The sequence below is a fragment of the Marmota flaviventris genome, chromosome 2 (genome assembly GCF_047511675.1).
Source record: "Marmota flaviventris isolate mMarFla1 chromosome 2, mMarFla1.hap1, whole genome shotgun sequence".
Lineage (NCBI taxonomy): Eukaryota > Metazoa > Chordata > Mammalia > Rodentia > Sciuridae > Marmota > Marmota flaviventris.
In genome coordinates, this window is record NC_092499.1 from 26,099,448 (window position 1) to 26,383,361 (window position 283,914).

At 45.0% G+C, this 283,914-nt stretch overlaps 10 protein-coding genes across 18 annotated transcripts; 6 read left to right on the forward strand and 4 right to left on the reverse strand.

Annotated features, from left to right (window-relative positions):
• Positions 1 to 11,930: 11,930 nt before the first annotated feature.
• Ism2 (isthmin 2) lies at positions 11,931 to 19,370 on the forward strand. Its single transcript, XM_071607394.1, has 6 exons — positions 11,931 to 12,071; positions 12,418 to 12,657; positions 14,063 to 14,393; positions 16,149 to 16,325; positions 16,538 to 16,621; positions 17,628 to 19,370. The coding sequence occupies exons 1-6, from the start codon at positions 11,931 to 11,933 to the stop codon at positions 18,143 to 18,145; spliced, it is 1,491 nt and encodes a 496-aa protein (XP_071463495.1). The 3' UTR covers positions 18,146 to 19,370.
• Positions 19,371 to 23,799: 4,429 nt separating this feature from the next.
• Positions 23,800 to 31,768, reverse strand: Ahsa1 (activator of HSP90 ATPase activity 1). The gene is made up of 9 exons (XM_027931583.2): positions 31,552 to 31,768; positions 30,104 to 30,294; positions 27,929 to 28,011; positions 27,409 to 27,526; positions 26,484 to 26,572; positions 25,180 to 25,308; positions 24,637 to 24,738; positions 24,296 to 24,347; positions 23,800 to 24,182 (listed from the first exon to the last, which is right to left on the reverse strand). The coding sequence occupies exons 1-9, from the start codon at positions 31,629 to 31,631 to the stop codon at positions 24,010 to 24,012; spliced, it is 1,017 nt and encodes a 338-aa protein (XP_027787384.1). The 5' UTR covers positions 31,632 to 31,768; the 3' UTR covers positions 23,800 to 24,009.
• Positions 31,769 to 32,219: 451 nt separating this feature from the next.
• On the forward strand, positions 32,220 to 62,326 carry Vipas39 (VPS33B interacting protein, apical-basolateral polarity regulator, spe-39 homolog). Of its 5 annotated transcripts, XM_027931535.3 has the most exons (20): positions 32,220 to 32,330; positions 35,187 to 35,279; positions 36,628 to 36,730; positions 39,533 to 39,676; positions 40,760 to 40,798; positions 41,485 to 41,549; positions 43,024 to 43,080; positions 45,753 to 45,845; positions 46,482 to 46,515; positions 46,970 to 47,072; positions 48,488 to 48,515; positions 52,133 to 52,206; positions 53,766 to 53,841; positions 54,278 to 54,412; positions 55,205 to 55,246; positions 55,759 to 55,848; positions 58,845 to 58,931; positions 59,738 to 59,827; positions 60,297 to 60,401; positions 61,330 to 62,326. In XM_027931535.3, exons 2-20 carry the CDS (start codon positions 35,187 to 35,189, stop codon positions 61,348 to 61,350), a joined length of 1,479 nt encoding a protein of 492 aa, XP_027787336.1. In that variant the 5' UTR covers positions 32,220 to 32,330; the 3' UTR covers positions 61,351 to 62,326. The 5 variants fall into 5 exon arrangements, with proteins under 5 accessions (XP_027787336.1, XP_027787337.1, XP_027787338.1 ...); XM_027931536.3 differs by lacking the exon at positions 39,533 to 39,676; XM_027931537.2 differs by lacking the exons at positions 59,738 to 59,827; positions 60,297 to 60,401.
• Positions 62,327 to 64,711: 2,385 nt separating this feature from the next.
• On the forward strand, positions 64,712 to 89,057 carry Noxred1 (NADP dependent oxidoreductase domain containing 1). Its single transcript, XM_027931651.2, has 6 exons — positions 64,712 to 65,457; positions 73,541 to 73,740; positions 79,152 to 79,332; positions 79,919 to 80,070; positions 80,647 to 80,869; positions 88,711 to 89,057. Exons 1-6 carry the CDS (start codon positions 65,303 to 65,305, stop codon positions 88,886 to 88,888), a joined length of 1,089 nt encoding a protein of 362 aa, XP_027787452.1. The 5' UTR covers positions 64,712 to 65,302; the 3' UTR covers positions 88,889 to 89,057.
• A 3,415-nt stretch (positions 89,058 to 92,472) lies between these two features.
• Samd15 (sterile alpha motif domain containing 15) lies at positions 92,473 to 103,153 on the reverse strand. Of its 2 annotated transcripts, XM_027931708.2 has the most exons (3): positions 101,162 to 103,153; positions 99,581 to 99,679; positions 92,473 to 93,204 (listed from the first exon to the last, which is right to left on the reverse strand). In XM_027931708.2, the coding sequence occupies exons 1-3, from the start codon at positions 102,992 to 102,994 to the stop codon at positions 92,998 to 93,000; spliced, it is 2,139 nt and encodes a 712-aa protein (XP_027787509.2). In that variant the 5' UTR covers positions 102,995 to 103,153; the 3' UTR covers positions 92,473 to 92,997. The 2 variants fall into 2 exon arrangements, with proteins under 2 accessions (XP_027787509.2, XP_027787510.2); XM_027931709.2 differs by lacking the exon at positions 99,581 to 99,679.
• A 187-nt stretch (positions 103,154 to 103,340) lies between these two features.
• Tmed8 (transmembrane p24 trafficking protein family member 8) lies at positions 103,341 to 149,442 on the forward strand. Of its 2 annotated transcripts, none has more exons than XM_027931621.2 (6): positions 103,341 to 103,490; positions 132,331 to 132,394; positions 138,309 to 138,438; positions 140,427 to 140,568; positions 140,782 to 141,087; positions 142,509 to 149,442. In XM_027931621.2, exons 1-6 carry the CDS (start codon positions 103,373 to 103,375, stop codon positions 142,724 to 142,726), a joined length of 978 nt encoding a protein of 325 aa, XP_027787422.2. In that variant the 5' UTR covers positions 103,341 to 103,372; the 3' UTR covers positions 142,727 to 149,442. The 2 variants fall into 2 exon arrangements, with proteins under 2 accessions (XP_027787422.2, XP_027787423.2); XM_027931622.2 differs by having other exon boundaries at positions 140,442 to 140,568.
• A 5,644-nt stretch (positions 149,443 to 155,086) lies between these two features.
• On the reverse strand, positions 155,087 to 167,369 carry Gstz1 (glutathione S-transferase zeta 1). Of its 3 annotated transcripts, none has more exons than XM_071607638.1 (9): positions 163,906 to 164,774; positions 163,583 to 163,634; positions 161,558 to 161,625; positions 160,931 to 161,011; positions 160,488 to 160,613; positions 158,497 to 158,575; positions 157,970 to 158,022; positions 157,302 to 157,351; positions 155,087 to 156,630 (listed from the first exon to the last, which is right to left on the reverse strand). In XM_071607638.1, the coding sequence occupies exons 1-9, from the start codon at positions 163,921 to 163,923 to the stop codon at positions 156,504 to 156,506; spliced, it is 654 nt and encodes a 217-aa protein (XP_071463739.1). In that variant the 5' UTR covers positions 163,924 to 164,774; the 3' UTR covers positions 155,087 to 156,503. The 3 variants fall into 3 exon arrangements, with proteins under 3 accessions (XP_071463739.1, XP_027787262.2, XP_027787264.1); XM_027931461.2 differs by lacking the exon at positions 163,906 to 164,774 and adding an exon at positions 167,285 to 167,369 and having other exon boundaries at positions 155,145 to 156,630; XM_027931463.2 differs by lacking the exons at positions 163,583 to 163,634; positions 163,906 to 164,774 and adding an exon at positions 167,285 to 167,367 and having other exon boundaries at positions 155,145 to 156,630.
• Positions 167,370 to 167,539: 170 nt separating this feature from the next.
• Pomt2 (protein O-mannosyltransferase 2) lies at positions 167,540 to 207,353 on the forward strand. Its single transcript, XM_027931460.2, has 21 exons — positions 167,540 to 168,014; positions 175,408 to 175,492; positions 177,382 to 177,486; positions 178,940 to 179,048; positions 180,709 to 180,817; positions 182,251 to 182,410; positions 183,680 to 183,786; positions 184,417 to 184,499; positions 187,330 to 187,439; positions 191,321 to 191,387; positions 193,788 to 193,857; positions 195,670 to 195,748; positions 197,239 to 197,390; positions 197,838 to 197,929; positions 198,814 to 198,890; positions 202,053 to 202,124; positions 202,432 to 202,491; positions 202,587 to 202,692; positions 203,673 to 203,813; positions 203,994 to 204,108; positions 204,843 to 207,353. The coding sequence occupies exons 1-21, from the start codon at positions 167,557 to 167,559 to the stop codon at positions 204,946 to 204,948; spliced, it is 2,463 nt and encodes an 820-aa protein (XP_027787261.2). The 5' UTR covers positions 167,540 to 167,556; the 3' UTR covers positions 204,949 to 207,353.
• A 3,592-nt stretch (positions 207,354 to 210,945) lies between these two features.
• Positions 210,946 to 215,235, forward strand: Ngb (neuroglobin). Its single transcript, XM_027931638.2, has 4 exons — positions 210,946 to 211,126; positions 212,641 to 212,752; positions 213,288 to 213,407; positions 214,573 to 215,235. The coding sequence occupies exons 1-4, from the start codon at positions 211,038 to 211,040 to the stop codon at positions 214,705 to 214,707; spliced, it is 456 nt and encodes a 151-aa protein (XP_027787439.2). The 5' UTR covers positions 210,946 to 211,037; the 3' UTR covers positions 214,708 to 215,235.
• Positions 215,236 to 220,881: 5,646 nt separating this feature from the next.
• Positions 220,882 to 256,928, reverse strand: Tmem63c (transmembrane protein 63C). Its single transcript, XM_027931477.2, has 22 exons — positions 256,779 to 256,928; positions 256,220 to 256,299; positions 255,731 to 255,812; positions 251,713 to 251,750; positions 244,975 to 245,117; positions 243,496 to 243,544; positions 241,961 to 242,069; positions 239,828 to 239,901; positions 238,764 to 238,844; positions 238,537 to 238,663; positions 237,885 to 238,018; positions 236,332 to 236,454; positions 235,727 to 235,880; positions 234,405 to 234,511; positions 233,193 to 233,279; positions 232,930 to 232,995; positions 231,249 to 231,411; positions 230,914 to 231,019; positions 230,316 to 230,483; positions 228,362 to 228,471; positions 226,907 to 226,975; positions 220,882 to 223,712 (listed from the first exon to the last, which is right to left on the reverse strand). Exons 1-22 carry the CDS (start codon positions 256,926 to 256,928, stop codon positions 223,512 to 223,514), a joined length of 2,421 nt encoding a protein of 806 aa, XP_027787278.2. The 3' UTR covers positions 220,882 to 223,511.
• Between the last annotated feature and the right edge of the window lie 26,986 nt (positions 256,929 to 283,914).

Consider the following 283,914-nt stretch of genomic DNA (forward strand, 5'->3'; position numbering starts at 1 on the left):
TGGGGTTCAATCCTCAGCACCACATACAAACAAAGATGTTGTGTCCGCCAAAAACTAAAAAATAAATATTAAAAAAAAAAGACTGTTGAGGAAAAGTAAAAGATTGTACGCAGTTTCTGGTTTAGACAGGTGACAAGAAAACCTGTCTGAAGAAGCAGAGGATCTAAAAGAAAGTCTCAGTAAAGAAAAGAGCTCAATAAGCAAATGGGTAGTGGTGAAGCCAGAAAGGCGGCGGCAGAGGCTGGCCACCCTGGACTTTGTGGGTCAGGGTGAGGGGTTTCTCTTAATGCACAGGAAACCAGTGAAATATTTAAGCATTGGAAAAGATGACCACTAATTTTTTTTTTTTTTTTTTTTTTGTAGATACAGGTTGACAAAATTTTTATGGAGGTACAAAGGAATACAGTCAAAACAATTTTGAGAAGGGACTTAAGAATACCTATAAAGCTACAGAATGCTGTTGCCTTTGGAATGGTCATAAAGATCAGTAAAATAATAGTGTTCAGAAATAGACCCATACATATATGGTCAGTTGATTTTTAACAAAGGTTCCAAGGTAATTTGGTGGGGAAAATACAGTTATTTCAACTACTGGTGCTGAAACAGCTAAATGTCCACAAGGGAAATGAACTCAAACCTTATATATGATAATTAAATCATAAACCTGAAATATGCTGATAAAAATTCTAGAACTTCTAGAAGGAAATAGAAAAAGACTTTAAAACTACAGACTGATTAAAAAAAATTCACAATACAAGTGTTTTATAAAGGATTTCTATCCAGAAAATATATAAAGAACTGTTAAAACTCAGTAAGGGTATCCAAAAATAAGGGAAAAATTTTAACAAACATTGCACTAAAAAGTATATACAAATGGCCAGTTAGCACATGAAAAAATGATCATCACTATTGATATGACAATAAAATCCCACACACCCCAATAAGAATGGCTAAAATTAAAATGAATTGCAATATTAAGTGTGGACGAAGATGTGGAACAATGAAGGATCACATAGGATGCTCATGGGTACTTGATTTGGGGGGAGAGGATACTGGGGATTGAACTCAGGGGCATTTGACCACTGAGCCACATCCCCAGTCCTACTTGGTATTTTATTTAGAGACAGTGTCTCACTGAGTGCTTAGCACCTCTCTTTTGCTGAGGCTGGCTTTGAACTCTCCATCCTCCTGCCTCAGCCTCCTGAGCTGCTGGGATTACAGGCATGTACCACCACACCTGGCCTTTAGTTTCTTTTTTTTTTGTACTGGGGATTGAACCCAAGGTCACTTAACCACTGAGCCACATCCCCAGACCTTTTATACATATATAAAATACATATATTTTTTTTTCTCTCTCTTTTTTCTCACTAAGTTGCTTAGGGCCTTGATAAGTTGCTAAGGCTGACTTTGAAATTGCAATCCTCCTGCCTTCGCTCCTGAACCACTGATATTACAGGCATGCGCCACTGTGCCCAGCTTGGCAGCAATTATTACAGGTATTTATTTACCTAAAAAAAATGAGAGCATGCCCACAAAAGGACTTTTACTTGAATATTCATAGCTGTTTTATTCATAATAACCCCAAGGAGAAAAGTACCCGAAAGCATTTTGGCAAATGGATAAATAAATTGTATGCTCTTATTGTGCAATGTTAATCAGCAATGAAAGGAACAAATTACTGATACCAGTTACTGATGGGTGAGTCTCCAAAGCATGCTAAAGGATGACTACACAAAAGAATAGATAAATATGATTCCCACTGATAAGAAATCCTAGAAAAGGCAAACTAACCTTTGGTGACACAGCACAGGGGTTATAAGTTGCCAGCAGCCCAGGTTAGGAGGTGGGATTAACCATACAAAGGGTTTGTTTTCAAAAACGAGGCAATTTTAAAAACATAAAATCATGACTTTCTTATAAAAATAAATGCATTAAAGATTCTATTTAACTCATTAATAAGGAAATTGGTGAGGAATACCTACAACCTACAGAGTAATAGCTCAAAAGCAGAAAGACTAGAACCAGAGAACCCAGGTAGACAATGCAATTTTCCACTAATGCACAATTTGATTTTTATTCACAGTACACAGAAGGAAATTAGAGTCACAGCAAGGTCTTTCATTTGTCAAAACTCTGAACTGTACAATTAAAATAGATATGTTTTATTATATGTAATTTTTTTACCTCATGTAATGGATTTAAAAAAAAAAAAAAAAGTTTCATGGAGAGGGGAAGGAAAAGTGGGCCCAGCAAGACCTATTAGACTAAGAGGTCCGCAGAAAGCAGGGAGGGGCTTAGAGTGGAGTGACTGATTGATTGACATGAAGACAGATACTCATGAATGAAGGAGCTCTTCAAAGTCTGAGTTTAATCTGGTGGAAGGTGTCAAAGTGTGGCGAAAATATAAGCTGGATGTGAAAGTATTTTTACCAAAGGGGGGAAAAAAAACAAAACCTAAAACAGAACAAAGCTACATAGCATTAGTTCTAGTAAATATAGTATAGCAGGTGCTCAAAACCTGGGTTTCTTTTGGCTTAGATTTGAGAGTGTGCCATTGTTTTAGTCAGTTCTTTTTGTTTGTTTGCTACTGTGACCAAAACACCTGACAAGAACAATTTTAGTGGAGGAAGTTTGTCACCCATAATTTCAGAGGCCTCAGTCCTCAGTGGATTCCATCCCTCGGCCCAAGGTGTGGCAGAAGAAAGCAGCGAGGACAGGATCCCAGGAAGCAGAGAAAGGGAGCATTCCCCTCACCAAGGACAAAATAAAAACCCCAAGGACACACACCCCAATGACCCAGCTCCTCCAGGCACACCCAGCCTTCTTACAGTTACCACCCAGTTAATCCCTATCAGGGGGATTAATGCGCTGATTAGGTTAAGGCTCTCATAACCCAGTCATTTCACATCTAAGCTTTCTTGCATTGTCTTACACATGAATTTTTGGGACATCTCATATAGAAACCATAACGTTCTGCTCCTGGTCCCTAAAAGCTCATGCCATCTCATAATTCAAAATATATTTAAGCCATTTTCAAGAGTCCCCATGGTCTTAAAAGGATTGCCCAAAAGTCCAAGTTCAAAGTCTCAACCTAGACACAGGGTAAACTCTCAGCATGAGTCCCCATAAAAACCAAAATCAAGTTATGGGTACCCAATATATACAGACATGGAGTAAATATTTCCATTCCACAAGGGAGAAATAGGGGCATAGAAAGAAGAGATGGGACCAAAGCAAGACCAAAGTTCGGCTGGGCAAACAAGTCCTGTAGCTCCATGGCCAACATCTGGAGCACACAGCACCATGAGGTTCTCTCCAAAGGGCGTGTGTAACTTTGCCCCTCTGGCTTGGGTGGTTGCAGTACACATGGCCTTTCTCTTGACTTGTCTCTGCTTGGTTCCTGCAGCTTTCCTGGGCATACCTTCCACGGTACTGGCATTTCTTAATCCCAGGGGTCTCCATGCAGCTTTGGCCTCCTCATATCTCCACACATGGCCCTCTCAGGGGCTGCCCACAGGGACTCCATCCAACCCTGGTGCACTTTGCCTGGCCTCCCAGGCCTTCCTTTGAAATCTCAGTGGAAGCCTCCATGAACCCCTAACTCCAGCATCCTGCATTCCTGCAGAACCATCACCACATGTTGATGCCAAAGGTTGCTGCCATCTAGAGCAATAGCCAAGACTCTGGGGACTAGGGATACAGCAGCCTCTGAGTTCCTGGGCAGCGGAGCATGGTGAAATTTTCTAAGCCCCCTTGTGCAAATAGGGTGCTCCACTGGTCTCTGCTCAAAGGAATTTTTACTTTTGTGCCCTTGAGCCTGAAATGGGTATGGTCTTTTCAGTTCCTGAGATGCCCTCGAGCCATGATTCCTATTGTCTTTGGGTAAAATGTTTAGTGTTTCTCTAGTGACTAGTCTTTAACAACCACACCTTTCTTAGCCCCAGTTTTCCTGAAGTTTTCTGGCCAAACTCCAAGTTTTTCAAATATTTTTGCTTTGCTTTTTGCTCCTGAATATCACAATAAACTTGGCTAAAAAACCACCAGCAATATCCATGCCACAAACTGAATGCTATGATGCTTAGAACTTTCTTCTGCCAAATAAAGAAATACGTCACCTTTAAATTCAGCGTTACAAAAAGTCTCAGAACATGGCCAAAGTGCAGACAATTTCTTAGTCAGAATGCACCACGAATGGCCTTTAGTCCAATCTCCCAGAGAGTCCTCTTTTTCCTCTGAAACCTCATAAACCAAGTCTTTACTGTCCACAGTCCTATGGGCATTCTGGTCTTCTACTCTCCCACCAGAACTGTCTATCAAAGTCCACCTACAACATTCTAAAGCTTTTCCAACTTTCATCATTAAACTTTCCAAAATTCCTCCCACAAATTCCAAAAAGCTCCAAAAGCTTCTGAGTCACACGGTCAGGTCAGCGAAAGCAACAACTCCACTTCTAGGTACCAATTTCTTTTTGTTGTTGTTTAATATTGATTTTTCAGTGGATCTTTATTTTATCTATTTATTTATATGTGGTGCTGAGGACTGAACCGAGGGCCTCATACATGCTAGGCAAGCGCTCTACCACTGGGCCACAACCCCAAGCCTATTGTTAGTTTCTATTGAGTACAATTTAATGAAATTTCCTCAGATTGCAATTTTTTACACATGACAGTATAATATATTTTGACATATTATACATATACGGGGTACAACTTCCCATTCTGGTTGTACATAATGTGGAGTTACATTGGTCGTGTATTCATATATGAACATAGGAAAGTTATGTCTGATTCATTCTACTGTCTTACTCCCATTCCCCCTCATTTCCCTTCATTCCCTTCGGTCTAATCAAAATACTTCTATTCTTCCATACCCCCACCCTTAATGTAAATTAGCATTTGCATATCAGAGAAAACATTTGGACTTTGGGTTTTTTGGATTGGTTTATTTCACTTAGAATGATAATCTCCAGTTCCATCCATTTACCAGCAAATGCCATCTTTTCATTTATATTTATGGCTGAGTAATATTCCATGGTGTATACATACACCACATTTTCTTTATCCATTCATCTGTTAAAGGGCACCAAGGCTGGTTCCATAGTTTAGCTATTGTGGATTGAGCTGCTATAACATTGATGTGGCAGTGTCACTATAGTATGCTGATTTTAAGTCTCAGTACCAATTTGTTTTAGCTTTTTTGTTGCTCTGACCAAAATAACTTACAAGAACGATTTTAGAGGAGGAGAAGTTTATTTGTCCTCGTTTTCAGAGGTCTCAGAACTGAGTCCTTAATCTCAGTCCTAAAACATCAGATTCCATTCCTCCGGGCCTAAGGTGTGACAGAACATCATGGCAAAAGTGTGAAACAGAGTAAAGCAGCAGGGGACAGGGCACCAGAGAGACAGAGTTGCCCTCACCAAGGGCAAAATACAAACCTGGAGGGGCTGGGGATACAGCTCAGTTGATAGAGTGCTTGCCTTGGATGCACAGGCCCTGGGTTCAATCCCCAGCAACACACACACACACACACACACACACACAGTAATATATATATTACCTTCCCAGGCGAACCTGTGCACAAATCTCATATATATATATCTCCCCCCAGGGACATAACCCCATTGACCCAGCTCCTCCAGCCATACTTTACTGCACTGATTAGGTTAGGGTTCTCATAAACTGATCATTTCACATCTAAGCTTTCTTGCATTATCACACATATAAGTTTTTGGGGAAATCTCATATCAAAACCATAACAATCATGTACTAGGTATCTCTCAATAGATGACACTCCCCCTCATGCCATCACAGCTGATGAAAGCAGAGGCCACACAACAGGTCCAATGAGATCACCTGCTCAGCGAATGGCAGCAGCAGGATTCACACCACAGTAGCTGACCTGGACCTAGGCTGTCATCCCTGCCATGCACCATTCAAAATGCTAGAGTCCTCCAGGAAACTGCACCGTCCCCTAAGAGCTTTCCTCTAGCTCAACCCAAACCCCAACAGCTTTATATCCCAGTGGCTGAACTTCCTAGCCACCTTTGTTACCGCCTCCAGGGATCACCAACCCTGCCCTCAGATCTGTGCTCCCCTCTGGGGTCCCTCATCCAGCCCTGATACCTGCTCCCCACTGGCATGATGCTCATATTCCTTAACACCCCCATTGGACAACTAGGGTTGTCACTGTCCCTCATTCCTGCTCTTTGCCAGCTAAGGTTCCCTTTCAGTCAGTCAGAGGTAGGCCATTGTACCGATCCGCGTGGCCTGCGGTTTCTCACTGAGGGACTGGCTGCCACTCTGTCTCATCCAGGACAGCGGGCGGGGACACCCAGCTGCAGAGCGGGGTCGTATGATCACTCCCCTCAAGCGTCCCTCCTTGCTGTCCTTCTGGGACTTCACCCTCACACCTAGGTCTCGAATGTCTCCTAGTCTTAAAAGTGCTCTGAGAACTCCGAGGACACGGGGTGCGGGGATGGCAGGTGCCGGGGCTCTGCGTCAAGCAGCGGAGTGGGAAGAGCCTTGCAAGATGGACTTCAGGCTCCCTTCCCAGGCGAACCTGTGCACAAATCACGTCTGCCCAGGACCTGAAGACCCGCACTCGCCGACTGGTCAGGGGCGCGGAGCGCGCGCGCCAGGTCTGCGGGTCCCTGTCCCCTTGGGAGCGCCGTCGGGGAGGCGGGAGGTGGTGCCCGACCCTTCCCGCCCGAGGAGCGGCTCGGGGCTGGAGAGCGCGTGGCGGCGGGCGGCAACTTCCCCCGAACAGGAATTCGCTTGGGGCCGCGATGGCGACAGCGGCGGGGACTGAGGGCGGGGAGGCGCCCAGATCAAAGGGGGCCGCCGGCAGCACCAGGACGAGTCCGCAAGCGCCGAGGGGCCCCCTCCGCCGAGGACAGGGGACACCGCGGTGCGCTGACCCCCAGGGCAGGGCGGGCGCCCACTCCCGCGCTCGGGCCCGAGGGCGTGCAAGCTGCGCGCCGCCGCCCGCGCGCCCCCGTGCCGCCCCGGAGCAGGCGAGGCGGGGCGCGAACAGGCGCGCCCGGCGCGGGGCAGCGCAGCCTCGGAGCGAGAAGATGCGTAGAGTCCTCGGGCGGCGGGCGGGACTCCTGCTCGGCGCGGTGATGCTGGCGGCGCTGCTGGCCGCGGGCCGAGGGGTGCCCCTGAGGAAGCCTCGGAGCCTCGGCCCCCGGCCCGGGAGCCACGCGCGGCTGGCGGAGGTGAGCGCAGGGCGCGGGGTCCCGGGCTCTGACTGCGCGGAGAGAGGGGCAGAGGCGCCCCGCGGGCACCGGGTAATGGCCAGGTGCGCTGAACTTCAGCCGCCCCCATTACCAGCGTGTGGCCGAGAGCTGGCCAGCCTGGGGAGAAAGTTCACTTCTGTGCAGAGTGCAGCGGGCCCACACTCTGCAATGGCCAGGCTGCATTTCTGTCTGCGGCGGTGCCCACATTTTGCTCACCCTGAGCAACCCGCAGCCACTGTGTCCTGATGCTCACTTGTTCGTAGAGGAGTCCCACCAGGTGTGAGAAGAACTTGGGGCTCTGCTTTGCAGAATGGTGGGCTGCGGTTGTTGAGGTTTAAAGGATCAAGTGACCTCCGTGGTGCAATCTCTTGATTCGAATCCTCCAAGGATTTGAGCCCCTAGAGTGTGAATTGAGGCAAGCTGAGATAGGTCGTGGGGTTCTCCAACTTGCTGCGTGCCAGTGCACCAGGGACTTCTATATTAAGTGCTTACTAAGACAGTGTGGGCACTTTGGGGTGACTTGTGGGTTGGTCTTGGGGCTAAGGAATGAGGTGGAAGATGGCATCAGCCCATGGAGAGAAACCATGGTCTGTCAAGACCTCTGTTTCCAACCCAGAGATGTCTGACATATATTCCCACAGAGACTTCCATACAGAAATGGGCCTGAATGGGAGGTGGTCTTGGGTCCTGGGTCCTTCCATGACCTGAGCTGTTCTGAAAGGAAGCCAGAATGCTCTCCCCATTTTCAAGATGAGGACAGTGAGGGGCCCAGAGATGCAGGAGGTGGTGAGCATGCAAGAGGAATGAGCTCCGCCATGCTCCTATTGTCAGGGTGCTGCAGCCTCCAGAACCATGAGAAAGAAAGGGACAAGCTGGTCTGTAGACCAGTGGTTTTGTTCCCATTTGGAGACTTCTTGATTTTTTTCTGTGTTCCCATCAATCCCTATGAAACTTATACAGATATACTGTTTGTGTACTATGATCCTCACAAACTATTGTCCTAACCCAACCCAAGGGTGCTCTGTCGCTGAGCTACATACCCTGACCCTTTTATATTTTGAGACTCAGTCTGGCTAAATTGCTAGGGTTGGCCTTAAACTTGCCATTCTCCTGCCTCAGCTTCCCAAGTAGCTGTGGTTGCAGGCGTGTGCCACTGTGCCCAGCTAAGACTTATTTACATCCTTGTATTCCAGGATTTCTCAAACCTGCCTGTGCTGTCATCCTGGAAACTGTAATTCTTGGTCATAGGGGCTGCTGTCCTATGCATTGCAGGATGCTTTACCACATCCCTGGCCCCTACCACAGGGCCAGACATTGCCAAAGATTTCCTGAGGGACATACGCACCCCCACCCATTGTCGGGAACCACTGCTTCAGACAAATTCAGAGGCTTCTGGCCAGTCCCACCTCCTGCGTGGAGATGACAGTGGTGATAAAATTAGTTAAATTAGCATTGTTTCTGATCACTTGGCTTATATTTTCTATTTTAGCACTTAACGCTTTGTATTGTAATTATTTTCAGCATGTTTGCCAAATCTGCCCCCATGGAGACCAGTCTAGAGAATGAGTTATTTCAGAGCCAATCTCATATCCTCAGTCCCAGGACAGGGCCTGGCAGAGTCCTCAAAAACACCTAAAAAGCAAATTAGTGCCATGAAGGAAAAACAGATACAGAGCTTAGGACCCGAAGGCCTGGTTTTGGCAAGTTGGGAATGCATGTTGACTCACCTCGAATGCTTTTCTCACATTTAAAGAGGGGATAAGTCATCCCCAAGGTCCTGTCCAGCTCTGACGATGCTCCACAAGTCTGTGATTTTACATCAAAGGTGCTGGTTAGAACGTCCTGTTGAGGGAATGCAGACAGCTGTTGTAGAGACTCTGGTGGGGTGTCAGGAAGGACCTACCAGCCCCAAGGTCCTTATGAGAAGCTGAAGAGCCTCACCCACCCCATCTCAAAGCAGCAGGGTGTCAGCTCTCTCTGAACCTCACAGAAGTGGTATGACTTAGTCAATATGACATTCTTTCATTGTCACATCATTTCTACATAAGCATTATCCCAATTTCCCAGATGAAAACATCAAGACAGAGAAGCTTCCATGGGAGCCAGGCCTGTCACCATAAAGAGCCACACGGGGTACCCTGTGGCGCATCTCAGCAGGGTGTGCTCTGGGCTGCTGGGAGACTCTGCATCAGCGGGGCAGGGGGTGGGGGTGTCTTCTGACCTGAATAAAATGCAAAGATCTAACCCAGTGCCAGGCCAGAAAGGGGTTCCTTCTCTCTCCTCTCTCTGCTCTGAGAACTGTCTGTTTAGGTAGCGTTTATTACCATGGGCAAGGCCTTGCTCTAACTCAGCAACCCTCTCAGCAACCGCCAATTCCCTGATTTACAGAGGGAATCTTGTGACCTGCCCGAGGTTACTTATCGCTGGTAAGTGTACGAGTCGGGGCTTGAACCCAGGCCCTATGGATTTGTTACCACAACATTCAGCTGCCAAACCAGACGATGAAAGTGAAAGGCCCATGAAGTCGTGGGGCCACACCCCGCCACCTGTAATCCTAGTAACTTGGGAGCCTGAGGCAGGAGGACTGTAAGTTCAAGGCCAGCCTCAGCAACTTAGCAAGACCCTGTCTCTAAATAAAAAACAAATAAAAAGGGTTGTGGATGTGGTTCCGTAGTTAAGTATCCCGGGGCTCAATCCCCAGTACCAAAATAAATTAATAAGTAAATAAAAAGGGAGAAAGAAAGGAGGGAAAGAGGGAAGGAGGGAGGGACGGAGGAAAGGCCTGTGAATGCAGAGGGAGGTCCCGCGTGAGGGTTGCACTATGAGTGCATGTGTGTGTAGCGTGCAGGGGGCATGAGAACAGGCAAAACCGAGTTTGAATCCCGACTGTGTTATTGTAACCTTACCTAAGTCCCTCACCTTCCCAGAGCTTTCACAGCTGTAACCTGAAGACAGTCACCCTGTAGGGTTGGTGTCTGTTCATGTACTCACAGTTTTTTGTTTGTTTGTTTTTTGAGCTATAACATACCAGGCACTGTACTAGGTGCTGAGAACACAGTGAGCAAAGCAGACAACTTCTTGCCTGTGCAAAATGTGCATTATAGTTGGAGGAAGTGACAGATGGGGAGCCCAGCCCAGGCCTGGGGCCTGGTTACAGTTCGGCTGTCGGCTGCTCTGCTCTCATCATCCCAGGCCTCACTTCCGGTTGCCAGTGTTCACTTGCTGAGGGCTTTTACTGGCATAGAGTCTGCTCAGAGCTGTCCATGCCCTGCTGGCCCATGGCCAGCCTGAACTGCCTGCGAAGCAAACCCTCTCCCCCACCCCACATCCTTGACAAGCAGAGTTGGTGGATCAGTACCCCAACTCCCACCCCTCTGGGGCACAACCATAACCATGGCTCAGAGAGGCACCCAGAAGGCTTGAACTCCAGCTGCCCACCATGTTTGCTAACTTCATAGACAAACTTTATTAGCTGTGACCCTCCCTGGCTGGTGTCTCCTGGGATCTCCTTCCAAAGTGAACACCTGCATTTGAATCCTTGTCTCAGGGAACCACTTCAAGATGGGATGGTCCCCCTGTCCCTTGCCACTTCCTGAGGGCTTCTCTACAGAGCAGGAGGCTCTAGGAGCAGATCCAGGGAGGAAGGGCACCAGGGGAGGCTTGGACTTGTGAACAAGGGCTTCTCTAACCTCTGCTCATTCTTTGGTCCAGCTGGGGAACAAGGAGGGGAGGGAGTAGAGAGGGGTGGAAATGACCAGCCTGGACATTTACCAGATAGCAGGGGCTAGGCTCAGCTCACAAAGGTTATGTCCCCCGCTAGGGCCCCACAGGTCAGCACTCAGACGGAGGCAGTTGACTCTGGAGCAGGGTTTCTTAGTGACAGCACTATTAACTTCTTCCAGGCTGGAGAATTCTTGGCGTGGGCTGTCCTGTGAGTTGTAGCATCTATGGTAGTGTCCCTGGCCTCTGCCCACAGGTGCTAGTAGAACCCCTCTCCTGTTGTGACAACCACACACATCTTATGACGTTGCTTGCTGTGCCCAGACGAGAACCACTGCTTTGCCATTACCTGCCTGTGGTGAGGGTCTCCAGAACAGCCAGAAAGGCTGCTGTCCCCGAGTTCCTAAGCCCCGAGACCACCGTCTCTGGCCCTAGACACTGCAGAAGGTAGAATCACTGAGCAAAGTCCCAGGGACAGGTAGGGCTTTGGTGGAATTGTGGGTGAGAGCAGCCAGGAAGGCCACACTTGGGGATGGCCTCCAGAATTGGTCAGCAGAGGGTCCAGCTGTTCCATCACTCTCCCTCCCCACCCCACTCCTCCATCCATGCCGGCTAGACCGGGGTACCTTGACTCAGCAAGGGCCTTCAGGCCCAGGCAAGAGGGCCTGTGGCTGCTCTGAGACCAGGTGTTCTGTATAGGAGCCTTGCCGCCAGGTGACTGGAGTCCCCAAAGGGGAGGTCAGCAGGGGAGAGAGAAGGTCAGAATCTATTTTTCCAGCCTTTTGAGAGAAGAGAAAGCAAGGAGAGAGCAAGGAGCTGGACTGACGAGGCCCCTAGGTGGGCAGGGGTGCTCTCAGCCTCCCACCTGCAGTGTCACAGAGTGCGTGGCCTGGCCTACGGAAGCCATGCGAGAATCCTGGAGTAGGACAAGGGGCAGGAGGAGGGAGGTCACTGTGGTTGGAGATGCGGAGGAATGCACCCATCCTGTGGCCAGCTCTGGCAGGAGCGGGTGGCCAGGGAGCCCATCCCTGGAGGCCTTCCTGCTCTGACTTCTGAGAGCCTGAGGCAGGAATGGGGTGGCGAGGATTTCAAGGGGAGTGGTCTGCAGACAGCAGTTTGGACCCCCAGTCTTAGCTCTTTACTATTCATTTTCACCTTCAAAACAAAGAGGTGGGAACATGCTGATGTTCCTTTCCCGCCTCAAGTTGGCATCAGTTGTCAAAGTGTTTTGTGGACACAATCCGCGGTCCGACCTGCTGCACCTCATTTGTGTACTGGGACCCTTAAAGCAGGCAGTGGTTAGATCCACTTTCCATATGTGCACTCCAGATGGAGTTAAGTCCCAGGGTGAGCGGGTGGTGTGGTCAGCCTGGAGCTCCCGAATCCCCCTGACTGGCATGTCCTGGGTCCATGTGGGGTGCACCCTGACCTCAGTCACTCCACCTTCCGTCTCTCCCTAGGCCTCCGCTTCCCCAGATCTCAACTCTCCTGGAGAAGAGGAGATACCACTGCTCCCTGGAACCCACCTGCAGGCAGGGCCATGCAAGCACAGGTGCCAGACTCTCCCGGAGCCAACAGCCTGGACCCCAGGCAAGGCCACCTCTCCCAAGACCCTGGAGGACAGTCCCTTTCTAATGGAGCTGCAGAAACTGCCAGGAATGGCCAACACAGACCTGGGCACCCGGAACCCCAACATCCAGGTGAGAGCTGCAGAAGGGCCATTGGCCAGTGGACACTTGGAGAGGAGCTGGGCTGGCGGCTCGGCCCCACCCTGCAGTGCATAGGGGAGGGGGTTCCTGTGTGGAGACAGAGGCGCATGCCCAAGCCCTCCCCTTGGGGTGTGGGGAGAGTGCCTACCCCCTTTCTAGCTGTGGACTTTGGACAAGTCTTTTGGCTCTCAGACTCTTGTCCCCTGTGCCACAGCAAGGGACAGATAGCACTGTCCTGGTAATGTCTGAATGAGTGGGAAATGCTTTGTCCACTGCAGGATGTTCTGGGGATGTGGGGGAGGCTTCTTGGAAAGGGCGTGGAGGTCTGCTCCCCAGCCAGTCCCAGCCTCTTCCTGGAGGCCCCTGCAGTACAGAGTTGGGTGACTGGCATCATGGGGACTGCCACCAGAGGGTGTTCTAGGAGAGGAAACCGGCGAGGCTGGCAGAATTCCAGCTACATATTCCACTGTCTCAGCCTGTCCTGAATCTTTGAGGATCATAATTCTGCATGTTTTTAATGTCAGCCACAATCTGCAAAACACTTTCACCAAAAGAGTTTAGGGGACAGACCACTAAAGTGTAGAACATAACATTCTAAAATTGTTTTAAAGTACTTATTTATTTATTTATTTATTGGTAGTGGAGATGGGGATTGAACTCAGGGGTGCTCAACCACTGAGTCACATCTCCAGCCCTTTTTTATATTTTATTTAGAGACAGGGTCTGGCTGAGTTGCTGAAGCTGGCTTTGAACTCGCGATCCTCCTGCCTCAGCCTCCCGAACCCCTGGGATGATAGGCATGGGCCACCGGGACGGGCTCATTTTCTTCTTATACTGTGCTGTTTTTTGCCCCCAGGTTTTGTTCAGTGACCTCCTTTTACTTCACAGTAGCCCAAACTAATGTTTTAAAGTTCAGTTTCGCATGAGTGAGTTTTACTTCTCTCCCATGCACAGTGTGGTGAGAGCTCCTCCCGAGGGCTGCTGGGGGATCTGAAGTCAGCGCTCTCACTTTCTGACCCTGCCCTGAGGACTTGGAAGCCCCCATGCTGTTCTCGGTCCCTGAGCAGAGCCAGAATTCAGAGCCAGCTTCTCTTAAACTAGTTGGTCTCAGCCCTGGCACTTGCTAGAACTGCCGTGTCTGTCCTCACCCCAGAGCTGTTACATCCATATGTGGGCTCTGGGAGTCAGGGACCTCCAGGTGGTTCTGACGCACAGCATGTCTGCACAGCGTGTCCTGGGCTGTTCCCCATGTTCCCGAGAGGCCATGGTCAGAGGGAGAAGAGAGCTGGTTTGGAAGCAAGGTTGGGCTTCTGGCCTCTGGGGCTGGCCCTGTCACCTCCCCTTTCCTTGGAGTCCTGCTCTGAGCCCTTTCTCTCCGTGCTTTGTCTGCCTGCAGGTGACCATCGAGGTGGTAAAGGACCCCCAGGCTGAGGTGGAGATGGACTTGGTGGCTGAGCCCAGTCATCGCTGGCCTCAGGATGCCCCCAGCCAGATGCCCACCAAAGAGCTCTTCTGGCCCCTCTTCTGGAGCTACCTGGAAGATGAGGAAGGGGACCCTGGCCTCAGGGACAGAGCCCCAGGGGAAGAGAAGGAGGTGGGAGAGGAAGAGGAGGATTACCTTTCCGAGTACAGTGAGGGCGGGGACCAGGAGGATGCCGAGGAGGACGAGGTGCCTTGGTCTGGTGGGGCCACAGATGGCTGGTCCTTCAGGGAGCTCAACAGCTATGGTGAGCACTGCCGGCTTGGCATCCCTAGGCTGCCGCCTCTCGAGGTCGGGGTGGGGGTCGGGGAGAGGGCCAGGGTCTTCCCAGGCAGGAGGAGCTGGGAGGCCAGCGGCTTAGGCCCTGTACAAACACCATCATCATCTCAAAAGTGCTGTTACCCGCAGCCTGGGAAGTTATTGTGTTTTTTTTTCCCCAACATCCACCCCTCTCAACAGCTCCGAGGAGAAAGACATTTGTTAATGTGTGTACTCAGATCCACTGGTTTCCAACCAAGTGAGAAATGTAAACCTCACCACTCACCGTCAACTTTATTTCCAGTGTGGGTTTGAATCCTGGCTCTGCTGAATGACCCACCTTGGGCAAGTTATTTAGGCTCACTGTGCCTGAGTTCCCTCCCCTGTGAAATGGAGAGCCATGTAGGCTTTACTACGTAGGGATGGTTGGAAATAGGGTTAAACGAGCTAATGTACATAAAGCACCAGCATACAGTGAACAACGCCCTGGCTCTTTTTATTACAAAAAGACAAGAGATTCCTAACACTTTTAGCCTCTCATGATAAATATTTTTTGGTACTGGAGCATTACTGAGGATTGAATTCAGGGGCACTTGACCACTGAGCCACATCCCCAGCCCTATTTTGTAGTTTATTTAGAGTCAGGGTCTCACTGAGTTGCTTAGCACCTCTCTTTTGCTGAGGCTGGCTTTGAACTCTCGATCCTCCTGTCTCAGCCTCCTGAGCCGCTGGGATTACAGGCATGTGCTCAGCCCATGATAACAATTTTTATTTTTGAATATTGTGGTTCTGGTTTCCACTGGGGACAGATGTGTTTTATGCACAGTCTCAGCAGTTTCCCCTAGAGCCCCGGGAGGCCTTGTCATTGGACCAAGGTGCCAGTGACTGGGACTAAGTCATGACAGGCTCTTCTCAATTTTTCAAAATATTGTAAGGTAACAGAGTTTTCATGGCTTTTGCTTTTATGACATTCATTTTCCTCAGACTCTTGGTGCCAGGCTGTTTGGGCCTGCCCAGGAAGCCAGGAGAGAACCAGCTGTTCCAGTCCTTTTAGATCCCAGAGACAGCCCCAGTTCTCAGGCCCAGCCAGTGTGACTGAGCTCCTTCAGACCAGGTGTGGGTCCTAACATGGCAGCAGGGACATTCTTTAATAACTACAGTGCCAAGGAAGTATTGTAACCCTTGGTTTTGATTGACATAAAAACTAGTTCAGCTGGATATGGTGGCACACTCCTGTAATCCTAGGACTTGGGAGGCTGAGACAGGAGGATTGCAAGTTCCAGGCCAGCCTCAGCAACTTAGCAAGATCCTGTCTCAAAAATAAAATACAAATAGGGCTGAGGATGTGGCTCAGTGGTTAGGTGCTCCTGGATTCAATCCCTGGTACCAGAAAACAAACAAACAAAAAACCCTTCTAGCTCAGAGGTGTAGAACTTTCCTGAGGTCATGCACATAGTGGTCAGGTGGCTTCCAGCCCCAGGGATAATTTCTTATTCATTACTGTGTTGGCACAGAGGGAATGGCAGGGGTTTGTACTGTCCCCCTAGGGCCACCTGATAGATTTTTACAGGTTGTTCACTGTACAAGGGTTTTCAGCGGAGGGAGTGGGCAAGCCCACGCTCCATCCACTAGGCCGGGTGCTCTGGCACAGGCTTATCCAGCTGAGGAAGGCCAGCCCACTGCTGATTTGCACCAGGGCCCTCTGCAGGCTATGTGCACTCACCCTCTCCCTGCCTTGACCCAGACTGCAAGCCTCAGGAGGAGTGGAGCCCCTGGTCTCCCTGCACTGGGAACTGCAGCAGCGGCAGCCAGCAGAGGACTCGGGCCTGTGGCTATGCCTGCACTGCCACCCAGACCCATACCTGTGATTTCCCCCCCTGCCCTGGTGAGACTGGCCCTAGCCTCTGCATAGGAGTGGCTGGTATGGCTTAGACTACGGGTCTTGTCACCTGGGAATGTGGGGGGTTGTGGGGGTGGTCTTGGGAATGCAGGAAGCTCACAAATATGGTGGTCCTGTCCCAGGCCTGTCCCAGCTTCTGTGAGCACCGAGAGCCTGGTGAGGGCTGGGCTTCCCCACCGGGAGCACAGAGGTGCCCTGGGGCGCCACCAGCCTGGCCTCCTCTTTTCCCAAAGGCGCTGAGAACGAGGACAACTTGGGCTTTCCCAGCGAGGGGCGGCAGCCCCTGGCCCACAATGCTACGGACTTACTCGGCCCAGGTCAGTGGCGTGCTAGGCCTTGCCCCTGGGGGATGGTGCAGAACCTCTCTGGAGACGGTAGTGCATTACTGCAGGGCAGGAACCTGGCCTTCATCCACTGAGGCTATGAGTGCATCCTCCAGTGGATGGTTTGTGTCCCCAGGAAGGGGCCACAGCATTTATGAAGCAGGCCCATTGGCCTCCCCCACACTGATGTCCCTGCTGGTAAGAAGGTCTTAATGACAGCTAGAGAGCTTAGAGATCATGGCAGGTGGGGTGGGGCCTATGTCTTTCCTGGCAGCAGGATGGCACAGGGATCCTTGGACTTCTTTCTGGTCTCTCTTTGGAGGCTCTGGGACAGATTCCGTCTGGGAAGGTGGGTCCATGTCCACAACATCAGGAACACTCTTTCTGGGAAGCTGGGGGTAGATGATGCTTCTTCGAGCACACTCCTTGGTCTCACCTGTACCCACAAGTAAGACAGGCCACCATGCTGACGAGGCTGTGCTCAGCACCCTGAAGCTTAGTAAACCTAAATCCTGCATCTGGCACTGGGATACGGCTGGGGAATCCTAAAAGCCTGGTTCCTGCCCTCAAAGAGCTCTGGTCTCATGGTTGGAAACACATCACCAGCATGAGCTGGTGCACAGCGCTGCAGAGCAGAGAGGAAGGGGCAGCTCATTCTGTATGGCCGGAATCACAGGCCACACTTTCCCAGGGAGAGAACTGGGAGGAGGGCAGCGCAGACAGAAGGGACTTTAGGATGCCCAGAAGGGCAAAGTGACTCGCTAAGTCAGAGCCTGAGAAAGGCAGTGCATTCTGAGCGACTGCCTCTTAACTTCATGTTTCGAGTTGGTGTGGGGTAGCCTTGTCTGCCCCAGGTCTAGTTTGGGTCCTTCCACTTCTGCCCCTAAACTGTCCCTGCCTTTTGTGCCAGCTGGGGCCTGGAATTTTGATCAGCCCTCACTCCACCATCAGATGGTCAATCCTCTGACCAGCTTCCCTCCTGCACCTCTGCCCTCTGCAGATGTGGACAGCTGTGAGAAGTGGCTGAACTGCAAGAGCGAGTTCCTAGACAAGTATGTGAGCCAGGTGCTGCGGGACCTGCCCAGCTGCCCATGTGCATACCCGTTGGAGGCCGTGGACAGTGCCGTGAGCCTGCAGGACGAGCACCAGGGCCGCAGCTTCCGGTGGAGGGACGCCAGTGGCCCACACGAGCGCCTGGACGTCTACCAGCCCACGGCGCGTTTCTGCCTGCGTTCCCTGCTGTCGGGGGGCAGTAGCACGCTGGCCGCCCAGCACTGCTGCTATGACGAGGGCAGCCGGCTGCTGACCCGTGGCAAGGGCGCCGGGGCCCCGGATCTTGTCAGCACGGACTTCTCACCTGAGCTGCACTTTAAAGTGGACAAGCTGCCCTGGATCCTCTGTAAGGGGGACTGGAGCCGTTACCATGCTGTGCGGCCCCCCAACAATGGCCGGGCCTGCGCGGACAACCCCCCTGAGGAGGAGTATCTGGCCCAGTTGCAAGAGGCCAAGGAGTACTGATGAGGGGCTGCCGGACAGATGCTGCAGGGGGCAGCTGGTGGCTGCTGAGCTGCAAAAAGTCCCTTTCAGGCCCCTCACCTCACCCCTTCCCAGACCGGGTGAGTGCTAGCGGTCATCCTGTAAGGCCAGTCTGGTGCTGCAGGCCTTCTGCTTGTGACTCCAAGGCAGGTCAGGGACTTAGGTGTCCAGGGGGTTTGAGCAGAAGGTTGAAGGGATCTAGGACCCAGGGTGCGGGCAAGGAGCCCAGGCTTCAGGGCACCTGGGAGTGTGATGGAAATGCGTGCATACTATGTGTCCTGGCCCTCCGTCCCACCTGCTTGCTGGGAGGTACTGTCCCAGCCTGGCTACTGGTTTTTCTCCCTCTCAGAACTTGAGATGGGTCCGGGAGGGTGCCATGTGCTCTAGTGCATGGGCTCCCCACACGGGGGCTAGCCAGAGCAACTCATCTGATTCCCAGGACCTGCTGTGAATCACTCTGACCCCCACCTCGATGGTCAGCTGAGGAAGGACATGAAGAAGGACAGTCCTTCTTTTGGCCCCACAGCTGCCCTTTGCCAGGCTGACATCAACCCCGGGTGCCCACCCCTCTGGGTGCACATGCCCTGTCATCCCCTGCCATGAGCACAGGAAGCTGTCCTTAGTGCCCAGCTGCCTTTCTGGTGGACACCACTTTTATCTGGGGTTGGAGGCCAACAGTGGGGCCTCCAGACAAATGGCAGAAGCAGCAGAGAAGAGGGTCACCTCATTCCAGACCTTCTCTTTGTTGAGCTCCTGGTTCTTCCCAGACGGTGAGAACACACAGGGCTGAGTGCTGGCGCTGCCTCCAGGCACAGAAGCCAGGCTTGGGGTGGGCTCATTACTTGAGATGGGTCCGGGAGAGTGCCATGTGCCTGGAGTGATTATGAATGAGCAATCTGGCAGGGAAAGAGCCCTGATTGGTAGCACTTGGGTAATGTCTGTGGTGTAAACACTCCCACCAATGGCCCGTTTGAAGTTCCTGACGATGTCACTGAATGCACTGAATTCAGAGTTGGGAGGAGATGTGCGCAAGGTCTCAGCACACCTCATGCCTCTTCCCAGTCTCCCCTCCTTCCCCAAACCACACTTCCTTGAGTTCCAACTCTCTCTGTTCACAAGAGGTGGGAGACTTAAGCCTCCACCCCTAGACAGCTGCCCTGAGGCTGGCTTTCTGGGGTTCTCAGCAATAAAGCACTTTATTTTCGAATTCTGTCTGATGAAATGATCTGTGGACTGGGCATAGAAAAGGGCTGTAAAGAAACTGTGCTTATAGCCCAAGCCAACCTCCCATGGGGGTGGTGTTTGTAATTCCCCAGCCACAGCCAGCTTCTTTACTGGGCAGGCGCAGTGCCGAGGATGCAGAGCTAGACTGGAAACATTGTTATCTGGCTCACCCTTGCAAAGGGCTGCGAACGAGACTGACCCGGAGGATCTGGCTAGACCTCAGAGGCACATTCCCTCTCCACTTTGGTCACACAGGTAAACTGCATTTACGCTGTGGGGAAGTTGTCCTGCTTCTTCAAGTAATTAGCTGCGGTGGGAGGGGGATCCCACCAAAGTTATCCAAAGGAATACACTTGCAAAATGAGAGGTGTTTGCTGCCTTAGTTAGTATATTTACCAGATATTCCACTGTTACCCCTGACATTTGGGGAAGTAGAGAGAGAGATGTCAGGAGGTACAGTCAAGGAAGGCATGTTCAGAACTACCACTTGGAGATGCTCCAGGTGTTTCCAGTGACCATCTTATTCCGAGTTAAGTTTATTAATCTGGTCTTGAACTACAACCTAAAAATACTCTGGTGCATCTAGAATATTAGAAGGTCAGAGAAGGCAGTATTTCAGGTCACCGCATGGGAGTCAAGTTCCATAAGACTAATGCAAGTATGTTTTACTTTTTTTTTTTGATAGGGTCTTGCTGTGTGCCACTGTGCCTAGCTTGTTTTAATTTTCTTGGCAGAAACTTTTATTTTATTTTTTAAAGAACAAGGTGGAGACATATCAGAGTCTGTCAGGAACTGTGTAGACACCTCCTTTCTAATAGAATTTATCTTGGCACTTAAACACACTAGTTTTAATTAATACCTAGTAGTTGACTGTTACTCAAATTGGATTTAGGTAGCCCCACTTAAAATCTACTATTCAAGTGACAACTGTTACTATGTTAGGCCATAAATGAAAGAAGATAAACAAAAGTGGGGTGGAACAAGGAGAGAAGCCTTGAGGGGCTGGGGAGTAGGTCAGCCATGCAATAGTTTATTCAAGCTATGCAAAGAAGAAAGAGACTCTGGGCAGGTGGCTGTAGGCTGAAGGAACACCTGTGTGGTAGGAGAAGCACCGATGAAGGGGTCATTGAAACTGGTAGAGAGAGAATTTAGGAATAGTTTCTATCAGGGCCAAGAGGAGGCCCAGAAACCAGAAAACCTCACTGACTTGACCAGCAGTTCTTCCAGTCCCCGACACTGGGGCTCATCCATGGTCAAACATCCAGCATGAATACCATCTACTTAACAGCTGCCCCAGATGCCAAGATGGTTTGCCAAATCTTTCTCCCTTGGGTTTGCCTCAAAAAGGACCCAGGCTAGGCAAGATTGATCAAACTGAATTCTTTTTTTTTTTTTTTAATATTTATATATTTCTTATGAGAGTTCTTCCTTAATGCATGCATGTTATTTTTTTTTAAGAGAGAGTAAGAGAGAGAGAGAGAGAGAATTTTAATATTTATTTTTTAGTATTTGGTGGACACAACATCTTTGTTTGTATGTGGTGCTGAGGATCGAACCCAGGCCACACGCATGCCAGGTGAGCGCGCTATTGCTTGAGCCACATCCCCAGCCCAAACTGAATTCTTACTAGAGTCTAAAACAACCAACAGAGCCAGGTGCAGTGGCACACCCTGTAATCCTACGTACGTGTGAAATTGAGGCAGGAGGATTGCAAGTTCAAAGCCAGCCTGGGCAATTTAGTGAGACCCTGTCTCCAAAAGGGCTGGGGATGTACCTCAGTGGTAGAGTATCCCTGGCTTCAATGCCTACTACTCTAAATAACAATAAAACAACCAACAGTACAAAACCATCAGAGCTGCTGACTTCCCTCTCCTAGAAGATAGGATATTTCAAGTCTTTTGCTCCACTATTCACAAAAGATCCCTGAGAGGCTCCTTTGCTTACATCTAGATTTTCCTCACATGTTGAGGTACTTCAAAAGAATGCATCAGATATCAGGATCTCCTGAGATATTAAAATGCAAGTTCATGGGTCATACCCCATATCTGCTAAAGAACTTCTAGGTGGCGTCTGCTTTTCTATATTCAACAGGTCCCCCCAGGTGGTTTTTAGTCTTGGAGGACTGTTGGCTTAGTATTTGCAATTTGGTCTAAACTAGCATTTTGAAATATCAATTCAGGTTTAAGCTAAATGCCACCAGTTATCAGTACTTCTACATCGATCATCCTGAAGCATTCATAAGGTGCTTATACCCATTTCACAGGCAAGATAATTTGCCCAATGGGTTAGGAAGTGAAACATTTGCTGTTCAAAACAAGTCTATGGTTTTATTATTAGTGGCATTGTTCTGTTTTTTAATTTATTTTTTTGGGGGGGTATCAGGAATTGAACTCAGGGGCACTAGGCCACTGAGCCACATCCCCAGCCTTATTTTATATTTTATTTAGAGACAGGGCCTCACTTTTGCTGAGGCTGGCTTTGAACTAGCCATGATCCTCCTGCCTCAGCCTCCCGAGCTGCTGGGATTAGTGTGACGCCCTGCCTTTTAGGCTCAATTGGCCAACTGATGCACAAGGTAACAGTGGTAAGAACTGAAGAGCCTTCAGTACTAGGGGTGAGAATTGTTACTGAGTCTGTTATGATCTCTCCCCATTTTCCTGTAAGTATTCTGGAACTGGTAATTTTCTAGCTAGGCTTTTGAAAGGGCTCCAGTTTTTTGTTAATGGTTTGTTAGGAGGAGCCCATTGATTTGACTCAAGCTGGAGCCCAAGTTTGCTTGTTTGATTTTTTTTTAACTTAAATGGCCTCTCTTTGGGTGCCCTAGGAGGCAAATGTAATGTCGAATTACATGTGAATAAGTTCAGTCCAGCAGTCATCTGAGTAATTTGAGCTGAGAATAGCTTTTGGGTGTCTAGATGATCCAGATCAGAACTTTGATTTTCTACTTTAATTACAAAGTTTTAGCCAAGTCACGTAGGATTAGCCTGCAGGTCTTGTTGCCACCTAATAAAAAAGGCAAAAATAGATGCCAGGACAGGCTTGTCTGGGAAAGTAGCTCCATGTTCAGGTAGTTAAAACTTAGTGTGGCAGTCTGACCCACAGTAGAATGTGTTCCCGGCACTTGGCACACTGTCTGGTAAACTCATGTAATGGTACCAGGCATTTTTAAATACTTTTTTTTTGGTACCGGGGATTGAACTCAGGGGCATTTAACCACTGAGCCACATCCCCAGTCCTTGCATTTTATTTAGAAACAGGGCATAAGTTGCTGAGGCTAGCTTTGAACACAATCCTCCTGCCTCAGCCTCCTGAGCCACTGGGATTACAGTGCGCACTATCACCCCTGGCTTAAAATACTAAAATATTTTTAGTTATAGATGGATACAATACCTTTGTTTATTTATTTTCATGTGGTGCTGGGGATTGATCTCAGGGCCTTGTGCATGCAAAGCAGACAAAATACCAACTGAGCTATATCCCCAGCCCCTTAAAATATATATTTTTGAGGTCTTGATGTATTTATTTTACAGTAGAAAGCATTTTAACATACTGAATATAAATGGAGCACACCTCCTCATTCCTCTGGCTACACATGGCAGTCACTCCAATAGTGTAATGATACATGTATATAGGGTAATAGTGTCTCATTCTCCCGTCCTTCCAATCCCCACAACACCCCCTGCCTCTTAAAATACTTTTAACAAGGATGATTTCTTCCTCTCTTGAGGGTCCTAGTGTGGCCTGGAATTTCTCACTCTGGGAGGGATACCTAATATACCAGAAATGCAGCAGCTTCTCTGAACACCATGAAAAAAAAAAAGAAGTCATGGTCCTTGTTCCAAATTAAAACAATTCAGTGTCAGCTGTTTAGATTTTGGCTGTTACTTAGAAATCAGGGCTCTAACTATAGCAAATATATTCATACACAAGAAACCCAAGATTTAAATTTTAATAAATGACTACCTACTTCTCAGGACTTTATGGGGGTTAAATAAGCTAATGCAAGGCAACTGCTTAGTGGAGGGTCTGGTGTACTGACTGTTCCATTAGTAGAAGCTGCCGTAGACTGACAAACTCCATCTTTCTGCACTTCAAACCAGCACCTGATGGTCACCTTTCTATGCAAGAGGGAGTAGAGCCCAGGATGCCATCTCCACCAGCAATGGCAGCAGGGAGTTTGCTAGCACTGCTTTTTCCAGATGTCCCTCTGTGCTGATAAAAAGGTGTCATCTAAAAGGAGACCAGCTTAGGAATGCCTGAGTGAGAGGCAGCTCCCTTGGTACCTTTTAATTATATATACTTCTCTAGAACACAGCTGAGGCCTTCAAGCCTCGCCTGTTCTTTTTTCCTAATTCAAAACCTTTAAGGGAACCCAATACCAGCCACCTCCTCACACAGGTTTCAGACGCAAATGTTTTTAAAATTATGTTTATTTAGCGTATGTACACATAAAAGAGAAATCACCCTCTGATCCCACCCAGCAGAAAACATGCACAAACCCAAGGTATTTGTGGAAAGGAGGGACCCCGACCCCAAGTTAGCGGTTGGGATGGTGCAATCCTGTGAGTCAAGAGCCCCAGCCAGGAGAGGCTGGACTGAAGTGTCAGGCGGGCTGGAGCCCCCTAAAACAAGCGTGCGCCATAGCCAAAGGTCTGTTTGATGCCTTCAAAGTAGTACCGCTGCCAACCCTGCCGTGTCCGCTCTTCCTCAGGGGCAGGGATGCCTCGGCCTTCCATGCACAGCTCAGTCTCTCCACTCTTGTCAGTGAAGGTCAACGTGATGGTGGCAAAGTGTCCTGGGGAAAGGCAGAGGGAGGTTTCAGATCCAGCATTTCCACAAAGGTTTAAGACTAGGGGGACAAGAAAACGTTCTGGGGATGACGGCAAAACACAAACAATGCTTACTTACCCTCTGGCCATGATTTAAACCTCCACTTCATTGCAATATGTTTCTCAGGAACCTAAAATAATCAAAAAGCCCGGTCTATAGTTCAGACTATAATGGACCCAATCCTGGCTAAGGTTAGCCGTCTGTCTCCGTAGGAGTCTATTATCTGTGAAATTATATTACTTTTGAGAGAATTCAAATTGCAGCATTCTTTTAAAAAATAAAACAAAATATTTTTATTAACCAAAAAGTTTTAAAGCCTTAAATTTTACCTACCACAAGCTGAGGAAAAAAATGAAAGTTTGTCTCTCATCTGACCAGACAAAGGCTAGAACCTGGGTCTTGGGCCAGCAGGTACTCACCAGATCAGTGAACTCCCCAGAGACGTTGCCATCTACCATGTGAAACTTCCCACCTTTGTCTGCTTCTAACATTGCGGGAGCATGGGTAAAGGCCTGAACCAGCTATTAAAAAAAAAAAAAAAAGAGGCAGGGAGAAGATGCATGGCTCTCATCGGGACCCAGGAACAGATGCTAGCTGAAACTGGCATGTCTGAACTCTCCTTTCCAAAGATGCCACTCTGCCCAGTGAGCAGGTCCCAGGTCTCTCTATTCTCTTCCATGATGCCACTCCTTTAGACCCATTCACTTTTCTAACAAGAAGACTGGTTCCCACTTAATTTGACCCCAAACTAGTACAAGTAGGAAAAAAAAAGAGAGGATGGGAAAGTCTGCTTTGATACGTGGCTAAACAAAGGTGATTTTCCCTTTGCCTCTATTTGCCTCAGGGAAGCCTCATGGTTCAGGCCATGGGTACCGCCCCTGCATGCTAAGTTGGCGCAACCACAACCCAAGTTACCTGAGAGGGCAGACCGCGTGAGGCCTGATGGACAATATTATACTTACCTCTTGGGTGGTAAACACTCTATAGAGTTCTTCTGGTGATGTCAAGAAGGTTTCTCTAAGGGTGATCTTACAAGTGGGGATTTTGACACCAACAGGTTTGGCCTGGGTTTTTTGAGGAGCAGACTTAGTCTGTGAAAGTGAAAGTGGAAAGGGTCTGTTTAGGAGTGATAAAACCTCAATATGGCTGCAAAACAGACCTCCCATGAATTCTCATAAAAATTGTCATCTCTAAAGATAATTACTCAAGGCGTTTGAAGGGAATTTGTTGTAGCTCAGTGGTAGAGTGCTTGCCTAGCACATGTGAGGCACTGGGTTTGAACCTCAACACCACATAAAAAAATAAAGGTACTGTGCCCATTGACAACTAAAAATGTTAAAAAAAAAAAAAAAAAAAAAAAACCCATCAGCCAAGGACAAGCCCACTGTTAAGACACTTTTATTGTGTGTGGTACTAGGGTCCAACTCAGAGCCCTGCTCATGCAAGGCAAGCATTCTATCACTGAGCTACATCCCCAACTTTTTGAAAATTTTCAGACAGACACAAAGTTGCTCAGGCTGGCCTTGAACTTATGATCTTCCTTGCCTTGGCCTCCCAAGTAGCTGAGGTTACAGGTGTGTCCACCACACCCAGCTTCCTTAGGCACTTCTGAGGAGCTTAGCATGACTTTCAAGCAGAACATCCAAGTAGCTGAAGGAACGGTTATGAGTACAAGCTCAGTAGTGGAGTGCTTTCCTAGTACATGCAAGACACTGGGTTGATCCCTGGTATCCTGCCCCCCACCAAAGGAGTAAGCATCTCCTCCCCATCTCCAGAATACTCTTCACTGTGTTGACAAATATACCAGGGCTCCAAACCAAACAGAGCTTGAACCACACAAACGCTACATCTCTAGATAAAATATTTGCTCACTACAAATGGGATGAGGTAGAATTTATTGATGGGTGAAGTTAGTGTATGAGATGAGATCTTTAATATCTAAGTATGAAATACCAATACCCGCGTCAGAAACACCACAAAAGACTTTTAACTCCTAAATGGTGTTAAGTTCAATCGAAAATCACACTTTGAATCCCAGATGGCTTCCCTTTGCTCTAGGGCTCTACTATAAATGCATTAAAAAAAAAAAAGGGTTAAATATACACAGATAACTACATATTGTGGACCGTCTAAAAAGCAAAAAGAGCAGATCATAGGCTGCTCTGGCTTCAAGGTTAAGGTCAGAAAAAACTGATGTGAAATGAGAAAAGCAGTCTCAACAGTCTTTGCATACACCCTCCCCACATCACCTGGGAATACTGTTTACCTTGCGCTCCTCAGTTTTCAGTGCTGGCTGTGCTGTTGGGTCTACAGACTCTCCATTCACTGTTGGCAAGATCATGCCCTGGGTGAACTCTGAAAAGACAAAATCCCAGCTCATTGAAGTCATTTCTTAGTAGCTGAGATGGGTGACTTTGTTACAATCTGACAAAACACAGCCATTTTAAGCAAGAATGAGGTAGTGAATAGAAGAGGAAGTCTTTAAGCATTACAACTTGTTAAATGCATGTGAGGTCTATTAACCAAGGTATCCAGTAAATGGAGTAGCACTTGCATGTTTAGTCCCTTTACTCCACTGTCATGCTGGTTCTTTTGATGGTTATTATATGTACTCCAGCACCAAGATCAGAACACACTGGCAGAAATGAAATTCTAGGGGAAGAGCTGAGCTGACCTCTGTTCTATCCTTCTAAACATCCCTGGAAAATGCGTGTCAAAAACAGTCCAGGGGATGTCAACCCTTACATAAGTGCTGGCAATTGAAGTATAATATGAAACTCAAATGTAATTAAAATTTCCTAGTAATCACATTGAAAAGTAATGAAATAAGTAAATTTTACTAGTGTATTTAACATAATGTAGTCAAACTAACATTCAACATGTTACCAATGTTAAAACATTACTGAGATATTTTACATTTGGGGTTGGGGGATACCAAGTCTTCAAAATTCAGTATTTTAAATGCACAGCACATCTCAATTTGGACTAGCCACAGTTCAAGAGTTTAATAGCTTACATATTAGACAATGAAGTTCTACAGCTTTCTCTTACTCAGAACTTACAGATTGGAGATGAAAATAAGCCCACTCCTCCCAAATCTTGACTCATTTGCCAAAAACAGGACAGTCAGGTCCTTCAGTGACAAGGGGAAGACTGCCTCCTCAAGGCACACATAACTGCTCAAGGGATACCTGTTTTGAGGGTGCTGATGTAAATTCCCATTGCTTCTCTTAGAAGTTTCACCCCTTCTTCTTTCATTAAGGCCATGAGATTTGTGTCAGGCTCATCTTTGGCAAGGCTCACACTGATCTGGGTGAAAGATCAGAAGTAAGTGGTAAATAACTTGAGGGACACCCACATCATGGAACGTGGGCACTGAGCAATCAGATAACTGCTGACCATTTCCAAAGGAAATGTGCAGGCTTGGAGCATTCAGACAATCCCTATTAGTGTTCCTTCTCAAGTCCTTCTGCTAAGGCAAAGGTGGCCAGTATTAGAATCCATTTCACTAGCTAAAAAAAAAAGAAATTAAATAAGTGCATGTTGCTCTGGAAGCATCCAATGACATCATATACCTAGAAAATTATCTGCAGACTGCAGTTCTGAATGTTTGGATGAAGTCTGGGCTACTAACTTGAATGACAGGTCATTTTTCTCATCTGAGAATAAGAGGAAAAGGAGGACTCTGATAAGGAGTCAGCAAGCACAAACCTCCACTTCGTCCACACTGTTTTCATCCGACAAATTGGGGATCTCCACATGTCCCTTGAACTGAACTCCTGACTTGGAAGTACCTGTCAAAAGCAATGTCATTAGTTTGCTTCATAGGAGAGGTCTCTGTTCTAAATGTTCTAGATAGCTGAACTGTTTGTTCTGAGAGAATGCCACATGCCAGATACAATCCACAACCCCTATCCCAAAGTTTTTCCTCACCTGATTATTGGAGGCCAACTGTGTTATTACAGTGTAGAACCAAGAGCTACACAGATTGGGCACTAGCATGAATTTTACCAGGGAGAACTTGGGTCAAGAGCCAATTCAGTCAGTTTTGCTAGAACATTTGCTTTGAAAAGATAATGTTATTCCAATGTGATAGTTATATAGAAAACAATTTGATCATGAGAATTTCATATTTGCTTCTATGTGATTCCATACAAGAGCAATACTAGGCAAACATAGAGAACTACACAAAGCTGAATCAAGCAGCACACAAATACATAAAACACACATCTCAAAGATCTACCCACCCATGACCTGAGTTTACTGCATGCTATAAGCCACAACCATACACAGCTTGTGTTGGAACATTCCTTCTGATTTCATGACTGTCTCTCCACCACTTCACAACAGCCCTCAGCTCAACCTCTCTGATTTCCAATACCACAAGGAAACTTTAGGTTTTTTCAAGGTGAGACACCATATTTCTTATTGAATTTACATATTCTCATTTAACACGTAAAACTGTGTTACTGATAGTTATGGGGTATGGTGTCCCTAGTCTCATCTTCCTTTTAAACTTGGTTTTTATTGAAAGATTTTTGCACAGTGCACCAACTTTTCATAACACATGTTGAACTACAGCAAAACTGACTTTCAAAGTTAACCAACATTTACCTTCACCTCTCTGAGGCTTAAGTTTCTCAAACTATAAAAAGAGGACAGGGCAAAATATGAGGTACCTTCTAGAGTTTAGATATAGTTTAAAAACTAAAATCATGAACATAGTTATATATTTTCACTCTCTTTTATTATTTCCATTCACTTGAGGAAAAATTCGAAGTGCAAATTTATTCATGCTTTATCCCAGACAGAGTGGCTATCTCATACTTCTTTAGCTTTATGGGGTTATTTGTTTTTACAGTGTTGGGGACTGAACATGCTAGGCAAGCACCCTACCACAGGGCCACATCCCAAGCTCAGCTTTATGCATTTTAAAATTCAGCCTTTGAATTGTTAGGATCATCCAAGTGGTACATACACATCACCTCAATTATTTCCTAACATTGCCACAGAAGAGATTTTAAATAAGAAGACAGATAATACAACTCCAAATTAGTCATATATAAGTTTCATCAACACAGTGGTCTACTGAAGATTCACATTGCAAAGAGAAATGGCAGACGCTACAGCTCAGTCTAGCTTATCTAGCAAGCCCAAGGCCCAGGGTTCAATCACTAGCACTGGGGAACAGTTGGGTGGGGGGCAGACTGTTATTTTAAAAAGCTGGGCATGGGGCTGAGGTTGTGGCTCAGTGGTGGGGCACTTGCCTCACATGTGTGAGGCATTGGGATTGATCCTCAGCACCACATAAAAATAAACAAAATAAAGGCATCGTGTCCATCGACAACTAAAAAAATATATACAAAAGCTGGGCATGGTGGCACATGTCTTGGGAGGCTAAGGCAGAAGGATCGCAAGTTCAGAGCCAGCCTCAGCAACTTACCAAGGCCCTCACTAACTTAGGAGACCTTGTCTCAAAATACAAAGGGCTGGTTCAGTGACAAAGTACCTCTGGGTTCAAGCCCTGCTACAAAACAAAACAAAACAAAAATCAAAAAAGCAACAACAACAACAAAACTCCCTCCTCTTTTCACAAGACAAAGGTTGCCAGCCTGAGGAAACAGGACATTATGTATCCCAACTCAAGGCCCAAGGATGCAGTGCCCAGCCACTTCATTAGTGGAACTCAGGAAACCCAGAGAGTAAGGGATTCTATTTAGGATCCCAAGTGGCAGAGCAATTTCAGCACCTAATACTGATGTACTCAAAAGCAACGTTGACTTGTCCCTTCAAGAGTTCCTAATTGCTCAAAAACTGTTTTCTCCAGCTCTCTAGCATGGTCAATGGAAATGCAGTTAATCTTTTGACAGCCCAGCAAATACTTACCTGTCCAGTTTAGTTTGATGTTCCATTCATAAAAGAAGATAAGTTTGCCTTTTCGGTTGTTAATGGATGCCTCTCCATCAAGCTTACTCACTTCTGTCACCTCACACTTGCCTTCCTCATTTTGCACCTTTACTGCCAGGAACAGTGTTTTCAGTTTTTCTGTGGACCAATTTGAAGCATCCCTCTCTGTCCTGCAAAAAACCCCACAAAGCTATGGACCAGGAGTCAAATTGAGGACACACTGCTCTATGTAAGAGAATGCAAGGTTAAAGGTCTGACCAATTGGAGAAAACAAAACCAACCAAACCCACAAAAACTCTCAGTCCCACTCCAGCATGTCCATAAACATGTCACTATTAGGAAAACATTAAGTGCCATATTATCAACAAAGACAAGTACTGTACAGAATGGCACAAACTAACTAGAAAGTTCTCCCATGATGCTTGACTTTTTAACGTGGCGCCCCCATCTGACCAAAAGGAAAACTGCACATGCTGCCGAGGTCAGGACCACGGAACACAGTTTTAATTAAAAGGCCCAGTAAAGAGCAAACTGTGATTTCAGTAGTACAGAGTTCTGACTTATCAGATTTAGGCTGTGCTATTATAAACGTCTTACACATTCTAGGTTCCCTATGTGGCCATAAAAACTTAAGTCCAGATTTCAAAAACAACAGTGACAAAAACCAGGTCAAGTACTTCGTGTATGGCAAAAAAGAGATAGATGGATGAGATAGAGAAAAATCACTCTTCTTTCCTTCACATTAACTTAAGATAATAGCGAGAATAGCTGCAACAGAGGAAAAGCACAGTAGCCATTATGAACAAAGGTCAATAGAGTTCAAAGATAAATAAACATTACTTCTGGAAGATTTCATGAAGGAGGGCAATCTTCTAAGAACGGTCAGGCTATAAAACCCAAGATTGCTCGGCAACCTGGAGTTACAACACAACCAACTTAGCAGTTCCGGGTGAGAGGCTGCAGCATCCCGGCGCTCTGCGCACCTGCGGACCTTTTCCCTCCGAACTGAGGCGGCAGACCCCTACGACTGACTGTAATTTCACCGCAAGCCGTAAAATAGGAATTACAGCGCCCTGGGCCCCACAATTCCACAGCAATCTCCCAACATAGCCCAAGGGAGCTGGAGTCTCCCTGACTTCTCTGGCCACGTGTAGAACGCATTTCCCTGATGAGGCTGGATGCAGCAACTTGGGCGTTCTGTTCTGTATGAAATTCCTCCTCGGGGACGCAGCGGTCTGCGCCGACCCCTTTGCCCCATACAGAGATGGAGGCCAGGGATGGAATGGCCCGGGACTGCGAACGCCTGCCGTAGGAAGCACCCACCCCCAGCCCAGGACAGGCCTGCCTGGGTCCCAGCCGAGGTTCAAGGAACCCCAAATTCCCAGCCTGGTCGCAGTGCTCCTGCGGCCTGCCTCGCTAACCCTCACCAGTGCCAGTTGTTGACGTTGGTGGCGTCTGCCCGCTCCTCCACGATCCAGCGTGGGTCGCCCTCACCCCACTTGGCCATCGGCTTTCCTATCGCGCCCCCACTAGCTCCCAAGCAGCCGCAGCCACAGCCTCAGGACCGCTTGGTCCCAGCCGCCCGGCAGCGCCTGGAAACTACTAGAAGCGGTCGCAGCACCTCCTGGCTTGCTTTTCCCTCCACCCCACCCCCTCCCCGCCTCAACTTCCGGCTCCTCCCCACTCCCACCAGGTACTTCCGTTCAAACTTGCCGGCCCGTCGAGTAGAGTAGGTTCCGCTTTTCCTAGAGTTCCTCTATACTCTCTCAGGTTATCCCCGAAAGGTCCCGAAATCCAGCCCCTCACATTACCATTGCTCACCCGTAAGAACACAAAGAATAGGACTCATTGTTTATTTACTCCCTAAATCCGTCTTGCTGAGCTTCATGGGAGTTGTAGTCTTGTTAAGTGACCCTTTGGATAACCGCGGAAGGTCGGGTGAAAGTAAAGGAAATGACCTAGCATGGCACGCGGGGGCTCCTGGGACAGTAGTCAAGAAGCCCCGCAGCTCCTCAGGACAGCGTCTGGTCACCAAGGCCAAGGAACTACAACTCCCAGAATGCGTTGCGACAGCATTCTTAACCCAAGACTTCCCTGAGACTGAACCCTTCCGCCCGTTCTCTGGGCCGCACAGCTCTGACTAGAAAGGCTGGTCCGGTGGCCGAGGCTGGCGTTGTCCTGAGAGGGAGGGCTCGGTGTGGAAGAGGTGAGGGTGTCCCAAGCCCCTTGTGCCGCGTATCCGGCCGAGTCCACTCTCTTCGCATCATAATATTTCCCCCTTCTCTGAAGCGTCCTTACACCCCCACGCTTGCCTGATTCTAGTTTGGGCTACCCTTGGGAGCCGGAGTGTGCTTGGGGTTGGGTCTCCATTGAGCTCCAACATTGACTTCAAAATCTGACATTTGGTTCCCAACGAGCATTTACAGTGCTAGGGATCCGCCGAGCACTGGCAAATTGCCGTAGAGCCGTGTTTTCCTGGACGTTCGTCTGTAGAGACATCCCACGTTCCCTCAGTTCACAAACCTCACCTGGAAACCGAGGCTGCTTCTCAGTAGCTGGTTTTTAAAGTGTGCTTAGATGGAGAACGTCGTGGTTGTGTTTTGTTTTTAACCTATCCTTCTGTTTTCCTACGTCACTTTCCTGTTCTCCCTCGGAGGTATCACCCTGCCTTGTGGGCTGTCAGTATACAGGTGACAAAAGGGACAAGCCTCTGAAATATTTTCAGTCACGTTAAAGCACCTTTTTAAGTTACTGTTTAAATTGTTCCTAATTGCATTGTAACTTCTAGAGCTGTCACGTAAATCTAGCTTCTCCTTTGATACTAGAAGTACAAATTGGTGCTAGATATCTTCTGTCATTGTTTGGTTAAAAAATTCCAGAAATCTTTTGGTAGAGTGTGGGGTTTTTTAAGACACATTCTGTGCTTATCTGTAAATATTTACCATCGTGAAGATCTGCCCTAGTTTTCCTAGGAGTGAAAAATCCATTATTAAAAGGACCATACAAAATGGTGGGAATGGTCTAGGAGCCAGAAAACCTGGATTGTAATTTGGAATAGGAGTGATTATCAAAGTTACTGTGAAACTTAATACCTTTGTGCCTTGTTTTCCTCATCAAGGAAATGGAAGAAGAATCTTCCAGGCCTACTTTACAGGATTGGTCTGAGAATCAAATGAATGACAGAGTGTTTTATGTGAAATGGTATATGTGCCAGAGACTTATACACACTTATAACTTGTGGCCACTTATGAATTTTCATATTAGAGTGCTTGCAAGTATTTCTACTGTCTTTTCTCAAGGTACTATAGTGATTAATTAATAAATGTTAGTGATGGGCATTAATTTTCTATCAGGTGCTAAGCACTTTACATGTTTTAATTGATTTAAGCAAACCCATAAGGTAGGTCATCTGTTAAGTCTATCTTGCAAATGAGGAAACCAAGACATAAAGAAAACATAACTTTGTTAGGTTTTCTGAGTCCTATTTATTACTGCAACGCTATATAGTGTCTTTTCTGCAAGATTTGACAGTGAAGTTGTTGTCCTTGTTTGTTCAGTATCAAACACTAAGATTTGAATTCAAGATTGCCTGACTATAACACCTGTACTTGCACTACCATAATGGATGATTTCATTATGTCTGCCAGCTTTTTTACTGGGTTTTGACTCCCTAGAATTAAGTCCAGAAAAAGGATTTTTAAGCCACTTCTGTGTTCAGTAGGATTCAATTGTTTTTTTTTTTTTTTTTTTTTAAAGAGAGAGAGAGAACTTTCAACATCTATTTCTTAGTTTTCGGTGGACACAACATCTTTGTTTATGTGGTGCTGAGGATCGAACCCAGGCCACACGCATGCCAGGCGAGCCCGCTACAACTTGAGCCACATCCCCAGCCCCCAGTAGGATTCAATTTGTGATATCTGTCTTGAGAAGGGATGAGATTAGAAAGTTCCTACCGTTATCTTTTACATCCCTGTATCCCCTGAGTGGAAAACAGTCAGGCAGTAAGAGTATAGTATGTTAAGTGCCATCAGAAGCCTCAGGAGGGCCCCTGTGATGAATGTTTATAAAGTTTTTATTGAGAAAGGTGCTATTGAAATAAAAGGAACAGCAATTTTTTCCTCTAGAATTTGATGCTGTGTAGCCTTTGGAGTTAGTTTTGTTGCTGTGGAAGTTTTGGTCTCTTGTTCTTGGTTTAAAGCATAGTTTTCACTGTAATCCTGTTGGCATTAATAGTTTAGTTTGTAATTCTAGGACAAACTTGTTTTTGCAGGATGATCTCTAATTTTAGAATAGTTATGAGACTGACTTGTGGTCCTTCGACCAATTCTTTATGTCTTTTCTTTTCTTAGCCATGCTCTTGTTTCCTAAATTTTGGCCAAGTTGTTAATAAAATAATCATGGTTTGAAGGCAAGATAGCTCTGCTTTTTTAAATAGCTTTACCATCTTTCAAGCATTTAAAAAGCACATGTGAAAGGAAGATTCTTGTCATTTTGATTCACAGTAGAGCCTAGAACAGTGCCTCAGTAGTGACACTTGCTAGATATATGTTGGATATAGTTACTATGTTTTGTTTGTCCTTTCATTGATTTTTGTGTCTTTAGCAAAGTTTGTGATGAATTCTTGTAGAATTTACCTGCCTTATGCTTTGTCCTGTATACATTCCTGTGCTGAATTCCCCAGTTCTGTTGTAGGATTTTTTTTGTAACAGGGATTGAATCCAGAGGCACTTAACCACTGAGCTACACCCCTACCCTTTTTTAAAATTTTGAGACAGAGTCTCACTGAGTTGCTTAGGGCCTCTCAAAGTTGCTGAGGCTGTCGTTGAACTCGGAATTCTCCTGCCTCAGCCTCCTAAGCCACTGGAATTACAGATATGCGCCACCATGCCTGGTTTTTGTGGTCTTTTAGGATGATACTGTCTTAAACTATTTTTATACCCCTTACAACACCTCAGAGAGTTTCTTGAATAAAGTGAACCTTTTGGAGCTTTTGGAAGGAAAACTTTTGGAGCTTTTCTGGGAAGGATTCAGAAAGGTACATACATCTGTCTTCTTGTTCCAGATGAATCGGACTAAAGGTGATGAGGAGGAGTATTGGAACAGCTCCAAGTTCAAGGCTTTCACCTTTGATGATGAAGATGATGAGCTCTCACAGGTAGGTTTCCACAAATAATTGCTGAAGGTCGCATTCACCTCCATGATACTACTGCTTCCTCTTGCATCCTGGGTAGCCCAGCTTTTGAGCATGTGTCCATTCAGTTCAGAAATGTTTTGGGTCAGATTTTCAGAAAGAATTTTTGTGTTTGTCAACTTTTCCCCCACTACAACAAAATAAATAATCAACTTATAAAGAAATAGGTTCATTTTGACTCTGAGTTTTAGAGGTTCAAAGAGCATGATTGGTTAGCTCCATTGCTCTGTGTCTGTGATGAGGCAGCACATCATGGCCGAGACATGTGGTGTGGCAGAACCACTCCTTCATGGCCAGGGGGTGAGGAGAGGAATAGGAACGGGTAGGGTCCCATGATTTCATTGGACAGCATGACCCCAGTGACCCAAGGACCTCCCACTAGATCCCACCTCTCAAAGGTTCTCCCACCTCTCAAAGGTTCTTCCACCTCTCAGCAGTAACACTCTGGGGTCCAGGCCTTTAACACAAAGGCTGTTGGGGGATATTGAAGATTCAAACTATAATGACCTTCCTAGAGAAATCTTCTCAAGAAAGATTGTTAAAACTGACTTTCTGCCCTTCTTATTTTCTTTTTCTTTTTCTTTTCTTTTTTTTTTTTTTTGTTCTACTAGGGATTGAACCCAAGTATGCCCTAACACTGAGCTGCATCTCCAGCCCTTTTAAAGTTTTGAGACATTATCTCACTAAGTTGGCAAGTATGGCCTCAAATTTGTAATCCTCCTGGGCTGCTGGGATTACAGTTGTGCCTACCACACCCAACTTACTTTACCTTCGTGAGATGATTCATTCCTTTCAGTTTTTCCCCCCCCTCCCCAAGAACTTCAGGTCTTTTATTCATATGATATCACTTATAATGTTTTTGAGATGGGATCTCTCAGGTTGGTCTCATACTCCTGGGCTCAAGTTGTCCTTGTGCCACAGCTTCCTGAAGAGCTGGGATTGCAGGTGTGCACCACTTGCACCTGGTTACTTTATTCTTGAAAGATGTCCTATACTGGAAAATTCATTTTATTGTGTCTTTTTTACAAATGGAGAAACAAACTCAGTTTTGGAGAGGTAAATAAATTCACTCAAGTTTACACTGAAAGTTGTCAAGAATTGATTAGGACTCAAAAGTAACTGTGATTCATCCTAACTCTAACACCTCTGGACTGCAGTGTTGGATAGAACATAATTTGTTTTCTATATGCTAGACTTTAGATTGCAGACAGTGAAACTGTTGGCCATCTTTAAGTTTTATGTGTTCAGCCTTCCTAGTTATCAAAGAGAGGAGTGGGAAGTGACGATCGTCCCATCTAATGTCCCTCTGTAGTTAAAGGAATCAAAGAGGGCCGTGAATAGCCTTCGAGATTTCGTGGATGATGATGATGACGACGACCTGGAGCGAGTCAGCTGGAGTGGAGAGCCTGTGGGAAGTAAGTAGAAGAGGCCCTCGGAGAGTGCCGACATTCTGAGTTCTGGTCATTAGTGATGCTGCCACTTGTTTTTCTTCTTAATGCTGGTCACTAAAGGGAATGAGGTTAGACAGTTATCAGATGAACATACTTGGAAAGTTTAAAATCAGGAAAAGATAGAGCAGTAGTTTCCACATGGCTATTTCAGACTTACTGGGGTGCTTGTTAAAATGGCAGATTCCTAGGCTTTGCCCCAGAGATTCTGATTCTATAGGTTTTTTTGGGGGAAAGGGAATATCACTATTTTTGGTGTGTGTGCTAGGGATTGAACTCAGGGTCTTATGCTCTATCATTGAGCTACATCCCCAGCTCCTGGGTCACAATTTTTAATCAATATTGTAGGTGATTCTAATATATAGTCACATTTGGCAACCCTTAACTTAAATATTCATAATTAATTGGTGGAACCAACTTCCTTAGCCACCAAGTCTTAACTGCTTAGCTGTTGTATAATACTACTTAACACCTTGGCAGAGTCCATCTGATTTTTTTTTTGGAACTGGGGATTGAACTCAGTGGTACTCAACCATTGAGCCACATCCCCAACCCTATTTTTGGTTTTTATTTAAAGACAGGGTCTCAGTGAGTTGCTTAGTGCTTCACAGTTTTTTTTTTTGTTGTTGTTGTTGTTGTTTTTTAAACGGGATATCTGGGTGGCAGGGGCACATACCTGTAATCCTGGACACTCAGGAGGCTGAGGCAGGAGGATTACAAGTTCAAAGCTAGCCCCAGCAACTTAGTGAGGCCCTAAGCAACTTAGCAAGACCCTGTCTCAGAATTTTAAAGAGTAACATAGAAAGGGATGGGGATGTGATTTAGTGGTAAAGTGCCCCAAGTTCATTCCCCAGCATCCATAAACAATAAATAGATAGATACATAGATAAGTAAAGGGGGATACTGTAACATTTTTTTTTTCTTTCAATACTGGGGATTGAACCCAGGCATGCTTTACCACTGAGCTATATCACTGACCTTTTTTATTTTGAGACAGGGTCTTACTAAGTTGCCCAGACTGGCTCAGACTTGGGATCCTCTTGTTTTAGGCCCCCAAGTAGGTGACATTATAGGAGTGTGCCACTGTACCTGACTACCATAAAAGTAAAGAAAAAAAAAAAAAAAAAAGAATGGTATACATTAACAGTTTCCCTTCTATTCTACGTTGTTAAGAATGGTCTTCATTCTCTGTCCCTGCCTTCCAGAAAACAATCAGTGTTGCTTGCTTATTCTGTAACTATTTAAAGATTATTTTTATATTTGGAAATGCTTATAGGAGTATTTATTTTTACCCCTCTGTTTATCCAAGCAGTAGCATTTTTAAATATCTTGCTCTTTTTGTTTTTTATTTTGTTTTTGCAGTGCTGGGGATCAAACTTAGGGCCTTATGCGTGCTAGACAAGTGCTCTACCACTAAGCTATACTCACTAGCCCAACCTTACTTTTTTTATGTGATAATAGCTTAGAGATTGTTTTCATATCAGTATGTGAAGAGCTTTCTCATTCTCTTAATTTTTTAAACAGTAGCATAGTATTACGTTGTATGGATTACCATAATATATTTAACCAGTCCACTGTCAATGAACTTTAGATTGTTTCCAACCTTATTCCTGTCAATAATCTTTAATTCTGAAAAATCAGTTCTTAAAGTAGAATTACTATTGTGGGATTTCTGCATCATTATTGAATATATAATGCCAAATTACCTTTCATAAGGGTTGTACTTGCTGTACACCCACCAGAGTATTAAGAGGGTTCCTGTTTTCCCCACAGCCTTTCTATCATAGGACATGATAAAACTTTTTCATTTTACCCATCTTATAGGAGACCAATGGTATCACATTGTGCTTTTAATTTATAATATTTTTTATTAAGAATGAAGTAGAAGCTGGGCATGATGGCATGTGCCTGTAACCCAGTGATTTGGGAGGCTGAGACAGGAGGATAGTATCCAAGGCCATCCTCAGCAACATAGTGAAAAACTGTCTCAAAATTCAAAAAAATAAAAAGTGCTGGGGATGTGGTCAGTGGTAGAGGCACCTAGGTTCAATCTCTAGTACCAGAAAAAAGGAAGTAGAACGTCTTTTTCATACATTTAAAAGTCATTTAAATTTCTTTTCTGTGACCCATTATTCATGTCCTTTGCCCATTTTTGTGTGGATTAGTTTATTTGATTCTGTCTTTTCCTCCTGTCCCATGCTGGCCAAGAACCTCTAATGAAAAGCTTTTAGAGTTTTTTGAATATCAGATATGGTTAATCAGCTTTTTGTCACTGGGAGAAAATCAATTTAGTGTACCAGAAAGTTTTATTTTGGCTCACAATATTAAATGGTGTAGCCATAGTCAGATGGCTTCATTGTTTCTAGGCCTGTGGAAGGCAGAACATCATGGCAAAGGGCATGGCAGAGCAGAGCTGCTCAGCTCATTGTAACCAGGAAGCAGAGAGAGGGAGAGAGAAGGAGCTAGGGATAAGATACACCCTTCTAGGGCATGCCCCCAGTGACCTACTTCCCCCAACTAGACCCTCCCTCCTACAGTTTCCCTAGCCTCCCAGTAATGCTTTAAATTACGAATCAATCAGTAGATTAATCCAGTGATGAGTTTGGAGCCCATGATTAAATCACCTTCCCAAAAGAAGATTTACCTCTGAACATTGCTGCATTAGGGACCAAGCTTCAGTACATGGGTCTTTGGGGGACATTCTAGATCCAGACCATAATAGATGTCAAGCATTTATTTTAGGTTGGTTTAGTTCTTACTGTCTTGCAGGTATCTCATGGTCCATCAAAGAGACTGCTGGTAATAGTGGGTCAAGCCATGAGGGACGTGAACAGCTAAAGAACCGAAACAGCTTCTCCTATGCACAGCTACCCAAACCTACTTCTACCTACTCCCTGAGCAGCTTCTTTAGAGGTAGAGTGATGGTTAATGGGATAGGGAAGTTTTTTCTTTCTTCAGAAAAATACTCAGGCTATAATTTCCATTTACTCTGGGGAAAAAAATTATTGAAGGACAATGAATTTTTGGATCTGGCAGCCGAATATTAAGAGTGGGAGAAATAAGAAATTCACAGGCATTGGACTATATTTGTATAATATGATGAACAAAATTGACATTAATCCTGTGAGAGACATTGAAGAAATTTGCCTGTATCAAAATTTCTCCTTGTCCCTTGTGCAGTACTATTGGGAATATTAAATGGTGTAGCCAGTGTAGAAGATAGTATGGCAGTTCCTCAAAAAAATTAAACATAGTATTACTATGTGACTCAGCAATTTCACTTTTAGGTATATGCCAAAAAGAATTGAAAGCGGGGATTTGAATAGGTATTTCTGCACTAATGTTTGTAGCATTATTCATGATAGCCAAAGATTAAAAATGTCCCTGTGTCCATTGAGGGAAGAATATATAAACAAAATATGATATCCATAATTCAGTGGAATACTCAACCTTAAAAAGACAAGAAATTCTGATACTTGCTAAAATATGGATGAACCTTAAAGGCATTATGCTAAAAAAAATGAGAAAGACATAAAAGGACAAATATTGTCTGACTTAATTTACATGAAGTCCCTAGAGTAGGAAGATTCGTAGAGACCCAAAGTAGAAGGTGGTTATCAATGGCCAGTACTGAGAAGAATGGAGAGTTATTGTTTAAGGACACAGAGTCTCAGTTTAGGATGATGAAAAGTTTTAGTGATAATGGCAAAATCATTAAATATGAAGGTACTTAATGCTACTGAATTACATAGTTAAAAGTGGTTAGAATAGTAAATTTTATTGTTATGTATGTTTTAACGAAGTTAAAACTTTTTTCCTCCTTCTTTTTTTCTTGAAATAGCAGCTTGAGTTTCTGAAGTCAAGTAAAAGCTTTTTTAAGTCTTAAATTTCAATACTGTGTAATAAGATTCTATATACACTGCATCCTTAACTAAATCTAGAAGGCTGCGACTTGAATTCTGTTGACCTCTTCTTTTTTGTGTTCTTTACCTTTAGGTAGAACTAGACCTGGAAGTTTCCAGTCCCTTTCTGATGGTAAGGTATATCTCTTGATTGCTGTGGGAAATGTTTCTGATCTGGCATTCAGTCTGATAGGGATGTAGGGACAGGTGGTAATTAGATAACCAGCTGAACTTTTTTCTGAATCTACCACCATTATTAGAAATTTTTTTTTTTAAGAGAGAGAGAGAGAGAGAATATTTTAATATTTATTTTTTAGGTTTTTTTTTTTTCGGTGGACACAACATCTTTGTTTTGTATGTGGTGCTGAGGATCGAACCTGGGCCGCACGCATGCCAGGCGAGCGTGCTACCACTTGAGCCACATCCCCAGCCCCAGAGAATTTTAAAAAAAAATATTTTTAGTTATACATAGACACAATATCTTTATTTTGTTTATTTATTTTTATATGGTGCTTAGGGTCGAACCCAGTGCCTCACATGTGCGAGGCAAGCGCTCTGCCACTGAGCCACAACCCCAGCCCCTAGAGAAATTTTTTGATGCTAAGTAAGGAGGTAGAAGTCATTCAAGCTACAGAGACAACAGATAACTTCTTAGGGGTTTTGTCTTGGGGAAGAACTGAGATCTACTTTTGGCCATAAAGATAGCTTGGGAGGCTACAAGTCTGAAAATATGTGTGTGATAGGAAACAGCAGAGGAAAGGAATAACTAGAAACAGGACTCAGGGTGCCTTTTTGAATCAGCTGCCTATTCTTTTTCAGCTCTGTCGGACACACCTGCCAAAAGCTATGCTCCAGAACTGGGGAGGCCCAAGGGGGAGTATAGGGTGAGTTATTTTTAATATTGATGTGGCTGTACACAATATAAAGTACCTTGACCTATGTTACCTTGCTTAACTTCCCCAACTCTCCAAGCAGATATTACGGTTATATGTTGCTTAATGACAGTACATGTTCTGAGAAATGCATTGTTAGGTGATATCACCATTGTGCAAATATTGTAAGGTGTACTTACACAAACTTCAATGGTAACAGTGTATTATACACCTAGGCTGTATGGTATAGTCAATTGGGTCTAGAGTTTAAAGTTGTAAAGCATGTTACTATACTGAATACTGTAGGAAACTGTAGCACAGTGGTTAAGTGTTTGTGTATCCAAATGTATCTTGTTCTTCTTATTTCTTTTTTTCAATGCTGGGGATTGAACCCAGGGCTTCCTACATGTTAGGCAAGCACTCTAACACTGAGCTATACCCTCAGTCCTTTAAACGTATTTAATATAGAAAAGGTATAGTGTAAGTACTTACGAGGCAGTAGGAACTTTTCAGTTTCATTATATAGTCATATGGGATCACCATTGCCTATGCAATCCATTGTTATTTATGTCATTCTATAGCACATGACTGTATTTTAACACCTCTCCCCCATCTTTCTAACCCTGTATTATAGATGAGAAAACTGGGTTTCTTAACAGTAGTGCTTTCTTGGGGTCTCACAGCTGGGGAAAGGTGGAACTTAGACTCAAAAATCTGTATTTTTCAACTCAATCCTAGCATACTTTCCTTACCCATTATGCTGACTTTGTGTGTGTGTGTGTGTGTGTGTGTGTGTGTGTGTACTGGGGATTGAACCCAGGATCACTTAACCATTGAGCCACATCCCTATCCCTTCTTTGTATTGTATTTAGAGATAGGGTCTTGCTGGGTTGCTTAGGGCCTTGCTAAGTTGCTGAGGCTGGCTTTGAACTCACAATCCTCCTGCCTCAGCCTCCCAAGCTTCTGGAATTATAGATGTGTGCCACCGTGCTCAGCTGTGCTGAATTTTGAAGGCTATACTTTGAAACTCATTGATCTCTCTGCAATCTGGAAGCTTGGTGGAGCTCATATTCTTATGAAATGTGTAAAAATGCAAATTGATTCATAGGAAGAAACTATATTCTAAGATAAAAAAAGGAACATGTCTCAAACTTCTGTCTTTCTCTGGCCAAAGGAATAAATTATTAAGAGCTCAACACTTGACTGTAACTGCATCTAGGGGTTAAAATCCTGAACCAGTAGGCATAGGGTTACCATGCCTGTGGTTCTTCCCTGTCTGATCCATCTCTTCCTGCCTGCATTGTCCCTGCTCTAGTTACTTCAGAAACTCTAAACAGCACCATCCCAGTTCTTCATTTTACTCATTGGTTTTCTCCCATAAACTGTTTTCTGCTTAGAGACAAGACAGAGTTTGAGGTGAGGAGCTGGTACACTGATAATTCTGATTCCTTAACTTCCTAGAATTCATGTGTTGCTAATATTCCAGGATTACAGCAATGAGTGGAGCCCCAGTGACACAGTACGACGCCTCCGGAAGGGCAAGGTGAGGGCACTGGAGAGAATTCTGGTAGGATTCTTTGGTAAGCTGGATATCTTGTTCCCCCAGGAAGGATATCTTGACCTCTCTTTTCAGTTTCCATTTGCTAAATGAAGTGATGTTGAGGAGGAAAATAAATCCACTAAAGTTGAAAATTAGTTGTACAATTTTTGACTTTATCCAGGGTTTAGTGTTGCTTTGACAGAGTAGAAAGTAAATAGAGGTGGATGATAGGAAAAAATACTTTGAGAGTGAGAATAATCTTTTAAGTTTTCTATGATCTGTTGTGTTAATTTTTGTATATGGTGTGAAATAAAGGTTGAGGTTCATTTTTTTTCCATATAGTTCCCCATTTTTTTATGGCACTATTTGTTCAAAAACCAATAATCCAGCTGGGGTTGTGGTTCAGTGGTAGAATGCTTGCCTCGCACTTGCGAGGCGCTGGGTTCGATCCTCAGCACCACATAAAAATAAATAAAATAAAGATTTAAAAAAGAAAAACCAATCCTCATTGAACAGCCTCAGTACCTTTTTTGAAAATCAATTGACCATATGTGTGTACATTTATTTCTGGACTCTTTATTCTAGTTCATTGATAAGTCTGTTCTTGTGTAATTACCACAGTCTTGATTATTTTAACTTTGTAGTAAGTATTGAAATTGGATACTTTAACTCTTCTGAAGCTTTCATTCTTCAACTTTGTTCTTTGCATCCAAAATTGTTTTGGTTATTCTAGATCATTTATGTTTTCATGTAGATTTTTGTATCAGCTTGGCAGTGTCTACAAAAGAGCTGCTGGGAGTTTGATTTGAATTGCTTTGATTCTGTAGATTAATTACGGGAGAATTAGATTGTAATCATTAATGTATCAAATGACTCATAGATCTTAATGTAAGTGCTAAATCTGTAGAGGTGGAATTTTTTATGATCTTGAATTAGGCAAAGATTCATTCCTTACAACACAAAAGACCATAAAGGAAAAAAATAAATGGAACTTCATCAAGATTACAAACTTTGGTTTTTTGAAAACAGTATTAAAACATGAAAAGACTTAACCATTACTAGGAATAAATATTTGTAAAATTAACATATTATAAAGGACTTTTATCTAGGATAGTCCAATAAAAAATTGGCACAAGATTTGACCAGATACATCACAAAAAATGAGGGGCTGGGGCTGTAGCTCAGTGATAGAGCACTTTCCTAGTATGTGTGAGGCACTGGGTTTGATCCTCAGCACCATATGTACGTAAATAAGTAAGATAAAGGTATTGTGTTCATTTACAACTAAAAATATATTTTAAAAAAAAAGATAACATGAATGACCCGAAGAACGTGAAAGATGGTCAGCATTATAGTTATCAAAAAAATGTGAATTAGGGCTAGGGGTGTGGTTCAGTTGCAGAGTACTTGCCTAGCATGTGTGAGGCACTGGGTTCGATCCTCAGCACCACTATAAATAAATAAAAAAATTAAGTTACATCAACTAAAAAATATTTTTTAAAAATGTGAGTTTGAACCATAAAATACTACTAAATCCCCAGTAGAATGGCTAAATTTAGAAAGACTGTGCATATTAAGTGTTGGGAAGATACAGAAGAACAAGACCCATATATGACTGGTGAGAACGTAAAGTTGTAAAGTTACTTCAGAAAATAGTCTGTTGATTTCCTTCTTTTTTTTTGTACCAGGGATTGAACTTAGAGGCGTTTTATTACTGAGCCACATCCCCAGCCTTTTTTATTTTTTAATTTGAGACAGGGTCTTGCTAAGTTGCTTAGAGTCTTGCTAAATTGCTGAGGCTGGCCTTGAACTTGTGATTCTCCTGCCTCAGCCTCCCAAGCCAGTGGGATGACAGGTGCATGCCACTACACCCAGCCTTGTGGTTTCTTATTAACATATACTTATTGTATGACCCAGTAATTTCACTCCTAGATATTTATAGTTCAAGGCAAATTAAATGTATGTTCATACAAAGACTTGGGCACAAATTTTCATAACAGCTTTTTTTAAAATAAGCCCCCAAAATGGAAACCACACAGTATCCAATAAATGGATAAAGAAGTTGTGGTATATTCACACATGAAAACAACTAACCTAAACAGGAAGAAACTAGTGATACTCAACACAACACACAGCTTTATCTCTGAAACATGATATTGAGTGAGAGAAGCCAGTCACAGAAGAGTAAATATATGATTTTATTTTTGTAACATTTCTAGGAAAGGCAAACTCACATTAGCTGAAAACAGGAAAGTGGTTGCCAGGGAATGGGGATGTCAGAGTGAACGAGGGACCTTTTGGGGTAATGGAAATATTCTGACTTTGTTGTGGTAGTAGTAACGTGATTGCACATCCTTTTAGAACTCAGTGAACTATATATTTGAGTAAGGTAGACTTTATTGTGTATAAATTACACATTATTAAACAGCAAGTGATCTGTTGATTTTGTCAAGGCTTCATTAGCATTTTATAGGGCATTGGGCTGGACAAGAGAGGATATAGGAGTCTCCTCTCTCACAGAGTACTGGGGACCATAGTGTAAATATAGAGACTCTCCTTGGGGACATTTGCTGTCATTATTGCTCATTTCTTACTATTAAAATGACAAAGGAATATAGGACACTGTTTTGGTTTTTTTTTTTCCTTATGTACTAATTGTGTTCTTATGTGACCAGGTCTGTTCACTAGAAAGATTCCGCTCCTTACAGGACAAGCTACAACTCCTAGAGGAGGCAGTAAGCATGCATGATGGAAACGTCATTACTGCAGTAAGTTGTGAGATTTTGTTGTTTCCATTGATTTCTGAAAATCCTGTCAAAATAGACTTTACCATTTTGGGTTTAAATGTCAAGTAAAAATTCTGGATTTTCCCCTGAGGTATAGGATTCTCAACAGTTTCTGCTCCAAGGCTCAGATGGTGGGACAACCATTGTGTGTGGAACTCTTTATTGTAACCCCCAAATCAGAAAATTGGCTACTTTGTATAATATGTATAAGAAAATAGGGCTGAGGTTGTGACTCAGTGGTAGAGTGCTTGCCTAGCACGCATGAAGCACTGGGTTCAATCCTCAGCACCACATACAAAAATAGTTATAAAAAATAATAAAGTTTCTCCTTTAAAAATACTCAAATAATATCCTTTAAAAAATAAATATGTAAAATAATCTGAGAGAGGAGAGATGTGAGACCAAGGAGGTATCTCTCAGCTGCTGTGGGCACCACAAGGGGTCTCCCGAGGCACAGTTCAGTCCCAGATATCCATCACCTTTCTTTCCATTCCCATGGAGAGGTCTATTGTCTGTGTCTTGTAGAGATTCCTGAGTTGCTGACTTCATTCACATTAGGTGATAGGGGAAGGGCTTTGTGTTTGAAACATTGCTCATTCTTTGTTCTTTTCCCTCTAGGTTTTGATCTTCTTGAAGAGGACACTGAGCAAAGGTGAGCGTGATTTGATGGACACCTTTAGGAGAGAATGGCATGCGACTTTCATGCCAGAATTCACCATTATCAAATATGTTTTAGAGACAGCTTGCGTGGCTGTCACTCGGAACACACATCACATCTCTGAGGTCATCCTTTAGGGTTACTACATTAATGACAAAGCCCCCTCTATTTATTGGACAGATTGTGGATGACTGTGTGTTTGAGGAAGTAAAAATCCATGCTAAATGCCTGCTCTGTGGGTTGATGAGAGCTGAAAGGCTATTCAAAAGCTCTGAGTTAATGTGAACCTTAGAGGCTTTGATAGGGTTGAAACTTAGGAGTAGGCCATCCTTAGTTTTTGCTTGCCTCTGAGGAGAGAATGTTTGGAAGGTGTTTAGGAGGCCAATTTCACACTTGAGTAATAAACTTTCCTCTTGTCTCCATCTAACTGTTTCTTCCTTTCTGCCAGAAATACTCTTCCGAGAGCTGGAGGTGCGACAGATTGCCCTGAGACATTTCATTCACTTCCTTAAGGAAATAGGGGATCAAAAGCTGCTTTTAGAGCTCTTCAGGTAAGAACTGATGATCCTCTGTTCAATAAAGTTTACTAAGTACTTTTAAAAAGTACTCTGAGGGATACTAAGAAATGGAAGACACTGTCATTTTTCTGGAAACAATTAAGACAAGATACTGAAATATGATGACTTAACCCCATGTACTGGGGTACATGACATTACAGCAGGATGGTTAAGAACCAAGCTGTAGAGTCTGACATACCTGGCATGAATTTAAGCTCTATTATTTAGCTTATAGAGTAACCTGGAGCAAGTTTCCAGACTTCTCCATGTATCAATGTTCACACCTATAAAGTGAAGACGATGGTACCTACCCATAGAGTCATGAAGATTGAGTTAGTTTTGAGACTTAGCATTTAGCATAATGCCTATTCATTAAGATGTTTTTAAAATAAAAGACCTAGATTAAATGTCTTTTATTAGTCAGCCCTAAGTGATGCTAATGAGAAATTCAGTAGAAGAGAAGAAAACATGACTTTCAGTCAGGATACCCAAGCATAGTCTCAAGGCAGTGATTAGGATTTGAGTTGGGCCTCTGAGGCTAGGTAGGTTTCTGATTGGTGAGAGATAGGCAATATCTGCTGGAGATAAAGGAGGGTGGGATGTGATCTTCTGTCATGTTTTCCTTCTAGTTAGTGGGACTATTTCCTGCCCTTGGATTAAAATGCATGGACATTTTATCCTTTCTTCAATATCAGGGAAGGGGTTGGAAACCTATTTAGGCTCTGTGGCTCAAGATAATTCTGGTTACCCAGAAACTCCAGAACAATAATGAACTGCATTGAAGACTAAGGTGGGGAAAGCAGGTTACCTGATTAAGGTCAAGATTACAGATGGTTAACCAGGAATTTGCAAAAGAAGAGTTCCTGGAGGTAGGCTAATTTCTGACTCTTCCTGCCTGCCTTTGAAAGAAGCTTTATCAAGTATCACCTCCATGCTAAAGCATGGAGGCTGTCTCTTCAGAGTCAGGAGGATTCAGAAGACAAGAGTCCTTGTGTCTTAAGGCCTTACCTAGCTTTTGGGGGAGACCAAATATATTGTACTCTGTACATGAAAAAGAACAATAAAGAATATATCTTTAAACAATCTCCAAGATTGATTTAATAGATTTATTTAATATTTTAAAAATAAACAAGGTTACTTTGGGCCAGAGTAGGTTTGGTTTAAGCTCTTTTTTTTTGTTTTGTTTTGTTTTGGTTTAAGTTCTTATTACCCTGTAGTGCCTTCTTGTCCTTACATTTCATACAACTAGAAAAAACAGGAAAACTGATATGTGAACCACCAAGTGTTTTGAAGGGGTTGCTGGAGGTAGAAAGGCTTATCTTATGTATAGAACATTCACCCTATTTTTTGAGGTTATATGCCACATATCAATAGATAAAAATGCCCTGCTCCCTTCTGCTTCTTCCCAGGTTCCTAGATAGAACAGAAGAGCTTGCGGTAAGTGTGGCCTTTATTTCAGTTGGGGACCTATCTAATAGACATCTAAGCCAAAACCCAGTTTCCAAGATCCCAGACTGTCCTTTCCTTTGATATTGGTAATATCCAGAAGAGAAAGGCATCTAGGAAACCTGAAAACTTAAACCAAATGATATATTGCTTTCTTTTTCCATGCTCTTTTGGTTGGGCTTAAATCTTTTTTTTTTTTTTTTTTAAGACAGAAAGAAGAGAGAGAATTTTTTTTATATATTTATTTGTCAGTTTTTGGTGGACACAACTTCTTTATTTTATGTGGTGCTGAGGATCGAACCCAGCGCAGTGGCTATGTGCAGTGGCTCGCCTGGGATGCGTGTTACCGCTTGAGCCACATCCCCAGCCCGGGCTTAAATCTTTAAAACAGATTTAAAGTGAATGAATACTGGACCAAGCAGTTTGTAATTTGTTTTCAAGTCCTTGTTTGTAGGAACTTTTGGGGTTTGGCTTCCTTTTTTTTTCCCCCTTGAAAATATGTCTTTTAAAAATTTTTTAAATTTCTTCTTTTTAGATGAATATGATGGTGAAGTGTATTTTGACATATTACACATATATGGAATTTATTCTAATAAGGATGGGTTTTGGCTTCTAAGACTAAAGATATTGGAAGCTAAGAATAAAAAGCCATATGTAGGTCAAGAAGAAAGAAAGGGCTTATCTTATGTATAGAGCCAGGTGTGTTGGCACATATATGTAATCCCAGCAGCTTGGAAGGCTGAGGCAGGAGGATCACAAGTTCAAAGCCAACCTTAGCAACTTAGGGAGACCCTGTTGTGAAATAAAAAGTTTAAAAAGGACTGGGGAACTGGGGAATGTGGCTTAGTGGTTAAGTGCACCTGGGTTCAATCTCTGATACTAAAAAAAAAAAAAAAAGGAAGAAGAAAGATAGGTGTATATATCTTGGCTGAGTGTTTGATTGCCAAGTGTGATAATTGGTTTCTTTGGCAGATTTTGACAATCATAGAATGAACTGAAATACAAAAACAAATCTGAAATTTTACCAAAAACTTAATTGTATTATTAAAACTTTAGTGAACCATTTTTTAAAGTTTGATATTATAGTGCAGCAATAGAATTTCTTAGCAATGTTGATATCAGGATTATTCCTTTATCATTGTACTGCATATCTGTGATGATGTCAATGATACTCATCTAGCACATTTAATAACATTATTAACCTTTACACAGCAGAATTCAGGAAAATGTTTGTCCAATATTTTCTAAAAGGAACCTGTACTAAAATTCAAGCCATGGGAAAATTTGAAATATCTTTTATCTTAATCTACAAAAAATTACTGACAGTCTGTAGTAATCATTTGAAGAGCTTTTTGTTTCTGTTTTTAATCTTCATAAGCTCAAAACCATGAGGAACTATGTACAGTGGCACACATCTGTAATCCCAGCTACTCTGGAGGCTGAGGCAGGAAGATCACAAGTTTGAGGCCAGCCTTAGAAACTTAGCAAGACCCTGTCCCAAAATTAAAAATTAAAAAAAGGGCTGGGGAGGTAGCCTAGTGGAAAAATACCCCTGGGTTCAATTCCCAGTACCAAAAAAAAAACAAAACCCTAAAAACCCATAAGAAGGCTGGAGTTGCAGCACAGTGGTAGAGTGCTCGCCTAGCACATGCGAGGCCCTGGTTCGATCCTCAGCACCACATAAAGAGAGATAAATAAAATAAAGGTAATGTGTCCAACTACAACTAAAAAAATAAATTAAAAAAAAAAAACCATAAGACCATGAAGAATTTTCTTCATATAACATTCTTGAAGAGTTTGGTTTTTTTGAAGTTTGATTATGAGAATAAATGTGTTTTTTATCTAGAATTTTTATCTAAAATTTATCCTCATTGTATTGAATTGAAGATGATTAATCATGCATGTTGTTGTATGTAAATTTAGCTTTTTCCAACTTTGTACACTTTTGAAGTGGCAAAACTGATAATCTACCTTTAGTCCATTTTCCTAGGACATAAAGATTTCCCAAGTAGAATTTTTCTTGAAAAACTTAAGAAGAAATGGAATTGATTAACAAAAAATTAACTGTGGTTCTTAAAGGTACTTCCTTCAATATTAAGAATTCTGTGTACCAAATATTTTTCGAAGACTAAATTATGACATAAAGTGATTTCTATTATTTTGTCTTATATCATCATTTACATTTTTAAAAAAATATTTATTTTTTAGCTTTTAGGTGGACACAATATCTTTATTTTATTTTTATGTGGTGCTGAGGATCGAACCAGTGCCTCACGCATGGCAGGCGAGCACGCTACTACTTGAGCCATATCCCCAGCCCATCATTTACATTTTTGTAAACATTCTGTTAGCTCTAAAAGGATGTACTATCCTTCCTGAGGCCATTGTATTCTCTTAATTTTTGTATGTTTTTATCAATTTATTTTTCATGTCAATCTATTTATTTTTCACTTCTTGGAAGGTTAATGATTATTTTTTGAACATTTTTTTTTAGTCGTTGATGGACCTTTATTTTATTTATTTGTATGTGGTGCTGAGAATCGAACCCAGTATCTCCCGCATGCTACCACTGAGCCACAGCCACAGCCCTGGAAAGTTAATGATTATGTGTAAAATTTCAGCTATCACAATTCTAATGATTATTGTATCACTTAATTCATAATAACAAATAAATCACTTAACTCATAATAACAAATACATCAGGGTCTGTTTGTTTTTTGTGGTACAGGGGAGTGTACCCTTGGCATTGTGCATGTTAAACAGGAATTTTATCATGGAGCTGTTTCCTCAGCCCTAATCAGGGTGCTTTTTAGAATTTCAAAATAGAAAATACATGAAGAGATTTTCTTTTGGAATTACATGTAGAACCTATAGTATTTAAATATGAATATGAGTAGTTAGCTGTGAGCAGTGAATCAGGATGCCATGCTCTGTTTGTGTTACTGATAGTGTTAATTATTAGATATTTTACAATCATATTTAAGTGGTTGATCACTTATGTGATTAATCACATAATTGGTTAAGGATTCTAGAAATAAACATTTAGCATTTTGGCCTTTCAAAAGCTAAGACTGAAGGAAATAGCCATTATTGGTTGCATTACTAAGTCTAGAGCCAAACTTCAGCTAAAGCTAGGTGCTCTATCTACTTAGTGCTTCATTATAGATCAGCACTATCCAATAGAAATTTCCTGTGATGATGAAAATAGTCTATATTTCTTCTGTCCAATATGTTAGCTGCTAGTGCCTGTACCTTTTGAGTGCTTACAAAGCAGATAAGGCAACTGAGGACCTGAATTTTTAACTTACTTAATTTAAATTTTAAACCAAATGTGGCTTGTGGCTGCCATATTGGACAGTGCAAGTAGAGATGAACCTACTAATGATTTTGTACCACTTTTGCCACTAATGATTTTGTATCACTCTCCCAACACATGCATAACCATTAGCACCCAGATGGATCTCTAAGAATGAAGAACTTGGTTTTAATTTTTTGTTTTGTTTTTTTTTTTAAGCATGGAAAGTCCACTTATTCGGCTACCTTCCTCTTCAAAAGAGACAATATGGCTCCAAGCTTTTCTCTGTTTTTGTTTTTGTTTTTTTTTGTAGCTAACTCATTATCGAGAGCATTTGAACATTCAGGACCCTGAGAAGCGAAAAGAATTTCTTAAGACCTGCATTGGGTAAGTATGGGAGAGGAATGTATGCATACCTTTATATAGAGGGAATGAAGAGAATAAGAGGGTGGAATGGATACGTAGGGAGGGAAAGGCTGACAGTGAACCTCACGGGGTGGCACCAAAGGTCATCTTATTTAGTGGATCCCAAATATTAGTTCCCCAAGTGTTTTTACTGTTTTATGGTAAAGTGAGAAAAATAAAGACAATGTAGAGAGTTTTTCCCTACACCTAAATTTATTTGAGATACTATCTTTTATTCTTGGATTTTGTTCCCACCTCTCCCCTCCTTTTTTGGTAGTAAAATGGTTGTAATTTTTTTAGATGATCTTACGTAATAAAAAGGTCATAACTCTTTATGGACCTGTAGACCTCATGCATTTTTGGGGGGTGTGTTACTGGTCCTTGAAACCCCAAAATCCAAGTATAAGCTTTCATCTAGAATATAAATCCTTGTAATAATATTGTTCCTATGCTGGCGTGCTCTGTTGTTAGAAGTAGTTCATTTTATTGTTGGACACCTCATTATTGGAAAGTGCTCCCATGTGTTAAGCTAAAACTTGCTTAACTCTATCTTTCAAGTCAGGTTTACATCTACCACTAGTCTTCACTTTTCCAGGTTCAGTGTTCACAGTTGTTTCAGCCATTCCTCTTGTGACCTGATTTCCAGATTTCACATTTAGAAATTTGCATGTTAGTGGAATCTTTAATTTTACCAAATACTGAGCTGTGTCAAATGGCCTCTGGAAAACAGAAAAGTCAGAGTAGTGCCGTAACAAACCTATTGCTGTCTCCCTTTATCTCTTATAAAAAATTCACTGTGGCTCACACTTATCTGGGATAGTGTAATTGAATTTCAGAATTCTTCCTGGAGTGAGTGGAGTCGGGAGTAAGGCAGCACTTTCTAAAGGGTAGATCTATGAACTGAGAGTTTAAAATCTGGCTTCTATTCCTGGCCTTACCCATTGGTGTGCCACATGACTTTCAGGTAAGACACTGACCCTCAACTTTTTCGTATATAAAAACATGGTTTTGAAGATGGGACCTTTGACATTTGGGTAGATCTTTGTAATCTTTGCTAATCTACAAACCTATGACTGTGCTATGTAATTTATTGTTATTACTCTGCAATAAAAAAATGGGTGACAAATTTAAGTGCCCTTTAGGTGGAATTAAGCAGTGACCTGTGTTACAGAGGTTTATTGGGATGTGGATGATGGGCAGTTGGCTAGGTTCACTTACTAGCTTTGTGATTCATGCCCCAAACATCCAACTTCCAAAAGGTGAGGATTCTTATTCATTCTACATCAGAATCGCTAATTATTGTGTTTTTGGACTTTTAAGAATTCCTCTTGAATTGGCAAAATCTTAAATACAAAATGTAAGCCAAAGGTCTACTCTGTTTTCTGCTTTCTCTCTTCCTTAAAGAGGTGTTCTAAAGGTGAACTGAGATCAGATTTGTAAAGCACCGTGAGCCTTTGTGCTCACAGTGATAATTTGGTTGAGTTGAGTGTATTTCTTTTTTGCATAGAGAAAGAGGTACTAACCTTCTGGCCCTCTACCAGTTTGCCATTTTCAGCAGAAGATTCTGCACACATACAAGACCATTACACGCTCCTGGAACGTCAAATCATTATTGAGGTTAGACTTCTCATCTCTGTTCTGCTTTAGTGCCCAGGCTAAATGCCATTCAGCATCTAGGAAACTCTTATGCTCTGCACTTATTTGTCATTTCCTGTTACAGTCTCTAAAAGCCTTTTATTTCCTTTCTGTACACTATAGCCCCTTCCTCGATTGTTCTTAGGCATTCTTTTTCTTCTCTTGCTAACATGAAAGTATTTGCTCTTCATTCTGAAACTCCCATGTTATCACCTCTTCTGCAATCTTTTTATTCAGCTTAGATCCATGTTTTTTAATAGAATTTAACTGCCCTTTGGGATATCCTAAGCAATTTCTTCTTTTTCTCTTTTTTTGCTTCATTCCTAGGGTGGGAAACACAACTGCTGTGGTATTAAAGGTTTCCCTCCCTCTGCTCCATAGACATTGTGTTTTTTTCACTTGGCTCACTCCATCACAGGCAAATGATCGGCATCTAGAGTCAGCAGGACAGACTGAGATCTTCCGAAAGCACCCACGCAAAGCTTCCATCCTCAACATGCCACTAGTGACAACGCTTTTCTACTCCTGCTTCTATCACTACATGGAGGCCGAGGTACAGGCAAAACATGAAAGAAAGACCCACAAACTCTCATTGCCCAAGAAGAACATAGTTCAAATCCAGTATTTTGATGCATTCTTATAATAGTGAATGCACGTAGTTATCAGAAGTCTACCTGGAAGCTTTCCTGGCCCTCAACAAGGGTGAGCCAAGAGGGAAAAAATCTTACAGAGTTTGGCACCCTTGCATACCATGTTTTGTCTGTGGTGCTGGTTCCCATAGTAGTCTCTTCAAAGGCCCATAATTTCCAGTGGATTGCCATGGTATAGAGAGCCACAGCAGCATGTCAGGTAGCTGTTAATCCTTCTTAAAAATGTTTTTGAAGAGATTTGGACTTAATGATCACAAGTGGATATTTCCCCCTTATTTGATTTTGTTGTTTGTTTGTTTTGGCACTGTGGATTAAACCTGGGAATATTTTACCACTGTGTTATATATTTCCATCCCTTTTTATTTTTGAGACAGGATCTCATTAAGTTCCTGAGGTTGGCCTTGAACTTGCAATCTTCCTGTCTCAGCCTCCTGAGCTGCTCTGATTACAGGTGTTCACCACCATACCCAGCTTCTATTTGGATTAGCAGAAAGTTGGAAAGAGCACCTTCCTTTTTAATCCAGTTCCTTGATAAACTAGGTTGTAATAATTTCACTAAGCCCTCTGGAGTTTTTCTTGTAAATTAATTTCTGGGTTTAAATAGTTATAAAATGAGCTGTAGAGAGTCTGTAGTAAAAAGGAAAATGGGAGATTGGGTGATCTCATTAAAGTTGCTTTTTCCACTTTAATCCTAGGGGACATTCAGCAGTCCTATCAACCTGAAGAAGACATTTAAGGTAGGTACATATTGATCTGTGTTTTATATAAAAGTCATATCAGAATAACTACATGGAGTGGATTTGCTTGATAACCCTGTACACCAAGTTCTTTGATGCTCAAGGTTAAAGGTAAAAGGGAATGAATTTGTGGGAAATGAGAGAACTTGAACCAAATGGTGTATAGTAGTGCTGGGCCTTGGAAGTTAAGAGATTCTTGTTGACCTGAAAAATTTATTGACTTTAAGGGGTAGAATCAATACCATGGTATATTTTTCTTTTCTAAAATTCTCAAGCACCTCTATAGATACATTTTTTTTTAAAGAGAGAGAGAGAAATATTTTTTTTAAAGAGAGAGAGAGAGAGAATTTTTTAATATTTATTTTTTAGTTCTCGGCGGACACAACATCTTTATTTGTATGTGGTGCTGAGGATCGAACCCTGGTCGCACGCATGCCAGGCGAGCGCACTACCGCTTGAGCCACATCCCCAGCCCCAAAACATTTCTATTTTCCCTGCTCTCTGATTTTTAGATCCCAGACAAACAGTATGTGCTGACAGCCCTGGCTGCTCGTGCCAAACTTCGAGCCTGGCATGACGTAGATGCCCTCTTCACCACAAAGGTAGGTGTCCTGGAATTGCTTTATACTGCTAAGGCCTTGGGAGAAAGAAGGGTCATCGTATCATTTTGTAAGTCCTAGTAACTTTTTATTTTTTATATTTTTGGTACCAGGGATTGAATCCAAGGGCATTTAACCATTGAGCTACATCCTCGGCCCTTTTCATTTTTTATTTAGAGATAGGGTCTCACTAAGTTGCTTGGGGCCTCTTAAAGTTGCTAAGGCTGGTTTTGAACTCAAAATCCTCCCGCCTCTGCCACCCAAGCTGCTGGGATTATAGGTATGTACCACCATACCTGGCTCAAGTTACTTTTTGAACTTTTTCCCTCCAACCTTTTATTTTCTAAAATTTCAAACCTAAAAAAAGAGAATATACGTGGTCTTTACCACTTCAATAATTTATCAACATTTTTTGCCATACTAGCTAGCTTTTTCTTTCTTCTATATACATAGATTTTTTTCCTGAGCCATATGAAGGTAAATTGCAGACTTTATGACACTTCTTTCTTAAATACTTAAGCATTAACTCCAGAAAATAGTCTCTGTCTCCAGAAAATTGACACTCATACAATAATAATATCACATATGTTTGCTATGTATATATAGTCCATAATGAAATAATATAGTCTGAATTTATTTATTTATAGCTGTTTTTGTATTTACATGCTATTTGGAGCTAATTAAGGACCATGTATTGCTTTTGGTTGTAATTTCTTTACTAGTTTTTACATTTTTTGATAATTATTATATACATTAAGGAGTGACACATGGGATTTTGATATACATAGTGAAATGATTATAGTCAACGCAATTAACATCCATCTCACAGTTGCCATTTTATATATATGTGGAATAGTTCCTCAAATCCACTCTTAGCAAATTTCTAATATACAACATAATACTATTAACTTTAGTCCTCATGTTGTACCTTGGCTTTCTAGATTTATTTATCCTCTATTATTGTGACTTGTACCCTCTAGCCTGCACTTCCTCTGTCCCTTGAAATCACCGATCTCCATTTCTATGTATTTGACTTTTTTTTTTTTTTTCAGATTACACATATAAGTAAGATCTTGCAGTATTTTTCTCTATGTGTCTGGCTTATTTCATTTAGCATAATGTCCCCTGGGTTCATCCAGGCAGTTACAAATGGCAGAATCTCGTTAAGATAGAGCACTCTCGCATTGTTTACATGTGTGTACACCCATATACATCAGTTCTTTATCCATTTGTCCAGTGATGAACGCTTACTTTTTTTTTTCATATCTTGGTTGTTGTGGATAATGCTGTAATGGAGGAGGACGTGCAGGCGTCTTTATGAGGTGGTGAGTTTATTATCTTTGGCGTACACCCAAAAGAGGGATTACTGCATCATATGATAGTTTTAGTTTTGATTTCTTTAGGAACCGTCATACTGTTTTCCATAATGGCTGCACCAGTCTTTATTCCTACAACAGTGGACACACATTCCCTTTCTACACACCCTCACCAACACTTACTACTGCTTGATTTTTTGATAATGGCCATTTTGGCCGGTGTGAGATGATACAGTGTTATTGATTTGCATTTTCCTGATGATTAGTGAATACTGATCAGATACCTGCTGGCTGTTTTGTACGTCTATGGAGAAATGTCTATTCAGGTCAATTGCCCATTTTTAAATTGGGTTATTTGTATTTCTGCTATTGAGTTGTTGAATTTTTTATAAAAGTTTACATATCAACCCTTTATCAGACATATGGTTTGCAAATATTTTCTCCCAATTCATCGGTTGCCTTTTTATTTTGATTGTTTGCTTTGTTTTGCAGAAGTTTTTTAGTTTAATGTAGTCCCTTTTATTTATTTTTGCTTTTATAGCCTGAGCTTTTGACATGATATCTGAAAATTCTTTGCCAAGGCTAGTGTCAAGGACTTTTCCCCTTATGTTTTCTTCTAGGAGTTTTATGATTTCAAGTCTTATATTTAGGTCTTTTGTCCATTTTAAGTTGAGTTTTATATGTAGCATAAGGTAAGAGTCCATTTCATTTTTTTTTACTTGTGGAAATTCAGGTTTCCCAGCATCATTTTCTAAAGGAACTATGCTTTCCCCCTTGTGTCCTCTTGCTGCCCTTGTTGGAAATTAGTTGACCACATATGCTTGGTTTTATTTCTGGATTCTCTTTTCTGTTCCACTAGTCTATGTGTTTGTCAGACACATATTGTTTTGATTATTATATTTTTAGATTATAATTTTAAATCAGGACATGTGATGCCTTCAAATTTATTTTTCTTGGATTGTTTTGGCTATTGGGGGTCTTTTATTATTTAATACAAATTGGTTTTACATTTTGAATATCAGGGTTTTTGTCTTTATGGATTTGAGAATTTTCTGATTTTCCTTCTTGTCAATGAATTGGTTACTTTTAACTACCAAAGTAAAATGTACCTATATCAAAATCAAATACTACATGAAAGTATATAAAGAGTAAGAAGGCTAGGGGTGTAGTTCAGTGGTAGAGTGCATGCTTTAGCATGCATGAGGCTCTGGGTCCCATTCCCAGCACCAAAAAAAAAAAAAAAAAAATTTTTTTTAAGTGGCTTCTTTTTCAGTGTGTACCAGCTTCTAGCTCAGTCCCTTCATTAAGGCAAACACTATTAAAAATCTTATCAGTAAGTTTCCTGACCTTTCCTCCATGAGTTTACAAATGAACATTTATACATACATGTAATGATATAGAAGTCAGAATTTTACTCATTCTCTTTGGTAGTATTTTACAACTTTTTTCCTGCATTAGTGTTTATAGATCTAAGAATTTATATCTCTGACTTTCTTCTACTCCGTAAAATCCCTTGATTTCTCAGAAAAATTAAACTCTTACCATTTCTCTATCCCTCATAGTAATCTGTTCACCTCCCCACCATGTTATTCTGGCTTGTCCATAAAACATTGAGAGACTACTAGCTCAGAGTGTGTTCACTGTCTGATCTACCTACTGCTGCCTCCCATCTTCCTTTTTCAGAACTGGCTGGGTTACACCAAGAAGAGAGCACCCATCGGCTTTCATCGAGTTGTGGAAATTTTGCACAAGAACAGTGCCCCTGTCCAGGTAATGGCTTATAAAGAGATTTGAGTACAGGATACTCTGGGAGACTCAACTTTTAGCCTCTTGCTATTCAGTAATGGATAGTTGGCCTGCTCTGATTTTCCCTCAGTGGCATACAGTGGCTGCACTAGATCTTGAAAAATAGGTAAGGCCAGGAAAGAACAGTCTCTTCCCCCTTAGAAGTAACTCTGTAGACTGTCATCTTTGAGCAGCATCTACTGTGTTTAGCTGTGTGAAGAACTGATACACTATTCAAATGATTCAAAATGATATTGATCAATGAGTATCAAGAAGCAGTAGGCAGTAAGAAGGGAAGATACTGGGGAATGAGATTAATCAAATTATATACATGTATGAATATGACATAGTGTATTCCATTATGTATAATTATAATGTACCAATAAAAAAATTTATCCTTGGGCTGGGGATATAGCTCATTTGGTAGAGAGCTCGCCCTGCATGTGTAAGGCCATGGGTTCAATCTCCAGCACCACACACACACAAAAATTTCATCCTAAAAATAGAAGCAGTAGTCAGAGCATTGGATCTTCTCTAGTGCTGTGCCTTGCCAGCATTCATATCTGACTTTAGGATAAAGAGGAATGTGCTCTTCCCTTCTTTCCTGAGGCTTCAGAGAAGTGCTGTCTAGTATCACCTCATTTTCTGCTGCAGAACTAATCCTTTGTGTGTTGATGGAAATGGTAGATATTTAATATTGAACTCTTTACCTTCTTTCAGACATTTTATTTTCTACCTGTGGAGCTCTGTGTTCTATGGGAATTATTAATCAGAAGTATCTCTTCCCACAGATATTACAGGAGTATGTCAATTTGGTAGAAGATGTGGACACAAAATTAAACTTAGCTACTAAGTTCAAGTGCCATGATGTCGTCATTGATGTGAGTCCTAAGAAATGAAAACCCCAAATTTGATCCTTGGTGAAGATTGGGGGATTATAATTTTCTTTGTCCTAGATCCTGAGATGCTTTTATCAGATTGGACTTAAAGGAGAAAATAGTCTGGCAAGCGTTAGTTGGAGATCAGCCTTCTAACAGGTTTCTCTGTGCTTTTATAATTTGTTGCATTTGGAGAACTCAGAATTGATTCAAGTTACTTAGACTCTGTAGACTTCAATCCAATATAAAGTACTGTAGGTACTTGATCCCCCAACTGTTATCTCACTGCAGCCTCTTGGCCTTTCCTGGATCCTTGAGGATCCACAATTTAACTCTTTGACTTATGAGAAAGATACTCTCCACCTGGTGCTCATGTGAAGATGGGAGTCCATATTGGATAAGATACAAAAAGAGGCAGTCCTTCATAGAGAAGACTAATTGGGGGTTTTGTATTGTTTGATTTGCTGTGTAGACCTGCCGAGACCTGAAGGATCGTCAGCAGTTGCTAGCATACAGGAGCAAGGTAGATAAAGGATCCGCAGAGGAAGAGAAGATCGATACCATTCTCAGCAGCTCGGTGAGCAGCTGCACTTTCCCCTCCAGTTGTCCTAGGAGACAGATACTTCACAAAGTAGTGTCAACTGTTCCCAAGACTTGGGCAGTATTGCACTTAGCTGAGTCCTGTGGATATAAGACTCATTGTGGGCCAAAATTTCAGAAGCACTGCTTTGAACAGTAAAAATTACTTCTGAGATATGAGATGATAAAAGGGTTGTTTGGGAACGACAGATTGAGTCTTAACTATGATGCTCATCAGACCATCATAGTTAAACCTTGCAGATTGCAGGAACTGTTGGAACTATAAAAACATGTTACAGATTCTGAATACTCAGACTATACAGTCTTCTTGGATGGATATGATCTACCTATTCGAAATAAGAAGTGGGTAAAATAGATTTTAAGTATTTGGGGAGTATAGCTGATTATCTCTCATAGCATGAAATTACTGAATTTTTTGTTAATATGGAACTTCATTTCCTATTACATATTTTGATACCTGTGCTAAAGTCAGTTAAAACTAGTAAATTTTGGTTCTGAGGAGGACAGAACCAGGATAAATGCCTTAAATCAGGCATTCTATAAAATACAGAATAGGTATTTAATCCATCTCTGAATAAATGAACTCCCCCACATAGTAAAAAAAATTCCCAATCCAATCCTTCCTTTTTTTTTTAATGTAATTTGCATTCTTTTTTTTTTTTTTTTAATTTTTAAATAGGGCCATAGGGATGTAGCTCGGTTTTTGGTTTTTTTTTGTTTTTTACACAATACCTTTATTTTATTTTTATGTGGTGCTGAGACTTGAAGCTAGTGCCTCATGCATGCTAGGCAAACGCTCTACCACTGAGCCACAACCCAGCCCTGTAATTTGCATTCTAATCTCTGCCTCCTGTGGGGATAAATGAAAACTGATCACACACCTTCATTCTTTGCTCTCTCTACAGCAAATTCGATGGAAGAATTAAAGGGCATTAGCTACCCTGAAACCTGCCTCATTTCTTCCTTTCTGCCTGTGAAAGTAGAGAGTCCTCTTCTTTGGGAGAGTTACAGCATCACATCACTTGGCCCCATCATTCAACAGGCAGTGCCTACTAATCTTGGGACAGAAATCAGCACCTGGACACAGAGAGCTTCAGACTGATCTTCTGTACAAGGGATGTTATCTAAAGGCCACAGTTTAACTCTTTGACTTATGAGAAAGATACTCTCCACCTGGTGCTCAAGTGAAGGTGGGAGTCCATATTAGGTAAGATCTCTCTTGGTCTAAGAAAAGTGACCATTCTTGAAAGGAACTCTCCTAGAATAAGAGGTATAGGTGTCACAGGGTAGCTGCTTCATTTCCTCTTAGCTAATTATGGTCCAGAACCTAGTGCTGGATGTTTGCAGTTCTGCTCTGAAGGAAGAGAGAACAGAACCAAATTGGCTGTATTCCAGGGCCCTCTGGAAGTGGGGCCAGTACTGCTCAGGACCTGCTGAAGACACACTCAAACCAGGCTGTGCAACCCTTCTTCATTATGTCAGATGTTGCTAAGATATTGTGTTTCTTCAGCTAAAACCCCTCTGCTGTCCCAGTCTACTTTTCCCCCCAAAACTTAGGATTCCTCTCTCACCGGCATACTGAGATGACCTTGATGAGATATCGCCCTTATCTTTTACTATCCCAGACCCACCACATTATGCAGAGCTCAGATTCAGCAGTGCTGGAGTTTTCCCTTTAGGCAAAAATCTCATTATCTTCCCAGAAGTGTCCAGAGAGTTTCACCTAGGCTAAACTCAGCAGCATTTCTCTGAGGATATTTAAATGGAGGCTTTATTTTCACACTTGACTTTTGACAGAATGTTCGGTGATGCTGTTTTCTGCCCTGTACCAATATCAGCCTGTTTGACTGACCTGGGTTTTCATACATGCCTACACTCCTAATAAAGCTTTTTCGTCCTTTGTGCCTGCCTTTTCTTCCCTGCCCAGTTGTTTCATGCTGAATGGTGAAATAATTACTCAGTGTCTTGTCTGTGTCCGTGATTTCATTCAGCTGCCTGTGAACACATGTCAGGTTATAGAGTAAAGGTGCTTATGGCAAAGCAGGGCTGTATGGTAACAGAAAAAGCACTAAGCTGAGTGACCACAAGACCTAACTTCTTTTCCAGCTCTGCCACTGACAAGCTTTGTGGTGCTGAGTGAATCCATTTCTCTCTGGACTCATCTTCATCTGTGAAGTGGGGGTATGATAATGTGTAACCCTGTAGAGTTCTGTACTCCTGTATTTGGAGTGGGAGAAGTGGTAGGAGGAAAAGACACCATGCGTCTACAGAGGCACAGAGCATGCTTTATGGTGACATGGTTCTCCGATGGAGGAAGTTTGCCCCTCAGGAAACATTGGGCAATGTCTGAAGACATTTTTCATTGCCATACTTGGTGGTGCTACTGGCATCTAATGCATAGGACAGCCCCCCACAACAAGGAATTATTTTGCCCCAAATGTAAGTAATGCCATTGTTGAGAAACCCTGCTTTAAGGGGGACAGCCTCCGTCTTTTGCTCCTCCCTTTTGTAATCTTTGCAATTCCAGGTAACTTCATTATTTAGTTCCTTTTCTGATGATCCTTGCTGTTGAAGAAATAAGAATCTAATTTGCTAGATTGTGCTAAAGTTATTGGTTCATCTTCAGATAAACGTTGGGAACTTTATTACCTAGTGTATCATTAGAATTGAAAAGCAGAACTATTAGGAGTATATATACACATTATCTATCTAATCTGTATTTTAATTTGTTAGAGGGACTTGACCTTATTCTTATGGTAGCTAGATAGACAGTCTATGTAAGGCAGTTGTCGTCATGTCTGGTGGTAGAACTTAAAATTCACAGGGCAGACAGTTGGGAAGGGAAGATGGAGATAAAGTGATGGAGAGCAGGGACAAGCTAGAACCATGAGAATAGACTAGGACCCATCTCTCTTCTCACTGCCTCCAACCTTGGAGTGGGTATCCTGAACAAGAAGCTGGTGGCCTTTGTCATGGAGCTGAAAAACACCTCGCCCAGGAATAAGCAGCTGAAGGAGGATCCAGAAAAAGGTTTAGTAGTTTTAGGTCCATCTGCTGCCATATACCAAGGTAGCCAGCAGATAAGCAACAATGTGTGTGGACTACGGAATGGCCTGCCTTTCAGCCTTACAAGCTGAAATACAAACTAGTTGCGGGTTTCATTTCCATCCTTAAGATTTTGGACAGAAGTAGCTCATGTGGTTCACTCTAACCCGAAATATGGGCAGAAATTGCTTAATGTGAATAGGGTTTCCTTTTGTGGATATGAACAATGAAGAGAATTCTGGAAAAAATAGTTAGTCCTAGCCACATTGACATTACAAAGCTACAAATGAATCCCTATTTTTGAGAATGTATAAGTAAAAACAGGCCTAGAAATTATATCTGTTCTGTTGAACATATGTGCACTATACTGCTCTGGGAGGTTTTGAGCTTCACTTTCTGTTGAAGTTAGAAACATCACTTGCAACATTAGAATGCCCCGATGTAAGGAAGTGTTTTCTTAAATTTAATAACTATCATGTTCCTTACTTCAGGTGCCAGGGAATTGGCTTTTAATGAGATTGGGAGTGTGACATAGCAACCTTCCTAAAAGAGAGATTAGAGAAACCTGATGCAAGAGGTCATGTATTATATGATTTTATTTAATATGAAATATCTGGAATAAATAAATCCATAGAAAGCAACTTGATGGTTCCAGGGACTGGGGTTGGGGAGAGATGGGCAGAAATTGCTTAATATGAATAGGGTTTCCTTTTGTGGATATGAACACGTTTTGGAATTAGATGGAGGTAATTGAACAATATTCTGAATGTACCACTGAATTATTCACTTTAAAATGGCTAATTTTATGTTAATTTCACCTCAAAAGTTTTTGTTTTTAAATTTAACAAGAGTACTAAAGACTTGAGTGCTTTTAAGTCCTCATCTCAGTATCACTATTGCTATAAAATTGATCTGTGATTTCTTGAACAAAAGACAGGCTTGCAAGAGTAACTCAAGTAACGCTAAGATCTGTATAATACTCAAGTCTGGGGGGGAAAAAACAACTAGAAATCCAGTCTCTTCTGTTGGGGAAAAAAAGAGTCCTATACTGATCTGTTTTAGTACTCCTAGAAGTAGTGAAAGGAACTTGGTTCTTCATGTTCAGGTCAGGAAAACCTGCAGGTGGGGCTGGCCCCTTTAAGACTAGGAGACTGAAGTACTCTGGTAGTTAAGGAGTCATAATGACAAACTTTCTTAAGTAATTCTACTTAGATATGTATTAGTTATCTGCCTGGACCAGAAGTACTGAGGAGCAGAGTCCATCTCAGTTGGGTTGGTGAGAGTTGTATATAGATGAATTAAACATCTACAAGTTTATTTTCTAAAATCTAGATGTCTCTGCCCTAGATAAGGGACCAGTGATATTTAGTTTGGGTTCTTTTCTACCCTATGGGGAACACAGAAAGTTTAGTTAAAGGGAGGATTTCCTTGAAATAAGGTCCTATGTGTCCTGTCCTATTTCTGAAACCTAGGGAATGGAAGGGAGAAGATCCTGCCCATGAACACCTCTGAAATCCATTGCTAATATATATTCACTTGCTGAAAACAAATGCCTGTAGCCTATGTGAAGCAATATTACTTTGGGTTTCTGTTCAAATTTTTCATGAATGTAGGATACATGGGCGGCCAGTGATAAAGAATCCTCAGGGGGATCCATACTTAACAATATGAACTCCAGGTTCAGTATTGGAGAGAGAGGTGCTGTAGCCTATCATGAGAACTTTACCCTAGGTACACATACCATAAGACAAGCTCTCCTGCATAGACCTGTTTTTCCATGGTAGGAAGCCATCTTGATTGGTATCTGTCACTGCAGGAGATGGTGGCTTGAAAATGGACATGCTAGAGAACCTTGAATCCCTACAGTTTGATAGTGAGATTCCAGAGGAAGATCGTTTCTGGCTGTATTTGCAGGGTCGTTCTCGGGGACTGATGATTGAGGCCTGTGCCCATGCAACTTTCTTCTGCAAAGTATTCTATAATTTGAGGTAAGCTAGGTCTCCAAGTTCAGGAAGATAGATAAGATCTCACTGCTAAGAATCCATAAGTGACTTAACCTTTTTTATATTGGAGAATAAATTTGGTAGAAGGATTGTTTTCTTATCTTTTCCAACCTGCACTCAATCGTTCCGGGTCTGAAAGGCCCAGAAAAATTCATACCGGGGTCTCCTGGCATAATAAGACATGGATTAGTGCAATTTTCCTTTCAGTTGGTGAATTAATGATCATTCATTTATACAGCAAGACCACCAGTTTATTTTCCACAGCTGCTAATGACTAGCCTTTACTTGTCTATTGGCTGCAAATAGAGTCAGTTCTTTCTTTGGAAGCTGACCTATTAGTGGACTACTTCATTTGAATTGATCATATTTATAAATAGAGCAGGAAGCTTCCGCTCAGTGAATTTGCTGATTGGCTAACAAGGATACTGATAAAGTTGGTTATACCCAAGATAACTGTTGAGAAACCAATATATGGACTTTCCAGGAGGCATTTTAGATTTGGCTAGACATTAAGAGAAAGTGTTCTCTTTCACCAGAAGAGAAGCTTTCCGTAGAATATGGCTTATGATGCTTATATGGAAACACTAAGGCTTTAAGACTCTAGGTTTTACAAAAGTACAGAACAAATATAAAATAGTGAATAAAAATAAAAGTAATACTCTATGTATTCAGAGGGTAGACTTTGTTACTCTTGGGTCAAAAAAAAAAAAAAAAAAAGGCATCCAGGACCAATACTAAGTCAGTCTCTGAAAAGTTTAGACTCAAATCCTTCATCCTCAATTTCTCAGGTCTGTTTTGCTTTTATAAGTCATTTATTTTAATAAATCATAACATTTTTATAAAAATGTTACCTGATTTCACAGGTATGTGCAAAACTGAAATAGCTAAGTAGAAAGAGTACATATATGGAAGGACAGGGGTTCACTCATCTTAACAATAGTGAAAATTGACAGCTGTCTGCAGGTGATGTCAGGGAGATGGAGGAATAAGAAGCCCAAGACCTCATAATTCCACAGAGACACTTAACAAAAATAAATGTCTAAAAAGGCTTTATGAGAACTTTTGAAACCAGTTAATAAGTTGGTGGACTCCAGGAAAATGTAAAGCAAATAACAGCTACATGGTAAGAGTAAAGAAAAATGGTTGCACTTGACTTGAGATAGCCTTTCTCAAACCACTACAACTTGGTATGATCAGTAGAAAACACCCAATTTAGAGATTTTACCTTAGAAAAGTGAAATGTATATTCAACATTCTAGCTTTTCAGGGTTGCCTGAAAGACTGCCTGATGGGGGTCAACATGCTTTGAATGAGAACCAAGAAGAGCTCAGTGGCTTCTTGTAGAATAGAGAATGTGCAGTATCCTGGTGAGACATAAGAGAGAGAGAGAGAACGAGCGAGCGCAAGCTCCTGCAAAAGAAACAGACTGACTTCTCTAGTTGGGCAATTACAAAAACAAGCCCAGAGGGGCTGGAGCTGGGGCTCAGTGGTAGAGCACTTACTTGCCTAGCATGTGTGAGGCCCTGGGTTTGATCCTCAGCACCACATAAAGATACTGTGTCTATCTACAACTAAAAAAAAAAAAAAAAAAAAACCCAGAGAAAACATTACCCAGAAAAACTTTAAGAAGGCCTCAGGATCTCCTGTTGGACAATTGGTACAGTTCTCCCCCAGTATGTAACCAGTCTATAAAGATTGAGAGAGGTGGATGTTTTTTACATTCTCAAATCCCAGCAAAGAATAACAAGATATATGAAGAAACAAGAAAACATGGCCCAATCAATGGAACAAACAATCTCTGGAAACCAACCCTAAAGAAGCAGATCTACAAATTACCTAACAATTCAAAATAGCAATCTTTTTTAAAAAAATAAAAAAGCACAAGGACTTATAGAACTCAGGTGAACAACTAAATGAAATCAGAAAAAGAGCACTTGAACAAATGAGAATATCACCAAAAAAAAAGAAAGTATTAAAATCTTGAGCTGAAGAACAGAATGCTGAAATGAGACAATTCACCAGAGATGTTCAACATTAGACTTAACCAAACAGAAGGATTGGTGAACTCAAAGATGGGACAATTAAAATTATGAAATCAGAAGGAAGAAAGAAGCAGAGAGGAGGAGAAGGGAGGAGAAGAGAGATGAAGATAGAGGACACCATTTAGCAGGTCAATAGATGCATGATGGGAATTTCAAAAGGAGATGAGAACCTATTTGAAGAAATACAGGCCCTAAACTTCCAAAATTTGAAGAAAGTCTAAATTCAAGAAGCTCAAAGAACTCTAACTTGAATCTAAAGAACCCATACAAACACACCATATTCAAACTATCAAAGAACATTGAACACAGAAAAAAGACAATTCACATACAAGGGAGCTTCCAAAAGACTATTTCTCAACAAAAACATTACAGGCCAGAAAGAGTGATTTGATATATTCAAAGTGTGTAAGAAAAAATAGCCAACTGAAAATACCTTATCTAGTCTAACTCCTTCAAACATTGAGGAGAAAAAAATACCTTCCCAGATAAAAGATCAGGGAGTTCATCACTGCTGGATAAGCCTTACAATAAATGGTAAAGAGAGTCCTTAACATTAAAATGAAAAGATGCTAGATAGCAACATGAAAGTATACAAAAATGATCTCTCTGGTAAAGTTAAATATATATGCAAATACATAGCCTTCAATACTGTAATAGGTGTTATATAAATAATTCCTAATTCTGTTATAGAATTGTGAAAGCATGAAACAACTGATTATGTTTATAGATACAAAATATAAAAAGGTGTAATTTGTGACAACAATAACAAAAAATGGGTGAGGGGAAGAGTAAAGAAATAGAGTTTTTATATGTGATTAAAGTAAAACCATATCAGTTTAAAATAAGTTATTATACCTAGGATTCTTATGTCTTTCTCTGTGGTAACCATAAAGAAAATCCCCATGGAAGATAAACAGAAGAAAATGATAAGGGAATTAAAACATATCATTACAAAAATGAAACACAAAGGAAAGCAGCAAGAGAAAAAGAGGAACAAGATAGCTACAAGATAAAGCAGAAAGCAATTCACAAAATGGCAAAAGTAAGTCCTTCCCTATCAGCAATTACTTTATATATAAATGGAGTAAACTCTCCAATCAAAAGACACAGAGTTGCTGAATGGAGAGACAACGACACACAGTCTGAAATTAAAAAGATAGAAATAGATATTCCATACCAATGGTAACCAAAAGAAAATAGGCCATATTTGTATCAGCAATACTTTGTCAAAAACTGGCATGAGGGACAAAGAATGACTTATTTATTATGATAAAAAAAAACAAATTCACCAGGAAGATATAACAAATGTAAATATATATGCCCTTAGTATCAAAGCATCCAAGTATATGAGGTAAATATTGTCAAAATTGAAGGTACTCAATAATAGTAGGAGGGGCTGGGGATATAGCTCAGTTGATAGAGTGCTTTCCTTGCATGTACAAGGCCCTGGTTTGGATACCAAGCACCCAAAACAGAACAAACAAATAATAGTAGGAGATTTCAACTCTCCATTTTCAATAAAAGCTATAACAACCAGATAGGAGACCAAATTAGGATACAAAGGGGTGAAATCCAGCTGGAATCTAACCAACAAATGCATAGCGCTCTACTTTACAGCAGGAAACAATATGTTCTGAAGTACACATGGAACATTCTCCAGGATAGATCACCATTAGGCCACAAAATAAGTCTAAACACATCTAATATTAAAATCATATCAGGAATCTTTTACCACAATGAAATTGTTACGGGTTACAGGTGTCCCCAAAAGCTCATGTGTGAGACAATGGAAGAATTTTCACAGGTGAATTGATTAGATTATGAAAGCTGTACCCTAATCAATGGATTGATCAACTGATACAGATTAACTGGGTGGTAACAGTAGGCAGGTAGGATGTGCTGGTCGCTGGCATGTGCCTTTGAGGTTTTTATTTTGTTCCTGGTGAGTGCTCTCTTTGCCTTCTTGCTGTCAAATCCTAAGCCATTCCTCTGCCACGCCCCTCTGCCGTGATATTCTACTTCACCTTGGGTCTAGAGCAATGGAGTAAGCCATTTAAGGACTGAAACCTCTGAAATGGTAAACCTTAAATTATAATTGTTCTTTTCAATCAATAGATCTTTTGGTCACGGTGATGAAAAAGCTGACTAAAAAAAAAACCTAGAGTAGCCAAAGGAAAATTTACAAAAATGTGGAAATTAACATACTCATTAATGGCTCAAAAAAGAAAAGGGAAGTGCTAGGGATGTAGCTCAGTTGGTAGGGTACTTGCCTCACATGCACAAGGTCCTGGGTTCAATCCCCAGCACCACACACAGATACACAAAAAGGGAAATTAGAAAATATCTTGAAAAATGAAAATGGAAACATGACATCAAAACTAATGGGATGCAGCATAACAGCATAAGCAATACTAAGGGAAGTTTATAGGTCTAAATGCCTACATTAAAAAAGAAGAGAGGGGGCTGGGGTTGTGGCTCAGTGGTAGAGCTCTTGTCTGGTACATATGAGGCACTGGGTTAAATCCTAAGCACCACATAAAAATAAATAAATGTCCAACTACAACTAAAAAAAAAAAAAGAAAAGAAAAGAGATCTCAAATCAAAAACCTCACATAACACCTTGTCTTAGTTCATTTTTTTTCTGCTATAACAATACCACAGAGTTTATAAATTATAAAGAAAATACATTTATTTCTCACAGTCCACCTGGTGAGAGACTACGAGAGAGAGAGAGAGAGAGAGAGACAGAAAGAGAGAGACTGGAAGCAAGAGAGCATGTACATAAGAGGGCTGTTTTATAACAAAGCCACTCCTGCTCCAGGTACAGTGGCACATGCCTGTAATCCCAGCAACTCAGGAGACCAACGCAGGAGTATTGTGAGCCAGCCTCTACAACTTAGCAAGAGCCTGTCTCAAAAATAAAAAATTTAAAGGGCTGTAGCTCAGTGGAAGAGTGTTTCTGGGTTCAATCCCAGTGCCATAAAACAAAACCACTCCTATAATAACTAGCCTACTACCATGGTAATGGCATTTATCAATTCATGAGGGTGGAGCCCTCATAACCCAATCAATTTCCAAAGGTTCCATCTCTCAAAACTGTCACAGTGACAATTAAGTTTCAGCATAAGTTTTAGAAGAGACAAACCCCCAGGATCATTTTGATCAGCAGAGAAAGCAGCTGAGAAAGTAAGCAACCCTTTGATGATAAAAACACTCAACAAACTAGGAAAGGAGGGAAATCACCTCAACTCAATAAAGGCCAGACATGGAAAGCTCAAGCTAACATCACACTCAATGGTGGTACGGGTAGAGTGAGAGGAATTAGGGAAGAAAGAAAAATTAGACATCCAAATTGGAAAGGAAGAAGTAAAATGATCTCTGCTTATAATGACTGATTTTATATGTAGAAAACCCAAAGACTGGGTGAGAGGGGAAGGGAGGGGGTGTCGAGGTAGAAAAGATGGTGGAATGAGTTGGACATCATTACCCTAAGTACATGTATGAAGACACGAATGGTGTGACTCTACTTTGTATACAACCAGAGACATGGAAAATTGTGTTCTATATGTGTAATATGAAATGTAATGCATTCTACTGTCATATATAACAAATTTGAATTAAAAGACCCCAAATTCTTCCCCCAAAACTGTTAAAACTAGTAAACATTTAGCAAAGTTGCAGGATATGAAACCAGCACTCAAAAATTAGTAGCATTTCTTTAATCTAACAAACAATAATCTGAAAATGAGAAAACAATCTCAGCTGGGGGTGTGGCTCAGTGGTACATGCATACACAGACTCTGGGTTCAAGGGCTCATGAGAGAGAGAGGGAGAGAGAGAGAGAGAACACAAACACATTTGCAGTAGCATCAAATAATTAAAAAAAAAAAAAAAAACTTAACACAATGGGGTAAAAGGCCTGCACACTGAAAACAACAAAACATGCTGAAAGAAATTAAGAGGACTTAAGTAAATGGAAAGACACCCTATGCTTATAGATTGGAAGACTTACAGTATTAAATTGTTCATGCTGTACACACCTGTAAACTCAATGACTCTCAAGAGGTTGAAGCAAGAGGCTCTCAAGTTCAAGGCCACCCTGGGCAATTTTGCAAGATCCTCAGCAACTTAGTAAGACCTTGTCTCAAATTAAAAAAATAAAAATAAAAAGGGCTGGGGATGTGGCTCAGTGATAAAGCACCCCAGTATCCCCATCCCTCAAAAAAAAGTCCACAAAGTGATCTATAGATTTAATTCAATCCTTATCAAAATCCCAATGGCATTTTTTTGGTAAAAATAGAATAAAAGCATGCAATAATTAATATGGAATCTCAAAAGAATAGCCAAAACCATCTTGAGAAAGTTAAAAAATAAAAAAGCTGGAGGCCTCATACTTCTTGATTTCAAAACACATTACCGAGCTATAGTGATCAAAACAGCTTGGTACTTGCATAAAGTTGGCCAATAGACTGATGGAACAAAATACCCCAGAAATAAACCACATAATACAGTCAAGTGATCCTATACCAAATCTACACAACAGGGATAGTCTCTTCAACCAATAGTTTTGGGGAAATTGGTTATCCACCTATTAAAGAATGAAGTCAAACACATTACTTGTGTATATTTCACTGTATATATATTTCATACATATGTACACACACACATGAAATGGACAACAGGTATATAAAAAGATGCTCATATCACTAATCATCAGGAAAATGCAAATCAAATTCACAATGAACTATCCTATTAGAATGTCTGTTAGAATGGTTGTAATTAGAAAATGAAACAAGCGAGTTTTGGTGAGGATGTGGAGAAATTGGAACTCTTGTGCACTGTTGGTGAGAATGTAAAATGGTGTAGTTACTACAGAGGAGAATATGGAGGGTCCTCAAAATTTTAAAAACAGAATTGCCATATGATCCAAAAATCCATTTCTGGGTATATATCCAAGAAAATTAGAAACAGAATCTCAGCATGATATTTGCACATTCGTTCATTGCAGGATCATTACTGGTAGTCGAGATGTGGAAGCAATCTAAGTGTCCACTGGTGATGAAGAGATAAAGAAATTGTGTTATATAACACAGCAGAATATTATTCAGCCCTAGAAAAAATCTTATGCTACAACATGGATGAAACTTGAAGACATTATGCTAAGTGAAATAAGCCAGTTGCAAAAAGATAAATACTGCATGATTACACTTCAGTGAGGCATCTAAAGCAGAAACAGAAACAGAAAGTAGAATGTAGTTGCCAAAAGTTGGGGGCAGGGGAGTTGTTATTCAATGGATATGTAGTTTTAGGTTTTCGTTTTTGTTTTTTTGCTACCAGGGATTGAACTCAGGGGTCCTTGGCCACTGAGCCACATGCCCAGCCCCTTTTTGTATTTTATTTAGAGACAGGAGCTCACTGAGTTGCTAAGTGTCTTGCTAAATTGCTGAGGCTGGCTTTGAACTTATGATCCTCCTGTCTCTTTCTAGAGATTTGTTGCACAATAGTGTGCTTATTGTTAATAGTACTATACACTTAAAAATAGCTAAAATGGTTAATTGCTTGTTATTTGTTCTTTATCATGATTAAAAAAATTTGACAGCTGTCAGCCTTGAAAACAAAAAGGAGTAAGTCCACATGCGTCACACACTATGGTATAAGGTACAAGATTGGCTGTTCACAGTGATGGCCCAAAGTCAATGAAATGATTAAATATTCAGACTTGTGTTTAAGAAGGCAGGAAAACACATAATGTATGTAACCAAAAGATGTTCATTTTAAAAGGTTTTAATCTAATTTTGGTCCCTTGGAAAGGGGGTGTGATAACATTTCTAAAAAATTTATTCAGATGGAACATTTAATTTGTTAGTAAAGCTGGGTAAATGGCACACGATTGAAATGCTTTCTCTCTGAAGTACCTAAGGTGCCACTAGGCTTCTGAGAAAATGAAAGCAATGAACATTAGACGTTGACAGGAAGAGCTATAGTGTGTACATATATTTATGTATGTTTGTCTGTTCATTCTCCAGAGAATTATTACAAAAGAATCAAAATTCCAGCTCTCTCTCAACTAAATCAGGTGACGTGGACATAGATGACAACAGGAACCTAAAGGTTGGCATCATTGGAGGTGGCCGTCTCGGGAAGCAACTGGCTCGTACACTGCTACAACTTGTCCCCATCCCTGCTGCAAGTCTGCGGATCTCCACTCGGAGGCCAGAGGTCCTGGGTGAGCAATGTGTGTTAGACAGTGGAGTTTAGATGTGCTGGTTAGATGATTTCAAAGCCATTTTGAGAGTCCCTTTAAACGGGGAATTCTTGTGCACAGCACCAGAGTGCTTAGATTGCTAGCTCCAAAAGCTAGAAAGATGGCTTTTAAACATGTGGTTTAAAACAACCTTTTTCTCCACTGAACTGTTTTATATCAGCCTCTCCTGCCTGTGTCCTTGGTGGTGAATTATCTTCTGGATTCAGGGAAGCTTTCCATACAAAGTTCAAATCTTCTAACTCAACTAGGTAAATTCTGGTGGGCGTTAAACAGTTTCAAATATTTGCAGTTGGCCTGGTAGTTTTTAAAAATAACATTTATTGGATTTCAAAAAATGTTTAATAATAATTCCATTTACTAACCTGTGTGATAGAAATAAGAGCAAGGAGGAACTATGAATATAGCTTAGTGGTAGACTGTTTACCTACCATGTGCAAGACCTTGGGTTCAATCCCCAGTACTGTAAGAAAAAGAAATAAGAACAATGATTACTTCTGGTAAGAAAGACTGAGAAAGGTCCTGGAGGAATTTCTGGGGAGATGGAAATATTTTACATCTTGAGAAAAGTATGAATTATATGAATGTATGCATTTTTTACAACTGTTCAAAACATATACTTCAGATCTGTGTGGCACTGTATCTAAATCATCTTTCAATAATAAAACCTGAAAAATAAAACAATATAAATAATATATATTATAAAATATTAGAAGGAAGAAAATAATAACTACCTGTAATAATCTTATCAGGGTTATCAGTTGTCTTGCCCCTGCCCTTTTCTTTTTGTTCTGTTGAGGATTGAACCCAGGCCTTTGTACATGCAGGTCAAGCACTCGACCAACTGAGCTATATTTCCAGCCCAGCTTTCTTTCCTTTTGATTTCTCTAATTATCTCAGTTATTGTTTTAGTCAGTTCTATTGCTGTGATCAAAAAAGATATGACAAGAATAGTGTCAAAGAGAAAAGGTCTATTTTATTGCAGTTTCAGAGATCTCAATCCATAGATGGCCAACTCCATTGCTCTGGGCGGAAGGTAAGGCTGAACATTATGGCAGAAGGACAGAGGAAAGCATCTCAGGATTAGGCAAACAAGAAGCAGAAAGAGGGCTCCACTCAATAGGGACAAAATACAAACCCCAAAGGCACACCCTCAGTGACCTACCTCCTCCATCTACACCCTACCTGCCTATAACTACCACCCAGTTAATCCATACTAGTGAATTAATCCACTGATTATGTTATAGCTCTCATTATCTAATCCTTTCACCTGTGAAAATTCTTGCATTGTCTCACACACGAGCTTTTGCAGGACACGTCAGATCTAAACCATAACGTCGATACTGTGCCTACCTGTTTGTATTATGCCTTTTAAATTTAATATATCATAAGCATATTTCTGTATCACTTCACAATAATGATTTAAAACCCTTCCACTGTCCCACAGACAGTCTTTGAGAGCACTCCCTGTGTCTTCTGGGCAGGTATGCTTACTGCCTCTGGGGTCTGGACATTTAGATGCAAAGGTGTGTGTCTGGGCAGTGGCTAGGAGTGCCAGATCCTCCATGCCCATTCTACCTTTCTCTATTTTTGTCTCAGGATTTAAAATTTATTTATCTCAGTAAATAGATTAATGTAAATATGAGTTTAAGATTGTATAGCATTCCAAAGTATGGGATATACTGTAATTTACATAACTGTGCCATAAATATTTAGTTGAATTTCCTTGTACATAATTTTTGAAAGTTATGTTTTATTTTGAAATAAAAATATTAGAAAGAAGAAAATAATAAGTACCTGTAATCTTCTTCTCAGGATTGTCAGTTATTACTAGATCAACATGAGGGTATAATGTTATTAAGATGTTATTTGCATACAATAAACTACATACACAGCATATAATTTAATGTTTATTTTTGTTGTTGTTGTTTTAAAGAGAGAGAGAGAGAGAATTTTAATATTTATTCTTCCAGTTGTTCGGCGGACACAACATCTTTGTTTGTATGTGGTGCTGAGGATGGATCCCAGGCTGCACGCATGCCAGGCGAGCGCGCTACCGCTTGAGCCACATCCCCAGCCCATAATTTAATGTTTTGACACGTGTACATATGTTAGTTTTATGTCACTGTGACCAAAATACTTAACAAGACCAACTTACAAGTGGAAAAGTTTATTTTGAGTTCATGGTTTCAGAGGTTCAGTTCATGGTCTTCTGGCTCATTACTCTGGGCCCAAGGTGAGACCAAGACATCATGGTGGTAGGGTGTAGCAGAGGAAAGCTGCTCACTTCATGGCAGCTGGGAAGGAGAGGGTAGGGGCAGGCAGGGGAAGCAAGTGAGGCACCAAGGAAATATAAATCCTCCAGGCACACCCCACCTGCATACAGTTTACACCCAGTTAGTCCATTCAAATTATTAATCCATCAAATGGATTAGTCCACAGATTGGGTCATAGAACTTGTGATCTAATCATTTCACCTCTGATCATTCCTGCATTAACACAGGAGTGTTTGGGGGACACCTCATATCCAAACTATAATAGTATACCTGTGAAGCCATCAACACACTCAAGATAATGAGCATACCCTCAAAAGTTGCCTCTTGCCCTTCATGAATCTCTATATCCCTGCAGCTCCCCACCCAAGAATTTAATGACAATGATTTCTGTCTCTACAGATTGATTAGTTTTATTCTCTAGAATTTTTTTTTGTATTAATGGGGTCATACAGTGTGCATTTATTTCGGTCTGGTTTCTTTTACTCTACATAATTATTTTGAGATATGTCTTTCATGTATCAATATCCTTTTACTTCTGAGTATCATTTCATTGTATTAATATTGCATAGTTTATTCACCTGTTAATATAGAGTATTTAGTTTTTGGCTATCACATATAAAGCCACTATGAACATTTTTTGGGGGGTGCTGGGGATTGAACCCAGGGCCTTGTTAATGCAAGGTAAGCACTCTACCAACTGAGCTATAGCCCCAGCTGCCGCTATGAACATTTTTTTTTTTAAAGAGAGAGGGAGAGGGAGGGGGAGAGAGAGAGAGAGAGAGAGAGAGAGAGAATTTTTAATATTTATTTTTTTAGTTATCGGCGGACACAACATCTTTGTTTGTATGTGGTGCTGAGGATTGAACCTGGGCCGCACACATGCCAGGCAAGCCCGCTACCGCTTGAGCCACATCTCCAGCCCCACTATGAACATTTTTAATGTAAGTGTTCATGTGCACTACTTTCTTTTTTCTTTCTTTTTGTGGAGCTGGGGATTGAATTCAGGGCCTCATGCATGCTAGGCAAACTTTATATTCCCATTCCTTACTTTCATTTTTCTTTGGTAAATACTTGAGAGTGAAATGGCTGAGTCATGTGGTAAGTATATATTTATTTGTTAAGGAATTTCTAATACTTTTTTTTTTAAATTAACCTCAAAAAATCTTGTTCAGGTGTAAATTTTTATCAGCAATGTATGAAAATTGTTTTATTATGCCACTGTCAATGCTGGGAATCATTTTTAACATTGCCATTCTAATTGCCTTTTCAATTTTTCCTGTTTTTAATTGATCACTAGAGGAATTTACATTTTTTTGTAAGTTTATTGCTATTTCATCTTTTTTCAGTATTGGCCCATTTTTTAAGTTAGAGTGCCTATGTTTTTCTTACTGATTTGTAAATGTTCTTTCTATAGAAAGGAAACTTTTTTAAAAAGTCTTATTACTCAAGGTGTATTTCTTTCTTTCTGTTTTTTTCAGTACTGGGTATTGAACCTAGGAGTGCTCTATACCTGAACTACATCCCCAGCCCATTTTTTATTTTTTATTTTGAGATAGGGGCTCATTAAGTGGTAGAAGTTGACCTCGAACTTGCGACAACCATCCTGCCTCTGCCTCCTGAGTCCCTGGGGTTACAGGTGTGCTCGATTGTGCCAGATTAAGGCATATTTCCTAGCCCCAGTGGTAGAATTAGTAAATATGATATTTCAATATAGTACATATATTCTTTGGGAAGCAATATGTTTTTAGTAATAAAATTAGTTTAAAAATTCCTCTATGTGGGCTGGGGATGTGGCTCAAGCGGTAACGTGCTTACCTGTCACACATGGGGCGCTGGGTTCGATCCTCAGCACCACATAAAATAAAATAAAGATGTTGTGTCCACTGAAAACTGAAAAATAAATACTAAAAAAAAATTCTCTCTCTCTCTCTTAAAAAAATTCCTCTGTGTGTTGTGTAAAGAACCAAAGATTCAAAATGATCAGCATCAACTTCTATGCAAGAGTAAGGAAATAGAATGACTCATGAAAGAATGATGCATGCCCCTGCTTTCTAAACTTTCTCTTTGTCCTATCTGTTTTCCAGGATCATGAGTATCTGGATAATCTCAGCATCATTTCTGTCATGTATTCTTGGTTGTTAAAATAAGAAGTCACCTCTCCAGTGTCTCTCATATTTTCTTTTTAAAAAGTTTTGTCAGTGTATTATAATTATGCATACTGGTTGGATTCTTGTTAAATATTCATACATATATACAGGCACAATATAATTTGGTCAATCTCATTCCCCACATATCCTTTTTTTCAATGACACTTAGAATATGTGCCAGATGTGAGTGTATGCTTTAAATTCTCACTTTTGAAAAATTTGTATTGCATTAAATACAATCAAATGATTAACTACCAGTGAGTGTTTTTATGCACTCCATGAATTAAATACAATCAAATGATTAACTACCAGTGAGTGTTTTTATGCACTCCATGAATTATCACATTTCTCTGTATTGATAAATATCCTATTAAGTTGTGTATACTTACATTATGAACTCTTTAAATCTTTCCAAACTCTTCCCAGTGTTTGCTCTATACTTTTCTACTCTCCTAGTCTTACCCACCCAAGACACTGAGCTGTATAACTTTGGGCAAGTCACATGGCATACTGAAGTCTGAGTTTCCTCTTCTATAATATAGGAATACAACTCGGCTCTGCCTCAGAAGATCCTTATGAGGATTACCTTAAATAATGTACATAAAGTAAATTCTCTGGCCCATTGTAAATCTTCAGTAAACTGAAGCCGAGAGATTTTTTTTCTTCCTTAAAACTTTTTGAAGAATTCTAGCATTTGGTGTAAAAGTAAGATAAAAATTAATTGTATTAGCATCTCAAATGTTGCTGCAGTAGCACTGGCTGCTTTAGCAACGGGCTTAGGGCTTGCTGCGTAGCTCGAAGAAGATAGATAGGAGTGTCTTCTGATATGTGTGGCAGCAAGTCTTGGGTTGATTTACTGAGATAAAATAGTGATCATCCTCTCCCCATAACTGATGCTCAGGTCAAACTCCTGGTACTGTGCTCTTTTTCTGTCTTCCTTTATCCTTCTCAGCTGAGTTCCAGAAGCTGGGGGTCCAGTGCTTTTACCATAATTCTGGTCTGGTGGGTTGGGCCAACGTGATATTCCTCTGCTGCTTGCCATCTCAGCTGCCTCATATCTGCATACAAATTCAAACCAGTCTTGAAAAGGCCTGCATTGTGTTCAGCTTTGTAGCAGCCATCCCAATACCCAGGTATCTTGTTAGGACAAGAACATAATTGGCAGAACGGCTGTTTTCTTATCTCTGACTACTGCTTCCCTCTTGGAGTTGGTCATTCCCAGTAATAAAGATAAGGCAGCTTGATCTGCTGAAAGACCCAGCCAGCCTTTCTAATTGTGTCTTCCCCAGTTTCCCACAAAGAGTGCTTGTGGGTGAGATATTTGTTTGCTGTGTGAATGTTGAGAATTTGTAGGAGCACATTATCTCCCACTACTTGAAGCTGAATGATATTCCTCTGTGCATCAATGAGAAGAGAAACTAACAGTCAACAACATGAGAGGTTACTATAAATATGTATCAAATATTATTTTTCTACTCCTAGTATCTAGCCTCGTGCCTGGCACATGAAAACATTCAATTAGTGTTTGTTAGATGGATGGATGAACAATCCAACTAATTAGTGCCCTCATTGCAGACCTAGACCTGCATTTGCCTCTGAGCAGTGCTATGTAGGAAAGCCTGTTTGCTGGTGTTGGGTGTGAATGCAATAGATTATATACTTATTTATCCCAGTCTTTGGCATAAATGGCATTGCATTCCCAGTTTTGGTGCCTTCCAGGTTGAAACTATTATTGAACCACACCAACATCTTGCGACCTCAGTATCATTGTGTTGAGGATTTTGAGAAGATCTGGGGAGCCAATAAGGAAATCACAGCTGCTCTCCAAGATCCTGTGATTCTTCGGGCTACCTGCCCCTACAGTCCTGATGGTAACGATTCACTATATTTATGGTGTTCTTTTGAAATTGCCTTTCCCTCGCCTGTTCTGATCTCATTAAATCCCTGAATGGCGTGATTGTTGTGGAGAGCACAACTTAAATATATTCTCAGTCCTTTAGGTTTGGAATTAGATCAGTGTTTGATGATAAAAAGCAGCCATAATTAGGGAATATTGAGAAGGCTGGTTATCTGTACTCTTAAAGATGAAGTGGAAATAACCAGAGGAAATAAACAAGAGAATGCAATATCTGGAACTAAAATGGCTTTCCCATATTCTAATCTTAAATTTTCTCCAGTACCTTCCATTATTGGCAAGGACCATTCTGGATAAACTTTTGCCTCATTTGCAATGTCTACATTAGTCATCTGTCCTCCTTTGTATGGTCAACACATGATGTTATAAAGGGAAAATTGAGCTGTTACCTATTGGAGGGAAGAGTGTTTGCTCATCTCCAGGTCCTTATTACCAACCTGTGGCTTATAATCAGTGTCTCGGGTTTCTCCTAGGATCCCTGTAACTCATTTTTGGTGTGCTGATTGGTATTTACTTTCTCATTGATGTGTAGGGGGAATAATCCTCAATATCAAATGGCTGGAGGGATTAATCTATGCAGCCCTAAACATGTGCACAGAAAGCAATGTGGATTGCCGACAAGCACTGCAGCTTTTGAATCAACTATTTCTTTCTGTTCACTTCAAAGACTGTATGAAACATGAAGAATCCTGCCCAGAATTTCAGCTACCACATGTCATCAGCAAATCCTATGTCAAGAACTTGCTTCATAGAAGGTAAGATGTCAGCCAGCCAACCATTCTAGTTCTCCCATATTCTTGGCTTAGTAGATGCTCTTTTATCCTTTCATGTTCTTTTTAAAAATTGATAAAATAATACATTCTTGTAAAAAATTTGATTGGTAGCAAAGTAAAAGACTCCTTTGCCCCAATACCATTTCATAAATTTTACCTCTGTTTTTATTTTTGTCTTGTTACCTACCTATGTATTTACAAACACATTTATATTGCCATTATAATAGTGCATGCATATTCATTCCTGTGTATGGTGTCAGAAACATGGGAACTACATATACTGCTTTTTCATGCCATTCCATGTTAGCACAACCATATCTGCTTCATTTATGAGCAGTTGCATAGGCATGCATTAGAAACATTTATTAAATTTGATCATTCCTATATCCACTTGATATTGATATAGTTATTTCCTTCTGCCTCAACTTTTCTACAAAGGGCTGCTTTGAACATTCTTGTACTTATTTTTCACACTTGACCCAGAATTTCTGTTGGAAAAAGTATGTGGATAAGTATCTGGGTTAGATATCATATGTTTCCTGTTTGACAGATATTCCCAAATTGCTTATAAAAACATTTCCACCAACAACACAAGTGTGCTATTTCTCTATAGCTTGATAACTCTAAAATCAATCTTTTTAATCTTTGATATCACATAGTAAAAATTGTTGCTCTTATGATAAGTGACTTCCCTGTCATGAAATTCACTGTACAATTTTAACTCCTTTTCCTCTTTGACTATTAAGCATGTCATCCTTCTTGAAGCAATATCTTTTGTTTTTCAGGTTTCCCCACTGTTTTAGTCTACCTGTTGTAGCTGTGACCAAAAGACCTGACAAGAACAATGTAGAGGAGGAAAAGTTTATTTGGGGTTCATGGTTTCAGAGGTCTTAGTCTATTAATGGCCAACTCCATTGCTCTGGATTGAAGTGAGGCAGAACATCACTGCAGGAGGGCACGGAGGAAGGAGGGAGCTCATGGCAATCAGGTAGCAGAGAGAGAGCTCCGCTCACCAGGGACAAAAAATAAACCTCAAAGGCACACTTCCAATGACCTACCTCCTCCATCCACAGCCTACCTGCCTATAATTATCACTCAGTTAATCCATATCAGTGGATTGATCAGGTTATAGCTCTCATAATCTAATTATTTCATCTTTGAAAATTCTTGCATTGACACACATGAGCTTTGGGGGAACACCTCATATCTAAACCATAATACACACATTCTCTTCATTTTCTTCTTATCTCTCTGATCTCTCCTTTTGTTGACTTCCTCTCTCCCATCCTGAAATCTGGGAGTTTTTAGGGCTCTCCTAGGCCCTATTTTCTTTTCGTTCTACATTTGTTCCTGGGTGATCTCTTCGGGAACTTAGGTTGCCATCTTTGTTCTGATAGCTCATAACTCTGTGTCAATGCTGTTTGGTAAGTGCATACTCTCGCTCTCTGTTGCAACACAACATGTCCAAAGACACATCTGCTCTTATACCCTGCTCATTTAGGGTTTCTTATCTAATTACATAGTGCTTCATCAGGTTGTTCAAACTAGAGCCCTGGAAGTAATCCTTGATTCTTCCCTCCTTCTTTTGGATTTCAGTGAATCACTGATGGGCAGTTTATTCTCTAGGGTGTGATATGCTTTCAGATTGAGGATTTTTCTTCTCTATTGTCTTGGGTTAATCTCTATTTTTATAATCTCTATTATCCTGGGAATTTCTTTCATCTCTTTGTTATTTTGTTTCTTGAACACCACTTGACTTCTGTGATAGTTGATTTATTATATTAGTAAAACATACCTTGTTGTATCTTCCTAAAGAAAAGGGTACACCAAAAGTAACTTTTAGAGATATTTTATATCTTAAAATGTTTTTTATTCTCTCCTAATGTTTCACTGAGAACATAGCCAAATACAGAATTCTAGGTTGAAAATAATTTTCCTGCAGAATTTTGAGGCATTGCTCCATTGTCTTTGAGCTTCCAGAATTGCTGTTGAGAGTTATAATACCACTCTAATTCTTGATCCTTTGTCTGAAATCTGTTTCTTTCTGATTTGGAAGCTGATAAGCTCTTTTTACCTCAGTATCTTGAGATTTTATTATGTGCCACAATGTGAGTATTATGGTTTGGATGTGAGATGTCCCCTGAAAAAGCTCATGGATGTTCAGAGGTAAAATGATTAGATTATGAGGCCCATAACCTAATCAGTTGATGGATTATTCCTTTGAATGGATTCCTGGGTGGTAACTGTAGGCAGGTAGGGTGTGGATGGGAAAAGCAGGTCACTATGGGCATGCCCTTGGGGGATTATATTTTGTCCCTGGTTCCTCCTTGACTCTCTCTGTTTCCCATATGCCATAAGCTGAGCAGCTTCCCTCTACTACACCCTTCTGCCATGATGACTTTCTTGGGCCCAAATAAATGGAGTTGGCCAACCATGGACTGAGATCTCTGAAACCCTGAGCCCCAAATAAACATTTCTTTCTCTAAATTGATCATTTCAGGTATTTTGGTCACAGTAACAAAAAGCTGACTCACACAGTGGGTCTATTTTAATTCATTGTTGAACACTTGGTGGACCTTTCTTCCCTTTAACTTAAAAAATTGTAAATACATACATAGAATACCTATCCATAAAGCCATAAATATAGTTTAATGATTTATTGTAAAACAAATACTCATGTCTCTGCCACCCACAAAAACAAAGAAAAGACAACCACCACCAACAGCATATTCATTGGGATTTTGCAAACTAAATTCTTCTGTTTTCTCTAATTATGTCTCATAATTTTGTCCCCTCTCCTGTTTCTCTATTTTCCCTTTGTGGCATTTTTATTAGTCAAATGTTGGACTTCTTGGATGGATCCTCTGATTTTCATCTTTCCTATCTTTGGTATATTTTTTTCTCTGCTTTCTAAGAGATTTCCTCAATTATCTTGTTTTTTTCCTGTCTTTTTTTTTTGGGGGGGGGAGTGGAGGTAGCCGGGATTGAACTCAGGGGCACTCAACCTTGGAGCCACATCCCTAGCCCTATTTTGTAGAGACAGGGTCTCACTGAGTGCTAAACACCTTGCCATGGCTGAGGGTGGCTTTGAACTCCTGATCCTCCTGTCTCAGCTTCCTGAGCTGCTGGGATTACAGGCATGTGCCACTGTGCAGCCTTTATGTTGTATTTTAATAGCAGAATATTTTCATGTTTGCTATCTTATTTTACATTTAAAAGTTGTTTTACTCTCTAAATATTCCTATTTTATGTAGCACCCTGCTGTCATTTCATTTTGCAATATGCCATTTGAGAATATCAACTATTATTGTTTTTCTCTTCTCTGAGTAGACTGTTTCTTTTAAGTTGTTTTCTAATCAATTGTTTTGGTCTCTATCATTTTAGAAACTTTCTTCAAATAAATGGGGAATCTTGATAGTTTGTTCATATTCAAGATCCTGGATACTAAAAAGTGGATTGGAGGTGTGGTGTATAACTCAGTAGTAGAGTACTTGCCTAGTATTTATGAGGCCCCAGATTCCATCTCTAGCGCACTCGCACACACACACATACACACAATTGTTTAAAAACTTTGATCATCACAATGATCTTTAGTATAGACCGATTTGGTCAGTTGTTTCCTTGGGAAACCCTGAATATTGGTATCTTTAGACTTTTCTCTTGGTGAGTCAGACTTCTTCCACTCTCCTACCTAGAAGAGATATACTTGGCGATCAGTTTTTTGGAATCCAGGTTAGAGAAATTTGTGTGTGTGTGTGTGTGTGTGTGTGTGTGTGTGTGTGTTGGGGGGGCGTGTTTTATTCACTGTATATATATATTTTTTACTTCATTATTTTCTCTTTTTTCAACATGATATCTCTTCCCTCAACACTAAACAATGCATATTTATTTACTTCCTGCCCAAAGACTTTCTGTTTGACCCTCTCTAGAGAAAAAAAAAAAAAACTGTCAGAATGGGGAGGGGTGAATCCTGATGGTGCAGCATAGAAATAACTAGGCATGTTCTTCTTTTTAAGATTTTTAACCAGTATCCTGCTTATAGTCCCCTCTTACCCCTACTTCTAGATGTACTTGGTCCCACTTCCTAAGTCTTTTCGGGGCTCTTGATGTAAATGGACAGTGGCTTTTGCTACTGCTGACACAGGAGTCAGCATTCCCATGTAGGTTCATAGTTATTTCTTCTTCATTCTCTTTCCAACTTATGAATTTTTGCTCTTGTGTTTTCTCTCAGCCTCATTTTATGTTCTTTGCCTACTTTTGTTTTGACTGTTTTACTTGCTTTGTAGGAGATTTTAGTAGGAATAGTAACTCCCTATTCTGTGTACTGGAAATATTTTTCCTGGTCATTTTTTTTTTTTTTTTGTATCTTTTGCTATTCAAAATATTCTAATTTTTGTAATAAAATTTGTCAAATCACTTTACTGTTTCATAGTTTCAAGTTATAAAGATCCTTCTTATCCTAAGATAACTCTTAATTTTCTTTAAGTACTTGATTTTTTAAAAATATTTAAATCTTTAACTTGAGATTTTTATTCTTTTATTCACTTTGGAAAGCCAATTGTCCTAAAACCCTTTTCTTATCAATTTGAAATATCACTTTTATTTTCTAAATTGTGATATATTTATGGGCATATTTGTACACTCTCCAGAACTGTGGTCTTGTTTTCCTATATCCATACCACAGTTAGACACTGCAGTGTGCCATGTGTAGATGTATTATCTACCTGGTAGAGCAAGTTCCCTTCATTAATATTTTTCAAAATAATCTTAACTGTTTTGCACATTTTTTCTTTTATGTGGACTTTAAAAAACAACAACAAAACTAATATGTTTGTGGCAAAAAGCATATAAACTGTAAACTAAAAGTGATATTGTCCCATACCTCAAATCCCATTTTTTCAACGATAACTGCTATTAATATTAGCTGTGACTAATTAACTGGGAAATGAATCAGTGATGTTTAATGTTGTCATTGAGACAAGATCTCTGAGTAAGTTGTTCAGTCCTTGAACTTGTGGTCCTCCTGCCTTAGCCTCTCCAGTAATTGAAATTACAGGTCTGCTCCACCACACCTGACTAAGCTGTTCATTTTTAATTCAAGTACTTTTAATAATTAGTTCCTCATTTCTTTTAGTTTATTTTGTGGTTCTCTTTCTTAATTTCTTAAATATGTATGGCTCATTTAATTTCATTTCAGATTATTATAATAGAAATAGGAAGAACTAAGAAAATTTTCATCTAATCTCTTCATCTATGTGCTGTTTGCCTTTGAAATAATGACTGTGTTTTGGGCACAAAGTTCCTGTGTTAGTCAAATCTGTTACTCTTTGCTCCCCAAACTACTGGCATCTGTTGGTTGCCTGGAAGTTTATTTGGAAATGCAGAACCTGGCACCCCAGGCCTATGGACTCACAGTCTGCATTTTTACTAGATCCCAGGTGATACTTATGCACTTTAAAACTGGAGAAATAATGTGCTATATTCTTTGTCAGATGTTCTGTTACAGAGGCATGGCATATTAATATTTCCATTGCAATTGTAGTTTTTTAAATTCACTTCACATTTGTAATCATCTTTGCTTATAAAATTTGAAGTTATGCTATATGATAAATAAGTTTACAAATTTTAATATATCCTTGGTGAATTATACTTTTTAATTGTATATCTCCTCTTTTTTTTGAGACATTTTATTTTTTTAATATTTTTATTTTTTGATGGATCTTTATTTGTATGTGGTACTGAGAATTAAACCCAGTGCCTCATGCATGCTAGGCAAGCATGCTACCACCAAGTCAAAACCCCAGCCCCAAGACATTTAAAAATTTTTTTATTTTATTGCTGAGGGTGGCTTTGAACTTGTGATTTTCCTGCCTCAGTCTCCTGAGCCACTGGGATTATGGGCGCACACTGCAGTGCCAGGCTTGTGTTTGTTTTCTTGACAGTATATTTCAGAGCAGAAATTTTAAATTTTAATTAGATCCAGTTTATCAATTCTTTCTTTCATGGATCATACCTTTCATGTTACAATTTAAGTCATGCCAAACCCATTTGAATTTTTCTTGTTTTCTTTTAGGAATTTTGTAGTTCTGTATTTTGCACTTAAATCTATCATGTATTTTTTTAAAAAAACATTTTTGTAGTTGTAGATGGACATCATGCCTTTATTTTTGTTTATTTTTTTATATGGTGCTAAGGATCGAACCCAGTGTCTCACATGTGCTAGGCAAGTACTCTGTCACTGAGCTACAGCCCCAGTCCCATATCTATCATGTATTTTGAATTCATTTTTGTAAAAGGTATAAGTTCTATGTCTAGATTTTCTTTTTCTGTATGTCTCATTGTTCTAGCATCATTTATTGAAAACCATATTTTCTTTATTGTATTGCTTTTGGACTTTTGTTAAAGAATAGCTAACTATATTGCATATTTATGTGGATCTATTTCTAGGTTCTCTATTCTGTCTCATTGATCATGTCTATTTAACTATTTTGATTATGTTGTTTTATAATATGTCTTCAGTCAGGTGGTATGGATTCTCTGACTTGTTGTTTTCCGTTGATACTGAGTTAGCTATTGTGAGTCTGACCTTTCATATAAACCTTAAAATTAATTTGCCAATACACATAAAACAACTTGCTAGGATTTTGAATGGGACTGTACTGAATCTATAAATCAAGTTAGGGAGTCTGTAGTATGTGATTATAATGACAGAAAATGGATCAAGATTCTGCTGTCTAGGAAAGTGATTGACTTGTATGTTAATCTTATGAACAACCTTGCACTAGACATTTAAACTAATCTAAGGACAATTTTAAATACTGTGCCATTTCACAGGTAGTATGAGTACTTTGTAATAAAATAATCCTGATTCTTCCCTCCAGTTCCTTGTATCATTGCTGGCACTCATTTCACACACACACACACACACACACACACACACGACTTGCTATTATTTTGAACAAATTGTTATCTGTTAGATCAACTAAAAATAAGAAAAATGAAGGGTTTCATTTTACCTTCACTATTCCTTCTTCAATGCTCTTCCTTTCTTTACATAGATCCAAGTATAATTTTCCTTCTTTGAACATTCCTTGCAAGACAACTCTACTGGCAACAAATTCCTTCAATTCTTGTTTATTGAAGTCTTTATTTCTTTAACTTTGGAAGGACCCAGACTTCTAGATTGGTGTTTTTTTCTGTCAACACTAGTGATACCTACTCATTGTTCTCTTCCTTGCCACTTACTTCACTTCTTTGTCTTCGTGTGTGGATGGTTCCTGGGGAAACGTCAGTTCAATTTTTTTCTTGTTTTCTCTAGGTAAGGCATTTTCTCCTGTGGCTTTTTTAGGAATTGTTCTTTATATTCTGTTTTTTTTTTTAAAGTTTTTTTATTTATCTTCTGTTTTTTTTTTTTAAGTTTGAAAATATGTCTAGATTTAGTTTTGAATTTTTATTTTTTATTTTATTGGTACTATCCTGCTTGGTATTCTCAGATTGCTTCCTGGATCTCTAATTTGGTATCTGACATTTAGTTGGGGAAATTCTGTCCTTATTGTTTCAAATATTCTGTTCTTTTCTTTCTTCCCCTTCTAGTATTATCATTATGTGTATGTTCCATCTTTTGTGGCTATTCCATAGTCCTTGGATATTCTATTCTGTATTTTTTAGTCTCTGGTTTTTGTTTTGTTTTGTTTGCTTTTCAGATTGGAAGTTTCTGTTGAGAAATTCTTAAGTCTAGAATTTTTTTCCTCACAGTCATGTGCTTAATGCCAAATAAAATATACTGACATTAAATAAAAATAACCTATTTTTTCCCACCCCAGGCCTTTTCCTTGGTTTGATCTGACTGCTGTGCAACTCAGGGAAACTCCCTTTAGCCAGTATCACTCCACCAATACTGTTCTTCAAGACCACCTGACCTACCTGTACTATGATTCATTTGGCATTGCTCCAAAGAAAGAAGAAGAGCCTGTGGATCTCTTGGACTCTCCATCCCAATAAGTGACCTCAGGAATCAGGATTTTTTTTTTTTCCTTCACAGATTCCTCTACAATGTTTAGGCCCTAATTATCACAATTGCTAGGGAAGTTATGTGACTGCAATCCCTGTTTGAAAATTGTACTAGTGGCTCTTTCAAATGTAAAATAAAACAAGAGATCCTATATATCAATATGCTTGGGTATGTCTAGCTTTCAGAAGCAACCAAATCAAACTACACAACCTAACACATTTATATAAACTGCTTCCCCAGAAAAGCTTTGTTAACACAATTATTAATTTTATAAAAGCTAAGTTCATTATTGGACAATTACATATTGCAGTTTCTTTTCCTGTAATAGTATATAGGTGGCAAACAACTTGATTTTTCCTATCACTTCAGTAGTAATGCTTCTGTAGTAGTCAGCTTTTCATTGCTGCAACCAAAATACCTGACAAGAACAATTTAGAAGAGTAAAAGTTTATTTTGGCTCACAGTTTCAGAGATTCAGTCCATGGTGGCCTGGCTCCATTGCTTTGGGCCCAAGGTGAGAAAGATCATCTTGGTGGAAGGGCATAGTGGGGGAAAGTCACTCCATTTATGGAAACCAGGAAGCAGAGACAAGTGGCACAGGGAAGCTGAATCCTTCTCTAGGGCATGCCCCCAGTGACCCACCTCCTCCAACCACACCCTACCCACCCACAGTTAACAACCAGCTAGTCCATTCAAACTAGGATGGATTGATCAGGGCACAGCTCCCATACTCTGATCATTTCACCTCAGATATTCCTGCATTAACATAGGAGCTTTTAGAGGATACTTCACATTCAAGCCATAATACTCGGTAAACAATCTTAAATTATGACTTATCCATGCTTATTTCAGTTATATCTGATTGTTCTGATACTGTCTTATTTAAAATTGTTTCTATTTGAACCATTTTAAACCATAAAACCATTTTTAAAATAACTGGCAGGGCTATGAATCTAGTAGCTCAGTGGAAGAACACTTACTTAACATGTGTGAGGCCTAGGTTTGATCCCCAATACCAATAAACAAAAACAAAAGACCTCACATTTATATTAAATGGCTAAAAATAACTGAGATCTTATTTCTTTGGTGCAAATTTGTTTATTTCCTTTATGTTTTACAAATACATTTTGTCAATTATTTTTATTTTTTTGACAAAAATGAACAGTAACAATTTTATTTCTGCAGGAATCAATTCATTGTTATGCAGTCTGCCAATGATGCCCGTTGTTCCAACTCCTCCCTGCAAGCCAACTTAGTCTTCTCCAAATATTTTTCCTTTAAGAGTAAACCAATGCAGAGCTTTTTATATAAACCTTATGGTATGGCTCAATATCAATAGTTTCCAAATATATTTTTATTAGGTCAATACATTTTGTAAATTATGATAGAGTTGAAAACAATAGCAGTGACATCATCAAGATTCACCTACTATATTCTATTGCTAAACAGAACTCCTTTTTCCCAAATGCTAAAGTGCTTCTAAGCAAAACCATTTACTATGTATGAAAATCACCTTGGTCTTCATTGCTTACTTTTATTTTTTGTATAACTGTGAGTCAGGCAAATCCAAAGGTATGGTTCTAGAATGGATTCTGATAAAACTTCTTAATTTATTTTGAGAAAAATAAGGTTCATCATCAAACATCAATGTTTAGCATGCATGTTAATTTGAGGCACTGTTTCTCATATCAGTAGGAAAAAAAAGAAATATTCCTTTTACTATTTGTTTAGATGTAGGGAACTATAAAAAAATACATCATTGCCTTTCTGAATTGTATTAGCACTTTGGTGGTTCTTAGGATTAAGAAGTGAGATCAGGAGAGAAAGAGCAGATATGTCTATAAAACTGGAAAGGAAGCAGAATACAACAGACACTAGCATGGCAGTATGTATAAATGTGGCTGTATAACCAATGTGATCATGCAATCTGTACATGTGGGAAAAATAAGAATTCATACTCTATTTGAATCAAATGTATAATATATGATATGTCAAGATCATTGTAATGTTTTGAGCAACTAATAAAAAAAACTGGAAAGGAACAGGAATCATTCAGGCAAGAAGTATTTAATAATTTCTTTTGAGAAGTCTAGTCACAAGTAGATTCTAGCTTGAATTTCATTTTATAAAGATCTAGAAGTTCCCATATATAAGAACCTTGAAGTAAACCCCAAACCCTTTTCATAGTCAGTGGTACTTCTGTAAGTCATGTTGTTTTGAAGAATATATACAAATCTAAAAAAACAAAAAACAAATCTTACTTTTTTTTCTATGATGCCTATAGGGAAAGAGAACCTTCCCCCATCATCTTTCCTAAGGTATTTCCTTTAGAAAACACGATTGCAAATCCTCTGTTTTGAAGATATATGTAAATCTTTTAAAAAGGTAAATAACCCTCTTGCCAGTTTTATACCCCAGGAGAGTTCTTTTGGAGGCCTTGGAGCCATCTTTTTTGAAATGTCTGAGTATTGAGACCAGTGGTGCCCTATCTCCTTTCTCTGTGGGAGGTTAACCTGGGGGCCTGGCTCCAAGTAGTAACTTCCTATTTGTGATCAAGATATGAGAATTTTTATTTTTCCATTAGATACGGATAATTAACATGCATGTAATAGATTGTAATCTGTCTTGCTGTCTTAAAGAGTGAGTTATTTTTGACTTTGCAATATCTTTGACAGCTTGCCTATGATGTGATAACAGTTCAATACTTACTCAGTACTAAAATGGCTTCTTTTTTTTTTTTAATTTTTTATTGTTGGTTGTTCAAAACATTACATAGTTCTTGATACATCATATTTCACACTTTGATTCAAGTGGGTTATGAGCTCCCATTTTTACCCCATATACAGATTGCAGAATCACATCAGTTACACATCCATTGATTTACATATTGCCATACTAGTGTCTGTTGTGTTCTGCTGCCTTTCCTATCCTCTACTATCCCCCCTCCCCTCCCCTCCCCTCCCCTCTTCTCTCTCTGCCCCCTCTACTGACATTCATTTGTCCCCCTTGTATTATTTTTCCCTTTCCCCTCACTTCCTCTTGTATGTACTTTTGTATAACTCTGAGGGTCTCCTTCCATTTCCATGCAATTTCCCTTCTCTCTCCCTTTCCCTCCCACCTCTCATCCCTGTTTAATGTTAATCTTCTTCTCATGCTCTTCGACCCTACTCTGTTCTTAGTTACTCTCCTTATATCAAAGAAGACATTTGGCATTTGTTTTTTAGGGATTGGCTAGCTTCACTTAGCATAATCTGCTCTAATGCCATCCATTTCCCTGTAAATTCTATGATTTTGTCATTTTTTAATGCAGAGTAATACTCCATTGTGTATAAATGCCACATTTTTTTTATCCATTCATCTATTGAAGGGCATCTATGTTGGTTCCACAGTCTTGCTATTGTGAATTGTGCTGCTATGAACATCGATGTAGCAGTGTCCCTGTAGCATGCTCTTTTTAGGTCTTTAGGGAATAGACCGAGAAGGGGAATAGCTGGGTCAAATGGTGGCTCCATTCCCAGCTTTCCAAGAAATCTCCATACTGCTTTCCAAATTGGCTGCACCAATTTGCAGTCCCACCAGCAATGTACAAGTGTACCCTTTTCCCCACATCCTCGCCAGCACTTGTTGTTGTTTGACTTCATAATGGCTGCCAATCTAACTGGAGCGAGATGGTATCTTAGGGTGGTTTTGATTTGCATTTCTCTGACTGCTAGAGATGGTGAGCACTAAAATGGCTTCTTTTCTACATTCATGGAAAGGATTATCTGGGCTAGAAGATTTTATTTTTAGTTATAGTTCCTCCAGCATGTTCCTACTACCCAGGTGTATTATTAGAATGTATCAGGAATTCTTACAATTATCCAAGAAGAATTGCTATCTTTGTTTTAAGGAGGGGCTAAATTGAAACACAAATAAAGGGAAGGTGCTGGGAATCACAGAAGACCTAGGAATGGAGCCAGCAGTTCTAACTCTGATCCTTAATGAAAAAGAAGAGAAGAAAAATAAAAAAGGCCACACCTCTTCTCCCAAGTAATTATGTCTGATCTTTCAATGTGAGTGAAATACCTTTCTTCTATAGTTACGTACAATGTTAACAGCCTTATTCAGAGGCAGTTATTTCTGGATCATAATCACATAATCTTCTTGTTTTGACAAATTCAGAGAAGGTCAAGGAGTCAGATTTTACCCCAGTATGACCTTTTTGCTCTAAAAATAGGCCAATGTTGTCCCGATGGGGAAGCCTGATGGAGCGGCTGAATAATGGCTCTTCAATTCCCAGTAGCTCCCGTGTATGCTGAGAAATCACCTGAAATGCAAGAATAATATTTTTAATGAGACTGACTTGAAAATACAATTAAATAAAAGTTTTATGCAGTTTCCTAGCCCCTTGAATGCTAATCTCTTAAGTGATTTCCGTGGGAAAATTAAAAAATGAAAAAAACATTCACAAACTTATTGTCAAGCATTGAGTATGTGCTTAATTAAAAGTGTTATAAAGTGTGAAAGTATCATTTTGGAATTAGGAAATACAATCTAACCATCAATTCAGTGATTCTAAAAGTATGTTTGAGCTTCATCAATAGACAATGAGGATTCTCTGATGGACTATGTATTTATCTAAAAATGAGTTCTTTCTTTGGTTCTGATGAACAAATAACAAGCAATAGACTTTATTTTTGCCTAAGACTTAAAGCAACTTACTAGTAATTTACTTGAAATTAATAAGGATTATTAGAAATAGGTAATCATGAACATTATTAAGAGTTTTCTAAGGAGTCTTAATTCCACATTCATGATAATGACACACACTCAATGCTTGGCATCTCTGCAGAGCACCTATTTCACATGACTTTAAGCAAATATTTGTAATGCCAGTAATGTTTAAGAAGATTCTATTATTAATATATCATCACTATATTTTCTATTGGTCATGGTTTCAAAGGCTGTTATTTTCGCTTTTATTTGCAAACTATTAATAGTTTTGCTTCAACATTATCAATTTATTATGCACTGTTTGGTTACTTTATATGCACATTTGCCTCATTGGAACTATAATTTACTTTAAACCTAAAGACGTAATTGTCATGGTTCAAATATGAGTCATCTCTACCACTATTATAATGCGGTTGTATAGTCTCTTTAAAATTTGCTTGTTGATTCCTGTAACAACACAGATTAATCCGAAATGCATCATGCTAAGGGAAAAAAGCCAGATCCAAAAAAGCCAAATAATCTATATATTATTTGGTTCCATTTAGGGATATTTTTAAAAAGGCACAATTATATGGACAAACAGATCAGTGTTTTTGAGGGTTTGAGGTAGAAGGATAGGCCAAATACAAAGGGGATACAGAGAAGTTTTAGGGTATATGGTTTTCTGGTGGTGAATACATGGCCCTATGCATTTGTCAAACCCATAGAACTATACTTTACAAACAATGACTTTAGTGTATGCAAAATCCCTTGGGTAAACTCCAAGATGGCATATAGACTGTGGACAAATAAATCTAACTATATTACAAACTAAGACATAATTTACCTGCAAGGAGTGGGGGAGAATGGAGCAAATCTAAATAACTTTAACTTTGGAAAATAGTGCTTTGTCTAGATAATGTAAGACTAAAGACAAAACTACACACAAACACTGTACTCTATTTGGTAAATTTCTCACAGAATACTATTTATAGATAAATCAGGTTTTTCACTGTCAGAAAATAAATTACAAATAAACAAGTGGGTTTGGAGGTAGGAAGGAGATAAGAAAAGGCTAAAATAAATCGTTTTATGTTGAACTGGAGTTAGATCAATATGAATACTTATTGTATTATATAATACTTATATATATATGGATACAGAAATAAGATAGATATTTGTGTACACATAGGTTAGTATGTATACATATACTTCTAAGATCTTTCTACTGAAAGTACCTAGAAGCATGACACTCCGGTAGGAACAAGCACAACTAGTGCTCATATTTTAGTTTCTAAACACTCTTCTCTGATAAAAGCAACCAGGGCCAAGACATGGTTGATTGTAGGGCTGCAGCAAGGAAAATGTAAGATGTTCCTGAAGCTAATAGTAGTGCCAGAAAGTAGGGAGATACTTTTTTTTTTTTTTTAAATGGGGCATGTCAAAAGGACACAGGAACTAATTTAAAAGAGCTCCCAATTAAAAAAAAAAAAAGAAGAAAATGGAATAATTTGAGCAACAAAATACATAACAGTATTGGCTTGTAACCCAAAGAATAAATGTCCATTAATCCAAACTAATATAAATGAAGAGATAAAAACTGAGGGGAAAGGGACAATTAAATGTAGAAGAACTTCAGAATAATTCTAACTACACTGAAGAAAGGAGGAAAATAGAAAATTATCACTAAAACAACATAGTAGTAATTTAGCAGGCAAGACCCATTGATGAATGCTAAGATTAGTAGGCAAAACTCTGAAAAGCAGATGTTTGCATAGCTTCAGACTATCCTCTCCAATATATTTATCGCTGTGGTAGTTTCACTGTATTTTCATAAATTTTTGATACTCCTCACTCTAAAAGATGGAGCCTAACTCTTCTCTCCTTAAATATGGGCTGGAATTAGTAACTTGCTTCTAAAGAGCAGATATAAAAGGGAAACACAGTAACTTTATAGTAAGGAAATCTGGCTGTCACCACATTAAACAAGTGATCAGGTTAAGTTTCTAGTAATAAATCATGTTGATATCATGTAGCCCTGATATGATGAGAAGGGCTTATCACTTCTTTGTTAGTCTTCCCCCAAATCCATAATTTTAGTCTAATAATGGGAAAGATCAGAGAAACTAAAATTGAAGGAAATTTACATAATATCTTATCACTGATCTTCAAGTGTCAAGTTCATGAAAAACAGATCAACAAACTATCACGTTATAAAAGACCAAGGAAACTTGACAGCTAAGTCCAATGTAATATCCCAGACTAGATCCTAGAAATAAAATTATCCATCTGTGGAAATATGAATAAAGTCTGTTGTTTAATAAATAAAGTACTATGTCAATGCTATATTCTTAGTTTTAATAAATACACTATAGTTGCATAAGATGTTAACATTAGGGGAAGCAAGGTTCAAAGTATACAGGAACTCTCTAAACTACCTTTGCAACTGTTCTGTTACATTGAAATTATTTACAAATTAAAAGATTTTTTTTTTTAAAAAAGGAAACATGTCTGTTTAGAAATCTCAATTTCTGACAATGGTATGAATCTGTGCTGCTTAAATAATTCATAACAAGGCCAAATGCAGAAGAATTACTGAGAGACTGTGAAATTTATGAGGCTATACTTTAGAATACAAAATCATGCATACAAAATGAATTAGCAACTCATCTATGTTTGTCTCCAAATATTTATCAGATTCTTGTTTACTTCATGTAGTAAGTAGTAGGTATTTTGAGAAAAATTTTCTAAGAAAAATGAAATTTTTTTCAGAAACAAACAAACAAACAAGTAAGGGTAATTCTCTTTTGTCTGGCATGTCCCTAGAATAAATAAAACTGACTTATTTAAGAGTTATCAGGTAAATTGTGAATGTATTGGTTGCTATAATTACAATAGTGGGATTAAAAATGCTTTCTACAGAGGTTGGTGTTTTAGCTCAGTGGCAGAGAGCTTACTAACACTCTCAAAGCCCTGGGTTTGGGTTCATGGCACAGCAAAACAAACAAGAAAATGTTTCTTCTATAAGTAAGAAAGGTGACTACAGCATACTTAAATGCATGAATGAGCTCTAGGAAGTCACCCTTGTGTTAGAGTAGAATTTACTTTTTTATGTGGATTTAACTGTCAAGCAAAGTTTATGCAATATATCTCTGAATGTACGGGCTTTTTAAAAAATATTTTCTTAGTTGTATTTATTTGTTTTTATGTGGTGCTGAGTATCGAACCCAGTGCCTTACACATATGAAGAAAGCGCTCTACCACTGAGCCCCAGCCCCAGCCCTGAACGTACTGCTCTTTATGTTATTCTAGTCACCTTATGGAGAGGCCAAATTTGTCTGGTGACTTTGAAAACAAGTATTATGAAGTTTGCTTATTCAAACTTTTTGGGATCTAAGGACAAATAAGGGTGTTCACCATTTACTTTTGAAGATTTCAGAAGATTTTTAAGACCTCTCCTTTGCTTACAAGACCAGAAGAATTTTAGGGTTTTTATTATTGCACATTGATACTGTACTTTTGGGATTAGAATATTAAGTAATATGAATTTGACTCTTAAAAAATGCTTTCTTAGATGGACATGGTGGTGCCAGCTACAGGGAGACTGAGGAAGGAGGATTGCATATTCAAGGTTAGCCTGGGCAATTCAGTGAGACCCTGTCTCAAAATAAAACAAAAAGGGCTGGAGATATAGCTCAGACGTAGAATGATTGCTCAGAGGGAAACACAGTAACTTTAGAGTAAGGAAACCTGGCTGTCATCACGTTAAACAAATGATCAGGTTGTTGTACAAGGCCCTGGGTTTGATCCCCTGCACTATAAGAAAAAAAAAGCTCTCTCATGATAAAGAGCTTTAAGTGTTTTAGGAGTTTGGATTACAAATTACTATTTTGTTAATCCTGTTCCTTATTTAGGAAAATTCATTACAGGTAGAAATAAGATCTTATAATTATAGCTGTATTATCTTTGAACATAAAAATAGTAAGATTTTTATCTGACAGTATTTGGTAACTATGTGAGGGCATGGTTGGAAATACCATATATAAGTAGTCCTTCTCATATTTCATACATGGAATTTCATGGTTATAAGAGTGTTCATTTAGCGAGGCAGTACAGGAGTGATTTAAATAGGACATGGATTGGGGAGTCACATAGAATGGATTTGAATATTGTCTCTTAAACTTATCATCTGAATAAACTCTTGTAAATTGCTTCACCTTTACGGGCCTCAGTTTTCTCTTCTGAAAAATGAGGATTAGGTGAAATAACATGTATGGTGCCCAACACATAGTAACCACTTGGCAAAGGATAGCTATTAGCAGAATTCAAGGCTTGTGTTTAATAATTCAAAAAAATTTTCTTATATCTCAGTGCCAGTAAAAGGACTTGAATAGTAATAAGTGTAATTTTCTTATTTTTGGAACCATATATCTTATGGAATTACATAGTTCTAAGTTCTGAAAGATCCTAGAAAACTGATTCCACAGCCTGAACCAGGCCTAATGAATTAAAACCTCTGGAGGGTGGAGCCTAGAAATCTACCTTTCAAAAAAAAAAAAAAATGGGGCTGGGGTTGTAGCTCTGCAGTAGAGTGCTTGCCTAGCACGTGCAAGATTCAATCCTCAGCACCACATAAAAACAAACAAACAAACAAATAAATAAAGGTATTGTGTCCAACTACAACTAAAAAGAATATTTTTTAAAAAATCTTGGATTCTGAAGACTATCCATGTTTGGTAATCATTGAAGTACAGCATTTATGGGCATGGTTGTAGAGTGTGAACCCTGTTATGTTGGGGTGGGGCTGCTAGTGCAAAGTTTACAATTAAGATTATGTATGTGATGCTTTATATATTGTAAACACTACAAATGGAAGGTAATATTTCTTTATCTATATATCTATTTATTTATTTTGGTGCTGGGGATTGAATCCAGAGCCTTGTACATGCAAGGCAAGCACTCTACCAACTGAGCTATATCACCAGCTCTAAGGAAGGTAATATTTTTTTAAAAAATTTTGTAGTGGTAGATAAACAGCATGCCTTTATTTTATTAGTTTATTTTTTTACACGGTGCTAAGGATCAAATCCAGTGCCTTACACATGCTAGGCAAGCGCGCTGCCACTGATCTACATACAGCCCCAGCCCATGTAAGGTAATAGTAAGGAAAGGAGAGTGATCACGGACTATTGGTGTTGGAGAGATGAGGCCCAGGGAGCTTAAAGTAACTTGTTTCAATGTTAGGCAGCAAAGCAGACAAAACACATGTGGTGTTACATAAATGCTAAGTGGGTATCAGAGACAAAGTGTTATGAGAATTTGAGAAGAGGGATTATATGGGATGGCAAGGTCAGGAAAGACTTCTTGGGGAGATGAGAATGAGAAATTGGTCTTGAAGGAAGATTAAGATTCATATTAGAAAAACAGGAGAAGAGGATCTGAGCAAAGACACAGAGGGAGGCATGCACCAGACAGGAGTGTGAACTGAGAGAGCCTGGCAGGTTCAGCAAAGATTCACTAGAGGAGTGGAGGGGAGTGAATGTGGTTGGAGAAAACTTGTGGAGGACCTTGAATCCTAAACTATGGAGTTGGGACTATGGTATGAACAGAGGGGATCCAAAGAAGATTTCCAAATAATATATGAGTGGTTGGACATTGAAGGTCTAAAGACAGATCCCTTGAATCCAAAGAGCCTAAGGAGAGAGGCTCAAAGTGACAGGCTACTTTCAGTGTACAAGGTATGAGGCAATAGGGCCTGAAAATCAGGGATGGAGAGAATCAGCCAGTTGAAATGCCACAGGAGAAACTGACAGTTCTTGGGATGTTTGTAGGGATCAAAGGACAGAGAGGAAGCAATCACTGTGAGCCTGGGAGGCTGGGAGGACAATGACACCATGGTCAGAAATAGGATCAAAAGAAAAGGAGGTTTGTCTGGGATTCATGGTAGCATTGGTACAGTGCTCCTCAGGGACACTTTGTATACAACTCACCTTCATGTCCTCAAAATCTGTTATCCCCATCTGAGGGAGGTTTGAGCAATTTACATGGATGAGTTTTCGGCCACTAATGAAATTTGTGGTAAAACACTCCTGTCAGTACAAAAAGAACAACACTTAAAAATGTTCTGCAGCTAGGAGGAGGAAAAAGGAGGGAGGGAGAGAAGGATGAAGGACAGAATGGAATCATGTTAGTCTCCAGCCCTATACTGAGAAAAAAATTAAATTCATTTTGTAATCTAATAGTACAACATATTTTCTGTTTAAGCTCTTGATAAAATTTCAGGCTAATTAAATTTTTTTGGGGGGTGGGGCATGCTACAACCAATGATTCTTCACGTCTCCTTTCCTTTCCTTTTTTTTTTTTTTTTTTCCCAGTACTGGAGATGGAATCCAAGGCCTCGCACATGTTAGACAAGTGCTCCACCACCAAACTATATCACCAGTCCTTTTAATTTTATTTTGAAACAGAGTCAAGCTAAGTTGCCTTGAACTTCCATTCCTCCTGCCTCAAGCCTCCTGAGTAGCTGGTTTCAATTACATTTTTAAGTACAAGAGGTAAAGATTTCAGATCTTGTGATGTTTTGTGGTAGCCTAAAATCTTAGTTGGAATTAGTAAATTAAGAGACTTAACACTATGTTTTTGATAAAGCTATTTTGGGTTAATTGACTAACTCACTACTCTTAAGTGTTCATGGTACATGACATATTTGGGGCATACACAAAAATTTAACAGTAAAAGTTCAAGGTAAGGGAGTTGTCACTAAAACAACTTGACAAAGTACCAGAAAGTCTACCTTGGACAAAATCTATTTTAAAATATAGGTTTTTGTTTTTGTTTTTTAATGAAAAGAGGCCTATAGAAATTTCTTGGTCTTTTTTCAAAGACTGCAGAGAAATATAATCACTGGAATAAAGAGGAAAAACAAATGATTTATTACTAATTATTATTATTATTACTGTTTGTATACGAGGTACACATACTAGGTACTTGGGATTGAACTAAGAGGTCCTCCCCCACTAAATTATATCATTACCCCCTTTTTAATTTTGAGATAGGGTCATGCTAAGTTGCCCAGATGGCCTCAAACTTGTGATCCTCCTGCCTAAGCCTCCCAAGTCCCTGGGATTATAGGCATGAGCTGCTGCGACTGGCTTATTCATGTTTTTAAGATGGACCCTTGTTATGTTGTTGCCCAAGCTGGTCTTGAACTCTTGGACTCAAGTGATGTTTCTTTGTCAGCCTTCCAAGTGTGAGAACTACAGGTGCATGCCACAGCACCTAACTTTTGAAAAAACAAACATGACCCTCCCTTCCTCTCCTAAAATACAAATATATATCAGTGGCAAGGGTGGAGCTCAGTGGTAGTGTGCTTAGCACGTGCAAGGCCCTGGGTTTGATCCTCAGAAACACACACACACACACACACACACACACACAGTCCAGATTACCTTCCCCAGAGTCCAGGACTTTTCTGTACTCCTAGTGAAGAAGAGGGAAGACCTCAGGTCAGGGTAGAGGAAGTATGAGGTAGGATGAGAGCATATGATTTTTAAAAGTGTTATTTTTGTTACCTTGTATTGAGGGAAGCCTAGCTGGCTAATCCATTCTGCAACATTCTCTGGGCTCCATTTAAGATATTCGAATTGTAATGCAGTTTCCTTTTCTTTTGGCTGGGATGTTTTATCTTTAGGTGCTGTTTCTTTCAATTCTTGGCCTGAATCTATAATTTTCTTTTCACTAAAGGCCTTTCTTAAGCCTGTCTGAGTCTCTGGGAGGTCTAAGATATCAACAAGATGAAGCAGTTTTGGAAGTTTTGAGGGATACTCATAATTTGTACTAGTTGATTCCATTTCACTTTGTGTGAGACGTCTAGATGCATAGTCTTTTTTAAAAGTTGTGTCAGTTTCTTCTACCGACACTTTAATGGTTTGAAACTTGGGGTATTCTAGCTGATCCTTATCCATAGCATACTTAGATTTGATTGGTGCTGGCTCTTCTTCCTTGAATAATTCTGAATGTTTCTCTCTTGGTTTGATTTCATCTGGTAACTTTAGATTTTCCTCCTCAGTTGGCTCCATTTGTGTCTTGTCTTGAACTTTAGGTTTGGTCTTCTTTGGTGGCATTTGGCCTGTTTCCTCAATTGATTTTCTTGGTTCCTTCTTTGGAAACTTTGATTTAGACTGTTCTGGTGGCTCTAGACCTTTCTCCTCAGTTGACTCCCTTGGTGTTTCCCATGATTCAGACTTCTCTGATGGAGCAAGTCCTATATTCTTGCTTGATTTTCTCCGCTTCTCTTTATGATCTGTTGGTTTGGTATTCTTTGATAGTTCTAGAACTTTTTCCCTAATTGACTGTTTTTGTGTCTCCTCTTGAACATTTGGTTTGACCTCATGTTGTAGTACTAGACCAGTCTCTTCTGCTGTCTCTGGAATCTTTTCCTCAGTTGACTTTCTTTTTGTTTCCTTAGGAACTTGTGATGTGGTCTTTTCTGATGGCTTTAGATTTGTTTCATTAATTGTTTTTCTTAATTCTTCCTCAGGAAGCTCAGATTTGACCTCATCTAGTCGCTCTGGAACTTTCTCCTCAGTTGACATTTGTTGCATCTCCTCTGGAACCTCTAGTTTAGTCTCTTCTGGAGGTTTTAGATCTGCTTCCTCAGTAGACTTTCTTGATTTCTGGTCTGGAAACTCTGGTTTAGACTGCTCAGTTGACTTTCTTTGTGTCTCCTCTGGAATCTCTGGTTTGGTCATCTTTGTTGGCTGTAGATCTGTCTCTTCAATTGATTTCTTTGGTTTCTCATTTGAAAAATCTAGTTTGGACTGCTCTGGAGGTTCTAGATCTGTTTCCTTCTTCTGCTCTCTAAGTGATTCCTCTGGAACCTCCTGTTCAGACTCCTTTAGTAACTCTAATCCTGTCATATTGATTGTGGTCCCCGGAACCTCAGACTTGGTTTCCGCTGGTAACTGTATATCTGTTTCTGAAGCTGATTCTGTGAGTACATCCTCTGTAACATCTGATTTAGCCTCCTCCTGTGGCTCTAGGTCTGGTGCCTCTAAATCCTTGTAAAGCTCGTCTCCCATCTCTCCCAATGACTCTGACTTTAACACTTGGGGAATCCCTAAATCAGTCTGGCTAGATGGCTCTACCTCGATCTCCTTAGGAATTTCTTCCTCAGACGTCCAGGTTGGTTTTGGCTGCACATTCTTTGCAATCTCTGACTCTTCCTCTTTCTCAGTTTCTAGTGGCTGTGGCACTTGGTCATTTTCTGGGGATAGCTCGTAGCCTGCCTCTGTCTTGGTGTCTGGTTCGGCATTTTCAGACAATTTACGAAGTTCAGGCCTCTCAGGCTCTGACTTCTCATTTTCATCAGGACTAGAATCATAATCTTCTGGGACTTTCTCCATTACGCAGTTCAATGGACGCGCCTAGGCCTCCTAGCAACCTCAACTTCCGACAGCGTCTCTATGGATACTACGATTTCCGGCAGTGTCTTCCTGAATCTTCCTCACGTTTTGTTGATTCTAACCGATCCCAGATTTTAAAAATTGGCGATCAAAGGCAGCCAGTAGCCCTCCTCGCGTCCGCGTCGCCAGCCTCCGCGGGCCAGACTACTGGGGCCGCATCGGGGCCGGTGCGCTCTTCCCGCGGTGGCCGCGCCGCTTCTTCCGGCCCCAGGCTCCCTCGGCTATTCTCGGCTCGCAGCCGCCGCGCTCGCGCGGCCTTCGGCTGTTTCCGGAGCCGCCAGCGGCTGGTGGCGGAGACGCTCCGGGCGCGGGCTGCAGATGTCGGACTGGCAGGCGGCTGAGGGGCCGGGCTTCTGGAGCCCCGCAGCCCGCCGAGGGTCGGCGGGCGGCGTCGGGGACAGCTCCGGAGTGGAGGGGAGCCTGGCGGCCGCCGCAGGTACGCATTGTCAAGGCGCTGGCGGGTGGGTGCCGCCCGCCTCGGGCCCCGCATTTCGGCGCGAGTCCCTGCGGCGCTCTGCCCGGGGTCCCGGGCCGCGCGGACCCACCTCCGCAGCCCCTTCGCGCGCGGGGCCCGCTCCCCCTGAGACGCGACCTTGTCCCCGCCGCCGCAGCCACCCGGGCCCTGAGGGCGCTCGAGGTTATTTTGTTCTCCGTTTCGAAAAGCCTCGGTTCCTGCGGCGCTTCCTTTCAGACCAGCCCAGGTGGCAGTGACAGGGTTGCTCTGCTGGCGTCCCTCGAGCTGCGGCCGGGGTTCGCTAGCGTCTCCGTGGGCCCACGCACCTGGGCTGCCGCCTCCCGCTTCTGTCTCCTCAGCCGACCCCAGGTCTGTCCCCTGCCCCTGTCTTTCCACGCGCTTCTCCCTCATCCGGGTTGGCAGCGTCGCTTTCGCGCTCGCCTAGGTGCACTCAGGCCCCCGGTCCATCCGTGCACTCGCCGCCACCCCCTCCTTCCCCCGGGCGGGAGCGGGACCGCACAGGTAGGCGCTGAGGTCTCCAAAGAGCACAGTAGTCAAAGCAAAGGCCGCAAACCGGCTGCAGTAGGAATTTTGGCGATCTCCCCCATTCCCCAAGACTCTCATGCTCTTGTTCAGAACTGTCCATTTCCACCCAAGCAAGTTGCTCCGTTTGGGTTACTTCACTGTGCAAAGATGAAAGGGACAATGTATTCCACTTTTACCTTTCAGTCTGGGGATCACCACACCAAATGCATCTAAAAGGATGGATGGTCTCTGAAATACAGAAAGGGAGAGGGGAGAGAACTGGGCGCACCAAGCAGTAAATAAATCATTTTCCAGGCTTGAAGTTAAAGTGACACCATGAAGTACAGTGGTTGAGGGACATCTGTGGAGCCTAGATTGGAGTATAGTTCCTCCTCCTTAAGTAAACTTGGGCAAGTCCCTTAACTTCTCTTTCTCACTTTCATTCTCTGTAAGATGTGGGTACTGATAGTGTTTGCCTTATAGGATCCTTGGGAGGATTGTATGAGGCCTTGAGTCTAACACACTTAATATGAAGCCCAAGGTACCCACTACATTCCGTTATCCATTATAAGACTAAAGCCCGGTTTTGCTCAGCTAAACTCTCAGTGCTGCCAGAGGAGATACTCCTGGATGTATCTCTTTTAAATGGTGGTGGCTTTCCTACTTGTACCCCAGATGTCTCCCATCTCATAATGTTACTTCACCCAAACACATGCACCCATACCTGTGAACCACCCAACTTTTTTTTTGCATGACCTTTTTTTTTTTTTTTTTTAATTTAAAACATCTAACAGCCAGGATGGTGGTGCATGCCTGTAATTCCAGCAGCTTGGGAGGCTGAGGCAGGAGGATCACAAGTTCAAAGCTAGCCTCAGAGACTTAACTAGGCCCTGTCTCTAAATAAAAATACAAAAAATGGCTGGGGACGTAGCTCAGTGGTTAAGTGCCCTGGGTTCAATCTGAGGTAGAAACCCCACCCCCAAACAACAGCAACAGCAACAACAGATAAAACATCTAACAATTTTTGCCTTTTAAAATTTTGAACTTTTTGTGCTTTATGTTAAATTAAAAATTAGTGGCATATATTTAGTATTAAAGCCATAGAAATTCTAAGCAGGGGTGGGGTTGTCACTTGTTGGTAGAGCACTTGCCCAGCAGTGTGAGGCCCTGTTTTTCATTCCCCAGTGCTGGGGGGTGGGGGGAAGAAATTCTTTTTTTTTTTCAGTAATTTTTAAAAATTTCCTTGAAAATTTTATATCTTTTTAAAAATTTTATTTATTCTGACTTGTTATGTATGAGAGCAGAATGCATTTCAATTCACATTACACATATAGAGCACAATTTTTCATGTCTCTAGTTATACACAAAGTAGAGTCATACCATTTGTGTCTTCATATATAAATTTATTGAATGATGTCCATCTCATTCCACCCTCTTTCCTACCCCCATGCCTCCTCCCTTCCCCTCACTCCCCTTTGCCATATCTAAAGTTTGTCTATTCCTCCCATGGGGGGCTGGGGAAGAAATTCTAAGCTAATTTCTAAAAGAAATATTAAGTAAACAAGCACCTATAAAGGCTATGTCTTTCTGGGCATGGTCAAATTTCTGTAATCCCAGTGATTGGGGAGGCTGAGGTAGGAGGATGCCAAATTCAAGGCCAGCATGGGGAACTTAGTGAGACTGTGTCTCAAAAAGAGCTGGGGATTGTATCTCCCTTTGGAGATAGCCTTCATTCTCTCTTGAATGTGTTTTCCTTGCTTTACCCCAAAGTTGTCTCTCTCTCTCTCTTGAGATTATTCCTCTTACCCCTTGGATAAGTATTTACTTTTCTAAATAAACCTCTGTCTGTGCCTTTGGTGGGGGGATGTAGCTCAGTAATAGAGCCACTGGGTTCAATCCCCAGCACTGAAAAAAAAAAGTGTATGTTTCATAAACACCCCTGTGTGTGCGCGCCAGTATTTACAAATTGAACATGTTATAACTTTTCTTTTAGGTTCTCATGTGTTTATGACAATCATATCCAAGCATTTTATTTTTTATGGTGCTGGAGATTGAATCCACGGGCCTTCCCACATGCTAGACAAATGCTCTACCCCTGAGCTACACCCTCAGCCCAACTCACATTTTATTTTATTTATTTATTTTTTTAAAGAGAGTGAGAGTGAGAGAGAGAGAGAGAGAATTTTTAATATTTATTTTTTAGTTATCGGCGGACACAATATCTTTGTTTGTATGTGGTGCTGAGGATCGAACCCGGGCCGCACACATGCCAGGCGAGCGCGCTACCGCTTGAGCCACATCCCCAGCCCCCCAACTCACATTTTAAATAGAAAGATCTTAAGTATATATTTGAAGATGGTGGATTTGTTTCTGAGTGTGGTTCCTCCCTCCCCTGACTGGTTCTTACGTTCATGTCTTCCTTCAAGGGCATTGGTAGAAATGCTTTTACTTTCTGCTTTTCCTCAGAAAGTAATGTGACAGTTGATTTCTGTTTACGTCATGTAGGGATTTATTATTGCAGTCCAGGTTAAGCTCTTCCTTTTGAGGTAAGATTTATTGCTAATAATAGGAATGATAGCTTATATATATTGAATGCTTACTCTGTGCCAGAATACAGAAAAAGAGTTACTTGTTACTATCTGATTTAATTTTTCCAACCATCATTTTCTTATCATTTTATAGAGGAACAAAGTATACACGAGAGAGGGTAATTTAACTTATCCAAGTTAGATTTAGAATTTTTACTGACTATATGAAATTGCCACCTGTGATGTTGAAATTTGCAGTTGTTTCTTTTTGTTGTCCACCGAGTATTGGCATTCCAGGAAAAAATATAATTTTTACCCTCAAGGTATTTTTAGTTTGGTGAGATGAGAATTCCATAGTTTAAAAAAATTTACAGTTATGTTATATGATTGGGTGTCTTTAATTAAAGTTCTTCATGTACTAGTCTCCTAAGCCATCTCCTTGAAGGTAGATATGTAATCTGTCTTGCCTATTTTTTCTCCTGGAACCCTTGATGACTTATCTTAGAGGTTCTGTAAATGTTGGCTGAGTTGGATAGTGAAAGAAAGTGCCAGCAGAAAAATTTGAAGGAGCATCCATGAATGTGGGGAAATTAGGGCTGAGATAAGCCAAGAATGCTTCTTGGGTTAGAGCAGTAGTTCTCAACCAGGAATGATTTTGCATCCTTAGAGAACATGTGGCAATGTCTGGAAACATTTTTGGTTGTCAAACTGGGGGCACCTATTATTGACATCTGGTGAGTATAGGCCAGAGATGTTGCTGTCATCCTGCAAAGCACAGGACTATCTCCGCAATGAGAATTCGGCTCCAAATGTCAGTCGTGTTCCTTTTGAGAAAATCCCAGGTCAGAGTTAAACTGGGTTTCCGAGACACTGTGGAAAGGCTGCATTTAGCTTGGATCAGAATTTTATAGACTTGGGAGTAAACCTAAAAAACTTTAAAATTAGAAGTTTGTCTGGATCCTTCTGCCCTTTGCACTGGAAAATGATCTGGTAAGCAGTGGAGAGCTGCTAAGAAATGAAATTGCAAGAGGTTTTTTCTTTATCTTCTGTTAGAAAACATCAATAAAAAAATGAGGTTAGATAGTCACTTGTTATTGAATTAAGGATTTTGTTTTTTTTTTTTCAAAGTATCTTATTCTTTCAAAGCAGGAATTTGCCATATCCAAAGTAACTATAACTTGTTTTTAAAAATTGTTCTCTGCAGAGGGTCTTAACGTTTGTTAGCTGAAGTTGTGGTGAAAAGGAAATCGGTTTATGTTCTTATGAACTAACTCTGCAGTGGTCATGGTGTTCTTATTGTTTTATGAACTATAATTGTTTTTAATAGTTTTTTATTTGGGGCACCTGGGTCCTCCAGTTCCCAAAAGGAGAAGGGAAATCATTCTTTATGTCATGAAACTCTCTGAGGCACACACGTTGCATCATTTCAGAGCAGGTAATTTGTTAAGTCTAGAGAACTTTGGGGAAAATAAAATGCAAAGTCTTTTACGGAAGCAAGAACTTAGTTTGGTATACATGACCCCAAGAGCTATCAGTGCGTTTAGATATTAAGGACTGGAAATAGATCAGGTAAATTTGTTTCTGGATCTAATGTAGGTCTAAGAGTAGTTAAGTCTTTTTGCAATGTTAGAAATATTCTGTATCTGTGGCCATTTTAGTGGAAATTAATTAATTTAAAAATCGGTAGTTACTATATTGGATGGTGCAGAAAGGTAGAAGTTTATGCTGAAGAGCCTTTATTAGTTTTCTATTGTGATTTTATTTCAGAACATTAAAATTTTGTATGGCTATTTTTTCTAGTAGTGGTATTATTTTTACAGTGTTAGTTGATTAGTCATGTCATAATTTGGTCCATGTAGTTCAATCCAAGAAATGTAATCTGAATGACCATTCAGGAGCATGCCCCTTCTTAAAGGCTGGGGAGAAATTGGATCACATGGTCAATGGATTAGGTTGACACATAAACTTAGGCAATTTGTTTTTGTTTAAGCCTCTTGAGTCTATAACTACATAGCCTGCTTTTGGTTCCTCTGCATTGGAATAAAAAAAAAAAAAAAAAAAAAAAAAACACCCAGGCTAATTATCTCCTTGTAGCTCATTTAGTGAAGGGTAAGTCCTCTGAGACCTGTTCTAAAGAACCTCGACCTGATATTCAAATGGTTTGGAAGAAAATCTGTCTTTTGGTTCTCTTTATAGAGAAAATACAAAACACACAGTAAGCTGGAATCTGTGGCATGATCAGAATATCCAAAACCATACTCCTGGAACATGAAAACTCACACTTAAACGATTGCCAAATATAAAATAATTATTTTAATAAAATTTCTTTTTTTCTGCCTCATCTTTGCCATTTATTATAAATTATTATTCTTGATCTCCATTTTTCCTTCTCTGATCACTGTTTCCAAGATCTTGGCTAGTTAGTAGCCATGGGAATGCATTTCTCATATTAGAAATTATTATTTCAATATTACTTGTTTACTTTTTTTAACTTGACTAAAATTTTTATTTTGTTCTAAATAATATCCATGACATTACTAGTTTGATGGATTGATCTTTTTTAATCATTTAGAAATAAAAATATTCTTTAAAATGACTTAGAAAATAAACATGTTCATTAAAATAAAAAAAAAAAAATAACATGTTCATATATACCATCTAAATTTGTAAAACCTGACTTGGTTTTACTCTGATCTAAGAGTACTTGTAGAATTGTCTTATATTTGGCTGATGTATTAGAAATTATACTATAAAAAATGGCCTTTTCTTCTTTGTAGTTTTTTTTAAATTTCACAAAATCAAATTAGGAAACCTAAAAACCTGCTTAAAGTTGCTTGCTCACTCTCAAATATGATTGTGCCTCCCATACTTTATATTTCTGGAAATAAATTTGTGTTTTTCTTTCTCCTTTTTTCACTTCCTGTCTCTCTGAATCCAATTACAAGTTGTTTTACCAGCAGTTCGTATATAATTTAGGGCATTCCTTTAAACTTAAGAAGCAATATTTTATTTTCTCTTTTTTTTGCCTATACACATTAAACTGTTAAGATACTATGAGAAGTGGCTCTTAACATTTTAAAAATGTTTAACCTAACTCATAACACTTTCTTGCTGGTGAGACTGTAAATTGGTGCTATAGAGGCCAATCCGTCAAAGATTTATCAAAAATAGGTGCTGGGATGTAGCTCAGTGGCAAAGCATTTGCCTCAAATTTGCAAATCCCTGGGTTTGATCCCCAGTTCAAAAAAAAAAAAGAAAAGGAAAAAAAAAAGATTTATCAAAATTAGAATGTATTTCCCATTGACCCATTCCTTCCAGGAATCAGTCCTGTAGGTTTGTGATTTATTCATACTACGATTTAATGACATGCATACAAGAATAAAGGATTAGAACAAACATAAATGTCTGTCAGAGAACTGGGTAAAATAAATTGGTTATCTATCTGATGAAATATTAATCAGCTATAGAAAAGAATGAGGTAACTTTTCATGTACAGTTATTGAAAGAGTCTGAGACAAAAGCAGAAGTGCACAGTAGTGTGTCTATGCTCAATATTAGTGAAAAAGAACATGCATATGTGTGCATATACATATATATTTTTTATATGCATAAAGTATCTCTGGAACATTGATTGTTTTTGGAGATAGGCATTGACATTGGTGAAAGGTTTTTTTTTAATTTTTCTAAAATATTTTTTTTTAGTTGTAGATGGGCACATTTATTTATTTATTTATTTATTTTTATGTGGTACTGAGGATTGAACCCAGTGCCTTACACATGCGAAGCAAGCACTGTGCCACTGAGCCACACAATCCAGCCCATGGTGAAAGTTTCATTGTATACTTTTATGCTTTTTGAATTTTGAATAACAGGGATAATTCCCTATCCAGAAAAAATATGTATGTATTTATACACACTCACAAACATTCCATGGGATTCCTCACTGTGCTTATGTTTTTGTTTTTGTTTTTTAAAGTGTGAGAGAGAATTTTAATATTTATTTTTTAGTTTTCAGTGGACACAACATCTTTGTTTGTATGTGGTGCTGAGGATTGAACCCGGGCCGCACGCATGCCAGGCGAACACACTACCACTTGAGCCACATCCCCAGCCCTGTGCTTATGTTTTGGAGTGGAATTTTTTCTATGTGTCCCTGTTGCTTTTCTGCTTAACAGGTATTGACCTTTTCTGGGCCTTTTTGTCTCAGATGATTTTTTAAATGAAATAAAGGTTGTAAATATCCTTGGGGATTAGCTTTATCACGTTCAAATCTACTGCTATCTTCTGTTATTTTTGTGCTAATTTCATTTCCATTTAAAACTTTAATCTTATTAAAATCTTCATCATATATGATCTGAGTGACAAGATAAGTCAAAGGAGACTAGAACCTATGTAGATAAACCGATACTGTTAATCAATAAGAGGGGAAGGCAAACAATTTTAATCATCTATTTTGTTTTCGTTATATTTCCTAAGATCTTCAAATTCAAAAAGGTGAAGAGGCAATATGGGCTTTTTTTTTTTTTTTTTTAGTGATGGCAGGCTAGGTCATTGGGACCATTTCTCTCACTGAGGACAACTAGAAAATATGGATGAAACACAAACATCTGCTCGAAGTTACTGGAGAGATAGCAGCATAATGAAGAATTTCAAGGCCATGATCCATGTGAAAGTAAATAGTGGTAGAGTTCCAAAGATGAGAGTCTATTATTTCTGAGTGGGGGGGCCAAGCAGCAAGACTGAAAAGTGCTTCTGTGGACTGTGGTGATAGGAATTAACATCGAGTACTCATCAAGTTGGGGAAAACCTAGTGACATCCATTTTCTCTGGTTTAGGACCATGAAAGGCCATGACCTTGAATTGGGGCTGCTGTCATTTGGATCTTAAGACCCATGTATTAAAGGCTTAGTTGTAAGCATGGAGCTGAGGGGAGATGGCAGAACATTTAAAAGCTAGGGACTAATGGGAGATTTTTGGGTCACTGAAGGAAGGCATGCTCTCAAAGGTGATGGTAGGACCCAAGTTCTTTCCTCTTCTTTCTTTTGCCTCCAGGAGTTGAGTGGTTTTTCTTTAAACACCTGCTGCCACTATAATGTGCTGCCTTGCCAAAAGCAATGAGGCAATATGGACTGGCCAAAATAAGCCTTTTCTCTTTATAAGTTGATTATCTCATGTATTTGTTTTTTGTTTGTTTGTTTGTTTTCTTTTAAATTTTTGTTATTCATGTATTTGTTATAGTAAGGAAAGCTGACTATTACAAGGCCATTGCTGGAACTGTAGCTCAGCTTGAAAAACAACTGAATTCATGAATTGGATTAAGGTGACTGAAAAGTGCTAATCTCCCCAAATGTTTGGTAGAAGCAGAGAGAAATTCTCTCTAATGGATCATTCTAGACTTCAAATGATTTCTACAAATGATTTTGGAAGAACAGTTTTGGAGAGTATATAAAAAAATGACACAAAGAAATAAAGCAAATAAACAAAAGACCAGACATACAAAATGAAGAGACACCATCAACAAAAATTAAAAGAAGCAACAGTGAAAATGGATCCATAGGGGTACTAGATTTTGGTGTTAAAAGTTAAAACTGTTGTAAAACCAGAACAAAAAGAAATATTAAAAGTAATCAGAGTGTACTGGGTGTGGTGGTACACACTAGTAATCCCAGTGGTGGGAGGCCGAGTCAGGAGGGTCACAAGTTCAAGACCAGCCTCAGCAACATAGTGAGACTGTCTCAAAATCAAAAATAAAAAGGGCTGGGCATGTGGTGCAGTGGTTAAGCGCCTCTGGGTTCAATCCTTGGTTCAATAAATAAATAAATAGAAGAGTGGAATGACAGTTTGCTTTTAAAGGAATGGTAGAGTGATACCTATTCTGCACAGAATAGTGAAGTCTAGATTATCTTTACTGAAAGAAAAGACTTGCCAATATAGAATATTTTTTTCAGTTAAAAGTCTTAAAAAATGAAGTGAAAAAAAAGCTACTTAGATAATCAAAAACAGGATTTTTTACTAGAAGAATAACTAAATCCTTCACACAGAATTAATGTCCCAGATGAAAGGAAAATGACAATTTAATATCACTTGAGCATAGGTGCAAAGAGTCATCAACTAAACATTAAGAGAATGAATTCAGAAATGCAAATGACCAAGTTGAGTTTTTCTGGGAATGCAAAGTTGTTTTAATTTTTTAAAAATATAAATCACCATTTGAATACACTAGAGGTTATGATCCACTTGGTAGACATAAAAGAAGGTAATAAAATTAACATTCATTGTGATTAAAAACTCTTGGTAGTCGTACATGGTGCCACACACCTGTAATCCCAGCAGCTCTGGAGGCTGAGGTAGGAGGATCACAAATTCAAAGCCAGCCTCAGCAACTTAGTGAGGCCCTAAGCAACTTAGTGAGATCCTGTCTTTAAATAAAATATAATAAAGGGTCTTCTAAGAGCATGACCCCAGTGACCTAAGGCCTCCCACTAGGCCTGACCTCATAAAGGTCCACAGGTTTTGTAATACCTCCATTCTGGGGACCACATTCCTTACACATGAATCTTTAGAGAGACACAACCCATTTTCAAACCATAGCATTTACCATAGAGCAACAAGGACATTCAAATACCTGTGCAAAACCCTATACAGAAGATTATATTATTTAGAGAAATTAAGGAATAAATGGAAGGCTATACCATATTAATAGAGTAGAAGACTCAAAATTGTGAAGATATCATTTATTTCTCAACTTGATTCACAGATAAAATGCAATCCCAACAATAATCCCAGAGAGCTTTTTTTTAAAGTAATGAAATTTGACTAGTTGCTGTAAGCGCCACTTTTTTTCTCATATCATGTGATTGCTTCATGTTACTGTGTCACATTTTTGTAATTCTACAAGATTTCAGACTTTTTTAAAAATTTTTTTTTAGTTGTAGATGGACACAATACTTTAAAAAAATTTTTAATTTTTATGTGGTGCCAAGGATTGAACCCAGTGCTTCCCACATGCTAGGCAAAGCACTCTACTACTGAGCTATAACCCAGCCCTCAAACTTTTTCATTATTGTTATATCTGTTAATGAAGATCTGTAATCAGTGATCTTTGATGTTGATATGTAAGTTGTTTTGGGGCACCATGAACTTCACCCATATAATACAAGGATCTTATGATAAATGTGTGTGTTCAAACTGTTCCCCAACCAGTTGATCCCCTATCTCTCCCTCTCCCATGTCTCTGTAATTTCTGGACACACAGTGTTAAAATTAGCCAGTCAAATCTGAAGATGTGTCTGAAATTGCTGCAATCTCAGGATAATACTTTAATGGATGAGGAGTTGCTTCTTATAGATGAATTAGCCCTATAGTGACCTCTGAGTGTTCAAAGTTTAAGGAAGAATCCCATATCTCTCATTTTGAATCAAAAGCTAGAAATGATTGTTTAAGAAGGCATGTAGAAAGCTAAGTTAGACTGAAAGCAAGGCCTCTTGTTAGCCAATTTATGAATGCAAAGTAAAAGTTCTTGAAGGAACTTAAAGAGTGCTACTTTGGGGCAAAACATGAGTGACAAGAAAGGAAAACAACATTACTGCTGATGTGGAGAAAGTTTTAGTATTTTGGATAAATCAAATCAGCCACAACATTTCCTTAAGCCAAAGTGTAACCTAGAGTAATGCCCTAACTCTTTTCAATTCTGTGATGGCTGAGAGAGGTGAGGTAGCTGCAGAAGAAAAGTTTGAGGGTAGCAGAGGGTAGATTGTAGGGTTTAAGGAAAGACGTCATTGCCTTAACAAAAAATGCAAAGCAAAGCAGAAAATGCTAATGATTTAGAAGCTCCAGCAAGTTTTCCAGGTAAGATAATTGATGAAGTGTCCACTAAAAAACAACAGATTTTCAATGTGTGACAGCCTCATGTTGGAAGAAGATGCCATCCAGGCTCTCACAGCTAGAGAAGAAAAATCAGTGCCTGGATTCACAGGACAGGCTGAATACCTTTGTAGGAGCTAATGCAGCTGGTGACTTTTAGTTGAAGGCAGTCATCATTTACCATTCTGCAGATTCTAGGGCAGTCTACTCTGCTCATTCTCCCTCTGCAAATGGAACAAAGCCTGGATGACAGCACATCTGTTTGCAACATGGCTTACTGAATAGTTTAAGTCCACTGTTGAAACCTGCTCAGAAAAAGATTCCTTTCAAAATATCACCACTTATTGATGGCATACTTGGTCACTCGTGAACTCTGGTGGAGATGTAGAATGAGATTAATGTATTTTCATGACTTCTAGTACAACATTCATAGTGAAGCTCCTGAATGAAGGAGTAATTTAACCTTTTAGGTCTTATTATTTAAGAAATTCATAGATAGTACCATAGATAGTGTTTCCTCAGATGGATCTGGGCATAGTAAATCGAAAACATGGTGAGCATTTCTAGATGCCATAAGAACATTTGATTCTTGGGAGGAGATCAAAACATCAGCATTAGTAGGAGTTTGGAATAAGTTGATTCCAGTCCTCATGGAAGACTTCCAGGGGTACAAAACTTCAGTGGAGGAAGTAACTGACCACAAATGTAGTGGAAATAATGAGAACTAGAATTAGAAATGGATCTGAAAATGTGTCCAAATTGCTGCAATCTCATGATGACTTTAATAGAAGCGGAATTCTTTCTTACAGATGGAACAGGGGATCTTGAGTTGGGATCTACCGCAGGTGACAATGCTGTGAATACTGTTGAAATGACAAAAAAAAATTTAGAATATTAGATAAATTTAGTTAATAAGGCAGCATTAGGGTTTGAAGGATTGACTACAGTTTTGAAAGAAGTTCTACTGAGGGTAAAATGCTATCAAGTAGCATTGCATGTTACAGAGAAATCTTTTGTGGAAGAAGTGTAAACTGCTGCAGCAGACTTTATTGTTTTATTTTAAGAAATTGCTATAGCCCCCCCCCCCCCAGGCTTCAAGAACCACCACTCTGGTCACTCAGCCGTCCTTGACATTGAGAAGACCCTCCACCAAGAAGAGGATTACAACTCCCAGAAGGCTTGGATGATTGTTAACATTTTTATCATTTTTTTTGTGTGTATTGAGGGGGAGTAACTGAGGATTGAACTCAGGGCCTTGTGCATGCTAGGCATGTGCTCTACTATGGAGCTACGTCCCCAGTCCTTTTTAAATTTTATTGTATTTTGAGACAAAATCTTGATAAGTTACCCCGGATGGCCTTGAACTTGCCATCTGCCTGCTTCAGTCTCCTGAGTTGCTGGACACACAGGCATGGCCACAGCAACTGGCCAGCAATAAAGTATTTTTAAATTAAGACATTTACATTGGATTTTAGCCATGATACTAATGCACACTTAATAGACTACAGTATATTGTAAACATAACTTTTGTATGAACTGGAAAACCAAAAAATATGTGTGACTTGCTTTATTGTGATAGTTTCTGATAGTCTGGAACTTAGGCTGCAGTATCTCCAAGGTATGCCTGTACAATAAACTCCAAGAAAATAAATAGAATATTTTCAGGATTGCAGTGTAGTGAAAGACTTCTTAAACAGGACACATAAAGACTGATGAGGATAAAATTGATACATTTAGACTACATATTAGAGAACTTTGGTTCATCAAGAACACTATTAAAAGTGAAAATGTAAATCTCAGAGTGGGAGCAGTTAATTATAATATATATAATTGACAAAAGATTTATATCCAAAACTATAAAGAAGGGTCTAGGTATGGCTCAGTGATAGACCTCTTGTCTAAAGTGTGTAAGGCCCTGGGTTCAATCCCCAGCACTGCAAAATGACAGCAAAAAATTCCTCAAAACTCCTTTAAATAATAAAAGAACCACAATCTGATGGTCCAAATGGGCAGAAAAATTAGATAGGCACTTACCTGAAGAATCTGAATGACCATGTCTGCTCTCCATCAGGATGTTGTGAGGCACCCATGGGGACTTGGAGCATGAACACTTAGCGCCGTGACTAGTACTGTGTTACCGTGTTCAAACACATCTGCTTAGTTTTCAGTTGGAAAAAGAAACCTACTGTGTGATGGCCTAGAACAAAAACTGCTAAAAGTCATAGGGAGGACAGCTGAGGAGTGAAGCCAACTAAGCACAACATGCTTGGCCCTGAACTGCCCGCATGACTGGGCCTGCACACCACCCCTCTCAAGTAGCTCTTGAGGGTGCAGCAAGGCCTCTGAGAGAAGAAATGGCTAGAAAGACATAAGCACTTTTCTCTTTTTGCAATATATTCAGCCAGAGAGTTTTATCTTTTCAAGTATCATATTCACTTTGGGCAACCTTGTTTTCCCATGTTTTAGAGCATGCTGGGTTTTATTTAAAACTGGCTAAAATTTGTTTAAATTATTGTTCTTTCTAGGTGAAAAATGATTGGTTTGGTTTGGTTTGAGACTAAGAAAGGGAGGGGAAACTTTGCTTTTTTAATTGAATAAATTGCATTCAGCTAATGAAGTATGTGATTATTAGCATCACTAATAAGTTTTCAATTGTCAGAAATTAATTGTAAACATCAGCAGAGTATTTTTTAAAAATTTTTTTGAGTGGTATTCAGACACAATACCTTTATTTTATTTATTTATTTTATGTGGTGCTGAGGATCGAACCCAGTACCTCACAGGTACGAGGCAAGTGCCCTACCACTGAGCCACACCCCAGCCCTCAGTATAGTATTCTTCAGTTGTAAAGATGTCTTAAGGCTTATATTTTGGTGCCATGTTTGATGTTTAAAACAATATCTTTTAACAATAAACAAACTGAAAAAAAATCCCAGTGACCAAGAAATGTAAATTATCAGTGAAATATAAATGAAATAAACATTTACCCATCAAAATATCCCAAATAAAAAATATTAATGTGACTAGGTGACAGAACAGGTCCAAGTAATGAGAATGATCCTTCACTGCCAGTGGGAGTGTTCATTTGATGTATCCTCTTTAGAAAATAGTTTGGCATTATCTATGAAACTTTTAAACATTCCAGTTTTTGTGACAGTCATTTTACTCATGTGTTTATACCCAATATAAATTCATGCATCGTAACCAAGAGACATGTACAAAAATATTCACAGCAGCATTACTCAGAATAGCCCCAAACTAAAAATAACCCACATATCAACAATAGATTGACAAATTATGTTGTTTAGCAATGAAAGTGAATGAACCTGCCTATGACAGTATGCATGAATCTTTCAAACTTAATGTTGAGTGAAATAAGCCAGGTCCAAAGGAAACATTCTGTATCATTTCCCTTTTGATTGAGTCCAGAAAGCAGGCAGATGAAGTAATACTGTTTGAAATACATAGTTAGGTGACTTAACTATAATGAAAAGCAAGGAAATGGTTCCCATTGTTAGGGTGATGCTTACTTTAAGAAGGACAGGGCTGAGTACTGATTGGGAAGGTCATGTGTGGGCTTCTGCAGTGCTAGGAATGGTGTTTCTTGGCCTGGGTGTGGATATGCAGATATCTGATAAGTATTCTTTTGTGTTATTTTCTGTACACGTGTTATATTTTACCACAAAAAATGTTTTGTATTTATAAGGAATCATTGTATAATGTAATTAGTAAAAGTGCTGGCTTTGGACTTAAACTGCCTGTGTTCATATACTCTTCCTGTTTGCTGGTTGTCTTGGGCAAGTTGTCTAATTTTTCTGGCCTCAGTTTCTTAAACTATAAAAAAAATGGTAGTATTAACTATAGGCAATGTAATTGAGTGAGTATCTGTGGATATTCAATAAGACTGACATTTACAAAATGCTTAGAAAGTAAACAGCATATAATACATGATCACTAAGTTATGTTTATAATAATAAAAATAATCAGAATGAAGATAGGACACTAAAGTACTCTTAGATCTCTGGACCCAGACCAATTCTCTTTTTTGGTACTGGGGATTGAACTAAGGGGCATGCAACCACTGAGCCAAATCCCCAGCCCTATTTTGTATCTTATTTAGAGACAGGGTCTGAATGAATTGCTTAATACCTTGCCATTGCTAAGGGTGGCTTTGAACTTATGATCCTCCTGTCTCAGCCTCCCGAGCTGTTGGGATTACAGGCATGTGCCACCATGCCTGGCTGGACCCAGACCAATTCTATCCAGAAAGTTTGGTCAGAGTTCTTGTTACAAGCAATAGAAGATAATATTGGCTGCCTTAAGCAGAAAGATTTATTAGAAGGATAAAGAATACTCACCAAATTGTTTAAAGGCTAGAGGAGTAGATTGTAGAGGCTAACATCAAGAACAATTTGGTCAGGACTCTGGCTGTCACTAGAATTCTGTCTCTCCCTCATGCCACTCTGTTTCAAATTCCAGGTGGGAATATTTTATATCATATGACTATTCCCTAACTTCTGGGTACTGGGATGAGAAGATCTTCCCTTTTGAACTTCACTGTGTACTTTTTATGATATCTATGCTCTCAAAGAAGAGAAGGTTGACTATTGAAAGGCAATAGGGTGACATATGATTATTATATCTGGAGTTATGAAAAAAATCTGTGATGTAATTGTGTATCATCTTCGAGGGATGTCAGTGGCTAGAAATGGACACATGTACCAGTTATCCCAAAGGGGAAGAGAGTATTATACTGAATATGTAGACCACAAAACTTGATATCCATTCTCATTAAGGTTCTAAATTATCTTACCTTTGGTTTCTGAACATTTAGTAAGGAAAATAAGGAGTTAAGTGTCAGCATGAGCATATTAAAAACAAAATTGACTAAGACAGTTCCAAAGAACCAAAGGTTGAATATTTTCTCTGATATGTGGATGTTAATTCACAATAATAGTGGGTGCTATGGAAGAATAGAGGTACATTGGATTAGAAATAGGTGAGTGAAGAGAGGGGAGGGGATTTGGGAGTAGGAATGATAGTAGGATATTATTACCCTGTGTTCATGTATGATTACACCACTGATGTAACGCTACCTCATGTACAACCAGAAGAATGAGAAGTTATACTCCATTTATGCATGATATGTCAAAGTGCATTCTACAGTCATGTATAACTAATTAGAACAAATAAAAAAATAAAATTTGACAGCCTGATTATTTTCAAATCATGTCTTCTCTAGTCACAACCATCATTACTAGTTAGGTCCACTCTGTCTCTCATGTGGACTTCTGCAGAGGCCCTCTGTCTGATCTGTTAAAGTCTACCCTACCTATGGCTGCCACAGAATTGTACCAAAATATATACATTTGGCTATGTCATTTCCTGGCTTAAAAGTCTCCATCACCTATGGAATAAAGGGTCTTTGCAAGCCTTCCCTGCTAGATTGAGAACTTCATGAGGGCCTGAACTGAGTCTGTGTTAGTGTATTCTAATGCCTAGCACTCAGTCAGTCACTTTTTAGGAATTCACTAAGAATTGAGTTCAGTTAATGGGATTTCTGCTCATCTATCTGCACTAGCACTATGGCTTCTAGCCATACTCAACTGCCATGATGTTTGTGTGTGTTCCTTGCTTTTGCTCAGTCTGAGACACATAGCAGGGGCCCAAAATGTGCCTGCCATGTGCTTTCCACTGGACTTGGCCAAGTCCTACGTATTCTTTAAGACAATATATTTGTCATCTTAAACCTCCTTTGAAACCTTTCTGTCCTAAGTTAGTTAATTATCTATTTCTGTGATATCTAGCACATAATTTTCTAAATGATACCATGCATATATTATAATGGTCTATTTGTGAGTTTATCTTCTCACTAGACTGAGTTCTTTGAGAGCATAATTAGGTCTAGTTTAATTCTGTAATTGAAGCATAGAACACAGTGTCTGACACAGAGGCCCAGTAAAATTCTGTTGAATTTAGGCAGGGTCATTAACTCATGTTTCCCCTTTTGATGTGGTTTGTGTGTGTACAGTACATTTAGGCTTTGCCAAAATATTTGACAGAGTGATATCTAAAGGAGAGAGAGATTCTATTGTCTTTTTTTTTGTATGGTCTGTTTCAAATGCATGAATATTGTTGTTGAGTGAAGGAAGTTAAATGTTATGTATGGAATAAATTCATTTTTTAACAAAAAAAGACAACTGATTTTAAATGCGTAAAAGTTTGTTTTGACCATATGAACTATCAGATTGCAAATTAAAATAGTACTGTCTCTTGTTCTATCTCATTGGCAAAAATTATACGGAAATGATTTACCTAGTGTTAATGAGAATGTGGGAAATGGTCACACTTACTCATTGCTAATAGAAGTGAAATTTGGAGAGAAATTGGGCAACGTGTATAAAAGTCTTAATATTTAGACCCCTCCTTTGACAAGGAATTTCAAATAGGGTGTGGTGGCCTGCACCTATAGTCCCAGCCACTCAGGAGGCTGAGGCAGGAGAGGATCACTTGAGCCTAGGAGTTTGAGATCAGCCTGAGTAATATTTAGAGAACCTGTCTTAAACAAAACAAAAACAAAGTTAAGATATCATTCCTCACCTATCAATTTCTGTCAATTTTTGAAAAGTTTGACAGCATACTCTGTGGAGGCTATGGGGAAACAGGCATTTGTATATTGCTGTTATGAATGTAAAATGATGGATGATTCCTGTGGAAAAGAATTTGGTCCAAAAATTCCACTTCCAGGAATATATTTCAAAGACACCCTGGCAGGAATACAAAATATACACAAGACATTGTAACACAATTTGTAAAATTAATAGAATGGAAATAATACTAATGTCTATGGGTAGGGGCAAAATCTCCCATAATCAAGCATTCCAGTTTTAAAAATGCAAGGAACATTAGTTATTTATTTAAGGTCTTTTTTTTTTTTTTTTGCAGGGTTGGGAGATGTACTGGGGATTGAACTTGGGCACTCAATCACTGAGCCACCCCCAGCCCTATTTTGTATTTTATTTAGAGGCAGGGTCTCAGTTGCTTAGTGCTTTGCTTTTGCTGTGGTTGGCTTTGAACTTGCAATCCTCCTGCCCCAGCCTCTGGAGCCTCTGGGATTATAGGTGTGCCACTGTGCCTGGCTGGAGGTCTGTCTTTTTAAATGTGGACATATTTTACTATAAATTCCTCTTACAACTGCTTTCCTGCACCCCGTAGGTTTTGGTATGTTGTGTTTCCTTTGTTGTTTGTCTCAAGATATTTTTAAAATTTCCCTTGTGATTTCTTCTCTGAATCATTTATAATTCAGTAGCATGTTTAATTTCCACGTTTGTGCATTTTTCAAAATTTCTCCTGTTATTAATTTCTATTTTCATGCCATTGAGGACAGAAACAATCCTTGATGTAATTTCTGTCTTAAGTTTGTGAAGCTTTGTTTTGTGGGTCAACATGTAGTCTATCTTGGAGAATGTTCCATGTGCACCAGAGAATTTGTATACTGCTGCTTTTTTAAAAAAATATTTTTTTAGTTATACATGCACACAATCCCTTTATTTTATTTATTTATTTTTATGTGGTGCCGAGGATCAAACCATTGCCTCACACGTAATAGGCAAGCACTCTACCACTGAGCAACACTCCCAGCCCTATACTGCTGCTTTTAGATGGAAAGTTCTATATGTGTTTATTAGGTCCATTTGATCTGAATTGTAGTTCAAGTGCAATATATCCTTATTTATTTTCTGTCTGGTTGATTCATCCATTGTTGAAAGTGATGTATTGAATCTTCCTACTGTTATTATATTGCTATCCATTTCTTCCTTCATGATATTTGCTTTATACCTTTGGGTGCTCTGATATGTGTGTGTGTGTGTGTGTGTGTGTGTATTTATGCAAATTTATTTATAATTTCTATGTCCTCTTGATACATTGATCCCTTTATCATTAAATAATGATCTTTTGTCTCTTGGCAATTTTTTTAAAGGATTTTTTTAGTTGTAGATTGACACAATACCTTTATTTGGTTCATTTTAATGTGATGCCAGGATCAAACCCAGTGTCTCACGCATGCTGGGGAAGCACTCTACCACTGAGCCACAACCCTAGCCTTCTTGCAAATTTTGACTTAAAACCTATTATTTCTGATATTATATAGCCACCTGTGTTCTTTTTTTGATTACCATTTATATGGAGATATCTTTATTCATCCTTTCACTTTCAGCCTATGTGTGTTCTTATGTTTAAACCAAGTCTCTTGTAAACAGCATTCTTTTATTTATTAATTTTTTTTTGAGAGAGAATTTTTAATATTTATTTTTTAGTTTTCGGTGGACACAACATCTTTGTTTGTATGTGGTGCTGAGGATCGAACCCAGGCCGCACGCATGCCAGGCGAGCGCGCTACCACTTGAGCCACATCCCCAGCTCCTTATTTATTAATTTAAAAAAATATTTTTTAGTTGTCAATGGACTTTATTTTATTTTTTATATATGGTGTTGAGAATGGAACCCAGTGCCTCACACATGCTACACAAGTGCTCTACCACTGAGCTACAGCTCCAGCCCAATAGCATTATTTTGTGTGTGTGTGTGTGTGTTAAGTCTGTTTTGTTTTGCTATAACTGATAGACCCAGCCTGATTTTCTCTTAAAATTGGGAGCCATCTTGCCACAAAGCCATGAAAAGATAATTTTGGCTTTACTATAAATTACTGCAAATTCTGAACTTGCTTGGAATGCCTGCTCGTGCCTTGAACTCACCCATGCCTGGCTCTCTCTGACCAGATAGCAGCCCCCTCTGAAACTTTAGTGAGGCCTTATAAATCTTGGCCTTCCCTGGCCAGATAACGACCCTCTCTGAGGCTCTAATGACCTTCATAAATTCTGATGCTGGGACCAGCAAAAATGTAAACTAGCCTTTGTTATCTGTAACCCCCCCTTTGTGTAACTTTCTGGGCTATAAAGCTGGGCTGCAAGAAAGCTGTGGGGCTGTCTTCTTCCCATGGTTTTTGTTGGGAGAGGCTGGCCGAAGTAATAAGCTTGCTTTAATCTGATTTTAATTGGAGTCAGTGGGCTTTTCTTGCATCCTGGTCTAACATTTTGGAGGCCCCAGCGAGATGACTCAGCCAGACCAGACCTCAAGACCAGACTGCTAGAAATTCTAAAGCTGGCCTTCACTCCAGGGCTCCCGGCTGGAGAGCCACTCTATGGGGTGCACTTGAGACTTTCCAAGGCCTCAGAGTGAGCCTTCGGTCCTCGGAGTACTGCAGTGAACTGCCGCCCTAAAACAATTAGCAAGCATCTGGTGGAGGAAGCCTCCATAGGTAAGTGGCACCTTTATAACATCTGGTAATCAGTTAAGGGAGATCTCTTCTGAAGACAGAGAGGTGGCCTGGCAAGGCTCACATGCATGTACTCCTGTCCGGGATAGTAAGGAGATATCGTTCTGTAGGGAATTCCTCTGGAAGGGTAGAGAGGTGCCGACGGGCACGAACGTGCTCCTACCCCGGGAGCTTTAGCAAGATGTTGCATTGCTCCTCTGTTTTTCAGTTTCAGCGCCGGGTTTCTGTTTTCTTGTATTTTGTTCTGTGTTCTATATATATATATTTTCCTGCCTTTTGTTGTGTGACTTCTGTGGTAAAAACTTAAGGAAATTGGACATGAAAATGGGTAATAAAGAAAGTAAGCCTGACAGCCCTTTGAACTGTGTTTTAAGGAACTGCAATAAACTTTACCCTTTGTTAAGCAGGATTAGAGAAGCCCCTAGTTGGCTGCCTGAAGCACACCCACTGCAGAGGGAAATGCCTGCTAGGGATATAAGAACTGAGAATCTCCCAGATTAACAAGTGAAACTCCTTTAAAACCCCTTGTGCCTCCAGATCAAGACAGTCACAACCTTTGGGGCGGAGTCCCCTGTGTTTGTCCTTTGTTAGCAAAGCAATAAACCTCCCTTTTTTCTTTTTCTCAAAACCCTGTCCTCATTATTAAATTGGTGTTAATTGGCTTCAAGGTCAGGAATCAAACTTTCAGTTACAAATTTTGACACCTCAGGGGGAACTCTAAAGGACGGCCCCTTCTTGGGGAAGCCTATCACTGCAAACAACTGCATGCCGAATATGTAAGATGAATTTTTTGAGAGCTGACTACTGAAAAGTTAGGAGATATTTGAGCATGCCTGGGGTGGAACCAAACCAGAGGAGCTAATCCTGTAAGTAAAAGGAGGGACTGAGGGACTCCCAGCAGCTGCTGAAGCTCCTTTTGCTTCGGGGAACTCCCGCCTTCCTTCCCTGCACTGTAAGGGTTATGCCACCTCTGTCTACTTAAACAAAAAGAAAAAAGAAAAAGGGGACACTAAATGCAGTAAAGTCGCTTGATTTTACATTTCAGGTTGCCCCTCTGTGAAAACATCTGGTCCACTCGTGGGGACATCTATGGTGCCACTGGTGTAGGAGTCAAATAGAAGTTAGAAACTTGGGGAGATTTTTTCTCTTATCTGCTCTGTTTTAAAGGTTCCTGTCTGACGGCCATAGTTTGGAGCTCCTTCTGTCTGTTTGTTGTTGTATTTCTTTTTATTAAATTAAATTTTTTATTAAATCTTTGTTTATATCTGTTTCTGGCCCTTTAAGACATGGGCAATAATGTGTTGATATTATAGATTGTTTCTTGGGGATGATCTTGGCTGAATGTGTATCTAAAAGATGATGTTTTATTGTAACAATCTGGTATCTGAATGGGTTTTTGAAGCATTGCACTATCTTGCAGTTAAAAATTGGGTTTAGGTAATTGTTTAGTTTATGATTTCAGATAATTCATGCCAGAGAACTTAAATACTTAAGATGGAAAACTAAAGAACTCTACTTCCAAGTTGGCAAGTAACTCCCAAACATTCAGGTTTTTTCACCAATTTTTAAATTGGATAGCTGGGAAGATGTCACTGTGTATACCAGTGTGTTAATTTGGACAAGGATAGTAAATCATAGTGTGGTATCTGTTCCCCTCAGTGTGTAGGACTTGGAAAAGGAAAGTATTGGATTGGGGGTTGTTCTGGCTTATTAAGATGATGTTGAATAGCAACAGCCTTAAAAATTTTTAAAGCTTAATTTTGGATATAGATGGTAGTGTGTGGTTCTCTTTAGGAACTTCAGAGCAAAGAAAGTAGCTTAATGATCCTGAAGAGATTTCTTATGATGGTAGCTTTTATATTATCAAGTAAGATCCTATTTTCAGTTTTGTGTGAGCAAGTTTTTTCTAGTGTAGAAAAAAATTTTCCTTTAACAAAACAAGATGTAAAGGTATAAAATTTTGTGAATTGTATCTTAAATTTGTATCATAACATAAACTTGTATCATCAACATCTGAACCTGAAAATTATGACTTATGGTTAAAATTCCTTAGGCATGAGGTGTCTGCTCAGAATAGCAGTTTTCCCTGATCCTTCCAGACCTCAGCCAGAACTTATGTTGAAATGCAAATGAAAGAAGCCTGCAAGCTCAGTAGGAGACTGATCTGAGGCCTAAGGAAAAAAAATAAAGTAAATTGTATGGTATTTACTAATTACTGGCTGGTCATATTTTTTTAGGACTCTTGCTTTTTCTTAGATTCTGTATTTTTTTTGAGCTCATGATTTTGATCCTGTAGACCTAGGTTAATGTTTTTCTGATCAGTTCTATCTTTGATCAATTGTGGAGTTTTTAAACATTGCAATGGAGATTTCACCTGCAACAAGCCACAAAGCCTTTACTACTGTGTTATGTGTGCACACTGGTGTTATGTGTTGAATGTCTATATGTACATATGTCCGTATATCATATATATGATATACAAATTAACAGATATAAGGAGCATTCATAAAAAATTTTAAAAAATAGATCCAAAGATCTTTAATTCATGTGATTTAAATGGTTCAATTTAAATTGGGTAAACAGATAAAAATAAATGTCTTTAAATTTAAGCTTACAAGTTTTTCTAGGTGTTCAAAAAAACTAATAAAATATTAATGTCTAAAAATGTCTAATATGCCTTGGTTCTAGGACTTTCCTTCAACAAGGAAAAAAAGTGGCTAAAACTGTTCAATATACTTGTCTAATATTTTGATAAAATAAGTAAAGTAAATTTGATATGGGATTACTCATTCATGAGTACTTTTGTTAGATATCTGATTGATTTACTAAGGTCTGTATAAGTTTGTTTTTACAATCAGTCATGTGTTAAAAAGACAAAAATTTCTTAAAACATAAGTTTACCCATACCATTGTGTTTATTAAGTTTTATTTCTATTTTTTCTAGAGCAAGCAACCATAAAAATTAAACAACTGGTTAAATAAGAACTGTTATTTTAGAGCACTGAATTGTCATTTCTTTAAAAGCTAAACTTGGTTAATATTAAAACATCAATGTAATTGTGATGCTATTAATGGGCTCATATCTTCCAGGTATACAAGTCTGTAAGGTAGAAGCTTTAAAAAAGCATTATATCAAGCTGGTGTTCCAAAGTTGTATGGTAATTTTAAGCTTAAAAAAACATATTGGGGATTTATTTACCTGTTATCAATAAGATATGTAAAGTTTTATGTTACTTTTTACATTGGGGAACAATTTAAATGTATTTTTAAGTTAATGAGAGCCTAATCTATGTAAAGGTTAATATTGTAAAGCACAAAGTATTTTGCTACCTTTCCACAAAAGGTTAAAAATTTTCAGCTTTTCTTTAATTCATGTTTTAGATGTGATATTATATTGTGTTAGCTAATATTCATGTAAATTGAGTAACAATTTATGTAAGCTTTGTAAAATGATGTTTAAAAAGCAAAGATCAGCTTCAGAACTAGAGCACTTAAGATTTATGAAGAGCCCTGCCTTACCTGAGAATAGGCTCTGTGTCCCATATGACTACATGTGAGAATGCCTATGAAAGCAGTAGGCCAGATTTTAGTTCATTTAAAGTTATGTTCAGGGCTGGGGATATGGCTCAAGTGGTAGCGCGCTTGCCTGGCATGCGTGTGGCCCGGGTTCGAGCCTCAGCACCATATACAAACAAAGATGTTGTGTCCACCGAAAACTAAAAAATAAATATTAAAAAATAAATAAATAAAGTTATGTTCAAAAGTTGTTTTTTTCTGTCAAGATTACTAGGATCTCAAACAGGGGATATAATGTATAACTCAGCCAAAATTCAGGGTAACTATTACAGGAACTAAATATGTTTTTACTCTTGTTAATTTTATTTTGTAATTTCCTTATAAATGATCTCAAGATTCCCTGTTAGTGTTTTGCAGAGGTGTTGCTTTAAGAACACAACCTGGGTTAATTTAAGATAATAAGCCATCACCTACAAGACAGATAGGATAATACAGACCCCAATTAATAAAAAAGATAAATAATTGTAAAGTTATAGACATTAAAGCCCAGTACTCTTAATATAAGGCTGTTAAAATTTATTTGCTGGATGTTTAAGATTAAGTTTTAGAATTAAAGTTAAATTAAAAGGGCCAAGAAAACCAATATTTGGCTCTTGCCCTCTGAGTCAGTCTGAATCCAGGGAACAGGGGACTTCTCTAAAGAGCTTTGCAACTCTGGGCCTCATAACCTCCCGATCAGGGAGATTAATGAGACCACTGGAGAACAGAAAGCCAATCAGTGCATTTGCTATAAAGAGGAGGGTCATCGGAGAAGGGAGACATCCCTGATGCTTCCAAGGGAAGCCACATGGTCAAGCAAGACCTGGACCCATCCTAGCACAAATGGCACTAGCAGAACTGAGAAGCTGCTCTCAAGTTTCCCCAGGAATGACTCCCATAAAAACTCAGCTGACTGTTAACAATAGATAGAAACAAAAGTCAGTTTGACTTCATCTTAAACACTTAGCAAAGACAGTTAAAACCAAAATACAGCCATTCCTGGACATTTAAAATAATAATAATAATTATTATTACTATTATTATTATTATTATTATTATTATTATTTAAGGTATACACCTTATGTTAGCCTCTCAAAATAAGTAAGACTGGAGGCTACAAAGGATTCTCAGGCAGAAACGCCTGATAACTATAAAAAGAGACTATCAAGAGGAGCTGCCAGAGACAGAAGTTTTTAGTTTAAGGCCTACAGATATTCCTAACCTACACAGGTAGGCTTGGTGTTTGCTAGTATGATTATCCATCCCTGAGTAACAGAATTAAAGGTTTCTCTATTAGACACTGAGGCTCTAATGACCTTCATAAATTCTGATGCTGGGGCCAGCAAAAATGTAAACTACCATTTGTGTTATACTCGTCAAAGTTTTGTTATCTGTAACCCCCTTTGTGTAACTTTCTGGGCTATAAAGCTGGGTTGCAAGAAAGCTGCAGGGCTATCTTGTTCCCCCGGTTTTTGTTGGGAGAGGCAGCCTGGCTGGTCAAAATAATAAGCTTGCTTTAATTTGATTTTAATTGGAGTCAGTGGTCTTTTCTTGCGTCCTGGTCTAACAATAACAATATATGAGATTGGGTAATTTATAAAGAACAAATATTTTATACACTTCTGGAAGCTGGGAAATTCAAAGTCATTTCTTGTGAGGGTCTTTTTGCTGTATCGCCTCATGGCAGGAAACCGAAATGAACACATAAGCGACGGGGAAGGTGACTGAACTCATCCTTTTATCAGAAACCCACTCCAATGATAACTAACCCATCCCCAGGATAATTAACCCATTCCCCCCATAATGGCATCTAGCCATTTATGAGGGTAGAGTTTCTCTCTTTTTTTTTTTCCTTCTTGTGGTGCTGGGGATTGAACCCAGGGCCCTGTGGGAGGCAAATACTCTACCAACTGAGCTATATCCCCAGCATGAGGGTGGAGTTTCTAAATGCTGAGTCACATGAACAAAAATAGGACACATGAGAAATGATTGATTCCAGGTTTGGGACAGGGCATTTATAAGAGGAGCCTGGAACTTGTGCTTTAAGCAAGACTACTTGGGTCATGTTAAAGGGACACAAGAGCCCCATAGGCAAAAGCTAGGAAACCTTCAAACACATAAAATATGTTAAAATCCATGTTTCTAATGACACTTTAAAAAATAAATCATTCTTCACCTATGAATCTAACTCAGTCAGTATTTTGACAGCTGGTGTAGAATCAATTCTTTTTCCCCCTCTTTTTTTGGTACTAGGGATTGAACCCAGAGGTGCTTTATCACTGGGCTACATCTTCAGTCATATATATATATGACTGAAGATGTACACACACACACACACACACACACAATTTAGCTTTATTTATTTTTATGTGGTGCTGAGGATCAAACCCAATATCTCACAATGTGAGGCAAGCATTGAGCAGCCCTTATTATTTATTTTCAATTTTAAGACAGGGTCTGTCACTGAGTTGCTTAGGGCCTTGCTAAGTAGCTGAGGCTGGCCTCAAACTTGCCATCATCCTGCCTCAGCCTCCTGAGCTGTTGGGATTATAGGCGTTCACCACCGTGCCTGGCTCCTAAAATCAATTCTTCATCCTACCTTTCTTTTATGAGTATTTTATAACAGCCAAATAGTTGATGAGGAGAAGTTTATTTTTTAATATAAGAATTACAATAAATAAGCGCTTGCTAGAATTGATAAAACAGTTTTCCAGATTCTAATGAAATTATCTATCAATTTTACACAATGATCATGATTGATTGCCAAAACTAGTAGGTGGAAGGTGCAGCTGTTTAAAATGATGAGATAGCCCTTATTTTTTACTGGCCCTGAAAAATTTTCATGAAAAATGTCTATTAACATTTGGTATGTTTATGTAAATAAATTTTTGAAAGGATATACATCAAGTTGTTAATAGTGGCTATCTTTGGTTAGTGGAGTTATGGTTATTGGTGTTTCTCTGGCTATTTTGTTTATCAGTATTTCCTGATTTTTCTATTGTGAATTTTGGATTACTTGTGTATTTAAAAAGTTTTTTAAAGGACAAAGTTTGGAAGGGCAGATGCAAATTTTTTAAAATTAATATTTAATTTGTTCTACAATGAACAAAGCATTATGGGTATAATTTCAAAAATTTAATTTGAAATAAATAAGATGGGTATGTAAAGTTCTGAATTTAAGTTAATAAGTCAGTTATTTTCCAAAAGTGTATCTCAAAAATAGAACATAAGTTGGAGTGGGCTTGGAAAAGTTGATTTTAGAAACCCTGAAACTTTGATTGACTTATTTAGGCCAACAGAGTAAGTTAGCAGCTAAAAAAACATCTAGTGCTTGGATGGGGTGTTATACCAAAAAATATTGTGTCCTTAGTAAGAGGTTATTGCTGGTGTACCCTGCATAGGTTAGAGCACATCTGAAACGGCTGTTTGTTTTAGCTCCTTACTTTGAGTGGAACAAATGCAGTGGAGCAATGAAACAGGACCTGCATATTAGAGGCCCTGTGATGTGGAGATGGCCAGCCCCCGTAGAAGGAACCTATGGGAAGTGTGATGGCAAACTACAAATATTTTGAAAGGGTGTTGTGGGGAGGAGTGATCCCAGAGTAAATTTATTAGGAATCAGTTTTCACTTAAGTCAGCATAGGGAAGAACTTTTTATTCTCATTATCCCTCAGGGAATTGGGTCTGTTCACAGAGTGGCAGAAACTGGGGAATAGCTGACAAGCATCTTAGACTCAGTTCTTTTGTTGAGAGGAAAATGGGGTAGCCTGAGCTCAAGATGTTTCTATCCGCGAGACTGTAAATTGACAAGAAAGAAATATAGGGCTATTTGTATACAAGAAATAGAGACTAGATTAAGGTTGGATCACAAGTATTTGCCTGTCATTTTCACTTTTATGACATTCTCAGTGTTTGAAGTTTACCTCATTAAGTTTTATTTTAATTTGGGCATAGTGGCACACACCTGTAATCCTATACTCAGGAGGCTGAGGCAGGAAGGTTGCAAGTTCAAGGCCAGCCTGGACAACTTAGTGAGACTCTGTCTCAAAAAAAAAAAAAAAAAAAAAAAAAAAATGCTAGGGATGTAGTTCAGTGGCAGAGTGTCCCTGATTTGATCCCCAGTACCACCCAAAACAAAAACATTTCATTTTGTATTAGAAAGTGGACTTGGGGCTTCAGTTTCTTTCTGTCTTAACCAGAGGGCACTGAACTAATGGCTATCTAAATGTAGCAAACCAGATTTTATCTGAGTGTACAGGGAAAGGCTGAACAAGTAAACCACAAAACTAAGTAACACCTGATGTTTAAGAGCACAATCTCTCCCACTTCGTTTTCTTACCTGCAAGATGGCAACAGTAACACCAAGCTTGTCCTGAGCTTGGGAGCATGACCCTCATTATGCATTTCCTTCCTTCCTTCCTTCCTTCCTCCCTCCCTCCCTCCTTCCCTCCCTCCCTCCCTCCTTCCCTCCTTCCCTCCTTCCCTCCTCAGGACCTTGTGTATGTGAGGCAAGCATGCTACCAACTGAGCTATATCCCCAGCCCTCACTTGTATATTTATTGAGAGCACCTACTCATTCAAGAAATCATGGGTGAATGAATAAATAAATTAAATCACAAAAGTCCTTTACTTGACATTGGATACAGTAACCTGAGCTTATTGAATGTAGAAGTGACACTCTGTAATTTGACACTGAATTCAGTTCATTTCATTGTACATTCCAGTCTGCCTTCTGTGTTCTGCCTACTTTATGAGAATTATGATTCTTGAATTAGGATTAATTTTGTGGGGACTTGTTTTGCAAAATGACTTATCTTTTTTTATGAATGGGTTTTGATTGTTTGAGAATACTTTGATGTGATGTCTTGAGTCATTTTTGTTCTGCGACTCTGAGAATATAAAGTTTATGCCCCAAATATTTTTGGTTGAAACTGCTAGTATTTTTTTTAAGTTACAGATAATTATGATTGGGTTCCCTCTCAGATATTGATTCTTTGTTTCCATTATTTTCTAGAGAATGAAGATCTAGAAATCACCAAGGCCACCTCTGATCTAGCATCCCATCCCTCGCCCCACAGGTAGGGGAAAAAAACTCTTTTGGATAAAGTGCATTCAGAAGTTTTATCTTCTGAGAATAAATTGGTGAATTGGGGAAAGAAGCAGACAGCAGTTTAAGAGGGATGACAAGTAATTATCAGCCTTAAATGGGCCTGGGGACAATATCAGATCTATTATAAGTTTTTCTTTTACTCTCATAGAATAGAATGAACAAATAATCTAGTGTCATGTTGTTGTTAATCTACTCCTGAAGACTTTATTCAAGCGTGAAAATACTTGAAATAGACTCCAGGTGGATTTGTGAGAGAATGTATTTTTTTTTTAACCTAAACTATGTGTGTGTGTACACAGACAATTAAAGGCGATTTTTTGTCATGTAATTTTCAAATTAAACCATTATGATAACCTCTAGGTTACTGTAGGTTATAATTTCCTTCCCTGTCCATCATATTTACCCAACATCACTGATATCAGAGTGTATAGCAAAAAGGAAGAGTTGTTCTGAAGTCTAGAATGAGAGAAAACCAAACATGAATGGAGTAATTAGTGACTCTAATAATTGATGAACACAGAGCTAGTAGATATTGTAGTCCAATTGATAGTTTCATGGTATGTTATTTAAAATCTGTGGTGTCCATGCCCCACACAAAAGGCATTTTAAAAATCTCTTAACTTTTTGAGTTATATTTAGAAGTTTTTTCTTTTTTTGTGTATGAAATAATTTGGTTAATATTATAATATAGTTGGTGATAATAATACTCATACTTTATTAAACATTTATCTGTAATAATGATAATAATAGTAATGATAATATCAAAATATCAAATATTCCTATTTGCTAAATATTATACCAGGTGTTAAAGTGTATTATCTCATTTAATCTTCAACCCTAATGAAATAAATACCTACTTTTTTTTTTTTAAGATGAAGAAGTGAAACAGTGAGTTCAATAATTTGCCCAAGTTTCCATAACTATAGCTTATCCTCATACTAGGAATAGAGGGTTTTATATATGTATATATGTATATATTTTCTTTTTAGTAATAGATGGACAATACCTTTATTTTGTTTATTTATTTTTATGTGGTGCTGAGGATTGAACCCAGTGCTTCACACGTGTGAGGCGAGTGCTCTACCACTGAACCACAACCCCAGTCCCAGAAATAGAGGTTTTGAGTTCTGTGCTTAGAGCTGCTAAATTATTGTATATAACAACCTTCCTCCAGGCTTTGGTTATGTGAGACAGTTCACATTCTCATCAAGCCCCCCCAGGACTCCTTTCTATCTTCCTGCCTCTGTTCCTTTTTTGCATACGTTGATTTGAAGGCTCTTTGGAGGGTAGATTTTGGCACAGAATGGTTTTATCCTCCTAAAAATAAATATATTTTTTGAAGTAGAAACAGAACATTCTTAGACCAAAGGAAATTTAATTTTAAAATCTTGGGAGTCAAGAAAAAAATCCAGCAGGTCTGATGCTGGAAGCTTAGTGCTTGTATTTTGTGTCTGCAGGAAATGGAAGCAACAAAACTCTCTGTCGTTTTAGTGAGGCTGGCCAGGCTCTCCCCACCCTTTGGGCTGTCCTCCCTGTTCCAGTTCAGCACAAACCAAAAAGCTTAAATTAACTTGGAGATTTTTCCTCTACGTGACTTATCACCACCATCAAGTGATTTGCAATTTTTCTTTCCCAAAATACCCTTCAGTAATCCTCCAGGACATAAAATGCTAATGTGAACATAAATTTATGTGGCTGTTGCATGTCCAGTTTTAAAAAAAAAATTATAAGTAGAACCATATGTTCAAAATAACATATTCAAAGGCAAAGACTTGGTTTTATTTTATTTTTGCGATCCTGGGAATTGAACACAGGGCCTTGCACATGCTAGCAAACCCTCTACCATTGAGCTGTACCCCCAGCCTGACACTCAATTTTAGATGCCACAGTAAGATCAAGGAAATAATTCAGATTGACTCGTGTAGTCCCCCCATCCCATATTATAAATGATAATATGATCCAGAATTCCTTTTTTGTTCCCCAGTTAAAATTAGCATATTAATTAATTATTTTTTTTTTCGTACCAAGGATTGTACCCACTGGCACTCAACCATTGAGCCACATCCCCAGCCCGTTTTTTGTGTTTTAGAGACAGGATCTCACCGAGTTGCTTAGGGCCTCACTGAATTGCTGAGGCTGGCTTTGACCTCAGCAATCCTCCTGCCTCAGCCTCCTCCTGCCACAGGGATTACAGGCATGCACCACTGTGCCCAGCTAGCATATTCATTTATTAATTCAACAAATATTTTGGGTTATGTACTATTTATTCATTCATTAAATATTTGTTGAGCATCTACTATATACCTGGTATTGAAGGTACTACAAATGAATAAAACAGTCCAAGTCACTGGTCTCACAGATCGTACACTGTAGTGGGGGAGGCAGAAAGAAAACAAATATGTAGCATGCTTCATAGAATCTGAGTTGTCATCTCACCTGTAAGATGTGCTGTTATATGATGTACCACCAAGAAAGAGAGTCTAATAGGGACACCAACAGCCTGCATCTTCAATTAAAAGATAAATAGAGACACAGAAAAGCTCAGCAAGAAAATATGAATGTCTCAAACTTGGCACTGTTTAAGGGGAGGAAAAATACCTTCCCTGAGAATATGAACCACAAATCGTAGTCATCAGTTTGTTGTCTAATTCACTCTGCTCATGTGGTATAAACAAAATCCTTAAACAGAGAACTTAATTTCAGGGTGTCTCAGGCTGGTAACGTTCCTGCACTGGGAGAAGCACACACAGCCCTCCTGTGGGAGAACTCCGTGTTAGTCTAGACCTATGGCACTTTTAAGACATCATCAGTTTTTAAGAGATCCTATATTTCAGTTCTGTTAAAACCCCAAAACTGAGGGATGGGGTTGTGGCTCAGCTGTAGAGTGCTCGCCTAGCACGTGCAAGGCCCTGGGTTCCATCCTCAGCACTAGATAAAAATAAAATAAAGATATTGTGTCCAACTACAACTAAAAAATAAATATTAACAAAATATTTACACAATAAACTAATGTGTATCTTGCAGTCAACAAAATATGTTACATAGTATGTCAGGCAGTACTAAGTGAAGAAACATGAATCAGGGTAAGGGTATGAAGAGTGAAAGGGTCAGGGAAGGAAGAACCATTTCACACCTGATATCTAGGGAACCTCATGGAATGGAATAGTGGTGCAGAAAGCTGAAGGAAGAAGGCAGCCATAAGTGAGCTAGAGGAAGACTGCTGCAGGCAGAGGATACAGCAGGAGTGGAGAGGAGTAGGAGTAAGAGAGTGTTGGATGTGACTGAGGAGCATCAAAGATTCAAAGGCCGCAGTGGCTGGAGTGACCCTCTACAAACTAGGGATTCTAGGAGATGAGGTGAGCGTGCTCGGGGGCGAGGCTTGCTTTTACATACTGTGCTTTCAGAAGGAGCGAGGCCCAGACCCTGACATTAGGCTTGCCTTCTAGAAGAGGGGACAGAGAAGCAGAAACAGACTAAAAGTTTACTGAGTTTAATTAAAAGTATTTTTAAAAGTATTAAAATAGACTCGCAGACCAATTTAAAATTTACACTGGATCACTCAAGCAAGCCTGATTCTCTTGATTGCTGTGATATAGGTGGAAGGCCTTGGATAATCCAAAAGATGCCTCTGTTTATCTGAAGAAGAGACAATTTATAAACTAAGAATTACTTTTCTTGTTTACATTAACAAAGGAGAAAAGAAGAAATAAAGAAATGTTGCCCTAAAATAGAGCATCAAATATTTACACTTTAAAATATTATTGTGGATCCCAAAGAACTTTTTTTTTATGTGAGTTTTGTAAGGTCAGGCCATGGTGGTGACCAAAAGAAGGCAGATTTAAAAAGCCTCTTATGAGGATTTATTGAGATCCTACTCCTGGGTGGAACTCTGTCAGACCGACAGAGCGGATAAGAGGGTCTGCGGAGAAACCGCCTAGGGGATCCACAGGACTGGAATTTGATGGGGCTTAGGGCAGGAAGGGAGGGCTTGGGACAGGAAAAGGGTCTCTTAGAGTCCCTTGTCCCACTGGAGTTGGTGGGGGGAACTGGCTGAGATCCAGGGTTGGCCAGGAGACCCTGCGGTTCCCTCAGTGCCTGATGGGTGTTTCTTTCATGTGCTAGCTGCCTGGTGCTTTGTTCCTAAGTCACCTTCATCAACCTGACAAGTTTTATCTATCAATATTTACTATATTAGAAATTAAAGTGAAAAATTGGAAAATAATTATTCATTCACTTAAAAACAACAAAGTTTTTAACTTTATATGTATTAGTTTAAATAACACGTTTTAAAAGAAAAGCAACTAATTTCCAAAGTAATAGTAATGTAGACATTGTAAATCTCTTTAATGCCTGGATTTAATAAAAGCTCAATTAGATTCTCATCTCTGCTTCAAGTTGCAATGTCAGATGTCTCTGGAAAATTCCACTGCCCACTCTTGACAGTAAGAGTTAAAGGGAAATAATATTTTATTATTAGTATGAAAACACAGATTTTAGTTGTATTTGATTTTACAGACTCCCTGAAGGGTCCTAAGGACCGCAGGGATCCCCAGACTATCCTTAATAACTGTTGCTCTAAAAAGCCATGTCACTTTGAAAAAAAATTATATTTTAGTTTTAGGTGGACACAATATCTTTATTTTATTTTTATGCGGTGCTAAGGATTGAACCCAGTGCTTCATGCATGCTAGGCAAGCACTCTACCACTGAGCCACACCCCAACCTGCCATGTCACTTTTTATTGGCAGCAGATTTTCAAAAGACCTGGGGTATTGTGCTCCAGCCCTGACACTTAATTCATTTTCTAGTCTCTCTGAAGCCAGAGAAATGGAGGGGCCCATGAATCATTCCTTTGCCTCTTCAAAATCAATTATTCACATAGCTGTGTTTTCAGTCATTAGGATAGTTGATTATTGGGCTTTAAAAGGAAAGGCTGGGATGCGGCTTTGTGGGAGAGGGGTTGCTGGTTATGCAGGAGGCACTGGGTTTGATCCCCAGCAAAAAAAAAAGCAATTGCCTCTGGCAGTGAACTGGGATATCCTGGGTATGAAATGGAGCTGCTGAAAGACTTTGCCCCTGAGGTAACTGTGGAGAGGGACGGCCTTGCAGATCATCTGGCACTGCTGTTCATCAGCCTCTGACTTAGGCAGGCCTCCCACCCCTTGCTTCCTTCTGGTGACTGTATAGAACCAAACTCAGAGTCTAACTTCTGTTGAAATCTTGTGGAGTACGTCCCAGAGTGAGGAATAGTCAGACTCATGAAAGCGGAGAGTAGGATGGTGGTTATGCACAGGTCAGGGCACAGGATAGAATGGGGAGGGGCTCGTCAAAGGGTACAAAGCTTCAGTGATATGGGGGGAGTAAGTCCTGGAGATCTTTGCATACTATGGTGACTATGGTTAATAATAATTTTTTATGCTTAAAAATTGCTAATAGATTTTAAATGTTCTCACACAAAAAAAATTATGTGAGGTGATGGGTATATTAATTAGCCTCATTTGATCATTCCACAGTGTTTGTGTGTGTGTATAATATTTTACACATAAATATGTACGATTTTTATTTGTTAAAATAAATAATAGAAATAACACCAACAAAGAAAATCAGACTGGAAATCCATGTCAGATGACGGAGCTGTTTTCTATGGTTCTCAGAGCCTGGGACCTAGCTTTGTCAGTCCATGTGCCCACTCGTGGTCAATGCCTTACTGTGGGCCAGTTCAGCCCCTGGCAGCGGGGAGCTGAAGTGACAATGGCCTAAATGCAGAAGGCAGAGAGTGGGGGTGGGGTATCCTTTGAACGCTGTTTTATTCCAGAGTTTCTCCAAGACTGTTGTGCCTTTCTGAAGAGCCCTTGAATTGACATGCTCTCTTCTTCTGAGAGGCCACAGATGGTATCTCCAGTGAGTAAGGATGCCACAGAAGATCTGCAGGGAGCAACCAATCCCTCCAAGGCTCCAGCTTTGGTGGAACAGCATTTGCTGCCTGCAGACCAGGCCCACGTCCACAACCAGGTAGGGAGCATATTCTGGGTCTGTCTCATACAGAGGAGTTTGGGGCACCAAAATTTAGATACATAATGGAAGGGTTGGAGTTAGAAACCATAGTGACCTTGCTTCCAGAATTCTCTCTTTGTTCCCTTTATAGCATTTCACTCTTAATTGTTTTGTGAATGATTATCTGTATCTCCCACAGGGCCTGTTATTGTATTAGCACATAATAGGTACCTTTTCAAAAACTGAAGTTTTGGAAGGAATGTTAAGTGTTCAGTGTTCTCTAAAATCCTCTTGATGTGAAGGACCTTGGCATTGGACTATTTTAGTCTCACTTTTCTGTGGAAGTTTTACTTAGTATTTATGGTAAAGATTCTATAAAAGTTGTGTTGATAAGCAGTGGTCCTCTTGCCACAGAGGTCTTCTTGCCATAGAGATATGGATGGTAGGGATTGTTTGTATTATTATTAGCATAGGTATTATAATAACAATCACTATTTAATAAAAACAGCAAGCATTATAATAACATTTGTATAATGCTTTATGGTTTACATAAGTTTTTTATCTACAACACTATTTATTCTGAGAACAGCCTTGCAAGATAGATACCATTGTGACCCCATTTACCAAATGAGGAAACTGAGGCTACGGCTATGCAGCTAAATGAGTTGCAGATGAAATCTGTTGCTTAACCTTTTGGAAAAGGAAGGATTCCTTCAGCACACTAGTCAAAGTCTGATTCACTTCATCTAGCAATGGAGATAATAACTGGAGTGCTTTTTCTGCCAAAACAGATACTGTGAAAACCTAGCCTGGATGCATTGTAAACTTGATTTATTTGTTTCTCACAAATACAATTCCAGCCTCCTAATTGTATTGCTGACTCGCTGCTGCACTTTCCCCAGTGGGCAGTAGGTGTAGATTTCAGTAGGTGTGTCCCAGCTGGAGAAGGAAATAAGGCATAATACCATGAAACAATCTGAGTGATTTGAAGGGAAACCCAGCATAGAGACATAGTAGGCTACTGTATGGGTTAGCGAGGGCTTTGGGTATCAAGTGCCATATGTATTCGTCCATGCATGTCAGGTATCGGGGAGCAAGTGCACTCTTCAAATGCAAATCCTGGGGCTGCTCTAAGATGAAATTGTTTATAGAACAAAGTAATGATGAGGGTGAGAGCTTGAGGTGTAGATGAAGGAGAGGGAGGGAAGAAGAAAAGAGAGGGAGAGTGAAAATGAGAGGGAGGGGGAACAGACTGAGACTGGAAATCAGTTTCTCTATGCAGCGTTTTGTTGAACTGGCTGATAGTCATATAGAAGTAACCCTTGAGTAGGACATAGCCTCAGTGTAGAAGTAAATCTTGTAGCCAGAGGCTGTGTGGCAAAGTGGGAGATGAGCTAGATGATGGGAGCACTGGCATGAGAGAAGCCACAGACAGTGCTATGCAGGCTAAGGTGAGACCAGGCATGGCCCAGAACACTGGATGCCAAAGGCAGGAGCAAGCTGAGAGGATGTTTGTGGGGAAAGATTGTGCAAAGGGTATGGAGCAAAAACACTTCTGTAAAATTGAAAAAGGTAGGAAAGAACAAGAAAGAATCTTTAACCCAGGGAACTTTTTTTTTTTTTAAAGTAGAATTTAGCATGGTGTGGTGTCTATCCCAGTTACTTGGGAGGCTGAGGCAGGAGGATGGCAAGCTCCGGGTTAGCCTGGGCAACCTTTCAAGGCCCCGTATCAAAATAAAAACATAGAATAAAAGGACTGGGGATATAACTCAGTGGTAGAGCACTTGCCTAGCACGTGTGACTCCTGGGTTCAATTACTCATACTTAAAAAAAAAAATTAGAAAAAGAAGAATTTATTAGCAACTTGTACTTGGAAAAAAAAGGAATATTGAATAGCATGTTAAGCTTTGAATTGGGGTAGTGGGAGAAATAGGGGAGGGATGGGCTCACTTTCATTTAGAAAGAGGTTAATTGGAATCTGCCACTTAAGTGTGTCCTTTAACCAGAGTTCTGATGTGCAGATGGCCAAGTACCAAGTTCCACAAAGGTCTGGAGACATCGTTATGATCCAGTCTGAGCATACAGGAGCTATTGATGTTCTTTCAGCTGATTTGGAATCTGCAGATCTTCTGGGGGACCACAGGAAAGGTAAGACCTCTAGAAATATAGAAAATGTTTTTTTAAATTTCTAATAGACATGTAAAGAAAGGTAGGCAGATGGAAGGGAAGAAAATGACTTATGAAAAGAAGTGAGAGAAGCCAGTAGCAAAAAATGTCTTTGTGGCAACCTCCCTAAGCAAAATGCTGGATGTGGGAGCATTTCCCCACAGTTTTCCAATAGCACACTTCCTGTCCTTTCAGTTTCCCCACCTCTGATGGCTCCTCCATGCATCTGGACCTTTGCCAAGGTGAAGGAATTCAAAAGCAAGCTGGGCAAAGAGAAGAACAGCCGTCTGGTGGTGAAACGGGGTGAGGTGGTGACCATCCGGGTACCCACTCATCCAGAGGGGAAGCGTGTCTGCTGGGAGTTTGCAACTGATGACTATGACATTGGCTTTGGAGTTTATTTTGACTGGACCCCTGTAACCAGCACTGATATAACTGTGCAGGTCAGTGATTCCAGTGAGGAAGAGGATGAAGAAGAAGAAGAGGAGGAGGAAATTGAAGGTAAATTTAATTTTAACATAATTTGCAGTTTTCATTTCTACCTTAGCCTGACTTCTAGTGACTACTTCCTGGATTGTAGCAGTCCTCCTTAGAATGCAGGTATGAAGGGATCCAGCAGCACTGTGGGCACAGAATCCAGCATCACAAGCTAAAGTTAAAAGGTGCGGGCCAAAGTCAGACCCTCAGAGAACATTCCAGTAGGGTTGGTATTGATGCATTAGCTGATAGTTTTCTTTCCTTTTAATCAGTACCTAATTGTTTCCTCAACATTTTTCTGGGGGTGGCTATAGGGTTGGAGCAGAGAGAGAGGAGTCACTGCTTCTGTATATAGAAGCTGGGTTTTTCACATCACGTGGAAACCTGAAGTTATGTTGCATTTCTCTCTTATTTTAGGGCTATTTATTCTTAACATGGAGCCAAACTGAGTGAATTTGCTAAATGTACCCTTTTTTTCTTCCATGCAAACTGTCTTAGCTGTCTGACTGCTCACTTCATGGCTAGAGCAGTTCAAAAGTAGTATCTGAGCTGGGTATGGTGCTGCACACCTGTAATCCCAGCTATTCAGAAAGCTGAGGCAGGAGTTCAAGGTTAGCCTGGACAACTTAGTGAGACCATGTCTCAAAATAAAAAAAAATAAAAAGGGCTAGTGTGTAGCTCACTGGTAGAGTGCCCTTGGATTCAATCCCCAGTACCGTGTACAAGAAGAAGAAAAAGAAAAAAGGAGTCTCTGCTCTGTTCTAGCTGTTACTTGTAGTGTTTACTCAGGATGGCCCTGAGATATTTTGAGGGGGGAGGTAATCTAAGAGTAGATTCTAAGATTTAGCTGTTTTTTGTAGGTTTTTATAGAATCTTAAAATCAGTTCCTTAGCTTGCTTCTTTGAGTCTGCAAGGAAATCTACAGGTATTTAGAGAAGAACCTTATGTCTTATTTGCCGCTTTTTAGGAAACCAAGTGGAAGTTTTGGGGTCTCTCTGTACAACATGTTTATCTGCATTTCCTACTCATGTTGGCTAGTCCTTTCACCTACTGAATGAAAGAATTTCTAGATATTCCCATCTAAATATGTCATTCTACCCCCCAGAAATACCCAGACACGTTTGGAGCTCATCAGGCTAACTCACTGTTTCTCAGTGTAGACATTATTGGCATTTGGGATGGGTCACTACTTTGTTAGAGAGGTAGCCTGACTTTAGCACTCCTGCACCCTGGAGCACTAAATGCCAGTGTCACTCAGTAGTCACTGTTTTGACTAAAAAAAAAAAAAAAATCACCAAACATTTTTCAGTTCCCTATAATAGGAAGCCAAAGGCACCTCCCCTTCTCACTGAAATCATGAGGTTACCTGGCTCATCATCTCACCATCCAGTAGGATGTGTTCAGTCTCTGAACTCATATCCAAATACTGCTGTTTGCTTCTGCAGAACCTGTCCCAGTGGGAGATGTGGAGAGAGGCTCCAGGAGTTCCCTACGGGGTCGCTATGGGGAAGTCATGCCTGTGTATCGAAGGGACAGCCACCGAGATGTGCAGGCTGGCAGCCATGACTACCCTGGAGAGGGTATCTACCTGCTCAAGTTTGACAACTCCTACTCTCTGCTACGCAACAAGACTCTCTACTTCCACATCTACTACACTAGCTGAAGGACTGCTGAGACAGTGGGCAGGCTGTATTTGCTGGCTGACGCAGGCTGCCAGCCGGAGCCTCTTGTTTTAGATAGACAAGAGCTGAAAGTTCCGCGGGAGGCTCCTAAGCCTCACGTCCTGCCTGGCATGCCTGACTGTTGACCCCGTGTAGCTTTTTCCCCTTCTTGGCTTCTGCAGGTGGTGGTGTAGTCCCCTGTTCTGTGGTCCCTGACTCATGCTCTTGTTGCTTCAGATGCCAGCAAATCCCTCTTTGAAGGCACCTATCAGGCAAAAGCCTCAAAGGAAGTAGGATGATGTCTTTTACAAATAGATTGGTGTTGGTACAAGGTTTATCAGTCAGGTTGCTGCTTGCTCCTCTTGAGAGCCTATAATGCCAATGTGTTCAGTGGCACCCACCCTTTTTACTTTTTAAGGTGCCAGAAGAGGGAAAAGCACATTGCCCATGAAGGAGCCCAGTGTCTTGGACAGAGAAAGCTCTGTCCATCCTCTCACCACTGCCATATTCCTGCCTGCTGGGTATTCTTGTTCTCTAGCACAGGCTGCGAGACCTCACTGCCTTGGAGGGGTACTATTATTCCTGATGGCTAGACCCCTCCTTTTTTCTCTTTCCTAAGTCTGTGTTTTTGCCATACAGCAAGAACTTTCATGCAATCTAAAGTGATGATCAGTGTAACCTAAGATCTTCTGGGAGGAAAAATGGGCTCTATCACTTTCTGTTCCAAGAGCTAGTTTCCCTTACCAAGGGCACTGGCAGTTGATGCAGAAAGGGTGGAAATTAGATACTGAATTGATCTTGGAATCCACCTTTGAAATTCTAGTGTTACTCAATTTTTAAGAAAATTTAATCCAAGAAAGAGGGATATCATCAAAGAGAGGTTTAAAAAAGAAAAAAAAAAACACTCCAGATTCCCCCACCACATTTTTTTGTTGTTGTTTGTTTGGTTTGGAATTAAATGCAGTGAAACCCAATCAGATTTTCAAAGTTTCTGGATTTAGGGTTTTTTGTATTGAGGGCTAAAAGCTTTTGGTGTTTGAAGTCCCTTAGGAAAGGGACTGCTGCTGATTGTACATGTTCTTTACCTGACCAAAGCTTGCATTTCCCTGGTAACAGCCTTCCTCACTCTGTTCACCCCGAGGCCTACGAATGCCAGAGTGCTGTGGTGCTGCAGCAGGCAGCCCCCGGGTGCCAGGGCCTCTGGGGGAGAAGGAGAACAGGGTGAGGCCAGGACTCCAGCAGTCATCTGTTCCTCTTTGTTTCTTATTCCTGTGTGAAGTCTGTTACTCCCGTTGAATTTTGAATATTCAGATTTATTTATTTATTTATTTTTTAAAGCACATTTCATTTTTGCCTTTGAAACAGTTTCTTCTGTTTCTCAGAAGGCTTCCCATCTGCTCTGAGCCACTGAGGCCACCTCTTCTATAGAGTTAAAAATGATTGTAGGAGAATTTGCGAGGTGACTATGTTCATTTCTACAGGTCAGTCCTGTGATGCTCTGGGAGGCGTCTGCCCCTTCAGAGATGGATGACTGCAGGCTGCCCCACGTGTAGGTGCAGACAGCACTCCTGTGAGGAGTTCTAAATGGCGAGGGAGCCTACTTGTTCTCTGGGAATTGAGTGCAGAGGAATTGACTAGCCAATCAGTGACTAGCCAATCACTGTGATTCCAGGATTTCAAAGTCCTTTGCCTCCTCTGACACCTTTTCATGATGTTTTCTTTGGCTCATTCCTTTGTTGTGTGGGTTCCTCACCCCAAGCCTATCCTCCTACAGGAGTGGTCACTTGAACAGCAAGACTCCTCCCAGTAGGTCTGTAATAGTGTCTATGTCAGGAACAAAGGACCATGAGTCCTAAGCCTCTGTTCCCCTGGGAGCAAAGCCGAAAGTAAGATAGGGTGTTGTGGATTGCCATAGCATTCCATTCTCTTGAGTGGCATCATACCTCCATTATTGTATCATTGCAAATGTGTTTTGTAGAGGATCACACTGGCCAAAATTTATATATCTTGTAAGAAATTATTTTAGTGACTATTTGGGCAGTGGAGAGCAAATATGTCATGGGTCATTCGTTACATAGCTTTGTGGCCACTCTTTCATCATGAAGTTGAATCATGCCTTAGCTAATCAAATATGGTCTTTGTAAAATAATTTTCTACTGAGCTGTTTTTCAGTCATTGAAAGCCTTGCTTATTTTTTCCTGTTTATTATCAACCTATGACTTTATCTCAATATGGAGCTATCAGGTCACAGGTAGCAAGCTCCCAGGGATAACATGCACCATTTATTTTTTTATTTTTGTCATGAGAGTCTCTTTGCTTATTTTCTTGGAATCCTGGTTCTGTTGTATCAGGGAACCCTGAGGGACTTGTTTTCATCACCTCTATGTGCCTGCTATTGTCTGGTCATTTTGAAGTCCTGGGCATTCCTTACTGTTTTTTCTTCCATAGTGTTTCTTGGTTTCATTAGCACAAATAGCTAAAAGAAGATAATCTCACAGTCTAATGCATTTACTATTCTCATATTAAATTTTTGAAATAATTGAACTTTAGAGACAAAAGTTATTTACTAAAGCACAGGTAAAATTACTTGAGAACCCACAGCCCAGCGAATTCTAAAAGGTGGCCACTTCCTCAGGCTGTCCTTATCCATGTTTATCAAACAGTGAAATGAAGATCCCTGGCTGTCACTCTCACTCTATTCTCCAGAGCTCAAGTAAATATTAACAAACAGTTTGGAAGAAAGTCTGTAGGGCAGATCTTGGAATTCTCCACACAGAATAGTTGAGTTCTAAAATTTCTTCAGTCCATTTCATTTTCCTACTTTGTTGATAGATGGGGCATTTGGAAAGGAAGTTCTATTTAAAGTTGATTTTTCCAACATTTTACTATGAAAAATTTCAGTAAACAAAAAATAAATATAAACATACACACATGCCATGTAGATCTTAAAATCATAAAGTGCTAATTTTTAAATAAAGATGATTCTAACTTTTTGTGCTTTTGACAAATATCCAGTTAGAGAATTTCCCTACATAGAGAGCACCAGCTCTCCTGTGTCAGGGTGCCCCTGGTTTTTAGCAGACCTGTTTCATTCAACATGGATTACCTGAGACGTGGCCTTCACAGTAATGGTTCTTCTTCTTTTCATCTTTCAAAATTCATGCTGTCTTTCTGCCTTCCCTCAGGCTATGATTTCTGCCACCTTTCCCTCTAACTGGCATTTCAGTGTGAGGGTAATTGGGAGGCTGCTCTGGAAAGACTTGATTCTAATCTCTATTGCTTTATGATACACCCTCAGGACTCTGAAATTCAAACTCAATCCTCCTTTATCACTGAAGTAGGTAGCAACTTGAAATTAGACTATGCTTATTTTTTAATTAATTGATTTGTATGCTTTTTAAAATATTTTAATCTATTTAGGAAAGCAAAATGAACTTTTAAAAATATCTATTATTTCGTTTTAGTAGGGATATAGAAGAGTTAAATTCATAAGCTTGCTGCCTTTTATTAATCAATGGGATTATATATTGTGAAATTCACAGTATACAAATTTTGTATTTTGATAAGCCCCACCTAATTCTCTCCCTCTTTGAGAGAATTAGGTGAAACCCAAGCCCTAAAGTCTGTGTTTTTATATTTATTTTTAAAGACCACTTCTCTGCAAAAAGTTGCCTTTAACCTCAGTCTGTGGTTGTAAGGTATGGGGCTGAGGGACTCTGTATTTACATGAAAGACTAGTTCTAGCAGAGGGTGGCAGGGGTGCAAGGTAAACAGTTTTGTGCGGCTGGAGAACTGCCTTTTAAATTGATCAAAAGGAGTGCTATCAGGATAAAACAGGAGGGAGAGCAGAGCTATGGAATATATCCCGGGATTTTACTCCTATCCCATTTCATTGAATGTTTGAGTTGCATTTCATTCACTGGAATTGTTCTCTAAGCCAGGAGCTTTCCTGGTTTCCTTGTGCTTTCTGGGGGATTCCCAAGCCCAATTTGCTGACTTTTCCAACAGGACCACCTAGTAGGTCTCCTCTGCTAAGTGTAATCCTGACGTGAGGATTCATTTCATCTCTCTGTTCTTTGGGATTTAAAAGCATTTAGTGCCATGGAAAAACTGGTAGAATTAGAGAGAGGCTGAGAGGAGTCAGTTCCAGATGTGGTCTGAATATGGCCAAGAAGGGGATAGTCATTTGACCAACATCACAGATGAGCCTAGAACTACAGGAGGGGGTTTGGGTAACATATAGACCCCCACAGGCCGACCGCAGGGGCATGGTTAGCCTGTGTTGGATGGGCAGACACAGGGCACTGAGTACAGCAGGCTACTCTCATTCTTCCCCATTAAACTTTCTACTTAAGAGTTTTTTCCTGGGGCTAAAGGATCCACAGCAACCTCTTTAAGTTTCTTTCCACATTGCCCAAAGTGAAGAATGCCTAGAAACCAAAATTTGTCGCAATAAAGAAGCCTACCACCCCTGCAGAGTCAAGGTGGTTGAAGATAGAAAGCGAATCTGTCTGGTGGAAGGAAGGAAGGTAACTCCGTTGCTGTTATAGGAGGTAGGCTTGTGAAGACTGCTTGACAGAGAGCAAGTCCTTGTATTCATTGTGATTGTGCTCAGGGAGCTACCGCATGTGCTTCTTTGGGAGGAAGTAGGGAATGAGTATTGAAAATCAGTCATGAGATACCAGGTGCTGTGGCACACGCCTGTAATCCCAGGAGGATTGCAAATTTGAAACTAACCTCAGTAATTTAGTGAGACCCTGATTCAAAGTAAAACATAAAAAAGAAGTGCTGGGGATGTGGCTCAGTGGTTAAGTGACCCTGGGTTCTATCCCTGGTACAGAAGAAAATCACTCACACCTGGGTGTTTGCTTTCCACTGATCAGTGCTCTGCCTCTGGTGACCTCTATGGGAATGGGAGGAGACAGGCGAGTACTGCTTTGGCTGTGTGTGTCAGGTGACCGTCAGTGGCTGTCTTTTGCTCTGTCTAATCCATCTAGCACTTCTGGGCATTCCCAAGTACATCCCATTATTTAGGTGGTGACATTAGGGCAGAATTTGTGACCCAAAGAGAAACTTTGTTAAGCAGGTTTCAGAATCACTGCTCCCTCTGAAGTTTCTCATTGTTCCTGCTTGAACCAAGAAGGTTACATAGAACCTCTCCTATTTGAATCCCTTATCTCCAAGTTAAGGAAATACAATGAATAGTCTACAGACTGCAGTAGTATAGATGGTATGGCTCATTTATAAATTGTCATTCCTCACAAACCAAGTCCAAGGGCAAGACACTGGCTGTGACGTTGTCTGTAGTCCTGGCCACTGGTTTGAACTCATCATCTGATTTCTGTTTTATGTACCTTGAATTCTTCTAGGCCTAAGGCATTTGTGCCACAGATACAAATATATGATGAAAAGGTGCCCTAGAAATCTAGACACATAGGCTACTTGATGAAATTTCAGTTTTTTGTATCATTTTAAGCAGATAGTTTTGGCTTATTTGAGGATGAAAAATTAGGTGAAATGACTTTCAGGGACAAAGCATATTTTCTAAAGTTCTGATACAGGTTCATGAAGAATTCTGAAGTTTGGGTTGAAATATCGTAGTACATAGTATTGCCAAAGAGCTCACAGTTCACTGTCAACTTAAGGGGCTCTTCCTGAACTCTCCTCATCACTCAGGGTTGAAATGCCTCGTCCGTAATGCTCCTTTTTATTGATTGTCATTGTTGATTCTTAGGTTCAGGCCAGGAATCATCTGGAAATCATTATCTTAATTCCTTCTCTCATGTTCTGAACAGTACATTTTACTAAGAAATTCTCTGTTAAAAATACTATTGTGTTCCTTTTTGAAATTATTGTCCCATAAGTGAGTTAGCTTTTATTTAATCCAGTTGAGTTATTTCCATTTAGTTATGTTAAAGAACAAGTCAAGTCTGGAGAAAGCAATCCCATGACCCATGACTCTGGTGTATCCATATTTCCTTAATAACAATGGGAAGTGTTTTGAAATTCCCAGAGGAAACGCTGGGATGCTTTGTAAAAAAATGAAAGCATTTACAAGTGCGTGTAGTCAGAGTGATGGATTGGAAGAAAGCAGACTGGGAATGGATGATGGGAGTGCAGAGAGGTGCTTGAAGATTTCCTAAACCACTACTCCACAGCATGTAGCTCACGTTTCTGGAGGTCCTGCTTTCGTGCCATCACTCAGATCTATCAGTTGATTGAAAAGCGATCATGTTTTCCTGATAAATATTTAAGCAATTGGCAACCACGAAGATGTTCTTTCTGTACTGTGCTACATCATTCACTGATGCTGACTTTACAAAAGGGGTCTGGAAGGAAATCTGTATCACAGTTTTGTCTTTTTTATATAAAAGTATCCTAACTAATCATTTATCAACTTGTTTTACATGTCACCCTCATGAGAAATGCTGTCAATATTTCCTATAATTTCCACATTAAGAACTCTGTACCAAATTGTATTTGAGTCTTGTGTCCTGCTGAGAGGTTTTTCTTTTACAATACCATATTTTATCACCCTGTGGCATTGAGTGTGTTGCTGTGATACAGTGATGATCCTGAGCTATGGTTCTTTAAATAGCTCAGTTCTCAGTGTTTTTATATTATGTAACAGTTTTGTGATGCTTTTGTGCATTTCTTTGTCTTCTCTTCCGAGTTTTGAAATCTGTCATAAATAAACTTTTTCACTGTGCACCTGGAACATTTGAGTTGTGTTTTCACTTGATTTACATCAAACCCTTTTCTCTCTCCCCTTCATCTCACAAGGAAAGCTATTCTGTGAATTCCTTTATAACCTATCAAGATTACACAAATTTTGAAAGAGGATGAAGATTAATGATAAATCTTTTGTCTGCATTTAAATTCAGGGCAGAATATTAAGAACTGGGAGAGCTGGGGTGGTAGCTCAGTGGCAGAGCGCTTGCCTAGCATGTGTGAGGCACCATGTTCGATCCTCAGCACCACATATCAATAAATAAAATAAAGATCCATTGACAACTAAAAAAGAAAAAACTGGAAGCTAGGTTTGGAAAAAATTGAGTTTATAGTGATGATGAATAGAAAATTGAATTTTAATCAGGATTTGGTTCCTAGTGATGTTCATCTCCACATGAACAAACATACTCTTCAAACTTGGCACCAGTACTTTGAATACCAGGTTATTCATTAATATAGTCTGAGGATATTTAATTCATCCTGTTTTTATTTGCAAATATGAAGACATAATAACATATCTTGACATCTTTTAAAACACTGCCTCTTTACATTCCTGGCACCTCATTACAAAGCAAGGACTCATCTGAGCAGGGTGGGATGCCATTTAAATACTTTGTTCAGTGCTATCTGTGACTCTAAGATGAGCCTGTCAGGTCATTCTCTGCTTTCATTTGCAACATATCCTAGAGGCTGAAGTATAAGGAAATATATGAAATAACTGTGAGTTAAATGAATATAATCTGCCTACGAAAGTACACTGTAGCCAACAATAAAATGCCTAGGCAGCTTACATGTAGCTAAGGATCTTCAAAGTCATGGTTGGGACACTGGGTCTATTATGTCACTCTAATATATAACAGAATTAAGATTATTTTTTAACTTTTAAAAGCTTTCATACTGGTCAAATCCTTGACTTTGACAGCCCAACATTATATAAGTCAGCTCACGAATTATAGCTCTTAATACTCAGTCTTGATGTTCATTAACCCACATAGTTCAGGCTTAACCACGACAGCGCTCTAAGTTCAGAGTATTCTCCCATAGCAGAATGGCACCTGTGGCCATGCAATCAAGAGGAACCAATAAAACAAATATTTATCATATGAACACGTGTATTTACCTGCTTTTCTAACTCTTTTCTCTCTCCCCTTCATCTTTCCTTAATGAATGTGTAAAATGACTGTGGAAAACAATTCCTGTGCTTTTTGATTTGTTCTCAGGTGTCTCCTGGCAGCACCTCCTTCCTGCTTTACTCCTTCCAAAGCATTTGCTGTGTCTTATTACTTCCATCCAGTTGGAAGACCTTCCACATTCGATACAGGATCAGGCCACTCCAACATCTGCTCTTCATCTGCTGTGGCCACTCCCACTCTAGGAAGACTGCATATCAGGGGTCTGCTGAAAGTCCCTCACAGATCTGACAAGTGATATAGAAATGAAGAAGGACTTTGACCACTCACTCAGCCTTTTGAGAGAAGCTACTACTGAAAAATGTCCCCTGAAAAGGTGATTGCCTTTACTATTTCAAAATTCAGGTTGAAACTTAATCCCTAAAGCAACAGGATTAAGAGGTGGGTCCTTTGGGAGGTGATCAGTACCTTAAAAAAAGGAACTGGAGGAATATTTAAGCCCCTTTTACCCTTCTGCCTCTTTCAGTATCACACTGAAGGCACTAGTCTGGAAAGAGACCAAGCCCTCACCAGACACTGAACCAGCTGTCCTGATCTTGGACTTCCTAGCTTCCAGAACTGTGAGAAAATAAATCTCTGTTCTTTAAAAAATATCCAATCTTGGTTATTTTGTTATAGTGGCATAACAGACTGAGAAGGTCTTTGGTTGACACCCAAATATAAGAATTTATTTGAAGACCTGAGGGAGTCACAGAGGAGGTTGTTTTTAAAACCATTTGTGGAGGAGCTAGGGTTGTAGCTCAGTGGTAGAGTGCTTCCCTAATGTGTGAGGCACTGGGTTCGATCCTCAGCACCACATATAAATAAATAAAATAAAAAGGTATTGTGTCCATCTATAACTAAAAAAAAAAAAAAAGTTTGTGAAAGCTTAATTATTGCTAAGCCATTTGATCTGACCACTAGAGGAAAGTCTAAGCATGTAGGAAAAAATTTGTTCCTTTATGATATTCTAAGCCCCCAAAAGAGGAATTAGAAGAGCATGGGAGGAGATAGACATTCAGGGAAGGGAGAGTCAGCCACAATTGTACAGGAAGGACATCTTTGAATTTAATGTGCATTTATGGAGTGAGGCTAGTCACACTGCTTGATACTGAGATAATAGGTAGGTCAGAAGCCCAACCCAGAAGAGCTTGAGGAACTCTCAGGGAATTTCTCAGCAAAGTTCCTACGGGACCAGAGAAAAGGGTTCCTCTCAATTAACCATGCCTGGGTCTCTGGAGGACGGTTTCCTGAAGGGTAGGGATGAAACAAGCAAAACCTCAGGTCTCCACATTCCTGAATAGCAAGACAGCCACCATGATAACCTGGGCTCCAGGAGAGGCCCCAGGGCTGAAAATACAAGATAGCTTCACTCTGACTCAACACTGCAGGCCCAGAGACCAGACAGATGGCTCCTCTCTCCTGATCTGTGGCCATCCAGTGACACCAGGACTTCTATTCATCCATAACCTCCCCCCAACACCTTTTCCATCCCTTAGTTGATCCTGAGTGGTGGCCTTCCTGGTCCTGTTTTCTCTGCAATTCTAACTTCCTCACAGCCCCAGTCTCCAAATCCAGGGAAGATACCAGAAAAGTCGCTGCTGAGGCTCTCTCCTTGGCTCTGGGTGAAGAGGGAGACAAGACTGGTTCCTAGCCCTGGCCTTGAGACCAGTTTGGGTTGCTATGGCCAGTGAGCAGAACTTCCCTGTCTTAGGTTCTAGCTTCAAAACACAAAAATCTTTGCAAGAAAGATCATGAAGTAAGGAGATGGACTGCTGTCCCCCTAAAACCAGTGCAGCTGAGAACCTGAAAGATTTAGTCATTTTCTCTGGATAGTGCATATAATTGATCCCTGCAAGAACCCAGCATTTCGAGTCACCTCAAAGGAACCTGGAGTGTGAGTTTCTTTGGCTTAGATACATTTCTGTTTTTGTGGGGAAGGACAGATTTGTCTGGGTTAGGAGGGTGTAAGATAAGACACGAGGAAGTGATGGTTAATTTTATGTCAACTTGACAAGGCTGCAGAATACCCAGATTAAACATCATCTTGGGTGTGCCTGTGAGAATGTCTCTGATGAAATTAGTGTTTGAATGGTGGATTCAGTAAGGTAGATTGTCTTCCCCAATGTGGGTGGGCATCATCCAATCCACTGGGGCCTGGAAAAAAAAAGGTAGAGAAAGGAGGAATTCACCCCCTCTTTTTCCTGCCTCACTCTTCAGCTTGAATGGCTCATCTCATTTTCTCTGACCCTTCACCAGTGACTCCTGATTCTCGGGCTTTTGGACTCAATTATAATTGTCACCCATTTTCCTGGGTCTCTAGCATGCAGATGGCAGACAATGGGACTTCTTGGCTTCTATAACTGCATAAGTAAATTCCATGTAACATACACACCTCCACCCTCCCCCATGTAGCCTTCTGGTTCTGTTTCTCTGGAGAACTCTTGATTAATACAGGGTATCTCACTGAAATGTCAGAGACTCCAAGGATCTCAGCACCACATAAAAATAAAGGCATTGTGTTGTGTCCATCTACACCTAAAAAATAAGTATCTAAAAAATAATACAGAGTGTCTCACTGAAACGTCATAGACTCCAAGGACCTCAGTACCACATAAAAATAAAGGTATTGTGTTGTGTCCATCTACACCTAAAAAATAAATATTAAAAAAAAATACAGAGTGTCTCACTGAAATGTCATAGACTCCAAGGATCTCTGATGATTCCATGCTGAGTCCAGAGTAAAAGCCATAAAATTTGTTCTTTACCAGTCCCCAACCTGGGACTGATTTTTCACATTACATTTAATATATATCAGAAAATTTCTGTTGAAATAAGACCTGGACTATGAGAAGAATATGTAAAATGAGTTTTGTGCTTTAGATGAGGGATGGTTTCTAAATACTGTTTGATAACGGAGACTGTATCCTTTTTACCCAATTTAGATTTCCTTAAAATCCATAAAGGTCCTGCCACCAGTCTGGGGATGGCTGAAGGAGCCCCAGGATGAACAGGTTAATGTTTTCATGCTATCTAGGAGGAGACCTGAGTCAGCTTCCGGAAGTCATCTTGGAACAGACACACAAGAAGATAGACAATAAAACGCACAGTAGAGCAATAAAGTTAGAGCCAGTCACACTTTAAGGAGTCAGCGGAGGGACAAAAAGTCAGCAATGGCAGGGTCCATGTCTGTCATAGGTCCACATCACACCTGCACACATTCTGGCTCCTAGCTTTGAGAGTCACCTTGGAGGGTTCCTCCCTGTTGGTGAAGTCCACTGCTAGATGGGGCAGGAAACCAGACTGTTTCCTTCTGGGACAATTGCAGGTTGCCCCCTCCAACCTAGTTTCTCCAGAATCATACAGGAAACGGGGAGTGGTCTCAGGCTGTGTTTCTGTCCTACCTGTGGATTCTAACTAGTTATCTTGCTTCCCAGAAGTCTCTTGAACTTTCCTGCCTAGAGATGAGGCTGGGAAGAGGAGGACAGTGGGAGCACCTGCTAGCCTGAGCCAGGCTGGAAATCTTTTTGGGATGAGTTGGGCTCACAAAGGCACCTGTTAGTGAGGGGCTGGGCCACCTGCCTTACTCCTAGGAAAGTGGTGGCAGCAGCCCAACTGGCCAGGCTGAACTGAGGCTGGCTTGCTGCTCCTCTCTGCAGTGCTCCCACTCTCTCTCTCTGGGTCCAGGGAGCCATGCTGCCGTGGGAGTGGTAGGAATATGCCTGAAGTAGGGGGTCTCCCCCTTTCCTGTGAGCTCAATTTCCCTTCAAAATCCACAGGAATTTTAATCACCATCAATTTCAGACATCCTAATATCAGGAGGTGACAATCCCTGGTTTCTGGGATGAAATTAGTCCTTTACCAAATAACCAGGCAGGTCCTATCAGTCAGGCAAGGCTGGAGTAGTCTAGAAGGGTCCAGATGGCAGCAGGCAGGACCTGAGGCACCATGTTTCGCCTGCCTTCTTTCACTTCTCTCTGGCTTTGCAGGGACAAACCTGCCTTGGGAGATAGAGTGGCCCACTTTGGTTATTCTGGAGCTTGGAACCAAGGTTTTTTGAGAGAGGAAAGGCCACAAAAGAACTCAGGATGAGAAAGGAGAACTAGGTGTCCTAGGATTGGGCTGCAGAAAGGGGACACATGGTTGAGAAAGGTGGCTTCCATTTGAAACAGACACATAGACCTTGGTTCCCTGTTCAAACTCAGCCATGCAGGAGAAATGGAATCTCAGGTGTGGGTCATTAAAGGTCATCTTGTTTTGCCTCCAGTAGCTAATCTTCCTACAACGTCTCTGCCAAGAATTGGTCCTGGTTCTTTGTGAGCACTGCCAAGGATGGGGACATGCTCTCTCTAGCACAGCCTATCATGAATTGTCACCTTTTCGCGTTCCTCGCGACAAAAAACACTCAGGGTCACTCCAGGGAAACTGGGCTGCATGAAATAACCACACAAGAGACAGAGATACCTTTTTCTTTGGGGTCCTGTGTCGGCTCCTCAGTCTGCAGAAAGAGAGAGAGTGCGCCAGCTGAACCCTTTTATTGAGGAGAAACCATTCAAATGAGGCAGGGGTTAGGTTTCGGGGGTTGAGTCTAGCTTTGTGATATCTGTTGTCAGCAGGTTGAGTGACATCTAGGAAGGCCACACTCAAAGGCAGAACAAGAGAAGGGGACACACAAAGGATGTTTCCATGCAACATTCTATCCCAAACAGGGCAAAGGAGTAATATCACAAAGGAACAGGTGAGCATAGCTCAATCCATGGGGCTACACGCCTGTCTGAAGACACATTTTGCTACTTCGAGGATCGGGGCAATATCCAGGTCACTATGAAAGTGACCAGCAGAGCCTCTCCGATCACAGGAAGGAGTATGCGAATTCACTCTGACTGGCTACCCATATCACATAGCTGGTTTCCTAAGCTCAAGTTGACCATAGTGACAGTTCACACTGCCCATGCAGCTTATCTCCTGTTTGTAAGACAAGACCACTCCTGGCTGTATTTACCCAAATTCCTAACCCTGGAACTGGGTCCAGAGAATTCTGCCCCTGAAGGTGAGGGCCTTGGTTGAGAGCACCAGCTAGCTTCTGGGTACGGAAGCAGGACATTCAGTGATGGTACCGCTCCTACTCCTGTTGGTAGCTAGGTGCCTTCCTTCCTGCTCAGTTCTCTCCCTGGATCCTGATTCTCTCAGGCAATGGTTTGGGCTTATTTCTCTTCCTTGCCTTTGGGTTTCAGGGTCAGGCCTGCCACAGGGTAGGCAAGTGGCTAACTAACTTCCTCTCTTGAGCCCATGGGTGTTCCAGCTGGGGGAATGTTCAAATTCTGGAACCCAGCTCAGTCTTCTTTTTTTTTTTAAAATATTTATTTTTTAGTTGTAGGTGGACACAATATCTTTATTTCATTTTTTATGTGGTGCTGAGGATCGAACCCAGTGCCTCATGTGTGCTAGCAAGCACTCTGCCATTCACCACCCCCCCTCCCCCGCCCCGCTCAGTCTTAATAAACTAGAGGCCTGGGCTGCAGTTAATGACCAAATTCCAGTTGGGGCACTCTCTAAGTCAGTTCAGTAAGGCTGTCTGAGGGCACTTTGGTAACTTGTGGCATTTTAATCCATATTCTCATTTTGGCTTTGTGACTGCCCTGTAACATAAATAACAGATAACATTTTTGCCCACCCACCTCCTGACACTTGACAGATGAGAAGACTGAAGTACAACAAGGTTTGGGGGGGGAGGCAGCACCAGGTCTAGCGTTGAAGTTTAAGGGCTAAAGTCTCTTGTCTGCCCAATTAAGACTTATTTCTAGGCCTGTTAAGCCCACCCAGTATCCACTCCTGTGTGCCCTCCTTGTCCGTGTGCCAATGTGGCAAGGTCTGGGAGCTAGGCCCTCAGCTCAGCAGGTGTATCTGGCTGCCGGCAGGGGTGAGACACCCGGAAGGCCTCCAAGGCCAGCAGTGTCTTGTTGATGCGGCTGATGGTAGGATAAGGGGTGAGATCCACCTTGAACCTGTGGCAGAGAAACACCTTGTAAGTCAGGGTTTCTAGGGACATGGGGAGACTGCCCTATGGGTAAGTGGGGGAAGCAGAGAGGTAGGGCTGGATGGAGTCCATGGGGCTGGCCAGGGAAGGACAAAGAGGCAGCCCATCATGGGTAGCTCTCTGGGTATGGGTAGGTCTGGTGTAGTATCAGTTGACGTCTCTGTTACCTAGTATTCCTGTCTAAGAAATCATTGAGAACCTATTATGTATAAAGTCCAGTGCTAGACATTTATATATCACAAGCAGGGAATGAGTCACATATTTCATGTCCTTAGTGCCTAGCATGATGCCTTCCAGAGAGGTACCTACTCATGCTCTATGGAAGCGCCTCTGAAGGAAAGCAGAGGTTGACCTTTTTTTTCTGGGCACAGACACCATGTCTAGAGACAACAGGATGTCCGTAAGGTGAACCACCTCCTCCTAAAAGGACGAGCTGTCAATACAGTGTAGTGGGCATGGTAAGGACATTTCATTGATTTCTTCCACCCTGTCTCTCCAAGGCTGAGGGGACTGGTGCGGTGTGGCAGTGGGTGCCTGGTCAGTTGGAGAGGGGTTTGCATTAGATGCTACTTCAGTAGCTGAAGTAGGAGGCCCGACTGGGCAGAACCAGGAGAAGGAAGGGTGGGGGAGCTCTCTTACCTTTCAGCATTTGCCACCTGAGGCGCTAAGCACAGATCAGCCATAGACACCTGAAAGAAGGTCGGGCGGGTTCACATCAGGATGAAAACCTCAGACTTGCTGGGTGTGTTCTATTACTGCACTAGAGGGGTCAGTCCTTGACGTTCCTGTCTGCTTCAGTTTTCCCAGCCATCCCTACCACCCCACTCACCCTATCTCCCCTGGATCTGCCTGGCTCTGTCCCCCAGAATGGCAGCACTTATTCTAGGCCATACTGCAGTTACTCTGTGGGTAGCCAAAGAAAGCTTGAGGGTTTGATGGCTGTTACTGTGCTTGTTAAACCACCTCCACCAGGCGCTTAGTGAGGGGACGCTTAGGAACCGGAACTAGCACAGGTCCAGGGCCTGAGCCTGTGGGAGTCGGGTACCTGAATCCTAGAATCTCAGAATTAGGAGAGAAGGAATCCATCAACTAGCCTAGTCCCTCATCTGTTGCCTGGCCCTTCTCTCCTCTCTGAGGTGTGGTCTTCTGGCTTGGACCCCTCAGTCCTCTTAGCGGGTAGGTCGACTGCTCCCCGCAGGAAGTTCCCTGCCCAGAGCAGGAGGAGATGGATGAGTCCACATGGGAGAGTGAAAACCTGGGGTCAGCATGAGGGAGAGGCTGCTGAGGGCAGGTCTGAGGACACTCACCTGGTCTCCCACACAGTACTTCCCCGCTGTGCTCTGCAGGATCCGCTCCAGAGCTGTGGGGAGGCCACAAGAGCAATCTTACTCTGGGCACAGAGATGGGACATCAGCCTTTTGGGCCTTATCTCCAAAGTTATAAAAATGGGTGGCTGTCTGAGTGACAGGTTGTGGCATGGGTGCTGGAGGGAATGAGGCAGTCAGGACTGGAGAGTTTCTAGGGACAGGCTGGTATTTCCCTGGGCCCCTCAAGTCCAGCTGCCATCTCACTGACCAGATGGGCAAGACCTGCAGCTGGCCAAGGCAGCTGCTCCCACATTAACTGGCTGGCGCTCTGTGGTCTTGGTTTCTTGAATGGGGAAGGAAAAGCAGTAAAGCAGAAGTTGGGCCTGCCTCCCTGGGCCTGCCACCTCCCACACCACTGTCGAGACAGAAGCAGTCTGGCAGCCTGGTTCAGGTGCCCAGGGCCCTGTGCTCCAGGGTTACTTCTCTAAGTGGTCACTTTGGGGCAGCTCACAGGAGTGAGAACTCACCATCAAAGCCAGAAATGATGGCCTTCTGGGCCCAGGGCAGCTGGTTCTCCTGTCCCACTTCCTTCAGGACAGACAGGTTCTGTGTAGCCCAAGAAAAATCTGTGACTGCTTTGGGAGCTGGCTTGGGTCTTCCCCTCAGCCACACCCTGCTCAGAGAAGCTCAGTTCCTATTTGCCCCTGGAGGCAGCCATCCCAGCATACCTTCTCAGGCTGCTCACAGTCTGGAAGCCATGTGACTCTGGCAGAGATGAGCAAGAGTAGGGACAAAGGACACTGCCTTGGTAGTGGCAGGTGTGGCCATAACCTGAGGCCTCTGTGTCTTACACCCAGTGCTCCTCTCTTACATGGGCCATGTAAGGAGGGAGAGGGGCTGGGCGGGGGAGGGGCACAGAACTGGCTTCCAGAGATTTTTAACTCTGTACCCCTGGAGCCACTTTACTTCTGGACTTCAGTATCCTCATCTGTAGAACAGAATTCTGTCTGCTGTGATCCCTTTCATTAAAACAGCAAGAAGACATGGGAGTGGGGCACAGGTGCACAGAGGTCCTGGCCTTGGTCCCTGTTCTGCTATTATTCGCTGTGTCACTTGGCTGTCACTCCAACTTTCTGGGGCTATTTCCTCACAAAGTCAGGAGTTAGCACAGATGAACAGTTTTATTTACTTATTTATTTTGTGGTAATAGGGATGGAACCCAGGGCCTTGCACATTTTAGTCAGTGCTCTACTACAGAGCTATAGCCCCAGTACCCCCCCCCCCCTTTTTAATATACATTTTTTAGTTGTAGATGGACATAGTACCTTTTTAAAATTTTTTTTTTAGTTGTAGGTGGACACAATGCCTTTATTTTTATGTGGTGCTGAGGATTGAACCCAGTGCCTCACTATGCTAGGTGAGTGCTCTACCACTAAGCTACAACCCCAGCCTGGACATAATACCTTTATTTCGTTTATTTATTTTTATGTGGTGCTGAGGATCAAACCCAGTACCTCATACATGCAAGGCAAGCGCTCTACTGCTGAGTTCCAGTCTCAGCCCTTAAAAAAAAAAAAAAAAAAAAAAGTATCTTGCCAAGTTTCATAAGCTGGCCATGAACTTGGGATCTCCATTCTCAGCCTTGTCTTAGCAGCTGGGATTATAGGCATGCACCACCACACTCAGCAGAAAATCAGTTTTAATACTTACTTTTCTGTTTTACCAGTGAAAACTTTAAAAAACAAAAACAAAAACCTTATGAGAATCCCAGTAAAGCATCTTTGGAAATGCTGTGGGCTTGGCTCCAACTTTCTGGGGCTATTTCCTCACAAATTCAAGTGTTAGCACAGATGAACAGTTTTATTTAGTTATTTATTTTGTGGTAATAGGGATGGAACTGCAATAAAGTAAATGTGGCAATAAAGCAAGTCACATTGATTTTTTGGTTTCCCAGTGCTTATAAAAGTTTTGTTTACATGATACTGTAGTCTATTAAGTATGCAGCAGCAGTATGTCTAAAGAATGTACACATCTTAAATTGAAAAATACTTTATTGCTACAAATGCTAACAATTGAATGAGCTGTTAGAAAAATGGCATGGACAGACTTGATCAAAGAATGTTGCCTCAAACCTTCAACTTGTAGGAAAAAAAAAAAACAAATCTGCAGAACTCAAGGAAACCAAGAGCAGTAAAATGAGGTGTGTCTGTGTATGACAGCACAGCTGAGAGGGAGGCTGCTCAGGTTAAAGCCAGAGGCCTGGACCTGAGCCCACCACCCAGCCCCTTCCCCACCTTGAGCCCCTCTAGATGAATCCTTGGAAACCGAGGGCTTCTTGGAACACAGTTCAGTGGAGGATTTCTGGGATTCCTGCCCGTTTCAGCCTTGTGATCTAGGTCAAAGTCCCTGAGAGTCCTTCTCTGTTTTCCTGCTACCCACTTCCAAGCTAGACACCCCACGGTGGGCTCACCAGTCAGTGTGTGAGAGGACCAGCGTGAGAGGTGTGCAAGGGCCTCACCTGCAGGGGCTGGATGCCCGCAGCGATGAGGTCAGAAATCATGCGCACACTGGCCCTCTTCTTTGGGTCCTGAGGCAGGAGTGGTGGAGTGGGCCGAGTTTCCTCCAGGTACTCAATGATGGCCAGCTGTCCAGAGAGGACAAGAGTCAGGGAGAGAACCTGGGACATCTGGACCAGAGGGTAGAGGGCCCACAAACTCCTTCTCCTTCTCCGATGCCACCACCACTTCCTTTACCTCCTCAGCTAGAGCCCTGGAAAGCTTTTTGGTTTCTCACATGCTCAGCTCTCTCCTCACCTCCCCAACCTCTCTCCCTTTGACAAATGTTTGTCAGGCTCCTATATGTTCTAGGCTCCTTGGACACACAGAAGTGAGAAAGAGACATCATGTCCTCTCATTCAGGATACTGCTCTTGTGATGCGCCTCCCCCAAGCCCTGTACTCACTGACTGGCCAATGGTGATTCCATCAATCTTCAGGGCTGGCACCTGCTTCATGGGATTCAGTGCCTGGAATTCCTCAGAAAACTGTGGAAACAAGGACCCAGTTGGATAGATGGCCTGACTTGAGTTGGCTAGAGCAGGACAAAGCAAGTGGGTAAACCCCAGGCCTGCCATCTGTCCATACCTCCACTTCTCTGGGGAGACCCTAGCTCCCAAGCCCAGGCTAAACCCTGAGGGATCTGTGCATTATCTGAAACCCCAATAGCTCCTGAGCTTTAGGCTTTTCCCCAATGGTCTGACTATGTGACTTTCCCTGCATCTCACACTGTGACTACCAAGGCAGCTCCTACCCTATCCATCCATCCAGGGGACCCAGTATGGGGCAAGGACCCACTTGCCCCCCACAGTCAGGCATTGGAGAATGCAGTTGTAGTATTGAGCCTGCAGCTTGGACCTGTCTTATGGGTCTCTTTTGCTGCACAGCTTGCCATCTTGCCCCATAAGGGACAGCCAACAGCACCTTCCAGCCATAGGGAGCATGTGACATAGTTGTACTTATTGGGGCAGACCCCCTATCTAGTCTCTTCACAGTTTAATTCCCACATTGTGGTCTAGGGGCAGCCTCCTTACCTGTTGCCCCCCATCCTTTGTGAGATGGATGGGCATTATCTCATGGTCAATGCCTTTCAAAGCCAAAGCTAGGAGAGACCACAGATAGGAGAGTCAGGGGATAGTTTCTTGCTACATTATCAAAGAAAGAGCCCTCCAAGGGTAACATGAGGCTGCCAACAGGGAGGTTTCTCCACACTGCTGGATGGCAGAGACACAGCCTGGCACTATCCCCTTCTGTCCAGCTTTCCCTGTTACCACCACTACTGTCCCTGGTGTGTGAGGCTCCACCTTTCTCACCCCTGAACTCTTAGAGCCTCACCCTCTGGACCTTGCAACAAGGCCTTCATGACCCATGGATGGTGCTATGAAGGTGTGTGCCATGGCACCCTGTGGTTTCTGGGGACAGCAGGGATGTGACTTGTTTCTCTCTCCCCTTCTGAGGCTTTAAACAGTGGCAGTGGGTCAGCTTTGTTGGGAGACATGCAATCTTCCCTCAAGAGGGCATCTAGGGGCAAAGGGAAGTTGCTTAGAGGACCACACAGAGCACACACAGGCCACTGACGCTTGTTTTCTATTTAGAGAAGAATCTCTTTCCTACCCATTTTCTCTATTCTCATTTACTATAGATTCCAGGATGGCACCAGGCTCTCTGGTGGTCTTGGAACATTTGCAGTGACTCCAGGGGCCAGGTTTCCTTCCATCTGGCAAGGTGGTGATAAAAACACCAGGGCCAGCCCTAGTGGAGAAGAGTGCAGGCGTGTGTGCGCATGTGTGCTTGGCTATTAAAATATGGTCATGGCTGGTCTCTGGCAAGTGCCAAGGAGCAAGGAGAGGAAGATGTGACATGTGAGGACAGCTTGTGATAGGCCAGGTTCCTTTTTGGTGCTGGTCAGCTCCACTCTAGAGAGTGAAAGTGGCTGAGGTCAAGTGGAGAAGCCAAGCATAAAGGCCCTAAAGAGACAACACTCCTCCTGCTCTGCTTCTGGCTTAGCTAGGCCACAGGCTCGAGGGCCCAGAGAAGGGGACATCTTCATGCAGGAAAAGTTTCTCCTGGCCCCTGGTCCTCCTGCTTACTGACTCCACAGACACTAATCAAGCTGGAATGGGGGCAGAGGCTAGTGTCACACAGTGCTTTGTAGTTAGGGCCAGGCTCTGGGGCCAGGCTGCTTGGGTTCAAAGTTTATCACCTTCATTAGGTAGCCGTACGGCCCTGGGCAAGTAATTTAATGGGCCACTAACAGATGGCTGCTGTTTCCCCATCTGACAAGCAGCATACTGTAGTGGTTAAAAGCAGGGCTTTTGGCTGGGGTGTAGCTCACGGGCTTAGCATGCCCCATGCCCTGGGTGCATCCCCAGCATGAACACCACCAGATGGACTGTGGAGCCAGACTGTGTAGTTCAAATGCCAGCTTGGTTTCTTAGTTGCTGCATGATACAAGTTATTTACCTTCCTGGGCCTCAGTTTCTTTATCTGTACAACAGGGACAATAAATTTCTCCCTCCTACGGGCTTTCAGAATGAAAGGAAATTGTGCACACAAAAGCACTTAGTGCAGAGGCCTTCATCAATAGAGCTGCTATAAGAATGACTTTGGTCAGGGGCTGTGTTAAGCTGGAGGAGGGAGGGGCCAGTGCAGGACTAAGCCAGAGGGCCCTAGTTCTGCTCCCTCCAAGCCACTGATAGCTACATTTAATTTGCCATATCAAATAAGAACCAGGGAGGCCAGCTGTTCCTCTGCTGGTTACCAGGGACCTCTGGATTTTATCAACCTGTTTTAAGCATGGTTGCTAAGGGGCTTTAGAGGACAGTGTGGGGCAAGCAGCCGTGCCAAGAAGAAAAACAACCTCCTTCCTCCCACCCACAGTGTGTTCTTGTTGGACTTCCTGGGTGGAGGTGTCATTCAGGGAAGGGCATCCAGGAGCCTAGGGACGCTGGTTGCTGGGGGTGAAGTCCTGTCTGACAGAGTACCTCTTCTGTCCCAGGTCAGCTTCGTACCTGAGGCTTCTCCCCCACCCGACCCCCAACAAAGCACTCAGCTCTTACCAATTCGAACTCTCCATGAGCAGGAGCTTCGGAAATAGGAATAGAGGATGGGCTGAGGAGAAAGGACAAGGGTGTGTATTAACCCAGGTTCAAGGGGTTTCCAGCCCCAGGAGAGGGTCTCTTGAGCCACCACTGCTTCTTCCGGTACCACCAGGCCTCCTTCCTGAGGCCTGTGTTTGGGCAACCTAGGGCCGATTTAGAGCTCTCTAGGTCAGAGGCCCTGGGAGTTGTATAAGGTCCCTTGGCTCCCAACTGTGTTGGCATGAATCCCTGAGGTCTGAGTGGCCACCACGGGGACAGCAGCCTTCAGGGGCCTGCCTTACCTTGCCAGACTCTGTCATGGTGCTGTGGTGATCCTTGGCTTTCTAAGGAATGTCCCCTCTCTCAGAGCTGCAGGGCAGGGGCAGGAACCCTGAAGGGGCTGGTCCCATGAGCCAATGGGGAAGCTGGGTTAAACAGGCTTCAGGGAACTTTGACTCTGGTCACAAAGGTCATCTCTTTCCAACTTGTGGGAAGTTTATTATGTTCCTGTGGAGCTAGGTTTGGTATTCTGTGCAGAAAATATGGCCTGGCTTTGAGGCAGCAGTTGTGTGGCACAGAGGGCAGGGAGCTGGCATATCTGGGGTCCAGACCCATTGCAGGACCCAGCCCTGTACGACCTTGGACAAATCCCTTCCTTTTCTAGTCTTCAGTTCCTTTGCCTGTAAAACAAAGAGTCACCCTAAAAGATGGCAGAGATCCCTGCCGGCAATGGCAAAAAGACCAGGAATTCTAATTTTTTGATGCTTTGGTTTCTATATCCTTTAATCCCCACCCTCCAATCTTTGACTCCCAAATGGCCTTATAAAAATAGCTGGCAGATGTGCCCATTCACCCTAAAGTTGAGGTGGCAACTAGCAGCTCAGAGGTCCCATCTGGCCCTCAGATTTTCTGTTGATCTACAGATAGTTCCTGACTTAACAGTGGTTCAACTTAATGATTTCTCAAATTTACAGTGGTGTAAAAGAGATATGTATTCGGTTTGGACACCATACTTCAAAATTTGGGTTTTGATCTTTTCCAGTCTAGAGATATGCAGTACAATAATTCCTCAAAATGTCAGGTGGCAGCAGTAAGCCACAGCTCTGAGATCACAGACTGATCATGAAGGGGAACAACTGACAATTTACAGAGTATTGTGCTGCCAGCATTTTTTACATATTGTATTTTGACATCCGATCATGTCTACAAAATGCCCATGTGTGGGGCTGGGGGTCAATGGTAGGTGCTTACCTAGCAGGTGCAAGGCCCTGGGTTCAATCCCCAGCCCCCTGGGGTGGGGGTGGATATCCATCTCTGTGTGTAAATGAAACTTTTAGCACTTTATAAATAAAATAAGTCTTTGTGTTAGATGATTTTGCATAACTGTGGGCTTGTGTTCTGCCATGGCTCATGCCTGGCCTATTTTTCTCATTTTTGCTAACTTCAGGCTCCTAAAGAAAACTAAAGTGTGTAGCCTTTCTTCTGAGGTTTAAGAAACTCAAATTTAATTTCCCTGGTGCTTCTTGCATAACCAGCCTTTTAAAGTGGGATCCAAGAAAGAGTAACCAGTGATTAATACTCATGAATCTTCCCACAGACATATTCATATGGCTGAGAGAAAATGGTAAAATTTTTCAGATCACCCGTCTACTACCTCTCAGATTACAGACATTTTACCAAAGTTCCCTCTCCCTTCTGCCACCCCAGTACCCCAAACTTCTATCTGAACCTGCTTTCCTCATCCCTACACTACCAATGCACTCTTCTAGGTGGGCAAGGTCACAAGTGGGTACCCAAGCTCTCCCAAAGTGGTTCCCAGGCCCAGGAGTACCAGCCTGTCTTCTAAGTACCTTTTGTGGGTATGGCAAAGATGGTCCTGGCATAGAGAGCAGGTGATAGGCAAAAAGTGTCTTTTGCAAAGAAGCCGGGAAGCCACAATTAGATTTTAATTGGAGATGCATTCTTTTCCTTACCTAGCTAGGCTGGAGGGGCCTCCAGGAACAACAAACAGGGACTGCTGTGAGGGATTAACTACTAGAGAATCAGACTTGAGGTTAGAATCACTGAAGAAATGCCTCACCTAATGACTGAATGTTACACCTTTGACATGTATTAAGGATGACCAAAGTCACAGTAAATTCCACTGCCCTCCACTATGAGCCATAAGTAGGAAACTTCTGCACTTTCTCTTACTAGTGATAACTATATACAGTAGTACCCCCTTATTGTTTGAGGGATATGTTCCAAGACCTCTACTGTAGCTGGAAGCCACATGTGGTACTAAATCCTATATATACTATGTTTTTTTTTTTTCTTATACATAAATACATACCTAAGGGTCAGTTATAAATTAGGCACAGTAAGAAATTAACACTGATTATAATGAAATAGAATACTTATAATAGCATTCTGTGATAAAATTCCAACATTGCTACTCTTCAGTTTGGGGGCCATTATTAAGTAAAATAAGCATTATTTAAACAAAGGTACGGCTGAACCTCTGAAGCCTACCTGGTAACCAAGACAGCTAGAAAGTGACCAACAGGCAGGTAGCCTACAAAGCCTGGATATGCAGAACAAAGCAAGGACTCACTACACTACAGGCAGGATGGTGAGATCTCCACACAACATTCAGCAAGGACTGCTATTTAAACTTATGAATTGTTTATTTATGGAATTTTCCACTTTAATATTTTTGGACCACAACTGACCAGATAACAAACCATGGGAAGAGAAAACTGATAAAGGGGTATTACTGTAAATTATTCCTTGTTCATTTTTGCACTTGTACAACTAAATGTTAAGCTCAAGTAGAGTGTCCATTTCACCAGCACTCCAGGAAGAATTCAGGAATTCAAAGATGCCTTCCAATCACTCTGGCAAATTTTTATTTATGTTGCGGTACTACAGATCCTACGCAAGGCCTCATACACGCTAGGTGAGTGCTGTTACACCCTCAGCTGTTTTAAAGCCATCTCTTACACATGGTTTTTAAAGACTCCTAAATTTCCATTTGGGAGCGGGAGGGCTCCACATTATCAACGTGACGTAACGTCCCAGCTGATGGGCCACCTTCCCTAAGGAGCTGTAACAGCAGTTCTCAAACTTCAGAGCCCTCAAGACTCACGTGAGTCACTTATAAAACATATTCTCAGCCCGTTTTATCAGAAGGTGATATGGGGGGTCTATGAAGGCTCGGGGGAAATGCAGGTTAAACCTGGGAAGCTCCCCAAACTATGAAGGCTTCAGGTGCCACCGCTCCCCTCTCCCTTGGTGCTCTTAAAATGCAAACTTTCCTTGAAGGCCATCAGTCAATTGTTAGGATGACCAGCCGAGAGAGGAACACGCAGAAAGCGTGGAACGGGGAAACGAGGGTCGACCTTTGGAAGCCCTAGAAGAGGTCCGCGTAGTTAGGGACAAGGAGGACGAGAACAGAAAGCGGTGTGAGTGGACTCCGCCGCGCAGGCTCCTCCAGGAGCGCCTCCACCAGCCCTAACTTGTCTGGCCCAATGGCCTAGCGGGCAGCGCGCAGGCGCAGAGAGTGTCGGCGCGACGAAAGGCTCGCCGGGAGTCGTTGTGGGAGCCATGGGCGGGGCAAAGAGGCGCACCCTTGGCCTCGCCCCCAGCTTTAATCCACGTTTACTAATTAGACGACCCGCTCCCCCAGAGCTTGGCACAGACCTTCCCAGCTTGCATCTCGTACTTCGGGAGACCCCCCTCTTCCAGCTGAGAAAGTTCGCTCCCGGGACCGGCCGACGATTGAGGCGCTGTGAAACCCTTACGAGTTAAACCTTGGCCCTCGTCTGGGTAAAGCGAGGTCGGGCTGGAATGGACTTCCCTGCGGTCTTTGGCTGGCTCCGCCCCGCCGCCCCTCCGCCGCCCCTGCTCTTGCTCCCTGTGCTGCTGGGAGTTGCAGTTTCGCGAACACGTCCCCGTCTTCGCGTCCTCCCATTATGCTCTGCGCCTCTTGCCGCCCCCTAGTGGCCCGGGCGGCCACCACGCTTCCTGCCCCACCCAGAGGCCGGGGCCCTGCATTTCGCTACCAGCGGCGGGAACTACATTTCCCAGGGCACCCCGAGCCGCCCTCTAATGACTCCTCAGCGGGCCGGCTGACAAGACAAAGCGTGCCTCTGGGCCGAAGGGTGATCCTGAGGAGGGGGAGGATGCCGCCGGCCATAGGCGGAGGCCTGGCAGGATCCGAGCTGCGATTCCGGAGGGGCCGCTGCGAGTCCCAGGCTGCTAGGGTCGTGGGTCGGGACGTGGCTGCTGAGGCTGCAGCACGAAACCCCAAACGGCCTGCTAGGGCCTCGCGGCGCTTTAAGGCGGCCGGCCGGTGGGCCCTGCTGGCCCTGGTGACGCTGCTGTCCTTTGCCACACGCTTCCACCGCTTGGACCAGCCAGCGCACATCTGGTGAGTGATGGGAGGGACTCGGCGGGCACCACGGCAACCGGGAGGAGAGACGCCGCCCTCTGATTGGCCCGGGGGTACGGAGGAGGCGGGATTCACAGGAGGATCAGTGGGTCCACTGTGGAGGGAGAACTAGTGGGTTGATTTGCAGCGAGGTACAGTCTGGGTGGAATGGGCTTGCTCCATGGGGGACAGTGGGATCCGAGGAAGCAGTCTTCATTGGTGATGCTGGAATGTTTCACTTCATTCTCAAACTGTAAAGGCGCTCTGACCTTTACAAAGAATTGGAAATTCTTGGTATAGAATTCCCAAGGCCTGAGTTCCTCATTTGCAGGATGTGCAGGCATCAGCAGAAAGGAACATTCGTAACTGGGTACTTAAATCCTGCACAGCAGGGACAATTTGAGTGTCGAGGGGGTGGTGACAAGTATTCTAGGAGGTAGGTCTGGGTTGTCCTTTGAGAAGAGATTTATTTTCTTGAAAGTTTTATTTTGTATGATACAGATGCTGGGTTGTGATATGATCAGATTTCATTAACTAAACTTACAAAGTAATTAGAAGGAGAAGTTTTATATGATCTGAAAAGGGTTGATTTGTCTGGCCAAGTGATAGCATGTTTTCTCAGTATTACTAAAGAGAAAATTAGCAGAGAATGTCAGAAATGTAAGCTACTGACCAAAAAGCCATATAGAAAACTGTCAGGGTTGCCCTACTTTGACATTAATAAATTAGCCATGACACGTTTTTGTTTGGTGACTGCTGGCAGAAGGTGTGATGCTCTTGCTTTAGAGATAAAAGACTATTACAGAAAGTAGGAAGAGTATCAGCATAATGGAGTCAGTTTCCTTTGCTCTCCAGGTCCCACAGGGTGACGCTATGGGCTGCGTAACACCGTGGGTTGCATCAAGGCTAGCAAGCTTGGGGAATCTTCTGTATTATCACAAGCAGTAAGCAAGCCTACTCTTTGTCCAGGAGAGAGATGTTATCTTTTCTTTCCAGATTGTTTGCTGCAAATAAAACCCTGAGAAATGACCCTGTCAAGCACAAGTACAGTCTTGCATTCTTGGTATACCTAGCAAGACTTGTGGGTGCATGAAACATGGATGTGGACTCTTTCCCAATGGTCTTCTCACCCCTCAATTCTACAGTTTCTTGGCTTTTATTAGATTTTCACATAAATATGCAACAGATGACAGAGGCAGGGACCAAATCAAATTTCTTTAATCTGTTTCATACAGCATTCATGGGACTCCAAGAAGCAGGATGAGGCCAGCCTTCAGTATTTACCTCAACTATGGCCTCCAGGGTCCTGGTCTTTCAGCCACCAGTGAATTGATCAGGGGACCATTGAGTCTTATTTTAGACAACTGAGATGTAGTCTAAGGCCTGTCCATTATGATCTGTGTTTAGGAGTTTAAATTGACCTCTAATATTTGTTGTTTCTGTCAATAATGACAGTACCCACTCCTACTAAAAAAAGTCTGACTTCCATGCCCAATGGAAGGACATTTGTGGCTCATTCCTCCTTATCTCCTTAACATACTACCTGGAGGGGCACAGGTCACTCAGTTCAGAACTTTGTTAAATTTTATTTGTATCACCATCAGATTTGATTTAGATCACTATTATGTTGATCTAGTTAAGCCATATGGGAAGTGTCACTAAATAGTTACAGTCTCAGTCATTGTACAAGGCATAACCCAAGGCCCCTAGTATATCAGGGGAAGCATATGATTGGTATCAGATTGACAGAAGGTTGTTCTTTTCTGTGTATTTGCACACATACGAGGAAAGTGTGGATGTCATCAGGCACATCAATAGTCACATCCACATGAGTTTTCCTATTTTCATAGCATGAAACTCAGCCACAGGTCAGATTGTCAGCTTCAGCTGTCACCTGACTCAGGTGGACCATCTGAGTCTTTTTTCCAGGTTTTGTTGCTGGAGTTGGGCACAAAGAGCATCGTTTCACTTCACTTTATATCTCCAGAGATCTAAGGTGTTCCTTCCCTAGCTTCTTGGGTTGTTTATTTCCTACCACTGCCACATAATTTGTGTGTCCCATCACCTTTTTCCCATTTATCCTTTACCAATATCTAGACATTTCTGACATGAGCATTGTTAGAAAATTTAGAAAGACTCATTATATTTTCAACATGGCACATGTGAGCCACTTGAAGAGCAGAGAACTGAACCAAGTGGTCATTATGTTCATGCTCTTCGATGGTGTCACTCCAGCAAGACCATCCAGGTGACTAAACTAGAATTAAGTTTGAATCCTGTAGACCCTTCTCCACCCTCCCCAGCTGATCTGGGGCTTCTCTAAGGAGAAAGACAAACAAATCATGGTCAGGGAAATTTCAGTTTTTCCAAATAGGTTTATATAACTCCACCCCTTTTCCTGATCATTACCCAGTTGGTGACCAAGAGGAGATGAACCTTTCTGAGAAGGACTGCATTAGATGACCAGACTGTACAGGCCAAAAGGAGGTGATGGAGTCATAAATCTCTGAGGAGACTATAAAATGCTTGACAATATCAGATGCCTGTGGATAATAGGGAAAGTGGATTATCTATGAAATATACCTTGTCTATTGACCCATTGTTGGGTGACCATTGTGTCAAAAAAGCGATCCACTGTCAGACTGTAGATGGTTTGGAAAGCTGAAAACATGACATAGTTTCAAGGCCCACAGAGTCAGATGGCTGGACTAAAACAGCCACATCACTGGACCTGAAGAAGTACCAGCAGCAGTGAGGTACCAGTGATAGTTCCAAGAAGGGAACAAAGTCCAAAGTTCCTGGGGGCAGGCAAGGTCAATGCCCCATGCATTCTGGCTTCCTTCACTGCAAGACAGGCAGGCCAACTTTTGGCAGGAGTGTGGCATGCAAGGGTGGCTTCCAACACCTGTGGTCCTTTATTTTGCGCTCAGTTCATGATGGCAAATACATTTTCACACCCAGTGCATTGATAAATCCAGGTGGCCATGGCTGTAGTTCAGCTGGTGCAGGCTTGATCAACAGCTTGATTGCATAGTCCTGTCAGCATACTGGCCCTGACTGTGGGCACCTGCATGAGTAAATGATCCAGACTGTCCATCAGTAGACAGCTGCAGTTTGCTCCCCGAGTTTTCGGTTTCATGGAGAAATGTCTTTAACCTCTCAGCATTGAGTCTTCCAACTGGTGTATTAAGTTGGCCGTCCAGAGTTGTAACTGGGGCTGAATGATTGCTGCTCCTCAGGGGACATCATCAGCTTTTCACAGCCTAACCATCAGTGAACCAGGCACAAGCATTTTTAAAAAATATTTTTAAAATATATTTTTTTATAACTTTATTTTATTTATTTACTTTTTATGTGGTGCTGAGGATTGAACCCAGTGCCTCATCTGTGCTAGGCAAGCGCTCTGCCACTGAGTACAGCCCCAGCCCTGGCACAAGCATTTTGGGGAACCTCTGTGAATCAAGGGTTACCCTGAGCTAGTAGCCATGCTTTAGGGAGAGGAGTGGGAAATGGTTTCTTTGCCCCTTTAATGTAAAACTGAGGTGCCTCCAGGCTGGCTATCCTCCTGTATGTACCATTTTCATAGGACACAGAGCCCTTCCCTTGTTAGCTGTAAATTCCAAGTGAACCTTCTCCAAAGTAGGAATGTCAAGCCAGAGAGGCCTGGATATCACTTCAAGGAGTTCAGTATGTTAATAGTTGCCCCTTTAAAAACAGATGTACTTGGTGCATTTGTCCAGCAGGTGGTGCTGTTGTCCTGGCGAATCAGTATTCCACCAGCCCGCCAGTCTTTAAAGCTGATTTCCCTTTCCCAGAGTTTTCTTTCTTTCTCCTGGACAACTAGGAGGATACAGACAGGATCACCTCTCTACACACAGCAGTCCTTGAATGGGATAATCCTCTTTGACACTTGTGGGATCAATATAGTCTATACACTCAACAGTGGATGCCACATTGAAGTGGCACAAAGAGCTTAACCACAAGGTCACTCTAACTTCCTTTCTCTATGGGGAACTCAAGCCCTGTCAGTTGAATTCAGGCACTTCCTCCTACCTCCACCCCGCACCTTGAGGAAATGAGTCTAATAGGCCTGCATCAGGCACCACCCCGAGATTATGCCACTTCCCAGAGTGTAGGGTGCTGGAAATGAGGGGCAGAGAGAGGCTCTTTCCTCCTGGGCCCTTCTTTTCCTCCGTAACCCCTCACATTTTCCTCAGCATTTTTCCTAGTGTCTGGTGAGCCTTTCCTTAGGTTTAGGGACCCCTTTCTTTTAGTTGCTGCACAACTAACTAGTGGCTGTCCCTGCCGTCCTTAGTGCCTTTGTAAACCCTGCGCCTTGCACCCCCACCTCTTCCTCCAGCCATGGGACTGGCTGGCGGGAGATGTGACTCCTATACAATAGAGCCCTGAGGGCTGGGATGTGGCTCAAGCGGCCTCAGCACCACATACAAACAAAGATGTTGAGTCCTCGGAGAACTAAAATATAAAAATTAAAATTCTTTCTCTCTCTCCCTTTAAAACAAAACAAAACAAAACAAAACAATAGAGCCCTGAATTTGGAGGGCTTCCTGGAGGTCCTCAGCATTCCAGGATGGGTGTGTGTGGCTTTCTGTTTCCCTCTGGGGTCATGGAAACCTTGGCCCTGCCTTTAATTATCTTACTCTTTAAAGCAGCTGAGGTTGTGGTAGAGGGGGAGGAACTAGACCACATAAAGGGAGAGGGTGACACTGAGCCAGTAAGCGAGGCACATTTACTTTTGGCTTGAGTACACAGCTTGCCCAAGGATCTTCAATATTGTCATTTTAATGGAAGTTCTGTGTTGAATAGCACGACCTTCTGCTGCATCATTTATTGATGCTTTGGAGACTTCTTGACTCAGCAGTCACTTCATATTGCCCTTTGACAGGGCTGCTAGGCTTGTCACTCTACTGTCATGATCACATCTCTTCTTTCTTTTGCCTAGAGGAGACTGAGTAGTAACCCAGAGAGCATTCAGGCACCATCTCAGCCCTGCCTCTCCCCAGTCAGCTTCTTTAGTAAGGGGACAGTGAGGATTCTTACTACTCCCACTGCCCACCACTTGGGCAAGAACATTCGCTACAGGTTCTAGAAGATTTCTCATATTCCTAACTCAGGCCATGATTTTTCAGAAAGGTGTGTGTCTCATTATCCTATGTTTGACCTCCCAAACTGTCAGGGGCTAGGATATTTTTTTAGCTGACTTAAAAACTCACAAGTTAATCTGTCACTGTTATCTGGATGTTGGCAGAGGTCAAAGTCCTGGATCAGAGGCAAAGAACTTTATTTCTCATGGCACAGCAAGCAGAACGAGTGAGCATCAGCATGTTGGCCTCGACCCCACCCCCCAGAGTCCCATGTGGTGCCATGCGTGTGGATGAGTGCTTGCTGTGTGGTGGCTGCACCCACCTGGCGAACATTACTGAGCTGGGGAATCCCCTGTTTTACAGCAGGCAGTAAGCAGGCTGCTCTCTGTCCCAGAGGAGAGCTTAGTGCTTCCCCAGGGTTGCTTGCTGTCAATATAAACCAGGAGAAATGACCTGGGTACTGATGGGTCAGGGCCTTGCCTTCTCAGTATATCCTGCGAGGCCTGTAGGAGCACGACAGTTATGGAGAACTGTCTCTCCCAGCACAAGCAGTGAAAGAAAGCCAAGAGGCAATGTGGATGTTACTGCTGATTTTGTTGGCAAGCTTCTAAAGTAAAAGTCTCATGTCCCTTTGTCAGTCTGTTCCCAAAGCAGCTTCAAACCACAGGCAGGGCGTGGTGGCACACACCTGTAATCCCAAGAACTCTAGAGGCTGAGGCAGGAGGATTGCAAGTGCAAAGCCAGCCTCAGCAATTTAGTGAAGCCCAGAGCAACTTAGTGAGACCCTGTCTCAAAAATAAAAAATAAAGTAACATAAATAGTCTGGGGATGTGGCTCAGTGGTTAAGCGCTCCTACGTTCAATCCCTGGTACCAAAAAAAGAAAGAAAGAAACAGTACCTGGGATGTGTGATAGCTTCCAGTCCACAGGTTTCTTTCACATGCATTATCTGAGTTGAGTCCTCATAGCTCCCTGGGAGTGTGGGGCATGGCGGTACTGAGGGAGGAAAGAGGGCTGGAGCGAGTGGGTGATCTTGTCACACCATTAGTCAGTGTTGGAGCTGTGGCTGCATCTCTCTCTTCTCTTTGCGAATCTGTTTTGTTACACTGCTCAGAGTGTTTTCTGCCTCCTCCCACTGTCTCTGGCAGGATCCCCCCCTCACCCCCATTTTGGGAGTTGAGTCCAGGGTGCTTTACCACTGAGCTACATCCTCAGCCCTTTACTTTTTTATTTTGAGACAGGGCCTCACTAGGTTGCTTAAAGCCTCCCTGACTTGCTGAGACTTGAACTCATGGTTCTTCTGCCTTGGCCTCTGGAGTGACTATGTCACTGTCCTCACCTGATGTCAGTGTACTTAGCAGAAGCATGTGTACGCCCTTTCCATTTACTGGGTGGGCCTACTGAGTTTAAAAAAAAAAAAAAAAAATATATATATATATATATATATATAAAAATTTTTGGAAAAGCAGTTTGCCCCTGATGTGTTAGGTTGGTAGTGATTGCTCATGGAAGCTGGCCTGGGTGGGACAGTCACTAGAGAACAACCCCTCCTTTGAGCTTCAGGAAGAGAATAATGAACAGAAACAGCCAGGCTCTGCTGGATGATGTGGCTATGATGTGGCTTAAAGTCCTCATATAGGATATAAAAAAGCTTATGTGGTGTATAGAAGAACAAAACTTCACATTTGTAAAAGCAAATGTATTAGATTCACTTATAAAATAATTTATGCAGTGAGGACAAGTTTTAGATATGTTCGTAGTAAAAATGCTCAGTTTTTCCACACTAGTACTTCATCATGACAAGGTCAGTCAGAGCCCAGCAGGTTGCTCATCTCAAGGTCGCCGAGCAAAGTCAGAGTCCTGTGGCCATCATGGCATGACAGCTCTCTGTGACCAGTTGCCCAATGGCATAGTACATGTAATGTACATTTCAGTAGCAGAGAGTCTCAGAGTCATAAGGTCACAGACTCAGAAGAAAACTCATACATACAAACCTTCCCATACAGGACTACTCTACCCTTTTAAAATAAATAGATAAAAACTCAAAATACTGAATAAGTATATATTTAACTTAAATTTATAGTCACTGGTTGATAAATATTTGCTAACCTTTCTCCTATCTCTCAAAATGAAGGTTAATAACCACCTTAATGCCCTGCTTTCTCAAATCACTTGTATCACAAATATTTTTTAAATCCACATTTTCTTGTTAATGCTTGAAACTCATTGTCTTTAGTCTTAACTGTGATTTTAACTATGTGTTATTAAGGCATTCTGCTTTTCCTTTAGTTGGGATGAGACTCACTTTGGAAAAATGGGAAGTTACTATATCAACCGCACCTTCTTCTTTGACGTGCACCCGCCTCTGGGAAAGGTGAGCAGCATGGCGAATAGCAGCTTTCCTCAGGGTGGTTCCTAGGTCTTGGAGCCAGGTGTTGATTTTGAACTTAATTCTTGGACTTTAGACTTTTCTGACAGAATTCCCTGACATTCCAGGTCAGCAACTTTCATATGAAATCATGGATGGTTTTAGGGATCCTCTGGGCTCAGAAAGAGAGAGAGAGTCTCTCCACTAGTAGAGAGATAAACACATGAGTTATGTCTCTACGATGGAATATTACTGAGTCATAAGGAGGAATAAAGTTCTGATACATGCTACAACATGGAACCTTGAAAATGTCATGCTAAGGGCTGGGGTTGTGGCTCAGTGGTAGCGTGCATGCTTGCCTAGCATGTGTGAGGCACTGAGTTCGTTTGATTCTCAGCACCACATACAAATAAATAAAAAAAAAATAAAAAGGTCCATTGAACAAAAAGTATTGAAAAAAAAGAAAATGTCATGCTGAATATATGAAGCCAGACACAAAAGGCTGTATATTATATTATGAAATGTCTAAAATAGACAAATTCATATAGACTGAAAGTCAGTTAGTGATTGCCAGGTCTGAGGGGAGGGAGGATTAGGGAGCAATTGCAGATAAGTATGGGGTTTCTTCTTGGGTGGTGAAGTGTTCTGTAATTAGTTACTGGTATGATTGTACAACCTTGTAAATATATGTAAAGCCACCGATTGGTTATGCTAAAGTGGTGAATTTTATATTAAGTAAACTTTATTTCAATTTTTAAAACAATTTAGAATAGAAGGAGTATATTGCACAAAGCAGAAATAGCTTAGAAGAGCTGACTGCCCACATGGAAGAAAACTTCTTTTCTTCTCCCACTCCTGCATACACTTTCTTTGACCTGTTCCTCTTATGTGTTTTTAAATTAGAAATTCTACAATTAGATTCCTTTACTCTTTTAAAAACAAGCATCTCTGAGAAGGCCTGTGGGTCAGCTCTGGCGTGCATTCAGGTGCCTCTCCCTGCTGGAGAACTAGATCCTAGACACCAAGGGCGGGAATTGGCCCATGCTGAAGGGTGAAGTGATCCTGGAGAAAGCAGTGCTTGGGATAGGGGCAGGGGCGAGAGTAGTGATCTGTGACAGGTGGGCATGGGGCACTTGAGAGCATAGGCTAGAGACCAGGTGAAGGTCCCTGCAGGAAGCAGGGGTGGAGAAAGAGGGAGGATAAGTGGCTTATTTTGAAATTGGGAAAGGACAGAAAATGTCATGCCTCTTCCCATCTGCTTTACAACACAAGAACAATAAAGAGAAGAGCGGTGATGTCCTGTCTCATGTAAACCCCGGACAACCTGATAAAAGAGGTGCTATTGTAGCTCCATTTGCAGATGGTAAACTGGCATTTTTTTTTTTTCTCCCCTGGGGAAATGCCTATCTTCATTCCTCTCTCTTATTTTCTTCCCTTCTCCTTATTCCTAGTGTGTAGCTACTTGCTCACTTTTCTCCCTCCTCGTCATGACTTGGAACTTGAGTTTCCTTTCAATAAACCAATCTCCCGGGAATCAGCGTCCACCCGTGACCTCCCTGCACAGATGCCATTTCCTAACAAATGACAAAGGCTGAATGTGAGAGCCCCGCACTGGCCCTGCCCTTCATACTGTGGGAACTTTTTCCTTCCTCAGTATTTAGTTTACACTATTTTCCAAGAACTTGCCATAACACAAGAGAGGATTTGTTTCAGGCAGTGAGCTCAACAGACAGAGAATTCTTTATTCTGCAGCAGCTGCAGGAGAAAATGTGATCTTGGCCACTCCTCTGTGGACAGTTGTCAAGGGAAGGCAAAGGCTACGGGTGCAGCCGGAGGGAAATTCAGGGGACAGGAATCATGTCCCAAGGTCTGTCATCTTTTTGTTCTTTTCTCAGATGCTGATAGGTCTTGCTGGCTACCTGAGTGGATATGATGGTACCTTTTTGTTCCAGAAGCCTGGGGACAAATATGAGCATCACAGCTACATGGGAATGAGAGGAGTGAGTCCTCCTGACTTTATATGGACTGACTGAATCCTGGGCCCACGCTCGGTCAGAAAAGCTACAGTTGGAAGCCCCAGAGTGATGGCAGGTGTAGATAAAGGGGCACTCATAGAGGCAGCAGGGAGAGGAGAGGCGACTCAGAACTGAGGTGGGAAGAAGGGAGGGAGGCCACGGACAACACAGTTTCCATAGGAGTAAGCACTCGCTGTCACCTGTGGCGCTGCCTGTGTGCAGCATCAGAGCTCAGGTTGGAGAGCAGCCAGGACCCAGTCAGGAGTCTTCTGCATCCCTACCCTGGCCTCTGCGCTGGCAGGTGGCATTTCCTTCCCCTCTGCAGCCACAGCTGCTCTGGTCCTGCCTACCTGTGCAAGCCTTTTGTGAAGATTCTGGCATCCCCACACCCTATCACTAGGTTTTTGCTTCTTTGCACATGACAATTTCAGGCATATTCATGAAAATAAGAATTCCTACTTCACAGATTTACTCTGAAGATTAAATAAGTGTTTCTTATTTTCCTTATCTGCAGGTTCATGTTCTTAAATGATTGTGTCCTGCAGTGACTCTTGAACATGTTGTAGCAGAGATAATTGGAGATAGGCCTGACTCACGGTGGGCTTGCTATGTAAATTGAGAAGGCCAAATTCAACAGCCTCATTCATTCTCTTTCACACTCAGGCATATTATTTTCTGTTTACAAAGGTGAAGACCCAAATGAGTTGACCATTTCTCTGGGTTTATCAATTTGCTGTTGGTAGGCAGGTAGGGGGATGAAAGAGGCCTGGAGATTTAAATAAACAACTGTAACAACAACAAAACAAAAAACAATCTTCTGGATATGAAAGTGCTGAGCAATCTTTTTTCCAAAATCAAAGTACATCTTGTAGGTTAAAGAGTGGTATCTGTTGTAATTGAAGAAAAGAATCAGGAGAGATATTACAGAAGTAATATTAGAATTCTCTAAAATATTAAGATGCCTTGAGAGAGGTCTTTCTCAACTTGTACCCCAGTTTTGAGATAGAATCTAATATTTGCCAAATACTTTCTGTGCAATAATAAACCTTTAGTTCATTTAATCTTCAAAGTAAACCTGTGTAGTAGGACTTCTTATTTCCCCATCAGGTGATGGGGAGGTGGAGGTAAGCCATGACTCTCAAGGTCCTAGCTAGCAGTGGTAAGGCAGTCCTGTCACTGTCCTGACTGAACTTGGCTGCTGCCATGCCAGTGTGCAGTGTCACTCTGTGGAAACACATATGTTGCTGGATTTGACTCTTCACTGTTACATCTCCCCTTTCTTATTTATAGGCTTTTTAGTTGATTTTTAGGTCGCCAAAGTCATCCTTTCATCAGTGTCCTCTGTCTTCAAACATTTGTTTGTTCCACAGCAGGTACAACAAGTAAGCCCCTAATGGTTATCATACCTTGTCTGACAACCACTGTGTTCCCTCCGCAGTTCTGTGCGTTCCTTGGTTCCTGGCTGGTCCCCTTTGCTTACCTTACCGTGTTGGATCTGTCCAAGTCGTTCCCAGCAGCACTGCTCACTGCCGCCCTCCTCACCTTTGGTAAGTTGTTTCGTCCCATGTGTTCTGGGAAGGGGACTGCCACACTGTGAGGCTCAGTACATACCAGAATCCCATCTGTGGGCCCAGTTCGTAAGTAATTTTAGAATTGGGTAAAATATATTATTGCCAATTTCATTTTATTCACTAGTAATACATATGTAAGTACTTCTGTGTAGCAAGCCTTTATATTAATGGAGGGAAGTGTTGGCATGGGTAGACTCTCTCCAAGTCTGCATTTGAATTTGGATAATAAGACAAATTTGTCTTTGAACATGTGTGTATGTTTAAAGGAAGCTTATATTTCAATTTTGCTTCTCTTAGATTAATACGCAGATTAGTTTGCATTCCCTAAACTAATCACAACTAAATGCAAAGGCAGAAGTAGTTGTGTGGCAGGAGACAGCAGTAGAAACTTAAATATTTTGTGTGGTTCCTCACGTGGATAAGTTGAGAGTTGTAGAAGTCAATCTTGTTGCTAGCTTTGTTCTTCTGAAAGTGAATTCAAGACTTGGTTAATATTTAAGGAAGTCCAGACCAATTTAGGTGGATATTTTAGGAGTTGGTTTTGACAGGTGTATACCTTTGTTTTTGATGGATGTATTTCAAGATTATAGCATCTTTCTATAGAGGACTGGTGGCTTGTATCTTTAATATCTTCTTCAGTTATTTGTCATTAAGTCATTTCTTCATTTGTCATCAACACCTATTTCTCAAGCACCTCCCCTATGCCAGGCCACTTAGCTTGGCCTCCATGAATATACTGAGGAAACATTGCTGTTGTGGCGTTTACTCTTCAGAGGGACAGATAAATAAGCAAGTGGATTAGTGGAACATCTTAAGTAGTCAGTGCAATGTAGACTAAGGCTAGAGTAATGGAGGTCAGTGTACTGTTTTAGGTAGGGTGGGTGGTGGAGAACTCCCTGGGAAGGTAGCACTGGCAGACCTGAGTGAACTGAAGGATAGGGTCATGCAGAATTTTGAGGAAAGAGTGTTCACATAGGGGCCAGGCTTAGTGGAATCAAGGAACAACAGAAAAGGTTGTTGTGGCGAGGGTGGAGTGAGTGAGGCAGAGTGTGGAGATGAACAGGTTAGACAGGGAGGCAGATATGCAGTCTTTGGTAGCCATCATGAGAATTTGTTAGTCTATGTGAAATGTGAAGACATTGGAAGGTTTAAGCAGAGGCATGATGTAATGAGAGATAAGATAAAAAAACAAATAACAAGAACAAAAAAAACCCCACTCTGACACCTATATGGGGAATCAATCCCTAACAGTAATTTCGTATAAAATGCTAAGATTCTTTTATAGATATATTTATCTTACATCTGTGTGAGCAAGGTGGCAGACCTTTTTTTGGTGGTGGAAATGGGGAAGACTTGATTCAGGGCTGTAGTGAGTATATGACATAATCCTTTTTGGGCTGAGGGCCTAGAGGCAGTATCAGATACTGCTTCTCATCATGGGGTTTTGTATGCCCCAGAGCTATGGCCTCCTACCTCTCTGTTGATCCCGTGGTGACTCAGTGGCCCAACCAGTCTTGCCTACCCAAATGCTCATGGCAATTAGACAAGGGAGACTGATTTCTACTGTTGGGTCTTTTGGTTTTCAGGGGGATCCCTGTCTTGACTGCATTTTGACCTGTGAGCTCATGTTTTTCAGACACAGGATGCCTCACTCTGTCCCAGTACATCCTCCTTGACCCCATCCTGATGTTCTTCATCATGGCTGCCATGCTGAGCATGGTCAAGTACAACTCCTGCGCCGACAGGTCAGAAACACTATCTTTGGGAGGGGAGGGTCAGAAACTGGCAGCCCCAGAAGTTTGATAAGAGCCAGACAAGAGTGGGTGCCCAAAGGACTTGTCTTGAAACTGAGTTTAAGAAAGCATACTTTTCATTTGTTTGTTTTTAAATTTAGATCGTCCATTAGAGATAATATAAATACATTTAAAAATTGTTTATAAATGCTTTTATATTTGCTTGATGTAAAATTGAGAAAATATAATTATCTTTTTAAAGAACATTATTACTAGGTTTTCAGTGTGGGTACAGTGGGTAGGGGTTTATGGATGTTATAGAAGAGTCCTAATAGCTTCCCTCACTCTGCTGAGCATGCCTTTAGCACCAAGGCTGGTTAAGAGATGTAGGACAATGTATCCTTCAATTCTCCATCCTGGGAGTGGGGCACCAGGGTAGATGCTGCCTAGAATTGTTTCCCTACCCTCAGGGCATGTATCCAGTCCTGACCTAATGATGAATGTTCTATACCAGACAAGAGGATCCTTTCAGGCCCTGGTCAGTTCTAAAGCTGATCTGATCTACTTGCAAAATAATCTTTTCTAGATCATCCTTCTGTCTCAAGAGAGTAGAATAGAACTCCCAGGGAGTTCTATTCAAACAAAAGAACTGGCCCCTCCTAGGCTTTTCCAGAAGTCAGCATGTTTCACCCATGGCCAGACTCATTAAGCCACATTATGCTAATCACACCTGAGCCAGTGCCTATCAGCTCACTCTGGGCTTTGAGTTATCTTCTGTTTCTACCACCCCCGTTTCTATGTGCCGTTTCTTGAATGGATACTATGCACTGGGTATTATGCTAAAGACTGGAGGTATGAAGATGCAGAGGTACTGAGGCATTGGCTTCAGCCAACAAAATGGTTAAGAGCATCAACATTGGAACTAAATGCCAGATTCTACTGCTTGTTGGCTGTATTTCTTAACCTCTCTGTACCTTGGTGTTCTTGTGTATTAAAAAAGGATAATTACTGGCTCTTCCTCATGGGGTTGTGGGGAGAAGAGTTCATATGTGTATAGGACTTGAATGGTGCCTGACGCATAGTAAGCACTCATTAAATGCTGACTTTCACAGATCCCCAGATGACAGAATCCTGTGGACTTCTTTGGATTTTCCTTTAATTCTGCTTGGTTGGTTACTAGTGAAAAAAGCCTACTGTGTATCTTATGCCCTACACTTGGCCAGGAACACCCTGGACCATCTTGCTAGAAAAATACTCTGCTCACTCTCACACTGGTTTGTCTGCAGTTTAGGGATTTCACAGACCACATCCATGGAGCTGGGCCTCCTCACCCAAGGCACAGGGCGCAGCACAGCCTCTCTGAGCTCTAGCTTTGTCCCACTGCTGCTCTTGTTTTTGAGCTTGGTTCTAGCTGCCAAACTAAACTCTTGTGTCTTGGTTTCCAGGCCTTTCTCTGCCTCCTGGTGGTCCTGGCTCAGCCTGACTGGCATCAGTCTTGCTGGTGCTTTAGGGGTCAAGTTTGTTGGCCTCTTTATCATCGTGCAGGTGGGGTTGAACACCATTTCAGACCTTTGGCACCTGTTTGGAGACCTGAGTCTTTCATTGGTGAGAACCCAAGTGCTTGTAGAATGTCTTTGCTCCCCAGCATCATTCCCAGTGGTCTGTCCCTGCCACAGGTTAGGGAGCCACTGTGTCCTGGGCCCCAGCTGGACTAGACCCAACTGCCCTCTGTAGACAGCAGGGCATCAGGGAGTGGGCCTGGTGTGAGAGCTGGAGCAGCATAAAGAAGAGGATGGACTAACACCCTTCACATTCTCTTTTGGCATTTGTTCCTGTAATGTCTTCTAAATGTTCTACAACTACCCAACCAGGGGATCTGTCCAGCTGGGCTCGTGTCAAGTGTGTGGCAGATACTGACTACTTGAGACCTTAGTTAAAATGGATAGAATGACTTTTTGAATTCCCAGTTTCTCCTTTCGGATCCAGGTCTTCACATAGGGAGGCTGGGAAGGCATTTAGGGCTTAGTATAATATCATCATTTATAAAGGGCTGATTTGGTGCTTGTACCATGAGAAATGCCTTACTTTCATTATATCATTTACCCCTCATAACAATTCTATGAATTGAGTAGTTATCACCCTGGTTTTACAAATGAATAAATGGAGAACTAAAGAGGTCATGGCTTTCCCATAGTCATATAGGGAGACCTGGGCTCATACTTGGGCTGAATCCAGGCCTCAACTGCTTTGCTGCAGGTGCTTCTCCATCACCTCTGAACCCAACTCTCAGCAAACTAGTTATTCATTCAGAAAATACATAGACACTATCCACTGAATGTGAGATGCTAGGAAGGTACAGATAGCTGAAACACAGTTTCTGCCCTCTGGAATCCAAAGAGAGGAGAGGGAGAGAAGTAATCGGGCACTATAGGCCAGCTGGTAAGTGCTGTGAGTGCATAGAGGAGGGCACCACCCCAGTTGCAGGTGCTCCAGGAGGCCTCTGGAAGGAAGCCAAGGCTGAAGTTCTGGCAGAGGACAGCTGGCTAAGTGGTGGGGCTGGCACAGTCCAGGCAATATTGGGAAAGTGCAGGGGGTCCAGTGTGACAGACGGCGGAGGGCCTTGGTGTGCAGTGGCTGCACCTTGTCTGTAACAGTCCAGGGTCCTGGTGCAGGGCCTGGAGGTGCAGTGAGAACAGGGTTTGGAGGTGGGTAGGTTATAGAAAGAAAGGATTAGGGTTTCCACTTACTCTTCTTTCCTTTTGGCCTTTTTTATGGTTATGGCTTATACATTAAAAACACTTATGTGATGCCACGGAAGGTATAAAGAATAATGGGGTCCCATATGCCCTCACCCTGCACTGGCCTCTGTTGCAGGTGACTGTGGGAAAACACCTGACTGCTCGCATCCTGTGCCTTATAGTGCTGCCCCTGGCGCTCTACGTGGCCATTTTTGCTGTTCACATCACAGTGCTGAATAAAAGGTACAGCCAGAACCCTTCTGGCATCTTGCTTTTGGTCTTCCCCTGGCTCCTAAGACCATGAATGAGCTGCATGATTTCCTAGGGCTGTGGTTAGGATGGTGGGTGGGGGGCAGGGTTTTTTTTTTTTTATTTCTTTGCCCCCATATTCTCTCCTTTGGGTGTCCCAAGGGCTTGGAAAGGCCAGGAAGAAAAATGTCCTAATAGCCAAGTTTCTTTTTATCTCTAATAGAGGCCCTTGACCTTATCAAAGATGGGTGTTATAAGGGGGTATAGTGGGGGTGAGGATAATAGTAATTAAATGCCAGCAGCAACAGTTCCCAGGAACTGTGTTTAGCATTTTGTATCCATGATCTCATTTAATCATAATCATTTGTGAGTTCTTTTGTTTTTTAAAATTTCCAATTTATAAATGAGCTCAGGCTAAGCAAGGTTAGTTATATTGCCTAAGTCATCCAGCTAGTAAGTGGCTGAGTTGGGATTGGACCCAGTTTCTCTGACTTCGTCACCCACAACTGTCCCATGATACCACAGTGCCAGTCTAATTCTAATTCTTTTAAATTAACTAAGGCCTCCTGGGAAATCACCATTTATACTCTATCAACCTGACTCTTTCTTCTTCCTCTCTCACAGTGGTCCTGGTGATGGCTTCTTCAGTTCCGCCTTCCAGGCCCGGCTTTCAGGGAACAACCTTTATAATGCTTCCGTCCCTGAACGTGAGTGTTCTGGGTCTCTGCACAGAGGAAGGGCAGAGCCATTTCCTGGGAATTGAATTGGAAAAGACAAGTCTGATCAAGCTTGAGTTATTTTAGCTCAAAGATGGCAGAGCGAGCCAAGACCAGTAGGCTGGTACACATTCTCAAGAGAGCACGTCAGGATGTGCTCCCTTGCAGCAAGCTATTTGACCCTAACAAGTAACTTCTTTGTGGCTGTCAGAACCAGCTCTGTGGGAAGGCTAGTGAGAGAGAATTTGGTGACAGAACAAGGCCCCTAGGGACAGCTGTTGTTTCCACTGCAGTGTTCTGAGACTCCATCCACTTGATTGTTCACAGATGGGTCATTCGCAGGCACTCACCCTCCAGAGACAGTGCCTGGGGTAGAGGGCTCCACACAGTAAGGCCGAGTAATCAGTATGTTCTGAGCACTAAAAGGGAACCCAGAGTGCTGGAATTGAAGGGTATGAGAGGTCACTGCTGCTGGGCAGCTGGAGTGGATCTGTGCTGCATAGAGTGGATTGACTTGGAGTTGGGCCCTGGAGGGGTGGGGAGCTTTCAGTCAGTGAACAGGAGAGGAGGGGGTCCAAGTCAGACTGAAGCGATGGCATGATCAAAGCTGAGGACGGGGTGAAGCTCTAGGCCCAGGTTGTGTGCTGAAAGGTACTGGAATGTAAGTTTGTGAAAGTAGGTTGGACCCACATTGTGAGGGTTTGAGATGTTCCAATGGGGTATCAGAGAGCTGCTGGAGGTCTTTAAATAGGGGAAGACCAGCAAGGCTGTGCAGCTGGGAGATGACACCACTGGAAGAGTAGGATGGCTGGGGAGGGTACGGGATCAGAGACAGGGGATGTCCTCTAGGAACAGGGACATGAGCTAGGTGTGATGGTGACAGCCACAGGGGAGGCAAATGGGAACATTCAAGGAAGACTGGACATGGAAGGAGAGAAAGAAATATGTCACTGAGGACTTGAGTGCAGGTGACTGCTTCTTGGAGGTAGGGACTTTGTCTTACTCATTTTGGTCTCTTTAGTCCCTTACACAGCGCCCAGGGCACAGTGGGCCCTCTAAGACTGTGGAAGGAATGAGAAGTAGGCAGGAGAAAAAGTTGGTTTGGAAGTGTGTGGTCAGGTTTTTGCCACTTGACAAGAACAACTTAGAGGAGGAAAAGCTTAATTTGGGTTTCAGAAGTTTCAGTGCATGGTTGGCTGACTCCACTGCTCTGGCCTGAGGTGAGGAAGAACATCATGGAAGAAGGTGGAGGAAGGCTCCTCAGCTCATGGCAGCCAAGAAGCAGAGAGAGTGCGAAGTACCAGGGTCAAAATATAATCTTCAAGGGCATGCCCCCAGTGACCTACCTCCTTCAGCCACACCCCACCTGCCTATGGTTACCACCCAGTAGGCCATTCAAATTTTTTAAAAATACACCAAATGTATTAATCCACTGATTAGGTCACAGCTGCCTTAATCTAATCATTTCCACCTCTGGACATTCCTGCTTTCTCTTACATGTTAGCTTTTTGGGGGGACGCCTCATATCAGCCAATAACAGAAGGGTAGATATCAGAGGGGTTGACTTTTGAGAAGAAATCCGCAGTGAGGCCAGTGGGCTTGGGCTGATGCGTTCAAAGAGGAACCAGCCAAGCAGAGGGGAACTGATGCTGCAGCAGTGATTGTGATCTATATGGAAGCTCAAAAGAGAAAGAGAACAATCACCAGGAAGTACAAGAGGAAGAGGAATGGGAGAAGGACTGCAGAGGACCAGTCTGTGAAGGGATGTGGAATTAAGAAAGGGGAACAGAGTCTTTCAAGAAGCAAAGGTCGTCAGCCGTGTGCAGGGACAGAGGTGTTGACTTACATGAGAAATTAGGAAAACTGAGCTATGGAGTTTAGCAAATTCCCACTTGTTATTTAAAAGCCCTGGCTTAGCTGTCATCACTTCTATCAGGTGGTCCTCTTTTTACTGCCTGGGAAAGAATTCATCCTAGCCTGCTCTGGGCTCCTACCAGGTCACATGTTGTCACACTTTTGCTGGAGAGCTTGCCTATTTGCCCTGTACTTGTCAATGTGTGAAGCTGTCTGCTCTTTAGACAGGGCTCTTTCGGGGCTACGGTCAGCCTCCTCTACCTTAGGATCTTCTGTGTAACCAGCACATGCTGATGAGGGACTGAATGAGTAGGTGGAGTGATGGAACTGTTTCAGTGCAGTGGTGAATGGTGGGGCAGCCAGATGACAGGGGATTGAGAAGAGGGACCAAAATAAGGAAAAGAGACTTCTCAGTAGGAGGAGGGGATGCTCTTAGGGAAGCAGTTTATTTTACAGTGTTTTTATTCACAGTTCAAAAATCCAAACCACTGAACAGTTATTTTACATGTTACTAGATTCAAAAGGCACAGTCTGTCATAATGTTATGTATTGGAGAACGTTCGAGACAAAGACATGAAATGCTTCTTTTTTATTCCATTGAATACATGTACAAGCCTTGACCATGTACTTGCTATTGTAAGTAGTGCTTTGAAAATGACAGTGTCAACACCCAGCTGCTTATGAAGTGCTCAGGATGGGGAGGGCAGGGCACATGTGAAACCCAGTGGGAAGTCCCTCTGGAGTTGGTCCTATGGGGGTGAGAAGGCAGCTGTGCCCCTGTCAGGCAGCCCCAGGCCCTGCAGAGTCTCGTAGAGGGCGCAGGAGTCCTGTGCACCCTCTGCAGTGATGTCCCTTTTCTTTGGAAGTTGGGAGGGCGTACTCCTTCCCATCTCTTGGTCCTTGATATTTTGCTCCTAGAAGGCTCACACAGTGCTGCTCTTCCATCTTCTGTCTCCCTTCCTCCCAGACCTGGCCTACGGCTCTGTGATCTCTGTGAAGAACTTCCGGATGGCCATTGGTTATCTGCACTCGCACAGGCACCTGTACCCCGAGGGCGTGGGTGCCCGCCAGCAGCAGGTGAGTGGGCTTCTGTGGACTTGTTCTGCAGCAAAGCTGAATGGTTTGCCATGATGGGACTGCCATTCACTTTCTTCTCGTCCTTTGTTCATGTCATTTCCCCTGATTGAAACGGTTCCAAGAGGGAGAGCAGGGATATTGGAAAGTTTGGTGGGGCCAGACGAGAGGAGGCCTCTGTTGTCTCTTCCATAAACACTGGGAAGGCATGGAAGTTGTTAAATGATGTTAAGAAATTGTTAGATAGTTAGGTTAGAAAGATAGGAAGAAAACTGTAGCGGGAATGGGATAGATGATGAGGAACTAGCTTGGAAGCGATGATTATGAAAGAGGGTGGTGACTAGAGGCAAAGAGAGCAGGGGGCAGAGGCGGGAATTGATTCAGGAAACACTTCATAGGTGCGATGGCCAAGAGCTGCGCTCAGGTGTGTAGTTTGCACGCCCTGGTGCATGTGTGTTGATGCTGTGTCACAGAGTCAGGAAGGGAGGGGGAGGAGGGCTGGCTGTGGGGATAGGAGCACCGGTTTGTGTGTTTTAGGTTTGAGGCTTATCCCAGGAGCATGCAGCATGTGGGCGTTAACACAGGGAACATCGCCCAAAAGAGTTCATGAGGGGGCCCATGAAGGGACCCTGGTGAGGGTCCATCATTTAAGGCAATGTTCAAAGCTGCTTGGAACGGAGCCAGTAGTAGAGGCCAAGAAGGAAGGAGAGAATGGGGAGGTAAGAGGAAGAGTAGAGGAGAGTGTCAGGAGGAGAGGGAGGTCTCCAGAAAGAGGAGAGAACCAGTGGTGCAGCTGCTGCCGGACATCAGAAAGGGTGAGGCCCGAGAAGGGGGCCTTTGGTGGCAGAAGAGGCCTGTGACAGAGGAGGGGTGAGAGCAGAAGTTTCAGAGGCAGTGACTTAAGGAGCAAATGGGAGATGGGAAGTGGAGGCTGTTACTCTAAGAAATTCTCTTCGTACAAAATGACTAATTTCTTCACTTTGCAAAACAATTTACTACTCAAAGTGCTTTATTATCTTTTCTTTTTTAGTTACTAGAAAGTTGACCCAAGGTATTGGGATCATTTTTCTCATTCCTGATTCTCTACTTTTCTCTGAACAAGTGGTCCCCAACCTTGGCTGCACTTTAGAATCAGCTGGAGAGTTCTTAAAATATTCTGACCTTTGGGCTCTACCACAGAGATTCCAGTTTAATTGTTTGAGGTGGGGGTGGGACATTCATTGTGCATTTTTGTTTTGGTGTTAAGCTCCCCACATATTTCTAATCCCCAGCCAGGGCAGAAAACCATAGCTATGTCATTCCATGTTGATACCCTACTGCAGATGTCATGTAGAAGGTAATGAAGTTACAGATGTTGTGGCCAGGAACATCTATACTGTGCCAAGGGAGAGAAGGGCCACATTCTGAAAGACCCTATTAAGCTGGTGTTGCACACTTGGAGGTGTGAAACCATGGTGGCAGTTGTGTTAGTCAGCTTTTTGTTGCTGTCACCAAAATACCTGACGCAGACAACTCGGAGAAGGAAAGGTTTCTTTTGGTTCATGGTTTCAGAGGTTCCAGTCCATAGTCAATGGCTGGGTCCATTGCTCTGGGCCTGAGGTGAGGCAGAACATCATGGGTAGGAGGGCATGGTGGAGGAAAGCTTCTCAGCTCATGGCGGCCAAGAAGTAGGGGTGGGTAGGGAAAGGGACCAGGGATAAGATACAGTCCCCAAGGACACACTCCCGGTGATCTACTTTCTCCAGCCATGCCCCACTTGCCTGCAGTTTCTGCCTCCTCCCAGGGTCCATTCACCTATCTACAGATTAATCCACTGATGAGCTCGGAGTCCTCATGATCCATCACTTCCCTGAAACCCCACCTCTGGATATGGCTGCACTAGGGGCCAAGGCTTCAACACATGAGCTTTAGGGGGACATTCCAGATTCAAGCCATAGCAGTGGTGTAGAGAGAACGCTTTGGGGCACGGAGCAAGAGATCTGGCTTGGTCTTTACAGGATCAATCACTTAGCCATTCTCCACCTATTGCTTCATCTGAAGCTGAGGGGATTGGACTAAGTAACTTGCTCTTCAGTTTAAGGTCTTGTTAATGTCTCTAGGTCTCAAATTTTAAAATGTTTTTAAAGCATAACATTTCGAAAATAAAATTGAGAAATATGGAAAAGCATAAAAAAGGAAACAAAAGCTGTACATATCCCAGATCTGTATTTATTCAAATATTTTGATATACAGTATTCTTCTATAATTGGATACCTAGGTTCCTAGGAAATCTCATGTCATAAAAAAAATAAAATCCACTATAAAACAAATGTTTCAATGGGAAAAGGGCCAGGAACTATACTCACAATAAAGAGATCTTTTTTCTTGCAGGAATTTTAATGCTAATGGTTTTTGTAAAAGGAAACAAATAAAAAGCATTCCCTACCACACACAGCCATGGATTATGTGTGTGAGCCCTAGAGAACCTTGATACCCATGAGCAAATCCAAGCTGGATGGTCTCTGTATGGCTTAATTTGTTACCATCAAAACTTTTAGCCTCTTGTAAGTTCTTACTATCATTATCATTAATTTTTTTCTGAGGAACAAAGCAAAAGCAGCCTTAATACATACAAATATTTTTTTCCATAAATTCTAGCTCCATATTTCTTTGCAAGTAAAGTGATCATGTTGTATCCAACTGGGGTTATAAAAGCTCTCATTATAAAAGAAATGCCCATATATCAATCATTTCCGGGTGTGTCTGTACTTGTTTACGTAATTGGCATAATTGTATGGGTTTAGTCCCTGTCTTGGGAACTTTGGAGTTAGTACCTGATTTCAATCCTATCTCCCTAATGCATAAACTCTGTGACTATGCTGAACCAATGATTCAGTCTGTTTCCTCATAAGTAACATGGAGAATGCCATAGCACCTACAGCATAGAGTTATAATAATGATTAAACAAGGTAAGATTTGTCCATACAGTCTGGTGATAAATGATAGTTATCTTCAGCATCACCGTTTCTTGAGCCTTTTCCCATCCTGCTGAAAGAACACTTTGAAAGATTTTTTGTGGGTGTATAGTGTTCTATCCCATAGACATAGTGTCATGTTAACTGTTCCTCTATTATTAGATATTTATACTATTTCCATATTATTGTTAGATTAGCTGCAGCATGATAAATGTGCATGTGAGCGCTCACACATTTATTTTTTAAAATCATTGTGTACAAAATGGCCATGACTCTAGGATGAGATATTTATGGAGCTTTTTGGTTTCATTTGTCTACATTATAGAAAATACAATGGCATGGAATTTTTACTTAGAAAGTTTGAGGCATGGTATGAATTACTTTTTGTGCATTTTTTTTCTTGGTACCAGAGATTGAACCCAGGAGTACTTCAACCACTCAGCCACATCCCTAGCCCTTTTTATTTTTTATCGTGAGACAGAGTCTCACTATATTGCTGAGGCTGGCCTCAAACTTGTGATCCTGCTGCCTCAGCCTCCCGAATTGCTACGATTACAGATGTGTACCACCGCACTCAGCTATGAATTCCTTTTTAAAATGTACTCATCTGTGCTGGAGACTGTTATACAAGGTATCATGGTTCCTCCCTCTAGAAGGATAGGACTTTAATGATAACACACAGAATGATATACAAAAATGAATTCAAATGTTCTGGAGGGACAGGGCCTCTAAATCCAGAAGGAAGAAGAAGAATCTCACTCAGCAATGCTGCCCCTGAGTCTGTTGGGAAACATGGCACTTGGGCTGCTGGCTGGGAGATTCTGAAAGAGACTCAGGTAATGTGCTGGTTTGCTGGGGATTGTCCCGGCCAGCTCTATTATAGTGATGGTATTCTCTTCCCATATCCTTCTCTGTCCCACTCCCATCCAGGTCACCACCTATTTGCACAAGGACTATAACAACTTGTGGATCATCAAGAAACACAATACAAACTCAGGTAATGTGCTTGGGAATGGGTGCTTCTTGTATTATTATTATTTCCTCTGAGTCTTCAACATTTTTCTTGCTTCCAGAAAAATGGTACTGAGATGGGCTTCCCCAAGCATCTCTGACAGCATCTTTACTGATCTCAGTTATTCTTTCAGCAGTTATCAATTGAGCTTCTACTGTGTTTTTAAACACAGTTGTAGGCGCAGGGGATAAGCAGTGAGTAAAACAGATAAACACTTGTAGCACTGTTATTTTGAAGTCATTGAGCAGGGACAGGGCTCAGACTTCATCTAGGAAGAGGTTACCTGAGCATGCCACACCAGAAACTGGGGAGTAGCCAGCCCCAAGCCAGGGAACCTGGCAGCTGCTCTCATTTCTGATATAGAGCACACCAAGCTGTGCAGACCCTACCTGCCATCTCTCCTGCTGGGCTAGTCTAGGCAGGTGCTTGGGATAGCACTGGAAGCCTGCTGATCTGCCTCAAGGTCTAGGCAGAGTAGCTCTGAATGGAGCCCTCCAGGTTTTAGGGCCAGTGTAAGAGCTATAGTTGGCTCTTCCTCTCTTTGGTCCAGTAACTAGCTACCTGCAGGCTGTCTTCTGCCACAGCTCAGAACAGAGGGCATAATCATGGTGCCTTCTGAGCCCATCCTCATGTCAATCTCCTGTGTCACAGGCATTCCCTGTAACTCAGCAGACAACACCTGTGTAGCCTGTTCTTGGCCAGCTGCTCATGAGCCTTTGTGGAAAAATGGGCAGCTGCTCATCTAAATCCATTTTCTTTTTCTCTCTCCTTTTATTGCCTCAGTTTTTTAGACTAGAAACATGTCATACACAACCACTATCTTTGCATCTGTATATTTGTATCCTCAATAATAGAAAAATGACACCATAATTTATATTCTTATAATACTAATAGAGAGAGAGAGAGAGTGTGTGTGTGTGTGTGTGTGTGTGTGTTTTGGTTTTTTGTTTTTGTTTTTTTTGGTACCAGGGATTGAACTCAGCAGGACTCAGCCACTGAGCCACATCCTCTATTTTGTATTTTTTTAAATGTTTTTTTAGTTGTAGATGGACACACAGTATCTTTATGTTTTATGTGGTGCTGAGGATCGAACCCAGTTCCTCACATAAGTGAGGCAAGCGCTTTATCACTGAGCTACAGGCCCAGCACCCCCTATTTTGTGTTTTATTTAGAGACAGGGTCTCACTGAGTTGCTTATTAGTGCCATGCTTTTTGTTGAGGCTAGCTTTGAACTTGCGATCCTCCTGCCCCAGCCTCCCTAGCCACTGAGATTACAGTGATGCACCGCTGCGCCTGGCCATTGATTGTGTTTTGATGCATCAGGCCAACATAACTGGTCCACAGTAAAGAGTTAGGAGGAAAGGCCATACATGTGGATCTGAACCAAATCTTTTGGACATCCCTCGTCTCTTATTCCATTTTGTCTAAACAACTAAGGATTTTCTGGGAACTTAATAGCCTAAGGTCTTTGTGTTGATGAATGTAAATGCCCCTCCCCACTGCCTATATGAAATAAAACTTCCCTCTCTATTGACTTCCTTGATTTGTCATCTTGCTAATTAATCTTAGGAGTCCCTAAACAGCAGCTGAGCAATGGGCATCTGTGCAGTCAAGTTCTCTAATTCTCTTGAGAGCCAGTAATTTGCATTGGCAAATTTATCTTTCCTGACCTTGAGCTATTCATAGAATATTGGTTTCACTGTGTGGAACGGAAATTTGCAAGAGTACAGTTTGCATTGCTCTGATGACTGCCAGGGCCTTTTCCTTATGGCCTTTCCAGATCCTGAACAGTCTTGATTTCCACGTGACACAGAAGTAGTCCTTTTCTTTCATCATTTCATCGTTTTCTTCACACTTACCAAGTCTATTATCAGAGATAAGATTTGATTTTGAAGAGAGATGGTGATTTTCATGGAATTTTTGGAAGACTATTTTATTACTTATAAAAGAAAATCTTGTTATTTAGCTTCCCAGCCTCAGTTCCCATGGGGGCTTCAGATAAAGGCCTGCCAGATGAAGTCCATGTTACCTGGCTTGTCTGTACACAGCATGGCACCACTCGTTCCACCCTGTCTCCTGAGCCCACTCCCTGCCTGCCTACACTTCTAACTACATGAAGCCACGTGCTGTTGGTCACATGAGTTTGTTCTTTCATAGCTCTGTGCCTTTCCCTGACTTGTTCACCTGGTGAAATTCTCCCCTTTAAGAGTGTTTTCAAGCATGATCTTTCGGACGTCCTTCTCTGATCCTCTGAGGCGATTGGGCTCCCTATTCTTTGGTCCCACGGCACTCTTAGTACCTCTGGCACTGCTTTCCTGCAGGCCCTCCATCAATACTGGCTTGGTGAGTGAATGACCCGTATTAATGCTTGTTTCTTCTCAGCAGATCCCCTAGACCCTTCATTCCCAGTGGAATTCGTGAGACATGGAGACATCGTTCGACTGGAACACAAAGAGTTAAGTGAACTTGCTGTTTAGGTAATGAGTGGGATAGGAGTTTTTTATGAAATAAAATATAGGAAAGTCAGGTTTGGCTGAGGCTGTAGTCAGGGAATGAAGCTGCGGTGCTAAAATGAGAAGAACCAGCTATGAAGGTAAGGCATAAGGCGGGTCAGCCGCTGCCTGCGTTGGCTCTGGGGAGCTTTGACCTCTGAGGGCACCTTTCGGTTTCCCTTTTCCTGGGAGAAAAAGTTTGAGTTGTCCAAAACTTCCTCTTAATTGGCCACTTTTAGAAAATGTAAGCATCAAATTCTGAGAGTATGACAAGCTCGTTTATTTCACTAGTGTTCTCACTGAAGTGACTAAAAATGCTGGGAAAATATAAAAACTACTTCTTAAAAGCATAAAATAGCGACAAGATATGAAAGACTTCCTAGGCCAAAATCTAAGTGAAAGATGGAATCCAGAAAAATAAGTAGGGCCCTGAAGGCACTTCACCTGGATCCTCTAGTTCTGAGTTTTGGTCTTTCATTTTGATCTTTTGTTTTGACTACCCCTTGAGAAAGATTTGAAAGTCAAAGTTCTAGTCTCTTCCAAAGTGGTAAATTTATTAGGTTAAGGATGTAGCTCAGTGATAGAGCACCTGCCTAGTATGAGGCCCTGGGTTCAATCCCCAGCATATCAAAAAACAAAATTAAGTGATGTTCCCCCAAATCTGGAACCCTAAGAGTCATAGGCTAAGGGTAAATCTACTATTCACTTGTCCCCAGGTAGAGTGACTTTGGTACCCAGCAGAGTATTGAGGGTTGGGCAGTTCCTGAGAAGTAACTATCAGTTGATCTTCATGTGGGTGATCTTCATGTCACCTGGGTGGTCTCAAAAATCATTCAAGCAATGAATTTAATGAACGTGACCTTAGACTGGCTAAATGCAAATTCTCCTTTGGAAAAGACACTGCAATCTGTTCCCATAAATGGTTTTCTAGCAACAGTGTATTCAAAATACATGAATATACACAAAAATAAATCACTCAAGGAAATAGAGCACTATGTGTAAGAACAAAGAAAAATAATAGCAGAAGCAGCCTTGTGAAGATTTCATACATAGAAATGATTAGATATAGATTTTTAAGAAATCAGGGATGATACACACATGCATGCGTGCGTGCGCACACACACACTCACACACACAACTCACACACACACACACACACGCACGAAAGTAATTGCCAGTAGTTTCTCTCTTGTCAGTTGGATTTTACATCCTTTAAATTTTTATGATTATAAATTTTATTTTTGCAAATTTTCAAAAATTTTATAATGAACATTCGTTACTTATGAATAACAGTAAGAGTTTGTTATAGAAAGCTAAATAAATTAGTTAATTAAAGCCCTCTGATTGTCCACAAATCCCCACTTTACAAAAATTGTAATGGGAGTAGATTAAGTGGGGATGGGGCAGGTAGCCCACCTCAGGCATGTATAGATCAAGTTGATTTTCTCTTCCCCAGACCCACCTCCTAAGCAGGCAGGCTAAGTGCTTCAAAACAACCAAGTGTTTGAAAGTCACCACCTACCCTGCTAACACCCAGAGTTTATCTCCTTTCTTGGCACATAGTCCAGTGCTCCTACCATTTCTCCTTCTCAGTTTGAGCTCCTCTTCTCCAGTTTTCTGGATGTTTCTTGTGAGTGAATGGGCAACAAATTCCTGATATGTTGGAATTAATAGTTCAGGTGCTAATTTTTCTGTCCTTACAGATATATCCTCAGTAAAGGAGGAAACATTGCTCATCTCTTCAGGTAACAGCTCTTCTCTCTTCTCACTCCTAGGACCTCTCGGAACTTGCACAGTCACTATCATGAGGCCCCCCTGACCCGGAAGCACTATCAGGTCACCGGCTATGGCATAGTAAGTGAGCAGCTGGGGTGTGAGCAGGATGTCAAAAGTTGTGTGGCTTGGCTCAGGGAGGCCTGTCAGGACACATCCACCCAAGACTTCTGGAATTCCTAAGGATTGCCAGCTGTGCATGGACTGTCTTAACATTTGAGAACTTTTTGTCTAGGTTTGCTGTGAGCAGAGCAGCCTCTGAAGTCTGCTTGTTTCCATTCTGTTCTCATATGATAACTATCATTTACATATCCTGATTCACAGTAAATGTTAAATATGAATGCTATTTGGGTCTCTTAAAATTACATTAAACATAGAAGCCAAGAACTACCTGTGGCCTCATGAACTGAGTTTTTCATAAATGATTTTCTAGCAACAATGTATAGAATAGCAGAAGGAGCCTTGCAAAGTTTTCATACGTAGAAATGATTAGATATAGATTCATTGTTATTTATGAATAACAGTAAGAGTTTATTATAGAAAGCTAAATAAATTAGTTTATTAAAGCCCTCTGATTGTCCACACATCCCCACTTTACAAAAATTGTAATGGGAGTAGATTAAGTGGGGATGATTCAGGTATCCTACCTCAGGTCCCAAATTCTCACTGGGTTTATTTTTAAGGATCTCTTCCCTGGTCTACAGAGGGATATTATCCACACAGCTTTTATATTAACTGCCTCAGGGAGATGGACTTAATAAAGTTCTCTGAGTGCCAGGTGTAATGTCACATGCCTTTAATCTGAGCCACAGATTACAGCAGGCTGAGGCAGGAGGGTTTCAAGTTCAAGGCTAGCCCGTGCAATTTAGCAAGGCCCTGTCTCAAAATAAAAAGGGCTGAGGGTGTAGCTCAATGCCAGAAAAGTTCAATCCCTAGTACTGCCCCCACCCACAAAAGGTAGCTCCGTGAGTTACATTTTTTTTCCATCATCATTGGTGCTTTGGTAAAGATTCCATGGGTTCATTAAGATGGATTTCCCAACCCTCCTACTTGCTCATCCCACATTGTACTAGTCACAACTCTGACTGTCCTTATCATTTTTCTTGTGGGAATCTCTTGAGGACAATTAAATGCCACTGTCTTAATTTCCAAGGTACAGCATCCAGGCCAGGCCTTTCTGGCTTACATGAGTGACTGTCCACGTGCCAAGATAATGAATGCAATTGGTTTATGATTTACTTCTGTTGGCTCAGGGCAAATTTAGTCTTGAATTTGGTTTAAGGGCAAAAATATCTATTGAGTGCTTAAACTCTAGCCCTGTGAAGTGAAGGATTGGACTTCTGGTTCCAGGAGTGGAACATGCTGCTCTAGTTTTACACATGAGTGTGAGGCAATGTCAGTCACTTGGGATATTTCTATGGCCTTTTCCCTTTCCTGCTTCAGTCACTGAGGCTGATTTGGTGTTTGACCTTTGTAATATGGTGGCAGTTTAAAGGGGGGCCATTTCCCTTTCTGACACTTCTTCTCTAAAGTCATCTTATTTTGTATTCTTTTCTTGGTTTATGTGGCAGAATGGGACGGGGGACTCAAATGATTTCTGGCGGATTGAGGTTATTAACAGAAAATTTGGGAACCGGATAAAAGTGCTGAGAAGTCGAATTCGCCTCATTCATCTGGTCACAGGTTGTGTCCTGGGCTCCTCAGGAAAGGTTCTGCCCAAGTGGTAAGTCTCCAGAGTGCTGAAGTCCTGATCGAGCTCGGGCTTTTTCTTTTATGCTGCAGGGAGAATGCCAGAGCTTCCATTTCCCATGGTCAGTGTTTGCCTCAGGTTGCTTCTCCTTGCTGTAGATGGAAGGAGAAGAGGCATCAAGTATACTACAGAGCACAGAGCTCCAGGGTAGCCTTGGTATTTTATGTGCTCTGACAGCTGAACATCTGTACATCTGGCTTGTGATAATAACTCTCTGGGTCTATCTTTTCATAAAATATGTCCTAACCCAGTCCTAGGAGGGTTGTGGAATATGAAAGTGTAAGATTGAGAAAATAATGGCCCCTGGCTTGAAAAGAGAGGGGTTCCACAGGTTTAAGAGCAGTGGATGTGCTCTGGGGTAGGGTGAGGGGTTGAGGGTATTTTGTAGTCAAAGTAGACATCTTTGACTACTCTTCACAGGGGCTGGGAGCAGCTGGAAGTTACCTGCACACCATATCTAAAAGACACCCTCAACTCCATCTGGAATGTGGAGGACCATATCAATCCCAAATGTGAGTGAGGTAACTTCCCAGCTGGCTCTGAATGAACAGTTACCTTATAGAGAAATGAACCTTCATAGATTCTGCAACCGTTTCATCTTATTGTTGCCACTTCTTTTTCACTGGAGTGTCTTCCTGAGAGTTGTGAATACCAATCCTTCTAACTCCTTTTTCTTCTCATCCATTTCCTCCTTAAACTCCTCTCCCTAAGGTGACCAGTGACTTCCTGCAGAACCCTGTGTCTCCCTCTGGGCTTTTCTGTCTCTGCCCCTGGAGAGTACCTCTGCACCCTCTGGGAGCAGCTGGTCCTCGCCCATTTTGCCTGGGCAGAGCTCCTCCTCTCCTACATCCAGCCTGCCACTGAGAGAAGCCCCTGGCTACAGCCTTGATCTGGTCCCTCACCTTTGCTCCCAGCTCCATTTGTCATCTCCACTTCAGCTTCAGCCTTAGCTCACTGAGTGTTTGGGTCCATCGTCTGTTTCCTGAACTCCCCTTCAGGCTTGTGCTGAAGTTCTCCTTCCTGTGCTTCCCATCCCATCCTTACCACCTTAGCTAATCAGACTCATGAAGCAGCTCTTTACTGAGTATGCCAGGAACTGTGTGGGGCCTGTGGCTCTGTTGGCAGTGAGGCAGACCTGGGCCCTGTCCTCACCCAGATCTGACAGGAGGTCCTGAGGAGTGGCGCGCCGAGAGCTGTTGGAACACCACAGAAGCGGGCCTCGTGGTTCTTTTCCTTTGTATTTCTCAGAATGCCTCATGCATGCTCAAAGTAAGCTGAATAAATGATCCTTAACACTGTCACCTACTTGTCAGCTTGTCAAGAAAGCTGCAGTTTCCTGATGGGAATGTGGACACCGTGGATGGACAGTGAAGAGAGAATGTGTTTTTCTTCCTAGTGCCAAATATCAGCCTGGATGTGCTGCAGCCCAGTTTTCCTGAGATCTTGCTGGAGTCCCACATGGTCATGATCCGGGTATTGTGGTCCCTTTTTATTCTCTAAGTACTTTGGAGCAGCCACAGATTTGGAGCACAGATCAGTAACCATGATGTAGATCCACTGCCCCCTTGTGGAGGACTTTGAAAGTGTCTTCATCTACTGGTTTGCTTCATCTTCAGGGGCATTTCCCTTATCACATATCACATTTCCCTTATGAGGAAGGTGGTGTGGTGGTGATGATGGTGATGACAACAACCTTAATATCAGGGAGCACTTGTGTAGCACTTATGTTCCAGGCACTATTTTAAGCACTGTACATACATTAACTCACTTAATTTTCGGCGGACACAACATCTTTGTATGTGGTGCTGAGGATCGAACCCGGGCCACACGCATGCCAGGCAAGCACGCTACCGCTTGAGCCACATCCCCAGCCCACATTAACTCACTTAAAACTGATTAGAATCCTGTGGAGATTATTGTCATTCTCAGTTTATACAAGAGGGAACAGAAACCTAGAAAGGTTAAGGAACTTGTCCATGTTACAGAGCTCTGTGTCAAAAGTGGATCCAGGCTTCAAAGCTAGGCTAGTGGGCTTTCAGAGTCAGTGCCAGTTACTGTGATACTTCTCTCCCTCTACTGATTTGCAAATCAGTACCAGTGGCAGGACTCCTGAAAGCCACAGTCTCTTGGTTGAAGATCATGAGACACTGATAGTTCACTCCATAAGAGATTAGGATCTATTATAATGAATAGCTAATTTGAATTTGTTGTGGATGTTAAACATATAATTCCAACCATGAGTCCACCCATATTCCTGGACAGAAACTATTTAGGGGGCATGGCTGACTCTTGTTAAGGTTTCTTAAGATTCATTTTGCACTTTGTCATTGCTAGCTGACAGCAGGTTTAAGGAAAATTGAGAGAGGAAATCTTTAAATTGGGAAAATTCTGTCCACTAGCTTAATTTCCCCTGTGAATTGGGGAGACCTCCCTGCAGTTCTGGTACTCCCTGGGAGACCCCCCCCCCCCTTGCTCTGGTTTCTGAGAAACCTGAGTCCTGCAGGAGTGATACTGAGGAACCACCGTATCTCAAGTGAGATGGCAGGTCCTCAGCCACCCACTGAGCTGGGAGGTATAGGGCTGTTATCTTTCCTCTGTGACCCACTGTCAAGTGGACTTTGCCAGAAGTGATTATGTCAGCACTGGTCAGTAAACATAGTTGACTTATTTCACCAGATTAAACTTTTAAAATTCAGATTTTGTCATCTTGCACATGGAGAGGTGATGAGTTGACATTGAGCCATCTCTGGGTCACTTCCTCTCTGACTCTTTGCTTGTAACTGTCACTGTGGCCTGATGACATAGCTCTTTTAAATATGTGCCTGTCAGTAAGAATATCAGTCTAAGTCTGGAAAGAATTTTAAGAGTAAATGAGGAAGTCTAAAAAGTTTCATTCATTTTTTCATTATCGAAGAAGAAAAAGGATGCAAGAGAGTTCTCTTATTTAACCAATGTAGAGTCAGGGAGAGATCAAAACAGTGAGTTCAGGCTACAGAAATTGTAGGGGGGGTGTGTGTTTGTGTGTGTCTGTGTGTCTGGTTTTCTGCCAGCTGAGATCTGAGTGGAGAAGACTGGCTTATCTGATGAGGTTAGCTGGAGTAAGCCTTCTGGGTTTGCAACATGAAAGACAACTTATAAACATATATACCTCTGTTAGTTATAGATTTCCCCTCCTTCCATCTCTTGATTTAGTAAAGGAGCCGGATTTCTCTGAGTTTGATGTAGTAAATAGGATCCCTTGACTAGTCACAGTTCTGACTGGAGTTCCTGAGTTTGAGTTTGGGACTCAGCTGACTGTCTGAAGGAGCTGAGTTTCCTCAGTCACTGCTCCAGGGGTTCAAGGCTTTTCAGATGGCCATAGTGATTGACGGGTGGGATAGCTGCCTCTTTGGGTCTGACACCCGCCATGGTACTTTGACCCTATAGGAGCCACCTAATCACCATATGAAGACTCATAAACTATTTCCAAGCCCTCAAAGAGTTGAATGAGTAAGGCTCTGAGTGACAGTTCATTGAACCAGAACTTCTAGACCTTTCTTGGGCTAGATTGGTGGTTCTCAGTTCAGAACCTGCTTGTGAATATTTGGCAACATTAGGAGAAATTTTTGGCAGACATAACTGAGGGTTGGGATATGGGAGTGCTGCTGGCACCCTGTGAGTAGTGGCCAGGGGTGCTGAACATCCTGGAATGCACAGGACAGCTCCCAAGACAGAGGCTCGTCTGGCCCCAAGTGTCAAGGGTGGCAAGACTTGGAATGCCAACCTAAGTCGGAGTGCCTGACTCCCCTTCTGTGGTGTCTTCTCAGTTTGTGCTGATAAAGAGGCTGCCCAGCCCTGGTGCCTAATGTCCAGGGTCCTGACCCTGTTCCCTTCCATTTTAGTGAAGGCCTGATTCTGCCATGGTGGGACAAGTTGTTGGATATTCTTGGCTGCTGAATTAGAGAGGCCAAGTTTAGGTCCTTCAGGCTGAAGTGTGCACTTGAGAGTGATTTCTCTCCCAGTAGATAAAATATCAGCTTGGAGAGGAAAGCAGAGTCTTGCCATTTTTCTGTACAGAGCCCAGGTATTGCTATAGTAGCACATAAACAGACGTACAGTATGGCTAAACTATTAAAATATCATGGGGTGCATTTGGGGGAAAATGTCTAAAAAGGCTCCTGGTGGTGAGGGGTGAAAAGACGGTGGGAAACACTAGGCTAAAAGAACCTTTTCCAGGTCCAGACACGCCTCAGAGTCTCTGCTTTTCTGTTTGAAATTGAATAAATAAGCTCTGATTTATATTCCCCAACCTGCCCTCCTGACACTGTCCTTGACTTGGCAACGGGTGTGTTTTTTGCGCCTAATGGAAACAAGTCCCTCATTCCTCTTCCCCTTCTTTCTCTCTAGCGTAGAGGGTCTGATGGCCTCTGATGGCAAGTGGAGCTTGTTTATTCGGGGAAGAATATTATGGCAGTTATTGTAGGCAGTGGACAGTGGCTGCAGGTGGGCACCTGACTCTTCCCTGCATGGGAGGGAGAGGAGAGAGGGAGGATTGCTCTTGACACTTGGCTTATATCTAAGATAGCTGAGCCTCACATTTCTCTCAGCCTTCCAGATCTCCTTATTGACCAGCTTTTCTTTGCTACCTTCCTGCAGGGGAACAATGGCCTTAAACCCAAGGACAATGAGTTCACATCCAAACCCTGGCATTGGCCCATCAACTACCAGGTATGGCCCATGGCTGGAGCTCCTCCAGGAAATGGAGCCCAGAAAGAGACTCGTGAAGATTGCACAGGGCTAGGGTGTGCTGGGGTGGCACAGGGAGGCCTCTCCTGGGATGCGCGGGCCAGAGCTGGGCTCCGTTTTCTGCCCTGATGCTGACTCCAGCTCCCCAGGGAATTCGGGTGGAATTTGCATGTTCTGAACTCCTGTCTGGGCTACCTGTCTGTGAAGGGTGAAGAGTCTTCTCCGCCCTCGAATGGGTGGCTGGGGATTAGCTGGGCTCTGGGTCAGCAAGCTGTGCTCTGTTCCACAGGGCCTACGCTTCTCAGGGGCAAATGACACAGACTTCCGGGTCTATCTGCTTGGCAATCCGGTGAGTGCCCAGATGTTCTTGGCTCAGGGCCTCCTACACTTGCCTGTGGAGAGCTGCTCCTTTCCTCTCATCCTCTGGTTTTCATCTCCATGCAGGTGATCTGGTGGCTGAATCTGGTGAGCATTGCCCTCTACCTCCTCTCAGGGAGCATTGCTGCCATCGCCATACAGAGAGGGGCACAGCTGCCTGCTGAGGTGGAAGGTCAGGTTGCTGGGTTCTCCCTGCCCCACCTAGCAGCTAGTAGCAGCCTGCATGCTAGAGGGCCTGCCTGCTGGGGGCGGAGGGTGTCCCTTACCCTCACCACTCATGCTTTCCCTTCTTGTTTTTTGAAAGCCTAGTCACCAGACACCCACTGCCGTTTCAACACTGTATCCTCCCAACACTCTGGGGTGTAGTGTATTATTACCCCATTCTATGGATTAGGAAACTGAGGCATAGTGAGATTAGGGAACTTGCCCCAGGAATAAGAGTGCTGAGGTTCAAACCCTAGCAGTCCAACTCCAGAGCCTTCATTTTTACCCCTATGCTGTAGCGAAAGCTGCCCATCTTCTCTGCTCTGCCCCTCCGTGCTCCGTGGCCCTGTCCTCTAGTGGGATCTCTGCTCCCTGGCGTGGGGTGGCTCCTTTCTGCCGTACGTCAGATAGGCCGGCAGTGGGTTCCTGTCCTGGTGCTGCTCCTGGTTGCTTTAGCTGTCAGGCATGGACCTCAGCATCCGAGACACCACACAGGCCCTTTCACCCTGCACCTCCCTCTCCCAACAGTTATGGTGTCAGGTACCATCCTGCTCTCTACCCTCACTTCCATCCCTGTTTGCTGCTGCAAGGGTCTGTGGCTGTGGAGGCAGGGAGGGGAGGATTGGGTCTGTAGGTGGGCAAGATTGGGTATTTTTAGAGCCAGGTTCCCTCCTGCCCAGACACCAGATCAGGCCCCCTGCTGGCATGCCGTGCCCCTGCCGTGGTGCCAAGGCCTTTCCAGGCTGGGCTCTGGCCAGGGCTCTCGACCCAGTTGCTCCTCTCTCTGGCCGCCATCAGGTTGTTTGGGTTGCTGCACCTGAGGGAAGGAAGGCCTGGTGAGGCACTGTACTTATTCAGAGTCACAGGGCAAGGAGGGCAGAGCTGGACTGTGCCCAGGCTGTCTGCCCTCCCTGTTTCCTGACTGGGGCTGTGCTGCTTGGGGCCCAGGGCTGACCAAGATCCTGCTGCGAGGAGGAGGCCAGGTGCTGCTTGGGTGGGTGCTCCATTACTTCCCATTCTTCCTGATGGGCCGGATCCTTTACTTTCACCACTACTTCCCAGCCATGCTCTTCTCCAGCATGTTGACAGGTCAGCACTGCCCGTCTGCTCTGTGGGGTGAAAAGGAAGGGGTTTGGGAAGGGGGAGTGGCTGCTGTGGAGCAGCAGAGCTGAGCAGATCTCTGCTCCCTGGTGTGGGGTGGTTCCTTCCTGCCACACCTCAGAAGTTGTTCTCTGCTGGGCTGGGCTGAGTTTGTCTTCTCTCCACTAGGCATTCTGTGGGACACCCTCCTGCGGCTCTGTGCCTGGGCTTTGGCTTCCTCTTGCCTGGCCAGGGGCGTACACACCTTGGGAATCCTGAGCCTGCTCCTGGGAGCTGCCTACAGGTGTGCACACTTGTATGCGTTACTGGTGCTTCAGCCCTGGACGCACTGAGAACGTCCTGGGATGCTAAAAAAGGTGTTCCCATGGCTGGGTCCTGTCCCCAGAGTTCGTGAGACAATTGGTCACTATTTCTAAAGCCTCCCTGGGTGAGTCTGATGTGCAGTGAGGTAGGAGAGGCTGGGACTCAGTCCTTTGCCGGTGGTTCCCAGCTTTGGCACAATCCTAGCATTCCTGGAAGGGACAGCCTGTCTCTCTGCTGAACAGCTCTTGGTGGGGTGAGAGAAAGGGAGCAAATGGGAAGGGGGATGTGGGAGATGTAGCTCAGAATCATTGGAAGGAGGTAGTAGGTTGGAAAGTCCTCTTTCCCCACTTCCTGGTGAGACTCACAGATTCCCTGTGGAGTCACTGCCTGGTTGTAGTAGGACCTGTGATCTATAAGCACATGCCTGCCACAGAGGGTTAACACATGTTAACATCTGCTCTGAGCCACACATCCCGCAGCCAGACCCTAAGCTGGGTCCCTGTCCCAGGCCTGTGGGGAAGAGCCCTTTCCTTCCTTGTTGTTAAGCTCTCAGGTCATGCCAGAGTTTGCCCGTATGGTGAGCTCGCACTGACGGGGTACTGAGAGAGAAGGACTGCTGTTGGCAGAGACCCGGGATCTCCAGCAGGAACAGCTGGCGTCAGGCTCCTCAGCTTGGCCTGGGATGTCCACTGCCTCTCTCTGCTTCTCTCACAGCTTCTACCTCTTCCACCCTCTGGCTTACGGGATGGTTGGTCCCTTAGCCCAGGACCCCAAGAGTCCAATGGCAGGACTAAGGTGGCTGGAATCATGGGACTTTTGAGGCCACTGCAAGGACCCCAGCCTGGATCCAGGAACTTCCTGGGGACACCAGCTGTGAGCCAGTCCCTGGACCCTTCGGCTGCGGGAGCACTGCCTCAGGAGCCTGGAGAGTTCTGCTGCCTGCCAGGACCCAGCTCCGGGAGTGAACCCGGATTAAACTCAACACTAAAATGAGCCACAGCCTGTCTGCAGCACTACAGAGGACAGCGTCTCCTAGGCCCAGTTCCCCAAGTGTGCAACACAAGGGAGGATGAGCATGCATGAGGGTGGGTGTGAGTGTGGGAGTGTGTGTGTGAGATGCACACTTGTCCAAATCCCTGTGGAATATGGACCGTGTAACTGTGGACAGCTGAGAGTCATAAACTCTTAAGAAATAGTCCAGGGCTACAGTAATATTTTCTGGTATTTGTTCACATTGGATTTGGTTTGGTTTGGGTTTCTAAGATCCCTTAGAAAGCCTCTGACCTGCAAGAGGGCCTCAGGGACTGACCCCTGGGGATGTCACCAGGGGCATAGCAGATGGGACCGTTGAAGCCGCACTACCCTCCTTCCCATAAGCAAACAAGTCCAGCTGAAGAGAGCAAGTGTCCTGCACTGGAGGGCCTGCTCCCTGCTGCCTCCTTGAGTGTCCTCTGTGACCACAGGTGGCTGAACTTCTGCCTGCAGTGTGCATGGCACTGGGCTTCAGCCCTGTTCCCCTTTCTCTGGGAATGTCACACTGAGGTTGATGGGAAGAACCCCACCCTGTCCTTGGCAGCTCCATGTCCCTTGGCCTGTACTCCAGAGGGTCCTTCTCACTGTCTGTCCCTTTCCTTCTATATCTGACTTGGCCACAAGGACCAGGACAGCCGCTCTCTCCTGATCACCGGGAAAGCCCTTGGGAACCCTTCATAACTGCTAAGACAGATAAAGGGAGAGCAGGGTCTGTGGCTCTGTGCCAGGGCAGGGGGTGCTCTGGCCCATCCGGACCATGACGTTCCCATTCCTGCTGGACCTCTTGACCTCTCCAGTCCTCCCCTGTTGATACCCTCTTTGGCTATTGGTGCTTCCCTTTTCCTGTTCACTGCTTCACTGATCTCCTATCCCCAAACCCAGAACTCCTGCAGATGCACAACAGCTCCAGCGTCTACCACTTTGAAGCACAGCTGAGGAGCTCAGAGCCTCTCCTTCCACTTGTCTCCCCAGAGGGATTAGGAAAACTTTTGGGTCAGAACCAAACCAACCCAAGGCCAGCCCTTCAGCCTGCCTCCCTCCTCTCAGTACAAGACAAAAATGTTTATTTTGTCTCAGAGGAGTTTGATGTTTCAGGGTTTAATGATGAATCTCTGCCACGTTTCATCTTCCCTTGCAGTAGTTCCCAACAACTCTGACAGGGTCAGAGCTCTTTAAAGCATCTTCAGGAGATGGTTGCCACGGAGACTGGAAATTGGTCTCAGGGACAGACTGTGCTACCTCTTGAGTGGTAGGGAGGGAAGTTTCTGGGCCATGCGTGGACGTTCAGACCAAGCATCATTAATGTTAATAGAGGAAATGCAGCCACGTGGAAAGCAAGGCAGAGTGGCTAATTAGATCTGAGGCCCCATGACCTCCCTCTCCCACGGCTGCAGCCCTTTTGACTCCCCAGCAGGAAGTGTGGCCTGCGTGCAGAGTCTGGGTCGCCTGCTAAATTGCATTTCTGCCAGGGGAGGAGAGCAGAATGGATGAGCTCTGGCCCTTGCGCCCTCCTCCTCACAGGTGGAGTTGGCTTCTCCTGAGCTGGGTGTGGGCACCATCTGGATGGGGTCTCAGAGGTTTGGATGCAGGAATCTGCTGGCTCTTAGCCAAGATGGTGACCCATGATGACATCCAGGAGGTGGCTTCTTTTCCCTTTTGCCTTCTCATTTCCCAAGAAGAACTTGTTGGAAGGGAGGCATTTGAAGAAGCCAATAGGGTGACCTCTGGGTGAGGGGAAGCGAGGAGAGAGCTCAGCTAGCACCCACCCACCCTCCCTCCTAATTTGGTCACACTGGGGACAAAAGTTCCCTCAGTCTCTTGCGCTGCTTTCCAAGGATGGAAGAAAGAGGGCTCACTCCCACTCCTTTTTCTCCACACTCATGCTGGCAAACACTTCTCTGGGGACAAGGCCACATGGAGTGGTACAGCTGCAAGGGGCTCAGGTGCTGTTTGGAAGGTGCTGGGGGAAGAGACCGTCAGATGCTGCTCTGAATGTGGGCTGCAGCCTTGGGAACTGGCAGAAAGGTGACATATCTCACAGGCTGCAGGTGGAGGAGGAGACATTTGTCAGTAAGCCCAACCTGGAGCCAGCATCTTGAGCCACGTTTTATTTAAATAAAAAAAAAAAAAGAAAGAAAAAGAAAAGTGGAACCGTAAGCGGTTCCTTTTGTAATAAATAGCTCTTGTTCTGAATGCCATGTTGCTTGTCGTTCTTGTATTTAACTGAACCTGACTTTCCCTCTGGCTGCCAGAAAGGCCTCCTTAAGAAGAGAAGAAGGTGTGGAGGGCAAGAACCATCTCAACGTTGTCATGTCTGAGGCCCTTCTCGTCCCAGCAGAGGCTCTGGCCAGCCAGGGCACTTGGGCCTTCCCCGGTACATAATTACTTGAATAATGTTGGATATTTAAGTTTACGTATTCTAAGATAAGTAGGAAGCTGACCTTGTATTTTTTTCTTGTTTGACTGCCCAGACAGTATAGCCCTTTGTCCCCTTCTGAGTGGCCCAGTATTGTAGCAATTTGCCATTTTCTTAACAGAGGCTCTGTCCTGATGGGGTCTTGTCTTCTGGAATGACATGAGGGAGTTGACTTATGTGTTGGAGGAGATAGGAGGGAGTGTTACCACATGGGGGAAGTTGGGGGTCTTCTGGTTTCTTCTGACTGCTCCCCTCAGGACCAAGAGTGGTTGGAGGCAGGCTGGGGAGGAGGGCAGGTCGTGCAGATCCTCAGGAGATGAAAAATGCCCGGGACAGACAGGTCAGAAACAGATTCAATACTGTTTCTGGCACAGCTTAGTTTATGGATTTTTTATTTTATTTTTTGGTACCAAGGATTGAACCCAGGGGTGCTTAACCATGAGCTACAACCTCAGCCCTTACTTGCATTTTATTTAGAGACAGGGTCTCGCTGAGTTGTTTACACCTTGCTTTTGCCGAGGCTGGCTCTGCTCCTCCTGCCTCAGCTTCCTGAGCTGCTGGGATTACAGGCATGCCCCACCACGCCCAGCCAGTTCATGGAATTTTGACACACCTGTGACATTGATTCCTCTTAAAGGCCTGGTGAAGTCAATGGTGTTCTTGTCTCCATTCTACCTGGGAGAGATTAAATTCCCTGCTTGAGGTCCTACAGCTAGGAAATAGTAGAGGCAGGATTAGCACCAAATTGGGCATTCTTGGCTTCTCCAGCCTGGACTGGCAGCACCTCCTGAGAGCCCTCTGGCAGCGCTGGATGCCCTGAGGTGAGGTGTCCCCACTCGGTGCATTCCTGTGTACATTCTGTGTAGCGCATCTGCAGCTCTGCTTGGAACAGGTTTCTCCTGGTTCCCCAGGTGTGCCCAGACCAGTGGTGGTAGATGTTTAACAGCAAGTTTTCTCTGAGCTACGAGAAGCCCTGATTGTAACATTTGCCAATTTCCAATTCTCCCACATCGGCCTATTTCAAGCTACCAACTGAATGAGAAGTTGGAAAGAGATGTAGGCATCTGGCTTTCTAAGCCCTGTCAGAGCTGATTCTAGCACACCTCTGACCCAGACCCAGTGGCTTTGACTTGGTCTGAACCATGGACACTGCTCTTGGTCTTGGTGAGGGAACAGTGGAGAGGATGGGCTGGGGGTCCCCCTGTGGTCAAGTGCTGGCCCCATCACTTGTCTACTATGTGACCTCAGGCTGGTTACTTAACCTCTTTGCCTCCTTTCCTCAACTGGCTTCATCGACTGTTGAATGCAGAGTTAACGAGCACAGTGTCACTGGTGCTCAAAACTAGCACTTTGCTGTTACTAATGATACATTGCTCTGAGCGACAGTGCTGGCTGAAGAAAAGCACTTGAAGGCTCATCCAGGCTACAGCCTACGTGCATCTCCGCAGGTGCCCCACAGGGAGGAGAGTTCCAGCCCCTCAGAAGAGAGTTTAGTCACTGCACGTCCTGGATGGGACACGTCACTTGGGCTCCTTCAGCCACACCTGATTCTCAGGCCCTTCTCCAAGGGAAGCAGAGATTGGAGTACACTTGGCCCTCTTCCCTGCCTTATGGCTCTAGGAAAGCAGAAGAGAGCCGTGGGTTTGAGCCCACGCTACCATTTCCCCGCTAAGGCCAGTAGCTCCTGTGAGCTCCTCAGACTGCTGACCCTATCCAAGGGAGAAGGGTGGACTGTTGATAGGGAATGCAAACTGGGTAGAGCAGGTGCCTTCACAGAGCACCAGGCATCTGAGCACTAAAGGGCAAAGGTCACCAAAGTCTCATGTGGCCTTTCCACATGGTTTTCTGTTCCTACAGAGCTATGGGATCCCAGGTTGGAAATTTGGTTCCTTCTTCCTTCAGCCTTAGTCCCTTTGTACTCTTGCGTGGGGACCTCTCAAACTCTTTAGGACTCCAGGCTGCCCCAAAGCCTTACTCTCCTGCTCCTGCGCAGGGAGATACTGGGAAGATGGGGAAGAGTGTGTGCCCAAACTCTGCCCTGGAGGAGGGGGAGCAGCCAGATGGCCTCATGGGGCTTGGCCTGGATCAGGACTAGTCCTAGTCCCTTAGTCCTGATTCAGGATTAGAAGTTTTAGAAGTTTTTAGCACTCATGTCTAGCATAGGGCTGGCCATGAAGCCATAACCTGTTCATAACTAATCTTCGAAACTGTCTGGGATCCATGGGATCAAAGGAGGTGGCCTCTGGAGACCTTGCCACCCAACCCCCCTATGGTACAGCCGCTGGAACTAAGGCCCAGAGATGGGGGCAGAGTGAGAGGAGAGCAGCTCAGATACTCAAAATTTATGAAAAGTAAGATGAGGATGAAAATAGGCCTGTTCTCCCTAACCTAGGCTGCTGGGTCTGGGCAGCTGAAGGAATTTTCATGGTTGACAAGTTTGGTTTGGACAGGTGGCCAGGGCACACCTTGAGGGGTTGGCATGAGTGTTTGACCTGGACTAGTACTATTCGTAAAAAAAAAAAAAAAAAAAAAAAAAAAAGTCATGATTTTTAATAATCCATGGAGCCATGGAATGAATGGTAGAGCTGAACCCCTTCCACATCTGTAACGCGTCTAATGCCCTGGCTGTGATTGCAAACACAACTCACAGATTTCCAGAAATGGGGGTCTCAGGAAAATCTGGGTCTGGATGGAAATGGCTGTGGTCTACTCCTAAGCTGAAAGCTCTAGTAGTCCCCAAGGTGCCCCTGTCAGACTCAGAACTTGGACAACCAGACAGCCTAGTCATAAGGTAGATGACCTGGTGCGCACTGGCTCCACATCCTGACAGAAAGAAACAGTAAATGGGCACAATTTGAGCAAAGACCATGTGCTCAGAAAGCAACAAACTCCAGTCTCCAGGCCGTGTTGGAATGGGGCTTGTTGGAGAGGTGGCCACAAGCTGCGTCTTACTAAGAGGAAGAATCAAATTCAACGCAGTCTTTTTGGGGCTCCTCGCCCTATGTAGTAACTAGTCTCACTAGTTTCCGAGTGACAAGCTGAGGCCAAGAGAGCCTGAATGATTTGCTCGGCTCTAAACCTGGACATTCCCAAGGCCTCCAGGTCGTCCCTGGCCAAGGCGGTGGCAGAGGGAGTGTGCGCCCTGCTGGACAGGAGGGGGACCGGGCCGCGGTTGCTTTAAAGGGCGGCTCTAGAGCTGCAGGGTGCAGGGCGCAGCAGCCCAGCGGGGTCCCCGGAAGCGCCAGCAGGACTGACACCGGGGGCGCTTCCACCTTTGGCGGGCTGCGGGCATCTTCTCTTGGCTCCGGGCCAGGCGAGGAGCGGCTGTTGGGCCCCGCCCGGCAGAGGCAAGGGGCCGTAGGCGCAGGGGCCCGCGTGGCCGCGGAGATGGCGTGGCACGTGCGGTGACGGCGCCCGAGCCCCGAGGGTCCTAGCGCTGCGCCTCGCGTCCCGGAGAAAGCATGGAGCGCCCAGAGCCCGAGCTGATCCGGCAAAGCTGGAGGGCGGTGAGCCGCAGCCCGCTGGAGCATGGCACAGTCCTGTTCGCCAGGTGAGGGCTGCCGGAGCGCCCGGGGGGTGCGGGTGGGCGAAGGGGTGCAGCGCCAGGAGCGATTTCAAGGCAGCTGCAATGGGATCGGAGGAGGAAAAACCGGCCCACTGCGGTGGCTCTGGGGGGCCTGCCAGATGTGCGCCAGAGGAGCGCAGCGCTCGGCGACGGGTGGCGCACCCTTTTCTGCTCTTCTCTGGGGCATGGGCGCATCTTAGGAGCCAGTGCAGCACACCCTGCTCTCAGCTGGCCTCGCTGGCGACAGGTGGGATCCTTCACTCGAATCTCTCTGGTTACACCTGGGTGGGCGGAAGCTGGTCCCGCGCTGTGCCCCCCTCCTCGACCCTGCACTTCCTGAGTGTTTCTTGGGTGGGGACAGCAGGGGTGCTTACCGCCGTCGGTAGGAGGAGACTGGAGCATCCCGAAGGCCGGTGTGGTAGGGTGTGCCAGGCGCCTGGCAGGCAGGGCAAGCTCCTTCCTGCAACGGGGCCCCAGGAGTGCGCACTCCCAGCAACCGGCAGGGTAAACCCTTCTGGGAAAGGACCAGGTTAGGACCCGAAAACCTCCAGAGTAGGGGTGACAAACACCCAAGTCTTACCACCAGGAAGAAGAGTAGGGGGTGTGCAGGTCCTACAGGGCAGGGAAAGCTAATTTTCAGCCTCACCTTGGGTCTCTCTCTGGAACCCCTCTGCCATCACCAGTGGGGCCACACTCTCTACATCCGGGTTTTTCAGGAAACTTGGCTTCCCAGGCCAGCCCAAAACTTCTGACCAAGTTTTGCAACCCACTTCAAACCCCCTCAGACTCAGTCAATACATAACAGAGCTGCAAGAATTACACAAAAGCATGAACCCTCCAGAATAAGGCTCATAGCTTCTGGTTGTGCCTCCTGGATTTCCCCAAGATCATTTTTCCCCCCGCTGGCATCTGCTGTGGCTCCACTACTTTCAAGCTGTGTGACTTTTAGCAGGTTGCTTAGCCTCTCTGGGATTCTGTTTCCTCCTTTGTAGAATTGGTCTAAGGCACTCACTGCTTAAAATTATGAGGGATACAAAATTACAAGTCAACCACCTGTGAAGTACTCAGTGTTCCATAAGCGTAAGGATTTTGTTTTTGCTAGAATCATTGGTACTCAGAGCTTCCTCAGACATGATGAGACTGAGAAGTCCTAACCCGAGAGCAGGGGTGGGGGGAGGTCCCCTCCTCAAGGTAGCTCCAGGTTTCTTACTTGCCTTCCTGTCCCAAACCTCCTCCTTAATATTTATGGAGGGGCCACTGTATGCCAGGTAGTGTAAGAGGTCTGGGGACTACTGTCCTCTCAGGGATGCCCTTCAGGGTCTGGGGAGAGGTGAGGAGGGCATTGGCAAGGCTGGCAGTGCCAGGAGGGAGGGTATGCTGTGGTTGGTGGCCACCACTGAAGCTCAGCTTCACTGCTGGCCAGCCAGGTCACTGGTGCTTGCTGGACACACCCGACGCCTGACCCCTGTTCCCCTGACCCCCCTCCCCTCCCCCCGCAGGCTGTTTGCCCTGGAGCCCGAGCTCCTGCCGCTCTTCCAGTACAACGGCCGCCAGTTCTCTAGCCCGGAGGACTGCCTGTCCTCCCCGGAGTTCCTGGACCACATCAGGAAGGTGAGGGGTGGGTCGGGGGCGGGGGCCTCAGTGGCCACCAGGATCCAGCAGAGGAGGAGGGGCTTGGGACAGGGAGGAAGACTTCCGCCTGGGCTTGATCTGACTGCTGTGATGGCTCCCCTCCTCCCTGACCCTGTGCTTAGCCAGCTGGTCCCAGCCTGTCATTGCCCTTGACCTTGTCCACCCCGCCCCATCAGGGGGACTGGCACACTCCTGCCCATGGAAACCGGGTTGGGGTTTCCTAAAGGCTCCTCACAGGGGCCTCAGTTTCTCCTCGGCCTGGGCAGACAGCACCGTCCAGCAGGCACGTTAGGGACTTGAGATCCTTGGAGGAGGAGGAGGACTTCCTTCAGGGGTGTACCCACCCACTGAGTGCCTGCTGACGTGGACACAGGCTGCCAGGTCCCCCTGGTCCTGGAAAACCGAGGCCCTGCAGCCCTCACTGCCCTCTGGTTGGGACCCCGGGTTCTGGGTTGTGGTCATGTGCAGTAGGGTTGCTCGGGCCTCTCTGTCACTGCTGTCTCTGCCTTGGCAGGTGATGTTCGTGATTGACACTGCAGTGACCAATGTGGAGGACCTGTCGTCCCTGGAGGACTACCTTGCTGGCCTGGGCAGGAAGCACCGGGCAGTGGGCGTGAAGCTCAGCTCCTTCTCGGTGGGTAAAGGGGCTCTTCCTCTTTCCAGTCCCCCCCTAGCACCTGTTCTCTCCACCCATGCCCTTCCGTTCAGATGACCAGTTCTGGTGGCCCACATCAGTTATTATCTGCTGTGTGACTCGGACGCTGGCTTGACCTCTCTGAGCCTCCAAGTTCTCTTCTCTGATACAGTTTTCTTTTCTTTTTAGAACTATAAAGTTTAGAAGCTTTTGGGCATGTTTGGTTGGTTCAGCATTCCACTGCTGGGTATCAAACCACCCCAAAAAGTACTGGCTTAAAGCAACGATTTCTGGGCTGGGGATGTGGCTCAAGCGGTAGCGCGCTCGCCTAGCATGCGTGCGGCCTGGGTTCGATCCTCAGCACCACATACAAACAAAGATGTTGTGTTTGCCCAAAACTAAACAATAAATATTAAAAAAAAAAAAAAAAAAGCAACGATTTCTAATTTCTTAGGGTAGAGCTCAAGTAGGCAGTTCTGATCCACATGGTGTGGTTGGAATCACCCACATCTGGCATCCAGCTGGGCGTTCAGAAGAGGCTGGTAGGTCCAAGCTGGCCTGTGAGTAATAAACCGTATTTGATTAATAATAACAAATGAGAGCATCATATGGCCAAAGGCTTAGTGTTTGCAAATACTGTGCTTTTTATAGATTATCCCACTGAATCTCCCAACAAGCCCAGGACTTGGACTTTACTTTGCCTGTTTAATTGATATAGACTGAGGCTGAGAGAGGTTATGCAACTCGCTCAGGGTCACCCAGCTCTTCAGTGGTGGTCAGAATCTGGACGCAGGTCTATCTGGCTCCGCAGCCTAGACCCTTAACTCTATGACTGCTGCCTTGCGGGGGAGGAAAACTGAGGCTCAGGGGCAATGATTTGGTCGGTTCGGAGCCAGGAAATGCCTTGATCCTCTTGTGAGTGGTTGCAAAGCTAGGACTGGAGTGGAAGGTTCTATTTGCTGTAATGTGTCACATTTGGGGAGGAGGTGGACACAATGTGGTTCCCAAGGACTGGGATAGGACCCTCCTTAAGAAGCATCAGCCCCGTGCAGGAGAGAAGGAGGCCAGGAACCCTTCCCAGTCCTTGGCCTCGGTTTTCTCATCTGTGCAATGGAGCAGTGCCTTCCTGCCTTTTGGAATGACTAGGCACCCCTTTCCTCTGCAGACGGTGGGTGAGTCCCTGCTCTACATGCTGGAGAAGTGCCTGGGCCCGGCCTTCACACCGGCCATGCGGGCCGCCTGGAGCCAGCTCTACGGGCTTGTGGTGGCGGCCATGAGCCGGGGCTGGGACGGCGAGTAAAAGGAGCCCCCTGCCCAGAGGCAGCCCCAGCTCTCTGCCTGTTGGTCTGTGTCCACTGTAGCCCTGGCTCCTCCAGGCCTCCCTGCATCTCGGTCCTTGTCCCCTTGGCCATACTGGAGAGGTGATGGGGCAGGAGCGGGTCCCCCCTTCCCAAATGCACAGCAGGAAGGGGCTTCTGGGTTCCCCTCCTCCCCGCAGCCTCCTCCCCGCCTGCCTTTTGACCTCCCTGGCACCCCCCTCTTGCCCCATGAGAAGGAGAGAGTTTGGGGGGCAGAGGTGGCGTGGGGCTGGGAAGGAGCTCCGAGAGCGGGGGGCTCCTCTCTGTGTCGCCCTTCCTAGGACAAGTGGCTGGGCTCCAGCACCGCCCCCTGCTGCCCAGGCCTGTGCTGCTCTCCTGCCTGCCTCGGGTGTTTGTTTCAGACTTAGGGACAGACGTGTCCCAGCAGTGGAGCAAGTAGTGGGTGCCTTGGGAAGGGGGGTGCCTGCTCCACCCTGGGGCTCCTCTGGCTCTCAACTGCTCAGATACCCCCAGAGGCTTTGGCAGAACATCGGGCCCTCCCTGGGCACTCCTGGCGGGAACTCCCTGATGCTGCAGGGAACAGCATCAGGGAACAGGACTGGGAGGGGCTGGGAAGGTCAAGGAGGAGGGGCCACCGAGTCACCCAGCTTCAGCAGGGCCGCCATATCTCCCCACCTCCTTTCTGCTCACCTGCTCGGGCTGGGGCCCCACAGCTGCCATATTTAATGCCCGTGGAGTGCCAGGACTTGGGCAGGTGGGTGGAAGAGGAAGCAGCGGGAAGGGCCCGCTGCCGGCCACCTCTACGACCCTTTTGCTCTCTGCTGTGGTCCTGTAAACTTCGAGGAATAAACATGTCCTGTTTGCCTGTCTAACCTTCAGGGACTGGTCTCTTCTTGGGCCCTGCCTGCTCTAAATGCAGCTGCAGGGCATGGGACCTAGCATGTCCTGGGGGGGGGGGGGGGGGCGTGGTTAGCGGAGCCAAGGCCAGAGATCGTGGAAAATAAGACAGAGGCTGGGGAGGCTGGAAGGCCATGGTGGAGATGGAGCTGCTGGTTTGGGCTTCAGACTGACTGGCAGGCCACCAAACCCAGTCTCTCCTGTGCTTACAGCTGGGCGACACTGCCCAGCCTCCCTTGCAACCAGGCAGGAAGGGGACAGCTCTGTCAATGAACAATGTGTGGGGCTGCACCCCTTCTTGGTGTGTCCCCCCCAGCCCCCTTGTGCTCCTCCTGCTCTGTCAACCCTTGCCAGTTCGAAGCAGACCTCACAGTGACTTTGAGGACCATGTGCTGAAGGGGACAGAGCCACCTGGTGAAAGGAGTCTGGTCCCTGAATCACTGCTTGGAGAGGGTTCCCTCTCATCAGGATCGCCCATTTGGAATTTTATCAGAAACAGATAGGAACGTGTCTTCTGTTGCGCTGTTAAGTGTTTTGGTTGGTCAGTTACAACCTGCAGCCACCAGAGTCCACAGTGTGGAGCGGTCCATGGGTTAGGGTTTTGGAAAGAGATGGGCAAGACTGACCTGGGACATGGGGAGGGGAGCAGCAGTGAGTGGCCATCACAGGAGCAGGCTCCGGGCCTCCCAGTTCGTCTGGGATTGGCCAGAGGGGCTACTCCCGGGACAGCTGCCAGCAGTCCTCAGCCTGCACAGTGGGGGCTGGCGCCCGTAGTGTCCTGCCAGCCCCCAGCTGAGGCATCATTTTTGCTAATCTCAGATGCAGGGCCTGCGGGGCCAGTGGCTGCCGCATTGGATCTCCAGCCCCACAGGCTCCAGCAGACAGGGCCTCGTCACTGCCTGACCTAAGGCCAGCTCAGACTCGGGCGTCTATGCCCGGCCTAAGGTCCTGGGGTTTGATGTGCACTCAGGTGACTGGGATGACCTGGCTACCCCAGGTCTAGGGCTCCCACCTCCACACAGGCCACCGTTCTGAGCACGTGTACCATGGGTCCTTCCCTCCTCTGTTCTGGGTCTCAGCCTTACCATCCGCCCAGACCCTGCAGGATCCTTCCCCTTCCTTGTGCCCGCATCTCCCGTCTTATCCAAAGACCAGCCCCCTTTCCCCCCAGCAACTGCTTCCTTTACTTCTTTTGATGTCAAAACCCTTGAAAAGAGTGGTCTCCCCCCTTCCCGCCTTCATTTCCCCACTTCCCAGGAGAGAGTGGGAGCCTGTTCCAGCCATGCTTTCTCTCCACTCCGTCTGCCACGGTCAAGGTCACTAGCGGCCCTGTCTTGCCTGATTCATGGCCCACAGTCCTCACCTTGCTCTGTGCTCAGCAGCACTAGAAAGCATTGATCACTCCTTTATTTTTAAACCCTGTTTTTTTTAAATGGGAAAATGCTAACAATGACAAAAATCAAGACGGGTGAAGCTCCACGTACCCCAGCCAGCAGCGACAGTGAGCAGCTCAAGATCCCCCTGCCTCTTGTCTTCCTCATGAAGACTTTTTTTTTGGGGGGGTGGGGTTACTGGGGATTGAACTCGGGGCCACTCGACCACTAAACCACATCCCCAGCCCTATTTTGTATTTTACTTAGAGACAGGGTCTCACTGAGTTGCTTAGTGCCTCACTTTTGCTGAGGCTGGCTTTGAACTTGTGATCCTCCTGCCTCAGCCTCCCAAGCTGCTGGGATTACAGGTGTGCGCCACTGAACCCACCCAAGACTTTTAAAACCCAACTTCGTGTTCTTTCATGGCTTCACGTAACTGGCTTGTCTACACCGGTCTGTGTCCCGAGTTACAGTCGGGTGTGGCTAGACTGGGGACCCCTCCTTGCTTCCTGAGTCCCTCCAAGAGCTCCAGGTCCTGGCCGCTGCTCCTTCCCTGTAGTTTCTCTTTTTCACGTCCTGGGTTGGCTCAGCCCTCGGACCTCCTCACCTGTGTTTGCTCGCTTAGGGTCTCAGCCAGTGCCCTGCGCTACCACCAGACAGGACGTGATGACCCCAAGCTTTATGTTTCCAGCTTGACCCTGTTATCCAGCCACCTCCTCGACCTCCTCTTGAACACCTCAAATGCAACACGACCAAATGGGACTCTTGGCATCCCTCCCACCTCACCCCAACCTGCTCCTTCTACCTGCTTCTCTACCTCATAAACCACTGCTTACCAAGAAACTGGGGTTCATCTTTATTTATTTCCCTTAGATTCCACACCTAATCCAGCTAGGAATCCTTGGCCCCTAGGAAAAATTCAATTACGTCTCTCCTTATTCTCTGCCCCATCCTGGTCCGTCCCTTACCCCCAGCTCCAGTGATTGCACAGTAGCTGTCCAAGGACAGCTCCCCACCCCCACTCACGCTGGGCCTCCTCAAGCTCTCACAGGCCTCCTCCCTGTGGGGACAGAGGATGACAATCTCCAGGAGTCATTGCTTCCAAGAGGAAAACTCATGGAGATGACTGGGGATGAGTTACACATTATAAATGTGCAGGGAACTATATATTTAAAATGGTTAAGACGGTAAATATTTTGCAACACTGGAAAAAAATTAAAAACATAAGAGGATCTTGCCACTCCCCTGCTCAGAATCTTCCAGTAGCTTCCTACATCATTGGTAAAACCCAGAGCCGGACCAAGGCTACAAAGCCTGCTGCTCTCAGGCCTCACCCTGACCCTCTCCTTCCCATCTTCATGCTGCTTCGGCCACTCTGGCCTCCTCACTGCCCTTTGGGACCTGTGTGTGGTCCCTCTATTCTCATGGAGTTCATCTTGGATCCTCCTCATCTCCAGTCACTTCCTGCCCTCATCCTGCTTTGTCCTTTCTTCAAAGCACTCATTCCTCCCTGATGGCCCCTTATATAATCTGTTTATTGCACTTGAACCTTCTATTGCATAGAAATGGGCATGAAAGCCACTTTGGCATCTGTGTTTGAAGGAAGAGGAGATTCTCCACACTGCTACTGCAGGTGACAAGGTAGTCAGTCAGAGGGCCCCCTGAGGCTTGGTGTGTCCCAAACAGTAATCACACTTTTGAAAAGAAAGATTATTATGACAGAAGTTGTGCCCCAGCTGGTGAGATGCTGAGCCTCCTTACCTCTCTCTGCACAATACAGCCAGCTGAGGGACATCTATAAAAACGGAGGTGACAGGGCACCACCCCAGAAATTTTGGTTTGTTCGGGGATGGGGTCTGGGCATTGGGTTTAAGAATTTCCAGAGACTCCCACTTGTGGCTGGGCTGAAGGACCCAGCCACGGAGGCTTGACTGATGCTGGCCTGCTCGTTGTCAAGGCCAGGGACCATCACATTTTCAGAAAACAGGCTCTGTTGAGCGAACCCAGGAGCTTGTCTTTCTGTGAACCAGCCCTCCAGCCCCCATGCTCGCCAGGCCTTCCAGAGAGCACCACGGGCCAGCACCACCACCCAGGACAGGCCCGAGTACCACAGCTCCAGTGCCATGGCTTTGGGAGGGTGGCCGGGAGCTGCCCTGGGGGTCCTCTTGGCCACCCTTGCTTGGGGAGCCCTGGGCACTCCTACTACCTCCCCGACCTGGCAGTGCCCTGTGTGGTGCTCAGACTGGTTACTCTAGTGTCCCGTGGACACAGCCCTGTTGGCCTCCCTGGCACCGTGCCTCTCCCACAGACCCATGCCCAGTCACCCTGCTGCTTTGTAGGCCTCCCAGCCTCCCTGGATGGCTGAGCAGAGGGGCCAGCCTTCCCTGGGTACCCCCTATTTGGGGCTCCACATCTTGTCTGTATGTCTGTCTCTGTCTGAGTCCCCTGACAGGGCAGCTAAACCAAGGGATAGCCCAGGGCCTGCCATCTGGGGACCCTGGAGGCTGCTGGCCCCTTGGAGGAGACCCTCAGAGGCAGCTGACAGGATTGCATAGACCCCAGGAGAAGGGCCCTTTCCTGCAGCGGCCATTAGCCCTCTAAAATCAGGCAGGAGTCTATGCCACTCTGTCCCCTGCATTCAGCAGCCCTGGTGGGTTTCATCTGGTTTGACTTGAAAAATAGTTGTTTTTTCAGGGGAGAGGAAATAGGAGGATGATCTCTGGCCCCACACCCACTGATGGGACAATGAGAGCCTAAGGAGAGGCACAGTGAGGGCAGTGGGGTACAGTCTTCAGGCAGCCACCCCTGGACTCATCCTCTGTCCCCACAGCAGCAATGGGAAGGAAGCCTCCTTGACCTCTGATCTCTTCAGAAATAGGGCAGAGCATGGACTCCTACCCCTTCTTTTTCTCTTTCAAGTACTGGAGATTGAAGCCAGGGGCACACTACCACTGAGTTTTTTGTGAAGCCGGGCACCGTGGTTCATGCCAGTAATCCCAGCAGCTCGGGTGGCTGTGGCAGAGGGATCATAAGTTCAAAGCCAGCCTCAGCAACTTAGCAGGGCCCTGAGCAACTGAGTGAGACCTTGTCTTTAAAAAGAAAAAAAAAAAAAAAAAATCATATAGTATTGCACAGGGTCTAAGTGGCCCAGTCTGTCCTTGAAACTGCAACCCTCCTGCCTCTGCCTCTGGAGCAGCTGGGATTGCTGGGGTGCACCACTGTGCCTGGTCTCCTACCCTGACTTTCTCTGTGAGGTAACCAGCCTAGGTCATCAGCTAGATGAAGGAAAGGCCAGATCCAGAGTCTCTTACCCAGAGACATTTTCCTTGGGTAGGGACCCGTTTTCTCCTCCTTGCCTCAGGTGTGACAGCCTTTGCATTTCTTGTCCTGCCCAGGCCTGACCCAGCTTGCCCCCCACACCTCCCTGATGCCAACCTCTTTTTGACCCCCTTTGTCCCTTGCTAGGCGTAGACCTGAGCCCTGTCACTCTTCATGGGGCCTCCACCTGAAATCTAGTCCCTCCTTTGGCAGAGGCCAATTGTCCCCTCACAGGGCCCAGCATTCATCTGGGGCTTCTGTTGCTCCAGTGAGGCTGCCCTTAGGTTTTCCTCTCACCTCTGCACGGCAGGGGGAGGCTGAGCCATTCCCCATCCCTCCAGCAGAAGGCAGCCCTTGCCTGGCCTTCCTCTGGGGTCAGCGCCAGGGAAGGCCTCAGGGGTGAGAGGATTGCTGAGGGGCAGGCCTGGCCCCAGGGGCAAAAGCCATGCAGGGAGGTGTGGTGCCTGGGCCCTGAGGCCCTGGGGGTTATCCCGTAGGAGCTCTGGTTCCTTGCAGGTAGAGGAGGGCCCTGCTGGCTTGGCCCAGATGCAGAGGCGCAGGCCGGCAGAGGTTGGGAGGACTTATTTATTCAAGGCACAGTCATAGCATTGATAACAAGAAGGTTCAGCATTCTGGCACATTCCTTTAGTGGTGGTGGCCAAGGTTAGTCCACAACCCCTCCAGGGCCCCTAGAGGACGCAATGCTGCTGATAGGCACTTTGCTTCCAGAGGCAACTGAGGGCCAGGCAGGCAGGGCCGGGGCTGCTCAAGGCCTGGGGAGGCCCCTCTGGGAGGCTCTAGGCCACACCAAGTCCCCAAGAGGCAGCTCCCTCCAGAAAGGATTATATGGATGGATTTGGGGTGGGGAAGGGTGGGATGGTGGAAGACAGGCCAAGACGGGTGTGGGCTGGGAGGGGAGGTGGGAGAGGGGAGGTTCTCAGGGAGGGCCTGGATGTGGTATGCATGTGAGGAGCTGAAGGACCCCTCGGTCCCCAGTCAGTGACCATGGGAGGTTGAGGTCAAGTATGCTCAGCAGGGCCTTCTCCATGGCCCTGGGTCTCCAGGAAAAGTAGAGAAGCAAGTAGATCTGGCACTTCCTCAACAGTCACACCAGTACTTGACTCAGATTTAGATGGAAGTCCCCAGCCGTCTGCCACGTTGTTTGCAGAGCCCTTCCCATACGATGCTTCCATGGACTTCAGGGGAGTGGGGGAAGAGGGAAGGCCTGGCGGCAGGACCAGCAGCAACAGTCCAGCAGGGCTGCAGGGCCAGGGGCAGGTCTAGTAGTGCCCAGGGAAGGACAGGCCCCAGGCCAGCCTCTGTCAGCACCCCACACCCCATACATATCAAATAGCCACTAGCCAGGGCAGGTAGGGCCTGGTGCCGGTCATTTCCCACTGTGGGCAGAGCTCCCTTCTGGGCTGGACCACTCAGCTACAGGAGGGTGCTTTCCCCTCCTTGGTGGGTGACATTCCAGGGGAGAGGTTCCTGTGGGATCTGGGTGCTTGGGGCCTGGATGGGTATACTTTTTCCTTTATTCCAAGCTGGAGAAGGGATGGAAGATAGCTTCCTCCCCAGATGACCCAAGCTCTCTGGAAGGATCTTCCGTGCCAAAGTCAGGGCTAAGCCCTGGGAAAATAGTGCTCTAGGTCCCTCGAGTGGCTGTTTCTCACCTGGGGTGAGGCTTGAAGCTGGGCAAAGTCAGACTAGGGATGGGCCTATGTGATCTGCATTCAGGGAGCCATGTGCCTGGGACGGTGGACACACTGAGGTGAGGGGGACCTGGGCCCACTTGCAGCAGGCTGGAAGAAGGGAGGGAGCCAGACCTATGGAGGAGGGGGCTCAAGAAGCTCAGGAACTCGCAGACCCCATGCAACTTGGCTTGTGTGGTTTACCAGGCCCCAGAAGGGCCTGGACATGCAGCCAGGGTCATTACTCAGGACCCTGGCTGAGTAATGCTGATGGCATGGTAATCCTGATGGCAGCCTGTCAAGAGGCAGAGGCCTTTACTCCTCCCCCCTCCCCCAGGATGGTGGCAGAGGTGCTGAGGGTCACCAGCATTGTTCAAGATTCAGTTCCTCCAAGCCTCAGTGGGAGGCAGCTCTGGGAGGTCATCCTTGCCCCACCAGAAATGGCTTCTCCATGGAGAGATGCACCCCTCATCCCTCCTCACCCTTGTCTGCAGTGTCTTAGCCAGGGCCACACTGGAGGTCACTTAGGATCCTACTTGGAGGGCAGGGGATGGCCAGTGCCTTCATTTTGAAGCCTGGATTTCTTACCCTTAGTTGTCACCCATCTTGGCCAAGCTGGGGACCCAGGACTCAAGATGGATGAGAGGCAGGGGAAGCACTTGGTGGCCATCTCTTTGGCTTTGAGGATCTTCTTACTCAGCCCCAGGGTTTGGGGAGGTGTGACCATTTCCCACTGCCCCGGAGTTTGGGGGTAAGAGCTCCCCTCCTTGAACTCTGACTCCGCTCCTCCCCACCTTATCTCAACCCACAAGAACTTGCCATGGCTCCCTTCACCAGGATGCACACAGGTCTGGTTTAATGAGCCCGGGGAACCTTGTCCCAGCTACCCTAGCAGTAGTAGGAAAAGGGCCTCCACCCTGCCGCTCCTGGGGACATCTCACAAGGGCAGAGGAACAGAAAGGGGCTCAGTCACCTCTGCTCAGGTCTGCAGTCTCGGCTGTCCCCTGCTTGGGGCTGTAAGTGCAGAGACTTTACAGATCCCCTCATCCTCCTGTGCTGAGATGCTCCAGAGTCGGGGTGACACCCAGTGCACATACCTTTGCCTCTTTTGGGAGTGGAGCAGCAGAAGCTCCCTGAAGGACAGCTGGAGCAGGGGCAATGGAGACCCCAGGGAGCCTGGGCGGGCTTCTTCCTGCCTCCTCCCTTATACACACCTTCTCCATCTCGACCCCGGAAGGTACCCACCACTCAGTCTGTGTCCTGGGTTTCAGCCATCTCTCCCAAGACTTGGCATTGGCCTTCTCCATCCCATCCTGGGATCCCTTGGCACTGCCCAGAGCCTCCCGTTCTAATCGGTCAGCAGGTCAGGTCTCCATGTGGCTGTGGCCGGGCAGCAGATGTCTCCACCTGGAGCTTCCCAAAGTCTGTGGGAGGGAGTGGGGAGGTCCGGGCCACTCTCCTGCCTCCCCGTGCCAGGTGTCCCCCAGCCCCTGACTGGAGTCTTGATCAGTGGTACTGGCTCTGGCCCTCCAGTTCCAGCCCTTCCTGAAACTGGGCAGAGTCCAGCTCCCTTGCAAAGCCCCTCAAACCGCTCTCCTCTTCTCCCTCTTCCTGCTGGCTGTTCATGGTGCCATAGGTGTGCTGGGCTGGGGAGGAGGCTGGGGTCAGGTTCAGTTCCGGCTCTTGCAGTACGGCGGCCACGTAGAGCTGCTCGGGATAGAGAGGGGAGATGGGGGCAAGGTCACAAGGAAGCAAGGCCTGGGGCACACCCTCTTCCCTCAGCTCCACCTGTCACCTCTGCTCCTCCAAGCCACCAATCCTTCCTTCCTCCCCGGCAGCCTGCAGCTTGCGGCCAGCCCACCCCTCCCACCTAGCTGCCCTTGCTATCATGAACACCCTTGATCTCCCAGGCTAGTTCAGGGGCATGTGACCTAACTCTCAGCCCACTGTTCCTTCGAAACAAGCTCCATTCATTCTCGGTTCTCAATCAGGCTGAACCAGGGGAGATGACAGGGCTCTCCTGAGCTAGGACCTGGAGAATCTGGATCTAGTGCACTTTATAAAGCAGCATCACAGGCCACCGGAACTCCTTTGGGGTGGGTCAGGGGTTGGCCTGGGAGTCGGAATTTGAAACCGAGGGCCATCTGAGACCTGGGGTGTGGGACATGTCAAACCCAGGAACTGCCCCAGGAATGCCCAAGAGTGCAGCAGATTAGAAAATTAGTTAAGTACCAGGGAATAGAGTGATTTGTCGCCCTTACTTTGAAAATAGGTAATTATGGGATACAGTTGATCCTTTCCATAGGTGTTTATTTCAATGAAACCAAATAACCCCTGTGGGGCTTGTGCTAAACTAAACTCCATAGATGATGACAAAAGTCAGGGGGTCCTTCCAGCATAGTTGATGGGCATAAAGGAGATGTTCCTGGGGTGAGGCACAGCACACCCCAAATGCATTCTAGCCCCCATGTTGAACTTGAGCCTATGAAGCCCTCAATGGAACTTCTAGTTTTCAAGGAAGGTGGAAGATAGTGGAATCTTCCACAAGGGAACATGAAGATACAGCCAGAAAATCCCAAAGGTGGGACCACTGCAGGACTACTGACTTGGTGTCTCCAACAAATCCCCCCTAAAATAAAAGGGACAAAACAACCAGGTGTACCGGTGTCAGATTAATCTAGCACAGGTACTGGATTGAGTCTTGGTTTGGACAAGTTGTAAAAGATATTTCTGGAAGTATTAGGGCAATTTGAATATGGATTGGATATTTGAAGAGATAAAAATGTATATATGTGGCAAGATAGTGTTTGTTAACTAAAATGCAGTTATAAAACCATACGTAGAGTATTATGTAATTTTAGCAAAAACGATGTAACCAGTTACATATATATGATCATAATTATCTAGAAGAGATACAAACATATATATGTATATAAATATTAGGAAGAATATACACCAGGGTATCAGTGATCAACTCTGGGTGGTAAGAATATGAACTTTTTATTTCCTTATTCTTGCTTATCTGTTTTATCCCATAATTATCTACAATTTTGTCATAATGAAAGATTAAAAAATTCTAAGCCAGGAGCAGTGGCGAGTGCCTGTAGTCCCAGCTATTCAGGAGGCTGAGGCAGGAGGTAACTTGAGCCTGAAGTTGAAGACCAGCCTGGGCAACAGAGCGCGAGCCTGTCTCAAAAAATAAATAAGTAAGTAAATAACAAATTCTGGTAATTTTTTTTTTTTTTTGTAATACTGGGCATTGAACCTTGGGCCTGGTACCACTCTACCCTCTACTACTGAGCTATATTCTCCAGCCTGATAGTGATTAAAAACAACAACAACACAGGATTTATAGTTTTACTGAACTTTGTTCTGCCACTTCCTTGATTAATGTCCTGTGGTCTCTATTAAATGACCTGTTGGGGCTTGGGGTGTAGCTCAGTGGTAGAACCCTTGCCTAGTATGTGGGAGGCCCTAGCACCCCCCAATTTTTTTTGACCTTTTGAAGCTTCCTTTGGGAAGAAGACCTCTTATTGTCTGGGTTTATCAAAAGATCAAGGGCTGGGGATGTGGCTCAAGCGATAGCGTGCTGGCCTGGAATGCGCGCGGCGCTGGGTTCTATCCTCAGCACCACATACAAATAAAGATGTTGTGTCCACCGAAAACTAAAAAATAAATATTAAAAAATTCTCTCTCTCTCTCTAAAAAAAAAAAAAAAGACAGACGGAAAATGGTAGAACCCCAGGTTCCTAAGATTTTGATAACTGCCTACAGAATGAGCGTGCTTCTGTGGGAAGGGCCCAGGGGAGAAGGACTTTCCTGCTCTGGAGTCTTGCTCTCCTTCTGGCCTCCTCTCGGAGGAGTTTGTCCCTGTCTGTAGGCTTTTTTCCAAGAGAGGCAAACCTGGAGTCCTGGCGGCTCTGTGTGCAGGTGGGTGGGTGTCACCGCTGTCTCGGTTTCTGTCTATGCACTTTTACCCAGCTCTGCTGACCACTAGAGAAAGCCTCCTACAGGCCCTGCCCACAGGGCTCACTCTTCAGTCCACTATGCAGAAAGCTGCCTTCCATCTCCCTGCACGCTCCAGAGTCTCTCTCTGGCTTTGGTACAGGCTGCTCCTCTTCCTCCAAGGCTTTTCTCGATCCCTGTTTCCCCCAGCAACCCTCCTTCCATTCCTGGAGTGACATGAAATGTGCCAGCTTTCCCAAGTGCCCAGGCCAGCTGGCTCCCTTCTTCAGTGCTCCTCCGAGGTGCCCAGCACCTAGGAATGGACAACCTGGTACCCAGGCTCAGCGCACACCTCAGTGGCTCTGCACGCGCACATGTGGCTGGGATGTGGGTGAGTGCTCTTGCTTGCGCAGGCCCAGCCTCGTGGGTGTGGGAGCTCACACCCAGCCCCCTGGCGCCTGCCTCTGAGTCTAGCCTCAGCTCTTCCAGGGCTCACTCATCTGGTGCTGTTCCTGCCTTACCATTTGGTGCATCCTCCAATAGCTCCCTGCAGCTCTGTCTGCGCCGCTCTGCCTGGCACCTGTGCCCTGGAGGCAGCCTTGGGTCCTGAGGCCGAGCCCCAGCATGCCCCTGGGTCTACACGAATGAGGTCTCTGAGATCGGGGTCCCCCTGACCGAGTACATCCTCTCTGGCTGCCTCCTCTCTGGGTGCCTTCTAGGGAATGTCGAGTAATTGCTGGATCTTCTCATATCCCGGCTCTTCAGCCAGGGCCACGGCAGCATTTGGACCTGGGCCGAGTCCTGCTGCGTCAGAGGAGGGAACCCAGAGGCCCCAGCTCCTCCTCCCCAATACCCAGGATGGGCACTAAGCTGGTGCCCCCCAACATCACTGGAGTAGGCCACCCCTGCAGGTACCACCCTCCTTGCCTGGCCCCAGGGTGAAAGGGGTGACTCACAAGGGACGTGGGCGTGGAGGACGTGCTGCTTGGCTCCATGTCAAACACTGTCTCGATCTCCTCCTCGGACTGCCACAGGGAGAGAGACAGAGGGTCAGTGGGGGCTGCTCTTTGCTGCCTTATCCCCACATCCGAGAAGCCTGGGCCTGGGCCTCTTGCCACACTCTTCTTTCCAGAACTTTAGTCCAGAGAGAAGGATGGAAGCCCAAGGGGACAGGGAGAGGATTAGGATGCCAGGAGTCCCTTCTGGAATGTTTTCTTCCCAAGGATCATAAAAGGGGAAGTAAGCAGAATTGAAATTGAGGTTCAAAGACGGGACCACAGTTAGGGGTTAGGATGCCCCTCTATTGGGTTTGGAAGGAGTCCTAAGCTCATCCAGTCCAGGTTCTCTGCCACCTGCCCTCTGTAGAGTGACATGGGCAACCAGATCCTGTGACACTGTTGTAATAGAAAGATGGGAGGGGGCGTTGTCCTTCACTCTGGCCCTTCCCTAGCATGACACTCTGGCCAGCAATGGGGCAGGGGGACCAGGCAAGAGGATAGGAGGTGCCTGTGTCCAGAGCCTCGGACACAGACACCAGAAACCAAGGGAAATGCCTCACAGAACTCCCTCTGTCAACTCAGCAGGGCGTCAGCCATTAGAACCCGACTTTCTTTTCGTTACATTCATTTGAAAAGGAAACAGTTTGCTGTTATAAACAAACTCTGCTCCAGTAGCCATAAGCAGAAAGTTAACTGGAAAAATAAATATGTAACAAAACATACGTAACATTGACTAAGTATCCACATCAGCCCGTTAAATGGGTCATTCTTGACCGTGGGCCACCTCTCTTACCATGGTCCCTGGGAAGTATCTGTGAATTATCATTATTCCAATTCCCTGGGCAGACAGTCACTTTGGGAAATGCTGATATAGACAGAGTGGCTGGCAGGGCTCTGAGAGGACATGGGCTGGCTCCCTTTTCCTATGTGGCCTAGATTGGGCTGCCCTACCACAGAGCCAGAGGAATCATGGCCGCCATCTCCGAACAGAGAGCCTCCAGCTCCTAGCCTGGGATTCTTAAAGGTGGGATGACTCTCCGTCCTGCCCCAGGTCATCGTCCCATCCACCGCCCCCACCCTCACCTGCCTTTGTTCTGCCCTCTCTCTCAACTCTTGGGATGGTGCTGATGGCCCAGAGGTTACAGTGGACTCACGTGGTAGGAGGGGCAGGCCAGCGGCTGTCTGCGGTTGGAGGAGGTGCCCACAGGTGGCAAAAGAGAGGGCAGTGTCTTCTGGAGGGGGCCCAGCCTGAGCGAGTAGCGCAAGGCGAGCGTGTGCACACACACCCCAGTCCCAGAGAGAGGCTCGACCCTCCTGCCATGTGGTGCCCTTGTGACTGGGCCAGGAAGGTGTCTCAGAGCCCTGTCCGCGGGGACTGGGAGAACCCAGGAGGAAGGGCAGGCAGGAACTCACCTCATAGTCATGGACTGTCCGGAGCTTCCCCAGAAAAATGCCAAAAAAGGCAATTAGCATGGAAATGATAAGGGTGGTCAGGGAAAAGAAGGTGATGTTGTGGAGGGAACCTGCTGGAAAGAAGATAAGGGGGTGAGCGTAGCGCAGTGGAGCGCTGGGTGGACGCCTAGGCCGAGATGGTTGGCACATAGCTGGGAACCATCCCAGTACCTCCTGAGGGGCTCTGAGCTAGGGGCAGAGACCCTGCCCAATTCTCTGAGAATCAATGAGTTTTGATGACACCATCCCTCTGTTCTCTTTGGCCAGTTCAGAATTTGGTATCTTGTGGATTCCATGAAAAAAAAATGTTTTGATTCTATAATCCCAGCGGCTTGGGAGGCTGAGGCAGGAAGATTGCAAGTTCAAAGCCAGCCTCTGCAGCTTAGCGAGGCACTAAGCAACATAGCGAGACCCTATCTGTAAATGAAATACAAAAAGGGGCTGGGGATGTGGCTTAGAGGTAAAACACCCCTGGGTTCAGTCCCCAATACCAAAAAAAAAAAAGGTTTTGATTGACTATAAGTATCCATATCAGCTCATTAAGCATGTCCTTCCTGAGTCCTTCTTGACCAGTCAGCTACCTCTCCACTTGACCAGTCACACTCCCTTCTCCATGGTCCCTGGGAAGTACCTGGGAGTTATAATTTCTGCCACTACCCGTGACTCCACGTCTCCATGCGAGCCCAGATTGAGCATGCTTATTACCTGTGTAATGGCATTGAACAGCGATCCAGAAATCAAAAGTCATTTGTATTCCACATGGGAGTATCTAGTTCCTTTTGAATGGGTTCCTTTTCTTTTCTAACTAGGTAAATATGGAAAGCGGCCCTTCACAGTCAAAGGTGACTGTTCATGTTGCTGACCCCAGTGGTTGTGCAAGAATACAAAATGACAAAACCCCTCCCCATCCCCCAATGGAGAGCTGACAACCAGCAGCCCCGAGGCAGCCGTCGAAAGGCAGGTGTACACGCCGTCTCTTAATAACACAGGAAAAGGCTCAGAACGAAACGTTCAGGGGAAAACTCAGGATTCAGGACGGAAGGCTGTAACAGGGCGGTCACGATTTTGTAAATGGACAGTCGACCAATACACTCCCTCCCTCTCATTTCGTTCTGATCCCCAAGAGCGAGCCCAGGAGGAGGCCTGGTTGCAGGAGACTCGGGGCTTGGGATGAGAAGATGGGGGATTTAGGTTTGGGCCTTTATATATATATATATATATTTTATAATAAGCTTGTATCTTTTTGCCCTTAGAAATAGTTCTAGATAGTCAGAAAAAGGAAGCAGGTCAAGAAACGGGCAGGGGTCAGAGGTGGGGGGTAATGACAAAAGGCTAAGCCACACTAATGACAGAGTAGGTGGCTCTCAGATGCCACTGTGACAGAGAGCAAAGGGAACACTGCCTCTCCCTCTTCACCCCATGGAAAGGTTAAGGTCAAGTGACCTGAAGGCGGGCAGTGGCCTGGTGAGTCAAAGGGGAGAAAGCCGAGGGAGGCCCAGTCTGTGGTTTGTGGGGACTTCCATGAAGGTGTCTCCGGGCTGCCCTGTGTAACAGTAGAGTCAGGGACAAGCTGGCCGCCATCGCAGATCTGACTACTCGTCCAGGGTTCTGGCAAACCCATAACCCTGCCACCTTATAGGATCCCAGAAGAAATGTCACGAGAATTGAGCCCGCAACAGCTACTATCCCATTTTCCTGTCAGCTTGGATTTAGAACGAAGGATGTTTCTTGCCTAAACCCAAATCCATACCGATCCTCAAGGCTCTGCCGAGACCCTGCAGGCCCAGAGGGGGCACTGGACTTGGCCACGCCTTGCTCTCCCTGAGCTTTCGTCCTCTAACAGAGTTGATGACGAGGGACCCACAGAGGAGTGGGGCAGGCCGAGGTGGGATCGCCGTGCAGGCTCGGCACCCACCTACTCGCAGGATGGAGAAGAAGAGCATCCAGAATAGACCCAGGAGCGGAGCAAAGATGGCCTGGTAGACGGCGGCCATGTGGATCTGCTCGTTGAGTTTGGTGGGTGCGAAGGAGTAGTACATGTTGTAACGGTCCGTCAGGTGTTTCATGCACAGGTAGAGAAGCCCTGGGGGGGGGGGGGAAGATGGAGACCAGTCAGTGGCTATTTCACTGTCAAGACCTGTGCTCCCTTGAGGTCTCCACAGGTCTGAGAGGCCCAATTCCGAGCTGTCAGAGCAGCAAGAGCAAAGGCAGGCCCTGGGAGACCGACCTCCAGAGCTAGCAGCTGCCCCTGAGCCCCAGAACCCATCCCGCCAGTTTCACCCAGCCAACCACTCAAGCACTCATTCAACAAATGCTCTGCCAGCAAAGCAGACAGCTGACCTCAGCCCTGTCCTGGCCCCGGCCCGGCCCTGGCCCCGGCCCTGGCCCCGGTGCTTCCCCACCACGGGCTGTCCCAGGTCCCCTCATGCTCCAGGAGGTGGCCTGATGTGGGGCTCCATTCCTCCTCCAGTCTGAGAGTGAGCAGCCCCGGGTGTGCTGCAGAGACAACTCACCAAAAGGGACGATGATCGGGCAAGTGATGCTATACGCCATCACCACGCTGAAGACGTTCAGCATCCACGCGTACTCCCGCCCAAACTGGAAGTCCATGGCTTGGTTCTAGGGCAGAAGGCAGGGATCACCTTGAGTTCTCCTGGCCCCCTTGGCTTGACTGCATCTCTGGCTCCTCCTGGGAGCCGGCAGGCAGCTCAGGCCGAGGCAGCACTCCCTGCCAGCCCTGGGGGCCAAGAAGCAGCCACCTGTCCTTGGGTGCTCCCAGCAGGGGCCCCATCCTGGTCCCCTCCCAAGAGAAACGAAGGGCTGCGCTCAGGGAAGGGCTGGGCCTCACCTTCCTGATGTGGGCTCTCTCGGGCTCCGATCTGGAAAAGAAGAGGCGAGTGCTGTACATGAAGAGGGACCCCAGGCGCAGCAGCTCCATGCCTGTGCCAAGCAAGGCCGCCGTGATCACGTAGTTGACGAAGAAGGCGCCATTGTCTGGCAGGAACACACACCTGGGCAGTGGGGAGAGCGGAAGACAGTGAGGAGCCAGGGGACGGCAGGAGTTGAGAGGGAGGAGGAGAGAGAAACAATGGAGAGTGGGTGGCAGGGGTGACAAGTTTCCTGTCAGGTGTGGCCACACGACATGTGGACCAACTCCGAATTGTGTATACAACGGAGGTCCCACAGGTCATGTCCCCTGGTGGGGCTGTGGCCTTCAGAGTTGCATTTGAGTGTGCAAGGACATGAATGCCCTAGCCTGCTCCAAAGCTGGAATGTGAGCTGGGCTCACAGATTCTGAATTCTGGGGGACTATGGGTGGGGGAAAATGACATCTTTATTTTCATTAATCTGTAACTGAAATACAGTGTATTTCCTTCAATTAAGGTTGTGGGCCACATATCGCAGGACTGTCAGCCACCGTGTGACTTTGTCTCCAACTGAAATTGCATCGCAGTCACGGCTGACATCATACAATACCATTTGTGCTCATCGCCATTTCAAAATGATGTTTTAGACACATTGTTAAATGACACATGGTTAAAAGTCTCCTGGCTGCAGAGATGTCCTTGAGGGAACTGTCCAACTTTACCTGGGAGCCACCCAGATTCTCTGAATGGGTGACTTCAATGTGCAAAACACATGCATTGCAAAGAAAACCATCATACTGAAATACAGTCATCAGGATATTTTAAAATGTGGAGATCCAAGCATCTCTGTGACTTCCCAGGGTCCCTGTCGGCACATTTATGTCAACTTCCTTGAAAAGAGAGAATTGTGAGTCCCCAGACTCATTTCAGAACTCCTTCAGAATCCCTCCCTCCCTCCTTCCCTTCCTTCCTTTCTTTCTCTTTTCATTTTTCTTGTATCAGGGCTTGAACCCAGGGGCACTTAACTACTGAGCCACATCCCCAGCCCTTTTAATTTTTTTTTATTTTGCCCCAGGGTCTCTCTAAGTTGCTTAGGGCCTCACTAAGTTGCTGAGGCTGGCTTTGAACTTACGATCTTTTTGCCTCAACCTCCTGAGTTCCTGGGATTACAGGTGTGTGCCACTGTGCTTGGCCTGATATTCGTATTTCAGTATAATTGGTTTTCTTTGCAATCTCTGTACTTGGCACACTTGGAGATATCATTCAGAGTAAACTGGACAGGTCTGAATAGGCTCTGTGGATTGTACCAATGTCACTCTCCTGTTTTTATATTGCACTATCATCATGCAAAATGCTACCATTAGAGAAAAGTGGGTGAAGGGCACATGGGACCCCACCCTGTACATTTTGGGAGGGGGCAACACCCTATAAATCTATAGTGATTTCAAAAACATCATTCCAAGAAGGGATCCCCGGATGTCACCAGATTGCCAAAGAGGTCACAGCCCAGGAAAGTTCCAAGGCTGCCTAGTGAGAGTTCACGTGCTGTTCACATCCCTGAACAGCCCTGTGAGCGATGCAGGTGCTGGATTCAGAGACGGATACACAACCCCACCCCAGTGTGGACACAAGAAGCCCCGGGAAGTGTGTGGGAGTACTCACTGGAACCTGATGGTGGCGTGCTCTAAATAGTAGATGTCGAAGAGCCAACGGAAGAAGACATCCAAACTAGAAGCATGAAGAAGGCCAGCCCTTTAGTTAGCAAGTCTGTGAGCTAAAGCCCAGGGTTCAACTCCTCTATCTGGCTTCCCTCTGCCAATCCCCAAAGACTCTTAGCTTGATTCTAGCTGGCCGGTCACCTGGCCCTCTTCCTTCTTGACCCTGGGCTACTTCTGGGAGAGGAGGGGTCATTGGGAGTGAGGTACCTGGTCAGTCCCATAGAGGGTAGGATGACCACCATGAACACCAGAAAGACATAGCACTTGTGCACTATGATCAGATTCTGACTTGATCTAGAAGAGAACCAAGAGAGATGTCCATCAGTGTGTGAGACATAATAAGAACCAAAGATCTAATTACAGAGGAGGGCCCCAGTGATGTCTGCCCCAGGCACAGGAAGAAGAAGGGGAGGAAAGCCGTATGTGCCATACATTTGACATCTCTGTATCAAAGAGACATTTCTGATGATCCTCAGAGTCCCTGAGGATTTTATTAATCAATATAAACCTTGTTCTTGGCAGAGGAAAGGCCTAATAAAAATTTCTGTTAGGGCAAACCTCTGGCTTATGTCTGGTAAATGTCAGGAACTTTTGGTGCAGGGAGTAATTTTTTTTTTTTTTTTGGTACCAGGGATCGTTGAACCCCACCAAGGGTGCTTAACCACTGAGCTACATCCCAAGCCTTTTTAAACATTTTATTTAGAGACAGGGTCTCACTGAGCTGCTTAGGGCCTCACTAAATTGCTAAGGCTGGCTTGGAACTTAGGATCCTCCTGCCTCAGCCCCCAAGCTGCTGGGATTACAGGCGTGCACCACCATATTTGGTGGGAATAACTTTTGAGACCTATATAGCTTTCAAGCCAAAGCAGTGCCACTTACTTGGGATATGGCAAATACTTGTACCCAACTAGATACTACCATGGAAGCAGAAGAACAAATGGAAAATCTCCAATGTTCGAAGCATTGGGCCAAAGGTATCCACAGTCTGATTGCATCCCTGGGCCCCTCGGCTACATCCGCAACTGCTTCCCTGGTGTTTGGCAAGCAAGGCTTTTCATCCTGTGCTTTCTGTCTAAACTTCCTGACACTGTTTAGCTCGTGTCTACAGCTTCATCCCCTCAGTACATGGCTGGGGGCTGAGGGAGCAGCCCAAGGAGGAACTTTGTTTGGGCCTCATATCCCTTAGATGGTGACTCTCTCTCAGCATCCTCAAGGTCAGAGCCCCAGACACAACCCAGCACACCTTTTCATAAAGAAAACACCTGTTGGTCTTTGGGATGGTTTCCAGTATCCAAACCATCCCATATCGATTATCATTCTTTGAATCCATGGAGGAATGAGTACCAGGCCAGTGGGGAATCAGGAAGGGGAAGAGGCTGGAGTCAAGAGCTGGGCTAGGAGAGGAGGCTCTGCGCTCACCTGGTCCAGTGGGCCTCAAGGAAGGCAGAGAAGTAGACCATCAGGGGCATTATCACTGTGAAAGCCCAGAGCAGCACGGAGGGGAAGAACTGGGTCACAATTGGGCTCTGTAGGGGCAGACGGGAGGAGGGCAGCAGAGACATCAGTGCACCAAGCCCCTTCCCTAACAGCCCCCAGCCTCCCCCTAACCCCTGCTCTCCACCTCCTGCTCAATCCAAGAGCAGGCTGCTGTCTCGGAGGCTGTGCAGCGGCCCAGTTTTGTCAAGTGCCTTCCTGGCCAGGAGTTCTCTTGGCTGGGGGAGGCAGAGGCTGACATCCCAAGGTCAAGTGGAGTTCCCAGTGGGCATGGCCTTCTGTGCTGAGATCACTGGAGAGGCAGCCTGAGCTTCCCCTAGCGATTCACCAAGCTCTCACTCATGTCTCACAGCTCAGAGAGACAACGCTGCCTTCCTGTGATGTGCTTGAGTAGCCCGAGAATGCAGGGAGAGTGGGATGGGGCGTCCCCAAGGAGAGCAGAGGGAACCCAGCGTGTGTGAGGGCTGAGGCCTGCTGTGGAGTTGACAAAGTAAGCAAAAGAAGTGGTGTGGCTTGACTGTGTGTGTGTTTGTGTATGTGTGTGTATGTTTGTTTGCGTGTGTGTATGTGGTGTATGTGTGTGTGTTTTGCTGGGAACATGGAGGGGATAACATGGAAGGACCAGACTTCCAGTTCATTAAAACAGCATGGCGGCCATAGGACTTGGCATCAGGCCAGTGCTAAGAACTTAGGATCTGCCCTCCCAGTTGGAGGCATCCTCTAACTTCAAAGAGGCCTCCTACTGGACTCCCAGCCTGGAGGGAAGGTATCTGGAAGTGAGGGAGTTGGAGACAGGTCTGAAGGTCTCCCTTGTCTCCAAGGGCTGTGTGGGGACTCTCTTACTCTTTCTCACCTTCAAACCTATCGGGAACTTTCAGGCTAGAAAACCTAGAGAGAAGACAGCTCTTCACACCTGTCATGCCTTCTGAACACTCCATGGCCTACAGTGACCTCCTGTAATGGGGCCCTCCAAGCCCACACTGGTGGGACCATCTGTCCCCCTATACTCACCCCAGGGAACTGCCTGTGGCTCCTCCACTCTCCATTTCCTCTCCAGCCTCTAACTCTAAGATGAGCAATGACCCACATTCATCTCCTTTAGAACACCGGAAACTCTACCCCCTCCACCATGCTGGCCGTATGTGGGCTCTGTGGCCCTGTCCCAGTGGGCCCACCATCCTATCCTCGCCTGAGTTCTTCCTGGATCTCCCTGGGGCCCCCAGGCCTGGCCTGAGCAGAGGAGGCACCTGCAGCTTCTCGATGGGGCGGGTGACGTTGTACATGTCGATGGTGTTGATGATGATGGCAGGCGTGGTGAGGAAGAAGAAGAGGAAGAAGAGGAAGGTGTTGATTGCGATGAAGCGGGCCCACCAATTGAAGTGGCGGATGGACAGGTGTTTCCTAGGGAGGGATGGAGCAGGGAAGTCGCTTAGGACCCTGGTCCGAGCCCTTGGAGAGAGCTCCCGAGCTCTTTCCAGCATGCCAGCTCTGGACCTGGGCTGCCCTGGTCTAATTCAACCTCCTGGGCACACACCTGTGTGCCACGGGCCCCTCAGCCTTCCCCTGAGTCACACCACTTATAAAGGCTTAGGACATATTTCATGTGTGCAAAAAATATACTTGAGTTCTTTCTGCAGGAAAAAACAATTTCCCCAAGGTGCTGGGTGGGCAGAGGCTCGTGGTGCTCAGGAAGTACCCGGCCCAGCTTGGCAGGGACTGTATTTGGACAGTGCTGGGCTGTTCCTCGGGGAGAGTCTGCTGGGCCATAAGGTGGGGAGAGAAGGCTCTCTCCGGTTGTCGTCTGCAGTCTCAGGGGAGCTCAGAGGAGAGGGGAGGGTCAGCGGAGGCTTACCAAATAATGTCTTTGGGGTGTGGGGCATGAATGACCCTCCAGCTGTAGGATTTGACGGTGGTGGTCACTGAGGACTGCTGGGGGTACACACCACAACAGATGTACTTGTAATCTTCCAGGACGCTGCAGAGATGGGAGAAGAGGAGGAGACCGAGGTCTGGGGATGGGAGGTTGAGCTTAGGAAGGCCACAGACCAGAGTCCCGGGGTCACTGTGGCAGTCCCACAGGTGGGCACTCCACTTCCTGGGGGATCTCAAAGCCTTGGATATGTCTCCTAGGATAGTTTCTAAGGCCCAGTATCCGAGGGTAGGGGCATCTGAGGGGGCCTAGACTGTTCAGGAGAGGGAGGGAGGGACACAGTCCTCAGCTCCTGCCTTCCCCTCAGCAACACAGAGGACTGGTCTTGCTTTGAGGTTGATAGGAGGCTATTAGTTTGAGCCTTATATTAATGACAATAACTCCTGATTATTGAATTCTTCCTGTGTGCCTGGCACAGTGCTCTTTGGTGATCTTTGGTGATTAATGGAATCTCAATCGCACAGCTTCCTAAAGTGAGGTGCCTCAAGATATATCCCAAAAGGGGGCAGGTACTGGCACTAAGCCTCATCTTTGACCTTCTAACTCAAATTCTATTGTCACGAAGCCTTGGATCCTCTCTATCAAGTGGCAATGTCTCAGGAAATGAACAGGATTATCTTATAATGTAAGGCACTTCATTATAAGAGATATATTGATTTATATAACACACACCTTGAATAGACTTTATGTATGTATGTATGTATGAATGAATGTATATGATCCTTGTCAACCATCTGGGAGGTGGACAGGGCAGACAGCAATAACAAAATCAGACAAGAAGTTTCAGAGTGTAAGCAATTTGTAAAATTGTGTGCCATTATTTGTAACTAAAATCTAAGATGGTCCATTATTCTTTTGTAGGGCCAGGGTGGGTGAGGATGAAGTGCCTTACATTATTATCAGGCTCCCACCAGAAGAGCAGGGCCCCCCAAATCCTTCAGAGACTGATTCTGGACTTCCCTTCTAGTTAGCCTAATCCTGAGGATCCTTCTGGAACATTCCAGAATGAACTTAGTTCACTTCTTAATGAGGTGGGACTGCCAGAGGCTAGGACAGAAGAGCGGGGTGGCTATGGGGGTGGCTATAGGGCTATGAATACCAGGATGCCTATGGCAGAGAGGAGAAAGGGCAAGGCAGACTTATCTCTCCCAACACGTAGTGGTGAGGGAGAGGGTGATGTGTTTACAATGAGGGTAAAATGGCTGTCATTCTCGGCAAGACCCAGAAGAGGCAAAGGCTATGGTGACCACCTCTGTACTGAAATGAGGACACGTGGAGTAAGGAGCCCAGTGCCTAGGCACCCCTAAAGAGCCCTGGGAGCTGGGGGACATGGGAAGAGCCAAGCTCTGGAAATCAAGATCGTGGCCCCTGTGAGGAGCAGGGCAGTCAGGTCAAAATGTGGGAGCTGGGGGGCTCTCTCGGGAGACGCTCACCTCAGGGCTGGGCTGGGGCTGAGGCTACCATGTGGCACTTACTTCTTTGCCATCCTGGAGTCCTGGAAGGTGACGAAGATCAAGTCAAGACGCTTCAGCCGGACGCGGTTGAGCTCGGCGTTGAACTCGTCCGTCAGCTGCTCCTCCAGCTCACTGTAATACTGCTCTGCATCTACCTGGGGCGAGAGGCAGCCCTCAGAGCCGGGGGCCAGAATCCCAGGAAGGCACCCAGGGGCGGGGTTCCCAGTCACCTCTAGAACACCAGGGGCTGGCTCTGCCTTGCATTCCCCGCCTTAGGCCCGGGGACAGTGGGGTGCAGCGGGGGCAGAGGGGTGCTTCAGACTTGGCTGGAGCACAGAGACAGGACAACGTGCAGCTTTGTCAGGGGAGGGGGAGTCTTTCTGGTCTGGGTGGGGGTCCAGTTCTGCCCTGAAGCAGGAGTCCAAGTCTCAAAACCCGTGATTGGGGGACAAAGCAGGGGCAGGTGTCTCCCCTATCTCTTTGGAAGCCTTCGGTGTTCTTGCTGGACCCTGTGTCCAGCAGCAGAAGGGAGACAAGAGCAAGCTCCTCCAGTGAGCACCAGAACACTGGGGCAGACCCCAACAGGGCCTGGGGGCCCAAGGGTATGAGCAAGGGACAGCCTGGAGCCCCAGGCCCTGGCCCCTCCCTGCCATCCGACCCCCCTGCTGGTTACCTCCTTGAAGCAGGTGCAGCACCTGCAGAAGCACAGGCGGGAGCAGGGATGGATCCTGATCATGATCTTGCCACCAGTCTTCTTGGCCTTGGCCGTGTAGTAGAGCCGGCCCCGCATGGCATGGCGCCTGTCAGAGGTGGGCAACGGGGCAAGAGCTTCCGGTCAGTGGAGGCCGGTCCTCCTCCGCACCCCAGCCCAGATTCTGACAGGAGCTGCTGCAGCCTCACCTCTGATCATCCAAGTCGATCAGCGTCCTGACGTCATAGCAGAAGTGGACCCTGGTCACCGCGCAGCCTGGATAGGCCTCACTGCAGACACACACACAGATGCTGAGCCAGCTGGGGGGGCTAGGAGGTGCTGCCCTCACCCTGCCCAGCATGGCCGCCCACAGGCTGCACGGCCCAGCTGCCCGGCATGCCCACCTTTTCTGGTGGGAGAATCCATTCTCGCTTCTAAGGCCAAACTACTTTTGGGGTTTGAATTCTGGTAATCGGAGGATTGCCCCATCCTTCCTACATGGCCCAGAATGTGGCTCAGGGCAGAGCCTCAACCACTGAGGACCAGGAAAGAGCTGCTCATGAAAGATAGTGGACTCAGAGGACTCAGAGGGCAGGGTATCTGGGGACAGGAACTTGAAGTCACCAAAGAGGTCTCAAGATACTGAGTCCTGGGCACCTATGGTGCAGGGTCTCCTTGGACTCAGTAGCTGGAGCCATAAGAAAAAGGAAAATTAACATCTCTAACTAGGTGCGCGGGTGCATGCCTGTAATTCCAGAGGCTTGGAACTGAGGCAGGAGGATGGCAAGTTCAAAGCCAGCCTCAGCAAAAAGTGAGGCACTGGGGCTGGGGTTGTGGCTCAGCGGTGGAGTGCTAGCCTCACATGCGCGAGGCACTGGGTTTGATCCTCAGCAGCACATAAAAATAAATAAATAAGATTACGAAGAAGACATTTAAAAATAAAAAGTGAGGCTCTAAGCAACTCCGTGAGATCCTGTCTCTAAATAAAATATAAAATAGGGCTGGGGATGTGGATGGGTAGTTGTGTGCCTCTGAGTTCAATCCCTGGTAGACCCCCCCAAAACAAAACAAAACAAAATAAAAAAACCTCCTACTTCCTACCCAGCCATGCAGGAAGTCCCTGGCTTCTGAAACCCGGATCCAGCCCTGGGACTCCTCTCTATTCTGGAAAGTCGATTCTGAGCCGAGGCCAGGGAAGGCCACCAGCTAACTAACTCAGACCCACAGGAGGACCCAGGTAGGGATACGGGTGGAGGCAATGCACCCCACTTACTGGAAATGCTTGCTAACCATCTCTGGGTCTTGGATGTCCGTGGGCACATAGGTGATCATCAGTGTCCTTGTGACCTAGGTGGGAGGGCAAATGGACAGAGAAGTCTCAGCTTGCACAGGAACTCCAGAAGTCTGGTTTCTGGGTGGCCCAGAGTCCCGGGGAGCAGGCCTTCTGCTCACACCAGGCGGCCTGATGCCAAGGACCTCCTCGCTAAGTAAGCAAGTGCCAGTTTCTTTGCCTTGGTGTGCCAGCTGAGCCCACAGCCCCGAGGTCAGCAAACTGTGCCTCTCTCATTCTCTGGGCCACAGCTGTTGGGCCCCTGCCACAGACGGCTGATTGGAGGGAGGGAAAGGGAGAAACCTGCAGACAGGGCCCGGGGGAGGGTCAGAGCATAGGCAGCTCCACAGTGAATCCAGATCTCCCTGCAAACCCCCTCCCCAATTCCAGCAGAAAGTCTCACATCACCATGGAACCCCCTAAAATTAGAAGGGACAGGGGAGCTGGGACAAGGGCAGGTGCTATAGCTTGGATATGGAATGTCCTGCATGTGCTAAAGGCTTGGTGCTATTGGGAGCCAGTGGAAACCTTTAAGAAATGGGGATAAGTGGGAAGTCTTAGTCACAGGAGGTGACACTGGGACTCTGGGCTCTTCTTCTTTTTGCTTCCCAGCTACCACACGGTGAACAGCCTTTTCTGCTACATGTTCCCACCACGATATGCTGCCTGGACCCAAGCCCCAAGCCACGGGACCTACTGACCATGGACTGGAACTTCTAAAACTGTGAGCTACATAAACCTTTCTTCTTTTTAAGTTGATTATCTCAGGTGAACAGTAACAAAAAACGAACACAGCAAGACTCTGGAAGGAGACTGGGGAGGCCCCCTGCCTGGAGTTCTTATTTCATTCTGTGGGTGGGAAGTATCGTCCTTGACCATCACCTTCAAGATGGCAGTCTGGTAGACTGAGAGATGGGGGTCTTGGCAGAAGCATCTGGTGATAGTAAGAAAAGCTGAAGTAGCTGAGTCCTTGACCTTGGTCAAGGTTGGCCAAGCCTCCCTGCCTGGCAGGCGGAAACACTTGGGGTAAGTTTTCAGGGCGCGTGCGTTTGCACTCTGGACTGAGTTCAAATGAATCAGTCCTGTAGCGGGGACAGCGTTGGTGGAGTGGATCATACTCCCCTGAACCCTTGAAAACCTGAGATGGAATCAAGATATTCATCCTCTGGTTTCCCTTCCCACAGAGCATGGGCAACCTGAAGGCCCCTCTCTGGAGGCAGATGTAGGTCCAGGCAGGTGGCAGAGCTGCTGCCCACCCATGGCCACTGTGTGTCCTCCTGAGCACTCTCTCCTAGCCTTGGGAGCATGCACAGGTCAAGAAGTGAAGAGTTCAAGTCCCCAAATGCAGCCCTCGAACAGTGGACAGGGAGTCGTGAGGTGGCAGCCGGGGGGACACTCCAAACTGCTCACTTCCAGGCTGGGAAAATTCTAGGCCACGTGCCCTATAGCAGCTCGTGGAGTTCTCCAGAGGGTTTCGCTGCAGCTGCCCACTGCTAAATTGCTCCCCACCCTCCCTTCTGTTGGCCACCTTCTCTCTGGTCCTCGCTCCCCTACTGGCCTTTCCTGAGATCACCCCCCAGATATATGAATGTCACTCAAGTCATGGTCTCAGGGTCCGCTTGGGAGGTAGGGGGTGCCAAACCGAGACAGTGTGGATGCACAGGGGTCTGTGACCTCAGAGAGGGGAAGGAAAGTCCTGGGCACAGCTGGAGTGGGCAGCAGGGGACCCTGACCACTTAGGATGGAGGCTCCTGTGCATCCCAGTGTTTGTTACTCTTTGGTTTGTGGATGCGGGGTCCAGGGGCCTTGGAGAAGGGCTAGAGTGGCCGAGGGGCCAGGGTGGGAGGAGCTGGGCGGAAGCTGCTTAGCAGCCAGTGTGAGCAGTTTCAGTGGCTCAGCAAACAGGTGGGCCGGGCCGGGCAGGAGGGGCGAGCGGGGCGGGGAGCAGGCCCCCGGGTGGCTGTGAGGAGCGGTGTGCGCCTGCTCAGGAGGTCAGTCCCCTGGGGTGCGCCAAGCTGGGCCTTCTCTGAGGCCGGCCTGGAAGGGACAGTGGGGAGGGGCTCTTCACCTGCTCACCTGTTGGTTCTTCCTGGGCACAAAGCCCAAGCAATGGTGAGCCATGAAGAGGAAGTTGGTGAGAAAGTAGACGAAGGCGAAGAGGCTGTGCAGCCACAGGAGCCTGCTCCTGCGCAGGGAGAAGGCCGTGAGAGCTGGCCATGGCCCCAGCCCTGTGTCCCCAGGCCACCACGGGCTCCCCAGACCACCATGGTCTCCCCAGACATTCCCAATGTCCCCAAACCACCATGGGCCCTCAGACCACCATGGGCTCCCCAGAGCCCCAGTGTCCCCAGACCACCACGGTCTCCCCAGAGCCCCAGTGTCCCCAGACCACCAAGGTCTCCCCAGAGCCCCAGTGTCCCCAGACCACCAAGGTCTCCCCAGAGCCCCAGTGTCCCCAGACCACCAAGGTCTCCCCAGAGCCCCAGTGTCCCCAGACCACCAAGGTCTCCCCAGAGCCCCAGTGTCCCCAGACTACCACGGTCTCCCTGAACACTCCCAGTGTCCCCTCACCCCTCCACACAGTATCCCCAGACCCCCCAAAGTATCTCCAGATACCCCTACAGTGTCCCCAGACCTCACCACCACACTGTCCCCAGACTCCCCAATAAAGTCCCCAGATAACCCCCACCACAGTATCTCTAGACACACTCCCCCAGACCACCACCATAGAGTCCCCAGACCCCCCCCCCAGTGTCCCCAAACCCACTACCACAGTGTCCCAGATCCCCACCGGGCCTGCTCCCCGCCCCGCTTGCCCCTCCTGCCCTGCACCGCCCACCTGTTTGCTGAGCCACTGAAACTGCTCACACTGGCCGCTAAGCAGCTTCCACCCAGCTCCTCCCACCCTGGCCCCCCGGCCACTCTAGCCCTTCTGACAAGTGTTCTCAGACCCCCTCCAGCCACCACTATGTCCTCAGATCCTCCAGACCAACTTCTTGGAGTCCCCACTCTCAGACACCCTAAAGGGGGTGGCAGTGGTGGCCAGGGGCCTGGCTCTGGAGGAAGGGCTAACACTGTCAAGTGCTTACTTGGAGCCAGGTCCAGAACGGGCCTGAGTTTTGCAGGTGCATATTCTCATGAGACTCCAGAGCCCTAGGTCCAGGGTCAGCGGGTGGCAGAGGTAGGTGCCAACCACCACGTGATCTCTTAGTCCCTCCCTGGACTGGAGGGGGAGACTGACAGGTTCATGGTTCACTCGATCCGACGAGGGCGGAATTGAACCCCGAATGATCAGGGAGACCACATCTTAGACCAAGAGGGTCTCTGCCTCTTGGGAGCTGGACATACTAAAGCGAACAGGACTGTGTTCTCCAGCCCTCACGAGTGGCCAGTTTGGTAGTTCCACTTATGACAAAGAGAGATGTTGGGGCACAGAGCCCTGCCCACCAAGAGAGTGTGACTTCTGGTGTCCCACTTGGGACCTGGATTCCAAGGACACCAGGCCTCTCTTGCTAGCACCGTGGTGCCCCTCTTGTGGATGGACACACTGGCCCTCCCCTCCCCTCAGAGCCCAGCCAGGAGAATGGGAGGCCAGAAGATCAGGTACCTACTCTGTGGAGACATTGACAATGGTGGTCCGTGCGAAGTGGCTATTCCAGTCTGAAAGAGAAGAAAGGTGCTGACCCCCGGCCCAGCTCCTCAGCGGCTGGAGGCAGAGTGCAGAATTCAAGGTTCCCCGATGAACGCCCAGGGCCTAGAGATGCCTGCCGACATCCCCCTCTTCCTACCGGTTCCCCAGGGTTTGTTCCCAGATTCCAACACAAATATCCTCCCCCAGGCAGTGCTGATAGAAGCTCTTATGCATAAATCAAGACCAGATATTTTGGGGGCATCCCAAGGGCACAACTGGCACATAATAGACACCAAGTAAATGCTTGTCAAAGGAACCAACTGTCCAGCCACGAGCAAGTGATGAGATCAGCAACCCGGGCAACAATCACAAGAACTGCCCCCCAAACAATGGGATGCTGCCTCGTTTGAACAAAGTAAATCCTTCTGGCTAAACATATCAGGTTGTCATTTCAGACACCTTCAAGTTTTGCAAAATGTATCTAAAAATCCTGCATTATACTCTCATTGCCCACATAGCAGATCTTAGAATCTGGAGAACCTGTAAAGACAGGAGTTGTGTTATTCATGCTCATGGTGGGATCTGGTGTCATGGACACTCATATGTGCCACACCATACCAAGGTCCACATCTGGCTGAGAAACAGGTAGAAAACTGAGGCATCCAGGGACAGGTGGTTGACACCTGGGTATTTTAGGTGCTCTTAGACACTAGCTGGTTGTTCATCCTCCCTACAGCTCTGTCTGTCCTGTAGTTCTAAGGGAACTGCTGCTGCTCTCCCCTGAGCCCCTGCTGTGTATCAGGCACCGTGCTAGGCACTTGACATTATCTCCCAATGCCCAAGACAGCAAGGAAACGGAGGCCTGGGAAGACTGATTTGCCAAATAGAAGGTTAAATAAATTGTTAGCTTGAGCAAAGGTATTTTCTGGGGAGCAAATCCGGGGGAGCCAAGATTTTGAAGGGCTTTGAAGCCAAGCCCTCCCTCCGGATGCTATTTAGCCCAACAGGCTGATGCCATCACAATGAGTGTGAGCAGAGAACCTCTGAGACAGATGCTGGGGTGACCGTGCTGTGTCCATGGGGCAGGATTGCAGGGTGGGGGGAGGTCCCAGGGTTGGGTCGAGTACAGGGACTTCTGAGGTGGTCACATGTCCTGAAAGGGCCTCCATGAACACCTGCGTAGGGGTGTGTGGGATCACGGGTAAACACTTGGTTCCGGACTCAGCTGACCCTCCACACGTGCTCCATGCCGGGTCCTGGCTCAAACAAAGAAGGACCCATCCCCTGTCTCCACGGGAGAGCACAGAAGCACAGCTTGTCAGGGTCACCCAGCAACCACCTTCCAGAGGACGGTTAAAATCCAGGTGTCTACCCGCCAAGGTTCAGTCTCAGTCCCGCCTGCCAGGCTGCCCCTTGGGTCTAGTGGCCCAGGGCCCCGGGCCCGCTGAACCCCACCTACCCAGGACAGTGCCAGTGTAGTTGATGGGCAGAATGACACCCAAGGAGGGGAGGCAGAGGATGAGCACGAAGATGATGAGGTGGTACTGGAACATCATGTAGATGCGCGCGTCGTCCCCACACTTGTTAATCAGATCCTGGTTCCTGGAAGAGACACAGATGGAGGCGTTCCTTAGGAGCCACAGCTCAGGCGAGCGCCGCAGGAAGATGACCGTCCCACTCCCCCTAGGTTTTTGCTTTCCTTGCCTTCTCCCCACCCCTCCTTTCCCGCAGGGTCCCACCCAGGGCCTTGTGCACGCGAGGCAAGCCTCTGCCCCTCACCTACACTTCCAACAGCCCCCTTTTTCTTTTCCTGGGGGAACACTGACCTTCTCCTCAAGGCATCTGGTGTCCCTAAGTGCATGTCACTGGGTTTTACAGAGAGAGGGGCCCTGTGGCAGATGTGCACTGGAGACCCTGAAGTGCTCCTCAGTCCAAGCCCGTCATCCCCTCGTCACTTATTAAATACCGTGAGTGCTCGCTCTGGTGCCGCCCCGACAAAGCACCAGAGAGACACTGATGTAGGGGGATACACTCTGGTTTAAAAATCTGTTTATTTATGGATTTATTAGATGTGGCTTGACTTTTATTTTATTCATTTATTTATATGTGGTGCTTAGAATCGAACCCAGTTGCTCACACACGGGAGGCAAGTGCTCTACCACTGAGTCACAACCCTAGCCCTAAAAAGCTGTGTGTTTTAATTCTTTAAATTAAAATGGAATACCACAACGCGATGACACGCCGCACTCCCAGGCTGGCCAGAGGGAGGAAGCTGGACAAGGCCAAGCGTGGAAGAGGGTGGGGTGTTGGGAGCTGGCTACATGCACAGCGTATGCACTGGCCCAACCACTCGGGAGAGGGGTCGGCCTTATCTATGGAAATTCTATACACGCACAACCTGGGATCCTACGGTTCCACTCCTAGGTTTATACCCAACAGAAACACATGACATGTGCTCCAAAGACATGTGTAAGAATATCACAGATGTGTGACATTTGTGACATCCCCAACTAGAAACATCTTAAATGTCTATCAGAGGTGGATGGACACAAGAATTGTTACACACACACAATGAAATACTATATACTGTTAAAAATGAATCACTCGTAGCTGAACCTCACAGACACAACGCTGAGTGAAAGACACCACCTACAAACAACAGCTACTGTATGATTTAATATATTAAGTTCAAAAAAGGGTAATACTAAACTATACAGTTGGAAGTCAGAATACCAGCGACCCTCAGAGAGGAGGGAGGAGATAGGGGATTGGAAAGGAGCAGGAGGGGGACTTCTGGGTGTTCTGATTCTGGATCAGGGTGGTCCTGGTGGCATAGGCACTGCACTGTATAATGAGCTGTATATTTAATTTTTGTGCATTTGTGTGTGTGTGCTTGTGTGTGTGTGCTTGTGTGTGTGTGTTATGCTTCGGTTAAAAAACATAAAAGCAACACATGCTCATCGTAACTTTGGGAAATAGTAAAAAAAAAAATAATTTGCCAACAATCTCATCAAACCTAAAACAGTGACTATTCAGGATTTTGGTTAATTTCCTTCGGTTTCCTGTTGTGCTAGTTTTCCTTGGTGACTGTGATGGTTTGAACAGGGTCTGGCCCCTTGCAAACTCGTCCCCGTGGTGAGGTGGTAAGAGGATGAAGCTTAACCCTGCTATGGTGTTCGAAGGTGGAAGTGATAAAGATTAAATAAGGCCATCAGGGTGGAGAACCATGGTTGGATCCTGGTGGCTTTGTAAGTAAAGAGACCACAACGCGTGCGCGCGCGCACACACACACGCAGACACACACGAGCACACCTGCTCCCTGCCATGTGACTCCCTGTGTAGCCTTGGGATTCTTTCCAGCAGGAAGGCCATCACCAGATGCAGTCCCTTGTCCTCTGACCTTGGACCAGAACTAGGAGGCAGAGTGAATCTCTTTCCTTCCTGACTTGCTCAGTCTGCGGTACTGTGTCCTTAGCAACCCAAACAGACTGCTTATGGTCAGAGCATCTGATGAACTGCTCTTCAGCTTCACATTTTATTGTAAGCCTTTCCCGTCTGTTTACATAATGGCAACAGTGGCCTCCATTTACAGAGCTCTCGTTTGTGTCCAGCGCCCTCTGGGCCCCCCACTCCATGGGTGCATGCACCCTGGACTCCCACCCTGGCCTCTCTGTCAGACATGTGGTTTGTACGAAGCGTCTAGCATCCAGTCCAGAGTTCAGATTTATTTTTAAACATTATGATGAAAAGAACATCTTCAATCATTCCATTTATGGAATTATTTAGAGCTCCTGATTTAAAAAAAATTATTTATTCTTAGCAGCTAAAACACTTCCTTCTGGGCTGGGGATGTGGCTCAAGCGGTAGCGCGCTCGCCTGGCATGCGTGCAGCCCGGGTTCGATCCTCAGCACCACATACAAACAAAGATGTTGTGTCCGCCAAAAACTAAAAAAAAAATAAATATTAAAAAAATAAAAATAAAAATAAAACACTTCCTTCTGCTAAACTGGAGGATTAAGCCCCAGGAATGGGTGGCTGAGGACCATGGGAAGGCTGGGCGCAGGGGGGGTGGGCACAGCAGGTGTCTTGCTGCAGGCCGGGGATTTGGTCTTTCCACAGAAAATTGTGAGGAGTGGGAGGTCTGAGAGAGTCTCCAGGTGGACAGCAGAGGGCCAGGAGTTCCTGCCCTCGCCACTGGGCCCATTCTTTAAAGTGCCACCCACTGTGACACTTGCCCTTGCTACCATGCACCATGAGTTCTCCTTCTCTGCTCCCGTCTCTTCCTCTCTCTCCTTTCTGGAGACTTGCTGTCTCCATGGCCCTTCTCTTTCCCTTTGCCATCCCACTCTCTCTACACCTACACACACACATCTTCCCTTTACCTACAACCAGGCTCAAGGGCACACTGCTTCCTCTAAAAATAAGCCAAACGGCTCCTCAAGCATCCACGCCCTGCCCGGCCTCCCCTCTAGTTCCCTCAACACCTCCATTCCCTCCTCACCCACCTCTTGAACAAGGTGAGCTTTGTTCTCCGTCTCTTCCCCTCGGAGAGGTCCCAAAGTGCCCTCCCAGTGGAGACTCAGTCACCCAGGCCAATGTCCTTGCTGCAGGTCTCATTCCTCCCAGGCTCTGTACACTGGAGGTTGCTGGCCACACCTGCCCTGGAGCCTCGTCCTGGCTGGACTCCAGTGATCCCAGGCTGCAGGACGCCCCTTCCTCCTCCTGTCTCATCAGGCTCTCTCTTGGCCTTTGCTGATCTCACCTTCCTGGGTAACCCATTGGCTCCTGGCTGTGACATCTGTCTTCCAAGTCCAAACCCCCGGCTCTGAGCCTTGGCCCCGTTCTTTTTCAAAAGCCTGCTGGTGCATTCACGGGCTTGCTCCGGCCACTGTTTCCTCTCTTGCCTACAATGTTACTGACCTCCCCGGAAGTCAGACCTCAATTTCTCTCCCCGACCCTTCCTCACCAATCGACTGCAGCCCTACCACCTCCCTCCTACCTGTCCTCTCCGTCATTGTTTCACTGGTCACCAGTGAAGGATGTGATGGGGCCACCATCACATCCTTCCTGGACCACTGGAATAGCCTCCTTAGCTGCTCGCCTTGACTTTGGGCATTTTAAACCCTAAATATACTCCCCTACAGATCTCATCTTGGATTTCCAGCTCAAAAACAGTAACTGGGTCTCTACTGCAACTAGATCAAGGCCCAAGCTTCTTGGTATGGCAGTCACAATCCCAGCTGATCCTTCTGGTACGACCTTCTCCTCGCCCTCTTCCTGTATCCCACCAAAAGATTTACCATTTCCAGACACTCCCTATGTATCTCTGCCCCAATCCTTTGCTCACAGAGTCCTTTATTTATTTTTTGGTACCAGGGATTGAACCCAAGTGTGCTCAACCACTGAATCACATTCCCAGCCCTTTTTATTTATTTATTTTTTATTTTGAGACATGATTTCACTAGGTTGCTTATAGTCTTGCTAAATTACTGAGGCTGGCCTTGAACCTGCAGTCCTCCTGCCTCAGCCTTCTGAGCCACTGGGATTATAGGCGTGTGACACTGCACCTTTATTTCGGATGTGCCCTCTACTCACTTCTTCCCATCCTTCAAGACCCAGCACAAAACTTCACTTTTTGAGCCCCACAGTTAGATTTCAACCTCTTTCCCCCAAATACCCCTTTTGCATGGCAAATTATAGCCTCTCCATTATGAATGAGGAAAGAGTCTCATTCACCTTGTTTCTCCAGGTAGACTGCACGGGCTCTGTGCCCCGGAACTCTGGCTGACCTGCCTCTGCTCAGTGAATACTTTCACTGTCATCTATGACACTGTTTGCTATGGGATGCAGGTGCAATGCTCCCCCTTCCTACCACGATAGGAGAGAGGTGTCCCCTGTGGAGGGGTCTCTCTGATAGGAGCTCGTGGTGGGGCGGGAATGGGGGAAGCACACGCTCAGCTGTACGCACTGGCCTCCCCGCTAACCCGCAGGTCCGGGTACACACACACATGCAGATGGGCAACAGCTGGGTGACTCAGTCTTTCATTCCACACTCATGCACACCACAGAGTCGCAGAGACACCCACCACGTGGTGTCTGTTAGGTTTCGCCTGTGTCCTGCTTCCCCACAACACGGACACTGTCTCACCCTGTGACATGTCAGTGGGCAGTGGGGAAAATCCAGGAAGTCAGCCTCAGGCCACCTCCAGGGGTTCCTTTTCTCCCACACCAGAGGATGTGGTCAGCATGGGTGGACCTTCCCTCTGACCCATGCAAGGGACTGGGCATTTTGCCATCAAGCCTGACCTCTCAGTCACAAATTTACTAAGCTCAGGAACCTAGAACCAGCCTACATGGCCTCGAGCGAGGGAAATGAGCTCCAAATGTCCATACACACTGCCATGGTTTGGATATGATTTGTCCCCCAAGGGGTCCTGGGTGACATGCTTGTTCTCCGCTGTGGCAATATTAATGGGTGGTGGGACCTTTAAGACACAGGACCTAATGGGAGGTCCCCTTGGGTCATTTTGGGGGCCCTGCTTTCAGAAGGTAGTTCTGTGGGGCCCTGAGGTTAGTTCTTGCAAGAGTGAGTTGTTGTAAGAGCCTGAGCTTAGGGCAGGGCGTGTGGCTCAGTGGTAGGGCACGTGGTTAGCATACAGGAGGCCCCGAGTTGGATGCTCAGCACCACTAAACAAATAAATAAAATTTTAAAAATGAAAGAGAGAAAGAAAGAGGGTCTGAACCTGACTCCTGAATTGCTCTCTGGCTTCCTGTCTTGCAGTGGAATCTTGTTTTGGCAGGTGACATTCACCATAAGCCAAGTTGGTGCTGGCACCGTGCCCTGGAACTCCAGACCATTAAGCACAATAGACCTCTTTTCTCTACCGAATTATCTAGCCTCAAGTATTTCATCAGAGTAACTAGAAATGGACTGATACACATTGTAAGTTATCTTAAAAATAAAAAAACAGTAAATTCACGTAAAAGGTAATATGAAACTGTTGACAGGGGTTACTTCTGGGGAAGACTGCAGGTAGACTTTCATGTTCCTCTTAATGAAAACTTACTTACTTTGGCTTGTGCATGGTTAACAAATTAACCAAGCAAAACCAGAGAGTGGGCGGCGGGAGGGAGAGGGAGAGAGAGAGGGGAGCCAGTGTTAAAGTCTCCCCCTACTCACCCACAGGTAGCTACAAGTAGAGAGGCTGGTGTTTGACGCGCTCACAAAGGAGCTGCCTTGCTTCCCTGGGACTATGACCGATGAGGAAGGAACGCTGCAGGCCAAGGCCATGGGGGAGTCCCCAGCAGTGGGGCTGGGGGTCCTAGGTCCAGTTGGGGTTCCCTGTGCACCCCAAGGGCCTTTTAGGTCTGAAGAAACAGAAGTGCCCTGGTGGCTCCTGGGGCTGGGGTCTTGTGACAGCAAACCCTGAGAGGCTAACCATGCTGGGAGGAAGGAAGAGTCATGCCAGCCTCTGCAGAGAAGCCCCAGTGCCTGTGGCCGCCAGGAACAGCAAAGCTGTGCCCTAAAGCAGGTGTCACCAAGCAAGGAAGTACCCTGGAATAGGGGTTTGAAGGACAGGCTGGGCAGGACGGACGGGAGGAGATATTCGTAGAGTCAGGATTCTGCAGGGCTCTGAGCACAAGCAGGTGGGGCTGTGTGCACACCGGCCTGCCTGGGGTGGGGGGTTGTATGCTTGTGCATGCTTATACAGGCACCAAGGGAATAGAGTTCTGGTCAGCAACTGCTCGGCTGAAGTGCCCGGCTGGTGTGGGGAATCAAGAAAGCAGATGTCTCGAGGGCACAGAGGGAGGAAGTCTGTCCACCCTTCTCTCAGTGTGTTTGCTTCCTCTTGATAAAATTGATGCATGGCGTGCACAGGAAACAGGCAAATAGCATGTGGAAAGGGTCTCCTGGCATGGGGTTCATAGAATCATTTTACATGCATGGGAATCATGGCTCAGCTCTTATACAAGGTCCTTCCTGAGGACTCAGGTGACATAGATAGTGGGCTATGTCCATTCCCATTCATCAGTTGTAACCAGGTAAAGTGACCTCCGCCTGATCTGGGGAGGCAGGAGCTGGGGTGGGTTGGGGGACAGAGCTCAGGCCTGGCATCCCGCCAGGGGGGCTAATCCACATCTCCACCCTCCCACCCCCAAGGCAGGGCTGTCCCAGGCTCCGAGCTAGGCACTTACTTCATGGTCAAGCTGTTGAAGAGCCAGGAGCAGAAGCCCTGGGGAAAGGAGAGAAGAGAACAGTGAGAGGAGCCAGGCCCCTGCCCGTCTGCCCAGGGCCCAGGCAGCCATGGGTGATCCTGGGCAGGCGCAGCTGTGTCCAGTAAGGGCCCCCCTCCCTCCAGGAAATTAGGGGTGACTGCTGAGGGAAATGTCTACCCAGAAGCGAGTGGACACCCCTGTCATCCTGATACCAGGAACGGGACTTGGAAGGAGAGCCCAGGATTGAGGGGAGAAGGGCCTCTTAGGAGTTCATCTGCAGCTTTCCATCTGTCCTTCCTTGCTTCCTTCTGGAAGACGGCCCTCCAGGGGCCATGTTTCCCTCTGGGATCCCAGGGGCTCATCAAAGCTTCAGACAAGGCGACGACCCTTCATGGGCCCATTTAGGTGGCCAGGCAGGCCCACTGGAGGTGAAGCCAGATTTAGGCAGGCAGTCAGTATAGACAGGTAGATCGAGTCAGGCTGGATCAAGGAGGCCAATTGGAGTGGGTCTGGGAAGTTGCAGACTGCCCCCTGAGGGACTGAAATGCCTTCAGAGCCCTTCCTCCACCCTTACCAAGATAACCTGCCCCTGCTCCAACCTGTTGCTAAGGTAACCTGCCCCAGGAATTGTCCCTCCCTCCCTGGAGTTATAAAAGTAGTTAATTAATGGGTCCTGGGCTGCTCCATCGGGCCCGTCCCCCATTCACCTGCTTCTCACCTTTTGGCCACCCCACCTGAGCTCTCCTGGGCCTACTCACATATGCAGGAAGGAGAGAGATAAGGGGGAGAGAGCAGGAGAACAAAGGAAGCCTGAGACATACAAAAAAGGGCAAAAACCCCTCACTTCTTGGGATACCAGGATACCAACCATGGCCCCTTTCTCCCTCCAGAGAGAAGTCTATGTTACTCCCTTTTTAAGTAAACCCTGCTTCCTATGCCTGCCTCGGCCTGCTTCTCTAATGTTAAACTTCAACTTGTGAGGGAGCAGGACTGGTCACTGGTAACCAGTGGTATCAGATGGACAGTCTTCTGGAAGGGGATTTTCCCAAAAGGAAGCAACAAGGGCAGGCAAAAGAAATAGAAACAGAAGAAAATCCTCTGCTCCCTCACATAAGGCCACCTTCCGGGTCTTCTCCCCGTGTCAGGTTGCCTGGCCAATCATGGGGGTGTCCACTGCAGGGACACCATTTTCCCAGCCATTATTCTGAGGAGCCAAAATAAGGACAGATACCCTGATATGAGTCAGGACAATGAAAGGGGCACAGCAGTAATAGTGAATGTCCCCAGAGAGGGGGTGACTGGTAGATAAAATGTGGGCTGGGAGGTTCAGGCACCCCTCCCCCCACATGGAGAGTCCTTGTCCACTGCCCACCCTGGAAGCAAGATGTGGCTCTCATTGCACGAACAGTTGAGAACACACCTTCCCGGGAAAGAGAAGGGTGTTTCTGCCTCTTCCACAACAGGTGCACAGGTGTATCCAAGGCACCTCCAAGGACATGAACTGTCATACACAGAGGACAGACAGATTGTCCGTGAAAAGACAGAGGATGTGTGAGAAGAGTGTCCGATGTGCCCTTGAAATTGTGTAGGGGGGGATACATCTGTCTCTCCAGTATGTTTACGTGCGCGTGCACATCTGCACACACGCGTGCACACACATGCTCCCCTGTATCCCTCTGAAGGCATAAACCACCCAGAGGCTCCCCCCTCTCTCCTGGTTTAATTGAATTGCTCTCCTCTGCACTGCTGCCATCATGGCTTACCATCTCAGATATTTAAAAAATAATAATAATAATCCTTTGGTCATTGTAAGAACAACAAAGTAAAAAAAAATGATGCGTCTAAAGGTATTAACACCTTGTAAGGCAGGTGTTAATGTCCTCACTCCACTTTGAGGCCTCCAAGAAATGAAGTAACTTATCTGAGGCTTCATAGTTTGAATGCGGCAGATCCAGGCAAGTAGAGGGCCTGATCTCTTGCAGGGGTGATCGGGGCAGGAATATGGTTCTGCCATCTGGCTTAGCACAAGCAACAATCCTGTATCTGAGGTGAATCGTGCAGCTGTCTGGATTGGATTTGGGGCCTGGTGGGAAGCAAGGCCAAGCTCCTGCCTGATCTCACTGGGGCGGGCAGACATTCAAGACTTCTTGCTGGTGCAGAAGCCGGTCATGCTAGACAGAGTTACGGAAGTTAAAGAAAACCTGCATTTTCTATGTGCATACATCAAAAGGTCTGGGTCCCTGGGGGTTTGTGCCTGGGCTGAAATCTAAACAAAGGATGGGGTGACAAAGAACAGCCACCTGGGAAAGGGCGAGGGGAGAGCATGGGAGGGAGGACGCTCTCTTGAGGTTTAAAAGGTGACCGATTAGCTGGGGGTGGGGGTGTTGAGAAGAGAGACAGGCTGGACAGTGGGGAAAGAGACCAAACCACCAGGCCAGGCCAAGGCACCTGCAACTTACTGCCAAAGCATTAGGACGATGCTGAGGAGTCACACAGGGCATTCCGTGTCCCCCTTCATGGGGATGTCTAGGATGCAGGTGGGAAATGGATGAGTAGGGGGAAGTAGGACCTAAGGGTGGTTAGAGCTGCTCTGGCCACCCAAAGAGAGACTGGTTGAAGTCTGGGTGGGGCCAGCTGGAGGGATGGAGAAAAACACTGGAAGGTAAAAGCAACCGAACAGGGTGGGCAAATGGATCACAGCAGGGGCCCCGGGGGGGGGGGGGAGTGAGAGAGGCAGATGACGGGGAGGATCTCGGACAGAGACTAGGAACTGGTGGGCGGAGTCTTACTGTGGAATGTTTTGGGCATACTGAATTCAAAATGCCTGGACAGTATCCAGGCGGGGCCATTTTCAAGGCCATCCGGAGACAGAATTAGATGGAGATAGAACTTAGAGGTCTCAGTGTGGCGACAGCCAAGGAAGCTGTCATTGCTCAGGAGAGGGTGAGAAGGAGGAGGTTTGGGATCAGCTGGGGGGACTCCAGGTGTGGAGGAGGAGCCTGCAAAGGAGACAGAGGGAGAAGAAACCCCCAAAGCATGACATCACAGAAGCAATCAGAAGGAGGAAGGAGGAAGGAGCCTGTCAGGCCGGGCATTCTGACGTGGGGTAAGATAAGGAAAGGCTATTGGACTCGGTGCAGAGGACCACTGTAGCCTTGGGGCTCAGGAGGAAAGAGAGGGTAAATGCCCCATGGGCGGGGTTGTGGGTGGTGGCGAGGAGGCCAGCTGAGGTGGCCTGGGGGACACAGGCAGCTGGAGCTGTGAAGGGCACCAGAAGTCCTCTGGGCTCCCTCCCACTGACCAGGTCTCCACTCAAATGTTGCCTTCTGCCCAAGACCATCCATGGCTGCCAGCTGCAACACAGCTCCCTCCTATGGCTGCCAGATGGTTCCAGGCATTTCCGCCGCACACCCATTCCCTCCCCACATGCATCTGGCTGGGTGTCTCTGCAGCCTGGAAGGACGTGCCAGAGGTGGGATATGGTCTGTGGTGTTCCCTGCTGGCTCCCCATTCCTAGACCAGGGGCTGGCGCACTGCAGGTGCTCTCTAGCACCTGGCTGGAAGAACGGACACGTTCAGGTGGTGGACTGTTTCCACAGGAAGGAAAGGAAGGAGAACATGGGATCCCTGGGGAAAGGGGGGACTGCAGGAGCCGCCTCCTGACTGCTAGAATCTTCTACGTGACATGGAAGGTGAGTCCTTGGGGGTGGGGAGAAGGGCAGGGAGAAGAGAGGTTTGAGAAAAGAAGAAAAATTCATTTTAAAAATCTAAGGTATTATAATAGGCTGAGACTTCTTGGCACCCTGGAGAAAGGTGTGGTCCTTATCTCCACTTTCTGGGGGGTCTGGGAAGGCTGAGGAATTGGCCAAGGTTACACTGCGGAGTAGTGGAGTCCGGCTGGCTGCAATCCTCTGCCCAGTCCTGCTCCCTCCTGCCCTTACCGTGACCACCTGCCCAGGGTCAGGATCTTTGCCGCCAGCTGTCTCTCAGCACTCACCTTGTCCCTGCGCTCCATCTCCAAGGAAATCTCTGAGGGAGATGACTTCTCACTCTGCTCCCCATAGATCAGCGAGGTCAGGCTGCCAGTCAGAAAGGGTGACAGGAATATGGAATTGAGAAACAAGCCTCAGACATCTATTCTGCTTCCTCTCCTCTCCCTGGGCTGTGGGCTGCTGGCCAGGAGAAGGCACGCTTCAAACATGATCTCTGGGTACAGACCGCATCACCCCTGTGGCCAGGGGCACCATGCATCTTGGGAATTAGCCGCATGACAGTCTGAGACCAGAGAAAAATGTGGCCCTGTGCCCAGAGATGGCGGCCCACCAAGTCCCCTTCCTGCAAGGAGGGGCAGAACAGGGGCAGGGGAGGGGTGACAGGACCACCTGCTGCAGCGCCAGCCCAGGGGACAGCTGCATCTTGGTTTCCACAGCACATTCCCTCCCAAGGACGCAAGGAGCTCACCCACTGTGACCCCAGCCCTCCTCACCTGTCATTGTGGATCAGCAGAGCCAGGCGCCCATAGTCCCACGCAGCCTTCCGGAGGAAGGAATAAACCACGAGGACGAGCTACAGGACCAGAAAAGCAATAAGGGGACCCTTCCCCTGGGCAGTCCCCTGCATTCCTATCCCTGAAGTCCCCAGGATGCTCCCCCACCAGATGGTGAGTTCTGTCAGGGATGGAGCCCTGCGAACCCCACATTCCTAGTACCCTGCAGCTTCCTGAAATGGAGTGGGTGCGAAAAGTTGGTAGCGTGTGGAGAGCAGTGGTAAAGTCCTCAGCAAGGGAAGGAAGCAAGGCCCAAGGGGTGGCCACCAGATGGACTTTGGACAATGAAGCATTGACGACAACTCCAGGAATTCTGCCTGCGCTGTTGCATTCTCCCCTGAGGTTCGCCCGTCTGAGCCACCCCAGGTAGGATGACATCCAGGTAGCCCGCATCCCTGGCTAGCATCCACTGGACAACGGGGGCCCCTGCTGTATCCTCAGTTCAACAGCCCAGGCCAGCGGCCACCTCATGGTGCACCCCCCTAGCACCCAGACTCACCATCCACAAGATGACGTTGAGGAACAGCACAGTGGGGATCCCCCCAAACGGCTGCCCCTGGAGGACGGTGCTCCGAGACTGGAAGCACTCGCTGTATGTCATGTTGAGTATCCTCTCATGGCTGCTCTGGGGCTCCATTGGGGTGGACATCCTGGTCGGCTCCCTGGGCAGCACAGGGGTCTTCCCTTCACACACAAAGACTGTGGCTCACTCTGCAAGACACAGGGCATGTTGGGGGAACTGGGGTCATGGTCCCTGAGTACACTGGACACGCTGGGCCTGGGGCACATCAGAGCCAGGGACCAGTTCCAAGCCTGGAAATGCTGGGCAGGCAGGAAGTCCAGCCCATAAGATGGCACAGGCCTTGTCCTGTTAGCTAGCTGCTGCCTCCAACCCAGATGACAGAATAGCTCAAGGGCCCTGGGGGAGTTATTGTGTATCCGCTTGATCCCTTAAGAAAAAGAGTTGTGAAATGCAAATCCCAAGAGGTCTCCTTATCACTCCTCGGTGAAGCTCTGCTTATATAGAAAGTGATGCATGTCACAAAGGCAAGCTCAGACCTCAGAGTGGAAAAGTTCAAGTTGGAAAACAAACCATGTGTTCACAGGATGCCCAAGCAGATGGGGCTTGCTGTCGATCACCTGTATCCTTTGCAATTCTCTGATCCAGTATCTGGGCCTGAAGGATGCAGTGTGCCCAGCACAGAAGAGTGACTTGGGAAAGGTCCCTATATCTTACAAACATGCCTGGGAACCGGGGCGATCAGCACCTACCCGGGTCCACAGCCCATCCAGAGAGGCTGGGCATCTTGGTAAGACTCAAATGCAGAGGGGTGGTCACAGGCATCCGTACTTTCCAGCCATGGATAAGAGTGTGGAAAAGAGTGGGTGAAACCGGAGGCACCCGATCATTGCCTGAACCAATCTGCAGGACTGCTCTGCACTGTCAGGAGCTTTTATTTTGGCTCCAGGCCCCCCCTTCACCTGGAGCCTCATTATTCCCATTCAAGAGGAGAAGCCTCCTCATTCCTTCCTTCAAATACTTGATGAGCAACTGCTTTGTGCCAGACCTGAGGCTGGTGATACACAGCGAACCCAAGAGATAAAAAGCCCTTCCTTGTAGGAGTCTAGTGGGGAGGAATGGGCAGGGAGGGGTCAGTGAAGGCCTGGCTAGAGGGTGGTGGCACTTGACCGAGGTCTGGAGGACAGAAAGGGTGTGGGGAAGCCCATATCAGGCAGAGACGAAGGCCCTGGGTGAGAGCTGGCCCAGGGAGTTGAGGGAAGACAGACAGACCTGTGGATGGACAGGGGAGACGGATGGAGGTGGCGTTGAGCCGAGGAATGGCATGAAAGTAACCTAGGTTTTAAAGGGATCACTTTGGCTGAGAACAGAGAGGGCAGGGAGGTCCCAACAGAGACACAGAGAGGGCAGTCAGGGTCCAGGCAGAAAACAGCAGCCTGGGCTGGGCTGGGGCAGCGGAGGTGGTGGGAAGGGTCAGATACACGGAACCTGGAGCCTGAAGATGTGCTGGTACACTGGATGGAGAATTTGAGGGAATGAGAGGAATCAAAGATATCTAAGGTTTCTAGCCGAAGCCTGGAAAAAATGGAGTTGCAGTCATTGATAGAAAAGACGAGAACAGCAGGGCAGGGAGAGCCGAGGGTGGGTGGGTGGTCAGGGGCTCATGCTGGGGAGACGTGGAACGGGCAGATGGATGCCGAGTGTGCAGCTCAGAAGAGAAAGGAGACACAATTGTGCAACAGAGGCTACCAGCATCCAGATGTCTCTCAGGAGCAAGGGCCTGGATCACAGAAGGAGAGACGCAGAGGGAAGAGAGGGGCTCAAGGCGGGGGCCAGTGACCAGGGCAGCAGTCGATGACCATAGTGAAGTGGGTCAGTGGTATACCTAGGCTGACCCCCACAGTTCCAAGACAGGAGCATTAGGGGAAGAGAGGAAGAAGAGTTGCAGAGAAGTAATAACGAAGTCTCTCCGCCCTTTGGCAGCGGTGTTGGGGGGAGACACAGCCGCTCCGTGAGAGGCTGGTTCAGGGGAGTTGAGGTTTCAAAGAAAGTGAAGAGGCAGAGGAGCTGGGGCATCTGTGCTTTAGGGCCCAACCACACTGATCTCAGCTCTCACACTTGCTTACTGGGGACCTTGATCAAGGTACTCAAGTTCCCCATGCCTCACTTAATTCATCTGTCAAATGGGGATGGTGAGAGCTGCTGATGCCCACTTCACAGGGCTGTCCAGAGGAGCCAGGGGGTTGAGATGTATCAGAACGATGCCCGGGACACAGGAGCAGCCCACAAAGACTTGCCAAATGAGAAGCGGATGTGGATTTCCGGGGGCACAGTGCAATGATCTGGGGAGTTGGGGAGGGCAGGGAGGTGGGGATGGAGAGGGAAGGAAGGTGGCCTGGGAACCTGGGTGTCCTTGGGCTCACCCACAAAAATAGAGATGGAGGGTACAATGAGATTAGTCCTGGTAAAGGGAGGAGAACAAGAAAACTTCTTGCATTCCTACTTTTTGGATTGGCATCTAACAAGAACAGGGAGTCTCCTGCTGCCCATCTTTCTAAGTTACCCCACTTTTTGCTCCTCTCTTCTAGGGGAGCAGCGGAGGCTGCACCGGGTCTTATTGTCTCTACCCCAGGTCGCTGATGAACTCACTAACATGGTTAGCCAAATGGAAACTTATAAAATTTTGCATTGAACATGTGCACTCTAAGTGGTAAGCCTTCTTCCCAAGCATCAGAATATAGCATCAGGGCGCTTCCTGGGAACAGGCGCCTTGAAGCAGTCGCCTGAGCCTGGCTACATCAGCTCCAGCAGTAAACTACAGTCCCGCCAGTGGCCACCAGGGGGAGCCCGCGCCAAGGCAGCTGGTGGTGCAACTTGTGGAGAGACTTTCCCTACCTGTCGGTTTTCCCTGGAAAGGTCCAAGTCAGGACTGGAAGCGCCACTCAGCTGTGGGGTTGCTGTAAAAGAACAAATGTGGTGAAGAGACCACCAGACTTAAGGACCCAGGAAGCCCTTATTGGGCAGCTTCATTCCAGAGAACCTCTTTCTGCTGTTGGTGCTCAGAAGCCCACTCTTTAGCAGATGCAAGTTTTGCAAACTGTTCCTTCCAGTCGGTTACTTGTCTTTTCATTTCCTGATGAGGTCTTTTGAAGAGCAAAAGTTTTGAATTTTGGCGAAGTGATCTCCAAGCTGAGATGTGAAGGTGCAGGTGTGAGCACTGTGCAGTGGGGTGGGGGGGGTGGACAGATAGACCCACGTTTGTAAAGACAGAGGGGAGATGGAGCATAGGATTTGTGTAGGATGTGTAGGATGGGTCACTGGTTTGCCTGTCCATCTGTCTGTCTGTCCATCTGTCAGTCCATCATCGATCTGTTCAACAAGAACTTATTGAGTATCTACTCTTGCCAGGATCTGTGTAGACCTATGAAGTCCTCCTCAGGGAGTTCAGAGCCCTTAGGAGAGGGAGAGGGGAGAGGATGGCTGTTGGCCCAGACTACCATTCTGCCTGGGAGGGCTGTCAGCTACAAGGTGTCAGCCTCTAAGCTGGGATGGAGGGAGTCAGTCCAGCAAGTTGGTGGGGTGCAGGGTTTCAGTCCAGCCTGGCCACCAGGCTACAGGGCAGGTGAGGGAGGGAGAGGAAAAGAGGATTTCACCCTCTCCCACCTTACTACCCCTTTTAGCTCTCTCAGGCAGCAGGCAGAGATGGTAATGAGGGAAGCTGTTACCATGGAAACCCCGAGCAGCACCCAGCCTTCCTCTGCACCCTGCGCCATCCCCAGACCGCCTTCTTCCTGAAGGAAGAGCTAAGAGCACAGGAAAAAGAAAACCAGAAACCCGAGGGTGCTTCAGGTACACAAGACGGGGCACCAACATGGCCTGAAGTGGCGGGGTCAGAGAATGTCTCTCTTTGGGTATCATCTTCACAACAGGGGACAAAGGCTTTTGGGAGAAGCAGTGGGGAGACTTGGGCTGTCTGAAGCCAGACTGTGTGGACTTCAATCCTACACCCACCCTTGCTAGCTGTATGACCATGGAGAGTGATTTCATCTCCCTGAACTTCAGATCCCAGATCTGGAAAGTGAGAGTGATAATAATACTGTCTCCCAGGGTTAACATGGAGAGGAAATAAGATAATTCATATAAAGTCCTCTGAACAATGCTTGAGAAATACACAAGTGCACAAGATTAGCCAGGGCCTTCGTCACCGTCATCAGCGTTTTTGTGAGATGTTGGTGACTGGATGATCCCTAGGCTCCTTCCTCCCACCCACTCTCTTCTGGGGCAGGTAGGAGGACAGCTGTGGAGATGGGATAGACAGTCTGCTGTCTCTCAAACTGCAGCCACCAGGCAGCCATTGTCTCTGTTCTTTCTGGGCCCAAAAAGCAAATGTCAGTCTTGCTTTGGGGCCTAGGAGGGGCAGGGGATGAGGCTGAAGCTGGTTGGTGAGTCAGGATCCTTAGGTCTCCTCCAGAGCTTCAAATCTCATCAGATGACAGAGCATGTGGCCTTCCTCTTTCCCATTTCTGCACCACTTGGACTCTCGTGCCCAAAGCTGGACGCTCTGTAGCTCTGGGCTTGGGCTAAGCTTTCCTTGCAATTGGGGGAAGGCTTTAAGAAGAACTTGCATTGTTTTTCTGACTCCCCAGCCCTTTGGCCCTGGATACCAGGCTTCCAGGCCTTGCCTGGTTTCTCCAACTGATGTTCTAACTAGCTAGAGGCCAACACTTTGCCCTCTCCTTCTCCTTCCAGATCATCTGGACATCTGAAAGCCAAGGACTCAAGTCTCCAGGATGGCTCCAGAGTTTGGAGGGCCCTGCGGAGGGACTGGTTTTATCAATAGTGAAGACTTTACTGAGCACTTACTGTGGACTACATGTTTTCCATTTAAAAATGACTTCACTTAATCATCATAAATATCCTAGGGCACTAGAATTATCCCAAGATGAAGGAGAAAATTAAGGCCCACAAGGTTACACAACTAGGCCAAAGTCATAGTGCTAGTAAGTGGTGGAGGTGACCCTCAAACCCAGGCAGCTTTGCTGTCCCCCTGGAGCCTGGTGCCTCTGCTGCAAGGCAGTGCTGGGTGAGGGCAGAGGAAGGGGAAGAGCTGGCTTGAGGCCTGGTTCGGGGGCACAGCCTTCCCAACCTTTCACGCAGTGGGAGCATGGTGGGCCCAGCCAGGGATCCAGACTGGACCTAGGGCCATTAGGCTTCTTCTCCCAGCACTGCCCAGGGCCTGGTGAGCTCCACCCCCCGACCATCTGGCCCTCTCAGTATCCTCCACGAAGTGTCATCTGTTTGTTAACAATGAGAAGGAGTATCTCCCGTGGTTCTGGACTTCCACAAGCAGGAGTTCCTGGCCAGGGCACCCCCTGCCTCCTCCTCTTCTCTGGATCTGCTCCCCCTTCCCCTCAACTCCAGGACGTCAGCTTACACTCCCTGTGGCTGCTGGGAGCTGTACTGGCCTGAGAGGTTCTGGTTCATGGCCTCCCACACCTGCCTTATTGATGGTCATGAATCCTCTAAGTATCAGTGAGCCCTTTCCTTGCTCCAAACCGACCCCAAGCTCCACGGCCAAGCTCTGCCCAACTTCACATATGAAGAAAATGAATTCTCAGCAGCTCAGAGACCTGCCTAAGGCTGGGGAAGGGTGTATTGGGGGTGAGAACTTGACTTTTCTGGATCCCTGTGCTCAGGGTTGTTAGTGACCCCTCAGTCTGGCAGGGGCACTGAATCAGCTGATACTCACCCCTCTCAGACATTAAGAGTGAGACCCCTCAGTCAGTTCTTGGGTGCAGCCAAGACTGAGGACCACCAGCCTAAGATTTCAATGGTTATGTGCATCTATATAGGAGTTTATAAAGATCCCCCCCCCAATTTACTGACTCTATATAACGTGAGAAGGTGGGGTCAGGGACGTAGCTCAGTGGTGGAGGACCTGCCTGGTGTGCACAAGGCCCTGGGTTTGATGCCCAGCACTGAAAGCGGGGACACAGGGAAGGATGGGGAGATGTGGGCATAAACAATGGCATCCTGGTGCCCTTGAGCCCTGCTGCAGTGGGGCAGGCCAGGAGACTGGTTCTTTTGTTCCCCTCGCTTTCCATCCCCCGCACTGGCTCTGGGTCCGAGGGAGCTGACTGTGGTGTCCAGCTCTTCACTGGGATCTCCCAGCTCTGACATTTCTGCCATTATTGCAAAGGCCACCAACCTCGCCACTTCTTGGCACCAGCCCCTTGTCTCCACCTCCTTCTTTACATACTTGGTTTTTGCTGCCAATTCCTGGTATGACTCACTCTCATTTTTCCCATGCAGCCAGTTCCCTAATAACCTGTGGGGTCTTTGACAGCAAGGACCGTGTTTTTTCTTAAGCTTCCCATGGTTTTCCCACGGAGACCAGCATGGGAGCACAGAGGCCTCAAGGAGAGACAGAAACATGGCTCTTTATCCAGACCCGTATTCAAGTATGGAAAGGAATAAATGTGGGTGATCTGCACACATGTGTGGAGTGTGTGGAGAGTACCTGAGTCCTGAGTTTTTGCCTACCCCTAGCACATTCCTGGTTTCCAAATCTCTGTCCCCAGATCACAGCTTGGAGAGGAGGGAGGCAGCACAATTTTGGGTCAGGAGATTGGAATCAAATCTGGTTCTATTATTTACTAGTTGCCACTTAACCTCCTGGTTCTCAGTCTTCTCTTCTACAACATGGATATCATGATGTCTGTTCTGCCTATCCCAGGTGATTTTGAGGCTTAAAGGAGAGAGTGCGTGGAGACTGGCTGGGTAAACTGTGAGCACCACAAATGTTAGCTATTGCATTGCGACCCATTTCCTAGGGTTGAGGCCAGCCTTCCATCACAAGCCCCCAGATGTCTTCCCAAGCCTAAGCCTGGGTGAGAGGCCTGGGCTTCCCCCTTGCCGCAGGGCTCTCTATGTGAGCTGGTTAATAACAAGGCAGCCAGCCTGGGTCCAGCAGGAGACTCAGCACCGTGGACAGCGCCACACAGACCAAGGCATTCCTGAAGTGGCTTCTCCGCCAGAGCTTGTGGTCAGGGCCAGGCAGTGCTCACTGGTGTCTGTAGCTCCATTATAAGCATAAGAATGGCAGCTGACATTTACTGAGTGAGTCCTATGTGCTAAGCACTAAGTCAAGCTTCTTAATATGTTGGGTGAACACACCTCCCGGGTTGTGTGTTGGTTAGGACTGACGGCCCTTAGCATCTGTGGCCATCTCTTTCTAGTGTGACTTCCTACTGCAAAGCTGGAAATCGGAGAGCTACTTTTCTAACACTCCCTGGGGTTCTGCATACAGGTCGGGTTCCATCAGTGAGACATGCGGTAGACTGACGTGGGGGGGGGGTAGGGGGAGGAGGAAGAGGCCAGCTTCTTGGGGCTCGGGCTTGGGCTGTGTTCTGCTAACAAGGAGGAAGTTCTCTGTGGCACTCAGTGCCCAGGCTCTGCTCCCCGGGAGTGGGGACATGAGAAGCAATTGTGACTAAAGTCACAGAAGTTTTCTGTCCCTGGGTTGCAGGTGTGAGTTCTGTGGTTCCAGGAATGGCCTCCTGATGGGGTGAGGAGTGGCTTGTCACTGTTCTGAAGACCCAGATTCTGACCTCCAGGTGATTTTGAAAGCATGTAATTTTCATGTATTACATTTTGGTTTTGCTTAAAATTCTTAGAATGGTTTTGTTTCCTATGCAAAGACCAGGTAGATTCTACTATTCTTGCATCTAATGGAGGAGGAATCTTAGACCAGAGAAGTTAAGAAACTTGTGAGGTCAAGGACCTGGTGGGCAGGGGAGGAGGGGCTGAGTCCAGGGGCACTGACTCCACGGCCACCTCTGGATCACTGTGACATGTAATGTCCTCGAGGCACAGAACACCAATGCCCACAGACAGCTATGAATCTCCCAGGCTCCAGTCTACATAGTAAAGAAAAGAACATTCTGGCTGAGAAAATGGAACCACGCTCCAGGCTTGAGTGGGTGCAGATCCTGAGAGGCTCTCAGAAGAAAGGGGAAGGAGAGGAGGTGGACATTCGTGATGGGCCAGGTGTGGCCCAGTACCTTCTTATGGTCATCCTACTGAACATCATTTATCCTCACAAGTAACGTACGTGGCAGTAGCCTAAGAAGCGGGAATCCCAATCCCCATTTTACAGGTAGAGCAAGTGAGGCTCAAAGAAGTGAAGTAACCGACCTGAAGTCACCCAGCTGGAATGGAATGGAGGCAGGGCTGGAATCTATGTGTCTGGCTCAACTACGTCACAATGGCCCTGAAGGCACAACGGGGACAGCACCTCTGCCTACTCCAGAGGTGCATTCTGGGTACAGGAAGGTGGGCTCCTGATCTATACTATAAGGGCCTCTCAGCCCCACATGGCCGAGGGCTGGACTGCGGTGGCCACTAGGGCCGAGGCTGGAAGCTGAGGGAGCCGGCTTCTTCCCCACCCCACCCGTCCCACCTCTGGGACAATGTCAGGGTTCCTGTCCTCCTCTTGTCCTCTAGACCCTGCCTGCTGTGCCCTCTGCCCATGGCTCTGAGGCCATGCACAACCATGACAGTGCCCAAACGCTGGGGACAGGAAGTAGAGAGACCTCAAGGACACCAGGGAGCTGGGCAGTGACCCAGGGACACACTGGGAGAAGGAGTGACACCCTCCTTGTATTATATGGGCAAGACAGTAAGCAAAACAGCAAGATGTGGGGCTGTTAAACTACATGATCTTGCTTGCTTTTTAAAAAAATGTAAAAGGAATAAAGAAAAAAATTTAAAATCTAAAATTATACCATGTTCTTTCAACAGTTTTTAAATTTTTTTCTGAATTTGAAAAACTAATATGAAAGTGTATTATTGTATTTAATTGGAAAGAGAGCCTGTTTTTGAAGGAAGGCTTGATATTTCTAGGCACACGTATAATCAGCTTTCCTCCTCCCTTCTCCATCCAGTCCCCACCTCCCTCAAGTGTCCTTACTCGGACCAGCTCCCACGCAGATCTGCCTCTGGGTGGGGTGCAGGGCCCTCCCTGTGGCAGTCGCCTCTGTGCAGCCTGCCTACTCTGAGAGACCAAGGCCTGATTCTGAAGCCACCTCCTCCCCACCTCAGGGACCCACGGGGCCAGGTGCAGGGAGACGGAGCTTAACCTTGCACCATCAGGGCCAAGGTGGCCACCAGGCCCCTGGAGGTCTGCCCAAATGCCAGAGGCTGGTCTTAACCATTCCCCAGGCAGCTGAGGCACAGCGCTGACCACAGCAACAGGACCCAGCTCAGTGATCAGAGGGGGCTTGGTGGCCTCCCCAACACAGCTCTCACCAGGCTGATAGAGGCCAGTCTCCTGCCTCCTGCTCAGCACCAAGAGGTCTGTGGGTGATGGTGGCCATTGAGCCCCTGTTTTGACTTGGGGAGGTCCATGCCTGGACTCCCATGGGGAAGGAAACGAGAAGCAGGAACCTCCTGGGTTGGGATGGAGGTTCTGCCCTGGGCTTGACCTCTGGGCCATCTCTGAGGCGCCCGACTGAGGGCCTGGTATGTGATTTCTTCCAGGTGACAAAGCGTGTTTGCAGCCATCATCTCAGCCAACCCTACACCCTGCCAGGGCATGGGTGTCAATGGTCCCCATTTTACAAACAGGTCACTGAGGTCCAGCTTAGGCAAGCAGCCTGCCCAGGGTCACCCAGCTAGCAGTGGTGAGGCAGGGGTGGGGTCTGAAGCTGAAGCCTGTGTCCTCACCTGGCTCCCAGTTCCCGTTGGTATCTGAGCTCTTAACTCATTCCAGGGACAGAGGCTGGGCCAAGGGGAGGTCCTCCTGTCCCCAGGACCCCTTATCCTGCCTCCCCCCCCCACAGCAGGCTGATGGTCCCTTGTCCTCAAAGATCTTGGCTTCCTGTGGCCCCTCTCTTTCTCCCTTTATGGGGGACCTTCTCAGATCACCCCTGGTCTCAGCAATCTCTCCAACCCCTCGACTTCCGCGGCCCCCACTCATTCTTTCCTGAGTTCTCTACCAGGTCATGAGTGCAGAAGGGAACAAGATGTGTCCCTTTCTTTCAAGCCCATTCTGAAGGGGAGTGAGGAAGGCCTGGCTGAAAGGACATTACAGCACACAGGTGTGAGAAGAGGTCACAGAGGAGGCACATTAAACCCAATCTAGGACAGGTGAGCAGTGGGGTTGGTGGCGCTCATTGGCCCCACCATGTCACACCCAGGGAGCCTGGAGGGGGTCTTCCTTGTGCTCTGCCCCAAGCGCTTCCTTCCACAGCCAGGTGGAGGGGGCGGGGGGGGGGGGGCTAACAATTCTGTGGACTTCCAGTCTCACTACCCCCTTTGTCATCCTGCGGGGCTTGGCCTGAAGCCAAGGGCGTGGTGAGATCTTGGACGGAGGCATCCATTTCTGTCTTGATTTCAAGAAAGAAAAATGTGGCACATGTCATCCCTGAGTGTTGTGGAGCACGCACAGTCACCACCACTGGGAGAAGCGGCAGCCTCCAGCATGACCCCGAGTTATTGCTGTAATTCTCGTCTCCGTGGCAACCTGAGCCTTCAGCCGGCTGGACTGGGCACTGCTCAGCTCCCCAGCAGCAGGTCCCTGGGCTAAGATGCCGGCGGTGAGGTTCTCTCCCCAGCCTCAGCCCTGCCAGGCTCCTCTACAGGGGTCTAGAGGGGAAGGCTGGGGAGGGAGGATGGGAGGGAAAGGGAGGGGATCACAGGATGCAGCAGCGGCCAAGGGCCCCGCCCCAGAGCCAGCCCCAGCTACGGGAGATGAGGGCTGCCGGTGTAGGGGACCCCTGGCGGGGCAAACAGGGCACTGCTGGTCATCCCACCTCATCTCCCTCTGCTGCCAGGGTGCACTTGGGCCCACCAAGGCTCTGCGGCCAATGCCTGAACCCTGGTCACACTCAGGCTCACTGAGGTCTAGAGGGAGCGGGCCTAAGGGAAGTCCTGTGTGTGCCAGCACCAAGCTAGAAACTGGGGCCACAAAGGGAGCAACCGATGGCCCTAAAAGGAAGACGGGGAGACCCCAGAAACCAGGGAGTAACAGATGCACGATCAGGGCTCCTGGGGGAGCCCCACCCTGCGTGCCCTGGTCTGTATCTTCTCTGGAGGGTACGCAGGAGACTGCTGTAGGGACTGCCTTCAGGGGTACGTTATGGGAGGGGAAGGGGCGGCGCAGACACAGGAGACTCGCCTTCACCGACTCTCTGCATCACTTTATGAATTCTGTACACACGAGAGCTGACACTCCACCAGCAAACAAGACCTCACCAGACAGTAGCCCTAGTGCACCTGCTGGATAGGTGGCTGCTTGGTGCTGGGGGCCTGGGCAGAGGCAGTTCTGACACTGGGGGACTCTCCTCTCCAAATCTGAGCTCTCATCTGCAAGGTGTGTGTGTGTGTGTGTGTGTGTGTGTGTGTGTGAGAGAGAGAGAGAGAGAGTCTGCCTTCTATCTCCATATGTGCTTGGGGCTTGTGGTTCCCTCCAAAAAGCATGTTCATGTGCGACCACAGAATGTGCTCTTGTTGGGAAAAAGGGTCTTTGCAGAAGAAGTCAGTTAAAATGAGCTCATAGGTTTGGGTGGCCCCAAATCCGAGGACTGGGGTCCTTATGAGGAGACTATGTGACAACATAGAAGAGTTAGAATGATGCAGCTACAAGCCCAGCCACACTCAGGGTGGCTAGCAGCCACCAGAAGGCAGGAAAGAGGCACAGCAGACCCTCCTGAGCCCACAGAGGGGCCTGTCAACACCTTGACTTCCAGCTTCTAGCTCCAGAACCATGAGAGAACACGTCTACTGTTTCAAGCCACCCAGATGGGACACCAGTGTGGTAGTCTGTGTGTTTGTGTCAATGTGGGTTTTGTGTGTGTGTGTGTGTTTATGTGTGTGTGTGTGTGTGTTTCAGAGGGGATTTGGCTGTGCTATAATCTATGCTACGCGCCTGGGTTTGGGGTGTGTGTGTTGGGGTGCATGTGTATTTATGAATTCACATAAGCACATGTAGACTGTATCTGTCTATGTATTTGTACATGTCTGTTTGTGTGTTTCTGAGAGTGTGTGTGTGTTCACGTGTGTGTGCAACCAGTGAGCTCTAGGGTGCCCTCAGCCCTGCCCTTCCCGAAGTGGACCCTGGGCCTTGAGGGGGCAGTGGCAGTGGGGGAGGAGCAGGCTGCAGGCCAGATTGGAGCAGCAGCATCCCTGGCCCTGGGCCAGCTGGAGGAGGGGCATCTAGGTGTCTGCAGGACAGTCCCCCTGCAGCTGCCCTGTCGGCAAAATGTCCTCACAGCTCAGCCATGTCATGGGGCCCTGCTGAGGGCCTCACTGAAAACCTTCAGCAGGGCAGAGACCCCTGTCCCCGAGGGCGTCACCACGGCTCCTCCTTGGGGTTGGCTGAGGGGAGTTACTTGGAAACACTGGGCCCTGCCCCTCACACTCTGGAGGGTCAGCTTCCCTGCGGGGCCGTTCCCCCTTGGAAAGCGGGGTCCACCTGAGGTTCTGCTGCTGTAGTTCTGGGGTGGAGCCTGCGTCTGAGTGCTGACGAGTCCTGGGTGGTGCCCATCCCGCAGGACGGGGGACAGTGTTTGGAGGATCACCCCACGACGAGGTGGAGGTTCCACTGCAGCCCCCTTGGCCAACGCCAGGCCTTGGAGTGGGCAGCCTGGCTTTCTAGGCTGGAAAAGTCATGCCTGGCAGGCTCAGCCTAGGCACGCAGACCCCAGAGGGTCTGGGGGCTCAGAGGAGCACCTGCCTCAGCCCTGGGGAGTCTGGGGAGCCTGCCTGGAGGAGCCTCCTCTCTAGAGCAGTGGCTGAGTGCCCACGAGGGCTCCAGCTGCCAGATGCTCGGCTCTCGCTCCCTGAGCTCGGGCACTTGAACCTCACCTTGACCCCGAGATGGGAGCAGCTGCTGCTGAGAGAGATCTGAGCCAGTACAGCTGTGCTGACCAGCCTGGGGACATGGGGCCTCCAACCATGTGGGGGGTGGGCAGGGGCAGGACACTCCAGGAGAGCTGAGAAGGGGGGACAGGGCAGGACAAGTCCTGGGCCAGACTACATTCAGGTCCCCGTGCCCCCAGGAGCCCAGTGCCTGGGTGGAAACACGCCACCCTGCAGACAAGGAGCAAGGCCAGGTGTCCCTGGGTTCTGGCCCCATCTGCCTAAGTAGAGCTAGAGTCCCGCTGACTGCCCCAGGGGACCTCTGAGTGCAGCTGCTCCAGCCATGGGTGGAGGGCAGAGGGCAGAAGGCAGAGGGCAGAGGCCATGGGGCTGGCTCACATGGCCTCACAGAGAGCCTGGGACATGTGCTGCGGTGGTGGGACCTCAGCTTACAGATTTGCTGGTGATGGTTATCCCTGGAGGAGGCTGAGCCGAGCACCGCTGGGACAGCACAACCTCAGGACCTATGGTGGCCCCACACTCCACCCGGGGGCCAGCCTCCTGTTGACCTTGCTCCTTTCTCCTTGCATGGACATCAGGAAAGACACCCTGATCCACAAGGTGGAGCCAGGGAAAATGAACTCTCACTCACTGTAGCAAGAGGTATTCTAGTTAGACTCGATAAAGCACTGGCCTGGGATGCTTAAGGAAGTAGTTGCTATTTCTGAGGGAGAAGAAAGACCTGTCCTGTCTGTGATTGTTTCTCTGCCTGGAAAAAAAAAATATGGTGGGGATATCTCTGTTCCTTCCAAGTTCATTTCCCTCCCCCTTCCTGCTCAACTCTCCTTTCCTGCTGCCCTCCCCCTCTGACCGTGTTTTCTGAGTGTGTTGAGGCTCCTCCCACCTGTCTCAGTGTCCCAGGGCCTTTGAGCACCGGCACACGTCACCCAAAGTTCATGAACACTACACCTGCTGGAGGTGAAGGAGCCCAGGCCCTGCCCAGGCCACCCCTGGCGGGTGGGGAGACTGGGTGGCCAAGCTCAGGCTACACCTGAGGCGGGAAGACCCCTGCATTGGGAAAGGCAGGAGCAGAGGTACAGAGGCTCAGAGGCCACAGCCCCAGGGTCAGGGAGAAAGGTGAGGGCGGAGGGATTTCGACATTTCCAGAAACCAGCGGGAGAGGACAATCCCAGCAGAGAGAAAAACGAGTGGAGGAGGGAAGCAGAGAGTGACATATTGCAGAAGTGACAGGCCGACTGGCTTGGCTGCAGAGCTGCAGTGAGAAGGGTCTGATGAGCTAACAACTGGGACCAGACCATGAGACCCTGCACCAGGCCCACGGATTTGCAGTTAATCATGTAGGCAGTGGGGAGCCATGGAAGGTTTTAGAGACAGGGCATGTCTGGGCTGGGACTCGAAGGGCTTCTGGATCTTGCTCCTGTCCTGGGATCCCATGAAAGTCACTTGGCCTTGATTCTGAGGCCTGTCAGGGATTCCCAAGGGAGCCACGATGTCTCACTATCCGGGCAGCCTGTCTTGGTGACACTACCTTTGCTAGCTCCGCAGCTCCCGCGACAACCCTGCGTCTCTGCATCTCTGTCCTTCTGACACAGGTCATCCACGCAGAGTTTATGCCGTTGGTCCCGTGCCCCTGGAACGCAGGCCCTGGGAGGGCGGGGTGCACAGGGTGTCCTTGCGGCTGAGCGCCTGGGGGCCTAGTACAGTGCGCGGAGTCCCAACAACCCGTCCATTTGTTGAAGAAGTGGGGAGGCAAATGGCAGCCTGCAGGAAGCGGCTGGTCCCCGGCACTCCGCTCCGGGATTTGGCAGCCCCGGAGCCTCCCAGGGAAACATCCCCAGCAACCGAGAACCCGACGGCGCAGTGCTGCTTCCTGCTGCGCCTCGCGCCCTTGCCAGGAGTCTGGGGAGGTTGGCTGCTGCCCTTCCCCTCCCCTGCCAAAACCCACCCCAACTTCCTTTCATCTTGGAAAAGTGGAGGCTGAGAAGAAGACTGCACCTAAGGAGAGTGAGAGGTGTGTGGGGCGCAGCAGGCAGGAAGAGCAACTCGGAGAGCCTGATAAAAATAAAAGCAAATCACCGAGGACCCACCCCAGGCAGGCGCTGTGCAGCCACTTTGCACATTTTATTCCATTTTGGCCTTGCACTGACCCCACCCTGCAGTGTGGGAATTATCCTTATATTTTTCGTAGGGGAGGTACCGGGGATTGAACTCAGGGGCACTTGACCTCTGAGCCACATCCCCCTCCCTATTTTGTATTTTATTTAGAGACAGGGTCGCACTGAGTTGCTTAGTGCCTCACTGTTGCTGAGGCTGGCTTTGAACTCGTGATCCTCCCATCTCAGCCTCCTGAGCCTCTGGGATTACAGGCGCACACCACCGTGCCCAGCTATCCTCCCCATTTTACAGATGGAAAAATAGAGACTCAAAGAACGTCGCTGACATGGCCGAGGTTTCCCTGCTGGAGCAGAAGCCTGGTTTTGGATGTGGTCTGTCCCACTCTCGCCCAGCCTCTATCTTTCATGGTATTCCCAGCAAGCCACAGACCAGCCAGCATGCATGGGTGGAGCCTGGGTTCTCTGTCCAAGGTGCTAGATCGTGTGTGGCCTCCATCAGCCTCAGGCTTCTCAGGGGAGCTGGGGAAGCCAAGTTCTGGCCATCTCCCAGTGTGGGACAAAGATGATGAGTTCATGTCTGCCTGATGGCCTGAACTCATCAGAGAGGGCTGCAGTCCCTGCCCATCTGGGCAGTGGCCAGGTGTCCTCTCTTCACTTCAATATGGACAGAGCTGGAGTCTAGCTTACTGCATTTGCAGTCCCAGGAGATGCACAGGAAATCAGAGCTACCCCCCACATGCAGCAGATCCAGAACCCTATACCTAGGTCTGCTCATGGCCGGGCTGTGGTTAGGGGGGCGGAGGAGCCTAAGCAAACCCACGGTTGTGGGGCTGCAGGTGGCTGCACTCCCACTCCTTAGAATGGGAGGTGGAAAAGCTCCTTCTCAGTAAGCTTTACTGATTCCTTATATGAGCACCTTCAAGATCCTTAAGGAGCAGGCAGATTAGGGCACAGTCATTACAGAGGCCACAGGGAGCCACGGGGGATGCAGAGGAGGGGAGTGGGATGACTCTGCTGTGGTTTAGGGAAGTTCATCAGGCAAAGGGACGTGGTTGGGAGGGAACGGGCTTTTGTAATGATTGGCACTAAGCTGTTACGCGCTGACTAGGTGCTAGATACTGGGCCAGGCACCTTACAGATGTCAACCTATTTTATTCTCACAGGGACTCTAGGTTACTAAGGTTGTCCCTGAATTACAGATAAAGAGATGGAATAAAGAGGAAGAGATGCCACCAACCTGGTAAAGTTGGTGGAGGTGGAACTGGGGTGTGAACCCCTCCGGTTCCAGAATTCTGAGCTCTTAACCACTATTCAAAGCGGTTTCTCAGAGCCGTCTACACTGGAGGAATCAAGGTCTGGCACAGGCTGAGGTGATGAGCCTGGGAGGGAAGTGAAGTGCAGCTTATGGCCAAGCCTCCTTCCCTGGAGGCTCTCCTGAGAAAGGACCAGGAAATTACAAGGGAGATGGTAACATGAAGCACTTCTCTCTGCAGAGAGAACTATGTCTAAGATGGCTTTTATTGATAATAGCAACGGCAACGACTGCTATGTTCTTGGCCAACAGCCCACACAGGAAAACTTCTTCTCTCACATAAGAAAGATTTTAGACACTCTCAAATGGAGAAATCTTATCACAGTTACAGCTTCCCCGCGTATAAGCCTCCTGGACTCTCTCATTCTTTCTCAAAGATGTACTCATTAACATATATACTTACCTAAACTAGGAAGAAAGACTCACTTAGATGCTAACATGGCTTTAACACTTTTAGCTTTGGATGCTGCGGCACCTCTGCCTAGGGGTGTAAGTTGCTAGAAGTGATCGGGTAAATGGAGGAGAAGGGAAAGGAGACTGGAGCAGAGGCTGGTGAGGCCCCAGCGGGGAGGAGAAGGGTTGTCTGAAAACAGAGGCTTTCGGTGTCATTGTGAAAAGATCACACCTGATTCCTCTGAGATGTTCAACCACAACATTTGGAACTACACTATGGATGTAAGTATCGCCTGAGAAGTAGAAGGGATTAGGATTGGATTATATCACTAAGATCCTTTCCAACTCCAACAGTTTATAAAGATACCATCTGTCTTAATCCTTTCTCTGGGAAATAAATATCAGGAGGCAGGAAACTCCTGGGAGAGCAGTGTCCAGCTGGGTCCTGGGCCTGCCCCACATCAGTGTAGACGGACAAGAACCACACAGGGGACCCAGCTAGGAGCTCAGCCTGGGGGTTTTGCTGAGGGCCAGAGAGCATCTGAATCACCCCTTCCAGGCCTCTGGAGTCTAGCTTACTGCATTTGCAGTCCCAGGAGATGCACAGGAAGCCAGAGCTACCCCCCCCCCACATCCAGCAGATCCAGAACCAACCCTATACCTAGGTCTGCTCATGGCCGGGCTGTGGTCAGTGTCCTTGGGGGACAGGGAGAAGCCTTTCCTGCCCCCTCCTGTCAGGCTGTGGGTTTAGGAGGACTTGGGGAGGCCTTTACCCTGGTGTTAACTAGAGAGCCATGGGCCACCCAGGTCGGCCACTCTTCCAGAGCTAGTGCTCTGGCTTGGCGGGATGGGAGGAGAGCCTACCTGGAGCAGCAGGTGAGGTGGGGGCTCAGGCCGATGGACTGTTACCAGGGCTGCTTCTTCTTGACTGGCCCCTAAGAAAAGGTGCTTCCAAGTGATCCAGCAGCGTCCCGCTGATTCCGGACCACAAAAGTGGCTCTTCCAAGGCTCTGTGGTGCAGGGACAATGGGACACTCTCAGGTCAGGCGGGCATGGATCCCAGTCCGCCCTGGCCTCTGTGCAGCTCCTCCCCAAGCCCAAGCAGGCCAGGCCCCTCCCCACTCCAGCAAGCTTGTCAGCATCCTCCTCCCAGGCAGCTCCGATGGCCTCAGGGGCACCTCTGAGGTACCCATGACCATCAGGCTGCCCCACCACCAATCCAGGCCAGTGAGTGTCCACCCCTGGAATGAGTGAGCTAGAGAATGGCTGCCACTCATCCCAGCTGAACCTAAGCCCGGGATGGGGGGAGGTTAGACCATAGATGGAGCAATCTAAGGGGAGTCCAAGACAGTCCAAGCATCAACTGTCACTTGACTCTCCTGAGCGGGACCACCCCACTTTCCCTTGCAGTGGGGGGAGCTTCAGCCTAGATGCACAGAAAAACCAGCAGAGCTGAGCAGAGGCAGGTAGTAGGGGGACACAGTCGTCACCTTCTTCAGACTTAGGAGGTAGGGCCCCACCCTGGCCCCCGAGACTGAACGTCCTGGAAGGTGCCTGGGAATCTGCATTTTAACAAGTTCCCCACACAGAAGCACAGAAAGTCATACTCAATGCACATGTCAGAAAAGGCAGACAAGTCCAAGGACGGAGGTTTTTTGGTTTTGTTTTGTTTTTTGGTAGCAGATGAAACCCAGGACCTGGTGCATGCCCGGCCAGCACTGCTCCACCACTGACCCCATCCCCAGCCCTAGGATGGAGGTCTCATAATGCAGGGGAGTGGGTCATTGGCCCCTTTCCTGAGAGCAGTGTCATGGGAGCCCAGTGTCTGCAGACAGACTGGCAGGGCCCCATGGTGGCCTGCTGAAGCCTCTCTGGGTCTCCTTTTCCTCCTGGACAAAGTGAAGATTAGAGATGATCTCTTGGACCCTGATCTAAAATCGCCAATGTGAGAAGAGATGAATCCACCAAGCAACCAATTCAAAGAGGAAGTTCAGGCCCAGGTAGAGGTCAGAGGTCACTTGCCCAGCCTGCATGAGGCCCTGGGTTCCATCCCCAGCACTATGCAAAACTTGGTTTTATGATGGGTTTATTCTTAAATATCCTTTTTTAATTCTGAAAAATGACTACAGAAAAAGCCTTTCCAAATAATAAACCATGAAAATGAAATGCAGCACATTTGTCCCCACCACTCCAGAGCTCTGATCAGTCCCCAACCAAACATTGTCAAGCCTCCTGTTTCAGGTTTCTTCATGATTTCCCCAAATATGGACTCACACAGATCTATGCCTACATCTTTATTTTAATCCACCCAGGAACACATTTCTGGTATTCTATCTTTGTTTTGTTTGTTGATATACATCACATATCTATGTGCCTAACTAGACAGAGCACTTTGTTTTTTTAATTGCTCATAGTGTTCCACTGAACCAAGGCCCTATCCTTTTTATTTATTTATTTATTTTTTTGGTACTGGGGATTGAACTCAGGTGCACTCAACCACTGAACCACATCCCCAGCCCTGTTTTGTATTTTATTTAGAGACAGAGTCTCACTGAGTTGCTTAGCACCTCGCTGTTGCAGTCTGGTTTTGAACTCACAATTCTCCTGCCTCAGCCTCCCCAGCCACTGGGATTACAGGCGTGTGCAACCATGACCAGCAATGCCCTACACTTTTTGTAAATCTATCCTTGTTGATGGATATTTAGATTGTTTTCCAATTTGGTGCACAAAAACATCTGCAGAATTAGCTATAGGACGAATCCATAGATCAATGGTTATGTGGATCTAAAATTCTGATTGATAGTGCCAAATTGCTCTCCAAAAAAAGGTGAATCCGTTTCATTGCACCAACAATGTAGGTAGGTGCCTGTTTCTTTCCACCCTCGACTGTGTCACACATTATCCAATTTTAATCTTTTCCAATATCAAAGTTGAAACAGACACTCTGTCTCAGTTTGTTATTCTTTAATTGTTAGAATGGGCAGACATATTTTCATGTTTTTGGATTGACTAGCTTTAGCTTTCATTTTTCTGTGAACTATTTACATCCTTTCTAATTTATCTTCCTGATCTTTAGAAATTTTCCTGAATTAATGCAATTAATTTTGGCCACATATATTGCAAATGGTCATTTGTCTCTTCTTGACCTAATTTATGGCATATTTTGCTTGCAGATATTTCAGATTTTTCCATAGTCAAACGCACCAGACAGAGGTTTTGAAGTCTGGACTTCCTTTGCTGCTCAAGGATCATAAAAATATTTGCCCATATTTCCCACTGGTATCATTAGGGTTTTTTCTTCTCTCTTATTTTTCAATCTTGGCTGTATCTAGAATTCATACTGGTGCAAAGAAGGTTGCAGGGCCCCACTTTATTGCTTCCCCCAAGGGGCTAGCTGGACAGTTGACCAGTTGTCTTCATTTTTTTGAGTAACCCACTTCCTGTCTTCCCTCCCTCAAGTCAAAATTCCAATTTAACTACATAGCAGGATGGAAGCTAAGAGTATGAACTCAGAGTCAGGTGCCTAATTCAGACTCCAACCTTTCTAGATCTAGGATAAGTTACCTAACTTTCCTGTTCCTCAGTGTCCTTATCTAAAAATGGAAATAATAAACCTACCATTTGCAGAGGGTTATGATGTGGATTAAATGAGTTATAACAGGTAATAAAGGATATTGGAAGATGTAACCATAGGCTGCCCAGAAGAGGCTAACTTTAGATGGAAATACACACCTGGGGTGAAAGGGGACAATATGCTATATGTAGATGGTCGCCATGCTGTGGCTCAGACGGGTGCCCCAGAGATCAAGCGTTGGAAACTTAACCCCCAATGCAGCAGCACTGTGAGGTGGCACCTTTAAGAACGGGTTAGATCAGGGCAAGTGCTCCGTGGTTGAGCACTCGCCAAGCACAAGAGAGGCCCGGAAGCTCAATCCCCAGCCCCCCACAAAGAACTGATTAGACTGATGGGTTGATTAGAATGATCAGTGTCAGTCTCATGGGTGTGGGCTTGTTATAAAAGGGAGTTCAGCTCCCCTTCCTCTCTGCGAGCACTTCCTCTCCCTTCTAGATTCCTTCTATCTGACTATGACACAGCAAGGAGGCCAGGAACAGACGGAGCAGCCACTTGATCTTAGACTTTTCAGTCTCCAGAGCAGCGAGCCAAGTACATTTCTGTTCATTATAAATGATCTAATCTCGGGTATTGTGTTATAGGGGCACAGAGTGGACTAAGACAGTAATGAGTATGGCCAGGGTGACCATACTTAGAGTCAAAAACTGCTATAAGGGACAAATGATAAAAGGTACGTTCACCATAGACATAAGATCACCATAAACATAGATGTACCTATCAGCACCCAAATAACAGAGCAAATAGGAACCGAATTGAAGGAAGAGACAAACAATGACACAACGGCAGTAGATTTCAACACCTCACTTCCAGCAAGGATTAGAACAACCAGACAGATCTACAAGGACACTATAGACAGATCGGACCTAATACCCATTCACAGACCCCTCCAAACCCAGAGCAGAACCTTCCCAGGAGAAATCATGTTAGGCTTCAGGTAAAGACGTAGAAGGGGGCCTACTGCCATGGGCAATGACTACTGTGGTCATCACATTTAAATGCCCTCTGCTCCATGGATCTGTGAGCCGGTTCCGTCATTCAACAACCACCTACTAGCATATGTGAGGCCATACCTCAGGTGCAGGGAACCAGGTGTGAACAGCAGAAATGTGAGAGCTGCTGCTACGGCTACTAAGTTCTAGATATTTTTAGCCACTTTTACTGATATTGTAAATTTTTTTTCCCATTCCCTTCCTTCCTTCCTTCCTTCCTTCCTTCCTTCCTTCCTTCCTTCCTTCCTTCCTTCCTTCTTTCTTCTCCTTCTCTCCCTCCTCCTCCTCCTTCTTTTTGGTACTGGGGATCAAACTCAGAATCGCTTAACCACTTAGCCACATCCCCACCCTTTTTTGTTTTTTTTATTTTTGAGACAGGGTCTCACTACGTTGTTTAGTTCTAAGTTGCTGAGGCTGGCCTCAAATTTGTGGTCCTCCTATCTCAGTGTTCTGGATCACTGGGATTACAGGTGGGTACCACTGAGCCCAGCTTCCATTCTATTTCAAAAGAGGCTGATGTTTCTGTATAGAAATGCTATGCATTTTCATCTCTAGTATTTACTACCAGTCATTTTAATGTTTTCCTTAGTAATTTCTACTAAAATTTTCAGTTGACAATCTTTTTTTTTCAAGTGGTCAAATCCTTATTAAATTCTCATTAAATTAAATCCTTATCCTTATTAAATTTTGATAAATTTGCCTTTTCTTTTTTGGTCGTAACGATTGGCCCCAGGACTTGCATATGCTAAACCAAGGCTCACCACTAAGATACCCCTGCCCCGCCTCTCTTTTATAACTTATATTTTCAAAATGTGTGTTGGCTTGGACTTCTAGAGTAGATTAGAGAATTAAGGTAAAGGTGATCCTTATTTCCTTATATGTATTTATAATCTACAAACACACACCATTGTGTTAAACCATGTCTACATTTTATTAAATATAAAAGTTAAAATCAACTCACACCTGTAATCCCAGTGCCTTTCAAGCCTTGAAAGGCTGAGGCAGGAGGATTGTGAGTTCAAATCCAGCCACAGCAACATGGCAAGGCCCTAAGCAACTTGGTGAGACCCTATCTCTAAATAAAATATATAAAAGGGCTGGGGATGTGGCTCAGTGGTTAAGCACCCCTGGGTTCAATCCTTGGTACCCCCCCCAAAAAAGTTACAATCAAGGATATACATTGAAAAAAAAAAAAGGATATACATTGAATTTTATCAAATACCTTTTAGGCATTGTTTTAGCATTTATGGAGCTATTTACATGATTTTCATCTTTTCACTATTAGTTTGCTTAATTATTAACAGTTTTTCTAATATTGAATATATTTGTGGAACATATTTCCACTTGCTTTTCTGCATTCATTTTTTAAATATAATGCTGCATGATTCTATTTATTATTATTTAATCTATGAATTTAGCACCAATATTCATACATGTAAGGTTTTCCTTGGCAATTTTCTCTTTTTTCTCCTATTTTTGCCAAGCTTTAGTATCAATGTGGGGCTGGCTGCACAGAATAATTGGAAATTTTTCCTCCTCTGTGATCTGTTGTGGTCAGTGCAGTTGAAATAAAACTGCAATTAACTGTTACTTGAAGGTCTGATAGAAACTAGGAGATAGAAATAGCAGAAACTAAAAGACTTGAAAGAAATTAGAATCTGTCTAAACTTGGGTTTTTTGGAGAAGAATTTTATGAAAACTCAGTTTCTTCCACAATTATTGGTCTGTTTTGAGTTTTTCAGTTCTTCTGGGGTCAAACTGATTTTTTGTTGTTGTTGTTGTTGTTGTTTTTTGTGGGGAGGGGTACCAGGAATTGAACTCAGGGGCACTTGACCACTGAGCCACATCCTCAGCCCTAGTTTGTATTTTATTTAGAGGCAGGTCTCACTGAGTTACTTAGTGCCTTGCCTTGCTGAGGCTGGCTTTGAACTTGTGATCCTCCTGCCTCAGCCTCCCAGGCTGCTGGGATTACAGGCGTGTGCCACTGAGGCCTAAACTGATGATTTACATGATTCCAGAAAACCACCATTCCAGCTAGCTTTCACCTGAATTTGCCTATGGTTGAACACAGTATCCTCCAAGGATCCTGTTTTCTCTGTATCAGTGGCTGTTTAATATCCAATTTTATCTATTTGCCTCAATTCTTCCCCAATCCTCATTGGTTTATCTAGACTTAAAAAAAAAAGTCATCACATTATACAAGATATTTTCTCCAGGGCCTCATTTACTATGTTCACAGCTCAGAAATAGAGGTGTTGAAATCAGAGATGGGGATGAGAAGGTGGTGGCAGGGAGGGGCGGCTTGATAAGCAGTCATTCAACAAACATTTCAAGAGTGTGAAGGGCCCACCCAAGTCCCCTGGCCTGCAACACCCTCTACTCCCTCCCCGCCCCAGCTAAACCCACCCACTCATCCTTCAACCCCCAACTGTCACCTCCTCCTGAACAAGGCCTTCCCTGATTCCCTGGGGAAAAGCCACTGCTTTTTCCATGGACATCTGAGTTACTTTAAAAAAATTTTTAAACACAAAAAAGGTAAAAGAATAAAACCAATCAGATTCACACATGTTCACATCCTATCATTTTTGTTTAAGATCTCTTTTGTTAAATGAAGCGTTCCTAACAAATCAGAAATCTCTCCCTTTTCCTCTTTCCATATCAGCATCTTCTCTCTCCAAAGACCACCACAAGGGCTGGGGGTGTGGCTCAGTGGTGCAGCGCTGGCTTAGCAGGTGTGAGGCCCTGGGTTCCCTCCCCAGTACCACAAAGCTCTACACAGCAAAAATACCATCACAAGCACCCACTTGGTAGGTACTACAAATGTTTGTCTCCATAAATCGCACAATATCATTTTGTAATTTTTGTTAAAATCTAATGCTATTATTCTGCAATTTCCTTTTTTGGGGAAACATTGTTTTTGAGATTTACTGATGTTAATACAGAGAAATAAGTGTGTGTGTGCATGCATGCAGACATATGCATGCACACGTGCACGTGTGCACGGTTGTATCAGCTTCATCAAGGCATAATTTACATGCAATAAAATCCCCCATATACCTATTTTAACTGGGGCATAATATCCAGTTTTGTTGTCCATTTCATTATGGCAAATGTCACAGCCACTGTGGTTGAGACCTCTTTTTTGCACTTCAAGTATTGCTGCCCCAGATATCCTTGGAACTGTCTCCTTATACACATGCATGAGTTTCTCTAGGTAAAAATTATACACCCAGACATGAAGCTGTGGGTCCTAAAGTACACACATTTCGGCTTTCCTAGCTCCAGAATGTCCCCTGGCACTTGGCACTGCCATTATTATAGAATATTACTGTTATTCTCAAGCTGCTGTCATTATCCATTTCCTCGCCAACCTGCCCCCACTTCCCCATGAATTACCGAGGGCAAGCGTGTGACTGACACTCGGCGAACACTTGGGGGATGAGAGGATGTCTAGCAGAAGGGACAGACTGGACGTGAGAAGTGCACTAAAGACCTCTGAGACCTCTCCTGGCTGAGATCGTGGGAGGGCTTCTTGGAGGAGGTATTTGAGTTGGCTTTGAGGGACACAGGGACAGAAAAGACAAGGATGGGGATGGGTCAAGGTCTAGAACAGGAGAAGGAGTTGCACGGGGCAATCCAGGGCATGGGATGGAAAACAATCTCTTTTTGATAAAATCCAGTTTGCCAGAATCATGCTTTTTAGCTGAGCTGGGAATGGGCAGAGACAGAAAAAAAAAAGTGTTATTTTGTAAAAATTTAAAGGTGATCAGACATGTCCCCCTCCTCACCCACAAAGCACCTCTGAGCAACAGCAGAGGGTACAAGAGGGGGCCTCACTGGAAAGGTACTTTGGGCTTGATCCCGATGACCCTTGGGGAGCCAGTGAGGAGGGACCAGGACAGAGCTGGGCTCAAAGATGGCTCAGTAGGCGGGGTCACTGGGCTCCCCAGCTCCTGGCTAAGGCCAGGGTCAGAAAGCCTGCTCTCCCAAATCTCCTTCCCTCCTCTGTCATTGGTTTCTTGCCTAGTCCCGCTGGTGAGGGCTGGGACTGGGGAACCTCCTGCTCCTCCACTTGCCGCACTGTGACCAGGGCCTGGGACCTGTGCCTCACTTCCAGTCCCCTGCACCCTGGCAGCTCCACAGGCCTCAAGAAGCCACCCTGGAGTAGGGGGCACGGAGCCTGGGTCTCCATCCTCTGCTCCAGTGGGGGTGGGGCAGAATCTTATCTTTCCGTTTCCCTGCGCTCGTGACACAGCTGTCCTTCAGCAGACCCAGCTCTGGGCACCCTGCCCAGAGTGGAGGGGAAGGGGAGAAACACGACCTTCACTTCCGAGACCTTCTGTCTTAAGCAACTTCAGCAAAACCACCACCAACAGCAACTGAGGTGAGCGCAGGATGTGTCTGTGGTGCTGGAGAGGACAGCTCCCTGATGGCCCCACTGGGCCCATAGAGCTGGGAGCCGACTTCAGGTCTGCGCAGGCGCGCCCACGGGTATGCAAGTGTGTGAGTGTGTGAGTGTGTGTGTGAGTGTGTGTGTGTGTGTGTGTGTGTGTGAGTGTGTGGTGTACTCACACAACCTCTCAGAGCCTCAATTTCCTCCTCTGCCAAGTGGGCTACTTTGACCTGCTCCACCTCTGTCCTACTGTCCTACAGCCTTAAAAGTATTCAAGAGTATGACAAGGCACATGAGGAGGCTGAGAGGTACCAAGGTCCCAGCCCAGGCTCTCTGTTCAGGCTGCCCTGGTGCCTGAGAAGGCCTCCCCAGGCCTGGCCTACTTTACAGACCTGAGCACACATGGTCCTGGACCCAGAGGGGCTCCCTGGCCAGCAGAGGTGCCTTTGTTGTCCTGAAGGACCTCTTCACTCTGGGTCTGTGTCCAGCTCCCTTTTGCCAGGTCCTCAGGGACCTGAAGCATTTTTTGAAAGGAAAAGTCAGTTCTAACAGTGCCTATAGGAAATTTAACCGTCAGCCATTGTTGGACACCTTGTGGGGGCCCCAAAGCATGGCCAGCCATCCTAGAGGTCCCTGGACGGCTGGCCACTAGAGATAAAGAGGCAAGTCAATGGAAAGGGGACTCAGTCACCAAGGGCTACCCTGGGTATTTTCCTTCCCCCTCCCATCCGTCCTCCCAGCAGCCCCATGCAGTGAGCATACTTCACCACGCTGCAAATGGAAGACTCGTGGAAGGAAAACGAACAGGTAACAAAGCAGGGGAACCCAGCTCTGAAGTGCTCCCGGGCAATGTGTCCCTGTGTGATGGGTCCCCCAAGCCCATCAAGCATGGCTGATCTCCCCCACAGGTCCTTAGGTGAGTCTCCAGTTGTCCTCTAGTTCTAGTTCACTGCCACCCAGATACCCCGAGGTGATCAGGTCTCATGATCAAAAATCCAATAAGAAATCATCTCCCCGATTAATTGGCCACAGGACCATGTTACTTCCCTGAATCTTTTTCAGGGCCCCAGGGTCTGAGGCCAGTGTTCCTCCACCTGGGCACTATTCTGAAAAGACAGCCACAGTGAGCAGGCTCCCGTCTCCAGGGCCACCTCCATGGGCCAGGCCACTCAGTGATAGGAAGGGACAGGTAGGCTTCCCACTAGAAGCTGGCCTGGCCTCTCTGCCTCTGATCCTCTGAGGACACCAGAGGCTCTGGCTTGGCAGGAATGAAGGCCCCACAGACTCAGGCTGTGCTGAAGCTCTTCCCAGCCCTTTCAGTCTCCTGAGGATGCTCACGTAAGACAGCAGAGTGGAAGGGTGCATAAAGCAGAGCTGGGCACCCAGGACACTTGGGTC

Bases quoted from the DNA above. Each gene is read 5' to 3' on its own strand.
- Pomt2 (XM_027931460.2), top strand. From the start codon at position 167,557: ATGCTCTGCGCCTCTTGCCGCCCCCTAGTGGCCCGGGCGGCCACCACG. The intron at 184,500-187,329 runs GTGAGTGTTCTG...CCTTCCTCCCAG, and splicing joins TAATGCTTCCGTCCCTGAAC to ACCTGGCCTACGGCTCTGTG. The intron at 202,125-202,431 runs GTATGGCCCATG...TCTGTTCCACAG, and splicing joins ATTGGCCCATCAACTACCAG to GGCCTACGCTTCTCAGGGGC.
- Ngb (XM_027931638.2), top strand. From the start codon at position 211,038: ATGGAGCGCCCAGAGCCCGAGCTGATCCGGCAAAGCTGGAGGGCGGTG. The intron at 211,127-212,640 runs GTGAGGGCTGCC...CTCCCCCCGCAG, and splicing joins GGCACAGTCCTGTTCGCCAG to GCTGTTTGCCCTGGAGCCCG. The intron at 213,408-214,572 runs GTGGGTAAAGGG...TTTCCTCTGCAG, and splicing joins TGAAGCTCAGCTCCTTCTCG to ACGGTGGGTGAGTCCCTGCT.
- Tmem63c (XM_027931477.2), bottom strand. From the start codon at position 256,928: ATGTCCACCCCAATGGAGCCCCAGAGCAGCCATGAGAGGATACTCAAC. The intron at 242,070-243,495 runs GTAGGTACCTGA...CTCCCTGCGCAG, and splicing joins ATTGTCAATGTCTCCACAGA to GAGCAGGCTCCTGTGGCTGC. The intron at 235,881-236,331 runs GTAAGCCTCCGC...ATCCCTCCCTAG, and splicing joins CACCCCAAAGACATTATTTG to GAAACACCTGTCCATCCGCC.
- Ahsa1 (XM_027931583.2), bottom strand. From the start codon at position 31,631: ATGGCCAAGTGGGGTGAGGGCGACCCACGCTGGATCGTGGAGGAGCGG. The intron at 26,573-27,408 runs GTATCCCTTGAG...TTGTCTTTTCAG, and splicing joins CATCAGCACCCTCAAAACAG to AGTTCACCCAGGGCATGATC. The intron at 24,739-25,179 runs GTAAGTATAATA...TTTTTTTAATAG, and splicing joins GAGTGTTTACCACCCAAGAG to CTGGTTCAGGCCTTTACCCA.
- Vipas39 (XM_027931535.3), top strand. From the start codon at position 35,187: ATGAATCGGACTAAAGGTGATGAGGAGGAGTATTGGAACAGCTCCAAG. The intron at 40,799-41,484 runs GTAAGGTATATC...ATTCTTTTTCAG, and splicing joins TTTCCAGTCCCTTTCTGATG to CTCTGTCGGACACACCTGCC. The intron at 46,516-46,969 runs GTGAGCGTGATT...CCTTTCTGCCAG, and splicing joins GAAGAGGACACTGAGCAAAG to AAATACTCTTCCGAGAGCTG.
- Gstz1 (XM_071607638.1), bottom strand. The intron at 161,012-161,557 runs GTAAGGAGGCTG...TTGTTTCCACAG, and splicing joins CAAAGGATGGGGGGCAACAG to TTTTCTGAGGAATTCCAGGC. The intron at 158,023-158,496 runs GTGAGTTCTCAC...GCCTCCCCACAG, and splicing joins CATCATTTCTGGCTTTGATG to CTCTGGAGCGGATCCTGCAG.
- Samd15 (XM_027931708.2), bottom strand. From the start codon at position 102,994: ATGGAGAAAGTCCCAGAAGATTATGATTCTAGTCCTGATGAAAATGAG. The intron at 99,680-101,161 runs GTAACAAAAATA...TTGTACTGACAG, and splicing joins TAGGCTTCCCTCAATACAAG to GAGTGTTTTACCACAAATTT. The intron at 93,205-99,580 runs GTGAGTTGTATA...CTTGCATTTCAG, and splicing joins CAGATTTTGAGGACATGAAG to GTGATTTCTCAGCATACACG.
- Ism2 (XM_071607394.1), top strand. From the start codon at position 11,931: ATGCACCCATCCTGTGGCCAGCTCTGGCAGGAGCGGGTGGCCAGGGAG. The intron at 12,658-14,062 runs GTGAGAGCTGCA...GTCTGCCTGCAG, and splicing joins CCCGGAACCCCAACATCCAG to GTGACCATCGAGGTGGTAAA. The intron at 16,622-17,627 runs GTCAGTGGCGTG...TGCCCTCTGCAG, and splicing joins TACGGACTTACTCGGCCCAG to ATGTGGACAGCTGTGAGAAG.
- Noxred1 (XM_027931651.2), top strand. From the start codon at position 65,303: ATGGACATGCTAGAGAACCTTGAATCCCTACAGTTTGATAGTGAGATT. The intron at 79,333-79,918 runs GTATCTTGTTAG...GGTGCCTTCCAG, and splicing joins GCAGCCATCCCAATACCCAG to GTTGAAACTATTATTGAACC. The intron at 80,071-80,646 runs GTAACGATTCAC...ATTGATGTGTAG, and splicing joins CTGCCCCTACAGTCCTGATG to GGGGAATAATCCTCAATATC.
- Tmed8 (XM_027931621.2), top strand. From the start codon at position 103,373: ATGTCGGACTGGCAGGCGGCTGAGGGGCCGGGCTTCTGGAGCCCCGCA. The intron at 103,491-132,330 runs GTACGCATTGTC...ATTATTTTCTAG, and splicing joins GAGCCTGGCGGCCGCCGCAG to AGAATGAAGATCTAGAAATC. The intron at 132,395-138,308 runs GTAGGGGAAAAA...TTCTTCTGAGAG, and splicing joins TCCCATCCCTCGCCCCACAG to GCCACAGATGGTATCTCCAG.